Source organism: Carassius gibelio, chromosome A4 (genome assembly GCF_023724105.1).
Source record: "Carassius gibelio isolate Cgi1373 ecotype wild population from Czech Republic chromosome A4, carGib1.2-hapl.c, whole genome shotgun sequence".
NCBI classification, from domain to species: Eukaryota; Metazoa; Chordata; class Actinopteri; order Cypriniformes; family Cyprinidae; genus Carassius; species Carassius gibelio.
Window position 1 is genome coordinate 22,208,030 of NC_068374.1, and position 248,913 is coordinate 22,456,942.

Genomic DNA, 248,913 nt, shown 5'->3' on the forward strand with positions numbered 1-248,913 from the left:
TGCTATGAATAAATCATAACTTAAATCATGTGACTTGTTGAGGAGAAGTTTGTTATTACAGTAGTTTTTATTTTTTATTTTATTTTTTGGCATGATGGCTGATGAAATCAGATTAACTTACAGTGAGGGAAGGTATAACTATAACTTATCGTCTATAAGGAACACAGCAATTGCAAAGCAAGCTCCAAAGCTGCCATCACATTTTCTTCAGAAAATAAGAGTATTACTACTAGAGCTTTTGTTTAAGTAAAAGTTTTCTTTGTCAAAAGTCTAATTAGTCAAAAATGTACTTTTATCTAATGTCTTATATATGTATTGCATAATTGTCGTAATTTTGCTCATCTGAATATCACATCCACACTGATATTTGAAACTTCCAACAGAATACATTTTTGCATTCCACTGCGCTGCTTTCTCATTGTCTTTGAGTGTTTGATTTAGTTTAATGAAAATTCGTCCATCTTCTACTCACCCTCGAAGCATCCCAGGTGTGTGTGACTTTCTTTTTTCAGAACAATCCAATCGGCTTTATATTAAAAATTGTCCTTGGTCTTCCAAGCCTATGAATGGGGGTAAGCGGGTGTTTGTTGCCAACAGTTCAGAAGAGAGAAGAAAGTCACATACACCTAGGATTCTTCGAGGGTGAGTAGAAGATGGACGAATTTTCATTCTCGGGTGAACTAACCCCTTAAAAGCACTACTACGCGACTTTTCAAATCTGAACCAATTTTTAAAACACTAGGCATCATACATTTTCTAATTTTGTAAATGATAACAGAGAAAAACTGAGCATCATAAATGACTGAGAATCACACACTGGCACATGACAAATGAAGGAAATATGTGTTCCAAAATCGACTCAAAATATCAAACATGTTTAATATCCTCCGATTAGACAGAATCATAGTCTTAAGCTTAAAAAATCTGACTCTGTGTCCATCATACACTATGTAATTTTTCTATGAAATCTGTCAACACCGGATGCCCAAAATCTGAAGACGGACTCTGAAATCTGTAAAAAGTTTCTGTCGTGCATTTCAAGCATTAAAATATGACTCAAAACTGTGAATCTTTTCCCATTCCACTGCCCTGTGTCTCAAGAATTTAAATGCATTCTGTGTGAATATCTGCTTACTTGTGTGATACGCTTAATTGCTTATTGCGTCATTTAGGTGGACACGACTGTATGTGCACACCAACTCCTTAATATCCTTTTGCCATGCTCAGGGAATTCCTAAACTTGTTTAAAACCTCCTTGTCAAAACACCCTCCTCTGCTTGCCCTCTCCCGCTCGCCGTCTGTGGAATGTACAGAGCTGCTCCTCCGTCTCAGGGAGCGAAGGTCACAGTATTGGCCATTTTCCTTCATCTAAACATCAGCTAAAGTTATCTGAGCATCATCCTAAAGTATTCCTCTCAGTAAGAAGGAACCTTATAAGCCTGCATGTGGTACACAATCATTCACTTCAGTTCATTTTCGGCATGCATTCTGTTATCTAATCCAATAAAGTCTGAGAATAGAAGACAGAGATATCTGTACATGCAGATATCAGTGAAATAAGCCGTCTTGGCTGTTTAACAGATAATAGGGAGTCTTCCCAGTAGGGCCTGTAATAATGTTTCTGAAGCGACTCAGGGGAACTGCCTTAAATAAGACAAAGTGCTGACTAGTGCCGCAAGTTTCGTGTGATGATGGATTATAGCAAAACAAATAATAACTTAAACTCATTTAGCTTGGTTTCAACCTCGTTTGATCATAAAATTATGTTGTGTTGCTCTGTAACTAATCTACTTGAAAACCTGGTGCTCTAATAAGAAAAACTGCATTGCACAAGATTAAAATAGCTGTAGTGCCATGATATGGGTATGCATATATATGCATAAGGTGGTAAGAATATGTTTGTGAACGCTTTGAATATTTCCCAATTTACACATTTAATTAGTCATAAAATATGGTCTAGACTTCAAATCACACAGTTACAATTTTACACGTTACAAATTCCCAAATAGCTAATTGGAGTCAATTAAGGAGATGAGATTGGAAGTGTGGTTTGGACATATGCTCTATGGTTAGTTAGTTGTAAAGGTTAGTTGCATATATATTCTCAGGAAAGGTTGGATAGTGTGAATCATGCCTTGATCAAAAGCTTAAAAAACACTGGAAAAGACTACAAAAGCATTGCTAAGGACCTGGGTGTTCATGAAACAGCACACCAGGAAATCCTAAAAGAGGTGTGAAGGAACAACAATAATCATAATAATAAAATAAAACAATTAACTGTTATAACTGTCATTAACTGAGATATCATATTGGTATACTGTAGCTTTTTGTGCTATGTGAGTTTAATGTTGTGTACTGGCCATGTCATGGTTGTCCAAGATGAATTTTCCAGAGATAGGACAATCAAGTATATTATATTATATTATATTATATTATATTATATTATATTATATTATATTATATTATATTATATTATATTATATACAGTATGAATTTTCCAGAGATAGGACAATAAATTCTATTCTATTCTATTCTATTCTATTCTATTATATTATATTATATTATATTATATTATATTATATTATATTATATTATATACAGTATGAATTTTCCAGAGACAGGACAATAAATTCTATTCTATTATATTATATTATATTATATACAGTATGAATTTTCCAGAGATAGGACAATAAATTCTATTCTATTATATTATATTATATACAGTATGAAGTGATATACAATTTAATATATCCAGACTTAACCAAATTTTGCACAAAATAAACAAGTGATTTTTATTATTGTGCTAAACCTTTATATATATATATATATATATATATATATATATATATATATATATATATATATATATATATATATATATATATATATATAATGTTTTTTTTTTGTTTTTTTTACACATGATAAAAAGTCAAAGACGACAGAATTTCCATTATTGGGACAGCTTGGCAATTAATATGTTATTTTGTGGGTAACATTATCAAATTCTGAATAAAACGTAAATTATAAGATTATTATATTCTTTATGCATTAGTTTCAAATAATATTTATAGCATTACACAAACATTTATTAGGCTATAGGCTATTAATGTAAATCTTGTCACAGGTTGTGTTTGTGCATTTCTTGTTTATCAAAGTTATCAAAGTGTTGTCTCCTGTCCCTGTGTTTAAAACTGTGTTCCTTGGCCTACAGCAGTAGGCTACAGAAAAAAAGGATAACTTTATCCCAGACTGAGTTCCATTTTACATTTTCTCCAGGAGGCGGCACAGCAGTCTTTTATAATGGAAAAATCGCCCCGGGCTGAAAGTTCCGTTACTTTCTTCCTTTCTTTTTTTTTCTTGTAATTTCTCTTCTCCAGCGGGAAGCGTCTCTTCTCTCCTCCTCCTCACATCACATCCGTTTCAGTTTCCTGAGCAGTTTGGATTCACTCACTCAAGTGCAGCGTTAGGAAGTCCGAGTCACGTAAGCGAATCGATTCGTGAGGACGCTTCGTTTAACTTCGACTCATTTGATTCATTTGATTTGTTGTTTGATTTGCTGCAAACATATAAGTCAATTTGGGTGTTTTTGGAGTGTATAAAGTATCAAAGAACCGTCTAAAAACAATTTACCGAAATCTAGTCATCATTTTTTTTCCAACAGTATCCACGCAGCATTTGGAGTATTTGTGTGTGTGTTGTGTGTGTGTGTGTGTGTGTGTGTGTGTGTGTGTGTGTGTGTGTGTGTGTGTGAAAATCGTATTTAATGAAATTATTTTATAGTGATTCTTTAATGAAATGTCAATCACACTGTTTTCGTCTATCTTACTGGTGTAAACTTGTAATGTTTTACCCTACTTGCGTTAGTTATACTCAAAGTTCACCTTACAGCCGAATGATTCACACACGCTTAGCGAGTTGGTTGGTTCGGACGAGTCATCACAAAGAACCGCGCGAGTCGGACATCACTGTTAGTGCAGCAGTTTTAAAGAGGCTGCCGTGGATCTGCTGCTGATATGGAGACTCTTACCATCCACAGAGACGGATCGTGCAACTTTACTGAGCCGACTGAACGGATTACGCGCTTTTATGGCTGCTCTCCTGTCGCATTAACAACTCCAAACATGTCCAAAAGCCTGAAGAAGAAAAGTCACTGGACTAACAGAGTCCACGAGGTTGTGTTATTGAGGGGTCCGAGCGCAGATCTCGGGTTCGAGCTGCAGGGAGGCGCGGAGAATGGACAGTTCCCCGTGATTGGAGAGGTGAAACCGGACAGGCGCAGACTGCACCAGGACGAGCTCCTTCTGGAGGTCAATGATACTCCAGTGGCCGGACTGACCATCAGGGATGTGTGGGCTGTGGTCAGACACTGCAAAGACCCTGTCCGCCTCAAGTGTGTCAGGCAAGGTCAGTTTAACATTCATCTACATGTAAAGTTCATCAAAAGTGCCCAAATTTGACCGGGTTTGGCATACTTAGTTATTGTGCTTCTGACTTTTATTTATTTAGTTTTTAATGTTATTAAACATATAAAGCTAAGACTGGTCTACTACTTATTTATTTTTAGCAAGTTATCACACTTTTATTTTAGGCTAATAAAAACATAGGAACCATGCGACTGGTAAACAACATCTGTTAGATTACACCTGTTTGTAAACGTATTTTCACGTGAGCGTGCACTTTTGCGTGTCCCGTGTGTCGCATTGAATCCAAATGTTACATACGAAGAAAGTGCTGGTGTGGTTGGAGTTTCACAACTGCTTGGACTCCCGTGTGAAAGTCGGTTCGTTGCCACGGACGCGGAGTTACTGTGTTTCTGGGAAAGGGGGCGTGTCCTTCGCTGCAGGAGCGCGTCGTGGTACTGATGTTGCGTCATCGTCACGTTTACCGTATCACCTTATACTGTTCAATGTTTGTAAACTTCTTGCTGCATTTACTTAAATTGAGCTTCTTTGTTGACACCGAAGGGTTATCTTTCCGTTATCCTTCAGCTTAGGTTTTGTTATCAGACTGTAATCCGGTCTTTGTGGGTGTGCCACGGTTCCGAAATACATCATGACATAACTATTTTCCCAGAAGGCCTGTGTCTGAACCTCACAATCACACTGTCATGAATGATGCCAGTTTAGTTAGACAAAGTGGCTTGTCCTTTCTCTTTAGTTACAGACCCATAATTGTAAGCAATTTAGCTTCTTGAAGATGACTGGTTGAGCATGTGAGCGTGGCATTCCTTTCCTTTGACAAGCTGTTTTTTTTTTTTTTTTTTTTTTTTGCATTTTAAAACCTTCCATCAGTAAATGTCTTCTAGAGCAATTGGTTAGAAATATTTGCTCCCAAGGAACCCACAATTATGACAATCCCATGAAAATGACCCCTTTCTGACAGTTTTTATTTATTTATTTTTTAAACAAAACATGTGTAAAATGTACGTATTTTTATTTTATTTATTTTTATTCAAAATGTATTGTATTACAATAAAATAATCAAGTCTAACCTTATACTTTCCACCCTGTATACAGTATCTTAGACAAAACAGTATCTCAGTATTCTAGAAATAAAAATGAAACAACAGTAGCAATGTTTTTTATAATTGTGACTTATCAACCTAACTATATTTAGATATTTTCTCTTAATAATTATGAGTGAATGTGCCATAATAATGAGCATCTCATTACATTCAGAAATTTCTCATAATACTTCATTAACATCTGATAATAATAAAAAGAAAGTTCTCATAATAATGAAGTTAATATTTCACAATCAGAAGAAACTTATTATATATTATATTGAAAGTAGAATGAACAGGAATAATGTAGAATTTGGTACATTTGACATTAACATTTATTCCTGAAACAGTTCTGTGGACTTCGGAAGCCTGGTTCTGTCCCAGCATTCAAGTCATATTAATGAGAAACATTAATTTAATAATGACTTAGCCTACTCTTTCATAATAAGCAGTAACATTCTCATAATAATGACTTAAGATCTTATAAAGATGAGACTAATCTTGCATTTGTATTCAATTTTGAAATGAAAAGTCATATATAGCCTAATGTGATAGATATAAGATATGAGTTGGTTGTCCAGTGTTGTTTTCCAATACATAAAACTAGACAAACAAATGAAAAATGATACACTTTCTCATAATTATGACTTAACCTCTCATAATAATAAGAAAACTTCATGATAATGAAAATTTATTATTAACATTATTATTATTATTATCTTATTTACTTATAATGAGAAATTATTCCATTATGAGATTTTAAGTCATGATTAAGTCATAGTTACTCCATTTAAATTGTTTTCCCTATTATTTCAAATTTTTTGACATAACTACTAATTATGAGGTTTTTCATTATTATTTAAGTAATGCAATGAGATTATGATAAGCTAAATCATTATGAAAAAAAAGAGTGCGTTGTGTGTATGTGTGTGTGTGTGTGTGTGCTATATATAGTGTCAATGTCTTCATACACATACTTCAAAAAGTTAGAATTTCTATCGAAGCGTTTCATGTAATATTTTTCTTTCTCGAGTGCAGTAGCAGGGGCCTACTTGATATTCATTGGACACAGTAGTAGGGCAGACACAGAACTGTGGTCGATATGGTCAGATGCCTAGGTAAGTACCCTAAGATGAGATGTCTGTAGCATTCATCTGTGAAATAACAGGTTGTGAAACGCACACACACACACATTTACACAGCCTCCCGGGATGACCTGGCCAACTTTTTGATGTCTGGGTTTTGAATTATCAGCGAGACCGGTTGACAAAATCATTTTTTATATTACTTTGAAGTGCTGCAAGCCGACCTTTAAACGTAGTTTTGTTACATATTATAATTATGGCACAGCACATTATTGTATTCATGTTTCATTCATCCCCTTGAGGTAGGATGATATGAGGTTGACATAAATTATCAGCTCTCAGCCGCCAGTTATAATTGTAAATTTAATTTCAGATTAGGAGATGTAATTATAATCATGCCAGCTGAATTGATGGGTTAATGCACGAGGCTTCTGGATATTTTCTTTCCTGTTTCCTGTATTCTCTGACCCTGGACTCTGTGTTTCATGTTCCTCTCTCCACCCACTGCCCGACCTGCCACTTTCATAAACTGTTCAGGGCCAGCGGTAGGCCGCATGCTTGTTTAAACCACACCAAGGGGTAACCAGGATGTGACATCGCCGATAGCAAATGCACATTTTCTGCTACTCAGCTCATGGGGGTTGGCGACCTTAACCAGAAATATTTATTTCAGGAAAAAAAAGCCTTGTGATGGAGCCGGCACCACAGCAAACGGAAAGCATGACATCATGCATGAAGTGCGTTTGTGGCATCTATAAACCTAGGGACTTCAGTTTGGCATGAGTTTAGATCCGTTTCACCAGACTGAGTAAAAAGAAACGGCCCGTCCTGTGGCCTTTGTGTTACTTACAGCAATGATAGTTCAAATCATGTAGCTTTTTAAGAAAGACTCGAAAACCAGTGGTGTGATTCTTTTTTAAACTTATATTTCAGTGGCTTGATTTTGAACCTGTTTACCAAAAACATCAGTTCAATTTAATTTACTGGTCTTTTCTGCAGGTTATACTTATATTGCTAAATCAGTAGGTGGAAACAAGTAACTTTCGTGAGTCACTGAACCATTGAATTAAAGTTATAGTTAAATGAATTTAAGTTAAAAAAACGTTTTTTTTTTTTTTTTGTGAACTATTTTATTTCGTTTATATGTTGTTTATATGGAAGCCTATTTTCGCCATATACGTAGGAAAAAACATCATGCTCTGGTAAATCACAGTCATGACATAAAAAGATATAATTATGATACAAAATGTTTTAAGTTATAATTATAAATGTCTATGAAATACTACATCATTATTATGACTTTTATGTCATAATTATAATTTATGAAAGCAAGCTTTTCAAAATTATGAGATACTAATTCATACGGAGATAATTATGACTTTTTATCTTACAATTACAGTATAATATACCATAGCACAATTTTCACAATTGAGATATAAGGTTGTGAAATAAAAAGTCATAACTATGACATAAGTCAAACTCATAATTGTGATCTAGCAAACCATGATTTTCAGTCATAACGAGACAAAAAAGTCTAAATTATTAAATAAATAGTAAGCTATGAGTTAAAAACTCAGAATTATGACTTTTATGTTATAATTTACTAAAGCATGATTTTCAAAATTGAGATACCTATTATGACATAAAAGTCAAAATTTTGTTGTCATCATGACTTTTTGTCGTTATTGTATTACGTTGTCATTTTGAGAAAGAGAAGACGGTTAAAAATTTGTCTTTCAAAAAGTTTCATTCACAAATACAATTACTTGAAAAGCCATTAGAATTGATTTTAAACTGGTGGTGAATGATAAAACTAAGACTGACATTGTAATCAGGTTAGCAACCACCTAGAAATAAACAAGAACAACCTATCAAACCCCTAGCAAGGCTCTCTAGATACCATTCAGAACACCATAGCCACCAGATAGCAACAATATGTGCAAATTATGGTCGGGCGATGTCTATAGTGAAACATTGTGATGGACGATGACATGGGGGGCGGGAGGAGGGGTGATCCTCCAATGATTTGATTCGTCAAATGATTTGCAGATCCTGAGCACCAATGACAAGCACCTATATTGTCAAATGTGTGGTAAGTACTGTCAGTCCCTATAGAGTCCTTGTGATCGCGAATCTCGAAAGTGAAAGTGAGATGAGAGCGATGTATCGCATTTATAGTCTCAATCTCTATAGCAGCTCACCCATGAATGCTTGTCTTGTCATAAATCTATCCGGGTTGTTTCTCCCAGGTGAATGCATGGCGTCCTGGTGCTCATGCAGTAATGATGTGCATGCAGTCACCCAGAAATCCAGCAGTGGTAAGGGAATACTGGACCTCTGCTGATCTGAAATTGTCTTTCACCCTCAGCACTGTAAGGGAAACAGGTCAATTTAGCTCAAAGGGAATCATTTAAGATTTTAAAGGGAATTTGAACAGAATCACTGTTTCACGGCTGTTCACGGAGACGCGCCTGCGGTTCAGTGAACGAGCCGTTTAACATCAAATCTGCGCTGGATACTAATATCCAAACTATAGTGAAAACACTATCAATTAGCACAGTAACAAGATCGGCAGTTTAAGACATTAACTTGTAAGCACAAAACACAAGATACTTCTCTTTTCAATATGAATAAGGCTTTATTAGATAAATCTAAGACATATAAACTAATCTAACACATAAACGCACGCACACACACATTCACACAAGTTGCAGGAAGGTCGAAAGTTAGGGAAAGATGAGTTTAAGAGAATGGAAATATGGAATCCCAAGTTAACAGCAATATGTTAAATTGCATAGACATGAACAACCAACAATCACGTAATTAGCGCTCGCATTGAGTTCCTCAATGAGGTTAAAATTATATTAGATACACCAGCACAACAAATATCTGGGAATACGTTGCCTTCGTTTGCTGTGAAAGGGACTCCAGTTGAAAGGGGTATCCCGGTGTCGCTGATTGGCTTGAAGTTCAGTAGTGAAGTGACGTCTTGGGAAGCCCGTGGTTGCTGGGCGTTGGCTGAAAGTGCAGAGTCGTGTTCGCTGGTTGAAGTTGAATGGACGTTACAAAACTTAACTCAGAACACGAAACTCTCAAACGGAAAAGAAAAGAAATAAAGTTTGACGAGACTAGGTTGTTTTCTTTCTCATCGTGGCATAGTAGCAGCAGGCAGGCACGCTGGAACCGCGCTCAATGAACCATGATGACTAACCACATGGCTAGATGCTACAAGCTAAAGCTAGGTAGCAAAGCTACAAGCTAAGAGCAGGCATGACTGATAGCACGAGCAAGGCTGGAACTAAAAGCAGACTAAAAGCCCGCATGACTGATAGCACAAGCAATGCTAGACTAAAAACCGACATGGCTAATAGCAGCAGCTAGACTAGAACTAAAAGCAGACTAAAAGCAAAATTTCATGGGATCCAAAGTATTTAAAACTTCCTTGTTGGCCACCCCTCAAATGTTGCCTTGACCAATCAGATATGTTCTTGGGGTGGGTATCATAAATCATTTGTTTATCTTACCAAGCATGTGGTTCTTGCCTCACAGGGTCTAATTTTGGACATGATTCCTATAACATGATTATGATATATTTTACAAATAAATGATTGTCAGGACAATATCAAGCAAGAAAATGCGATTATTTCAATACTAGACATGACTAGGTATCCTATAGTTATCAAAAGACATACACAATAAGTGATTATACATGATAGTCAAATGTGTGGGTTACACGTAAATGAATATGGAGTTAAGCAATGGAATGATTCATTCATGAGTCTTTTTTGAGTTCATTCTGGTCCATATATAATGTATAAAAAGGGTTTCTTTGCCATTCTCTGGCAAAGGACTTTTCTGTGAAGACAAAGGTTTAAAGCCCTTCCCCCTTAGGAATTTCAGTCTGGTTTCACTGGCTGGGGGGGGGGGGGGGGGGAGTCAATGCAAGTATTTAACTTGATCTCCTGGGTTTACATGTGATGTCCAGCGTTGCATTCCAATCACGAACAATAAATTTGACAATCTCTTCTTCGAATTAAAATTGTCAATAATTGTTCTATTGGTGTTAATGTTGAAAGCTGTTGTGTGAACAAGTTGGTTGGTTGGTTATCTTGCTTGGTTCTTGTGGCACTAGAACTGATTTATGACTTCCTGAGGAATTCAGCTCATGTTTCAATGCACACAGCTCTGATAGACTCTTTGATTTGTCTGATTTGACTCATTTCTGCTACATATATCCCCCTTTCGATCGGCGAGGTGTTTAGGTGAAGACATCGTCGATCGCTGGAGAAACAAAGGCAGAAGAAGCAGACAAACACAGCAAACAGCAAGACAACACCTCCATGACAGTTACTGTACTGGTGCAGGCATCAGGTTATTTAGGTACACGTGGTTAAGTTCAATTAGTCAATGTAGTTTAGCACATTGAGGATAGTTTAGATCGTCTTGGAAATTGTTTTTATTTTGATTCATCAATCAAATTTGTGGTTAACTTTGTTTGGTTCTTCTAGGTTGTCTTACTTTACATGTTTACCATTAGTTTTCTAGTAATTTCATTTTTAATTCAATGGATTGACCTATCATGCATGGAGCTCTCTGGCTTCCATTCAGTTTAGAGTGGCTGGCGGATATTAGGTGTTGCGAGTCAATCCTAATATCAGACCTTCGACCCTCGCAGGGTGTCTAGGCATTTCACCTACTCAGGAAAGAGGGGAAGGAGAAGGATAGGTAAAAGAAGAACAAAACAAAACAAGGCTGCTGTGGGTTTTCCTAGCATGGGTTACAACTACTATTGAGCTAGGATGTCAGGTGCAGCTAGTGTGTCATGAACCTTAACTTAGTGTCAGGTGTTCTACCTATTGTGAGGATGGCTGCACGTTTCTTCATGGTGGGTATGTGTAACTTTGTTACACTAAAAGTTGGATATTCTACCTGTGGGAAGAATATGTTTGTTGACTGTGTTATCAGTAGATGTGTTTACCTCTGGGTGTAGGTAATGTTGTGTGTTACTGGTGTAGTGAATGTGTGGTCAGATCTGTTCAAATCTGTGTTGTCTCCCCCTTTTTCTAGCATGTCACTGAAGACTGGCTCTCAGCATCCTTGGCTTGGATGAGGGTGTGTCCATGGTCTAATGAGGGGTCAGTCCAGCAAGGCAGGAAGTTCTTTAGCAGACAGTCGGAGGCAGTTTGGCATGGCTGTGTGAAGCTGGGTTGCAAAACTTGTCTACTATGTTGCATTCTTCTTGTGATGCCTTCTGGCTGTAGCAGACTTTCTGACCTTCTGTGCTCTGGTGGTTGCTGTTGCACAGACAGGGAATGTGGTACTTGGAGTTAATTTGACAGTTTGTTAGTGACTGAGGTGATGTCCTTTAGTACCTCAGATTTTTCATCAACAGTTGGCCGTTAAAGACTTGTTCATTCTGGGTTGTTGTTGAACAGGTGCTTGTCATCTCTGATGTGGTGCACCAGGTGATCACCGGCCTTCCGTTCTGTTGCTGGTCACAGCGAGCACGACTCAACTTTGTGGTCATATGCATGTAAATTGTCTTGAAGGAACTCTCTTAGTTGTTCCATGACTTGTTCCGTGTCTTCTAATGGTAAGCGGTCATGTTCTTGTGCATACTCAGCACTGTGCATGTCTGAGTGGTGCTGAGGTGGGTTTTGTTGTCGCTTACCCACACGAGTTGCTCTTGGATGAGTCAGGTGATTACCTTTGGATCTCTGGTTAGGTTTCCAGATGTTATCCTTTTGGTTTCTTGAGAAGCGTGGCTGGTCCCATGGATTTTTCCAGCAGTTGGGCTGAAAGCGGTCGTGGATATGGGCGTCACGTTCTCTGTGCTCTTGATGGAAGACTCTGGTGTTGTGATGCCACTGGGTGTCGTCCAGTGCAAGGCTTGAGTCTTTGTTGACAGAGTTCAAGAGTGTGGAGGTTTTGTTACCTTTCTTTGAGGCCAACTTCTGCTTGTTATAGGCCTTCTGTGTTAGGTCACGCAACTGTTGGATGGTCATGGAGTTCGGACAGGCCATGACACCTAGATGGTGACTGACTCCAGGGTGCAGATTCTTTAGGAAGAGGGTTTTGAAGTTCACATCCTCTTCAAGGTCAGAGTTGTTGTGTGCACCAAAGTAGGATTGTCGGAGTCGGTTGTAGTAAGCTTGTGGAGTCTCTTGACGACCTTGTTTGGTTTCCAAGGCAGTTAACAGTCCATGTTCAGACTCTGGGTCTGTAAACTCTTTAATCAGGACCTCACGAAGTCGCTGGTAGTTTGACTTGGTTTGACTGGGCTGTCGATCTAGAAAGTTTCGTACCTCGGAGCTGGACGTGGCTCTAAGGAGGTATAACCAGTCTCTGTCAGTCACATGAGGTCTCACTTCCAGGTGAAATTCGATATCTCGCAGGTAAGCTTGGATGTCGGGGCTTTCTGTGGAGTTTGGGTTGAACCTGCTGATGTTTTTAGACAGCTTGTTGAGGTCTTTGATTGTCATCCCGTGTGCAGCTTCAAGGCCTTGGACGGGAGGTTTTCTTTCGTTGGCAGGAAAGGGTTGTGTGGCGAAGGCAGGTGAGGTTTTGGGTTGTGGCCCTTCGCTCCTTTCGTCATATGCCAGTTCTTGGACGTGGGACTCTGCTCTGCTCAGCAGTGATGAGGCTAAGAGATGTTTCTCTTTTCTTGGCTCTAGTTTGTGCTTGTAAGCATTTTGGAGTTCTTTTCTGACCATGTAGAGCTCATCGTTGGTATTGTCTAGTTGTTGGGTCAGATTGTCCATTTCAGTTCTGTACCTTTCAAGGTGGTCTTTCAAAGCACTGATTTCAGAGTTCTTGTTTCTGATGTCTATCTTGGCTTTCTCCAGTAGCTGTTCGGCATACTGGAGTCTGTTTACCAGGTCTTTCTGAGCAGCCGTTGTATGTTGCTGGTCGAGCTGAGCTGCTGCCAGGGCTGCTTGGAGCTTCTTAACTTGTTCTCTTGTATCCTGCTCCCTCTCGCTGGGTGCTTTGAGTTGATTTTGAACTTTCACTTCCAGCTTGTCTATGCGACGTTGAGCACGTGTCAGCTCCTCTTGAAGGTGGGTGATGTGCTTGTCGCTCAGTTTCAGCTGGGTGGTGAAGGCATAGCTTAGTGAGCTCGTGATCTTGACTAGCTCCTCGTGGTTGTTGTTCTGGCTTGAATCTTGTGTCAGGAATCTTCTCAGGATTAGGATTATTATTAAAAATAATAACAGTTCAAATGTCTTTGGAGTGAGGCTGTCTGTTATGCCTCTCAGCCAAATGTTCACATCTTCCCCATGGGAAATGGGGTCTGCAGTCTGCGGCATGTTGGCACGCTGGGGAGAAGAGAGACTGACACAGATCTGTGTGGAGTAAAATCCTATGTGTGGTGGGACAACTAAGTGTTGTATCAGTGATTGTGAACCACTAGTGAAATGTGGTGATGACTGTGTTGGTCTCAGGGTGTCTAAGTAGACTAGAGATGCGAAGACTTTGTCACTCTAATGAGGAAGAGGAAAAGAGAGACAGAGGTGAAAAACAAATTCAAATGACAAGCAAAATTTCTGTTTTTCAAATGAGGAAAATTATTTTTTCCAATTAAATGTTATCAAAAACGTAAACAATATTATTATATTTCTTGCTTTGGACAAAAGAATACAATAATAATTCTGATATCTCTTTTCTTAGTCTGACAGGATTGACACCGTACACCTTTCAGTTGGACCGCTCACCAGGGAGTCAGCGAAGGCGACAGTTGCTCAACACGTATCTCTATTAAATTGATCTCAACGTTGGATGAGATGCTAAAACTTGGATTGCGTTTCCAAATGTAGGGAGGTTAGGAAGAACAAATGAGAGGATGATTACAATCAAATTCATAAGGATGATTCGTCGTCTTTGGCACGATTGTGTATTTACTTAGAATTGATTGATGGTTCTTACATGTCCTACAAATGTAAAAAGAGAAGAGGAAAGGAAAGGAGAGAGAGGACGGAGATGGTAAGTCTCAGTAGCGGTTATCTCAACTACAAGGAGAGCGTTGTGTTAGTTGCTGCACAACTAATCAAACAAAATAAACTTTAAGTGAAAGAGGGTTGTCTTTCTAATTTATTTGAACTCGTAGTGAGGGATAACAATGTCTCCTTTTAGGGCTCAGGTTTGTTGTTCCCAGGCTAGGATACACAAAAGGAATGGTAAGAAATAGGAAAATTAAAAAAATTTAATAAATGGGCAAAATATGCAAACATGAAATTAAAAAGAGGAAATCAATACGTAAAACAATAGTGGTTAAGTGTATAACCAAAACAGGAAGAGGGGTAATACGCATTCAAATAAGTAAAGGTCTGAATAGCATATATTCAGATGGGTGATAAATAAATTAGGAAGAATAAGTTTACTTTAACTTCCAAAGTTCAAGGCTTATTCATTCCTAAAATAATTAGACCCAAAAGAGAATACTAGAAATAAAAGATCATATGAAACGATCTGAGGGAAATTTTAAATGCTTCCAAATAAATTTAATGTTTCAATTAAATTTCAATTTGACAATTAATAATTGTGAGTCTGTATTTCCCTTTCTAGTAAAATGAAAATAAGTGGTCTAGTGAGAAAAGAGAGCGATAAAAAGAAAGAGACTAACAAGTGTTAGTTAAGATGTTTAAAATGGTTAAATCACGTCAGCGTTGCCCAAACACACATTATTCTACCACTGGATGGTAATGCTAACGGATAACCTTTGAGGCTAGTGGCTTTAGTATAGACTTCAATGTAAATGCAATGGTTTCGTTAGCTTAGCGACACCGCGGAGTTTGTGCGCTGCGCGTGCACAGTTCAGAGTTGCTCCGGAAGTACGTTAGGCTTCCGGGTCACGGTCGTCACTATGGCAACCAAAACACATTCTAGTGGATTAGCACATGAATCGTTGCATTGTTGCAAATACAGTTAAGCATGTTACATGAAATGTCGGCTCATTTCAACACTGTACAAATAACAACACCGCCTTTCAGTTGGTTTTGCGATGTGGCACTTAAACTCTCAGTTTGTATAGAGTTAAATTTATCTTAATTCAAATAGCAGCTTCCTGCTGTAGTTATTATATCAATCTCAGCAATTTGATTCTCCGTGCCAGTTTTTCTGGACACAAACATAAAAGTTTTCCTTCGCTGTTGGTACACAGTTAAAATTTACTTGATCAAGCTTTTAAAACACTCCCATTCAAATTACTCTCGGACACACGCAGTGTTACGCGAGATTGCATTCACTTTGTGAACGGATACAAATGGACAAACATTGTTCTCTAATGTTTAACGTTAACTCAGGGGAGTCGAATATCAAATTTGATTCGGCAGTGGAACACGCACTGGCAATTAAACTATATGAAATATGAATACGGGGACTTTGATAAATAGATTGAGGAACCCGCTCAAAACTATTCTTTATTCACCGATTTATATCCCTTTTGAAACACTAACAGTTTAGCTCCGTTCAGCAAACAGTGACTGAGATAGCGTTTGAGACACTGGAACACGCAGTGAAATCAAATCAGCTATAAAACAAGGCATTACACAAATGAGGAACACGCTCAATTTCTACCTTATTGTACGTTCTCAGATGTTTACTTTTAAGTTCACTTACTGCTGTTAACAACGGGGAGACGGACTCGAGTTAAAGTCTCCTCTAGCTCCTTTCATTCAAGCGGGAGGGCGCGCGCTGCTTACGTCACGCGTCACACACACATACTCAGGTCTCGCATGCTTCTCATCTTTCATTCCTTTAGCAAAATCAAAGATTAAATAACTTGGTTTATGCTCACAATTTAGATTAAACTGCCCGCAATCATTCTCCACCATTATAAATGTAAGGGAAACAGGTCAATTTAGCTCAAAGGGAATCATTTAAGATTTTAAAGGGAATTTGAACAGAATCACTGTTTCACGGCTGTTCACGGAGACGCGTCTGCGGTTCAGTGAACGAGCCGTTTAACATCAAATCTGCGCTGGATACTAATATCCAAACTATAGTGAAAACACTATCAATTAGCACAGTAACAAGATCGGCAGTTTAAGACATTAACTTGTAAGCACAAAACACAAGATACTTCTCTTTTCAATATGAATAAGGCTTTATTAGATAAATCTAAGACATATAAACTAATCTAACACATAAACGCACGCACACACACATTCACACAAGTTGCAGGAAGGTCGAAAGTTAGGGAAAGATGAGTTTAAGAGAATGGAAATATGGAATCCCAAGTTAACAGCAATATGTTAAATTGCATAGACATGAACAACCAACAATCACGTAATTAGCGCTCGCATTGAGTTCCTCAATGAGGTTAAAATTATATTAGATACACCAGCACAACAAATATCTGGGAATACGTTGCCTTCGTTTGCTGTGAAAGGGACTCCAGTTGAAAGGGGTATCCCGGTGTCGCTGATTGGCTTGAAGTTCAGTAGTGAAGTGACGTCTTGGGAAGCCCGTGGTTGCTGGGCGTTGGCTGAAAGTGCAGAGTCGTGTTCGCTGGTTGAAGTTGAATGGACGTTACAAAACTTAACTCAGAACACGAAACTCTCAAACGGAAAAGAAAAGAAATAAAGTTTGACGAGACTAGGTTGTTTTCTTTCTCATCGTGGCATAGTAGCAGCAGGCAGGCACGCTGGAACCGCGCTCAATGAACCATGATGACTAACCACATGGCTAGATGCTACAAGCTAAAGCTAGGTAGCAAAGCTACAAGCTAAGAGCAGGCATGACTGATAGCACGAGCAAGGCTGGAACTAAAAGCAGACTAAAAGCCCGCATGACTGATAGCACAAGCAATGCTAGACTAAAAACCGACATGGCTAATAGCAGCAGCTAGACTAGAACTAAAAGCAGACTAAAAGCAAAATTTCATGGGATCCAAAGTATTTAAAACTTCCTTGTTGGCCACCCCTCAAATGTTGCCTTGACCAATCAGATATGTTCTTGGGGTGGGTATCATAAATCATTTGTTTATCTTACCAAGCATGTGGTTCTTGCCTCACAGGGTCTAATTTTGGACATGATTCCTATAACATGATTATGATATATTTTACAAATAAATGATTGTCAGGACAATATCAAGCAAGAAAATGCGATTATTTCAATACTAGACATGACTAGGTATCCTATAGTTATCAAAAGACATACACAATAAGTGATTATACATGATAGTCAAATGTGTGGGTTACACGTAAATGAATATGGAGTTAAGCAATGGAATGATTCATTCATGAGTCTTTTTTGAGTTCATTCTGGTCCATATATAATGTATAAAAAGGGTTTCTTTGCCATTCTCTGGCAAAGGACTTTTCTGTGAAGACAAAGGTTTAAAGCCCTTCCCCCTTAGGAATTTCAGTCTGGTTTCACTGGCTGGGGGGGGGGGGGGGGGGAGTCAATGCAAGTATTTAACTTGATCTCCTGGGTTTACATGTGATGTCCAGCGTTGCATTCCAATCACGAACAATAAATTTGACAATCTCTTCTTCGAATTAAAATTGTCAATAATTGTTCTATTGGTGTTAATGTTGAAAGCTGTTGTGTGAACAAGTTGGTTGGTTGGTTATCTTGCTTGGTTCTTGTGGCACTAGAACTGATTTATGACTTCCTGAGGAATTCAGCTCATGTTTCAATGCACACAGCTCTGATAGACTCTTTGATTTGTCTGATTTGACTCATTTCTGCTACAGCACTTTACTTATTGTCAGTCTGCATGGTGCAGCGCCCATGAGAGGGGTCGGAGTTTGTGATAATGGAAAAGTCGTTGCCCTTTAACACTTCCTCTCCATAGACTTGCACTTTTCATTCAAGTGGGAGGTTCTCTCAAGGGAGTCACATCTATCAGCGGATCCGTCAATGAGCAGATATATTAGGGATCCGCTGATAGACATGGCTTTCAAGCGCTCCCGTGTGTATCTGTGTAAGCACACGGTGAAGAGTGTGAAGCGATGATTATTGTTGACATATCTGTGACACACGTGAAATGCTGGTCTTGTCACTTTTTTTACATTTAAGTACCAACTGGGACATTAGTACTTTTCACAACACTAATGTATAACACTTTACAATAAAGTTATATTAGTTAATTCTATTAGTCTATTAGTTTGAATTAACATGAACAGTAACAGTAATTGTTCCTCTTTGTTAATGTTAGTTAATGAAAATACAGTCATTCATTGTTAGTTCATGTTAATTCCTAGTGCATTAATTAATGTTAACAAGCACAACTTTTGATTTTAATAATGCATTAGTAAATGCTGAAATTAAAATCACTTAAGAATAATAAATGCTATAGAAGTATTGTTCATTGTTAGTTTATGTTAACTAAAGTGGTTAATAATGTTAACTAATATATATATATATATATATATATATATATATATATATATATATATATAAAAAAATTAAATTAAATCATTAAATAGTATTTGCAAATCAATAACCATTGTTTTTAGTTTAGTTTTTTACTGAGGACCTAATGAAGAACACACATATCATATTTAATTTAATATATTAATAAAAAAGTTTGAAATAAGCAGCTTTACGATAAATATTGCAGAATTATGAGAAGTATTTTACCGCCTACATATACATAAATACAGTGGGATCTTGCATGTTTAAATACAGTTTTCTAATTAAATGGATCTATTTTTTAAGCATTTTTTATTTTGTATGATGTTCTTTTTATGATGTATTTTTATTAACTAATTAAAAAAAAAGTTTGAATTTAATGGAACACTTCTCTAAGTACAATTTTATCTCACCAAGAATCACTGCATGCAATACCATGTGTCTTAACTCAATATCCTGTTTAAGTCACTTTGCATTGTATGAGGGCACTGGGAGATTTCTCAGTGGCTTATTGGGTTTGCCTATAATTTGTTTGTGGCTGATGTAGTATTTGTGTGAGAGTGAATCTTAAGTGAATAAAGGTTACTCCAGTAAGAGCGTGTCTGAGTGGGCCAACAAATCAAGCAGATTTTCTGCCAGAGGTTATCACTGACACTTGATTTGAAAACACTTGACTTGAGTTACTTTTTGGCATAATACAGAGTGAATGTGTAAGAAGTTATATTACTAGGACTAGTACGATAAATAGATAGATAGATAGATAGATAGATAGATAGATAGATAGATAGATAGATAGATAGATAGATAGATAGATAGATAGATCCTTCAGAATAAAGTGCCATACTGCTGCTGTTGAATTGTGAGTGTGTGTGTGTGTGTGTGTTAAGCTCCATTGCTTCTTTACAGTCATGCCAATTTATCACTCCTCCATGGCTGTCTGCTTGTTCACGTAACCTTGCTCAAGGACGTATGATTCATCAGTCTGAATTTATTCGATTAGCAGGTACATTTGGGTCGATTTTATTTCACTTCAAATTAAATCACCTGCAGAGAAAGACATTTTGCAGCACTTGAGTTTGAACAGTTTACTTCGAGTGGAACTTTCATCTTGGAAGATATGCAAGTCTCCGTGCCACCACGTCTGTTACTCTGACAGACATGGAGAAAACTGTTTCTCAGCCAAGAGATCTGATCCCAGTTCTGGGAGAGGTATGTCTGAGTCAAGCAGCATCATATCTTTTGTGTCTCGTGTTGCTGGATATCAGCGATGAGCAGTGTTGTAGAGAGAGACGGATCATTTTGAGCGGAGCTTCCTCTGAGAAGCATGTTTGTTAAAGAAAGCTATTGTGCGGTTGTATTTGTGGTTGGTGAATCATGTTTCCACATGAGACCATCACTCAAGGATCTGCAGTCCTCTGCTTTAATTTGCTATTCCTAAAGCTTAAAACTAATTAATTTCTAAAACTATCAATGAGAGTGTGGCACCTCCTCCCACAAGGGTGCTTTTTAGTGCATAACTGTTTGGCATCTGACTGAAGATAATGGTTTAGCAAAACTGTGTGCCAGAAGTGTCATGGGAAATATGCATACTGTGAAAATGAAGGCTTTGTTTAGAATTGTAGCATACTTCATACTTTACAACTGTGTGCAAATTACCGTTTTTTTTTTTTTTACAGGTATGCACAATATGTCAACGTTATGTCAGTTATAGTCTAATATTAGAGTGTTTTTTTATATATATATATAATACATTTAATAGAAATGTGTAAGACTTCTCTAACTAAATCTCTTAAACATCCTCTGTTTTATTTGCCTAAAAAACATTAATAATCTTATAACAATGTTAAATGTAATCTTTAGCAAATATACATTTTTAACTCTGCCTTATATTATTGTGATGCATAAATCAACAGCATTTAAAACTAATTATTTTAGAGGTGTGTGTTTTTTTTATTTATTTAAACAAATAGGTATATAATTTATAACAAAAATGTATATAATTATTTGATTATTTATCGTTTTTCTGACATATTGTAAGTTGAAATAAGTTTTCCTATCAGCCAGAATTTGTATCCTAATATTTGGCATTGATCAGGCTAACATTTAAACAGTAGTATTGTACATTGTTGTCACATGAGCTTATTGTATGTTGTTAAATTAAAACACTAGCCAAAAAATAAAATAAAACTGGCTGCTAAAATTTGAAATGGAAGTTCAATATGTGTGCATTGCATTGTGGGATACATACGTATCTACATACGTATCAAAATCAGTAGCAGAAACAACAGTAACGGTATAAACTGGCATGGAAAACTAATTCTTATTTTTTATTTTAAATACTTAAAAACTTATATATATAAAAAAAACAAATGCTAGAAAGTAAAGTCCCCTAATGTTCAATTTGTGGTATAGCTGTATTTTTTGTGTGCTTATATTTGCTTCAAGAAGACAGATATCAGGAGATATAAATAAAATCAGCTTGAGAAAGAACTGATGATTCACGGGAAAAGGATTGACCACAATCAATACAAATGTGTGTGTATGTGTGTGTTTGTGTGTGTGTGTGTGTGTGTGTGTGTGTGTGTGATTCAGGGAGTCTGTTTGTATCTTATTCATTTCGACTGTAATTGCAGAAGGCCATGGACAAATGAAGATGGGCTCCTTTTATGAACTCAAACTTAAGATTTATTCAATTGGACCAGACTAGTTCTTTGAATATATACAGTATATATACACAATGTAATGAATGTTATATATTTTCAGCAGTTTCTTTTCATAATGGTGAATGAGCATAATAGGGACCGATTAAATTCTGCTCTTGTGTTTCAAGGTTTGAGTCGAAAACAAAGTAATTTGTTCAGCATGTACAGGTTTATGATTAATAACTTTGCGGATGAGACAAGCTTAATTCTTACTGTCAGTGGAATGAAAAATGTTCGCCCACTTGCTCTGAGATTAGGATTCTATATAATGGATGCTAATAATTTAATTCTACAGAAAGGTTGATGTAGAAATTAACTGTTTATTCTTTTTTATATATTTGTATCTGCTCAAATTGAGCTTCAGGCAGATGGTTTTCTGTCGTCATTTCTATGAATCACACCCTTTCACAGTGAAGATGGCGTTTATCAAAATCTGCCCACCTCTTGTTGCCATGTGGGTTAGAAAGATTTATATTCAGTGGAATTTACTGTAGACTTCGGCAGGCTTCTTTAGTTGAAAAAATAACATTGCATGCTCTACTTTTAGCTCTCTCACAGTACTTCTATCACTCTGGCACCAAGCTGTTTGTGGTCAGCAAATCCTGCCAATGAAAAACAGCAACATCTAAAGCTTTACCCTATGACATAATCACCACAGTCATATGATTCTGAACTCATAGAGCATCTAGTCTGGTCAGATCTTTCTCCTAAGAGCTCAATAGGGTTTTTTTTCCCTTGCACACATTTTTTCCCAATTCCTTATATAGACAGTTTTTAATCTACAGTTTAATTTAATTTTGAAGCAGGCCAATAACATAACATTTGAAGCACTGATCTGGGATTCCCATTAATTGTATTGCTCTACTGTGTCAACAATGCTGCATTTTAATTGGTTTGTTTTATCTTATAAATTATAGGAGAAACAGAGACAACTTTGATTCCTAAATATGGAGCCGACTATGGAACATGGAGATGGAGAAAAATGAGATATATGATTGCATTTTGCATTTGCCTTCAAAACTTTTCGCTTGCCTTCGTTAAAGTATTCGCAAAAGTTTTCACATTCACTTACAAAACTTTTCATGTTCTCAAAAAAGTAACTTTTGTATATACTCGTAAAACTTCTTGAGTGCTATCGCAAAAGTGTTTTGCGTTCCCCAAGAAACCTTGCATTTGCCTTTAAAAATTTTTCGCATGCCTTCTTTAAAGTATTCGCAAAAGTTTTCACATTCGCTTACAAAACTTGTAATGTACTCAAAAAAGTAACTTGCATTTACTCGTAAAACGTTTTGAGTGCTCTCGCAAAAGTGTTTTGTGTTCCCCTTGCATTTGACTTCAAAAGTTTTCGCATGCCTTCACAAAAGTACAGAATTTCCCAAGAAACTTTGCAATTGCTCGCAAAAGCTTAGAAATCTAGTTTTTCCTCTCACCTTATATTACATTATTTCCATCACAAATGTTTTGCGAGCGAACTCAAACCTTCTCTGGGGAATGCAGAAGTTTTGTGAGAAATTGCAATAGTATTGTTGGATCATTTTTCGTCCAATCTCATATTTTTCCCATCACCATGTTCCTTTAGGGGCGCCATACATAAATGTACCATAAGTGAGAAAATGTCATTAAGAACTCCCATCTAAATCAATACAGTTTACTTCCGGGGTGTTCTATTATTGGGCCTTTTGTAAAAGATTGATTTATTGGCTTTGGTTTTGTATTAAATATAGTTATAAACAGTGTATGTGTGTGTGTGTGTGTTTATGGTGAATTTAAAGGAAGTGTTCAGCAATTAGAGGTTAAGGGAGTACAGTTTTCTTCTGCTGAGTCTCACAAAGTATCTCAGAATCAGGTCGTCATGTGCCACATAATGTGTCCACTCACAAATAAAGCTTCCATCTTTCCCTTTACTCACTGTCAGCTTCTTCTCTCCTGCCTCCTCTCCACCTCCTCTTTCCCACACGTATTTACCTCCTCCCTGCATCTGTCTGTTTTTAATTAATGCCTACTGTATTATCCGAAGTATGTGAGTCCCGTTGTTGGCTTGGCATAGAACTAAGGAGGCTTTGTTTACCAGTGCCGTATCTGCTTGTTGAGAGCTCACATGATTAAATAAGTTGATTAACTCAAAACAAGCACAAAACAAGTCTGACTAGAAGTAAGGATTTGAATGGAGGTCACGGTTTGTACCAAGAATAGGTATCTTTCACTGAAAGTGCCCTGATTTAGAAACAGAATGTAACAGCACATAGTGCAGTAGATTGCTTTGAATATTGTTATTATTATTAATATTATTCAGAGAATTTCATGTACAGAAGGTAAAAACATTTTAGAATATCCAACATTATCGATATATTGAAATCACTGTTGTGTTAAGACCTCACATGTGGTGTCAGTGTTTTAGTGGTGATACTTTGGTTGAATGAATAGTGATAATGATAAAAAAAAAATTATGCTAGACCATGATTGGCTAACATATTCTGCATTTTCAATGGTTTGTACTTGTCTAATGAATTAAAATCCATATAAACGAGCTGTGAATGAATGGTGTAAGGTATAGAGTGTTGAATGAGAGCTTTAGGATGGACCTGTAGTACAGTGGTACAATGGGTGGACTGGTATTTAGGCCTTTGGGCCCATGTGAGGAGCCCATCTCTGCATATATTACCATCAACGATGGGTTGTCATTGTTCTCACATGAAAGGAACACACAGTTATTCTAATGAAACGTGGGAAAGGGGATCGCTCTCCTCCTTTTACCTCTCTGTCCCATTCCTCCATACACTGTTGGTATGCTGCTGTTTGTGAACTCTATGATTCCCACATTATTCAAATTAGTTGGCAGCTCAAGTGTTGGTCATATAAATGTATACAGTACAGGTGGACAGTGCCAAATTTACTTTGTTAATGTAAATGCTATTGGTTTTATATTTGTGGTTAATTGGTGAATTCTAAAGAAAATTACTTGTCTTTTGAGTTTAATCAACTTAAAACAACTTTCCTTAATTTCACTTAGACAAACAGCAATTTCTGCATAATTTTATCAATTCACTTTAAGTCTGGCTAAGTTTCGGTAGGGGAGAACCGGGGCGAAAGTAACACGGGACGAAAGTAACAAAGCGATTTTCTCCGAGCCTCTTTCTGCATTTGCATTCCCAGCTATGACAGCATGTTCAGCATGCAATCCTTGACGGAGCTGAGAAATATCATGTGATTTCCTCATCGTTTCCCGAAGTTAGGTCCGTAAAACGGTTTTCGAGTACAAAAAGTAAATTATTGAAGTGGTATTTTTTTTTTTATTAGTCGTGTTGTTTTTCTTGTTTCATGTGTCAAAGTAATGATCAATCTACAGGTTATTTAGTGCTTTAACACATCCTAAAGTTTGCATTTTCATTTTTTTTAATATATAAAATTAAATCGAGTTTAAATGTCAGGAGTTCCTGTCGGGACCAAAGTAACAGTTGTTACTTTTGTCCCGCTAAAGTCACAGAACGTATTTATTTTGTTCCAGTGCAAGCTATATTGTGAATTTCTTTGTCTTGCATCATTTCTTACAAATGTTAATGTCATATTATACCAAAAGAATATGTCCGAGTGAGGTTCAGAAATGAATTTTGTGAATTTGAATTTATCCAGATGTTTTTGAGAGGGCGTTTCTGTACATAGAGGAACATCACTCTCTGGGCAGCTGCTACGTCACATTTATATTTAGTTTTTAGCCATATCTTAGCCTGTACACCTCCACCTGTGAATTTGCAGTGTTTCCAGATGTTTTAATTCATGCATAAAAACAACTGGATGGAAACATAAATAGGCCTACTGTTACATTATGTTTAGAGTTTTTTTTATTATGCTAATGTGATTAAATTTTTATATTGTGCATTCTGTAGAATTTTTTTATTATTATATAAAAATACATTGAAATTTACAATAAAAAAAAAATACAGTCAGGTTTTAAGACATCTGATGAAACTTAAACTTAAATTTAAAATGAAAATATGAAAATGTAATTTAATAATTTTTAATAACAAAATAAAATATGTTTGCAGTTATTTCTAACAATCAGGTATACTTTTGACCCACCTGTGTGTTACTTTCGTCCCAACCGATGGGGTCGAAAGTAACAATGTGCAACTTATGTTCAAAGTGAAATTATACTGAAGTCTTTCTACATTTCTACAAAATACCACCTGGTATTGTTAGACCACACGTCTGAGTTACTGGCCACAGCAGAAATATATCTCTGTATACAACATTATCTTTTAAAATGAAGTTTTTCTGAAAAATGGTACTTTCGCCCCTGCTCTCCCCTACATAGTTCCCATGTTTCACATGTTTCAAAATACATAAAAATTGCACAAACAGAATAGGTGCCGATTTAAATGAACTTTACAGCATTCACTTCATTTCGAGGGTTTAGTAATAGTTAAAATTGCTTGAGTACACACCAATCGCATTAAAATTCCATCCTGATATCACATATTCCCTTGTCACTGTATTTCTGTTTGCATGTAAGCATTAGCATTTTGTTAAATTCATTACCTTAAAATCTTTAATTGTGTCTTTATACCAGATGCACATGTCACATTTGTTTTGTGATTGTATTTAAAGGTTTGCATTAAGCTAAAATCGTTACCATTCATTGTGTACATAAGCATTAGCATCAAGCTAAATTCTTTACCTTAAACATTTATATTGCATCTTGATAACACAGATGTACTTGTCACATTCTTTTTGATTTTGCATGTAAATGTTAAGCTGAATACTTTAAAATTGCTGTTAATTTTAGTAGCACTGACTCTCTTGTCACATTCTCTTTATGTGTGTTTGCATCAATCTAAATATATTATCTTCAAATTTATTATAAAAAAAATAAAATAACAAACTGCTTTTCTGTGGCATGATATTGTGGTCAGTAATAGCCTAAAAAGCATTCATGGATCTATACTTGGAAAATTTCTGTCCACTTTTTCATTCCAATTTTTCTTGTAACCTCTATCAAAGGCAAAGGCAATATCAAATGATCATAGAACATTCCAGTAAACAATAAATAATAAAAGCATAATATATACTCAAATTAAACTGCTGAAAACGATCAATGAGAGCTAAGAAGAATAGACACAAGCCAGCAGTTCATTCTGATGAAGCTTGTTTTTTAATATCTGAACCTTTTTAATGTCTCTTTTTCTTCATCTCTTGTCCCCTCTCACTCTTTCATGCACCTGTAATCGAGGTATGAAATTTATATTATGTGCTGTTGGCTGGGGGAGAAGTTCAGCCATTGACTTATGTAGGTCAGAAGATTTAATTGGATCTCACTTTATTGAGATGTGAGCCCTTTGTCTAAATATGTGTAGATGCAGATGTGCACACACACACTGGAAATTATAGATGGCTGTAATTTTGAAAAACAATTTTATCTTTCCCGCATTGCAGGTCCCAGTGCTAAGCATCCTACAGGTGATTGAAATATAAAAAAAGCAAGCCGAGAGTTTTAGGTTTTAAAGTACACTGAGAAATTTCCCCAAGTTGCTGTCAATGAAAGCACTGCAGCATAACCATTATAGATTTTATTTAAATCAAAACACTCTGGGAGACTTATCAAATATGAGAAGTTATTGTGCTGTCTAAAGGTTATTGGTTTGTTGTTTATAAACAGCAGGAGAAATTAAACGTTGTACTACAGTCATAAATGTATTGTTGGTGGCTACCCTCTAAGGGTACATTTTACAGAAACTTAAAGGGGTCATATGATGCGACTTCAATTTTTTCTTTCTCTCTGGCATGTTACAAGCTCTTGGTGCGTAAAGAAGATCTGTAAAGTTGTAAAGTCTCAAATCCAAAGAAATATTTTTTATAAAAGTTAATAGTCATCCACGTCCACCTAAAATGGCTTGCTCTAACACTCCCCTACATGTCTATGTCACAATGTGGAAATATATGCATAACGCCGCCCAAATATTCATGCAAAGAAAGAAGGCATAACTTTTATTCTCGCTGTTGTGAAGATGCTGTGTGTGTCGTTGTTAAAGCGAAACTACTTTGTTTGGCCTTCCAAAAGAGGACACAACTAGAAATCAGTGGTTCAACACTGTTCCAGAACAGTTCAGCCCAAATATTCAGATGTGTGCAGTGAATTTTGCATAGTGTCTATAAAGTGGGGCAGTCCAAACTTTGCAATGACAGTCTGGCGCTTCTGACTTACACTCTATATAATTTGCCACTAATGATTGAAATGTGAGTTTTGAGCAGTGTAGAGTAGCACTTGTTTCTCTGATCACAAATGCAAACATGGTCTTATGTTTACGCAGTGCGATTTGCAACCCATAAAAAAAGGTAATTATAATCAGTAATTATGTCCCCACTGGATGCTACAAATGTCTTGTTTGTAATGAGTTTTATTGGTTTTGTCTTGTTGCAAAGGGACACACAGCATCAAAGTAATAACAAAGCATAACATTTCCATCACACGCTTCAGGCATTCAGCCAAACACAATGCACTGGATAGATGGCCAACCAGCATGGACTTCACTTTTCAGAACTATGAGCTTTGTAAAAATCAGAAGTGCATTACCACCACCGACCTCTCAAATCTCAATTAGGAGTGTCAATGTTCCACTAGAGAGATAGGTGGCAGTAATGCACTTATAAGTCTGCAGTCCACCGTAAAGCAAGAAGAAGAAGATGCCTCAAGCTCCTGCTGCTGAGAATGCACATAGGAGGACGCGCCCAAGAGAGTTCTAACAGTTAGGACATTGCGTGAATAAGAGGTAAAAAACTATAGATAATCTGAACTGTGCTTAACTTTATCTCATTGCTAACAATCCTTGTCAATCATGTTACCTATAGTCCATATAGTGCATATAGCCCATTAGTAAACACCTCAGAAGTGATTGCTTTACATGGGCATCAACAAAATTCACTGTCACCAAATGTTACATTCCTATTTACCTCAAAAGTTGGATGTTGGAACCCAAGTTGATTGTGTTCCAGTAAATAAGCCATAAAACCAAGATGTATGTGTCCATTTTTAGCAATACAAGTCAATAAAAACACATAAAAACCTAACCATCTCTTCCCATAAACCTACCAGTCTCCACCCCATAGATGTAGATTCAACCACGCCCCCTGGATCTTGTGTTCATTTCTTCATCCAACTACAAAACAGCTGCCTTGTTTATGAGACATAGAAAATGGCAGACAATGTGTAACTGGCTGAGTGTGAAAATATGCTAATACGAGATGGTCGTGAGTGAAAGACTGAGAACTTCCAGGAATTGGTTTGGAGGAATTGGAGGAATTTCCAACTTCCAAATACAAATGGATTGAACCAAAAGTCCCTTTCAAGGAAAGTCAGTTCACTCTGTGACTATATTTACATTGGCAGCTTTTATGGCCATGCAGAACCAGTTCCTATATACTTCAATAGCAAAAATACTGAAATCCCAAATCGTCATGTCAAACTCATATTTAAATAGCATATTTCAGCAAATCAACAATAAAATCAGACATGAACTGTCCCATAAATGCTGTTTCTTATCCACAAATAGCGTGTGTGCACCAACACAAATCTTCAACATGATAACTCGGCAGACAAGCTGAATGAACATGCAAATTCACTTTTTGGCAGTAGATTGAACTTACAGAAAAGCAGAAATACAATGGTTATCCCAGGTTACTGCATTAGCAGCACTGTTTTTAACCTGCTTGTGACAGAGAAGAAAGTATTTACGTTTTCTATCAACCATTCAGATTTTTGTATTCAGTATGATATTTTTCAAGTAACACCAAATACAAGAGTTCAGAGACAAGCAACTCTAATTTAAATAAGTACAAACAAATTTTTATCAGTCATAACTTCCATAGCGCTGATGCTGGACAAATTCTAGTGCACATGTATTTGCACATAATGTACTATAAAATTAAGTATACTTTGAAAGCGTTCGGCTGTATGCATATGAAAAGCATTTATGTAATTTTAAGTGATTTCATTAGCATGCTGATTAGCCTTTTTAGCCTATCCTGCAAACACAAATATGCATTTACACGTTATATATGTTTTTCTTTTACTGACCTAACTCAATGAGTAGGCTGAATGCATCATCGCTCTGTATCTGATGGATCCGTACAATACTGCTTTAAAATTGTAATGTTACTGCTTGCCATTTGCAACAGCCTTCTGTCTAGGCAGGAAAAGAGCACCACATGCCCCAAACAAAAGACTAAGAATATAATATTAATTCCTGTGCTTTTTCAAACCCCACTGCACCTGTCCAGCATGTTCAGTACTGTAATCAGTTAACCTGACTGCTTCCTTAGTCATGAAATGCTGTTCGTTTTTCAGCGTACTTTAATGGGCCGCTTGAGGAGTTCAACGTCAGCATCTTCAGACTTTAGACAGGCGGTAATCATTGATTCTTCAATGTGTGCCACTGTGCAAAAGAGGCTTGGGGAAATTGGTTGCTAATTTTAGCTCCACTACAGCACGGATGTTCTCTGCTCTTAGTGGTGTCGAATTGCATCCACTGGTGTGTTTGTGGGTCGTGAAAGCTTGCAGGTGCGAGAGTTTTGTAGCATTGCAGCCCTTGTAACATCACAAAGATGTGTTCACTTGCAAACACATACAAATGTGAGAAGAAGATAAAGAAAAGGGGAAATTTAGTAGGATGTCGACATTACCCATCTATATTTATAAATATTGTTTGAACCTTGGTTTTGTAGTCAGCCCAAATCAATCTTGATCAAAGATGTCTATCACAGATCGCCTCTTTCCATTTGCTCCTTTCTTATCTCTTGTTTCTTTCAGAACGGACTGAAGTAACCCCTCAGGTCTGCTTTCTGCTCTGAGAAACTAGGACAGGGTCTTTGTTAGCAGACAGCCTGACTGAAAGTGTTTATGTGTGCGTGTCCGCAGACCATCTCAGTTTCAAAGTTACCAAGAGGTCAATTTCCTTTTTTTTTCTGTGTATATCTTCATTACATAAAAACAGGGGCTTCAGACCTGAGTCAAAGTGCAGTCATTTTAGCGAAGTTTGGGTGAAATCCATTGTCCATTGTCACAAACCATATTGCAAAAAAATGCATTTCCTAATATATTTTTTAATATATTAAAGGTGGCTTTTGATGTCAATATACAGTTAAGATCTATTATGTCAAGATATCCAAGTTGCCCAATGCTAGAAAGCTGAATTATTAAGAGTAAGAAAAAAAATGGTTTTGGAAGAGTATTATGACAACTCAATCTCACAATCTACTTAAAAACACCATCCAGATGCTGAGATTCTCAGATGTAGCTGCTAGTACCAGAGATCAGAGAGCTAAGGTCTTAAAATAGCCAAAGCTAAGGTCAAGAGTCTGAATAATAACCAAAGAGACCTGAGACCTTGTCTTTAAGTCAGGATAAATGACATCAATTACCTGCTAAACTGAATGACAGCCCTCTGGTGCTAATGCTTATTTATGTCAATAGATAGAGACCGGCAAGGCCACCAATGTGACTTTACTTAAAGGACGTATCCTTCAGACAATGTTCAGGGATTGAATAACTCTCTCCTTGTGTGCCCCTCAGCATAAAACTCCATTGCAGATTCAGAACAATGAGAAAAAGTGAAAAAATCATTATCATTAAGCATAAACAGACACCATGTTGTGTGTTACCTGTTATCTTGGCTCAGCTCTTAAGCTGCTTTCTGTGTTATTCTTTCATTTAGATCTGAGCAATTCCAATCCCCGCCATCTTTTGGTAATTTCATCAGCTCATTTGGGCTGAGAGAATGGAGAAATTAGTCTGCCTACTGTGCTCTATTTTCTATAACATTCTGCAAAAAGATAAAAAGATTTGCACATTTATACGAAAAGTGCACACAACAGGACCATAAAAATAGGAAAAATGTATTTCTTAAAATAAAATAAAATAAATATATGTTGGTTTGAAGGTTATGTGGCTAAACAAATGTTTGTCATGTTTTCTGTATTCATATATATATATATATATATATATATATATATATATATATATATATATATATATATACATACATACATACATACATACATACACATATATATATATATATATATATATATATATATATATATATATATATATATATATATATATATATATATATATATATATATATATATATATATATATATATATATATATTTATTTTTTTATTTATTTTTTTATTTTTTGCAGTAATGCTTTTTACAGGGTTAAATGCTTGAGCTTGACTGTAAATGTTTGTCTAGAATTTATGAAATTTGAATGAATGTTTTTTAGGCTGTTACAATTAAAATAAAATAAAATGAAAAATAACGTAATGGGAAAATGATATGGTAATATATGGTTTTCTGCAAAATGTAGAAGTTTAAATATTATGTTTTTGGTAACTTTTGAAACCTTTAGAAAACAGAAATTCTTTTTTTCCCATTTCCTTTTGGCAAGGGCACCATTCAGTTCAGTGTTTGGATTGGTTAGTTGAGTTTTTCGTTCTGGCATAGTGTTATTTTTGGCACAACTGGGCAGTTTTTTTGCAGCACAATTTACTTTACATTCACCCAGCTGGAATCGCCTTGTAGTTGGACACACTGTAATCCATAATTGCAATGTGCCGTGGATCAAACACTCTCTTTTGGATGTGCTCCCTCCAACCATCTCTGGGTGTTTTTTTTCTTTGCCATTGTTGCCTTTTTCTTACTCACTGTGGATTTTTCAGATAATTATAATGTGTGAAGGTGCTGTAGTGTTATAATATGCAACAAAGAATATGGAACATTTTGAATTAGTACTTATTTAATGTATTTTTAGGGCTCAAGCCCAAAGGGCGAGAGGCCTATTGTTTTCCTTAGGATTATTTTTTATTATTATTATTAGGGCTCAAGCCCAAAGGGCGAGAGGCCTATTGTTTTCCTTAGGATTATTTTTTATTATTATTATTAGGGCTCAAGCCCAAAGGGCGAGAGGCCTATTGTTTTCCTTAGGATTATTTTTTATTATTATTATTATTATTATTATTATTATTATTATTATTTTTTTCCAACGTCTCGGGGGCTTTTGGGGCCCTTAACGTGCTTAAAAAGTCTTGAAAATTGGCACACAGATTGGAACCTGCGGCCATTAGGGCCGGGCAGAGACTGATACACGGGCGTGGCACAGGGGCTCTACAGCGCCCCCTGGAATATGGAGGGCAATATATCATACATTCTTGCTCGTAGACGAATGAAACTCGGTACACATATAAATCTCATCAATCCAAACAACTTTTGTATTGCATATCATAGGCTCCGCCCAACAGGAAGTTGGCTATTTAGGGTTTAGTATTCAAATTTTTCGTCAAAGTTGTGGGGGCTTTTGGGGTCCTTAACATACTCAAAAACTCTTGAAAATTTGCGCACACTTTGGAATCTGTGGCCTTTAGGAGCCTGCAGAGGCTGGGACCCGGGCGTGGCACAGGGGCTCTACGGCGCCCCCTGGAACACAGTCAGAAATGTTGATGTATAGCTCACACATACTTGCACATATTCATATGAAACTCAGTACACATATAGATCTCATCGTGCCAAACAACTTTCGTATTGCATGTCATAGGCTCCGCCCATCAGGAAGTCAGCTATTTAGAGTTATGTAAAAAGCGCATGCTCTGGAATTTGAAATACTTGTCATAGGTTTTTTTCTCGATTGCCGCCAAACTCGGTCAACATGATCTCAAGACACTGGGGATTAAAAATTGCCAGGGGATTTTTGATATCTCGAACGGTTTGCTCGTGGCGAGGCGTTGAAATTATGGCGAGAAATGAGAAACAGGAAGTGTCTAATACCGTCCACATACATTTCCTGATTTTAATCAAACTTCATCAGATTATTCGTTGTATGATGTCGATCGCATATATGTGACTATTAGGAGTCAAAGTTATAGCGCCACCAACTGGCAGAAGGAAGTGTGTCATTTTCAAAATGATTTGAATTCAGCATCTTATTATTACTCGATTTGCTTCAAACTTCATCAGAATAATGTTAAAACACAGCCGATATAAATCTGCAAGGGGGATATTGATATCTAAAAAATTGTTGGCGTGGCAACATGTCAAACTGGAATACTTCTCAGGTGATTTTGAGGCAAATAACATACTTAGAATTTCACAAAACTCTGAACACACATCAGTATTTCTGATAGGAACTTAAATTGTGAATGGATTTTGGATAGCTTGAATGGTTTTGCCGTGGTGATTTTTTTAAATGACCTTACAAAGGGAATCATTATTGTATTTTTAAATTGCAGCTTCCAAACACGTCAAAGAATTTTTTCATACAGATGAAAAAGTCATTCTGAGGAAATATGCATAGTTTCACGACTTTACAACACTGTATGGATAACAGAAAATTAAAAAACTGTCAGACATCTCATCTCACTCTGTCCCTCTGTTTGAGTATATGTGCTTCAGACTTCCATTGTCTGAGAGAAATAGCGCCCCTACAGGTTCAATTCCCGAACTTTTACTTTCACTTTTAAATCGGTTAAAAATACAAACAAATACTTAGATTTAATTCACACTGACAAGCTAAACCAACATATCTGATTATTACCGGTTCAGGGCTCATGGATAAATTATTTCTGGCCAGAGATACGTGAGAAATAGGAGAGATGAATCACCGCTGTGATCACGAGCGTCTGGAGTAAAGAGCTCAGAGAAAACGAATTTATTCCTGTTTTAAAGCTTTTAAAAATAAATTATTACAGCGATATCACACAATCAACCAATTAGAACACACCAAGAGCTAAATTCAGATGTTTTTGAACTGTTTGTGTGAAAATGAAATATTTGCGCTGCCTATCTGAAATCACTGCCTCCGATCAGCGCGTACAGTGTCGAGCTCAAAACAAACGAATTTATTCTTGTTTAAGAGCTTTTTTAAATAAAATATTACCACAAATGCACACAATAAACCCATTGTAACACTACAAGAGCTAAATGCAGGTGTTTGTGACCTGTTTAAGTGTGCAAGACTATTTGAAAGCGCGACTGGCAGAATAACATATCTCTCGAGCTGCAGGATTCTGCCTTTCGTCGTACGAACGAACACATCACGGACAAGATTATTTCAAAATACATAATAGCTTGGCGAATATAAACGAAAACAGCCACGTGAACATAAACTGGATCTACTGGATTTGAATATTAAAGTGACCACATTTACCACTTGCTTCTGTCTTCAATTTTAATCTATATAAAAAAGGAAACTCATTCGACTTGGCTGCTTTTTTAATGTGTGCGTATTTATTTATTTACCTTTTTATACATTTTGTATAATTTCATAGTTTGTGTATTACAATTATGAAAACAAAAATAAATTTAGCCACTCACATAGAAATAGCTTAGGCCTTAACCTTTTTCTGTCAGTTTTAGGGATTTTTAAAAATCCTAAAAAAAACTTATTTGTGCTGCAAATAATAATTTCAAACTCATTTGATACTGACCTATGACATCCTGTGACATTATATTTATTTTAATTTACATAATCTCATAGATGTAACAGTAAATCTGTTCAGCTCACAGATCAATACTAAGCTGTAATGCAAGCAGAACTTTCACAAATGCTTATGAGTCATTTAAGGATTTGATAACACTGTAAAATAATGTCTAATTTGTTAACATTAGCAAATGCATTGATAACACTTTATAATAACTGCACTCATTAGTAAATAGTCAGTTCATGCTTTATAAAGCCTTGTCCCAATATTAATAGTCAGTAGTAAGCAGTTTATAAATACAGCTATAAATAGCTTGTCATTGGTTTATAAGCACATTTATTAAAAAGGAGAGTAAGTTATCTTCCTATGAAAAATAAAAGATAAAAATAAACAAACAACAACACAGATTGATACAGAACTCAGAAATTTTATTGTGGATTTATGATAAAATCAGCCTGTAAATGAATTCATACTCCTCCTCATACTACTCCATACTCCTTTTTCAACATGATGCCAATATACTGAGATGTTAAATTGTGAATGGGTTTAGGATAGCTTAAATGGTGTTGCCATAGATATTTATTAAAGTAACATAAAAAATACAATAGTTATGTACTATATCTTTAAAATTTTTCATTCTAACTCTTCATAATTTTTTATATAAGTAGAAGTCCTCATTTGAAGGAAGCACAGTAAGTTTCATAGCTTTATCATTTTCAAGACCCAGCATAAAATTAAAACTATCATAACTTATAAATCAAGCTTGCAATTCTTAGTACCTATAATGGCCACCAGAGGGAGCTATAGGATTACTTTTAAATAATTATTGGAGAAACGAGTATGATTTAAATAATTTATAGAAATCTTTCAAATAAAATAATATGTATTTTAGGAATTTTACTGATAAAATGACCCTCACTTAATTAGAATAACAAGCTGAAGTATTGTGAACTGTATATTAAGAATAATTCTTAATAGGCTTTATGGACAGATACGTTTTAAGTGACTCTTGAAGGTTCAGCACCACATCCTCTTTTACCACTGTTTAAAGAATTTATCTTACAGAACAGGTGTGAATGAATTTTGGATAGCTTGAATGGTTTTGTCGTGGTGATTTTTTGAAATAATAGTAAAAAAGGAACCAGTAAAAAAAAGTGCAGCTTCTAAACACTTCAAAAAAATGTACACATAGAAGACAAGTCATTCTGAGGAAATATGCATAGTTTCATGACTATACAACATTATATGGATGACAGAAAATTAAAAAACATACATCTGATGTCACTCTGTCCCTCTGTCACTGTGTGTGTGTGTTTGTGTGTGTTTTAAGTGAATTAGGTGTGAAACTATCAGTGAGCATTTAGTCTCCAGCGCCAACATTTTACAGAACTGCCACTTTCCTGGAGTCTCAGAATTACAATGTGTCAGGTTCTGAGAGATCTAAGATTCCAAAAAATTATTTAATTAGAATACCATGAAGTATTGTGAAATACTATATATTAAGACTTTATATATAGGCTTAATGAACGGATTAGAGTGACTCGTGAAGGACCAGCACCACCTTCTCTTGTCCGATGGTTTGAGGAATATATCTTCCAGAATCTGGGATTAAGATTTAGGAGCTCATTTTTATTCCACCTCCTTTCCTGAAAGTCTGTCTTGCAGAATTGACTAAAAATTCCTAATTCTTTTGCAATTCTTTTGTCAGTTCTTCTTGACCTGTTTTTCTCTTCCAGCTTTCCTGGACTATTGTATAGCACTCATAAATGATTAAATAAAAAATAATGGTAGTTATTAAGATTGATATGGTTTGGAATTGGTAAAATGTGCTTGGAAAAAAATCACAATAAAACAATGTTTTAATGTTTAAGTTTGGAATATTAACTGACATGAATGAATGCTATATAAATATTGTTCATGTTAACATAATGTTTATAAATGAAATCTTATTGTAAAGTGTTACTAAAGTTTTATATATATATATATATATATATATATATATATATATATATATATATATATATATTGTTCTGTGAATGTGATTTTAAAGTCTAGATGATTCGGATTAACCCTTTAACTGCCATATCAAGTTCAAGTTCTAGTTCAAGTTCAATTTATTTGTATAGCGCATTTACAACAGCCTCCTGGCTGACCAAAGTGCTTTAACATAAGAGCAAGAATATTACACATACATAAAAATAGACCAGACAAAAAATTTAAAACCACCCATTTCAAAATGTAGCATAACACAGTAGTCAGTACACTAAGGAAAATAAAAAAGTTTTTAGCAAAGATTTAAAAATAGACAAGGAAGGGCCCAGTCTGATCTCTAAAGGCAGGGTATTCCAGAGTCGTGGCCCAGCCACTGCAAATGCACGCTCCCCTCTACGCTCCCCTCTATCCTTTAAAACCTCACTGCCAGAGGGATATTGTGAATGCATGTGCCCGCTGGGCACAGTTTACCTGATGCCACCGGGGTGGTGATGGCATTGGTGGCTTGAGCCCGCCATCGCTGCTTGCAGCTATATTTATTATTATTATTATTATTTTTTTTTTTTTCCAACGTCTCGGGGGCTTTTGGGGCCCTTAACGTGCTTAAAAAGTCTTGAAAATTGGCACACAGATTGGAACCTGCGGCCATTAGGGCCGGGCAGAGACTGATACACGGGCGTGGCACAGGGGCTCTACAGCGCCCCCTGGAATATGGAGGGCCATATATCATACATTCTTGCTCGTAGATGAATGAAACTCGGTACACATATAAATCTCATCAATCCAAACAACTTTTGTATTGCATATCATAGGCTCCGCCCAACAGGAAGTTGGCTATTTAGGGTTTAGTATTCAAATTTTTCGTCAAAGTTGTGGGGGCTTTTGGGGTCCTTAACATACTCAAAAACTCTTGAAAATTTGCGCACACTTTGGAATTGGTGGCCTTTAGGAGCCTGCAGAGGCTGGGACCCGGGCGTGGCACAGGGGCTCTACGGCGCCCCCTGGAACACAGTCAGAAATGTTGATGTATAGCTCACACATACTTGCACATATTCTTATGAAACTCAGTACACATATAGATCTCATCGTGCCGAACAACTTTCGTATTGCATGTCATAGGCTCCACCCAACAGGAAGTCAGCTATTTAGAGTTATGTAAAAAGCGCATGCTCTGGAATTTGAAATACTTGTCATAGGTGTTTTTCTCGATTGCCGCCAAACTCGGTCAACATGATCTCAAGACACTGGGGATGAAAAATTGCCAGGGGATTTTTGATATCTCGAACGGTTTGCTCGTGGCGAGGCGTTGAAATTATGGCGAGAAATGAGAAATAGGAAGTGTCTAATACCGTCCACATACATTTCCTGATTTTAATCAAACTTCATCAGATTATTCGTTGTATGATGTCGATCGCATATATGTGACTATTAGGAGTCAAAGTTATAGCGCCACCAACTGGCAGAAGGAAGTGTGTCATTTTCAAAATGATTTGAATTCAGCATCTTATTATTACTCGATTTGCTTCAAACTTCATCAGAATAATGTTAAAACACAGCCGATATAAATCTGCAAGGGGGATATTGATATCTAAAATTTTGTTGGCGTGGCAACATGTCAAACTGGAATACTTCTCAGGTGATTTTGAGGCAAATAACATACTTAGAATTTCACAAAACTCTGAACACACATCAGTATTTCTGATAGGAACTTAAATTGTGAATGGATTTTGGATAGCTTGAATGGTTTTGCCGTGGTGATTTTTTTAAATGACCTTACAAAGGGAATCATTATTGTATTTTTAAATTGCAGCTTCCAAACACGTCAAATAATTTTTTCATACAGATGAAAAAGTCATTCTGAGGAAATATGCATAGTTTAACGACTTTACAACACTGTATGGATAACAGAAAATTAAAAAACTGTCAGACATCTCATCTCACTTTGTCCCTCTGTTTGAGTATATGTGCTTCAGACTTCCATTGTCTGAGAGAAATAGCGCCCCTACAGGTTCAATTCCCGAACTTTTACTTTCACTTTTAAATCGGTTAAAAATACAAATAAATACTTAGATTTAATTCACACTGACAAGCTAAACCAACATATCTGATTATTACCGGTTCAGGGCTCATGGATAAATTATTTCTGGCCAGAGATACGTGAGAAATAGGAGAGATGAATCACCGCTGTGATCACGAGCGTCTGGAGTAAAGAGCTCAGAAAAAACTAATTTATTCCTGTTTTAAAGCTTTTAAAAATAAATTATTACAGCGATATCACACAATCAACCAATTAGAACACACCAAGAGCTAAATTCAGATGTTTTTGAACTGTTTGTGTGAAAATGAAATATTTGTGGCTGCCTATCTGAAATCACGCCTCCGATCAGCGCGTACAGTGTCGAGCTCAAAACAAACGAATTTATTCTTGTTTAAGAGCTTTTTTAAATAAAATATTACCACAAATGCACACAATAAACCCACTGTAACACAACAAGAGGTAAATGCAGGTGTTTGTGACCAGTTTAAGTGTGCGAGACTATTTGAAAGCGCGACTGGCAGAATTACATATATCTCTCGAGCTGCAGGATTCTGGCTTTCGTCGTACGAACGAACACATCACGGACAAGATTATTTCAAAATACATAATAGCTTGGCTAATATAAACGAAAACAGCCACGTGAACATAAACTGGATCTACTGGATTTGAATATTAAAGTGACCACATTTACCACTTGCTTCTGTCTTCAATTTTAATCTATATAAAAAAGGAAACTCATTCGACTTGGCTGCTTTTTTAATGTGTGCGTATTTATTTATTTACCTTTTTATACATTTTGTATAATTTCATAGTTTGTGTATTACAATTATGAAAACAAAAATAAATTTAGCCACTCACATAGAAATAGCTTAGGCCTTAACCTTTTTCTGTCAGTTTTAGGGATTTTTAAAAATCCTAAAAAAAACTTATTTGTGCTGCAAATAATAATTTCAAACTCATTTGATACTGACCTATGACATCCTGTGACATTATATTTATTTGAATTTACATAATCTCATAGATGTAACAGTAAATCTGTTCAGCTCACAGATCAATACTAAGCTGTAATGCAAGCAGAACTTTCACAAATGCTTATGAGTCATTTAAGGATTTGATAACACTGTAAAATAATGTCTAATTTGTTAACATTAGCAAATTCATTGATAACACTTTATAATAACTGCACTCATTAGTAAATAGTCAGTTCATGCTTTATAAAGCCTTGTCCCAATATTAATAGTCAGTAGTAAGCAGCTTATAAATACAGCTATAAATAGCTTGTCCTTGGTTTATAAGCACATTTATTAAAAAGGAGAGTAAAGGGTCAGTTATCTTCCTATGAAAAATAAAAGATAAAAATAAACAAACACAACAACACAGATTGATACAGAACTCAGAAATTTTATTGTGGATTTATGATAAAATCAGCCTGTAAATGAATTCATACTCCTCCTCATACTACTCTATACTCCTTTTTCAACATGATGCCAATATACTGAGATGTTAAATTGTGAATGGGTTTAGGATAGCTTAAATGGTGTTGCCATAGAGATTTATTAAAGTAACATAAAAAATACAATAGTTATTTTACTATATCTTTAAAATTTTTCATTCTAACTCTTCATAATTTTTTATATAAGTAGAAGTCCTCATTTGAAGGAAGCACAGTAAGTTTCATAGCTTTATCATTTTCAAGAGCCAGCATAAAATTAAAACTATCATAACTTATAAATCAAGCTTGCAATTCTTAGTACCTATAATGGCCACCAGAGGGAGCTATAGGATTACTTTTAAATAATTATTGGAGAAACGAGTATGATTTAAATAATTTATAGAAATCTTTCAAATAAAATAATATGTATTTTAGGAATTTTACTGATAAAATGACCCTCACTTAATTAGAAAAACAAGCTGAAGTATTGTGAACTGTATATTAAGAATAATTCTTAATAGGCTTTATGGACAGATACGTTTTAAGTGACTCTTGAAGGTTCAGCACCACATCCTCTTTTACCACTGTTTAAAGAATTAATCTTACAGAACAGGTGTGAATGAATTTTGGATAGCTTGAATGGTTTTGTCGTGGTGATTTTTTGAAATAATAGTAAAAAAGGAACCAGTAAAAAAAAGTGCAGCTTCTAAACACTTCAAAAAAATGTACACATAGAAGACAAGTCATTCTGAGGAAATATGCATAGTTTCATGACTATACAACATTATATGGATGACAGAAAATTAAAAAACATACATCTGATGTCACTCTGTCCCTCTGTCACTGTGTGTGTGTGTTTTAAGTGAATTAGGTGTGAAACTATCAGTGAGCATTTAGTCTCCAGCGCCAACATTTTACAGAACTGCCACTTTCCTGGAGTCTCAGAATTACAATGTGTCAGGTTCTGAGAAATCAAAGATTCCAAAAAATGATTTAATTAGAATACCATGAAGTATTGTGAAATACTATATATTAAGACTTTATATATAGGCTTAATGAACGGATTAGAGTGACTCGTGAAGGACCAGCACCACCTTCTCTTGTCCGATGGTTTGAGGAATATATCTTCCAGAATCTGGGATTAAGATTTAGGAGCTCATTTTTATTCCACCTCCTTTCCTGAAAGTCTGTCTTGCAGAATTGACTAAAAATTCCTAATTCTTTTGCAATTCTTTTGTCAGTTCTTCTTGACCTGTTTTTCTCTTCCAGCTTTCCTGGACTATTGTATAGCACTCATAAATGATTAAATAAAAAATAATGGTAGTTATTAAGATTGATATGGTTTGGAATTGGTAAAATGTGCTTGGAAAAAAATCACAATAAAACAATGTTTTAATGTTTAAGTTTGGAATATTAACTGACATGAATGAATGCTATATAAATATTGTTCATGTTAACATAATGTTTAGAAATGAAATCTTATTGTAAAGTGTTACTAAAGTTATATATATATATATATATATTGTTCTGTGAATGTGATTTTAAAGTCTAGATGATTCGGATTAACCCTTTAACTGCCATATCAAGTTCAAGTTCTAGTTCAAGTTCAATTTATTTCTATAGCGCATTTACAACAGCCTCCTGGCTGACCAAAGTGCTTTAACATAAGAGCAAGAATATTACACATACATAAAAATAGACCAGACAAAAAATTTAAAACCACCCATTTCAAAATGTAGCATAACACAGTAGTCAGTACACTAAGGAAAATAAAAAAGTTTTTAGCAAAGATTTAAAAATAGACAAGGAAGGGGCCAGTCTGATCTCTAAAGGCAGGGTATTCCAGAGTCGTGGCCCAGCCACTGCAAATGCACGCTCCCCTCTACGCTCCCCTCTATCCTTTAAAACCTCACTGCCAGAGGGATATTGTGAATGCATGTGCCCGCTGGGCACAGTTTACCTGATGCCACCGGGGTGGTGATGGCATTGGTGGCTTGAGCCCGCCATCGCTGCTTGCAGCTATATTTATTATTATTATTATTATTATTATTATTTTTTTCCAACGTCTCGGGGGCTTTTGGGGCCCTTAACGTGCTTAAAAAGTCTTGAAAATTGGCACACAGATTGGAACCTGCGGCCATTAGGGCCGGGCAGAGACTGATACACGGGCGTGGCACAGGGGCTCTACAGCGCCCCCTGGAATATGGAGGGCCATATATCATACATTCTTGCTCGTAGACGTATGAAACTCGGTACACATATAAATCTCATCAATCCAAACAACTTTTGTATTGCATATCATAGGCTCCGCCCAACAGGAAGTTGGCTATTTAGGGTTTAGTATTCAAATTTTTCGTCAAAGTTGTGGGGGCTTTTGGGGTCCTTAACATACTCAAAAACTCTTGAAAATTTGCGCACACTTTGGAATCTGTGGCCTTTAGGAGCCTGCAGAGGCTGGGACCCGGGCGTGGCACAGGGGCTCTACGGCGCCCCCTGGAACACAGTCAAAAATTTTGATGTATAGCTCACACATACTTGCACATATTCATATGAAACTCAGTACACATATAGATCTCATCGTGCCGAACAACTTTCGTATTGCATGTCATAGGCTCCACCCAACAGGAAGTCAGCTATTTAGAGTTATGTAAAAAGCGCATGCTCTGGAATTTGAAATACTTGTCATAGGTTTTTTTCTCGATTGCCGCCAAACTCGGTCAACATGATCTCAAGACACTGGGGATGAAAAATTGCCAGGGGATTTTTGATATCTCGAACGGTTTGCTCGTGGCGAGGCGTTGAAATTATGGCGAGAAATTAGAAACAGGAAGTGTCTAATACCATCCACATACATTTCCTGATTTTAATCAAACTTCATCAGATTATTCGTTGTATGATGTCGATCGCATATATGTGACTAATAGGAGTCAAAGTTATAGCGCCACCAACTGGCAGAAGGAAGTGTGTCATTTTCAAAATGATTTGAATTCAGCATCTTATTATTACTCGATTTGCTTCAAACTTCATCAGAATAATGTTAAAACACAGCTGATATAAATCTGCAAGGGGGATATTGATATCTAAAAAATTGTTGCCGTGGCAACATGTCAAACTGGAATACTTCTCAGGTGATTTTGAGGCATATAACATGCTTAGAATTTCATCAAACTCAGAACACATATCAGTATTAGTGACAGCTAGACACTGGCAAAAGTTCATAAGAGGGCGTGGAATAGGCACTCTATAGCGCCACCTTTTGTCAAAAGTGGGGGGGTTAGTTTTAGCTACAGACACCAAACTCAGTACAAAAATTGTTCTTATCAAGACGGACAACTTTCTAATTCACAGTCATCAGCTACGACCAACAGGAAGTCGGCTATTTTGATTTGAATGTGGATTATTTTTTACATTTAGCCGTGAATTAATGCATACTGCTCAGAGGAGAGTAACACTATACACACCAAACTTGGTCTACATGTTGAAAAAACATTGAGGAACTTAAATTGTGAATGGGTTTTGGATAGCTTGGATGGTTTTGTCGTGGTGATTTTTTTAAATGACAATAAAGATGGAATTATTAATTTTCCTGCATTTTTAAATTCCAAACACTTCAAAACCTTTTTTCATACAGAAAAAAAAAGTTATTCTGAGTAAATATGCATAGTTTCATGACTTTACAACACTGTATGGATAACAGAAAATTAAAAAACTGTCAGACATCTCATCTCACTCTGTCCATCTGTTTGAGTGTGTGTGCTTAGACTTCCATTGTCTGAGAGAAATAGCGCCCCTACAGGTTCAGTTACCGGACTAAAAAAGGGAGGAGACTGTCTTTTGGTTTCGATTTTAAATCGGTTAAAATACAAATAAATACTTGGATTTAATTCACAGTGACAAGCTAAACCAACATATATGATTATTATCAGGTCAGGGCTCATTAATAATTGATGTGTGGTCAGTGATACGTGAGAAACACGAGAGATGAATCACCGCTCTGAGCAGGAGCGTGTGGAATGATGAGCTCAGAAAAAACGAGTTTATTCTTGTTTTATAGCTATTAAAAATAAAGTATTGCAGCGATATCACACAATTCACCAATTAGAGCACACCAAGAGCTAAATTAAGATGTTTTTGAACTGTTTGTGTGAAAATGAAATATTTGCGGCTGCCTATCTGAAATCACTGCCTCCGATCAGCGCGCACAGTGTCTCAGAGCTCAAAACAAACGAATTTATTCTTGTTTAAGAGCTTTTTAAAATAAATTATTGCCATAAATGCACACAATACATCCATTATAACACAACACGAGCTAAATGCAGGTGTTTGTGACCCGTTTAAGTGTGCAAGACTATTTGAAAGCGCGACTGGCAGAATAACATTTCTCTCTCGAGCTGCAGGATTCTGCCTTTCGTCGTAAGAACGAACACATCACGGACAAGATTATTTCAAAATACATAATAGCTTGGCTAATATAAACGAAAACAGCCACGTGAACATAAACTGTTGAGAATTAAATCTGAAGTGGATCTACTGGATTTTAATATTAAGTGACCGCATATACCAGCTGCTTCTGTCTTCAATTTTAATCTATATAAAAAAAATTAAACTCATTCATCTTGGCTGCTTTTTTAATGTGTGTACGTATTTATTTATTATTTTGCTCTAACAATCTATATTTAATTAAATCAATTACATTTTATTTTACATTTGATTTGTCCATTTCTGCATCTAAACGCCTAAAAACCTAAAACATGCTCTATTATACTATTGTTAGCAATTTCTTTATCGTCCAAGTTATCTGATGTACACGCTTTTATTTTCATAATAAACTCGTTTGTTAGATTATACACAGTTATAGTGGTCTATAATAAATATTGACAGGTTTTATTCAAGATGTTTAGAATGATCGCCGTAGGCTAATTTTTTAAAATGTAAATCCGAAAAAAAAAAAAAAAAAAAAAAAAAAAAAAATAATTAAATAAATTAAAAACATTGGAAAAGAATAACTTGTACTTTTTTATACATTTTGTATAGTTTCATAGTTTATGCATTATAGTTATAAAAACAAACACATTTAGCCACTCACATAGAAATCTTAGGCCTTATCCTTTTCTGACAGTTTTAGGGATTTTTAAAAATCCTAAAAAACCTTATTTGTGCTGCAAATAATAATTTCAAACTAATTTGATACTGACCTCTGACATCCTGTGACATGATATTTATTTGAATTTACATAATCTCATGGATGTAACAGTAAATCTGTTCAGCTCACAGATCAAGACTAAGCTCTAATGCAAGCAGAACTTTCACAAATGCTTTTAGGTCAATAAAATCATTACAAAACACTTACAAATCATTTAAGGGATTTGATAACACTGTAAAATAATGTCTAATTTGTTAAGATTAGCAAATGCATTGATAACACTTTATAATAACTGCACTCATTAGTAAATAGTCAGTTCATGCTTCATAAAGCCTTGTCCCAATATTAATAGTCAGTAGTAAGCAGTTTATAAATACAGCTATAAATAGCTTGTTCTTGGTTTATAAGCACATTTATTAAAAAGGAGAGTAAAGGGTCAGTTATCTTCCTATGAAAAAAATAAATAAAAAATAAACAAACAACAACACTGATTGATACAGAACTCATAAATGTTATTGTGGATTTATGATAAACTCAGCCTGTAAATGAATTCATTCTCCTCCAAGAAGACACAAGTAGTTCACACCAAACTGTTTTAACATGAAGCCATATACTGAAGATGTTAAATTGCGAATGGGTTTAGGATACCTTAAATGGTGTGGCCATAGCGATTTATTAAAGTAACATAAAAAAAATACAATAGTAATTTTACTATATCTTTAAAATTTTTAATTCCAACTCTTCATAATTTTTTATATACGTAGAAGTCCTCATTTGAAGGAAGCACAGTAAGTTTCATAGCTTTATCATTTTCAAGAGCCAGCATAAATTTAAAACTATCATAACATATAAATCAAGCTTGCAATTCTTAGTACCAATAATGGCCACCAGATGGAGCTATAGGATTACTTTTAAATAATTATTGTAGAAACAAGTATGATTTAAATCATTTGTAGAAATCTTTCAAAGAAAAATAATATGAATTTTATGTATTTTACTGATAAAATGACATTCACTTAATTAGAATAACAAGCTGAAGTATTGTGAACTGTATATTAAGAATAATTCTTTATAGGCTTTATGGACAGATACGTTTTGAGTGACTTGAAGGATCAGCACCACATCCTCTTTTACCAGTTTAAAGAATGTATCTTACAGTACAGGTGCGGATGAATTTTGAATGGCTTGAATGGTTTTGTCGTGGTGATTTTTTAAAATATTAGTAAAAAAGTAACCAGTAAATGTCTTTTATTTTTTTAAGTGCAGCTTCTAAACACTTAAAAAAAATTTACACATAGAAGACAAGTCATTCTGAGGAAATATGCATAGTTTCATGACTATACAACACTATATGGATGATAGAAAATTAAAAAACTATCATACATCTGATGTCACTCTGTCCCTCTGTCACTGTGGGTAATGTGTGTGTGTGTGTGTGTGTGTGTGTGTGTGTGTGTGTGTGTGTGTGTGTGTGTGTTAAGTGAATTAGTTGTGAAACTATCAGGGAGCATTTAGTCTCCAGTGCCAACATTTTACAGAACTGCCACTTTCCTGGAGTCTCAGAATTACAATGTGTCAGGTTCTGAGAAATCAAAGATTCCAAAAAATGATTTAATTAGAATACCATGAAGTATTGTGAAATACTACATATTAAGACTTTATATATAGGCTTTATGAACAGATTAGAGTGACTCGTGAAGGACCAGCACCACCTCTTCTTGTCCGATGGTTTGAGGAATATATTTTCCTGAATCCGGGGTTAAGATTTAGGAGCTCATTTTTATTCCACCTCCTTTCCTGAAAGTCTGTCTTGCAGAATTTACTAAAAATTAATCTTCACATTAATTCCTAATTATTTTGCAATTATTTTTGTCAGTTCTTCTTGACCTGTTTTTTTTTTTTCTTCTTCTTTTCTGACCTCATGACCCAGTCAGCATTTTTGTACAATGGTCAAATCTTAACTTATCCATTTCTGTATTGCATTTGTGTTTGATATTTCTCATGGGTATTTCATAATTTTCGACTTTGAGTTAAAAACGTTTGAGTTAAAACTCTTTTTTAGCGCATTTCATCTGTAAAAGAAAACATGCCTAATGATTCTGCACATGAATATAAGGAGTTTTTCTCTTCCAGCTTTCCTGGACTATTGTATAGCACTCATAAATGATTAAATAAAAAATAATGGTAGTTATTAAGATTGATATGGCTTGGAATTGGTAAAATGTGCTTGGAAAAAAAATCACAATAAAACAATGTTTTAATGTTTAAGTTTGGAATATTAAATGACATGAATGAATGCTATATAAATATTGTTCATGTTAACATAATGTTTATAAATGAAATCTTATTGTAAAGTGTAACTAAATATATATATATATATATATATATATATATATATATATATATATATATATATATATATATATATATATATATATATATATATATATTAGTGCTGTCAAAATTAGCGCGTTAACGCATTCGATTAATTTGAAATATTTAACGCGTTAAAAAAAAATAACGCAATTAACGCAGTTGCAGTTTTTTTTATTTCCAGTTGTGGCCTATGTGTGTTCAACGTGCAAAGAAATATGGATAAGACCAAGGAAGGACTTTTAGACGGAAAGTTTCAGTATAAAACTCTGCCGGATTACTCTTCAGTCTGCCACAAGAAACAGCAACATTAAAATCATGAACTCAAATGTCATTGTTTAAAAAACAAAAAAAAAACAATGACTGTAACAGTGCGTAAATCAGACCTTTCTGTAACGCTAACGTTAATAAGCTTAAACGAAAATAAACGAAATAATTGTGTAGCGGAGTATTTTTTGTACACAGTGCCGCGAACTGTCAATCACTCCTGTGCGCGTCCATCACTGTCCTCCTCGCAGCTGCAGCAACTTGCGCTCTCTCTTCATCAAGCTTTAAAACAAAAAGGGGACAAAAAGATCATATTGTCTTTGTGCATAGGCTATGGATTAATTAGATAAATGAATATCTAAATTTGTGCCTTGCCGTCTACGGTATTTTTTTAGAACTTAGAAAAAAGATGCTGCAGCCAATGAGCAGCCAGCGGGGGCTGCAGGACGACTAAACCTCCACGGACAGTTTTTAATGTTTATCAGACAATAAATACTCAAGATTTTTCTTTAGTATAACTCACAACGAGTTTCACACACCTTCTCCGGCCACGTTGAGTTGTTGACACTTAACAGTGGGAAAAGCGACACATGCGCTATTCACTTGTATAACTTAAGGGTGAATGGGTAATGTAGTTTCTGCTCTGGGTGGGATGAATTAGGAAGCTTGCATTGTGAAGGGCGCTCTGAAAATCGGCAGTGCAGGTAAAATATTAAGACCTCTATTAAAACAGATGTCCAAATGAGCGTACCGGTACGCTACAAGCACGTTCTGGGCGCATGGAGAGGTGGTGGTACGCTCAAGAGCTATATTTGGAAGTGGCGGTACTGCATACCGGCCCACTTAAAGCACTGGCAATGACTATACTTTGGAATTTTTTTGCAGTCCACTTAGAATTCAACATGGAAATCATTTTTGTCTATTATTGGCATTGATTGTTTTGAAATTCAAATGGTAATTACATGCCTGTGTTTTTATTTCTGTAATAAATATGGCTTTCAAGCCAACAGTTAATTTGGAGGATATTGATGGTTTATTGCAGGTATGTTGTTTACATGAGAAAATCTGTGTTACAAGTTAAACAAAAATTCCAATAAACAATCATATTTTGAATTTAAATAGTTTCTTTGTCTTGAGTTTACATTAATTATTTACATTTTACATTTACATATCCAAAAAGTTTCAGTCTTTTAATTGCGATTAATCGCGATTAATCGTGATTAATTTTAAAAAAATTGTGCGATTAATTAGTTAATTTTTTTTAATCGATTGACAGCACTAATATATATATATATATATATATATATATATATATATTGTTCTGTGAATGTGATTTTAAAGTCTAGATGATTCGGATTAACCCTTTAACCGCCATACCCTTTAAAACCTCACTGCCAGAGGGATATTGTGAATGCATGTGCCCGCTGGGCACAGTTTACCTGATGCCACCGGGGTGGCGATGGCATTGGTGGCTTGAGCCCGCCATCGCTGCTTGCAGCTATATTTTAGTTTGTGTTCCTTCATTATTCATATATATATCTTCCTAAATTGTCTTTATTTACTGAGACAAATCAAACAATATAGCTTGATATTATTGTTTCAACTCTTCCTAATGTACTAATGATTTAATTGCAAAAGAATTACGTTAAAAGAATATTATATTAACTTTTATTAATATATAAATATAATTTCACTAGAATTAACTCTTTTTTGTGTTAAATTAAGTATATTTATAATTAACCTTTTTTTCAGCACATCTGATATCATTTTTGTAAGAGTATTATTTTCCATCTTTTTCTTTAATTCGTTTTTGAAAGCATTGGGTCAGCGTTACCTTATTTTGCAAATATATATGGTGACAAAAATTGCAATTACATCATGCTGACTACAAACCAAAGCATACTTTTGACCCCAAAATGTCTAGATTGGCAGCCTGATTTCTATTCTATGTATCTACTCAAGAAGAAAAATGATCTAATGTAAAACATTATTTAATACATAAAAATACAAATTCACAAGCACACTCCTTACATGCTTATTTTTACACACACCTCCAGAGGTGGGTAGTCACGAGTTACATTTACTTCGTTACATTTACTTGAATAATTTTTTGGGTTAACTAATACTTTTCAGAGTATATTTAAAGATGGGTACTTTATACTCTTACTTGAGTAAATTTTTTGGGAAAAATCTGTACTTTTACTTCGTTACTGTGGGCGACGCCCCTCTCGTTACTTTATATTAATGCAATAAATGTTATAAATGCTTCAGTTTATTCCAAACGCGCCGTCTACTTTTCTCTGGGCAATGAGCGATGCCCATTCGTGAATGATTCATTCTTTTGAGTCAATTCTGTTCAAAGGCTTGATCAAACCAATTGGCAAACGAGTGAATTGGTTCATGATTCAGTTTGAAGGAGTCGTTCAGTTCCCTGCCTCACGTGCTGAGCATCTGAAGTGGTTCACTCAGAGTTGTAATGTTTAAGATCATCAGCAGCGTTGAAAACGGGGCTGTGGAACTGCACTGAATTGAAAGCAAATCTGCTAAGGCTATTATTTGCTTGCGATGGAGATCCTTATTAGATGAACGCGTGTGCTGTCTACTGTTTAACAGGTAATAACTTGGGCTACATTTGATTACAGTACACGATACCATTGTGACATTATAGGTATGTGACAAAAAAAATCAATACTAGAAAATGTATATATAATCATAAACATATGATAGATAATAAAAATAACTTTAAAATGTTTTTTAAATGATTAAAATCGGATAATTATTAAGAAAGTTATGGAATTTTTAAATTAGGGGTCATTTTGTACCTAATTATAACAATAAAACAGTGAAAAACTGTGTCCTCTTCCACTTGATTAAACACTTCAAAATATCATAACATCCTCATTTCCTGGTCTATTTGCATAATTCAAACACCACAGTGTAGGTAATAAATTGCCCAACAAGATTAAGATTACCTCTTTTTAAAAAGTAAATATAAAAAATGTATTATTTCTAGTTAACCACTAATTAATGAAACCGAGAGCATCAATCCACACATATATTTCCACATGAAATCAAAATAATCAGCCTTTTAAAAATATGATATCATATTATATCAAAAGTATATTATATTTATTTATTTTTAAGTATAAGATATTTAGATTTCAAAAAGTAATATACCCTTATGTATAATATATACTTGTAAGCCTACAAGTACTACAGACATTTTTATTTATTTTTTTTTGCTTCTTTATTTTACTTTTGAAGCCTTCTGAGCCAGAGACAGACACGTTTTTACAGCACTGCGCATTAACCAATCACACACGGTTCTGTTGAGCTTTTGAATGCAATGGCCTATCAGAGGCGTTCAGATGAGTAATCGCTGAAATGCCGGTGCTTCCTTCACTCGCTCACTGACTGAATACCTCTTTCTGGAGAATTTTCTCTTCAGAAACAACAAAGTGCAGATGTGTGTACGAATCTATAATTAAGATATTGATTTCACAGTGTTAACAGTTTCAGTGATTTTAATGGGAGATTCTGGGAGTGATTGAAATCTAGACTGTCAGTGAAAATTATCTTTAATAATGTAAATGTTATTTGCTCTCTTTCTGAACAATGAAAGATTAGTAGCAATATTTATATCACATTAACTTTCAATGTTAAATTCACATTTAATATAAAGTCAGTCGTATTAAAAAATATGTTATGGCATGACACCTATATTTGTTACTTAAGTAAACAGACAGGGTTTTATAATAAATTACATAAATTGGAGTAAAGGCTGATGAAATATATACATTTATACACACACACATACATTACATACATTTTATCTATTTATCTAAATAAAAATAGGCTCCGTATATATGACCCAAAGTAACTAGTAACTAACTACTTGAGTAGATTTTTTATCCGATACTCTTTTACTCTTACTAAAGTAACTATTCAAGACTAGTACTTTTACTTTTACTTGAGTAAATATTTCTAGAATTACTTTTACTTTTACTTGAGTAATGTTTTTGGGTACTCTACCCACCTCTGCACACCTCTCCCTCTCATCTGTCTTGGTCACACACACACACATGATTTACTTCAGGGCTGTCTCAGCCATGCAGATAATTATTTAGCAGCAATATTAGCGGCGTGTTCCTTCTAGCGAAAATCATTATATGCCAAAATTGGACACAAAATCACTAGAAGCAATGATTTATTTTTTGTTTTCTAACAGAAATGAGCATATCATTGCACAGAGTACTGTTACATGTTAAAATAATGCCTCAGCTGCTTTGAACATTTTTTGAGAATTTGTTTAATTTGATTGTGTGATTCTCTGACAATCCATGTTATTTCTAACCTTCAGATATACAGTACTTATGAAGTTAATATGGTGACGTCTAAAAATGCATACAGTCATATAACTTGTCAAAGCTGTGACCTTCGTAATTTATGCCAGCTGCGGTATATGCTTTGAATGTGTGCATGTGTCCTGATCACTCATGTATGGGGTTTGTTTTTGTGTACGAGTTTGTGTTATGCCCTCAGTATGCCAACCTCTTCAACCTTCCCTGGCACTCAAACCCACAGAAAGAATAACATGCCAGTGAAACGGCTGGGTTTGTTCAATAGAGGAACTCTCAAACCCATTGCCCTGCCAGATTCAGTGTTTACATATTCAGAGAAGTCAATCGGTGGCCGCGTTCTCACTTCATGAAGTTGCCAGGCTTGCAGAAGCTCAGATGCTTTTGCACAGACTGTGTAAGACATGCACTAGTTATGATGTTCTGGCCTTGATTCACTCGTTAGCTTCAATCTCCTCTTCATGTGGGCTTTGTTTACTTCTGTTTGCGCATTGTGATGTTTATATGCTCTGAATAAAATAGAGATCTCATTTATTAGATTATATGCAATTACATATACATATATATATATATATATATATATATATATATATAGATCTTATTGATATTATATTCCAATTTCATTTCTTTCATGTTTTAGTACAAATGGTGCATGACATATTGAATACCAAATGAAAGAGTTAATTCCCCTATTAGAAGTTTCAGCAACAGTAATCCTGATGCTAGCCTCTGCAGGCACCGCTAATAAGCGTTTCTGCTTATTTATTTTCAAGATATGAATGACACGTTTGAAAATCACTTTAAATAACCCATAAATAATCCATAGACGTTTTCCCCACAGAAGAGTCGAAAAGAAGTTATGGCAGTCTTCTTTAAATGGTGACTAGTTCTATGGTGTGCTTCAGCAGGGGGTTGTGTGCTGCTGTGAGCTGCCTGAAAGAGGGATGACTAATGGATGGAGAGAGATATTTTAGAGTGTTAAAAGTGAGACAGTTTAAACGAGTGGGAGATTTTGGCTGCCGAAAGGCCAAACTCCGGAAATTCTGTTTTTGGATCAAACTAACAATCTCTCTCACTTGTTTGAAAGCGATATTCAGGACATGTCATGGAATGGAGTGCTCTGTTCTGGCAAGGATTTTATGTGAAATAGAGAGAGGAAAAAAGGCGAGAATGCAAAGGGGGAAAAGAGTTTCCTGTGAGCTGTAGTCATCATATCCGTTGGAAATTAATGAGAATGCATTTATTTGTTACGCAGGCCACAAGAAGTAATAAGGTGGGGTTTTTTTTATTTTTTTGATCACTTTTATTCAGGCAATGCTAGCTGGCAACAAAGGATTCCATTCATTGTGCTAAGCTAAGCTAACGCCGACCCAGTCAAACTAAAACAATGCATGCACTGACACAAAAATGCATTTGGCCACCTATCTAAATGTAGGAAATAATGTGAATAAGCCCTATTTCAAAAAACGGTGGAGTGTTCCTTTAAAAAATATGTTATGGCATGACACCTATATCTGTTACTTAAGTAAACAGACAGGGTTTTATAATAAATTACATAAATTGGAGTAAAGGCTGATGAAATATATACATTTATACACACACACATACATTACATACATTTTATCTATATATCTAAATAAAAATAGGCTCCGTATATATGACCCAAAGTAACTAGTAACTAACTACTTGAGTAGATTTTTTATCCGATACTCTTTTACTCTTACTAAAGTAACTATTCAAGACTAGTACTTTTACTTTTACTTGAGTAAAGTTTTTGGGTACTCTACCCACCTCTGCACACCTCTCCCTCTCATCTGTCTTGGTCACACACACACACATGATTTACTTCAGGGCTGTCTCAGCCATGCAGATAATTATTTAGTAGCAATATTAGCGGCGTGTTCCTTCTTAGCGAAAATCATTATATGCCAAAATTGGACACAAAATCACTAGAAGCAATGATTTATTGTTTGTTTTCTAACAGAAATGAGCATATCATTGCACAGAGTACTGTTACAGTGCTCTGTTCTGGCAAGGATTTTATGTGAAATAGAGAGAGGAAAAAAGGCGAGAATGCAAAGGGGGAAAAGAGTTTCCTGTGAGCTGTAGTCATCATATCCGTTGGAAATTAATGAGAATGCATTTATTTGTTAACATTTTATCTGTCTGTCTGTCTGTCGGTCAGTGTCTGTCTGTCTGTCTGTCTGACTGTCAGTGTCTGTCTGTCTGTCTGTCTGTCTGTCAGTGTGTGTCTGTCTGTCTGTCTGTCTGTCAGTGTCTGTCTGTCAGTGTGTGTGTGTGTGTCTGTCTGTCTGTCAGTGTCTGTCTGTCTGTCTGTCTGTCTGTCAGTGTGTGTCTGTCTCTCTGTCAGTGTCTGTCTGTCTGTCTGTCTGTCAGTGTGTGTCTGTCTCTCTGTCAGTGTCTGTCTGTCTGTCTGTCAGTGTCTGTCTGTCTGTCTCTCTATCTGTCAGTGTGTGTCTGTCAGTCTCTGTCTGTCTGTCTGTCAGTGTCTGTCTGTCTGTCTGTCTGTCAGTCTCTGTCTGTCTGTCTGTCAGTGTCTGCCTGTCTATCTGTCAGTCTCTGTCTGTCTGTCTGTCTGTCTGTCAGTGTCTGTTTGTCTGTCTCTCTATCTGTCAGTGTGTGTCTGTCAGTCTCTGTCTGTCTGTCTGTCTGTCTGTCTGTCTTTCTGTCAGTCTCTGTCTGTCTGTCTGTCAGTGTCTGTCTGTCTATCTATCTATATATTGCTGTTATTGTACATTTTTTAATGATCACTGTTGTTGTTGTTTTTCTTCCCTATTATTATTTTTATTTTCTTAAAATTCCTTCGTGAAGATATAAAAATAGAATTTTTTAATGACTGCTATATTTCCCCCCATTTGCTTCTGAGCCTGACAAGGCCAATTTGAGTGTTAACATATCCCTTCATTTTAATGTCAGAAAGATTGAACCATTGTTTTTAAAAGTGGGATTTCACAAGGTTGAACAGAAAATGAGGAACAAGGACAGATTCTGTATTTCGCACACTGTAAACTTTTTTATCAAGTTCGCTTAATATAGTCTTCCCATTGAATTCAATATTTAAAGTACATAAATATTAAAAGTACAGATGAATTAAAGTGCAAGACAATTTTCCAGTTTATATGTTGTTGCATTTATTTATATCGCACAAGAAATAAATCATTGAAGTAAGTTCTAGCTTCATATCGACAGCTTTATTTTATCCCTTACATTTCATAGGTGAACTTAAATAAAATATACTGACCCAACAGCATGTTTCATCAATAAACAATGCATTCTATATCATAACAAAACAAGATATTTTAAGTAATGTTAAGAAATTTGCTTTATGGACAACATTGTGCCAAAAAAAGAAGTGTTTTTAGACAAATCTAATTCCAACTTTGCAGATATTCATTTTTTTTTAAATATTAAATTCATAATTCATTTTGCATTATATAGGCTACACTAAACAGACTTAAATCTAAATTGTATTATATCAGTCACAGAGGCACACAAATGGCACTGTTTACTAAAATGACATGAGGTTTCACATAGGATAAGTTTATTTCTGATCATCTAATCTTATATAAATATCTTACCGGGCCAGCTGGCTGAAGATTATTAAATTAGCGCGCAGGGACCTGCTATGATCTCCTGCATGCAGCTCAGTATTTATGAAGCCATTTGTTTTACTCCATCATTTTTTTTTATTTGAATAGCTCAATAGATGAATCCCCCTTTAAAGCATTCATATGACATCTGTTCTAATTTGTACAGTGAACGATGTATATTATATCCCATAATGAGTTCTCAGGCAGCACCTGCCTTTATTTAATCTATTTATTTAAATGTGCAATTTATGAAAACTTTAAGCAGGCTGACTGAAGGATGCAGTATCTGTGTGAGTGGCCTGTTTTAAAGACCAGGATGTGAGCCCTGTCACATCTCTGTCAGAATGCCAAAACGATCTGAGTGGAATGACAAAAGGGCAGCTTCCTGAATCCGAGACGTCATCTCTTTTCCATTTCTTCTGGTCTTTCTGGAAAGCTGAAGTGTTGAATAAATCTGAAATATGGAATTATTCAGGCCCCCCTTGAGGTTAAAGCCGATTTTATTGCTCAGAAGATGCTCTTTCATAGATCACAAGGCACAGTGAAGCTCCTAGCTAGGTTTATTTTTGAAATATCTCAGACGTTTCTCCTAAAATCCCTTTATACATAAATGAGACAATTGTTGACAATGCAGTAAGAGTGTAGAGGTAGAAAATGAACCTTTTTGATGAGGGATGTACTAAAATCCCCTTTGATTGGACTTCTGAGAAGAGTTTGATGCATTTTCGAGATCTCTTAACTAGAAGACACATGTGAGATGAAAGGGGTATCTTCTGATTCTCTGATGTTTCTAAGCAAAGGTCTTCCAATTGATCTCCATTCAATCTCATTGCTGTCTATGAGAAAGAATTGAGATGCCATTTGCAATTTGTCCTTTTCTGTCTCCTTACATCTTCCCACCCCAGCATTGAGCGCGTGCCTCCAGTAGGAGGTGTTACTGAGTCACTTTCGAGAAGAGAGGAGAGCCGCATCATCTATATAAAAAGACTCTGTTGATGAGAGGAAATGGAAAAAGGAGGGAAAGAGGCTGTGAGTGAATGAGAGAACATGGCCAGAGTTTTAATGAGAGCGAAAGTGAGCGAATGATGAAACGAAAACCAAAAGATGGGATGCAGAGAAAGTGAACCAAACGGAGCGATGTCAAGATAGATAGACAGAGGGAGAGAAAGAATGGAAGAAACAGAGAGGGAGATGAAAAACATACGGGGATGCCACTTCATGAATCTTTCATCTCAGTTATTGAACTATTCACAAAGTAGCAGGCATCTAGACAGAATCTCTTCATCTTTTTTCTTACAAAAATCAACACAATAAAAAAGAAAAAGAAAAAAAAAACTGGAGAGTAAGTGTCAGAAGTATTTTCAACTATACGTATCAACTCATGCTGTTAAATTTGAATGGGTTTCGGGTTCTAATGTAGAATGAAAACTTGAAAAACTGTCATAAAAGGAAATTAAAGGTGAAATGTGTCATTTCTGTGCCGCTAGTGTCAACAAACTGAATTGAAAAAATACTAGCGACGTTTGCTAAACATATAATGCTGCCTCAAACTCACAGCGCTGATTGAGACAAAACCTGACATGTTGTATGCACACAAAAAAAGCTGAACAGATTCTTTGGAAGTCAGCCTGCAAATGATAATATTAAACAGAAGAGGAGAAAGTACTTTCATTCACACACAAATGAAACAAAATAAAATACAGAACATAAAATGCAAAACAAAATTGCAAAACTGTGTTTAAAATTGAGGAGTCAAGGTCAGGCATGAATGGGCAGAAAAATTATTAAACAAGTACAGGAAAAAAGAGATGTGTAAACTGACTCATCTGTGCCAGAGAATAGCTGACTGAAAACAGCAGTCAGTCCCTTCAGGAGTCTATAATGCTCTACAAGAGAGCAAGGACATTCGATTGCAGAAGCAAATCCAGTAAATGAAAATAAAGCATAACCATGGTTTTATTTTTATTTATTTTTTTTTTTTTTTACATTATCATTATAGATAGAGTGGCATTATACTAATACAACCCAGGTTTCAAGCCCTCAACTTTGCTCACACAATAGCACTATTTCATATAAAAAATCTCTGAAACACTAAGGTGGGTGAAAAAAATAACATCTTGGACTGAAAATATATGCATATTTATGCTTTTTTTCATGGTTCTTTATAATTATCACTTGTCAGACTGTATGATATCTCAGTGAAATCTTTGGTAAAAACCATGACATAAAGGTTGCTCTAACCCTTAATGTCATAAATAGTAGTAAACCTCCCTGAATTTATCTTAAAGGCTAGGAACAACACTGATTTAGCAGGATGATGTTTGTAGGAATTAAAACATTTTACCCAGACTGCATTAGTTGAAGATTCAGAGGAGTAGGAGGAATCGACGTGACCAGAGTTACTTATACAAGATGAATGTTGCCAACCAAGTTGTCAATTTGATAAGGCAGTCGGGAACGTCCATCATTGATTCCAGCCTTGCAGCATCTCCCTTGATGATTTCTGCTGCCGTTGTGTGTGGTAATCAAACAAAGGCATCATTTGAAGAGAGGGGAATCTATTGTGACTGTTTCCTGCTAATGAGGTGAAATTAACTGCCCCTTCAATCCCACGTGGGTCGTAACTCTATCAGCGATGTGTGAATTACAGAAATTTAAACAGATCTTAGTCACCGCAGCGAGCACCGAGCACCGAGCACCGAAAGGATAGTTAAAACTTAAGTGTGTATTTTTTAGCTTTATATGCAAAGACAACTATTTGTACATTTCTAAACATGTAAACAGCATGGTACAATTCAATTATCGTACTTGACTAGTCTGACACAGCTCCATCCGTTCAACCAGTGGCATGAGTTTTGGGCGGGGCTATATGTTTGTTCAACCAATGGCAGACTAGGAGGAGTGTTCGGGAAACCTGTTTGGAAAAAGTCATTATTTTTGCAGTCAATTGCCAGTAGTAGTGCAGAAATATATTGATTTGTATTAGAAGCCCAGAAACTTCATTATTTGGAGGTGCTGGACAGTCTTTTTAATTTCAGTGGAAGATAGGACAAAGCAGAAGGAGCTAAAGGAATGTTTAAACATTACTTTTGCTTGAAGAACTACTATTGTTCTGCAAAGAGCAGTAGCACCTCTCTTGAAAGGTGTTTTGGCCATTTTTTTTATTTTAATTTTTTTAAGAGAATGCTTATTGTAATGGCAATCGGATGCTTTTCTGTTCTTTGCCATTCCCAAGGGTTTGATACATGAGTTCATAACTATTATATATAACTATCATAACTATTTTAACAGAAAGTATTATACACTTAATCAAGTTCTAAAACTAACACAAATACTTCCTGCTTCCTTTTCCTTCTTCACATTATGTATGCGTATTATACAGTATATAAAACTAGCCAGAGTCATAAAAAAAAAAAAATATATATATATATATATATATATATATATATATATATATATATACGTTTATTAATATTATTTATATATTTTTATTTGTGTGTTTCTGTACGTTTCTTTGTGCTTATTTATATATACAGTGATTTTCAGCTGTGCATCAGCAGTTTTTAGGAAGCGCTGAGGAATACACACAGCTGAGCTGTTTTAGTGCATTACTTGAATTAATTCATGCAAATGGTGCATGAGAAACCGGCAATATTTCTATTATTGTACCGATACAAGCATCATCATGACATTCAGTGTCGTACAACACCGCTCATCTGTTCAGCAAGCCACCTCTGTATCTTATTAATCTACCAGCAGGTTTCAGAAATAGTCATGCTTTCTGATTACTTTTAATTATTTCTCTGATTTGGTGGAACTCGCTTGCTTTGCTTTGTGGTGTGTTTTTTTTTTTTTTTGGTACACGCACGTAGTTGTGTGTGCAGATATGAGCATGTGGAGTGGATCAGACTGCGAGCATTACAGAGGAACATCAATTAGATGATGCTCAGCAGGCGTGAGGTTCAGCAGTTGAATTGATTTCATCTGCATATGGATGATAGGTGATTTACACCCTCTCCTACTGATGAGACCTAACCACAAACACTGAAACACGCCCATCAGGTAGAGAATGAGTGTTTGATGAACTGAGGATGAGTGTAGATTCATATCAAAATCTATTTAATGTTTCTTGCTGCTCACAACTAATGTATGTGTGTGATGGCCTGAAAGCTGATGGGGCATGGGGCATTTCTGATTTAATAACAAGTGTGTGTCTATTGATCCCTCCCCACAGGATCCATAATGCACTATGCTTTGCTGGAACTAGGCTTGATTTGAGATTAATTTGAGAGGTCATGTGAATTATTAAATGTTATTTTATCAATTATTTTGAAGAGGAAAAGGACTGTGAATATGGTTAAAAAACAATACATAAACAATAAATGAAAACATAGAAACAAATGCACGTATTATAGAATTGAAATCTAACTTAAATGTTGGTCTGTTCCTCACAAAAAGATATCAAATGACTTTTAAAATGTCCTACAGGTTTATCATGACACTTCATTTTTGATTGATCCTTCCATTTTAGGAAAGCCACACACACACTTTACTCTTACAGCGGCCGCGCAGATACCGAAATGCCACGTAAATCTCTACGGACAAAATATTGCAGATGGAGTGTTCTACTAGGGTTTAGAGAAAGCTTGTGGACAAATGTATTTAAGAAGATCGAATCATTTCCTTGCTTCAAAATAAAATGTATTATAGTGTTAGTATTCCTTGAGGCCTCCTGTCTCAAACAGTGTTTGACTGGACACATAAAGCCTTGTCTTGGTATGGTATAATTACCTCTAGACAAATGGATATGTGCTGACTATAGCTGAATTTAAAATAAGCCTTGCTCCGACCCACCTCCCCCAATCAATACTAGTCACTTTATGTCTCTATTAATGAGATTCCAGCAACAATGCACGGTTAGAGAAAACTAATGGGCTTTTATGCTATACAGGACACCTGCAATTGTTGCCTTAAAGAAGCTGTAATTTATTGGGAACTAGGCTGGGCTAAGGAAATACAAAGTGTTTTTTTTTTTCTTTCGTGTTTTGCATAGAGCATTTCAAAAGGTAGATGTTTAGCTGATTGTTCTTGCTGCTCTTTTCCATAAATTAACGGTAAACAGTGACCAGGATCTGTCCAGCTCAAACAAAACAAAAAACAGAACGCTATAAAAATGCCTTAATAGTAGTCAATGTGATTGTGTGCTATATTCCAAGTCCTCTCATGCCAAATTATTGTATTAGATTTTCAAAATCCTTTATTACCTACAACACTGACTTAAATTGATAGTTTACCTTTTTTACAAATTATGACACAATTCTTTCTTTCTTTCTTTCTTTCTTTCTTTCTTTCTTTCTTTCTTTCTTTGGGGTGGCGCTGCAGAAATAATGAGGCTGATTTCACAGGCTGTGCTGTACGTCCTGTGGTCACTGTTTGCTAATGTGCTGGTCAGCAGGACCTCTCAGCGGCAGAGGGAACATCTGAGCAGCAGTGACTTTCCTCTAATTGGCTTTGATTCTGTGCTCAAATTGGGCCAGCTACAAATGCAAAGTGGGATTATGTTAACAAGATGAGTTTCTTGCTAGAACAGTGCACTAAATATAGAACTCATGGTGATTAAATAATCAAGTGTCATGTATGCAGGCTTTTGACTGTTGGCATAAAGTCTGGTCCACTTTACAAATTAGTCTTGTCTAGAACCTGTTACTTACAGTAGACTATAAGCACCATCCAAAGGGTCATAGTTTGACTGGTTTGTGTAGAACTTGTAAAAGCATGTTAGTCTATTATTATTCTACGGTCTATTTCAGGTAATCCTAACCATAAACAGAACATGAAGACAAATAAGACTGTGCTTGGCCAGTTTACACATCCGTCGAATGGGTGGCTGTTGTCCAGAGTGAGCTGCGTTGGGGACCATACTTTTCTGCCTCAAGTCAAAAGTCTGGCTAGGCGAGACTAATGAGTGCCTGTCAGGCGGCGTGTGTCATGTGATGCGACAGGTCTTTGATAGCTACGACTACAGTATCTCCACCCTGATCTCTAAACATAAACACCGTCTTTGATCAGCTCGGGCTCACACACACTCACACAGAAAGACAGAACGAGGATAACACCAATCTCTGTGCTCTATGGCAACAGATATGTAGATACAATTTTTAGTTTCAGTAGCATTCTCATGGCTGATGATAGCTCTGGGATTTGAGCTTGTAAGTTTTTAAACTCATAAGAATGGAAGGCAGGCACGCTAGCCAGATGCCGTGTGGTGTGGTTCATTTTTAAAGGAGCTGTTGCAGTAACAGACTGCACATGGTAATCAACTACACTCCATTGAACTCAATTACAATCAGACATCTCAGAGACAAGAGACGAGACAAATAAGAGATTGCTTGGCAGTACTACAATAAACAAATGTTCTAATTTAACATTGCTGGATTTTGATTTTGAATTAAACTGTAGAATGACCTTAGTGAAATGAACAGAGCTAAACTGAAATGAGTTGGGCTGTGCTGAAATGAACTGAGCTGCGCTGAGCTGAAATAAACTGCATTAATCTAAGCTGTTCTGAACTAAACTGAGCTGTAGTGAACAGATGTGAACTGAGATGTTCTGCATGGAACTGAACTGTGCTGAACTCAATTGAACTGAGCTAAATTGAGTTGTACCGAAATGAGCTGAATTGAACTGGATAGTGCTGAGCTGAAGTGAACTAAACTAAACTAAGCTGAACTGAATAGTGTTAAGCTAGGGCTGGGCGATATGGCTTAAAAAAAAAATCTCAGATTTTTTCACACCAAACCCGTAGTTTTTTTCTATTTAAAAACAAACTACAACCGACAAAGAAATTGCTCAAAACAAATGTACTCTTTTGTTCCGATTTTTGCTTATGCAGTTTAATCTAAATTTCCCCTTTGTGCATAAGTGTAACAGCAAACAAGCCTCAAAACATGCTTAACGAGATGGCAGGCACTGCCATTGTAAACAGTGAAAATGTAGCATATCAGTTTTCTAATAACTTAAAACTTACAGTGACACATTGCACCTTCAAAATAAATTAAAATATAAATAAAAAATAAAATTGTGTGTCCCTCTTTGATAAAACACTTTTGCTTAAATGTAACAAAAATGACAAAATTAGATCTATTACAAAAATACATACTTGTTACAGTGGTATTCATAAAGTGCAAACAAAACTTTAAACAGTTTTCCTGAATCCCTGAAATTGTAGTTTGTTTTTTTGCGGGTGTGTGTGAACTGCTGTCTTGTTCTCTACGTTGAGAGCCACACACTTCCCACCAGTGTTGCCAACTTAGCGACTTTGTCGCTAGATTTAGTGACTTTTCAGACCCCCATAGCGTTTTTTTTCCAAAAAAGCAACTAGTGACAAATCTAGCGACTTTTTTTGAGACCTTATTTAGTCTCTGAGACTCTCCGGTACTGCCGCACGAGCTCTCTCTCTCTCTCTCTCTCTCTCTCCCAGCGTGCGCACACGCCTCTCTCTCTCTGCATCTGATCTGTTCAACGAGCAGTGAGGAGCAGCACTTTCAGTTAAAAAAATATATTCTGTTGCTTCTAACTCTATTTTACATACAAGTATTGCCGAAATCACAGTACAATCATTATCTAAATCTTATGTGAATAGGATTTTAGTGCAGAGATTAACATCTTTGAGAGCTGGTTATTGTAGTCTTAATAGACGCGTTTCAGTCATTATAATATTAATTCTGTTGTCAGACAACAGAAACATTCAAATATAATAATAAAAAACTTTTATTGAGAATTTTGCTGCCTTAAAATGCAGTACATGAGCACAGAAAGGGCAAGATAATATGACGCACTTACGTTATGAATATGCTAATTAGCATATGACATCATCTAGCGACATTTAGCGACTTTTCAGGCAGGGTTTAGCTACTTTCCATTGAAAGAAGTTGGCAACACTGCTTCCCACTCGGCTGCATGCCTCTGTTTAAGATGCTGGAATAAATTTGTTGTGCTGTTACCTTTGGTAACAACGGCTTTTAAACACACTTTGCAATGTGGCATTATTTGTTCTGTGTCTGAAACTAAAAAAGCAAACCAATTCCAAACAACGGATGAAACGGTGCCTGTCTTTGGAACGAGCTCTGCGCTGTTAACTGCCATGTTGTCTGTGTGCAGCTGTAAGTAATGCGGGGGGAGGGTGAGCCCACTCTGAACTACTGAAGCCTTAATTAAGCCTGGTTCACACCCGACGCCGAAGCGGCGCGTAACGGAAAATCACGCGCGGTCCGGCGCCTGCCTGTTCACACCAGACGCGCATTCTCCGCGGCGGTTGACAAGCGCTTCTGCTCAGACACCCATCCCCCCAGAATTAACGCGGATCGCTCGCGGCTCACGCAAAAAATAGACCAGACGCCGAAACTGCCGCTTCATGGCGCGGACCATGGGTTAAACGACACCATGGGTTAACATGGGCGCCGAAAGGAAGCGGCCTCCGTTCCGCGCCGCTTCCGCGTCCGGTGTGAACCAGGCTTATTAAGGGGAGAGCCGGTGGTGGAAGTTAAAGAGAAAACTTTTCATTAAAAACAAATCGCCCTTAACTTCAAATTTGAGTTAATCGATAAAAACGATTTATCACCCAGCCCTATGTTAAGCTGACATGTGCTGTACTCAACTGAGCTGTGCTGAATTGAATTGAATTAACCTAAACTGAGTTGAACTGATATGTTGTGCTGTAGTTAACCGAAATGTACTGAACGGAACTGAACTGAACTGTGCTCAACTGAACTGCACTGCACTGCACTAAACTAAACTGAGCTGTACTGAATTGAGTTGAGCTGAGATGTGCTGTACTAAACTGAACTGTGCTGAATTGAATTGAATTGAATTGAACTAACCTAAACTGAGTTGAACTGATATGTTGTACTGTAGTTAACTGAAATGTACTGAACTGTGGTGAACTGAATTGAAATAAACTAAACTAAACTAAACTGAGCTGTATTGAATTGAGTTAAGCTGGAATGTTGTGCTGTAGTGAACTGAAACTTACTGAACTAAACTGAGCTATTTCTGACATGAATTGAACTAAACTAAACTGAGTTGGACTGAATTGAGTTAAGCGGGGATGTTGTGCTATAGTGAACTGAAACTTACTGAACTAAACTGAGCTGTTTCTGACATGAATTGAACTAAACGAAAATGAGCTGTACTTAACTGAACTGAACTAAACTGGGCTGTTTCTGACATGAATTGAACCAAACTAAACCAAGCTGTACTTAACTGATCTGAACTAAACTGGGCTGTACCAATCTGAAGTGAGCACAGTTGAACTGAAATGAACTGAATGAGTTGAATTTACATGTTGTGCGGAATTAACCTGAACTGAACTGCACTGCACTGAACTGAGCTGAATTAAGAGTGTGCATTAAAAAGACAAAAGTGATGTGAAAATAGTGTACTTTAAGAACAAATGAGAGAATTTATTTAATCTTTGGCAACTTTGAATTTAGTATTGAATAGAAACACTTTTTAAAATGCTGTTTAATGCGATATCTAATGCCCGGTTAAATTATGAAATAATAGTAAAATATTTACTGCCTATACTTAAACAACTAAATATTGTATTGATTGTAAGCACTTTAAACAAGTCTCATTTATAACAAATTTGACAGTTAAAAGTACATTACTGCCCTTTAATCTTCAGGGTTATTACACTGTACACAATATCTTTATTTCTCCACAAAGACATCACTCATATTTTATAATCTTGTCATTGTGTGGTATCTGTCAAATGAGCTGAGAAACAGAGAAGACTGTGTGTGTGTTGTGTAAATGATAGAGGCTGCAGCTCCTTATGCGGCGCTGAGGATGATGGACATTTTCTATTAGCCGCTCTAACGCCACTCCCAGTGTGAGAGATGAGTGTGTGTGCTCATGTGTATGTGTTAGATGCAGCTCAGATATATATCTACATTCCTCCAGACTCTTGGACTACACTGTATGATTGACACGTCTCAGACAAGACACTTTATCACAGGAGAGTACAATACTGTAAAGCCAATTATTAGGGTTCTTGCATATAATTACAGGTGCATCTCAATAAATTAGAATGTCATGGAAAAGTTCATTTATTTCAGTAATTCAACTCAAATTGTGAAACTTGTGTATTAAATAAATTCAATGCACACAGACTGAAATAGCCTAAGTCTTTGGTTCTTTAAACTGTGATGATTTTGGCTCACATTTAACAAAAACCCACCAATCTCAACAAATTAGTATATGGTGACATGCCAATCAGCTAATCAACTCAAAACACCTGCAAAGGTTTCCTGAGCCTTCAAAATGGTCTCTCAGTTTTGGTTCACTAGGTTACACAGTCATGGGGAAGACTGCTGGTCTGAAACTTGTCCAGAAGACAATCATTGGCTATGTTTACATGCACACTTTTTGGTTCAATTGGACTGAATTTATTACGATTGATGAATCTGATTGTAATGTTTACATGAACGCTAAAGAAAATGATCGGGATGATGCGCGAATTTATATGTCACAAGCTTAAAATCAATTTAATATAAAGTTTTTTTTTTACATGCGCACACTGCACAAATAGTAAAAGTGAACGTGAAAATTGAACGTGAAATCTAGATAATATCATAATAACCACTCTCCTACATGGGGCCCTATCTTGCACCCAGCGCAATTGACTTTGTACACCAACGCATGTGTCATTCCTATTTTGCACCCGCGCAAAGCGCGCTTTTCCCTCCACAGAAGCACGTCGCTAAACTAGTGAATGAACTTGCGCTCCCTGGGCGGTTCAGCGCAAAAAAGGAGGCGTGTTCCGGCGCAAACAATCCCTGGTGCTATTTTGCTGTTCCATTAAACAATTGCGCCACTGACCAGAAAAAACCTAGTCTAAAGTCAGTGGCGCGTTGCGCGTTGTTCATTATGCTATTTTAAGGGCGCATGCTTGACCATAATGTATAGCGTGCACAACTCGCATACACTTTGCTCATGTAATCTACACAGATGCAACAGTTATTTTTGCAAATCATAAATTGTTACACTAAAAAAATATTAACACATGAGATGACGGAAATCATTGTGGTGTGCCACGAAGATGTGAAAAAATAGGCATAAATCTAGCTTACAAATTATTCAGGCTAATTGTAGTAATTAAGGATCAGACCTGTTTGCCCGACAGTGGCAAGACATATATGTATATAAGGACATCTGACAAATTGGTTTGTCCGTCAAGAACCAGGAAAAAAAAATCGATGAAACAATTGTGGCTATTTCCTCCCACGCCAGTTTAACCGACGCTATTTTGGGTGGGTTTCTCCCATCCCCATACAACACAACTTCTCTGTCTTTCACTGCTCTTACAAGAACATCAGTCTCCTCGGCTGTGAACCGCTCCTGGCGTGCGCCTGGTAAATACGCCATAATAATAGCAATCCATAATGGAACTTGCGCACCTGCTTTTAAAGGGAATGTTGGATGACGCTCTGATTGGTTTATTTCACGTTACGCCCAAACCACACCTATGAATAATGAAGCTACTTCAGACCAACCCATTTTAGATTTGCGCCGGGCGCAAGAGCCATTTATCCCGCCGGGAAAATAGCAACAGCGCCGAGACCCGCCCACAAACTAAATTGCGCTTCGCGCTTTGACACTTGCGTTTCAGATCGTTAAAATAGGGCCCATGGTTTCTTTATTTGTATTTAACAGCAGAATTTATATGTACCCGTTTATGGATAAATATACATATAAACCGCTGTGATGTTCTGCTCATATCACAAATAAAGTTCTTTCAGTTTCGTGGTTCAATCCGATCGAGTGTTTACATGCACATTCAATCGTATTAGAAGAGGAATTTGGGTTTAGGAGAAAAAGTACTGGACTGTTGCCCAGTGGTCCAAAGTCCTCTTTTCAGATAAGTTTTCAGTTTTGTATTTCATTTGGAAAACAAGGTCCTAGAGTCTGGAGGAAGGGTGGAGAAGCTCATAGCCCAAGTTGCTTGAAGTCCAGTGTTAAGTTTCTCAATCTGGGATGATTTGAGGTGCAATGTCATCTGCTGGTGTTGGTCCACTGTGTTTTTTGAAAACACTAGTCACTACACCTGTTTACCAAGAAATTTTGGCGCACTTCATGTTTCCTTCTGCTGACCAGCTTTTTGAAGATGATTTTCCAGCAGGATTTGGCACCTACCCACACTGCCCAAACACCAAAAGTTGGTTAAATGACCATGGTGTTGGTGTGCTTGACTAGGCAGCAAACTCACCAGACCTGAACCACATTCTCTATGGGGTATTGTCAAGAGGAAAATGAGAAACAAGAGACCAAAAAAAATGCAGATGAGCTGAAGGCCACTGTCAAAGAAACCTGGGCTTCCATACCACCTCAGCACTGCCACAAACTGATCACCTCCATGCCATGTTGAATTGAGGCAGTAATTAAAGCAAAAGAGCTCCTACCAATTATTGAGTACATGTACAGTAAATGAACATACTTCCCAGAAGGCCAACAATTTTTTTTTTTTTAATTGGTCTAATGAAGTATTCTAATTTTTTGAGATAGTAAATTGGTGTTTTTTTGTTAAATGTGAGCCAAAATCATCATAATAAAAAGAACCAAAGACTTAAACCTCTTCAGTCTGTATGCATTGAATTTATTTAATACACAAGTTTTACAATTTCAGTTGAATTACTGAAATAAATGAACTTTTCCACGACATTCTAATTTATTGAGATCCTGTATGTATAATGTACTGTTATTATTATAGTAAACATGTAACATGTAACAAGGACACTGTTAAAGAAAGTGTTACCCAATATTGTAAGACGCTGCATTCTTTAGCAGGTTTCTAAATGAGCATGTCTGCTCACTGGTTTCAGCTCAGTCCCTCTCTCTTAATTAGAGGCTTATTATCTAAACAGCTGTCTTCCTGATGCCCACTCCAAATACGGGGGCACGTATAAACTTGCGCGCACACGCAGAGTCATTACTGAGACATTAAACTATAATAAAGTGCTACATCTGCCTGCTGGGCTGAAAGGTGCAGTGCTGCTGTATGTAGTAAATAATGATTTTATGATTTAATGCAGCATGAGGGTGAAAAGTTAACTTTCCAGATGTTACTTAATTGTTTGTTTTAGTATTTGTGTATGTGAGAGTGCTCACACATCATGTAGGTTTTTCTAGCTGCCCACCAACACCAACCACATGTATAACTAGGTCTGCATTAGCTGGTTTATATTAGTTAATTAAATATATATATATATATATATATATATATATATATATATATATATATATATATATATATATATATATATATACAGTACAGACCAAAAGTTTGGACACACCTTCTCATTCAAAGAGTTTTCTTTATTTTCATGACTATGAAAATTGTAGAGTCACACTGAAGGCATCAAGGGCTATTTGACCAAGAAGGAGAGTGATGGGGTGCCGCGCCAGATGACCTGGCCTCCACAGTCACCGGACCTGAACCCAATCGAGATGGTTTAGGGGTGAGCTGGACCACAGACAGAAGGCAAAAGGGTCAACAAGTGCTAAGCATCTCTCGGGGAACTCCTTCAAGACTGTTGGAAGACCATTTCAGGTGACTACCTCTTGAAGCTCATCAAGAGAATGCCAAGAGTGTGCAAAGCAGTAATCAAAGCAAATCTTTGAAGAACCTAGAATATGACATTTTTTGTTATGTATATAATTCCATGTATAATTCCACATGTATTAATTCATAGTTTTGATGCCTTTAGTGTGAATCTACAATTTTCATAGTCATGAAAATAAAGAAAACTCTTTGAATGAGAAGGTGTGTCCAAACTTTTGGTCTGTACTGTATGTGTGTGTGTGTGTGTGTGTGTGTGTGTGTGTGTGTGTGTGTGTGTGTGTGTGTGTGTGTATATATATATATATATATATATATATATATATATATATATATATATATATATATATATATATATATATATATATATATATATATGTATATATATATATATATACTGTATATAATGTGAGGTCATTCAGAGCCATAAACACATTTACATAGTTTTTGTTTACATGTCAACGCAGTTCTGTATTTAATAAGTTGTAGTTGGTGTTGATGTTGTTATATTTAGGTCAACCAAGTAAAACCAATGTCACTTAAATATAGAAATCTTAAAGGTACAGTATCAAAAACAGCATGTTCAGTGTTAACACAAAGGTGTAGCAAGTGTTGATCGAATGAAGGGATTTTTTTTTTTTTTTTTTTTACTATAGAAAGGAATCTTAGGCACTTCTTTTGGTCCAAAAAAACCCCACTATGGCCATTACAATAGAAACATTCAAAATGCCTAAAACACTGCACATTGATGCATTCAGTCTTCAGCATTCCTCTGAGTGTGTCAGGTACAAAATGATTCACAGGTGTTGATATAATTAGTCTGTGAAGTCGGGACAAAACCAAAAGAACCATTACAGAGGGACCTATAACCTTGTTAAACATTATTAAATATAATTACTTAAATAACTGTTCTACATTATATTGGTCACACTTTATTTTAGGGTCCAATTCTCACTATTTACTAACCATTAACTATGACTTTTGCCTCAATTAACTCCTTATTTGCTGCTTATTAATAGTTTATAAGGTAGTGGTTAAGTTTAGGGTATTGGGTAGGATAAGTGATGTCATGCGTTATATGTACTTTATAAGCACTAATAAACAGCCAATTTGTTAATAATAGACATGCTAATAAGCAACTAGTTATTGGTGTGAATAAGCAACTAGTTATTGGTGTGAATTGGACCCTATACTAAAGTGTTACCTATATTTCACTTTTAATCTTTTACTTGCCATGAGGCAGGCGACACAAATGTCTGTCTTTTTATTGTATATACAACTGCTCTTTCCTCAAAAATGTTAAAAGATGTTCCTTCTGGCACTGAGGGCCTGGTAGGCAGCCGCTGTGGGATGTTATGAGAATTCAATGCAGTCTGTTCCCTCTCTCTGGGGGTTCTGATGGCACCTGTTCTTCATCATGTGCTCTGTACTCACTCAAGGGCAATGGCACCCTCAACACTTCACTTACTCATTTTGTGTGGGTTTGTCATGAATGTGAAATGCATTGAAGCTTGGCGAACTAAGTTGAGCTGCTGACTGTGAAGTTCTTGTCTACAGTAGAGGAAATATCAGGCCAAAAAAGTTTCTAAAGTTTTAAAGAATCACCTATTTAATACATGACTTAAATTTCCTACACCACATTTTATTACAAAATACTTTCATTTATCACGGTGGTATTAAACTGCTTAGTAAAGTAAATAAAGACATTAATAATATTACTTTTATAATGATTACTTGTGTTTCAAATGAAGGCTGTTGTTTTGAACTTTATATTCAAATAATATTGAGAAGAAGAAAAAAAAATTATCACTGGTTTTCACAAAAATATTACACATATAAATATTTACTGTTTTGTTTTCAACATTGATAATAATAAATATAACTTAAAAACCCAGTCAGCATTAGAATTATTTCTAAAGAATCATATAACACTAAAAACTGTAGTAATGGAGTAATGGCTGCTGAAAATTCGGCTTTGGCATCATAGGAATAAATATTTTTTTAAAGTATATTAAAATAAAAAAAACAATTGTTTTAAGTTGTAATTTGTAATGTTATTGTTCTTGCTGTGTTGCACCCCGATACTATCTTCATTTGATAAATCTTGTGTATGAAAGGTTTTGGATTGCCTTTTTCTATAGGTTTTACATTAATATTTTTGTGAATGCTCAATGGGTGACATTAAAACGTTATACTATTAATTGTAAATACATAAAAAAATAACACGGGGGGAAATATGAAACCATTATAAATGATAAGAGTGTATTTAGGCTTCAAAACATTATCACGTTTGCTATGAAAAATTGATATAAAATTTGAGATTTGGTAGTCTCTGCTTCAGTCTCCCGTCCACCCATAGAGGGCAATGAATCTCTTCCCATCCTCCATCTCGTATGCAAGGAGAGAGAGCTTTGTGATAGGTTCCCACTGTTAAGCACGTTCCTTCTGCAGCGTCCCAGTGCTCAACCTCTCTTTCTCTCTCTGTCTGTCTCTCTCTCTCTCGGTCACTGCAGAGCGACTCTCTTATACGGCAGCATGCAGAGAGACAGCCTGTAGCACTGAACCCATGTAACACTGCTGGAAAACCTGCACACTGTGACCGTAGACCTGTGGAGACCTGGACTGCACACACACGCACACACACGCACACTCATGCAATCACAGACGTGCTCAAATCATCGCCTGCAACATCTGGCTGAGCCGTGCAAGAGAAGTGCCGTTCCATTGCGCTCTGTGAGTTGACTTACGAATTGTGTGCGCGCTAGGGATTTGAATGAGGCTTCGGGGTCTGCAGTCTTGATTTATTGCTCTCCAAGAAGCTGAGTGTGTGGGACTCATCAATTTGTGTGTCATTTGGCGTTAATTTCATGTCCTGTGTCATTAATTTCATGTCCTGTGTCATTCAGAGAGAACTGTGTGCTAATGATGTCTGTGTTGGATTTTTATGAGGTTTTCTTTAACTGATTGTGTGTGTGTGTGTGTGTGTGTGTGTGTGTGTGTAAATAGCATGATTTCTATGTCTGGTTAACCGGCATGTCTGAAGTAGGTTATTCTAGATGCATTTGGCTTGTTCTACATAGAGTTTTAAAATCCACCGGTGTGTACATGCATCAATTGGTGATTTGTGTGTTTGTTGGGTGCACATTTGAAGCATGGAAAACCGGTTTCTGAAACCCACATGAGCATAGTTTCTTAGTGTGACATAATTTAGGCACTGTCCATGACATATGACTGCGCCGATTATGTCTTGCATTTCAGCCAGACCGTGTGTGTTTAAATGATGGGTTAGGGAATAGTTCTCCCCAAAATGAGCATTTGATGTTCAGGAGGAGAAATTTCGAAATATGTTCATGCTGCCCTTTTCAATACAATGAAAGTGGGTGGCGACTGGAGATTTTGAGCTCCCAAAATTATATTTTAAAACTCTATACAAGTAGTCTGTATGACTTACATGTCTTATAAAAGGCTTATGGTAGTCTTTAATTTAAGCCACTATTACCTGCAAATCTTGTTTGATAGCCATGGTCATCTTTCAAGTGAATGAGGATTGGGATTGTCAATGAAAGTGGATGGGGACTGGAGATCTCAAGCTACAAAAGGACAAAAAATTTCATTTTAAACATTATTAAAGAATTCCATAAGACTTGTGCACTGTATACCTAGTCTTCAGAAATCATATGATCACTTTTTGTGCGATACAGGCAAAAATTACCTGAGAAAGTCATCATTTTTCTGAATTGTCTCTGCATCATAGACCTCAATTCTTATTTTTTGATGCACATATAAACATTAATATATATTTATATTTATATATATATATATATATATATATATATATATATATATATATATATATATATATATATATATATATGCTGTTGATGTGTGTGTGGGTGGAGACACTATCCTTTATTTTCCTCTTCTCTATATTTACTTGCTTTTTTCCTATGTACTCCCGTGTGCCTCTCTCTTTCTGTTTTTCGCTTCACCCCCTCTCTCATTCTCCCTCTTTATCCATCTGTCTGCTGATAAAGCACATTTTTTGAAAAGAACCCCCTCCCCATTTCATCACGGGATGTAATAATGATGACGACGTGTGTGCCTGTGTATTTATCACTGTGACGCCCCATGGGGATCCCTGCACCCTTATATGTTCAGAAGTCATTTCTATGTTCTGTACCATGGAAAATATGATGTGCATTTGGACAGTGTGTGTGTATGAGTGGCACTGTGTGCTTATAAAGATGAGAAACAACCTATACAGGAAGGAAGGAATCTTTTAGGAGCTTGAAAAAGCTCTTTTGACCACAGAACAAAGTGGAACTATCACAGACATATTCTCGCAGCTCTACAGGCAATCGCTTTGAGGTCAGGTTTTTGTTTCGAGTGACTAAATCATGGTTCCTCAGAAAATAGAATGGCTACACGCACATTCACATAACGGAGTCCTTCATTTCTACTGAAAAACTGCACACAAAGGGATTTCTTCACAGAGTTTACTGTGATGTGAAGTAAATGCCAAGAAACCTGTTATCAGATGCGATTGTATTGTGGTGGTTATCTGTCTGTGTGCGTGTGTGTGTTACAGGAGGTGTTGTGGATAAAGATCTCAGGCAGTATCTCAACCTGCGTTTCCAGAAGGGCTCTTTGGACCACGAGCTGCAACAAATAATTCGGGACAACCTCTATCTTCGTACAGTACCCTGTGAGTAACTCTTCATCCTGATTTCCTTAACCTTCAACACTGCTACTACTGGCTTGGTCCTCTCGGCCTGGCCACTGACTTCTTATTGGTTAAGTCTTGGCTGATATTGTCTGAACACTGCAACAGGGTAGACACACTTGATTTTCCGTATATGAAATAGTTTCAAGCTCTGCAATGATGCTAGAGTGGGTGTCAATGCATTGGTATTGGGTTGGTTGCGAGGCTGTTTGCTTTCTAGCAGTGCTAAGGTGTGGATTTCTGCAAATTTTCAGTGCAAATAATCAAACAGCTTTCTGTTGGTCAACACTGCAAGCAGTTGTGAAATCTGTGTGGGGAATAATTCAACTTTACGCAAAATTCCTGACCATGTGGATTCCAATAGAAATGATTGGATTTTGCATGTGAAAATTCACATTCGGTTGTAGACGTGTTCTATTTAAAGGACCATTTTTGCCCCTTGGAGTTGATTTCTAGGTATTATTGCCTTTTTGTGTGTTCATATTCTTGTCTTCCTATTGAAAACATTTTGTGTATTATTATTAGGGCTTTTTTTTATTACGATATGACAATATAAATCGGATGGACGAAATTTAAAGTCTATCGATTCATATTGTGCTCTATCGTTTATTTCGTGGTGCCACAAAATACATTCTTTACGGCAATACGTTTTCATTATTTGAATGATTGCAGTCTTACATGCATTACACGGGGATGCAGGCAGACGCGTGAATAACAGCATGCACACGCTCATGAAAACTTGTGTTTTTTAGCACTGCAGTTTAAAAGAACTGATTTTAGGCCGTTGCAACACAAACAAAAGAGCTATATGCGCACACTGTCTCTGTTTCTGTATGAGAGGAGTGCGTAAGCCGCGCATCAGCTGCTAATAGAGCTTGTGACCATTTTTGCCACTTTATTGGCTTTGAACACTTATATGCATCCAAATGCAAGTATCCTCATAAACACAGTCATTTAGGTCTTAAGGGAATGTAAACAGTTGTGAAAGAAAGCGCAAATGTAACAGTATATTGGATCCGAACTTCACTCTTAAATGGTAAGCTGTCCAATATTCATCCTCTCTGCCATTTATGAAAATCTCTCACTGTTTTTGTAACTAGAATAAGAAGAAAATAAATAAATAATGCTAATGCTAATGATTATGTGTATATATACATAGAAGACTAATTCATTTACAAAATGTATTTCTTATTTATTGTAGTTTTTGCCCTATTGCTTGTAATTTGTTTCTTGTTCTTATTTCATCACTGTCTGTTTATGTACAGTATCTCCAGTGAGCTTGAGTTTTTTTTGTTTTTTTATATTGTTATTTTCTTGTATTAGTTAGATTTTGATGTTGGTGACAAGGATTATGAAAATTCTAATGCATTAAATCTTAATCTCATAAAAAAAACCTTATTAAAACAAAAATAACTATATCAAGATTTATATCGTTATCGAGAAATACAATTTATCAAATTGTGATATAAAATTTTGTCTAGTATGTCTAGTACTTTGATGCAATTAACTAATTAACACATTCTCTGAAATTATTTATTTTAATGTATTATCTAAAAAATATGCTATTTAAGTTTATTATTTAAATGACTATTAAAAAATATACAGTATTTTATGCAGTATTGTAAATAATTAGGCTTTAATTGGAATATTATCAGAAATAATATATAGAAATATATCAGATAGCACAAATAGAAAGTACAGGGTTTATTTATTTATTTATTTATTTATTTTTAGCATTCACTTATTGGGGACATTTTTGTCACTTTAATTGGGAAAATTGTTTTTTAGATTTTCCTGGACCCCTGGTTAAAATCACCTTTAATTTGATCCTCTCTGATCTTTTCCGTAATGTCTTTCTTACTGGTCCAAACCAAAAGACATAAAATAAAAAGCGCCCTTCCATTAAAAAAAGTGTCTCACACGAGCCAAAACAAAACAAAAGATTGGTAAAGAATGTCGGAGTATTTAGATATAAGCCTAGAGTAAACTGGTTTTCCTTTGCTAAAGTAAGGAAACTTTGCTTCTTTTGATCCTGTAAACAAACGTTGGTTTTCACAAGACTCAGCGGCATATGCAACACTGACCACATATGTCATGCTCCCAGAACTGCTTCTGTGTACATCTGTTGGCTCAAACTAGATTAAAGTGATGATTACATTTTGAATATGGATATTTTTCTTACAAAGAATGCATCAATTTGCTACATGAGGCCATTGTTCACCCCCTGGAGCTGTGTGAGACCCTTTTTTTATGGAAGGGCACTTTTTGTTTCATGTCTTGTGGACTGATGCACTTCAACATCCATTGACTGGAACCATAGTGCTTGAAAGACCAAAGACAATTTTTAATATAACTCCGACTGGATTCATCTGAAAGAAGAAAGTCATATACACCTAGGATTTCTCTGAGATGAGAAAAATGCAGCCTAATTTTAATTTTTGGGTGAACTAACCCTTTAAAAAGAAAAACACTTAGTACACGCTAGTCCAGTGGTTCCCAACCTTTTTCAACTCGCGGCCCACACAACCAAACACATATGTTTGCGCGGCCCACTTCAAAAAAATTAACTGACCCCGCTATTGTTGGGTTAATAACTTAGTACTCAGAAGCTAGATTTTAAACTATATTTATTGAATAAACTAGGGCTGTGCGATATGGACAAAAAAAAAAAACTATCGCGAAACATATTTCCAAAAGAAAACCAATCAGAGCTTTATAAAAAAAGTTGTAACATCTCTAGAACAGACATAAGTCAAAATTATCACTATAGTGAAGATGTAAAAAAATGTATAGACTTGTGGCAAAAAAAATTAATAAAAAAAAAATCCTGTATACAAGGACTTTTTTTTCTTTTTTGCCATGCATTGTTCATAGAGCTCATTAATTGTAGCGGTGCCTCAGGTGTTTGCAGTGTGTATACAGTATGTGTATGCGGTCAGCAGTGAGAGCGAATAAATATAACGCGAAAGCACATTAAAATAATGCACGAGTGCGAATCTCTCTGTTCGCAGCAGATTTCCTTTGCTCTGTCACAAAACCGGTCGTGCTTGCTCAGATACACGCTGCTTTGCGAGGAGAGAGTGTGCACACTTAAAACGTGTCTCCTCTCACTTAAACTGCATCCTGTTCACTAACAAATTCACTCTATGCTCGTGTTAGACATGAATTATTTTCGCACGTTTTTATTTCTAGCCTTTTACCGCCGTGAGAACGCTCTGATCCGTCAACATTGGCTCAGAAAAAAGGCGCATCACAGACAGTGTGTGAACCTGGAGTTAGGCATATGCGCACGCTCAAATCGTGATTTTAGGACGTTTTCTTTTAATCGCACAGCCCTAGAATGGACTGGAAATTAACAGAAAATAATTGGAGGCCCACCTGCAATACCACCGCGGCCGAAAACCACTGCGCTAGTCTTTATTTTTTATAAAGAAGTGAAGTTTTATACACAGTATACTTTGTCTTTGAACTCCACCAATGCTTGAAAAGATTTCCCTGAAGCTTTTACTCAAGTGAAGCCCTTGTGTTATGTGTGAGAGCAAGCGAGGGAGTGAAAGAGAGAGAGAGTGATTACTGTCCAGCTGAGAGACTGAACTGTGATTCCATTAGACCAGAGAGTGGCACGTGAGATCCGTACCCAAGAGAAAGAAAAAGGTCTGGAGAATACAGATGAGAGAGAGAGGGATGGACTGACAGAGACTACGGTAAAAAAAATTTGAATGAGGTGTGAGGACCATAGATAAAACATAGCAGATGTCTGATACATTGAACACTTGCAAGAGGAAAAAGACACAAGGAAACTGATAGCTTGAAATAAGAAGTGAAACTGAGGTAGAGAGGAAGTTTGGATAGTTTGAGTTAGTTATTCATATGTAATGCAACTGGACCATTTCAAAAGCTAGTGAGCTGCCTACTTAGAAAACATTTTAAGGGCATTGGATTTGTTCTTGACAAGAAAATAGTTCCAAAAGGTGACCAGCATCATGTTACCTTCTAAGAAACATTTTTTGGGCTATCCCAGAATGCATTGTGAAAATTGTTGAATTTTTATTCCTCCAATATACAGGTGCTTCTAAATAAATTAGAATGTTGTGGAAAAGTTCATTTATTTCACTAATTCAACTCAGATTGTGAAACTGATGTATTAAATAAATGCAATGCACACCGACTGAAGTAGTTTAAGTCTTTGGTTCTTTTAATTATGATGATTTTGGCTCACATTTAACAAAAACCAACCAATTCACGATAGCAACAAATTAGAATATGATGACATGCCAATCAACTCTAAACACCTGGAAAGGTTTTCTGAGCCTTCAAAATGGTCTCTGACAATCATTAATACCCTTCACAAGGAGTGTAAGTCACAAAAGTTCATTGCCAATAAGCTGGCTGTTCACAGAGTGCTGTATCCAAGCATGTTAACAGAAAGTTGAGTTGAATGAAAAAGTGTGGAAGAAAAAGATGCACAACCAACCAAGAGAATCACAGCCTTATGAGGATTGTCAAGCAAACTGGATTCAAGAATTTGAGAGAACTTCACAAGGAATTGACTGAGGCTGGGGTCAAGGCATACAGACGTGTCAAGGAATTTGTGTACAGTTGTCATCAGAGGCATCTTACCTGGGCTAAGGAGTAGAAGAAATGGACTGTTGCCATTGGTCCAAAGGCATTTTTTTTAGATGATAGCAAATGTTCTATTTCATTTGGAAACCAAGGTCCTAGACTGGAGGAAGAGTTGAAAAGCTCAAATCCCAAGATGCTTGAAGTCCAGTGTTAAGTTTTCACAGTCTGTGATGATTTGGGCTTTAATGTCAACTGCTCGTGTTGGTCCTTTGTGTTTTTTGAAAACCAAAGTCACTGCACCAGATTACCAAAAAATCTTAGAGCACTCCATGCTTCCTTCTGCTGACCAGCTTTTTGAAGAGGCTGATTTCATTTTCCAGCAGTATCTGGCACCTGCCCACACTGCCCAAAACACCAAAAGTTGGTTAAATGACCATGGTGTTGGTGTGCTTGACTAGGCAGCAAACTCACCAGACCTGAACCCCATAGGAAATCTATCGGCTATTGTCAAGAGGAAGATGAGAAACAGGAGACCAAACAATGCAGATGAGCTGAAGGCCACTGTCAAAGAAACCTGGGCTTCCATACCACCTCAGCACTGCCACAAACTGATCACCTCCATGCCATGCTGAATTGAGGCAGTAATTAAAGTAAAAGGGGCTGCGAACAAGTATGTCAAAATCGAATAGAAACACAATGAATGATTGCTTGATATTTGGGTACTTGATACTTGATATTGCTTGATATTTGATATTGATTGCTATATATTACATCTGTACATGTACTCACATGTACAGTAAATGAACATACTTTCCAGAGGCCAACAAATCACTAACCTTTTTTTTTTTATTATTGGTTTTATGATGTATTCTAATTTGTTGAGATTGGTGGGTTTTTGTTATATGTGAACCAAAATCATCACAATTAAAAGAACCAAAGACTTAAACTATTTCAGTCTGTGTTCACTGAATTTATGTAATACATATGTTTCACAATTTGAGTTGAATTGCTGAAATAAATGAACTTTTCCTTCGACATTCTAATTTATTGAGAAGCACCTGTGGGTTAATTGATTTTTACTCAGTAATGATGTATTATGAATTTTTATGTGTATTGTTAGATATCTTGTTTTTCGATAATGTCATTTAAATTCACAATATAATTATTTTATATATATATATATATATATATATATATATATATATATATATATATATAAATGGAAAGAGAGATTGATTTTTAAGGTTAGGTTAGGTGTTAATGATTTTCATGTGGTTAGCATAGCATATGCTAACGGAACACTTTATTAAAATCGGTGGTCGGGTTATTTTCTTAGCACAGTGCTAATAGAATCAATTCTTTGATGAATGTGAGGAAGCGCTATTTTGTGTTGATCAAACTGATAATCTCAAAATGCCCAAATATCAAGCAATCATTCATTGTGTTTCTATTCGATTTTTGTTTTGCTAGCTTAGCAACATTTTAATGTCACACTCTATTGGATTAAAGTTCAGGTCTTAATGGAATCAAACTTTAATGTGTAATAGTGCTAATAATCACAAATGCCTATATTTAGGCAGATTATTTGATCAATTATTTTAGATTAGCACCATGCTAACATTGCACACTGTTGGAATCAGTTGTTTAAACATGAGGAGCTCTATTTTGTGTGGCACATACTGTACCATTAATCTCAAAATGTCCAAATATTGCCCAGTTATATGTTGTGTTACTACAGTACTTATTAGTTTCTAATTTTTGATCTTAGCAAAATGGTAACACTACGTTTGAGTTAACTGTGAGGTGCGGCGTTTGATTTACCTGATTAGTGCTATTTCTTTCTGGCTAAGCTGATTATCTTAAAATGCCCAAATATGTTTTACTAATTAGCAACTTATCAACATGTTAGCTATTTTGGAATGTACTGTGAGACATGCATCTATTATGATTCTCACTATTATGTGTGTCATGAGGAGTTGTTGCCTATGTAGAGTGTTCCAAATCAATCACTTGTGAGTATAGAAAAGACCCCCCCCCCCCCCCCCCTTCAAATAATCACATTTTGTTGCTATGCAGCCTGAATAAATGACAGAAACAGTTTTTTTATTAATCCAGTTGTATTTACTCAGTGTAACTTCTAACATTCAAGTGAAAGATATAGCACCGAACAAAATGTGACTGCAAAGCAAATGCAAAGCAACAAAATGTGATTATTTTAAAGGGGGGTGATTCTTTTCTATAACCACCGTACATTTTCTCATGAGATGAGGTTATCAAGTTTGGTTTGGATCTTGCCTTGCCTATGTAGACAGTAGACAGCCAGGAATCTTACTAGATTTTGGAGTTTATATTTCACTGAATATTAAAACTGCAGAATTGAGTTTGTGTATGAGAGAAAATAAAACTCACTCCAGAGAAAGGTGAGGATGTGTCGTTGCCATCACATTATCATGCACGTGATTGGCTGCTTGATGAGTAATGACAGTAATGCTCATAATCACAGAACTGTTTCATGAATTATGGAGCAGATCTATTACAGCTTAGGGTGCCATGACAGGTTACTCCTGCCACACACACACACACAGGGGAGAGACAGGGTGACATTAGAAGTTGTTATTGCTGACATTGAACCTCTCCGGATATGATACGTGAGACACTGTTAAAAATGGGGGATGCAGTGTCCTCTAATGTGTAGACCCAGACATACTGGCCTTTCTAAAAATCACTGTGCATGTTGTCATTCTTCTATTTCTTTTTCTCTTTATCCACTCCTCATTTCCTGGAAATTCTGTCATTTACTCACCCTCATGTCAGTCAGTTCAAACCCTGAATTCTTTTGTAGATCGCAAAAGCAAGTGTTTTGAATAATGTTCACGCTGCTCTTTTCCATGCAATGAATGCATATAGTGACCAGGGACCGTAAAGCTCCAATAAAAGACAAAAAAAAAAAAACACACAAAAAAAAAAAAAACACATGGGTGAGGAAATGATGACAGACTTTTCATTTTGTGAAATATTGTTGATTTTTTTTTTAAGGGTGGTTTTTGTCAGCAACAGGATCTCACTGTGTAGTCTGCAAATCCAGAATACTTGAGAGAACATTTGAAAGTCTCGTAACAAGACTGAAGCAGGTCTCATTTTCATTTCTGAACACTGAAATGTGGATCAGGTTTTTCCAAAGCACCTGCCACCGCAAACAGTCTGACACATTTTCAGAGAAAAACCGTGTACCTGAAAAACTGAGAGAGTTCTCTATAACTCCCTTTTTACAGAGCAAACCTTGAAATCCAAAGATTTGATTTTAAACAAGATACTGGACCACAAAAGCCTGAAATCTCATTTTCAGAACTCTTGAATCGAATATTTGATGACTGAAGAAGTGGTTTCATCATTCCAGTTATCAAAAATTGATATAAGATTTAACTACACTATATATCTTCCAAGACACTGCCAGCATTTTCTTTCAGAAAATAATCATTGCACTTTTAAAGGGAAAATTATAACAACCATTGCTTGAATTGGATTTAATTATATTTGTCGTGGATGTGGAGGATCTGGTTATTTCAGGTCAACATATAATCAATATTGACCCAAATAACTTTAATACACATTCCTGGTCTTATCAGTTCTTTATAACAAAATGAATAACTTGCTTCTCTCCTGAATGTCTTTGCTTTTAGACTGACATCATCTGTGTAACTGTTGGTAATGTTGCACACACTGCCTCACTGAAAAAATCACATGGGTTTTCTGTGACAATAAGTATTTTGTGTCTCTTTTCTAGTACAAATATCTAAACACTCTTAAAACAAGATACATTAAAGACGTGTTTTTTTGTTTTTATTAGGCCTACATCATTAGTAATATTCTTGTTAGATGCATAGCCTAAATCTAAACAATTCTAGCTATACTTACTGTGGTTTATGCTTAATACAAAGATAAACAGTTTGCCGATGGTGAGACAAATAAAATGTATTCAAAATATGTTCTCAGAAAACTTCTTATGCAGTTTTGCTTCTCAAGTAAATTGATCTTGTTTCAAAGATGTTTAAATATTTGTACTGGAAAACATGACAGAAATACTGATTAAATCTGACTTTTGAGTTTTCTCTTTTCTTTGGAACACAAAAGCAAGTATGTCAAGGTTTTCGGCAAATGAAAACACATTTGGCTCACACAAAGGTGTTGTTTGAACCACATTTTTATATATATATATATATATATATATATGCAATTTATTTATTTATTTGACATTGACAGCCCTTGGTCCACTTTCCCTTTTGTTATATGGAAAAGATCAGCTCAGACATTCTGTGAAGTTTCTCTTTTTGTGCCTTACAGAAGAAACAGAGCTGTTTTTGAAAGAAGTATTTTATGTTTACCAAGGCGATATTTATTTGATAAAAAAAAACAGTAAAATAGTCATACTGTGAAACTTAAATTAACATTTTATTTATTTATTTTTAAATAGTTACAATTTTATTTATTCCTGTTTGTGTGTGTGTGTGTGTGTGTGTGTGTGTGTGTGTGTGTGCGTGCGTGTGTGTGTGTGTGTGTTGTATATATCTACTCATCATTTATAAGTCTTCTCATTGTTTAATTTCTTGGTTATAATTTCTTTAATGGGTGTTTTGGTTATTCTTTTCATTCTCTCCATCTGACTCTCTGTATGTCAGTCTCTCTCTTATATAGCTCTTTCTAGTCTTCCACTCTTTTTGGCCTGTCTTTCTGTCTCAGTTGTTGTACTTAAGCGCCATGATGAGAGCTTTGACTAGGTTTCCATGGTAACTGCCGTCTCCCACCCCCCCGCAGTCTGCGTCAGACTAGTGACGTCTAGTCCTCCCCTCCACCTCATTCCTTAATCCTGTCCTCCATCCTTGACATGAATGAATACACAGGAAGGCAGGAAATGGGGCTGCTGTTGTGGAGCTCTTATGAAACGGGGTTATAATTGGCCAGGTTGCACATGCATTGTGTGCTTTGATTGGAGGATGGGACTCTGCTGAGAGCTCTTGGCCAGAGATGAAGAAGCATTTAACTGCAGATGAGGTCAGTGAGGAAAGCGCTATGGAATAAGACCAGAGACAAGTGTGTATGTTTGTGTTTAAGTTTGTGGACTCCTAAGGGGTCATTTGTCTTGTGTTTCTGTTGTACAGCTGATGCCACATGGCGAACATCCAGATAGAGATGCATTAGAGCAGATGCACTCAAAACACACTTCAGAGAATGAATCCCTTCTCTGAGTTTTTTTTATCTTTCATCTGTTTTCTGCACTCAGATTTGTGAGTGATTCACATGAAATCTTGTCCTGTAAAAAAAAAAAAAAAGTTGTAAAGAATGTGTTAGGGCTGTCAATCTATTAAATAGTTTAATCAAAATAATTATGCTGAATAATTAAATAAATTGCATATATATATATATATATATATATATATATATATATATATATATATATATATATATATATATATAAACATCATATTTTGTGTTGCCTCAATTTATTTTGAATTAGCATTAATTTGGTTTGTTGTGATGTTTAAATGTTTGTTTGTTTTGTTTTATTTTGCTATGAAATGAAATTGCTGTTATTATTTTTATCCTAATATTAATATTTTGGATTTAGCTAAAATATTTTGAATAAGCTGTTTAAAAAAGAAAAAAATAATATAGTTGAGTATTTTTGTCATTTTTTATATTTTTGTTTATTTATATTGTTATTTATATTATTTTATATAGCTTTAACTTAGCTTTAATTTAATGTTTTAGTTTTTTTAGCATTTAATTTAGTTTTAGTAATTTTAGAATATCAGCTAAACTTATTTAATTTCAGTCAGTTGCCTGGCAACATTTTTTAAAACGTTTTTTTAAAGCCTATAATTTTGAATCGAATAATTATATATTTTATTTCAGAATTATTAAAATAATCAAAACAATATTTTTTACCATGCTCATACACGTCAAAGTATCTCAGTTTCTTACCGGTTTAAAGCTGAAGTCTCTTTTCCCTGTTCCAGCTGGACTGTCTTGTATTAAAGGTGTCCCGCTCCATTAACAGTCCTTGTGTAGGCTGATGGAGCCAGAGGACAGAGAGTTATGGAAGAGAAAGGTCTAGAAGAATGGCAGCATGTCAAATGGTGTAAGAAATAGATCATACTTTTTCATACCCCAAACAATCTCATCTTCCATTTTCATCTGTTGCAACTTACTTTCTTAATACTACTGACACTGGACAGGTTTTTGTTTTTGTTTTTGTTTTGTTTTTTCTAATAGCATTAGCATATGATCAGTTACAAATTAGCATACACCATTACAAACAAAATGAGTCATATCTTCCACCCTTTTTCCTGGAAGAGAAAGAGCGTTTGAGTGTGTTAAAAGTTTATTTTGTCAACTTTTAGAGTATGTTAGCACATAGATTAGCCTCAAGGCTCACACTGGACTGAAAGCCGCAAAACTCTGGTTTTGATTTCATGCGGTTTAGGAATTATCCTAGTATTCCTGTCCTAGGCATCATTACAGATCTTCTAAACTCTCTTTAATGTGCTCGTATACGTCTCATCTGTTGTGGTAGTAACCCTTTCACTTTTTTAAGCTGGTTTTGTGGATGAGGTCTAATCTGTCGACAGTGATGTCTAATTCTGACATACTCTCTGGCTTTCTGAAGTCTGTGTGGCACAGCTGCAGTCAGTGTCGAATGCAAACCACACTCAGCGAGCCAATTATAATCTCCTTATCTCCAGAGCACAACACGAGCCATCCTGGAGTAAACACACACACACACACACACACACACACACACACAGCAGATCCTCCATGATCCCTTAGAACTTGTACCTCAAATAGCCTTTCATATTGAAAACCTTCAAACAACACTTTCCTGTAGTTATGTGTCTAATTTTTTTTTTTTTTTTTTTATGTCCTTGATTTTTTGTTCTTTGCTGATACTTCCGTTCCAGAGCTTAACAATAACTTTCGAAGACTGTCTTGAACTTACGGACCTGTTTTTTTTTTTTTTTTTTTTTTTTTTTTTCAGTCATGCAAAAGCTTCTTCGACCTGTTTTTTTTTTTGGAGTCCTGAATTAAAATTGATTGGAGGTCTATTGTATAGCTTTAAATATGATTAAATATGTCCGTTTTAGGGATGGGCATTTTGGGAAATTTCTCATTTCGATCATCGATAGGTTTCAAAAACGATTAATCGATTAATCGGGGGGGGGGGGGGGGGGCGGTGGTCATGGCCATGGTCATAATGTAAATAATGAAAAAATCTGAAGATTATTATGAAAATGAAAAAATAAAAATCTGACATGAAAATCTGTCTATGAAAACATGAACACATGATTAGGACAGGTTAGATTATGATTACAATGAAGCAATGTTATTAATAAAGGAGCAAGAAATATCTGCCTGAGGTGAAGAGTATACCAATAAACGGAAGCTAATTCTATGACACATCCTATGATAAATCAGATAACTGAGATGCATATCAGACGTAACATTACAACTTGTATCAGCACAATAGGATGCTAAGTTATGCGTTAGAGGGAGAGAGAGAGACAGAGAGAGAGAGAGAGAGAGAGAGCGTGAGCTCCCGCTGATGCGTTTTCATGACAGCGCGCGGAAAGATGGGCAAGGACAGATTTTACTATAGATTCCTATAAAGTTCTCATGATAAATGTATGGCAGATTTGTCATTTGTGCTATATTTTCATCTACGCTATTAAGTGTAATAGTTGTAATTAAGCTGTATTTTTAAGTTAAGTTTTATTTTCCATAAACCACATGCGTGTTTTCGAAGCCATATGAACTGAATTATGGCCACAAATATGACGAAAAAAAAGGCTTGGCTGCATTATTATAACATCAGTAATACAATAATAACAATAATAATAGAAAAATAAAACATTTAAGAGCAATATCATTACCGTGCATATATGAGCATGAAACGAATCGCTGATATGCAGCGAATTAATCAGACATAGACTAGCTCTTGCAACTTTTATCTGAAAAAAAATATCAAAATTGCGGATGCAGATGTGAACTTGACCGAAAGTGTAACTTGGATTGTGCTTTACAAACACAAAAGTACAATAAATTCACATTAGTGTCACTATCGTTATTTTGTTATGTATTCTAATATTTAATTAATATTTTGTATTCAATTTGCTCTTTCTGATAAACCAAAATATTATTTAAATATTATTTAACAGCATGGAAATCATTGATTATTGCTAAATAATTGAATAAGATTTAAAATATATTTAAGATAAAAACTATGACAAACAAATAATTTTCGTCATCTCTACGAATATGTTTAATGTAATTAGGCTACAAATATATCCAGTGCATTTTTATTTTATAAAGACTTTTATAAATTTCATTATTTGTCTGTGATTTAAAAATTAACACACAAAGATACTTTTTCTTTTTTTGCTACTTTATTCAAACTGCATTTTTTTTAACAAAACATTGTCTTCCAGTATAACTTTAGCAGCATATTTGAACCAGCGGTGAAACGTAGTTTTTAAAAAAATAAAGAAAAAAGTTCACCAAGTTTAACCAAACAGCTATTATGAGGTATAAAACAGAGACCAAATAGCCTAGATATTTTAACTATGGCTAAAGCTCAAAACTAAAATAATAATATTATTTTAAAAAAGATGGATATTATATTTACCACGACCGGTGAAACATTCAAATGTCTATTCAAAAACATAAGGCGGTCTACGTGCTCAGATGAGAGCCGAGTGCGCAGCCTGTTCACATTTAGAGGAATAAATTCGCTCCTCTGGAACAGATGTTGCAGGAACAGCCAGGTAGGCTACCACTGGACAAGTAAACCTTCTCTCTCCCTGAAACTAATGGGCAGCAAATCTTTCACCACCATTTCAGGGAATAGCTTTGTCGTCTTCTTGGTTCTGCCTGCGTTGCATTTAGGTCTTAAGACAAGTGATTCAATGCTCGTCTGAGTTCCGCTCTGTTATCGCCAGATATTTTATGTACACATTTTAGATGATAGCGGATTATATTTGTTGTATGTGTGTGACAGCTTGGCGCTGCACAGCTTACCCTGGACTGTATTTTCATCGTTCTTCTCAAAGGGAAGCCAGTCATCACTTACGTGACTCTGAGGCCATGATTAGCTGTCTTCTAACGTCTTTTGAGGCATAAAGTGGGAAGCTAACCAATCAGAGATCAGGGCGCTGCCCAACGTGCTGCCATAACCAATAAAAATAATAATAATAATTTCGATCATCGTTTATGTGATCGATCATCGCTGTCGCAGTCGAGTACTCGAGTACTCGATCACTGTTGCACATCCCTAGTCCGTTTGTCTCAAATGTTTCTCTAAAAACAATGAGATGATATACAGTATAATGAACTTGGCTAGTATAAAATCTGGTCATGATAAGAATCTTGAGAGATGGAGATTTATGTTTGTTTTTCCATCTGTATTTATATGTTTAATAATTTGTACCTGTATTCATTTGTTTATCATTTAATTGTATAGCTCATTGCTAGTAGAAACAATTGTGATAAATGTGTTTTTATTTGTGCTTTTAATATTAGGTTACCTATTAATGTTAGGTTGGTTTCTTTCAATTCAGACTTTGTCAAGGCATTTTTGGTGAGAAATTAATACTTTTTTTCAGCAAGGATGCCTAAAATTGATTAAAAGTGATAGTAAAGAGGTTTCTAAATATTAAACAGCACAACTGTTTTCTACATTTATAAAAACAATGAGAGGAAATGTTTCTGGAGCAAGCATATTAGACTGATTTCTGAAGAATCATGTGACACTGAAAACTGAAGATATGATGCTGCAAAATCAGCTTTGCATCACAGGAATAAATTACATTTTTAAATATATTTGAATAGAAAAATAAATATTTGTGTTTGCATTGGGCTCAGATTAAAAGAGTCAGATTCCAAATTATACTTTTCTACCAACAGTGTATTTAATTTGGGTGGGTTCTGAGAGGGTCCACAAGCCGCCAGCCACGCACCATTTAATTTCAGTGGACATCATTTCAGAGGAAATGGGCAGGATGTGACTTTAAGTAACGTAATGACATGACAACTTGGATATTCTCTAAGGAATTTTCTGCTTTCAAAGTCACTAAAATCTTCCCGAAACTTCAAGGTGTTCCAGGTCCTAATTTGAAGTCAGTCCAAAGCATGCACTGCAGTGCCAAATTTCAGATGTATGCAAATTGTTTTGTCCCTTGTGATTTCCAACTGTCAGTATGTGGCGATTGTGTAGAGAGTATCAAGTGTACATTTATAGACCGTAGACATTTTGAGTATATTTGCAATGGCTTTAATCCATCTAAGAGTGATTTGCAGGGAGAGGGACGTTAGCATGGAGATGGAGAAAACACTCCTCTGCATTAATATTCATAAAGCAATGCATTCTGGCTGAGGAGAAATGGCGCACTTTCAAACAAACACAAGCCCCGTCCATTATTCAGAGACATTGGACCTGTGCTTATGCACTTGCACAATCACAACTAACAAACACGCATTTATGCTTGTCTCCTCTCGGGAATAAGAGAGAAAACTAAGAATTTATTTGGAGAAGGCCATGAGTGGGACTACAGAACTAATGTGAGCTCTGCCAGTGTGTCAAGAAATGTCAATGTACTGAGGGACTGATTTAAACAGCTTGACGCTCCAACAGTTGTTCTGAGCCCGAGATGTTCATTTTTTCAAGATGAATTAGAGAATAAACGTGGCAAATACTCATTAATAATAGTTATTAATAATAATATTAGGATCATAATTAAATAAATAAGATTTTGTGTAAAGACAGAATAAGTTGACCATGACCATTTTTGAAATTTTGACATTCATTTTTAATGAGGATTAAGCTGTATTCTCTATGTCAGCACCCATTTTGGTGTTCGCATTAAATCAAAATTACAAAAGTGATTTTATAGGCATTGAAAACATTTTAAATGCAAGTAAAGTATCTGATTTAATGTTTCGAATAACTTTTGTGAAAATAAAATGTCATTGGGGGATTCTGCACTCAAAGTACCCAGCCTGATAATGTCATTTATGCTGGCAAACAGAATGTATATGTAATGATACAGAATAATTCTAAAAAACATTGCAATACCGAAATTATCTTTCTAGACAAAGCGTCATTCAGAGTAACAAACTTATTAAAATATAAAACAATGTGTGATCATAAGTAGTTTTTTTTTTTCTTAAGTCACTGGGTTATATTGTAGCAATAACTAAATAAAACATTGTATGGGGCAAATCGATTTTGTTTTTGTGCCTAAAATCGTTAGGATATTAAGTAAAGATCATGTTCCATGAAGATATTTTGTAAATTTCCTATGTAAATATACAAAAACTAAATTCTTGATTTGTAATATGCATTGCTAAGAATTCATTTGGACAACTTTAAAGAAAGTTTTCTCAGTATTTAGATTTTTTTGCACCCTCATATTGCACATTTTCAAATAGATGTATCTAATTCAAATATTATTACAATCCATACATCAATGGAAATCTTATTTATTCAGCTTTTTTTGTCCAGGGTCACATATATGTAATTGTCACTTGCTTTAAAAACTCCATCCTGAAGACTGGCAAAATATAAATATATAAAAATGTAATATTAATTAATTAGTATTTTTTGGGCTGCACTGTGATCCTTTAAAGAGCTAGCTCCTGAATTCCTTTAGCTCCGTTGGTAGAGCATTGCACTATCAAGCGCAAGGTTGGGGGTTTGATTCCCCGGAAACACATGATCTGTAAAAATGCATAGCCTGAATGCACTGTAAGTCACTTTGGATAAAAGCGTCTGCTAAATGCAGAAATTTATTTAATTTAATTTAGATAGTTCACCCAAAAATTTAAATTCTGTCATCATTTACTCATACTCATATAATTCCAAACCTGTATGAGTTGCTTTCTTTTGTTGAACATAAAAGAATATATTATGAAGATTGCTGGTAATCAAACAGTTGGTATTTACTTTGTTTATCTAAATGACGACACTAACACTTAAATTATTTTTTTGTTTGTTTTTATTAAAAATAAAAACATATCAATAATTGATATTGTTATAAATACATCATAAAAATAAAATAAAAATCACAGTCTCATTGTTGCCCCAAAGAGACGTTTTGTTACATATTGCTAACTTCTAGGGACAAATTTGTCCCTAAAGTATAGCTAAGCAACCCACCCACCCACACACACACACACACACACACAAACACACATTTCTGCATGAGAGTACAGCTCAGAGCCAGTGACTCATTGAGCTACAAAACCCAAATCAATTTACAACCCCACAGCACTTTATTATACCCTTTGATTTCACTGCCAAAACCTGGTGAGATGTGTGGAACTGGAGTGAAAAAGCTAAGAGGGGAGGCATAGGGTCAAAAGGAAGATACATGAACCAGTCATGAAGTTTGGAAGAAGAGAGCAGGAAAGGAAGTGAGGAAGTTGGAGGGTGGTCCGTCCCTTTCGTCTTTCTTTAGCTTTCTGAAAGCATGACTCAGAACTCAAGAGGCTGTTGGGCTTTAGCGAGTGTGGCTACTATAACGTCTCTGACGGCACCCACAGGAAGAAAATGACAGGACCAGGAAAATGCGGAGATGGAGGACATCAGCAAGCCAGCTGAGCATATGTAAGGTGGAAGGAAGTGCTTTGATTGTCCATGAGAACGTCCGTTCCCACAAAACAGACTGAGACAGCTTTGATTCCTTCATCACTTTGATTAGTTGTTGTGATTTCTGTCGAATATGATACAGGATTGATTCAATTCTTGCTTGCAAATCATAGTTAAACCTTCTTGTGACCTCATCTAACCAGCAATCTCACCGCCACAATACTAGCGTGTCGTGAGAGGCTGTCAGAGCATTGTGGGGTGATGAAACACTTTTTGTAATCTTTTGCTGTGTGCTTCCTGTTCCTGGTTGTTTTACAGTAAATCATTTGAAAAATCAACAGTTGTTATGTTTTTGAGATATGACGAGTCAGCTGCCTCCTCCCTGATTATCATCGGCACCCCGTCCTAAATCGCCGCACTTCACCAGGCTCCCGACAGGAGTGGGTGTGTGAGTGTGCGTATTTTCCTCTGTTTTTTGCATGTAATGCAAAGAAATGTCATTTTAATCACTGTAATCCTGCTTTGAAAAGCATCCTATCCATAAATAAATATTTGAATCTTTTTGAAATTTTGTTTTTCAATGTTACAGTGTTTTACTGTCATGCAGATGAATTCTAATTAATGTGTATATAATGTGCATTTATATGATCTGAGTAAGATAATAATAAAAAAAAAAATAGGCAGAAAAAGTAGTCTCAATGTCATTTTACTGTATTTGTCATTTAAGCCGTGTTTCCACAGCAGGAACTTTACCCAGGAACTAGGGACTTTGGCCTGGTACTTGGTGTGTTTCCACCGCAGGAACCAGGAACTAAATAAAGTTCCGGGTAAAAAAAATGCGCCTCAGAAAGTCCCTGCTGGCGAGGTGGTACTTTTTCAAAGTTCCGGAACTTTCGGGGGCGGGACTTTGGCGCTAAACATCCTGATTGGTTGAGTTCACGCAGCATTGGTTGAGTTCAACCACCATTTATTCGGATCAACATTTTCAAAATATTACTGTTATTGTGTCATGAAATGTTATTTTAAAAGTATTTCAGGCGAGAATGTAGTTGTTTAAAACTCAAATCTGTTGTTTATTTATAAAGACAGCGTCTATTTAAAAATGTGTTTCGCCGATCTCTGCGACGGTGAGCTCCACTCGATCAGCGGGAGCTCAGTCCTCATGTATCCGCAGAGAGCAGCCTCTCCTGGGATAGACCTTCTGATACGTGCCGCTGGCTCTGATGTGTCTTTAGTGGTTAAACATAAAATATAATTCACCTGCAGGGTAAATCTAACAGGTTTTCTTTGGTCTGTATTCAATTTATCTATATTTTAAAATGAAAATAAAAAGGCAAATTTATATAATATTTCGTTTCATTGTAATGGCTGCATATACACATATCCCTGAACTAAGTACATTTCTGCAGCTGTTATTATGCTTAAATGAAAACCAAAGGAGGCAGTGGTATTTGATATCCTATTTCGTTTTATTGTAAATATACAGTAAGGAAAATTGCAGTAGCCAAGACGAGCTAACTGAAGTTATCAAGTACGCTGCTGTTTATAGATTTACCTGACTTGCATCGTCTCGGACATCACACTCCCCAGTCGAATGCACAAAGTCTGAACTAACTACCGACGATGCACGTCCAAAATCAGCATACTTTTTTTTTTTTTTTTAATCAGAGGTACTTTGTATTGAGAAACGCGCGCGGACCTACGTCACCAGTCATTTGCCTAATCTTCCAGGTACTTTAAACCGCGGTGGAAACGCAGAAAGCAACAGGTCTGGGGGGCAAAAAGTTCCTGGGAAAAAAAGTTCCTGGGAAAAATGTTCCGGGTAATTTCGGTGGAAACGCGGCAAATGTCTGCTTGCTTAAAAAAAACATCTACCTGATCTAAGGTATCATTTCTGGCTTTAGGGTTAGGAGGTTTGTTCAGATTCTTAACTCTTACATCAAAAGTTCCAAGTTTTTTGTCTGCGTTTTTGTATGGGATCTGCCTGTAATTTTCTAAAAGAGTGTGACTAAAGATGTGGACTTATTAAAGAATAGCCCTCAATATTAATTGAAACTTACCCGACAAACAGTGCCATTGCGGCTCAAGTGATTTCAGTTACCTGAGGGCTGTATTGATATTCATAAGCTCTGAGGAAACTCTGCTTATGAGAAGGTGGTAAAGAGAGGCCTGCTCTGTGAATGAATGTCAGGCACTTAAAAGTTAGCTCAGTGACTTTAAGACTTAGAGGACAGGCTTGTGATGAATATGAATGATGGCGAGGCAAAGAAAACATCCTAAAGCACCTAAGAACAGAATCTTTTATCTCCTTGCTTCTGAGAAGGTAGTCTCAAACTCAAGACCATGCACAAGACGAGTTCAAAGACCCTCTGATGCTTACTGCACAAAAAAAAAAAAAAAAAAAAGTAACAAGCTCTAATCCAATTGGCTGGTTCCTACAAAGTTGTCAAGAGTGATTATATGCAGGGCTGTTGCAAGCATAATGTGAGTGCAAGCCTAACAGTGCGAGCCAATGTCAAAATTATTGAGAGGGCCATTCAAATCAAAGAAAATGGGCTTTACTATTTACAGAAGATAAGTGCGAATCCCAGCACAATGCTTCAGTTTTAACAGGGAAAGAGTTCTAAGTAAGACATAGACTTTGTTGTCAAATGTTGGCATTTTGCATTGAAAGTGCAATTTACATGATTCATGCAATTCATAATTTAATGTTATGAGACAATAAACATTAATAGAGCCGTTTCAGCCTATAAGACGTGATTAAGAATTAATTTTTCAATTTTTTAAACAAAATATTATAAGCAAATAGTTAAATAGTTCAATTATTATTTAAACGTGTTTTTTTTTTCTTTATTCCCTTACAGTCCATTCCTTTTAAGGCCGGGACCTTGGTTAAATCAGAATCCCTTTGTAAAATTCCATGAGCACAAGGCCCTGTGCAGTCATACTCTTCACTGAGCCACAGCAATGGTTCTGTCTGCACATTTTTTTTTTTTGAGTTCACCTGGAAAATGTTTACCAGATGACAAAAAAAGCATTTGAAATATCAGAATTTCCTTTTGTTTTCATGACAGGAAACAGATTCGCTGTCCAAATCTCATACTAGTACCATTTTAAATTTTAACTACCAATTCAGTAATAAATATTATTTCCCAGACTGCACAGACTTATGCTTACCATCTCACAAATGTATTTTGTTTATATATTGGTAATAATAAAAAAATACAAATAAAGATGTAGTTTGTAATGCTCTCTTTTCATAATCTAATCAATTCCCCATTGTTATATTTTAACGTCTAGATTCAGGTGTATGCAGAGCAGACATCTTTGAGTGTGTGGATCAACAGAAAGAGTGAATGGGCTCATGCTGAGTGTATTCTGTGTGAGAGAGTATGTACTTGTGGGAGGAGTGGATGTGTTAGTGGATCGTAGCGTAAGTAAATTAAAGTGTATGATGTTTTGCTTAAGAGGGTTGTTGGCTAAGACTAGGTTACTTACACTTAGGATGTCGAATGAGCACCACTGAGGCACAGCGCTGCATGTTTTTTACAGTGTTTTTCATGTTGTGGCCCATTTACGGCATTGTTGAATGGGCAGAACTGTGTGGAATCAGCTTGAGGAAAGAACATTTATGCAGCAGTTCTTTGAAGCACTATCTGGAAAATAAACAAAGGAGGGTTAACAAAGGAGAAAATAGATTGCGTTAGTAAAGATAACATTCCATGTTGTCATCACACTTGATGAGATGATGCCAAATCAAAGAGGTTTTGCTGGACGCTGGTCTCAAAAATTTGATTATGATATCAGCTTGGTCTGCATGTCACGGGTGTCTTGCCGTGCAAAGCATGCAATTATTTCACATTGCTTAACATTGTTCAGTTGTTATTTTAAATGTAAAACATCTTAATCAAGACGTCTCTTCATTTATCAATGTAGGCTTGTATAGATGCATAAATACATTTTTAAAAACTTAAATATGTAATTACAAACCCGATTCCAAAAAAGTTGGGACACTGTACAAATTGTGAATAAAAAAAGAATGCAATGTGGAAGTTTCAAATTTCAAAATTTTATTCAGAATACAACATAGATGACATATCCAATGTTTAAACTGAGAAAATGTATAATTTTAAGGGGAAAATAAGTTGATTTTAAATTTTATGGCACCAACGCATCTCAAAAAAGTTGGGACAAGGCCATGTTTACCACTGTGTGGCATCCCCTCTTCTTTTTATAACAGTCTGCAAACATCTGGGGACTGAGGAGACAAGTTGCTCAAGTTTAGGAATAGGAATGTTGTCCCATTCTTGTCTAATACAGGCTTCGAATTGCTCAACTGTCTTAGGTCTTCTTTGTTGCATGTTAACATGATATTAGATATTTAGCTTCTTTTTTGACCTACACGTATAGAGTTTTAGTCAGCAATGGCGAATGGGACGCTGGATTGTGTTCACCGATGTTTTCTGAGCAATGTATTCCTGAGCAAATGTTGTGATTTCCATTACAGTAGCATTCCTGTATGTGATGCAGTGCCGTCTATGGGCCCGAAGATCACGGGCATCCAGTATGGTCCAGTCCGGCCTTGACCCTTACACACAGAGATTGTTCCAGATTCTCTGAATCTTTGGATGATATTATGCACTGTAGATAATGATAACTTCAAACTCTTTGCAGTTTTTCTCTGAGAAACTCCTATTTATTGCCGCAGCATTGGGGGAATTGGTGATCCTCTGCCCATCTTGACTTCTGAGAGACACTGCCACTCTGAGAGGCTCTTTTTATACCCAATCATGTTGCCAATTGACCTAATAAGTTGCAAATTGGTCCTCCAGCTGTTCCTTATATGTACATTTAACTTTTCCAGCCTCTTATTGCTACCTGTCCCAGCTTTTTTGGAATGTGTAGCTCTCATGAAATCCAAAATGAGACTATATTTGGCATGACATTTCAAAATTTCTCACTTTCAACGTTTTATATGTTATATATATATAAATGTCCCCTACCCCCGGGGCCGCGGACCAGTACCGGTCCTTGCATCATTTGGTAACGGGGCTGCACAAGAAAGAATAAATATCTTTCATTAAAGCTGCATTCGGTAACTTTTGGCGCTCGCGTCTGGTGGAAGAACATTGTAGCCGGAGCTACTTCGCTCTGTTTACATCTATGGCGAGTCATGCCGGTACTGTGCTACTCTGTAGCATTGCCGACCCCAACCAGACTAAAATAATCCAAATATAAACATTTATTATAGGTGTACCATAGTGATTCAGGATAAGACAAAAACACGGTTTGGAAAATGGATTCATGATGTACTCGCTCATTATATATTATTCATGTTATTCATGCAATGTTATGAGGACACTGCTAATGAAGTTGCATACGAATACACAGTGTCTTCATGTTTATTATTATATTTACAATATACCACAGTTTTTATGCCAGTCAATTTGTCCACAGCAAAGTCGATTGAATGAACGGTTCTGACATAATATAAAAAATCCAAACAGACAGACACACAGAGATTCCTGCCTTTATTAGAGAAAATTATATGTTCAGCCCCCTCCCTACGAAGCTTTGAATATTTAGTGTTGATTACTATCGAAGCTTCTGAGCTCAAAAAATGGTATTCGGACCAGTCCTAGAGTCTCAATATTGATACTTGTGAAGTATTTTTTGCCATAACTTTGCCTCAAAATGCAGTCAAGTGAGCTTTTTGTCACTACGTCATGATGTTATACATCAAATGATCAATTATGCATTCTCATCCCTAATCTGCATTATTCTTGCTCTCGATTTTCATTTTGGGTTAACCCACTTTCTTTAAACTGCTGTAAGCATCTGGCAAATGAGCATATTCTGATACAATGGCCTCTGCCTCCAATTAAATAATTTCCTACTGAAGATTTACTGGGGCAAGAGATAAGAGGAAAAGAGCGAGTTGGAGGTCAATATCTGGACAATGAACAATAACAAATGATTGAGGTTATTCAGTCAGGACTTGGTGTGGACTTTGCGCTTTGAGGAATACTTTCAGCTGTTTCTCAAACCTGTCAGTTCACAAACCTCTGCTTGTAAGCACATGAGTGTATGACCACTGAACCGGGCTCTCCATTGTAGCCCGGGAGCCCAGAAAAATTGCATTTCTAATCAAAAGCTGGACAGCTCTGCATCAGTCATAAAGTGTTTTGGTTTTGCCTGTTCACCTTTTCTTTATTGTCTGGGCTGGTTGAGAAAAAATAAGTTAGAAGAATTTAATAATAAGTGTTTTTGTTGTTGTTGTTGTTCAAATTATGCTTATGAGTTTTGCCTATCAGACAATGAAAAAAAAATCCCATATGCTTACAGTTAATGAGGGAACCAAGCCATATCTAAGGGCAAGAATATCATAGCACTTCGAGTGGCCACCTAGCAACTGTCCAGAACACTCTAGAAACCACAAAGTAATACGCTAACAACCATTTTGAACTCAACACAATAGGCCCCAAAGTTTTTTTTTATTTATTTATTTTTTTCAATGCTACAGAACCTTATATTGAATAGTTCTTAAAAAAAATTGCTAATGTGAAGTAAATGTTCAACTGCATCTCATGAGAAAAAATTAGCTATTTTGCAAGCTATTTCAAATGATTTTGAATGATTTGATTCTCATAAAAATTTCTAAAATTATAAGTGTTAAGGGCAAACCTATATCCCAACCACAAGTGGGGAGGTAAGCATACCATCATACATATGAGATCATACTGTATGATTTCATACAAATATGCCACCAATTCACTAAATTAAAAAAAAAAAAAAAGTTACAAATCACCATAAGACCGTGATGACATTTTAATGATCTAAAACAGCGGTTCTCAATCCCAGTCCTCGTGCCACCCAGCTCTGCATATTTTGCATTTCTCTCTTTGTTAACACACCTAATTCAGATAATAAGCTCGTTAGAAATGATCTCTGTGCATGAACTGTGTTCCCATTGACATGGTCCCTACACAGTGTCCATTGCTCCCCTAGCGGGGAAATCTGTTGAAGTTTACCTCACTTCCGAACATTCATTCACGGATTTGAACTGTGCAACATCTTCGCACATAGACAAGTGTGACATTATATACCTCTTGTGGCGAGTGGGGCGGGGCCGAGAGACGTGGGAACGAGGAGTGAGGCCAGGTGTAGTGATTGGAGATGAGCTACACCTGCGCCCCACCGCCAGTATCGAGTCCCACGTAGGAGATGGAAGGATATAAAACTGGATCGACTATAGTGAAGGACGAGAGAGGACCAGGCCTGGGACGTTATTTTATGTTTTGGCTTTTATTTGTGCGCGTCAGTCGCCGTGAGGGGCTGACACGCTGTTTTGTGTTTATTTTGAATATTAAAATTATGTTTTGATTGTGCGTCGGTTCCCGCCTCCTTCTTCCCGATGAGTATGGAGATCATATTGTTACAGTGGTGCCGAAGCCCGGGAGAAGGAGGGACGCGCTGCTGAAGATCCCTCGCCGCTGTGGGGAGCAGGCGAGGTATGTGCCACCAGGGACGCTCGAGGCGGTGGGCTGGAGCGAGTTGCCGGCGACGGGCGAGCTCGCTGCCGACCGCCCACGATATGGAGGGGCGGCTGCCGTCCGTGAGGGAGCGGAGGAGTCGGCGCCGTTCGCCAGGGGGCCGGAGCCTGCCGCCTCCGTGACGGAATCCGGAGGGGCAGGGAACGGGGGACTCCTGCCGCTGCCCAAAATCGGAGGAGCCGTCGCCGTCCACCAGGCGGCGGAGGAGTGTCGTGCCGTCCGCCGAGGGCCGTCCAGTGCCACCGCCGGGCACCGCGGAGGAGATCACCCAGCCGGTGGAGGGCCGAGCAGCAGTGCGTCTGGGAACCAGTTTTTTTTTTTTTTTTTTTTTCTCCCCCCTCTCTCGTCCCTGTCGCTCCTCCTTCCATCTCCTTTTCTCTCGCCTCGTCTGTCCTACCCCCAGGTTCCCGCAGGTCCCCATGAGCGGTCCCCCCCGGAGGGAAGGGGGGGGGGGGGGAGTAGAGCGCAGTCTCGAGGGTACCCCCCCGGCCTGCGAGGGGCGATGGGGGTATGTGGCGAGTGGGGCGGGGCCGAGAGGCGTGGGAACGAGGAGTGAGGCCAGGTGAAGTGATTGGAGATGAGCTACACCTGCGCCCCACCGCCGGTATCGAGTCCCACGTAGGAGATGGAAGGATATAAAACTGGATCGACTATAGTGAAGGACGAGAGAGGACCAGGCCTGGGACGTTATTTTATGTTTTGGCTTTTATTTGTGCGCGTCAGTCGCCGTGAGGGGCTGACGCGCTGTTTTGTGTTTATTTTGAATATTAAAATTATGTTTTGATTGTGCGTCGGTTCCCGCCTCCTTCTTCCCGATGAGTATGGAGATCATATTGTAACACCTCTGTAAATACATACAATTTAAATTCACGTCTCGCACCCTTCAATGCACTTTGAATGGAACACATACGTTAGCTTTGAACTGGAATCATAGCAGAATATCCTGTGATGTCCACTTCGCAGGTCATTTACGTTCGAATAGAACAAACGTCTGAAGTGTAGCATTGTGTGGGGGGGTGGGGGGGGGGGGGGTTTGCACCACACACATTGGTCTGTATAGATGTTAAAATTGATCTGTGTTAGGTTTTTTAAATGGATTTCTGCCTTAGCTAATTTGTATGCATGTGTGTGTTTGTTGTAGACTGTTAATTTGATCAGCAGAAGCGCTCGTTCCCCTTGAACGTGGATTTAATTTTAGGGGAATCAGAATTCACTGAAGTTCAAATCCATCTTTTTGTGTGGCTATAAATAGCTGCTTGACTTTCTTTGTCACAATTGGGTCGTAGGAAGTTAAAAATACAAGAATGTCCCAGTAGAGCCGACAGATCAAGTGCCAGACAGTGTGCAGGACGTCAGAGCACTAGAGCTGAATGGAGTGACAGCATTTGTTTAGCTCAGAAAAACAATGCACTTCATTTAGAATGTCACTGGAAGGTCTAGACAGTCTGTATATGGAGTTTATTGCTTCTTTTCATTAGGCTTTCTTTCATAGCTATATAAGAAAGCTTGAGCTTCCTTGACATTTCTGGTTTTGTCGACAAAGTGAAATGTACACATGTGTTGATACATACGTGATTCCGTGAGCACCTATAGGCAAGTGCGCACACATGAACCTCAACATGCTTAGTATTCCATGCCGGTTGTTTCCTGACACTCACGGCTGCCGCAGCCTTTCTCCTAGCGGATTTCCGACTGGCAGAGGCGTCACCATGGAGACAGACATGATGTCAGCCCGGTGGCATTGTTGATTATTGAAGGATTAAGTTTTACTCTCTTTTGACCACAATGTGTGTATATGCAGTGTTTTCTTTGAACTTGGAGTGACGTGTGTGTGTGTGTTGAACAGGTATATGTCCAGTTAAAGAGCAACAAACAGACCAGCTGGTTGTTCAAACACTTGTTTGATGAAATTAACTGGGCATGATACCAACACTGAAAAAAAGGGTGTCCAACCAAACAATAATCCCTCTTTATATTTGCTTATTTATTTATGCATAAGCAAATGTGCTTGTGTTTCAATGCACATTAGAGTGTCATGAAACCTCACATTTCAGCAAGCCCGTGGTTTTGCATAAAGGGAGGGTAGAGAGAACGCAATTCTCAGTGCTCCTTTCATAGCAAAAGGTCACGTGGTGTCATTTAAAATGATGAGACAGTGTCTTCTCATCTGTTAAAGACACTCAGTCTAGTAATTATGAGACAATAACCATGAGAACTATAGTACTTCCGGTTGCACTTAATTTTTTAGTATATGTAGTATACTTACATGTACTTATAGTGTACATACAGTGTATTAATCTATGAAAGTTCTGGTAATGCAAGGTAACTACATGGGGTAGGGTTAGGTTCAGCATTAGTACCTAGTTATTTCATAGTTATTGTAATCAGTATAATAAGTACATAGTATGTACATGGGGAACAGGACTGTAAAATAAAATGCTACAGTTTTTCCTGTGGCATTGATTTAAATATTCCAGGTGCAGTACAAGCAGAAATTTGAAGCTGATAACTGTATAAATCCACTTACAGTACATTATTATTAAAATATTAGGGGGCAGTGTCCAGAGTTTAGCTCTTACCAGCTCCAAGACAAATGTCTGAAAGTTTCTAGAGAGTTTGAAGACATTTATGTTATGATATGTTTAATTAGGGTTGGAGTTAAACGCTGCAGGACAGTGGCCCTCCAGGAACAAGTTTGGACACCCCAACCTATACTAAACCCAAAATATTTCTATCAAGCCTGTACGTAATAATAGTCCAAAATATCCTTAAATTGACAGCTTTTGTCTTAAAATTCAACAAATCGGTTGCTATCAACATTTTCCTTCCTATATAGCACGTACAAATCTGTCAACATTCCAGAAATGCCTGTTAGTGTTTCACAACCCTTTCAAGACATCATACAACACTTTTCCTGCCATACTCCTCTGAAGTTCGACCTCTAATTCCCCTCAAATTACGTTTTCCTGTCTTCTAGTGTTGTCTAGCCAATGACTGATACATTTTTTGTTCCTCTTGTAAAAATAACCAGTAGTGTGCTAGTAAATACACTGACATTTAAGAACGAAAAACCTTTTAAGAACCCTTGTCGCATAAGTGCCGGGTGTTATTTTTATATAATATGGATAAATTCTGCACAAAATTTATTTTAGTGTCTCAGCAAACACAAGTGGAATTGATTATACTTTGGAAATGTGCCGCTTTGGAGTGGCTTATTACAGTGTTGTTACATGTTCATAACACTCATATTACTATGTTATAAACATGCCTTTAATAGTTTGCTGTTACGTTTGGTTTCCTGGAAATGTGCTGTGATTCTCTGGGCTCTTGTGAGCGATCTGTGCTTGGTTTGCTTCTCAGCTCACGTAGGCACGTACTTCTGAATGCAAGGACAGTTTACTTTGTCTCTGCCCTCTCTCGCCCTGTCTCTAGAACTTTCTTCAGAGAATTGAGCAGGCTGTCTACCCAGCATGAGGAAAACCATATTTGGCCCTCATCTCTCTCTTTTTTCCTTTCTCCTTATTCTGCATACATTTAAAGCATCATCTCTTTTTGTTACATTCTACTTTTAGGTCAGCTGTTAGATTTAGTTTGCTAAAAGTACCACATCATCCAATTATTCATATTTGGATAAGTTGATGCCTTGTAATGGGTGTCTTGAGGAATGTTTCTCAAGACATCCTCACATAAGGTTACTTTTAAGGCTTCTAAATGTAAATTGCCATTTAGAAGCCTGTAAAGTAATCTTGGTTGACCAGTATGGTTTTAAAGGACCAATATTAATGCTGGGTTGTTTAAATCCATATTTGACCCAATGTTGGGTTTAAACAACCAAGCATTTTTTGCTACATATTCATAATGGAGATATGTGGAAATCTGAATTGTTATGAGGCCCTTTTAATGCTAAAAATATTTAAAAATAAAGTAATCAAAAATAAAATGCTACAAAAATGTATAAGGCCCTGAGCATTTCTTTTTATAAATAAACATGTAGTTTTTATAGAAGATTCTGAAATTGTATAACTCATCTCCTGAATTGTGAACATCTGACTCCAAACCCAATTCATCAAAAGACAAAAAAATGCATTCACTTTCTCTCTCCAGGTGTTTGAAACAGTGCTATTTTCTCCCATGTTTTTATTTTTATTTTTTTATACTATTTTCTGTTCTGCCATTATGAATTTAAAAACAGAGGAAGAGATATAAAAGGCTTTTAGACATTGATTTGTTTTGCAGCTGGCTGGATTGAAATTCTCAGCCACTGTACTGACAAAGTTGACGTGCGTCTAAAAGCCTCTTGAGAGGGTAGGTAGGCTTTAGTAATAGATCACCTGAACCGTCATTATTGACAGGAAGTTGAAGGAGGTGTGGGCTTTTAATGGCAAGAGTGTGTTTTTCTGTTGCTTGTCTTCATCATTTTGTTGTGCTGCTACTTAAAAGCTTATTTCAAGGTTTCTGTCTTTACAAAAGAGACAAGTGCCTTTATATTCACTCAACACAGAGTTCTGATCATGAGTAATATGTTCAGTCCATGTTTGTAGGTGATATTTTGGGATTTGATACAATCATCTGGTTCAATCAAAATGTATCTCTGTATTGGTTTTCAAAGCTGCTTAAAGAAAAAATTTATCCAAAAACGTTCAATTCTGTCAATATTAACACACCCCTAGGGTGTTTTTTGGCGACCTGTTTTAATTTTAGTTTTACTCTAGTCTTTGTGTGAAGCTGTCATTTTAGTTTTTTAATTTACAACATTTATTTTACCAACCAAATATGTTAGAAGTACAAACAAATACATTTAAATAAAATAAATGAAATAAAGTTAAAAAAAAAAAAAACCGGCAGGCCGGCATCGGTCCATTTCTCTGTGTCAAGGCTGATTTATACTCGACGCGTCCGCAAGTTCGCTCGGGTAAGCACAGAAAATATGACGTCATTGTGGTGTTGTCGGAAGTTCGCTTTGAGTGCACGCAAACTCATTTCACATGGCGGAGTGCACAGCATTTTTTGTAACTTTCCGTGAGTGAACATGCCTGTCTGTGCTGCCGTTTGTGTTAAACAACAGAAGCAGTTTCATGTGAAGTTCAATCTCCATTAGGTGCCTTACGAAAGGGCCTTACAAAAGTGAGGTCGGTTAGTCGGTTAGAAAGTTTCATCTCGTTTTGGTCAACAAAAATGAAGAGACATTTTAGTATAGTTTTTATTTTGTAAACCACATTTAGTTTCGTTTTATTCGTCAACAATATTGCATTATACATTTAATTTTAGTTATCGTCACATGACCAGCATTTACGTCTCGTCTTGTTTTCATCATGTGACATAGGTTCATTGATGACGATATTTAGTCATAATTTTCGTTGGCGAAAACGAAACTTCACACCCCCTGTTGTTTTAAACCAGGAACAGAGTGTGGTTGCAATACACTCTAATGGTGTTTGTGGGCAGGCACGTTAAATTTGGTGCAGTGAGTCACCATTTCTGTGTGATGAGGTTTGATATGGAGGATGAAATTCCCTGAATTACAACTATATAGTGTGTGACTCATAGACCTGTTTTTTGATGTCTTAGATCACTTATGGTCTTGGGACCCCCTTATTAAAATAAAAGGGCAGCTATGCATTTTCATGCAAGGCCCATTTTAGCTGGTGTCATTTTACTAAGGCAATTAAAAAAAGTTTTTATTGTTTTAATGAACAGTCCTCTTATGCTTACCAAGGAATCATTTATTTGATAATGCAGTAAAAATTGCGATGATTTAATTTTATGACTGTACTCTGTTTTAATATTTTAGTTGTGATGTGATTTTTACTCCTGTTTTCAGTGTCACATTATCTTTTGAGAAGTTGATTTGGGGCTCAAAAAACATTACTTATTATTATAAATGTTGAAAACAATTGAGATGCTTATTTTTTTCTTTCTTTCCAGAATTCTCTGATGAATGTAAAGTTCAAAAGAACAACATATTTGTAAAAATGTAAAAAGTCACACTGTCACGTTTTATAAATGTAAGACCTTGCGGAATAAAAGTATACATTTTTGTATAGTATTTATGTATAGTATTAACTAAAGAAAATGTTTACCAACCTTGGAACAGTGTAGTGTATTTATCCTCACAGTTACAGTAATATTACATTTATAAAAATCAATACAAAAAAATAACTGTAATTAATATCATGGACCAGTCTTTACAAATCAGAATAATACAATAATAAAATACACAAGTAATACTACCAAATAAGTTAAATACGTTTATTATTATATTGCAATAAATATATTCAGTTAATATCTTAACATTACTATTTTCTGAAATATTTTGCAGACCATATTTTTGGTGCTTGGCAGATGTGAACTGTCGTTGTACAGAAACAGCTGCATGAATTTTCACTCGTTTTGGAACCACTTAAGGGTTAGTAAATAATAACTAAATTTGTAGTTTTTGGTGAACTATCCCTTTAACTTCTTTAAAAATATTACACGACTCCAGCATAGTACTACAAATTTCAAAATAGCAGAATAACAGTTGAAGGGTGTGTGTGTGTGTGCGTGTGTGTGTGTGTGTGTGCATGTGTGTGTGTGTGTGTGTGTGTGTGTGTGTGTGTGTGTGTGTGTGTGTTAAGCCCCTGTTGCAGGTGCAGCTCCAGTAGCGTCTGGCTGTATGAGTGAGTGCAGCTCTCTGTAATGCTAATAAGAACATCAGACAGGCTGATAACCCCCCCGCCTGCTCTCCACACAGGAGCTTCTCACACCACTGCACACACAGCTGAACCACTGAGACACTGTGTGAGAGAGAACGAAGCTTGAATTCGACTGAGAAAGGAGAGATAAAGGCAGTCGAGAGGAGATTTGAATGACTGAGCTATATGGATAAGAGAAAAAAAGCAGGAATGTGAAGAACAAAAACAAGACAAAAGAATAAAAACACTTGAATTAAAATAGTACTTCATCTAAAAATGAAAATAATTACTCACCATTATGCCATTCATTCATTTTGGTCATTTTGTCTACTTGAAAACTTTAATAGATAAACCAGCTGAATACAGGGATCCATTTGTTATTTTTATATGTTATTCATAATAATGTGATGTAATTGTAAGCTATTAAATTGTGACAATTTATATTGTGATGTTTATTGTATGATGAGGTACTTGGCATTACCCAGTACATATATTTATGTCACATTAACTATCATTCAATTTTTTTATATGTGTCTCATTTTTTATGTTGTCAAGTCAAAATGTTTAGGCTCTAATCGTTTCTTCCAATCCTGTTTGAATACATTGTGACCACAAATTCAGAATTTGTTCCCATGACTTAATCAGGCTGTACTAATTGTTCCCTTATTTTAAGGCTAAGCGTACTGCTGCTGCAGAGCAAGAATTGACTTTTCACTGCCAAAAACTCTGAAGATGTAAGATATGCTACTGTTGCATGAATAGCCTGCATGCATAAATCCCATAGCGATCTAGACAGGTGGAGCTGGGGGAGGTAGAGGGTTTCGAAGGGGCTCTGATAGCATCCTGCAGGACTAACTTACATCAAACACTGAAGCAGACTATTTAAATCAGCAAATGCCAAACAGCTTGTGCCATGTAGTAAATGATTGCCAGCAGATTAAATGTAAATAACCTATTAGCCTTTGCCATCTAGAGTTTAATGACTAAACTTGGTATTTAACCCTGTAACAGGCAAGATGGTAATCCAGTTTTAAATTGTCTTGATCAAAAGCTTCTTTATTTCTTTTTATGGCAGTCACTTGAAATATTTATCTATTGGATCAGTCTAATCTGCAATTCAATCTCTGTTTCTTGTTTTTGGGTTAACCACTGTACACTCTGAAATATAGAGTCTGGTGGAAAAGTGAACAAAGAAGGCCAAAGACAAAACCCTGAGATCTTGGAGCATATTGTGAAAGTGGGTAGTTGAACAATGTGGTCCAGACTTGCTCCTGCAGGCCTCCGTGGTGCCCTCAGCAGGATACTTGACTCTGAAGTCAAGATCTCTCACAGTCAAAAGCATGAGCGGCCCTGGAGAGCAGCCACAGTCACAGGGGCACTTAAGCACTGCCAAGTATTCTTGACAATCAGAGGGAAGGAGAGGTGAGGGATAAAGAGTGAGGCATAGGACAGAGCAAAATGAAAGGGAAAGGGAAGGAAGCAGGAAAGAGGAAGAGGGGAGTTTCTGCACTGGGACCTTGAGGCACTAGATTAACTGGCACTTTCCGTGAATAGGGTAGGAAATGGACTGAAACTCTTAAAAATGAAAGTTTGTTGATTGTCAACTTCAGGAGGTCAACTTTAATAGTTAGTGTTTATATTATTATGTTGTAGTACTATAAATTGAATATCAGTTCAACTGATAAAATTTTAGCATTGCATAGCATGATTTTGATATGTTGATAAATTTTTTGGTCAAAGCCGGTGAGGTGAGACAGATCAAAATCCCAATTTTAAGTGAGGGATATAGACATTCTATGGAATTAAAGCTAGATTTTCATACTAGATTCGTATTGTGTTTTTAGTGGAAAGTTCCAGCACTACATGTCATGCCCTGTAATATTTAACCAATCATTCCAATGCCTGAATCTTATCCATGTAAAATTTTTATATAGCAGGAATAATATTTTAAAATATGATAAATTGATTTCTGTTAGTAAAAGAATTGCAGAGGTAAATTTCAGTCCACCTTTCACAGGCTGCATTTGGATTGCTGATTAGAGTCTCTTTCTCTGAGGTGTGAAATGAGATGTAAAATCAGAGGAACGGATGTGAGTGTTTCTTTACTTCAATTCTTCCTGAAAGCGCTTGTTGGCTCACAGATTCTTGAGTTTGATTCTACTGTATTCACTCACAGTGGTTCTTCAGTTAATGGTTAAAAGTTTTTCTCTGAATAATGGCTTACATTTCATTTTCATTTTACTTTTAAGACAAAGCTATCATGTGACTGTAGAAGATTTGAAATGTAACGTACCAGTCACATGAACAATGCTTAAGGTGCTTTTTTTGGTCATTATTGGAACTTAACCCTATAAAGCATACTGTCTCATATTTGATATGCTAATTTCTAAGGCCTTTAAATTATTGGTGATCGAAACGTACACAATCTACTACCTCTTCTGTCCTCCTTGGTTTACAAGCTGTCAGAATTTCATCTTACTTTCTTTTAATTTTCTTTTTTTTGTTGCAAAAATGAATATCAGCAACTGTACCAAATTGCATATTTTTGCGCAGTTTGAGATTGTGAAGGGAATTGAGGTGTTTTCTTTTTTTCTACTTGAATATGGGCTTCCCTTTAGGAACAAATTTTGGTTAACGATTTGTACTGACTGATTCTTTCATGAATAAATAGAATTTCTGGGTGAACTACCCTTTAATTGGAAGTCATATAAATACAAAGAGAAGTCAGAAGCTGAGTCAATTGGAGTGATAAAAAAGTGATAAAAATCCCTGCTTATCCAAAAGTATAACAAATTGTTGTTGCTGAGACAAGGTAACCCTCACTCCCCCAAAAAAATATTTTCTTAATTTTGAGAGATCACTTGAATTTCCTTGACTGGTGAGATTTGACATTTCTATTCTCTTAAACATTTCCGTCTCAATTTGCAGCTTTCGTCACATTACACTGTTATTTTGCAATTTCTTAAAATAATGATGATAATGATGTCACACTTCATTCTAGCCCACTTAAGAATAATATCCATTCAATTTTAACCACTTTATGAGCACATTTGACTGAAAATATCACTGTTCACAAAAATGTCCAATGCATAGGAGTTTCTTGAAAGCTTTTCTGAGAAAACAACCAAGGGGACAGAGCTTAGCAAATGGTCAATTGTTAAAGATTTGAAAATTACAGTGTTACTACCCTCCCTCTAAGAATTTAGTTCTTTGTAAGCTCAGAGGTTTCTTTTGTACATTTGACTTAACTGGCTTAAAAAGCCAGCTGTTTAACAGTTGACTTAACACTGCCAATAAAAACCTCACTAAACTTATGCTAATTGATTCTAAGGGATTCAACTAAACCTCATCTGCTGTTGGATAGTTTCTGTATTTTTAGCTTTAGCTCCCCTGATACATTCAAACTCAGTTCATTTTGGAGACACTGTAATCCTGCCATAATGCAAATTTTTGTGGCTACTCCTCACCAAGATAAATTATTTTTCACAGTCATTTTAATCTTTTGTGAATAGGGCTTAAGTGCAAACACATAAAACAAGCGCTTTACTCATATTGGGCGATTACGCTTGACTTGGTGCCTGACGTTTTCGGCAAAGACATGTGCCTGTTGTTTTAGTGATTTTATGCTAGTGCGGTTTTATGTATGTGTGTGCATATGTCTAGCCTCGGGGGATGTGATGAGATGCAGCTCATTTCTTCTCTTGCTGGTCAGAAGACGAAAAAATCACAGACAATCAAATACACAGTAGTGTTGGGCAATATGGTCATTTTTCAAATCACCATATCGTCAGCCCATGAGATCGACGATACACGATATTATCGTGCATGGGTTGAGCAAGAGAGAGACTCTTTGTTCTTGTCATAGCAGAACTATGTGTGTTCTATGTGTAGAAATATATAAATACTGTATTCAAAACAGCTAGTTCATATATAGTCGGACGCAACTGTCATATCGCGCATCCTGTGACAAATCTGCCGCATCTGCGCACGGAGGTCATCAATCTTAATGTTCTGCATAATCAGTCAACGGTGAAAATCAATAGTAAATTTAATTTAAAGTTCAACAGTTTAACAGTTATATTGGATATAAACGAACACGTTAAATATAAAGTGTTCAAAACAGGTAGGTTAATATATTTGAAGTAAAGTTCAATCTCCGGACCGTGGGCTTCATGACGAGCTCGACGCGGCGCCACAAAGACATAACATAACTGTGGCATTAAACTCAGTTAGTGAGGGCTCGTTTAAAATAATGCACACATATGGGCCATTCAGATTACTTGTTAAAGTGCAATTAAATACCTTATATCTGCAGACGATGTACGTCTGTTTGTGGATGGAGACTTTTTCCACCAACTACAGGCTCTAATCCTCATTTGCTCGTGCAAGTTTGTGTGTGTGTGTGTGTGTGTGAAATGCAGTGCTGAAGTGAAATAGCTGGGCAGTTTGATAGCCGAATTATAAAAGGCCGCCAAATAAAAATAATAATTATTATTATTATTTTAGTTAAATATAAGAATAGGAGAATGAGCATAATATCATCTTAACTATCGACAGAGACATCTGCTATCATCTCTATTGTCAATACACAATACTATCGTCTATCGGCACAACCTTAATACACAGACTCATCCCTTTGTTTTACCTAATCTGTTCTATTAAAGGGATAGTTCACCCATAAGTGTACATTCTGTCATCATTTACTCACCCTCATATACGTCCTAAACCTGTGAAACACAAAAGGAGATATTTTGAATATTGTACTGGTTGTTCTTTTCCATGAAATTAGAAATGCATTTGTATGTAGATTTGGTTTGCATCTGACATTACCTGATCTGTTTAAAAAGTATTGGTGTCAATACCAATACAGGTATTGGATGAGTTTATCCTTGGTGGTTCAATAATAATAAGTGATGTCTGATTTAGTAATGAACCTAGTGATTTGGTTAAATGCACTCTTGAATGATTTGTTTCTGAATTGATTTGGTTTTCCAGCAGTTCTGATTCTCCAGTTACCAGTAGTATACATATTGTTGGCTATTATGACAAACTGTGCTCTATTTTCCATATTTGTAAGTCCTTTTTGGGGGGGGGGGGGGGGCATAACAGCTCACTGAAGGAGCAGTGACTAATAATGTAAATTTAGGTGAGTTTGTCACAAAGTTTTAATTCATGATGTGTCTGTTTCAAGTCCTGTGGATCAGAAGCAAGAGAATCAACATAAGAAAATAAAAGTACACAAGTAATATTAAGTAATTCTGCAGTTCACATGATTCATTTTGAAATCTGGCATTTTTGGACCTGCATTTTTTTTGTTTTGTAAATAATCCACAATTGGATGTCACATGAAAAAAGAAAAAACTCAACTTTAAAGAAACAAATAGGCACTATTGTTACGGCTGCTGGTGTGTGAATGAAGGCGCACGAGGAAGACAATATACAAAAGGGGTTCTTTTGATGATCACGGGAGAATAAGGGCACATCCAACATAACTATACAATAAGATACAATACATCAAGATACAACATCACATTACAACAAATCACAAACCAGGAGGAACTCAAAAGACAGGGTATTTAAGCACGAGAGGAGAAATTCGGGGCTGGATGGAGCCAGCGGAGAAACAGAAGATTCAGGGCTGGACGGAACCAGCGGAAATGGAACAGAGGAACTGACTGGTCCAGGAGGAGGTGGGAGAGGGAGGCCAGGAGGGAATACAGGAGGATCAGGGCTGGACGGAACCAGCAGAGAAACAGAAGATTCAGGGCTGGGCAGCGGAGAAACAGAAGATTCAGGAATTATCTCCACAAACCAGTCTATAAGGTCCATTTGAAAAATGTCCATTAATTCCTCCATATGATTTACAGAAACCAGATGCAGCTCTCCCTCAGTGGTGGGAGTGTGGGCGGGGCTTCCCTCCAAGGGAATCTCCACTAAAACTCCCTTGGGAACGGACGATGTAGCCGGCTCACACTCCTGGTCAGTCGCGCTCTCAAGTTCATGCTCCCCGACAGTGATTGGCTCTGCTTGCTGCGGTGGGCTCTGACTTTATCTCCGTGCAGCGGAATGGCGGCTGACTGGTCTCTGGTTCGGAAGTGGGGCTGGAGATATCCTCTTCAGCTGTGCAGATGGTAAACGAAGGTCCATTTTTCTCCAGCACCCACTCCACGAAAGATACAACATCAAGATACAACATCACATTACAACAATCATGGACCAGGAGGTACTCAAAAGACAGGGAAATTTAAGCACGAGAGGAGAAATCAGGTGAATGGAGACAGGTGGGGATTAATCAATTAACCGAACAAGAACAGGAAAATGACCAAATAAGGAAACTCATAGTCCATGAATGTAACAACTATAGACCTCAGGGTAGTACCATGAATAATGTTTGATGGGAATGAAAACAAGGCTGTGTGAGATAAATGTATAGTCTGGTCAAAGGATTGTACTGCTGTGTAATAACATACTAAATAAAAAAGCTTTCATTAGACAGAACTCCCTATAGCAGTTTTTTAGAACCTGTAAACATGAATTGAACAGCAAGGTAACATTCTGATTCGGATATTTTAAAGGAATAGTTAGGAAAGGAACTGAGCTGCAGGTATTCATTTTGTGTTTCATATACCTGCTTTTTTTGACTCTCAAAGTAATTAAAACCATTGACCTGCATTTTAGATAAAATCATCTTTAAGTCCTCTGCATCTTGGATGGCCTAAGGGTGAGTAAATTAATGGCAGATTTTCATTTTTGGATGAACTTTAATTTGCAAATGCAGTGCTTTAATGGATGAGTAATTCAATCATTCCCTCAGAAAAGATACACTTGGTCTTTTGTTCAGAATTTAAAACTCTTTTTTTATCAAATGCTTTGAGATTTTGATTCATTTCAAAGATGGCTGCTTTGGGTCAAGGCTCAGAGCCTTTGAAGAATTTCTGAAATACCACAGACAAAATGAATGGAAATATACTTGTGTAACCCAGTCTGTGGTAGAAAAGCATTTGGCCACCTTTGAGCTCTATTGATACCTGGTAGCATTTCAAAAAAAGACTCTTTATCTTATGAAAAATGACATAAGCGTCTTACAGGTGTCTAAGTTATCTGCTGTTCATTAATCTATGGGATTCTCTTTTGAAGAGGGATTACTCCTGAAAGTTTCTTATTTTTATTTTAAAGTCAAAGTTTAAAGTAGTTCACGCTCTAGCATTTATAAGGCTGAACAGACTTTGATATGTCTGTCTTCTTCTTTTTTCTTCTTTTTCAGTGTTTTTTCCTTGCCAATATCTGGACAGGAGTAGTTAACCTTTACTGCGAAACAATGTCTCCTGCTACATCTCATTAAAAGAGCTGTGCTCTGTTAAATGCCGCAGTATTTTACTGTCATTAATGAGCATTGTGAGTGTGTGTGTGTGTGTGTGTGTGTGTGTGTGTGTGTGTGTACTTGTTTTTCTATTCTGGTGGGGACTTAAACCTGAATACACACAGACTCATGGGGACTTGTGTCACGGTGGTATAAAAACCATTACGCCTATGGAGAGTCCCCACAAGGATTGCTGACCAGACTGTGTGTGTGTGTGTGTGTGTGTGTGTGTGTGTGTGTGTGTGTGTGTGTGTGTGTGTGTGTGAATGTGTTTGTTTGTAATCGTCCAGTTAGAAGCTAGAAATTTCGCCATCCTACACCGTCAAACGCAAGAGAATGTTCAACATGACACACATATTTGTATTTGAAAACCCTCTCAGAGAGAACCAAACCAATCGATAAATATTAGGATGGTCACTAACGATTATTCTGGTAATCGAGTAATCAGTCAGTTGTTCTGATGATGAATCAAGTATTCTGATATTTTAGTAGTAGTTGAAATAGACCACATATAATTATTTAAATACACATATGAATTGAATTATAAAAATAAAAAAAATACAAAAAAAGAACTACAATTAAGTACAATCTACTACAAAATAATTTAACAAAACCTAAACTAAACCTAAGAAATAAAACAAAACAAATAATTAAATTCAAAGTATAAATAAATACTATGGACTGTATTTATAGTAATTTTTGAATCCTTACATTCCCAATTAAACTTTTGTGATTCATGGAATAAAGTTAAATTCAATTTTATTTGTAAAGCACTTTTCACGGTACAAATTGCTGCAAAGCATAGAAAATTAAGTTTCTACGATGTTTAGTAATAGCTTATCATTGGTATGTACATATGGCGGAAATGTATGGTAAAATTCAATTAATGATGTAATCAAACAGACGATGAACACCACCAGTAGCAATGATTATATGTTGTAATCAAACTTGTAGCAAAATTTGGTAGTTTATGTTAAGTGTTGGCATCATCTGAGGACCTCTGCGGATTTTGCATCATCTCATCTCAATTGTTCGGTCGTCTCAGGCTGGATCCAGACTAAAAGTTTGTGTTATTCCTAGTTACAAAAGGATGTCATTCCCGTGGCAGAAACAGAGAAACAAATAAAGACATAATTAGCGTAGCTGCTGTTCCAACCAAGTGAACATGGGTCTTGGTTTAGAAAATGTTATTGGTTTAGATCAGGGGTAGGCAAGTCCAGTCCTAGAGAGCCGCTATCCTGCAGAGTTCATCTTCAACCCTAATCAAACATACCTGAACAAACTCATCAACGTCTTAAAGATTATTAAGGCTACAGGCAAATAAGGGTTATTTTCAGGGTTGGAGCTAAGCTCTGCACGACTGTGGCTCTCTAGGACCGAACTTGCCTACCCGTTTTAGATGCAGTGATACGTTTATTTAGCATATCCAGTCCTATATTTGTAAAGCACTGCAGATTTTCTTTGGGTGCAATGAATGAAATTCCTCATTGGGGAAGTCATGTCCTAGTGGTTAGAGAGTTTGACTCCTAACCCTAGGGTTGTGGGTTTGAATCTCGGGCTGGAAATATCACGACTTAAGTGTCCTTGAGCAAGGCATCGAACCCCCTGCTGCTCCCTGGACGCCACAACATAAATGGCTGCCCACTGCTCCAGGTGTGTGTTCACAGTTTGTGTGTGTGCACTTTGGATGGGTTAAATGCACACCATGAATTCTGAGTATGGGTCATCATACTTGGCTGAATGTCACTTTCACTTTCACTCAACAGAAACCAATAGGTCTGAGAGGATTTCCACATAATCTCAGATGCAGACAGTTTCATTCATGTCTTGCCTCATTCTCTAAGGAGATACAATGAAAAAGTAAGCACACACGCACAATCATACTCTTCGCCATTAGTCCAGACAATCTCACCCACAGCTGTGTGTGTGGCAATGTGATTTGTCCCTAGAAAAGAGAGATAGAGTGAGTCGAGTGACAGTGAGAGGAGTCTTCCTGTCACTGAGGCCCTCTGGGAAATGTGGAGTTGGACTGTGTGTTGATGTATCCAAATATGTCACCTGTCAAATCTTGCCCAATGCAACGTCTTTACTCAAATGGCCTGGTCTGTTCAGACTGAGGAAGAATTTTCTCTTGATTCTGTATGATTGTCTTTTTGAAGAGCCTTCAATAACAGAATAGAGCATTCAGAGAACTGACTGACCATTTCTGCCACATCCATTTGGCTTTAACTGTTCTTTTGCGATTTCTGGTTGCATTGGTTTCACAGAAAATGAACATTCTGGTATTTTGGGTGCAGGGACTTTGCATGACTATCCATGACTGTCCATTTTCTGTTTGAATGTTTTTTTAAAAGTGATTTATTCTTGTGAAGGCAAAGCTGAATTTTCAGCATCATTACTTTAGTCTTCAGTGTCACGTGATTCTTCAGAAATCATTCTAATATGCTGATTTGGTCAATGTACTTGCTAAAAAAATTTAACATAACATCTTCCTATTAGTTGGGCCACCTGGAATCCAATCATTTTGTAGATGTTAACTGCTATTCTCCTATGGGAGAATCTAATTAGAGTCTGATATTGCCCACTTGACATTGGAAATAATGCCCAAAAGGACCTGTTATTATATTATTATGTTATTTAGCAGACACATTCTTATCCAGAGATTAAGTTCGTTTATTACAGGTTCAGTCCCCCGATGCAATCTGGGATTAAGTGGCCCACTCAAGGGCATGATGATGATAGGGGATCCCAGTCCACCCTCATTATTTGTCTGCTAGTGTTAATTGCCAACCAGTGGACTCTGACTGTGCCTATGTGTTAAGTTTTACATACAGATTCCCACATACAGCCGCACCATTTTTTATTCTTTCTGTCTATCGTTCTAACTGCCTAATATAAAATCAAGATCTATAATAAAATGTGAAAATAAATAAATTGTAGTATCACGTACTCATAAATTCATTTTTTTTTTCTGTTCTGCCATCCATTTCACATACAGATAGTGGTCAATTTTTTTAAGAGGTAAAATTCCTCTCCCTTTCATTTGAACTATGAACTAGTCATTAAAATTTCATTAAAAATGTATTCATTAAAGTCCTCAAAAACATGGGAGCAAGTAAACATAAACTTCAAGCAACTTCCGCACATGCACAGATGCGCTAAGGCAGACAGCATGCTGTTTTTCATCCCAGGAAATCTGTTACTTAGCACTTGCATATAGTGTGTGTGTGTGTGTGTGTGTGTGCGTGTGTGTGTGTGTGTGTGTGTGAAGATGCTGTTGTCAGGAGGGAGTCTGTGTCCCCTGTTCTCCAAGCTCTGTGTGCACAAGATAAGGAGCCTCCATTACCCTGACACAACAGCCAGGCAGGTAAACACTCTCTGTAACCTCCTACACTCATCTCCAGTATACACACGTACATGCAAGTTTCTTTAACACACTCGGTAAGTTGATTTGTTGTTATGTGTATTGTATGACAAGGCCATCGGACTACTTAGCCCATTTGTAGCAAACTAATGTATGCCTTTTCAAGCATATGTTAACTACACTTACGAAGTATCCTTTTTTAACATTGGATTGCTTATCATCGTGCTTGCTACAAAAAATATTTAAGGGCATATATTAAAAGATAATTAAGGAAAACATAATCTAGTACAATTAATGCAATAATAACGTTGAGCAGATATAATTTAGGCTTTTATTGTCATATGATCAACACGCATACAACATGCACATAAAATGAAACTAAAAAGTGTAGGGTAAATTAAATAGAACCAGTAAAATCAAAAATACAACAGAAAGACAGTGTAGCATTACTATCTCGACATGTTGTTAAACATATTAGCAGAAATGTAACATACGGAATGCAGAAATACAACCAAATCACATTCGAAGGTATGATTGGAATCTTCAAAAAGTTAGATCGGAAAAATACTTTATTTTGTGGCATTGTATCACACGTTAGCTTTTGAAACACATAAACTAGTGATATAATGTGACCAACAGTAATGCTAATCTAATGTTTACAGCGCAAAACCAATATATTAGCACAGCTATAGCCAGATCACATAAAAAAAACACAGTAGGAATATTTTGAATCTAGGTTTGAAGATGGATTAGCATCACTGTCTAACAATTAGTCTAGCTGCATTTCTATTACAGATTTGCAAAATGACGACATTTCCATTAACTAATGTTATGCAACTAAAACTTATTTTTTTCCTCTCGCGATAAGTCATGGCGATGGATGTTTGGTATGTTTATGTATATAGCAACCACCACACTAGCCTTTATTTTTAATCAAAGGAGATGTAGGCATTTATCTTAAGCGAGGCAATGTTCTGAGCTACTGCTAGGCCGCTTCTGAAACGTGTTGTGGCTCGGCTAATATAAACACAAGCGTTGACTAGAGTGATAGCTCAGAGTGATATCTTTTTTACAAATTGTGTATCACAATATTAATTACCAACAACAGATCAAGATAAATAACATGGGTTGTTGCTGCTTTACGTATGTCAAGGCATCACTTAAGCATGGTGGGTAGCTATTTTGTTTTGAAAATATTTTTCTCATAATCCACTTCTTGCAAAAGCTATTTATGCAGGCTGAGACAAGGTCAGCCATACAAAATCCATAAATACAAAGTGATGTGTTCATTCTGTCTCCAAGCACTTGTGAATATGAATGCAGTGGCGACAGACATCAATGCAGAAAAAGTTTGGCACTGGATGAAGTTTAATGAATACATTACATAGTTCTTGATGCTTAATGTGATTTTTCATACATATTCCTGATGTTTGCGTTTTAGCACAAACTGAATCTCACAGAGGGAAGAAGAAATGGATCATGCTGCTTTTTGGCAAAAATGGGTATAATCAAAGGTGATTATATTAGCTTAATTGAGGAAGAGTTTTATAACCACAGTGGCATATAATCAGGACATTAATATCTGGCAGGGGTTTTAACTGTGCCATGCTGGATCACCTAAGCCCGTAAAAAGCATGATTAGGCACAGCAGAAGCCAAAGCATGCTAGTGTGTGTGTGTGTTTGCCTATGAATAGAAAATAGAAATGCAAGCTATATTTGTATTATCACAAGGACTCAGTTAATCCATAATTTTTCTCAGGTGGTTTCATTGATTTTTTTTTATTGTCCCTAACGATCCATCTGTATCCATATATCCTTCCATCAACTATCCATCCATCCATCCATCCGTCCATCCATCCATCCATCCATTCATTTCTCTACCTGGCCATAAATTCTTTAATCTGTCTATCTATTCCTACATCCAGCCATCCATCCATCAGTCAGTCTTTATTTCCATCTGTCCATCAATCCATATCTCTGTCAATCAATCAGTCCATCCATCCATCCATCCATTATTTTCCATCTATCCAATCTTTCGATTGATCCACTCATCTATTTGTCCTCCCACCCATCCATTCATCTTTAAATCTATTCACTTGTTATTTATTCTTTATTCTATTCATCCATCCATTTGCCCATCCATCTTTTTGTCAATTTATCTGTCTGTTCCTCCATCCACCTATCTGTTTATTCATCCATCCATCTGTCCACTTATCTGTTCATCCATCCATCCATGCATCCATACACTTATCAGTTTGTTCATCCATCCATCCATCCATCTGCCCATCTATTTGTCCATCCTTCATCTGCCCATCCATCTATCATTTTGTATGTGTGTTTGTTCATGAATTATCTGCCCATCCATCTTTATGTCCTTCTGTCCATCCATCCATCCATTAATTCATAATTCTATCCATCCAGACAGCCATTCATTCGTCCATAATACAGTGTTCCTCGTGTGTGATGGAAACCAATACATTATTCATGTGATTGATTTCCCTTAATAATTGCGAAAGAGTTAATCATTGCAGAAATTCCCTCGAGTGTGTAAACAGCTTGTGTGTGTGTTATACTGCTGCAGACATGCTACAGAAATTACTCATAACATAGTATGAATCATGTTCTGCCATGTCACTGTCAATTTGTACATTTGATGCATATATAAATGAATATGGTAGATTAAGTAACCCATTTTTATATATATTAATGAGTAAGAAGAAAAAAATATGAAAAAGTAATTTGTGCTGCTAAGTGTATTGTCTTTAATTTAGTCTATAGGGAGATTTTATAGGAGATATTTGGGAGAACAATATGAATGCTCTAGGTTTTTATAGGTCTATAAAGAGTCAGCATTTTCAGCTGAAGATACTCCAAATCTTTTGAGAATAAATCATGATATTGGCTCTGTTCCAAATGCTAGTACATTGTCTTCTTGTCTACTTAGGTAGCTATTTCATTAGCTTCAAGCTTGGTTTGTCAATATACGCCAAAACTGGTTTTGTATGAGTAACACCAAAATAGCTTCATTCTCACATATATCCTAATTAAATATAATTTAGAAGGTAGCTCATTCGGTTTTGGGAACGAACTATTGTTTATCAGTGTTCCAGAAAATTAAATTATGTTGAAATGCTTTTTTGCCACATGTCATTGTCCTTTCCCATATGCTGTCCATGCAGGGTTTAGCCAAGGGGAAGGTGACAGTCTTCTCCCCACCGTTTGCAAAAATCACTGTAACTGGATATCAGGCACCAGTGAATGGCTTTTATGGAACCCCCTAAAATATTCCTATTAAAACCTGTATATGGCCAGAGATGATTTGTCTGTGGGTGAAATTGGATTAATCGAACTGTAAAGCTTCAACGTTGTGCTTGAGACTTACTCTATCTCTCTAGCCGTCCGCCATTAAACAGAGAGAGAGAAAAGAAGAAAAAATTTAATTTGCATTGGTTGAAATGGTCATGGTGCACACCTTAAATGGAACCCAATTAATTTTTTTGTGGATGGGTAGAGGTTGACTCTATAGAGAGTTTAATGTCTATGAGTATAGCTGATATAGGACTGTAGATAATATAAAGTGTGATGTGGTGTTATTTCGGGGATTGTATGAGTGTTTTCTGGTTTGAAGGTAGTCATGTCTACAAGTGCACCAGTATTTGTTGAAAATATTACAGCAAGTAATTGGAGTTCTGTCTACGTTTTCAACATTCAAGCATTTCATGCTAAAAGAGTTGAAAGAGAAAAGACTGCAGGGTGAGAGAAGAAGGAAGCAAGTGAAACTAAATGAAATAAAGCAAATATGAACGTGTAGTGGGTTTCGTTTGAACATTGGGAGGCATATTTCTCCGCCTTGCCCCAACTTTAAATAAGATTAAAAAAGAGGCAACCCGATATGTTTTAGACAACCTTGAACATTTATATATATATATATATATATATATATATATATATATATATATATATATATATATATATATATATATATATATGCATTCATGTTCAATATGTATGTATGTATATGTAATTAAAATATCATGTATTATTTAGAAAATACAGTCTTTTATACACTTAATTAGTAAACAAGAAATCATGAAGAGAACTTGTGTGTGTGTGTGTGTGGCTGTAAGTTCAACATAACCCTTACGACTTGTGAGTTCTCAGAAATCCTGTAGCAGTCAACGCTTAATTTATCATACTGAATTTTCTTTGTTAAATAAAAAAGATGCATGATTAGCGGAGACTTTGCACTCCCTTCTAAATGTGAGCCTGTGCATGTAAGTTGCCAGTGTCGACAGAATATGAAATATAATATTCAACAACACTTCCTCACACAGCATTGATGCTCACAGCACCGTTCCCTCCACTTTACACACTTGTGTTTACCTTGCATTAGTATTTAAATAAACACCGTCTCCAAATCTTTATCTAGCACTCCCAGTAAGCTGCTGAGTTGGTACGGTTTTCTGTGAGCACAGTCTTCGCCCGTAGCAAGTAGCTGAGCACCAGAAGGAGGCAAATATGTGAATTATTCATCAGAGTTTTTATTATTTATAATTTTTGTGCAAACTTCATGCAGAACATTTTTTGTGATGTTTCAGACGTTGGAGGAAGATTTTGTTGTTTATCGTCGTTTGGGCAGTGAGGGGATAAGACATGTTTCATGTTTTGAACAGAATAACATTGTAAACCTACCTGTGAACATAGTCTACCTGTGAAACAACTGGAATTGTTTAATGACTGCCTTAGTAGTCAAATTATTTTTGGAATTTTAATATGAAAGATAACATTATGTGTTCTGAATGAATGAAACTCTACGGCTCTGTTTTTAAACCCTAGTAAGCAGCCTTGCTTTCTTGCTGTCTACATTTTTCTAATCTTCATGGAATATAATAACTTTGCTTTGCATTCATCCACCCATCCATTCCAAACAAACAGTGTTTCTCATGGGCAGTGCACAATGTTTTAAATTCATAATTGATTTCATTTAAATTTGGTGCTAGCATGTCTGCAGTTTTCCCGTAGAACTGGGCTACTTTTACACTGTTTCCATAGACTGTTTTTTATTCCATTGGTTACCCCACTCCCGGGAGCAATACCGACAGAGGGAACCCCTAACAGAAAAAGAGAGGGAGAGAAAGAGAGATCTGGCTAGATCTTGGATTAGCAGTTGGGCTGGTTTTGTTTAGCAGATCTGGCAACCCACTGAGCTCTGCACAAGCACCTGTAATCTCTAATCTATCCCTTTTACCCAATTTTGCTTTTCTGTTTGCGATCTGATCATTTTATTCCACTAAACTCTGGGAACGTTTTCAGTCCAATGAACCAGTAAGCAAACGCATTCAAGCAATCAGTCCAAAAACTGCGCTAAACTAAAAAATAATAATAATAATAGGATAAATGGTGTATGCTTAATTTCATAAAAAGAGTGTGATAATTCATGATTACAATTTATGTTCTATATGACTTAATTTTGTGTCAACATTTCTCTCAACTCCACCCACCATCTTGAATAAGTTTGATACAGGTAGATGCTGCATTAGAATAAGGCCTAAATAATCTCATAAAGCTAAATAATTTTGAATACATGTCTCAACCTCTATCAGGTTGGCACTTCATGACTTTATCCTGTGAGAAATGGTTATTAGCTAAATTTACAAAAAACGTAATCATGCACGAAACAAGCAAGTTACAAAGAAACAGCAAGTAACACAATAAACTAAAAAATTAATTTTGAAGTAGGAAGACTATAATAATATTTCCTTTTCAAATATACTCTAATGATCTTTGTTTTATTTACTACTTTAAAAAGTCATTTTAACAGTGTACGTCCAATGACTTATGTTTGGTTTCTTAGAGACACCAGTGTCCTATACCACGAAGGTAGTTGAACAAATTTAGAGTTACAGGATAAAAAAAAAAAAACAGGCCACTAAAAAAAAGCCACTTCCATGGTACCTAAACACCCGAAAATTGGTGCAAACTAAACTGATACTTACCTGGCTAATCCAGATTCATGGTATCGGCCCCAGTTATAAAACATAATTAAAGTAAAGTCGCTTTCACAGACTGGTGTACACACAGTACAGATCATTTCCTTACTGGGGTCTCTGGGATGCCAAACATTATAGTAAAGTCAGATCTGAACAGAACATAAGAGTTAAAATAGATCATTTAAATATTTTACTTGATTATAAAGCAGAAAGATGAACAGAATGTAGGGCCTCATTACAGTATATGTGCACAAGAGTGCCTATATGTATAATTGGCTCTTTTTTGCATAATCATCCCCCACCATTTGTTGTCTCCATATGTTGAGGTATATATAATTGAAGATGCTGAAAAGCTTTTTTCTTTGGAAGGGTTTGAAACTTAGATTGCGGTGGTGTTCAGTGATGTTATTTCCTTTCACATTCTCATTTCATCTCTCGACCCCCAACCTCCCGCCCATCCTCTCATATCTTCTCCTCCCATCATCTCACAAGACCATATGACTGTAGGGCTGGTGGCCTTTAGCTCTAATTGGTGACTCTTTTAACTGAAAGAGAGAGAAAATGAAAATGTATAAATAGAAGAGACAATGAAGTCTTTGTTTATTACAGCATACAAACACTGCTCGCACCTTCCCTCTGATTTTAATATGTGCCTTCTCCTAGCATCTCTGAAGCTCCCGTGGGTCAAAAACAGACATTCAAGCCCGTACATACTAATAATCCAGTCAGACGCTCAGACACGGTTGTCCTCGTAAAGCTCAGTGATGCAAATACACAAGAGAACCCTGTGTAGCGTCACCTCTGGAGTGAAAGAGGTCAAGTGTTTGATTATTTCATCCATTTGGGGATGTAATTTCCTTAAAATCTGACCTTTCTGTCATGGGTTTAAATCGTTTATATCAGTGGTTCTTAACCTTTTTGACTCCGAGGCCCTCGTTGTCAAGAACAATAGTCAAAGGTCCAGTTGTCTATGATTTTTTTGAGGATGATTAAGGATAAGAATTAAAAAAAAAACTAAAAAAAAAAACCGTCCAGATAAAATATTCTTGAGCTTGGCATAAATTGAAAAATGTATGTTCATTAAATATATTTATATGAAATGTCCATGGAGTTTTTTTTTTTAATTTATATGATTTTTCTAGGTCCTAAAAATTTCACTTTTATAATTAGCCTTCCTCATATATCTATATATCTCATATATCTTTTCAAGACTGTCAGAATCCTGCCTCATGGGGAGGGGGTGAATTAAAATAAGAAATACATTGTGTTTTAGTTTTATTTTATTTTTAGGTTGTTTTGTTTTAAAAACATTTCAATGCCCTCTTGGTAGTTCATTGTGGGCCCTTAGTTGAGGACCACTGTTTTTGCCATTTTGAATGAAAACCAGTTCTGTTACTGACCCCTTTGAGACTGTTTTGGTTCACCCCCCACCCCCTAAAATCTAATTCTGTGATCATTTACTCATCTTTTAAAATCCTACTTGCATTGCTTTCTTCCATGAATCACGAAAGAAGATAATTTAAAGAATGTTACTTCTTTTTTTCATTCGACAGAACCATATACTGAAATTGTCAAGCTCAAAAAAAAAATTCATAAAAGTGTCCATTATGACTCATGCTTCTAGTCTTCTAAAACCATATGATTTGTTATCTCATATCTCTGACCAGGCTTTGTGCATTATTAGTTTTTATGGATACTTACATTGACGTGGATCTCTCTCTCTCGGTCTTGCCACAGTAATATTTACAGAGGATTAGATTGACAGCAAAGCATCTGATCTGGGATCAGGCCAACAGTTATTCAACACATTCTGATGCCCAGAGGCTGTGGCACACGCTGACTGCATCCCTTCCTCAAACCCTCTCTCTGTTCACTCAGTCTTTCATCACTTTCTCTTCTGGTCTCTCACTTTGAGTCACGCCGTCATCTCATATTATGGCTATTAGCCATTTCCAGTTTGATGAGGTGTATTTTAAAGAAAATTAGTGACTTTAAAGGGGTCTTTTGATGCTTCTAAAAAGAACATTATTTTGTGGATTTGGTGTAATGCAATGTGTTTATGCGGTTTAAGTTTCAAAAAACATTCTTTTCCATATAATGTACATTGTTGTTTCTCCTCTATGCATCGCCTTCTGAAACGCATCGATTTTACAAGGCTCATAGTTCTGAAAAAGTGAGGTGTGCTCTGATTTGCCAGCTATCCAGTGGGTTGTGATTGGCCAAATGCCTTAAGCCCATCATCGGTTCTCTTTTAGCAGTTCAATCAATGGGATATTGGTTTATTTTGCATCAGAGGGAGGGTAAAGGCACGTTTATAAACCGAAAAAATTACGTAATTTGTGGATTAGTGCGTACTGGAGATGCAAACCGTTTCAAATGATTCAGTTCGATTTGGTGATTGGTTAAATAGAAAGATTTGTTCACGATCCGGACATCAGATGAGACAAAAGCAATAAAACCCATTACAAACTAGGCATTTGTTGCTTCCAGTGGGGCATAATTACTGATTATAAGGACTTATAATGTCTTGTTAAGCGTTGTGTTGTGTATCGCACTGCTTAAACATAAAACCATGTCTGCATTTGTGATCTGAGAAACAACAAACAACAAGCCTACTCTACTGCATTGGCAAAATATTCAAATATAAAATATGTACTTACAAGCTATGAGTCAGAAGTGCCAGACTTTCTTTGCAAAGTGTGAACTGCCCAAGTTATCTTCCTCCATAAAATGAGCTGCACACATTGGAATATTTGGGTTGGACTGTTTTGGAACAGTGTTGAAATTCAAATCAACTGATTACTAGTCTTGTCCTCTTTTGGAAGGCCAAATAAGGTAGTTTCGCTTTAACAAAAAAATGGCCCCGGCGGCAACAGAGAGAATAAAATGTTCACCTTCCTTCTTTCCATAAACATTTGGGCAAATCTACCCACATAGTGACGTAGACATGTGGGGGCAGGTTAGAATGAGCCTTTTTAGGGGGGTGTGGCAGTCTTAAATTTGATAAAGAATATCTCTTTGGATTTGAGACTTTAGTCTTTGCAACTTTACAGATCTAATTTAACCACCAAATGCTTGTAACGCTCCAAAGAGAAAGGAAAAATTTAAATTGCATCATATTACCCCTTTAAGGATTCTTTGGATAAATAATATGTTAGGTTGTTTAGAAATTGCACGTGCCATCTCTAGCTTAAATTAATACATGATATGTTTTGGGTCATAACTTCTGGCACAAATCACTCTTGGAAAACATATACGATCCAAGTGCAGTTTAATTCCAAAAACAAGGCAAACAGGCATAAAAACAAAGGCAAAGGGTAATCTACAGACACAGTGTAACAGAAAACAATACTAAAACAAACAAGGGCTAACAGAACATGGTATATAAAGGGAAACTAATAAAACTAAATGACATACAGCTGGAAACAGTAAGAACTTATAATAAGTGCAAGGGGTGATGGGAACTGAAGTCCGGAACAACTCAAACAACAGTCCAGAAGAGTGCCCTCTGATGGCTGGCAAGGGCACTCCAGCAGATGGCTGGGACTACTAACCTTTAGAAAAGTATTTGTTTACAGTTTCGCATTTTAATTTCACATTATCTTAGCACAAGATAGTTATTAGAAACAAAAATGTAATGATGGTATTTATACTTTTCAATTATCATTTGTTTACATAATCATGGTAATGGGATTGACATTTTAAGATCATCCATTTCTGAGACATTAAATTGCCCTTAAAGAGTTTACTTCTTGAATGATGACAAATCATACTTTTTAATATATGGAACGGTTTAAAAATGTGGTAACAAGGTTGATGGAATATTATTTATTTTATTGTTACTTGCTTAATAATTCAAGTAGAAAGGGGCACTGAAGACTGGAGTAATGGCTGCTGAAAATTCCGTTTTGCCATCACAGGAATAAATTACATTTCAAAATAGAAGATGTTTAAAATGCAATCACAATATTATTGTTTTTATGTTTTTTTAACAGAAAAAAATAAATATTAAAATCTTACAGGCCTCAAACTTTGAACAGTAGTGTAATTTTAAAAAAGTACAAAAAATGTCTTGATTAACATATAGTAAATTTGCTAGCAAGTCGTTGTTTAAAATAATTTTTACTCGTGCTGTATGAAGATACAAATTTTGTAGAGCGACCCATCTACTGTGTGTCTACCGCATGCCTGTCGGTGAACTGCTGTTTTCCACATCTACAGATGAGCAGGTGGAAACATCCTGGGACGTCCACTGCACCTTCTCACCCTCTCCCAGATGGCATGAGATTAAAGGAAGGGGGTCAGACAGATTGTTGAGGTTACATCTCAGATATGATCAGAACTGTGTTCGCTGTCAAAGCGCTTCATATTGCATACTTTTTCCAAGCTCTTCCTTCTTTTCCTCCACTAAGCTGTGAGTGAATGCTCAGATGCTTGGATGCCTCTGAAGTGGAAGGAAAGCAAAGCTTTTTCATCAACATCCAAAAAGGTAAACAAGGAAAGGAGAGATATGAAGCATGAGAGATCAAACATGCGACTGGAAAGAACACAGCACACCCGTCACCAAGATTGAAGAAAAGCTGTACATGTCAAAGAAGCTACAGGGGTGTTTTATAAGGACATAAAACATTATGCACCTGGATAAGGGTACATACAGTACAGTTTGTTTTTAGATGTAGTCTTTTGCCTGGGTACAAAGTGTTAAATGTTACTTTTCTGATTGTTTACACCGATCTTCCTTGTTTTTATGCTTGTGTGTGTGTTTTAGTTTCTGTGAGGTTTGTGATGTATATTCTGTCAGTCAAGATTAAGTATATACAAAGAGCTGCAGAATATGTAGGTATGGGTGTGGGTGTGTAAGTTAGTGATAGCATAATTGAATCTAGGCTGCTAGCACGAAGTTTGTTGGTTCAGTTCCACAACCAGCTGGGATTTTCGTACTAAACATTTAAGTAGTTATAATTCACAAAAAAGCTTTTTTTTTATATAGGGAGTTCCTGTTCAACTGAATGAGGGTTGTATTTGTTTGATTGGACAGTTTTTAGGAGTATAATGACTAAATAAGAGGCCCAAGAGACACTATCATTCCCTAATGTCTCAATTTTGTTTGCTTCGTAAGCATCTTTTGAGAGTCGCCGAAAAACTCACTAAGGGGATTGCATCGCCCATTTCAAAAGTACCCTCAGGCTATCAGTCGTAGTTAAGGGTGCCTGAAAAAGCCACAAATCTATGTGAATTATTAATATCAATGCATCTGTTATGGCAGATTCTCAACTGTGGTTTCCAACGCACAGAGTTAACAAATAGACAGTGACATATTGCAGTAATGTTTTCACTTCCTCCCTCCCTTTCTTTCCTTCCTCTCTGGCATTAATAATACCAGTATGTCAATACACCTCTTGGGGGTGTAGATTATAATGGATTTCTTGAGAAGACAGGGCTGTTACCATTTCAACAGGCTAGCAGGTCAATTTGCTGGATCTGAAATCAATCTTGCATGTCCACTATCAATCACTGTGAAGCACAGTGCACTCACATCCTTGAATTTGTCTGATTTGTGGCTTTTTACCAGTTTTTTTTACCAGAAAGAGCTTAAACACATTGTTAATCTTGTTTGTCTTTCCTAGTTTTGTTGAGAACCAAACCACTGGTGTGCCTCAGGGGTCAATATTAGGCCCAATACCGAATGCTCATCAGTTGTGTTTTGCTCAGGCTCATGATAATAAATCTTTAAATTGTATCTATATCTCTCTGCTTGGGTGTAATGCGGGCTAAGTGCATTGAAAGCAAGTTTTTAACTGTGCATCTCAAAAGTCCCATATACCCTGTTTTTATTTATAGCTGTATCCGGGGGTAATCCAGCCTCATACACAGCATTAGAAGGACTTTTCTGCTTTCTAATTGACTAATGGTCAGATTAGGTAGGGCACAATGGACCTCGCTGACATGGCCTCTTGCAGTGATAACAGATGGATTATGAATTGAAATGGGACAGGCAGAACGGTAGTGCTGTGAAAACATTGCCTCAGCCGATTGGAATGAGATCAGTATCACTATGAATGGCAGGTCTCACAAGCTCTGTTTCAAAATATATGTGTACTTTTTAAACAGACAGCTACACTCTAAGGTAATATCCTAAATAATATGGAACCTTATAAGTGACGGGTTTAGATCGCTATTTATAGTCAGCAACTCTGCATGATGCTCAAATCACAACTCTTACTTGGGGAATTTTAGTATAGTTTTCCAATTAAAAATATATCCTTAAAACAAGATAATTATATTTGAGGAAGAAATGGCTAAATAAATTAGGATTTATTTATCAGATAATTTATCTATTTGTTTATTTTTTCCCCATTATTATTTTTTTTAAACATCAAGCATACAAAATTCAAAGTTTATGCTTAAAGGAATTTTTCAGTATGATATAAAAAAAAGTATAGTCTCTAAAGTTATCACTAAACTGATACCATACTGATTGATTGATTCATTGATTGATTGTCTAATTGAATGGTTGTCTAATTGATTGTCTGATTGATGGCCTGAGTGATTGTTTTATTGGTCATCTAGTTAAATCTTTGTATTGGGAACACACCTATGATCTTCTGTGCCTCCACTTCAGCTTCCTTCTATTTCATTGCTTCACCATCCCTATTGCTCGCTCCCAACTTCTTCCAGTACATCCTCCCTGGCTGTTTCACTTCATCAGTCCACCATAGTGCAATTTAGAAAGCGTTATTACAGTCCATATCTTATCATCTTGTCAGAATAGTACCGCCTGTCCACAGTAAATGGGTTGGTAGTTGTAGATTGCAATTGCCAGTTCCTTTTGCAAGGCATTAATAATGAGCTGTAATTTCCCCTGATGAATCACAATTCAGTGTTGTCATATTGTCTTATAGACAAGCGGAAGAAGAAGTAGGTCACTTTTCTTTTCTCATCACAAGGCACATTCACTGCAAGGGATTACTTGCAGTGGCACTTTCATATATAGGCAGGACAGGATTTGGAACCTTGGCAGCTGTAAGGCTGGTTTTCCTTAATGTTTTTGGATGGAGACTGTATGTGCCATGACTTTGAGGGGCAGGAAAGGAGTTGTCTGAAGTCTTTCTTTAGAGTCTGTCACATCGCAGTGGCTAGTCCTTAGATCAAGAGCATAATCTGCTATCTCCCAGCAAGACCAGACAGAGACACTTAGGAATCAAATTCGATGAAATGAGATGGGGTCCATATTGCAGGAATTAGGAAGTGTCCGGAGACATCCTTTGGGTCTGGTTAGTGCCTCCTGATCTTGGTTTGGTTGCCAAGATGATTCATAACACCCAGCCAAAGGAAAGAAGCTTGCCACAGAAAGCTGCACAGACCCTGTGCTATACCAGCTCTCTTGAAGAACAAGCACAATGACTATACAGGCTTTTTGCATGGCTCGGTGACTACTTACACAGTAACAGTAATCCTCTTGGATCCAAGCAAGATAATCACATGCACCAGACAACAGAGAAAAAATCCAGAAGTGATGGATTTCCAGCTAAGCACCTCATACCTTTCCTCAAGTGCAAACACAGCACATGCTCATACAGTATGAATTTCTGCACATGTTCTTCTGCATTAAGCATTCTGTTTGTGGCCCCCCACTGATTTCAACCTAGTTGCATTTTCATGTTGTTAAATTATTTTCTGACACCGGAGCAATGGCCTAGTGATTGGCTCACATGCTCCGACACATTTTGTTATAGTGCTTGTGCAGACATCGCAAGTTCAAGCCCCATTTCTTGTCGTTTTATGTGCTTCAATTAAAATGGTGAATATGTCTGTCCATGGAAAGTGAAGCCCAATTTTGTTGAGATGTACAGTAATACTCTGAAAAAAACAACAACTATACTTTATTAATCAATCTTATCGTTAACTTATCCTTTAAATTCCTTCAGTGAATATTAAACTTTCATGTCCTTTAATTTTTATAAGTTCAAACACATTGTTAATCTTATTTCCTAATTTCAATGTAAAACAAACGTTGGAGTGCCGCAGGGGTCGATTATATCCCCAATTCTATTGTAAAATATAAATAAATGTATTTTAAGCGAATGCTCAAGTGTTCTTGATTTTCTCAGGCCTATGAATTTTTAAAGCATATTTATTATGGTTTAAGCTGTTTTATTTGGAAATGTATCAGATTTATTGTGTTTAAAAATTTATTAATTTGATATTGTGATTTTATTGTTGAACCTCAAAAGAAACAATCATGTTTCAAGGACAAGACATGTTTATTTCAAGAAATTGTTACAAATTGGCCAATTTTATTTCACTTCAAAAAGCCCCTATTGAAACTTGCAAAATCTCTTAAACATTCTCAAAATACTTAGCCTCTAAAATATTAATGTATCTTAAAATTATTTTTTCCAATAGATTTAGCTTGTTTCAAGAGGACGATTTGTTCCAACGCATTCATCATTCACTGAGAAACAAACCTTTTGAAAAGCAGCAGTTGCTTATGGAGAATATATCAGAATCAGAAATCAGAATCAGAAAGAGCTTTATTGCCAAGTATGTTTGCGCATACAAGGAATTTGTTTTAGTGACATAAGCTTCCAGTACACAGAGACACCAACACACAGACAAAAAAAAAAAAAAAAAAAAAAAAAGGTAGTCAAATAAATAAGTGTATAAACAATTGTGCTATAAATGATAATGGAATAGGATTGAAAAAGATGCAGGGATGTACTAGGATGGAGGGGTAACAAATAAATATAAGGATGTTGCACTTTTGTTTGCATAAGCATAAGTGGGGAACATTTAACTGTTCATGAGGTAGATTGCCTGGGGGAAGAAACTGTTTTTGTGCCTTGCTGTTCTGGTATTTGCGGCTCTGAGACGCCGACCAGATGGCAAAAGTTCAAAAATGGGGTGACTTGGATGTGAGGGATCCAGAGTGATTTTATGAGCCCTTTTCCTCACTCTGGATGTATACAGTTCTTGAAGGGTGGGCAGGGGAGCACCAATATAACAGAATAACCCAAGGAATATGCTGCCATGTCCATGTACTGGACCTCCTAGACTATATGAAGCACATACCGTTCTTGTTACATGTCTTATGAGACTGTGAACCAATGCCAGAACATAGCCCATGTGCCATGTTTTCAAAGAAACACCAAGCCCAAATCCTTCACGCCTCTCTTCTTTTTCTACCTTGCTTGAGCAAATGTGCAAAGACACTATTTCCAGATAGTATTTTCCTCACCCTTCTTCTCTGCAGGAGATATTGCGGTACATTTTGTACACAGAAAGATGATGCCACTTCCAAGTGGACAATACTGAGGGCAAATAACTAGCTGTCATGCTGTGCGCCTTTTTTGCAGATTGCTGAAGCCCATGATTGCTCATGTGGAAAGAATCACTTTTTTTCTCTTCCTCTAGTGGTTGGTAAACTGGAAAGCACTTTCTAACTTAAGCTGAATTAGATGTAAATTGGTTAAAAGCTTGATTATGAAAAACACTCTAGAGGGAAGCTCAAACTTAATAAAATGAACGTATTTTACTTTTTTTTCCCTAAGTATTATCCCATAATATGTCTATTATCTGCACTAACTTGACCATAACAAATTAACATTGCATAATCCATTGAACTCTTTGGAACGAAGGACTAATGGACAATATTCATAATAAATAGGTGACACAAAAATACATCTTTAACGCTTCATAGTGCCATACAGTAGCACTTGTGTTTACAGGTGTGTTGAAGTCTTGAAGTGAGCCAAGTGAAAGAGCTGGAAAGCATCAACCTGGACTATTAGCCTGATGGAATTTAGACAGCTAGAAAAGCATTAGTAGCACAGGAGTTCACAAATATGAGATGACCCGGACTACAGTTTAATGAGGAAAATGAGTTACATTCAAAACTGTAAGCAATTCATCTGTGCTCCCATGAGAAAAGTGCCCACTGGATAGCATGGCTAATTATAGCAGCATCAAAGGTCCATTTTGAAATTAGCATAGACACTCTCAGAAAAAAAAGAGGTTCCGGCAATAATATTTACCTTTAACCATAAAACTGACTTGTATGTTCCATACAGTCAATGGGTCTTGTTCACTAATAATTGACTAATTCACAAACACATATTTGTTCTTAATCTTCTGGTAATGTTAATGAATTTGGCATTTTTTTAATTAAGCAACATGCAATTTGTATGAACACACCATGGACTTTAAACACAACCTTTCTTTACTCTTAGCAATCATAAAAAAGCTTGTGTGATTTTTATTTGTTTGTGTTTAAAAAAAAGGAGAATATGAAAATTATTGATGAATCATTTTTTGTTTTTCTGAAAATATGCAGATATCATGGATGATTTGTACTCCCATGTGGTTAGTGTTTAGTTAGTTAGCATATCCACGTTAACCCCTGCTGCTAAATGTTGTAGCTTTACAGCCTTTCCCATTTAAAATTGACCTTGTACTGAAAAGCCTCTTTGCTACGTCACAGCCAACAGTCACTGACGATGTCTGCTATTCTTTGGAAAGCCAGTGATACGCATCTTGTCAACAAAGCCTTCCTGCCAAGGTAGCTGCCTCTCCCGAGAAGAAATCACTGGCGTGAAGATCGATCCATCTTCCAGCGATTAGCTTTTCTTATTTAAAGTATGATTTATCAACAAATTGAGCTTTAAGGTGATGTTGGCAAGCGATTTAATGGTCGTAGTGGATTCATTTTCTTTTCATTATGTTATTACATGCTTGAGTAGCTGGCGGTATTGTGAGATACTCTAGTTGTCGTGATGAGGCAGTCTTTGCGCAGTCTTCAGTCAAAGCTCGCCCCGAGAAGACATGGGTCGTGAGAGTGGAGAAGTTCCATTTGCCCCTATTTCCTGTGACCTGTCATTAGCATGCCTTTCATAGGCTATCACGGAGGAAAGACACCCAGCTCTGGGGCTTGTTGTCATTGTGTTGTTATTGATTGATAGATGATGAGAGATGATGTGAGTTTCAAACACTAGTGACAGCTTAATGACTGTGCAGGGCTCCTTTTGGGATTCTCCACAGAGTCTCAGTGGAGTGCAAATCTATGCTGTCAGATGTGGTTTTTTAACTGCTTGGAGTTGTATTTTGATTGCTGTGAATTGGTATTTTGGTAGGTCTGGTAATGGGTGAGAGTGTCACCGATTGACGTCGGCCAGTATTTGGACAAAAACAGGGTACAGGAATTTTCTGTTGTTTGCTTCTAATATTATACGTGTGGTACTTTGCTTTTTGGGAAGCGGTGAGTAAAGGTCTTAAGAGATGTTAAGGTTTTGGAGAGTCGACGATAAAGAAGAATGAACCAAAAAATTGAGTTTAAAGCACATATAGCAAGCTCTTAGAATTACTTTAGTATTCTTGTTGTTGGTTAAAATTAACAAATGCAATGCAGTCATGTCTAGTGATGTCGTGTAAATTGGTAAATCTATGACTTACTAATTAATAATAAATTGATTAAAATAATAAATATCATTCACCTTTTTATGTTATATCACATGGTATTTTACAGCCTTAACTAACCTTGGCTTGTCATAAAAAGGTTAATTTATCTGATATTTTTAAGACACTTGTTGACCTTTTAATAAAAGATATCCCACACTTTTTAATAAGATTTTCTTATCACCAGGCTTTTTTCTTCATTGTGATATCAGGACCGTTTTACAACCCTGGCATTTTTTACTTCTTGCACTTCAAAAAAAAAATCAAGAAGAAATGAAAACTTTCTTATCAAAGTAGAGGTAGGTTCGACCTATCCTGTGTTTAAATGGCATTTGTAATTTGTTTTTGAATAAATTAATAGATACTGAAAATAATGAGCGTCATGTCTTTGACCCTGGAGTCTTTCGGGTGTTTACTGTTGGCACTCCCGCAGTGAGCTCCCTTAACATGCAGACTTTAGAAATACCCCAGTGCTTTCTCAGCTAGCAGCAATTAGCACAAACTCCACAGGTCCTTGCTGACTAATTACAGCTCTGCTACATACTATATGCAGGAATACATTAACACTTCAGTTTATCATTTTAACCTTTAAGCTTAATGTACATACACTTTGAACTGTTCTCATTGTACGCTCGGTGGTGTGCATTGATTTCTTTTTAAATAGATTGAAAATTGTTATCATTTAAAGTAGTAAAAATTGATGTTAAGCATTTTACCACAACACACTTCTCTGCTGTTTTAGGCTTGTTTAACTGGTCTCCCAACCTGGTATTCTAGCCTGGGGTGTGCTCCCAAAGGCAGGTATGGTCTTAAGTTACATCGTTACCAACAGAGTTCAATGGACCTTGTGACCATAGTTGGCTAACAATGCTTTGCGAAATGTTCCCCTGAGCAACTAACAAGAACTTAAAAGCCCTCTAAAACTATAGTAGCAAACCTGACTAGCTTGTTGGCTAGCTAAGAGACAGCATACCTCCTTAGGCTATTTAGGGATACCAAATTATTCCCCTGGTGGACCATCCTGCAAAGTTTACCTCCAACCTTGTATAAATACAACTGAACCAGGTAATCAAGGTCATTCGGAGTGCTAGAGCACCCCTTGTCCAGTTTAAACAGTTTTTAGCATCCTGGTTGCATAACGAGGGTAAAACGGATGCCAACTAATGTTATAGTGCTGCTACATGGCAAATGCCATTAGAGTGTTTTGGTGTGAAAATGTTATGACTTAGACGGGAATTCTGATCATACACTAGCATTAAAATAAACTAATCTGTATACCATATTTATGTATAAAACAGTATACTGTATGTTTAATATGCTTTAAAATGTAATTTATTATAGCAAGACTTTCATTTATTATAAGCCACTTAGGAATTTTGTAATTTTAAAACATTGTGATACATTTTTTGCAGAATTTTTCATGAACAAAAAGTTCAGTGAACCGCATTTATATGAAATAGAAATGTCTTTATTTTCACGGAGTCCTTGCTGAATAAAAGTATTTCTTCTTCCTTTTAAAATCCTTAATAGAGTGATTAGAATGATTTCTGAGGGATGATGTGACACAGAAGATTGGAGTAGACAATTTTTTTTTTATATATATTTGGAAAACACCATTTCTCCAGGCTTATATGTTTCATTTTGGATGAAATTGCGTCATTCTTTTCACCTTAAAGCCTCAGAACCCTGACATTTTGTTTTTCTTCATCCCTCATTATTTTTTCTGTGTCTGACAGACTGTCAGAGGGCATATGTGTCACTCTGTATAAATTAAGTGAACCAGTTACCTGGACACCTGTTCTGTTTGGCTCATGTTGAGCTTTGCTACAAAAACCTTTTGTTGTTGGATGAACTTTCTAACTGCTGATTAAGTCCATGGCACAAACCCCTATAGGGCTCGCTGACCTGAACTAACTCATGCCTTTCTCTTTTCTTAGGTACAACCAGACAGCCTAAAGAAGGAGAGGTCCCAGGAGTGGACTACAACTTTGTGACCGTTGAGAGGTTTGTGGAACTAGAGAGAAGTGGAGCTTTGCTGGAAAGTGGAACTTATGAAGGTAAATTGGCCACGTTGCACAACCACATACTATATTATGTTTTTGTCCCATTATCTCATTGCTAAGATAATGGTCCTTTAGTCCTAAACTAACAAACCAACCATCCAACCAATTAAGTAATGAAGTGTTGGTTTTTAGGCTGTGAACATAACTGATGCCTCAAATCTTTTCCATCAAATTTCTTGAGGTGAAGTGAGCTATTACTATTAGTATCCTAAGCTATTTTTAACGTAGTGAAAGACAAAGTCAGCTAAATAATCCCATAGACTTTTAAGGGAATAGTGTCATATTTAAGATCAAAATATCATAAGCCAGGTTTCTGGCAATCTTTGGCTAGATTAAGACACAGAGATTCAAATAGAATGTTCAAAATGTGTATAAAAAAAACTTGCTTTAGGTGGAAACATTATTCCCTGTCGATACTTCACTCGTACTGCATCTTGTTAAAGATGCTTATGGGGAAAACTCCTTTTTCTCCGATGACTGAAGCCTTTTTTTAGTAATGCAGTGTAACTGCACGGCCATTGGTTCGTGCAGGGAATATAAAATGAACCAATGGCTCGGCAGCAGTTAAAAGAGCAAATTTTAAAGAGCAAATTTCTGGAGTTTTCAAATGCCGCACCGTTTCTGTCACACTGCTGACGGTCATGGCGAGTGCGCTTGGGCTCGTCCCATGCTTGGGAATGCCCTTATTGTGAAGATATGAGTCTTGCATCTCTGCGCTCATGGAAAGCTTTCTTTTCAGAAAGGGAATCCACCCCTCGCACCTTCCCACTTTCTTCCTCCCAGGAGCCTGTGAGGAAAAGCAGCAGGGCAGAGAAACTTAGCGCTCGCCGAAGATAGTCCCTGCATGCCTCACTATCTCTACTCAGAGAGGGTTCTCCTGTCCACTCCCAGACCAGCGTCCCTCTTCGGCTGTAAGCAACATGATCTCATTTGGAGGGAGTGAGTGTGACCCCACAGATGACAGTATGTCGCTAGATGCTTCAGATGCAGAAGAGCTGTCAGGCTTGTACATCAACCACACCCGCTTGCCATCTGCACAGCACAGCACATCCAGCCCGGGCTTGGATGCCAAACTGTTCCGCATCCTTTCAAAGGCTGTAGAGGAGCTGGGTCTGGAGTAGCCCCCCCGCAGCCGATTGGATGAGTGGTTCTTGCCGAGGCGCATCCAGGCCCCTCGTCAAGATGCTACGCCATTCTTCCTGGAGGTCCACGACAAGAAGTCTTGGCATGGCCCCTACTCAGCTCGCCTCTGTAAATCTTCTTCATCCGCCCTCATGACTTTGGATAGCGCTGAATAAAAAAAGTTATGACAAGCTGCCTCTCCTGGATAAGCTTTAATGGCCACACCAAAGGGTCTCCGGTCATGAAGCAGAGACTTTCCAAAAGGATATTTGACGCTATTAGGCTACCACATTCTTGTTTGGGCCTTCAATGCCCCATGGGAGTAAGAGCCCATTCAACTAGAGGCGTGGCCTCATTTTGGGCTTGGTCTAGCAATGTGTCCTCTCCAGAAATTTGTGCAGCGGCCGGCTGGGCCACTCTGTCCACATTAACCCGATTTTACAGTCTGGATGTCCCAACCTTACAGGCACGGGTCATTTCTGCATAGCAGGGCACTTTGTCATATGACTACCAGTTTGGAGTTTGCGTCTTTCAAGAATGCTCTTGGCCCTCATTGAGTTCCGAGGTTGTACCAGACCTCTCTGAGTTTGGCCCTATTGCCTCTTGCGGGGTTTCCCTGCAGAATACTTGGTCCCTCTGGGCCCCGTTGGGTGCTTAAGGCAAGTTCAAGTTTTAGTTGTTCCTCTAGCATAGCATGGTAGGACTGAACTGGTTCCCCATAAGCATTTTTATCACTTATGGGGTTTTAAATTATCGTCAGGGAACATACTCTGTTAATGACGTAACCTCGGTTCCCTGAGATATGGAACGAGTACTGTGTACTATGCCATGCTATGTAGCTACAAGACTCAGTTTTCGCTTCAGTCAAAGTAATCTGTGGATCTTATGGCGATGTGCCGCTTATATAGTCAGATGCCCCCTATGGCGGGCTTTGGTGGGCTTTACCACCATAGGATCGTGCAGCTCCACTGCAAAGCAATTGGTTCGTTTTATATTCTGTGCACGAACCAATGGCTGTGGTTAAAAAAGGCTTCAATCATCTGAGAAAAAGGAGTTTTCCCCATAAACGTCTTTAACAAGAAGCAGTACTCGTTCCGTACCTCATGAAACCGAGGTTACGTTAGTAACCGAGTACGTTCTATTCAGTAAGAATAAATTTGCATAAATTGCAATGGAAACAGGTTTACCAGGAAAATTCATAGTTGTGCATCAAAAAGGTGTGACTTTGCCTGAACAAGTTACATGAATAAATATTTCTCTCAGAGAACAAATGAAAGCATGTTGCTCTGGTCATTCTAAAATGCCAGAGCCAAAGCCTGTCATTAAATTGTTTGGATATTGCTAATAAATATGTTCTTCAGAGCATTTTGTTTTAAGTTATTTATTGGATATTTATAATGGGCCACAGTGGTATTTGATATTTCTATTTTGTGCCATTTTACATTTTTGTAATTCCTGTTTTTGTTTTTTGTTTTTTTGATAATCTGATTTCCAAGTCATTTGTGAAAAACAGATCTTGGGAAAGTATCTGATTTACTTTGGTTAATTCGCAGCACAGCGTGATATAAAAAAACCCCAAAGGAAATGTGATTCTCTGGGGTCTTGTGAGATTAGCCTTTCTTCACTTCAAAAGTCCAATTACTCCATCCCTTGAATAAATATCACTCTCTTCCTCTGTCCATTTCCACTTTTCTCTCAGCTGACTTTGTAAACTAGTGAATGAAAGCAACAGAAAATAATCTCCATATGTGAAATACATCAGCTCTTCTCTTCTACTCAGTTTTTCTCTTGTCAATTCTTCCTCAATGATTTTGGTCTTCAATATGTTTTAAAGAATATGACTAGCACAGAAAAGAGCTCTGAGTCAGTTTCTCAGCTTAGCTTTAATGTTACTTCAGGTATATCAGTGTGTATATCCTGTGAACTTTTTTCAAAGAATCTTGAGCATTCATACCACAATGTAATTTCCTCTGCATCAGATTATGTATTGGGTTTATTAGCATTCTCTGGTGAAAATGATATTCTAATAAAACTTAGGTCTCATTTGTCAAATATACTTTTGTAATAACTCTTAATATATCTGAAATATATTAGAATCATTTGTATTATTATTTTATTATTTATTACTGTTCACTTCATTAAGACCACAATAAGCTGATAATTCTTGCAAAGAATGGGAAATAACTAAAAGCACATCAAATATTGCATTGAAGTATATTATTTGATAAGAAAGAGGTCATGCACTGACATGAAAGTATCACAGCTATTTTGAAAACTGGTCAGTTACCGTGTAATTGTACTTGTACAAACAAACAATAGAAATATGTCTATATTTATGAGTTGCATCTGTTGCACACTGCAGCATCATGTCAAGTAGTGACCCAGGGAGAATTGAAGGCGTACTCAACCAGATGCCCTGCTCTCCTCTAGAGCCTGTTCATCCCAGGGGAGCCATGGCACTTTCACTGAGTCTGTAAACACAGAACAACACTCAGTCGTTTGAGCAACAGTTTGTGTGTGGCGTTGTACTGGTGTCAGAGTCCTGGCTGAATGGACTTTTGAGTAGTTCTGTTTGCAGAGACAAGATTTCCATTTATTTTCTTTTTTTTTATTATTCATTTTTACATTTTTCGAATATAACTGCTATTAAAACCAAATCTACACACATAATTACTGCACACCAATCCTAATACTACACCAAAAATACATATTATTTGAGAATTAATACACATAGTTTTCTTTATTCTTGAATCCCTTTCATGTCAAGTTGCCGGAAGCTCCTAAAAGATGTGTTTGCAGATGTAGCTCACTTCTTAAAGAAATTTTGTCCCCAAAGTAACTAAACACCCACTGGAGAAAGGTGCCTTGCTTATTGCCTGATAGGCTGATACTGCATATTTCTCCATTTGCAAAGTTGTAACATCATGGTGGCAGAGCTTACATTAATTAATCAATTATGCATCAAATGTCTGATTGGTTCCAGATAACTTTTACGGCACCCCAAAGCCCCCGGCAGAGCCCAGCCCACTGCTGCTGAATGTAGCTGAGCAGCTGTTGCCAGGTGCTACACCCAGATCACAGGGCAAACGCAGACGTAACAAGTCCGTAAGCAACATGGAAAAGGCTGGCATCGAGCCGCCCGAGGAGGAAGAGGAGGAGAGGCCCGTCATCAACGGCAACGGAGTGGCCATCACCCCAGGTGAGGAGCTCTTAATCAGTTTAAGAAGAGAGATCTTGTCACGATGTCTCCGGTGTAGTAAGTTAATTTACAGCTGTGACCTCAGATCAGGGTTACTAGCATAGAGATGATTCCTGTGGGGCCACTAGGTGCATCATGTATCATAGCAACCGCCTCCATTCTAAATTACCTCATAGTAACCACTGTTGTCAGGGCGATAGCCTAGCAACTGTCGCACCAGCATGTTATCACATTCCCTGGTTTTCATTCTCTGTGGGGCAGGAATGTGCAGACATCAAGTCTGAAAAAAACTTTTGTTTTATTCTGGCTTTAATAGAGCAGCATGACATAGTGAATTAGAATCTAACACCGTGGGAGAATTGTTGACATAGTAATATAAAGAACTGGCAAAGGATTTATTCATTTTTTAATAGCTCAGTGCACTTAAATTCAACATGAAATCAAAATTGACCCTATTTGCTTTCTTAATACAAGTTCCTGCTCTTATTGTGCACAATTCATCAGTCCATGTTGTTCGCAAAGAGGAGAAAAATATAATACTTGCTCTGCTTCAAAAACATCGGTTGCACTTTATTTTACAATACGTGTACTAACATGTACTTATAGTGTACTTACAGTGTATTTATCTAAGAAAGTTCTGGTAATACAAGGTAACTACATGGGGTAGGGTTAGGTTTAGGGGTAGGTTCAGGGTTAGTACCTAGTTTTTACATAGTTATTGTAATTACTACAATAAGTACATAGTATGTACATAAGGAACAAGTAAAATAAAGTGCTACATCAAGTGTAAAACATCTTTCAGTTAACATTGCTGTAACAATAAAAGAACGTTTGTAGTATGGGAAGAAGGAGGTGGGAATCGGCGAACATTCAAATCAAACTTTAAAGCCAAATAAACAGAAAACAGTCACCCTCGCGGATGACTGCCGTGCACAAACAAGACCAAAACACAAAATAAAACCCAGGCATGGCCCTCTCTCTTCCTTCACTGTCTTAACTCCTCTTGTATCCTTCCGGAGCTCCTCCGTGGGGACTCGAGAATGGTGAATGGCGCAGGTGTCGTTCATTTCCAATTACTCCACCGGCCTCGCACCGTTCCCACGGCTCTCGGCCCTTCCCCACTCGTCACATACCCCTATCGCCCCTCTGGCGGAACCTATCATGGTGGCCGTGGGTACCTGGGGGTAAGGACAGACAGACGAGGCGAGAGATAAAGAGATGAAAGGATGAGGAGTGACAGAGATGAGAGAGGGGAGAGAGGAGAAAAAATAAAAAATATTGTTCCGGTTCCCTGACACACTGCCACTCGGCCCTCCACCAGCTGGGTAAACTCTTCCGCGGTGCCTGGCAGCAGCACTGGATAGCCCTCGTTGGACGACACAACACTCATCTGCCGCCCCGTGGACGGTGACGCTCCTCCAGGCCAACGGCGGCAACTCCTCCGCTCCATCACGGTGTCCTTTCTTCTTCCCGGGTTTCGGCACCAATGTAACAATAAAAGAACGTTCATACTTTACCGGCCTCGCTCCGTCTACACCCCACTCGTCACATTCACCTAGACTGGAAATAATGTTAACCAAAGGCCAACTAGCTCTTTAGCCATCGTTTTCTAAAATCTTGCCAGAATTAATTTGATGTTGCTTAATGTTGATGCTTATTTTCAATAATGGCAAATAAAGAACCTAAAGCGGTAGTTTTCCCAAAATATCAATTCTGTTATCATTTGCTCAACCTCGTGTCGCCCAAACCTATAAGATGTTCATTTATCCTCAAAACACAAACGAAGACATTTTAATGTAACCTGAGAGATTTTAGTAACAGTTTATTTTAAGGATAAATTCTCACTATTAACTAGTTGCTTATTAACATGCACTGTTTATTCATATAATAATACCTTATTCTGCATGAGCATATTTTAGATCCCTTAATCCTACACATACCTAAAATTAAAAACTAACTTACTAACTATTAATAAGCAGCAAATTAGGATTTGATTGAGGAAAAACTTAATAGTGAATATGTATTGCCTGTTCTAAAGTGTTACCAAATTTTTTGTTCCTCCACTGAACTTTTACCAAAACTTTGATGCTTCCAAAAGTACATTAAGGCATTGCAACAGAAATCCATATGAACTGAGCTGTTTAGTCCAAGTCTTCTCCTCTATATGTTGAATAGATTTAACTCAGGCTGTTTTTTACAAAACCACAATCAAATATTGTAAATGGTAGCTTACCTGTACTTGCTTGACATGTGAGAACAAACCTAATTGGTTCTTGTGCCTTAGGCAGGTACAGTATCATAGTTGAGTTTTATTTATGTTTCAAAGATGAATGAAAGTCTTATGAGTCTGGAACAACACAAGACTGAATAATTGATGACAAAATGTTCATTTTTGGGGGCCAACCAACCCTTCAGCCTTCACATCCTAGTGAATTGCAAATGGTGTTTGTTAACTTCACTATCAAGCATCAACTTTTGTCTTTGAAAGCTTTTCTTTGGGAATTAGAAACCATTAAGACATTTTTTGACAGCAAGTAGGAGTATATACTGTAATTAAGCTAAAATATTCATGTGCATAACCCAAATAATGTGACCATGGGATTTTATGTGAAACGTTTGAGCTCACATTGAAATCTTTGACTTTTCAATGCACTTTTTGGGATCTTGCAATATCTGAGACACATTGTAAGGAGATAAGAATATTCTTTATTTCTGTTGTGCACCATCTTAGATGTATTGTTTTGCTATTTACAGTATATAAAACAAATATATGGTTATTACATGCCTTGAAAATATTCTCAATTTATCCACCATTGGCAAGTGTGGCAAAAAGACGATGTGCATCTTTGATGATTTTAAATGTTGTCTAAATAGACAGCTCACTAGGTTTTGGAGCAGAGCTCGTGTACGTGGAATTGAGTGAAGCTGTCCTCTCATTTTTCAGTTGATTAAAACATCAGTACTGCTGAATGTTATGGGATTCGGTATCTTTTTTCCTTCGTCTCTCCCTCTCTCTACCCCTCGATCTGTCTTTTGAGACTTTCCTATGGGACATCCAACCTCCATAACTCAAACTAGGACACGTTCAGCTATCTATTTTTTTTCCTCCTCTATCTCTCACTTTCTCGCCGTAGACTCCATTCTAATCACTCCGCTCTTATTTCACCGTCTCAGTCCGGCTAACTCCATCTCTGTCTGTTCTTCCTTCATGTCTTCTGTAGTTCTTTCTCAAACGTTACACCTTACATTGACCTGCTTTTCAATTCTCTCAGAATCTCCAAATCTCAGTTACATCTCCCTCTCATAAATATTTTCTCTGTATGTCTTGCTCACATTCACCGGTTACTCTGTAGTCTCGGACTCTGAGTTTCACCAGCAGTGCCGATAAAATTTAGAGACATCTGCCAGAATATTGCACTGGATTATTATAAATTTGACAGCTTATTTTTATAAGCATAGCTTCTCTTGGTAATTATTTTGTTCAATTATATTACATCTTTTTTTTTATCAACATCTAAAGTCTGATTATTTGTAATTGATTGAATCAGAAAGGTAGGTCTGCAGTTTTTATTGTTAAAATGTTACAAATTTAGTTTAATTCAGGCAGTTTAAACAGTTTACTGGTTTTAGACTTTTCATTATTGGTGAGAGCTTAATTGATTACATAAAGCAATAATTTTGTTTTTTAGGTTTAGTTCTAAAAGCAATTTTTCTTGCATTTTTCAGAGTCCAGTGAACATGAAGACAAGAGTACAGACGCCTCAGGAGAGATGCCCACCACATGCCCCTCCGAGACCTCCACAGATGCCCCTAAAGAAGAGACAGAACCACCAAAAACACCTCCCAAACTGGACGAGAATGACGAATTGGGTCCTCTGCCAGATAACTGGGAGATGGCTTACACTGAGAAAGGAGAAGTGTACTTTATAGAGTGAGTATCTAATTATCAGTTAATTAGAATTATAAATTATAATCAGCATTCAGTTATTTCATTTTTTTTTTTTACTCTGAGATTTAAATGAATAGAATTAATAGTAATTTTGGAAAGAAAAAAAAACATTGACTAGTATGCCATGTATCGATCACATGCCATTATTATTATTTTAGTAAGGGAAGGACTTAAATTATTATCTAAAACAGGCAACTGCACAAACATGGACCAAAACCACTATAATCCAGCCACCTGAAGCATCTCTTTTAAATGCTAAAACTGTGTTGGACTGCACTGGATATACGCCCAGTTCTTACACATTTCCCATCACTTGATCTATAGATGAATCACTGTTGCCATGATCAATAAAAATGTACACAAACATCTCTGTTTAAAACCAGTTTCCATGGGCCGTAATAGTGCAACATTAATTGTACCATACTTTTTCATTTCCCCCCAGATGTTTAGGGACATCCACAAATTAATCATTCATTCGTTCATAAATACATAGATTTCCATTATATAATGATAGTTATATATTATCATCATTATATAATGATGTTAGATAAAGATAATGCATCTTAGTGATAATTTATTAATATAAATGACATTTATAAAAAGCATACATAAATATACACACATTTGATTACTAGGAACGTGTGTGTGTTCAGTCTCCAAACTGTGACTGTACAGGACTGTGTTTTTCCACAGGCACAGAAGTTATTTTCTGTTGCATCGTTCATAACAGAAGCTGTATGTGAGTGACTCCAAATGATGCGAGGACAGTCCGCCACTGCTTTATGAAACGCCACACACACATACACAGTTTGCTCCGGCCCACACAGTGTGACTATTGAGGATTTAATGGAGTTGTCAAGCAGCCAATGGCGCCTTGTTTTTCTCGATCTCCCTCACAGACGGAGTCTCTTTAATTCTCAAACTGTAGACACTTCTCCATATGTCTATCTCTCACCATGAACACACACACACACACACACTCATACTGGACCAGATTAATCATGACAAAATATCTCTGTAGATGCATTTAGTCACATTTAAACTCCCAAAGAAACCAAACATAAGCTGCGGAAATCCACTGTGCCAGTAGAATGTATTTTGATATGGTTTTATATTTAAATAAAAAAAATTATTTAAGAGAGAGATGAATCATGAAGAGACACTGGGGAGGAAGACACAAAGATAGAGACAAAAGGGCAGCAGTGTGGAGTGTCATAGAGAACGAGCACTTCAAAGGTGCACCATCTTTTCGCCCCTGGCTGCAATTTCTCTGGCCAGTCACTTGGCAGAGTGTCGTCAGTCGAGTCCCATCACTGAGACAGTCGAGTCTACCTTCCTCCCACTGATCTCAGAGCTGTTTCTTCTGCTACTTTAGACAAATATGTGTCTCAAGGAGGAATACACTAAACCCCAAAACATACTGAATGTACTTGAATGTATAGTATACATGAAAATAAAATGCTTATTTTTTGTCTAGCTGTCTGTCACGAGGGAGTCGCTCTACCAGACAAATGCACGTCTACTGTGTATTATGTGTTTTCATGTGTGTTTTCAGCAACTTACAGTGATGGAAAAATGAGCTACGTGTCATCTGAAATTTGTAGATCCCGTCAGTTTTCCACCGGAGCCGCTCCCTTCAGTTTTGTGTTCTGTTAGCGATTCAAACGCTACACACTCCAACTAAATTTAAAAGCTGCTGTTGGTTAATGAAGATTTGACGAATTAACTCGCAGCTCGATTGGACTCTTGACATGTCAGAAAGTGATAAGACTTTCAGTTTTATGGACATCTCCATCTTTGATTTTACTTTGGACAAAAGTCTATCTCTATTGTTACTGGTAAAGAATACAGGCTTGACTCCCATTGCATGTTCATACAGTCAGTATTCTAAACAGCCTGTAAGCTGCTATGTGAATGGTATATTTCGAGCCTGTAAAGAAAATGCGGTTGTCAGTCCCAAAAACTGACAGTGTGAACGTAGCCTATTAGTGTCAGACCTTGTCAGTGCCCAAAAAATAAGTTACTAACCTGACCTCCAACATTCCAAACACATAATTTTTTGATGCCATTTAAATTGAGGCATTTTGTAGCAATCAACAGCATTTAAATCATTTTGCCATCAAATATCAAAAGCTGCCATCCACACTGACAATCAAAAATAAAATGGTATTGCACAACCCCATGTTAATGTAAAACAATCTATAACCTGGAAAACAAACAAGAACTTTAAGTTTTGGAGTCAGTAAAAGAGGGAATTTGTGAATTGCTTATACTTCACTGCTAACTCAATGTAATTGTAACTAATGGATGTAGCATTAAGTAGCATAATTGGCCAATTAACAAGATGGTAATGTTGTATGAAATATTGAGAAGGTAGTACCAACATTTTAAATGGATCTCTGTCACATGCACACATACACATTTGAGTCATCAGTTGCTTTACTCTTATTGGTTCTTCCCGAGATGGCCGTCATAGGAGCGGTCATGCCGCAGGATTTCAGATGCTGTCAGAACTTTGTTGGAGGCTAAGATTAATTTCCAAGGCTATTAATTAGCCATTGGTAAGCATGTTACACTACACAGCAAAAATCTGCCAATTTTGCCAAATCTTTCAAAAGAAAACTTTAAGACTCCTGAAATTTGTCTCAGAGGACAAAATTGTGAGGAAAAAAACTTGTGCAAAAGTTTAGTGAAATCGCCGCTTATGTTTGGCTCTCCTCCCTCATAAGTCACTCAAATCTTCCTCACCATCTCTGTCCTCCTCCTCTCTTTCCTGCTGTGCTAATGAGAAGCTTACAGCTAATTAAAAGTATCGATTGCCATTTTGTTAAGCTAAACTTTTTTCTCACCCTCGTTTGGAGATGAGATCTCCGGAGACTTCCTTTCAGTCTCTCTCGTCTTCTCAGCAAGATGATTTACAGCAGCAGTTTGCAGCACTCTCATCTCTCTCTCTTCCTCTTCATCTCTTTTCCTTTTCTGCTCCATTTCTCTTTTCTCCAGCCACAATACAAAGACGACATCCTGGTTGGACCCCCGGCTTGCGAAGAAAGCGAAGCCCCCTGAAGAATGCAAAGAGAACGGTTAGTGTTTATCTTTAATATCTTTCTATTTGTGTCCCTGGACCACAAAACCAATCCTAAGTCGCTGGGGTATATTTGTAGCAATAGCCAATCAAAATTATAGATTTTTCTTTTATGCCAAAATTCATTAGGAAATTAAGTAAACATCATGTTCCACGAATATATTTTTTAAATCCCCTACTGTAAATATATGAAAACTTAATTTTTGATTAGTAATATGCATGGCTAAGAACTTCATTTGGACGACTTTAAAGGTGATTTATTTATTTTTCTCAGATTCCAGATTTTCAAATAGTTGTATCTCGGCCAAATATTTTTAAAAAATTGACCCTTATAACTGGTTTTGTGGTCCAGGGTCACATTTGTTTTGGCTCTGTTTGCTTTACTCTCCAAATGGTTAAATCTGATGATTTAACAATGTTCCTAAAATTATTTAATCAAGGAATATACTGTAGATCATTAGCCTAACTGCAGGTTGTTCATGTCTTCTTAGAGCTTAAAAATAATCAAGAATATTTTTTATGACATTTATGTAACTGCAGTATAAGGGCTATCAATGTGGGGTTTTTTTTGTGTGTGTGTGTGTGTTTTTTCAAGTCAAACATTACTTTTATAATTGCTAGGTAAAATCGTGCAGCCTTTGTTATTGGCTTTCGAAGAAATTTTAATATTTTGTTAGGCAAACAAGGTCAAAAAAATTCATAGACATGGAAGAAATGTCCAGAGCTGTATCTAGAGATGAGAATATTCTAGCCAGGACTGTTTCTGTAGGGCTACCATCCCTACAAGTTTACTGTAACTTCAACCTTGATCAACCAGTTAAGCACGTTGTTCAGGATTACTTGAAAATCACATACCAATACAATACCCTGTTATAGAAATATGGGGTTAAACATACTTTCTCCAGAACTCCTGGGAGCAGAGAGATCGGGGGAAAGGCATACAGACTAAGCCTCGGCCAAGTCTGCACCATATCGTATTGGATTAGTTAAAGAGAACCAGAGGGGACAGTGCAATGTCATCTGAGTTGCAAACAGGTTCACCTGAGCGTGGCCAAAAATTATCCATATCTGCTTCACCACCTCGGGGTGAAGCCTCCCCTCCCCAAGGAGGTGAAAAAATCGCTTTTAGAGAAAGGAGCTTCCATTGGTGTGAACGCAGACCTCCTTGGTGGTTAATATAAGAGACCACTGCTGTGTTGTTGGTGCACACTAGTGTTGTCAAAAGACCCGGTACTTCGGTACCAAGTCGGTACTAAAAAATTGTAAATGTGATGGTACCAGGTTTCTTTAAGTACCGGTAGTGCCGAGGTCCCATTCAAACCCGGTTCAGTGCTATGATTTCCGCGAAGCAGAAAACGAAGACGGAATCTCAAAATCCAGTCATGAAATGAAACTTACATTTTAATATGGACAGTCATGGAATTTGTCAAAGTTAGCATAAATGAATCAAATCAAATCTCCATATGGACCAGTATCTGTAAATGTTAAGCCGCAAAAGTTATATGAAATATGAATCCATGTTCTGCGCGTCTCTGTGTGAATTAATGAATGGCAGAGACGTGCGGGTTTGTTTACTACATAGACTGAAGCATCTGACGCTTGCATTAATTTCAGCATCTGAGCTTCAGAGTTCTCTCTCCATCAAGCGATCTGAACTTTTCATTTCATCTCAATGGACGCACAGCGCATCTGTATTTGATTCTCTATAAACTCTGTGTGAAGGCGCATGACTCACCGTCACTTTAATTATAGCGCTGTTTCACACATGTAAAGAGAGAGAGAGCGAGACTCTTACCACGCTGAATCGACAAGCTATATGTAAACTATTCTTTGTTGTCTTCTCCTGGTAAAAAATGGAGTTTATTTAGAATTATTCATATTAATTTTCGAACAAGCAGAAGACATACCGCTTTCTCCGGTAGTGGGCGGAGCTAATGCGCAAATGGCAATTTCATTGGCTGGCGCTGATCTAGTACTGTCTCTGTTTTGATTTCAGCAAATCAGTTTGACAGAACGCAGACAACGTGATTAATATTCATGAACCCAGCAGCTCATCAATTCATAGTGCATTATTAGTATGATAGTAGAATTAGTAGTAGTATTATCTTTTAATAATAATTAATATGATCTATTACTATTTTTTTACAGAAACCCTCAATGACCAAAAATATCTTAAGCATCACCACCTGTCTTACGTTCAGTTAAAATGACAAATATGCATTCATTAGGCCTAAAAGTTAATTTTTACATAAAGACATTGTGCTAGAAATATTACTATTATTTAGTAAAAATGTATGTGATACTGCTACTACTGTAAATTTATAAAACTTTAAAGAAATAAATCACAATATTTCTTCCATGTTTTAATTGTAATAGCAAATCCCTTTAATTTACCAAAAACAAAATGTGTTTAAATTTCATAAATTAAAAGACAAATTAAATTTGGGTTAAACTTGATTACTGTTTTTCATAATTATATAAGTTTATATTTTTGTGTTTTGCTTTGGTACCGAAATTGGTACCGAGAACCGTGGATTTTCACTGGTATCGGTACTGAATACTGAAAATTTGGTACCATGACAACCCTAGTGCACACCAACACCTGATGATCTCTTAGGTCTAGGAGAAAGGCTTTCAGGCAGTTGATGTGCCACTTGAGATGGCAAACACTCCACAGACCGCGGGCAGAGTGGCCACTAATGATCGCACCCCAACTAGTGAGGGACGCATCTGTCGCTAGCATTACATGGCGACAAGGAGCTCCCAGCACTGAGCCCTGAGACAAGACCAAAGTTTTCCTCCACATGCCTAAGCTGCCATCAGACCTAGCAATCTCGGAAAAAGCTTAACAGTGAGTGACTGGCCTTTTATCACTCTCTTGACTTCAGTGAGGATCGACTCAGTTCAAGCAGGGGGACAGACATGCCTGCATCGTAGTCGTATCCCACACCACACCCAGATAAGTGGTACTCTGAGCTAGAAAAAGCACACGTTTCTTGGCATATAGTCTTAACCACAATTATTTTATGTGGGTCAAAAATGACATCTCATTGTCAAACTGCCATCTGCTCCGATTGAGCTAAAATCAACCAATCATCAATATAACTGAGTATGTGGAGCCAGACCTGCATCAACACATTTCGTGAAAGTGTGGGGTGAACGTGCAAGGCCGAAAGGAAGAACATGGTATTGATAAGCTTCGCCCTCGAAAGCAAACCTCAGGAAATTGCTGTGATCGAGAAGGATGGAGACATGGAAATAGGCGTCTTTTAGATTGGTCGTTACAAACCAGTCCTCTGACCTGATCTAAAATATGACTTGTTTGAGTGTGAGCATCCTGAACTTCAGTCACATGACACGGTTCTAAAATCAGACGCAACCCCCATACTTCTTTGGAGCTATTTAATACATTCATGTTCCTAGACTGTTTCCCCCAAAATATTTACCGTGGCACAGAGTGAAGTGTCCGTATATATGCCACAGTCGTCTGTCCTGTTTACCTGTCATCTCACCTCTCTCCCTGTGTCAATATTTCTCTGTGATGTTGCAAATTTCCTGAGTTTGCGAGTGAATGAATAAGCACAACTTACATGTCTCTCTGTGTCTGTCACTCGTGTTTCATTGCATTTCATCATTTCTGAAGCCGTCACTGTCAGCAAGCACCCCGAAAAAATATAACACACTCACACTCGCTGGGGACAGGTGGAGATATATTACAGAAACAGATGCATGGATGGATTGATGGATGGATGCGGCTTTATCAGTTGACAGCTGTGTCAGTGCAGGAATTATATTTGTTTTCTCAGTGATATTTTACAAATTAGCTAAATTAATGAACAAAATATAGGCACAAAAGCCCAACAGCATCACATAACAGCACACAGTGTTGTGATTTTTCCCAAGATGTTTATTCATGCAAGTTGCATGAGGAGTCACAGCAATTTTGTGCCATTGTGCATTCTCAGAACAACGAAAAGCCTAATTTTCCTGTAGCTGCAACAATTTAGTTTGGATTTGAAATGGAATATTCAGGTCCATAATTGTCCCATGATTACAGCATTTTTAGCAGAAATTGCTGTAAGTTTTGTCTTTTTCTCATGAGTAATTAGAGAAAACAAGATGGCGGCGCATCCACACGCAGCGGCTTCTCTCTGTCCTGACAGAACGGTGTTTTCATGTTTTTTGTCTTGTGAGTCGCAGTGTTTTTGTACATTGTCGTCGCGTCTACCTGTCTGTAAGCGCAAATACAGTCGCGAGTTTCTGCTCGATGTCGGCAGGACCGCATTTTTACAGTTAAACTCCGCGCACACGGAACAGCTGCGGGATCTCGATCTGCTACGGAGGCCTTCACCATCACCGACCCCCACTACTGCATCTCGCCCGCAGCGGAGGCAACACAAGCCGTGTGAGAGGAAGCAGAAGAGGGGGAAGCGCGGAGGTATCTGGGCTAGGCTAACGGCTAACCCACACAAGCCATCTATCCCCACCATTGTACTGGCTAACGTACGCTCGTCGGATAATAAACTGGACTACATTCATTTACTACGCTCAACTCAGAGGACTGTAAGAGACTGTTGTATTTTTGTGTTCACGGAAACATGGCTCAGCAAAAGCGTTCCAGACAGCGCTGTTCAGCTCGACCAGCTGACGTGCTATCGAGCGGACAGAGCTCTCGTCTCGGGAGGAAAAACCTGCGGCGGCGGGGTTTGTGTTTACATTAATGACACATGGTGCCGCGATACTGTTGTGATCAGCAAACACTGCTCACCCCTGGTGGAGTTTATGATTATTAAGTGCCGGCCGTTCTATCTGCCGAGGGAATATACTGCTATACTGCTCACTTCAGTTTACATTCCCTTCGAACAACAGCTGCATCAAGAACGACGTACTAAATGAACTGTCCCAGCACATCAGTGAGCAGCAGACAGCACACCCCGATGCTTTTCTCATCATAGCTGGGGATTTTGTAGTTGTTTACACTACACAGAGAGGAGCTTACAAAGCTCTCCCCCTCCCCCACCTCGGAGCTTCAGACCACATCACTGTTATGCTAATGCCTGCATACAGACCACTCATTAAAGTCGCCAAACCAGTTTACAAACAGATTAAAGTGTGGCCAGAAGGATCATCAGAGATTCTTCAGGACTGCTTCAACACAACTGACTGGGACATGTTTAAACAGGCTGCCACATGCAATAACACCACTAACCTCCAGGAGTACTCAGAGACTGTTACTGCCTACATCAATAAGTGTATTGATGATGTAACGGTCACAAAAACCATCACTGTCCGGGCCAACCAGAAGCCATGGATGACAGGAGAGGTCTACAGACTCCTGAAGACACGGAACGCTGCTTTCAGACCTGGAGATGAGGTGGGCCTAAGAACAGCCAGGGCCAACCTGTCCCGTGGCATCAGAGAGGCTAAGAGACAGCACTCCAGGAGGATAGCTCATCAATTCAGCGACAGCAGAGACACTAGGAGCCTGTGGCAGGGGATACAGACCATTACGGACTACAAGCCCCCACCACGGACCTGTGACAACAACATCTCTCTGCTGAATGAGCTGAACACCTTCTTCGCTTGCTTTGAGCAACAAAACAGCACCACTGCACATAAGACTCCACCTCCCCCCGGCGACCAGGTGATGACGCTGACCCCAGACAGCGTGAGGAGATCCTTCAGCAGGATCGATGCCCGCAGAGCTCTGGGTCCTGACAACATCCCTGGGCGTGTACTGAGAGACTGTGCAGCAGAACTCACTGATGTCTTCACAGACATTTTCAACATATCACTGAGTCAGGCTGTTGTTCCCACATGCTTTAAAACCACTACCATCATCCCAGTGTCAAAGAAGCCATCTCCATCCTGCTTCAATGACTACCGTCCTGTTGGCCTAATGGTTAGAGGGTTGGACTCCCAATCGAAGGGTTGTGAGTTCTAGTCTCGGGCCGGACGGAATTGTGGGTGGGGGTAGTGCATGTACAGCTCTCTCTCCACCTTCAATACCTCGACTTAGGTGCCCTTGAGCAAGGCATCGAACCCCCAACTGCTCCCCGGTCGCCGCAGCATAAATGGCTGCCCACTGCTCCGGGTGTGTGCTCACAGTGTGTGTGTGTGTTCACTGCTCTGTGTGTGTGCATTTGGGATGGGTTAAATGCAGAGCACAAATTCTGAGTATGGGTCACCATACTTGGCTGAATGTCACTTCACTTTTACCCCCATCCTCATGAAGTGCTTTGAACGGCTAGTCATGCACCACATCAAGTCTGCCCCCCCCCCTCCCTGGACCCCTTCCAACCGGTCCAACCGGTCGACTGATGATGCCATTGCCACTGCCGTCCAATCAGCACTCACCCATCTGGACAAAAAGGACTCATATGTCAGAAAACTGTTCATAGACTTCAGTTCAGCATTCAACACAATCATCCCTCAACAGCTCATCTACAAGCTGAGTCAGCTGGGGTTCAACACTTCGCTGTGCAACTGGCTGTTGGACTTTCTGACTGGAAGACCTCAGGCAGTACGGGTTGGCAGCAACACATCCAGCACCATCACACTGAACACTGGGGCCCCCCAAGGATGTGTGCTGAGCCCCCTCCTCTTCACTCTGCTGACCCATGACTGCACACCGTCACACAACTCTTTATTAAGTTTGCAGATGACACGACTGTGGTGGGTCTTATTAGCAACAAAGATGAGACAAACTACAGGAGTGAGGTGAGCCGCCTGGCCAAGTGGTGCTGTTACAACAATGTGTCTCTGAACGTGGAGAAGACAAAGGAGATTGTTGTAGACTTCAGGAAAGCACACACTCAGCACGTCCCTCTGAACATCAACGGTGCGACTGTGGAGAGAGTGAGCAGCACCAAGTTCCTGGGTGTGCACATCACAGAGGACCTCTCCTGGACTGAAAACACCGCAGCACTGGCCAAGAAATCACAACAGTGTTTTTTTAGGCTTTAATGTTAATGTTAACTGTATGCACCGGGGTCTGAGAGTAACACAATTTCGATTATCTGTATGTATGTACTGTACATGTGGAAATTGACAATAAAGCAGACTTGAATCTAGTTGCTGTCAATGTGATTATATCCTTGATAAACACTTACAGTCACATAATTATGTTCGTTTGAAGGAATCTTGGTTTTTAGGCAAATCTATTCCTCTTACTTTTTCTAATGCCCAAAGAAAGTGATCCATTCATCTCAATGGCAGTTATTCATCTGCAGTATACAATGTGCTGCAATATTTGCTTCACAGGCACTTTTAGAGTAAGGGTTAGCTGAAAATGGCCTGTGAATGATCACTTTATATAGAGCACCAAAAGGAAAAATCCCATTCATTTTCTCCACAGGGTAAATGCTTTTTATCAATAAACCTTTAAGAAAAACCTATTGTGCGTTGCAAGGTTGTTAACTCACAATAAATGACAATAATGCTTTTGTTGAAGCCATGAGCTTGCATTATTTCAACTTGTTGTTTAAATTTCGCGTTTAACAGAACAGTTCCTGGCTAAACTACATTTCTTTATATAAAATTAAAATCAGTAGTTTGAATTTCAAATTTCAGTTCTTTCCCTCATTAATATACACAGTCTTGTACCTTTGTCTTGTACGCTAAGTACACAGTGTTGTAACAATTTCTTTATTTTTTATAAATAACTAAATAAATAAGATGTTCTGATTCTCTTGCTGTGAATAACTGACCTTAGATGGAAACGTCAACGGTATTAATTTATCATGACTACACAAATTAATATCACCAGGAGTTAGATAAAAGTTAGAAGTTAGTCTTTGAAGAATATTTTCAACTGTCTTCCAAGCTCATATGCCTCTGTGGGATTGTTATCAGCAAAAGATGTATTGTGGCATTATTGACTGGTGTTATTTTGGGAGGCAGAATCTGGCAGACAGTTGAAGATGACGATGCAGAATTAAGTGTTTTTATGTTAGCAGAAACACAAACTCCATCCATCAGTGAACTGTAATATTTGGGGAGAGTGAGTCAGTAAATTAAGTAGTAGAAGAGGGAGAGAGGTTTTCATCCCTGTCAGGTTTGAAAGTGTTCAGCAGACACTCAAACCATCCCAAATGGAGCCAGTGCCCCGCTGTTCTCTCCTCCCATCCCCACTCATCCTTCGTTCCCCTGTCTGCTCTTTATTTCTACATTAGTAATCCAGCAGCATGGTCAAAACCTGAATCACCTGTAAATGCTTGACTTTGTGGCACATGAATTCCATGACAGGGAAATCTAGAAAATGTACCATGTTGTTTATAAATATTTTGTACCTGTAATGAAACATTATATATGTATACATGAGTGTGTATTATCTATACACCATTCAGAAATCTGGAGTCAGTATGTTTTTTTTTTTTAAGTAATTAGTACTTTAATTAAACAAGGGTAGAGACAGTTGATCAAATATGAGAGTAAAGACATTTAGAATGTTAAAAAGATTTCTATTTCAAAAAAATTATGTATTGTTTGAACTTTCTATTAATCAAAGAATCCTATTTTTAAAAAAATCTATCCACAAAGAACCCTAAGAAGTACAAGAGTTTTCATCATTGATTATAATCTTGAGCAATGAATCAGCATATCAGAATGATTTCTGAAGGATCATGTGACTGAGTAATGATGCTGAAAATTCAGCTTTGTATCACAGGAATAAATTTGATTTTATTCATTTTGGGAAACTGTTTTACACTTTAATACTCCACCCTAAAATGAAAATCTTGTCATTAATCACGTATGCCCATGTCGTTGAAAACCAATTAAAACTAAAAAAAAAAAAAAAGAAAAGTAATCATCAGAATACTCCATCAGACGTGCAATCTGGGTTTTATGAAGCGACGGGAACATTTTTTGTAAGCGAAGAAACAAAAATAATGTCTTTATTCAATAATTTCTTCGTCAACAGTCTCCTCTTACTCCATATGCATATGCTCTTCTGTGTCCTCCGCGCCACAAGGGTGCACTGTTTTATTTCAAATCAAAGCTAAATACATGTAGAAACAGTATCTTTGTGGCGCGGAGGACACAGATGAGCATACACAGCACAATGATATGGAGTGACACAGAAGAGACCGTTGACAATGGAATTATTGAATAAAGTCTTTTTATTTTTTTTCGCTTACAAAAAGTGTTCCCGTCGCTTCATATAATCCAGATTGCACGTCTGATGGCAGATGGAGTATTCTGATGACAACTTTTCATACCTTTTCTGGACCTTGACACAGTTATTTACTTGGCAGTCTATGGGGCAGTCTCAAGCCTCCAGGTTTTCATCCAAAATATCTTAAATTGTGTTCCGAAGAATGGGGGTAAGTGATTAATGACAAAATGTTACTTTTGGGGTGGAGTAACCCTTTAAATTGCAGTCGTATGAATAATATTACTGTTTTACTGTATTTTTGATCAAATAAATTGATATTTATGTTTCTTATAAAGGCTATTAAACCTATAAAAATAATAATAATTTAGATTTTTTTTCTTCTTCACAATAAAAGAAAACCCTATATATGATTGCAATTAGTGAACAGTTAACAAACAGTTGCCTTGTAAATTATTTTTATTTATTTACCAAATCCAATATGATACTCATATTTGGCATTTATTTTGGGTCGCGCCTGTAACGATTAATTCACCAAACATAATAAGCTTTAGTTCATATTTTTTCTGCCTCATACTTGCTTTTGTTTACGTCCTCTCGTTCCTTCTCATCCCCACCCCTCTCATTTTATAAAGGTCAAAGCTTTTAGCAAAAAATAAACTGCTATCTGTTTTTACTGCAAAGGGCAGGCAGGTTTTTAAATAGCAAGATTATTTAAATATTGTGCAAACAAAATGCAAATATTGAAGAAGGTAATTATCATGAGCTCACGATTCTCAAGGGGTACGTGGGGCGGGCTACTCTATTTTTGGAGGCCATGAGATAGTCCAAACTTTGTTAATACTATTGAAATTTTGCTTTTGAACGTATCGCTCACTTCTTTTTATCAGAGTGTGTGATTTTTCTTGAATGTCAACTGAGTACTTTCTAAAATCCTCAGTTGAACCCACAGACCTTCATGGTAACAGTTTGGGAGATTTAAAGGGGAATGGGGAATTTGTATGCAATAACATTTTATGTAGTTCAAATATGTCCTGAGATCTGTGTAACAAGGTTCAACACAGTCTCAATAGGAAGGAAGAAGGCAGGGGTCGGCTTGTTTCTGGGACACTCGTTTATTCAACAAAACAAAATAAAACACGATGCCCTCTGGGCGTAGACAGCAAACGATTGCTTAAACACGGTCAATAACTTCAATAACTTCAAAGCACTGTTGTAGCTTTCCCTAGTGCAGAACGAGGTCCCAGCGTGTCTCTCTCTCCTTCTCTCTGCGGTGACTCGGCTTATATCCGGTCTCTCCACGCCAATTACTGCAATCAAACACACGTGTTCGTTAATTGCATTTGACCTACTTACGCCTCGCTCTGATCCCTCCGTCTCTCTCCCGTTGCGGATTTCGCTAAACCACGCCCCCCTCACCACATACCCCCACCGCCCGACTCAGGCCGGGGAGCCGTCCGGCCTGCGGCCTCCCCCCCCCCCCCCCTCCTGGAGAGGAAGTCAGCCACAGCCATCTGTACACCCGGCCTGTGGATCACCTGAAATTTAAACGGTTGTAAAGCGAGATACCACCGGGTGATCCTCGCGTTGGTATCTCTCATGCGGTGGAGCCACTGCAGAGGAGCGTGGTCCGAACAGAGGGTGAACTCCCGCCCCAGGAGGTAATAACGGAGGGTAAGAACAGCCCACCTGATCGCCAGACATTCTTTTTCTATGGTGCTGTACATCGTCTCTCTCTTAGAGAGCTTCCGACTGATGTACAGCACCGGCCGTTCTTTCCCCTCCACCTCCTGGGACAGGACTGCGCCCAACCCTCTGTTCGACGCGTCTGTCTGCAAGATAAAGGGGAGAGAAAAGTTAGGTGCATTCAGGAGCGGCCCGCCACACAGGGCAGCTTTTAACTGGGTGAAAGCCTGCTGGCACTGCTCCGTCCACTGGACTGTATCTGGTGCCTCCTTTTTAGTTAAATCAGTCAGCGGGCTAGCAGTATCCGAAAAATTAGGTACAAACCTTCTATAATACCCTGCCAGCCCCAGGAACTGTCTAACCTCCTTTTTGGTCTTAGGCCTTGGACACGTTGCAACTACTGCCGTCTTATCAATTTGGGGACGCACCTGTCCATGACCCAAGTGGAAACCCAGATATCTTACTTCCACCCGCCCAATTGCACACTTCCTCGGATTAGCCGTGAGCCCAGCCCTCCTCAGCGTCTTCAGGACCGCTCGCAAATGCTGCATATGTCGCTGCCAATCCCCACTGTAGATGATGATGTCATCCAGGTAGGCGGCGGCATATGCAGCATGCGGACGGAGAATTTTGTCCATGAGACGCTGAAATGTGGCTGGAGCCCCGAATAGCCCGAACGGAAGAGTGACAAATTGGTGTAAACCGAACGGCGTGGTGAAAGCTGTTTTTTCTTTGGTCATGGGAGACAAGGGGATCTGCCAATAACCTTTAGTTAAGTCCAGCGTCGAGTAAAAGCGAGCCGAGCCTAGCCGATCAAGCAATTCGTCCACCCGGTGCATTGGATATGCGTCAAATTTTGACACAGCATTCACCTTCCTATAATCCACACAGAACCGCACGGAGCCGTCTGTTTTAGGTACTAAGACTATCGGGCTCGCCCAGTCACTGTTGGATTCTTCTATTACTCCCATCTCTAGCATTGCCTCTAACTCCCCTTGAACCACTTTTTTTTAATGTTCAGGTAATCTATACGGCCGGCTGCGAACTACCACGCCCGGCTCGGTCTCAACATGGTGCTGAATGAGATCCGTTCGACCAGGCAGGGGCGAGAACACATCAGCAAAGGCTGCTTGAATGGACTTGATATCAGTGAGCTGCGATGGTGAGAGGTGGTCTCCTCCAGGGGCCAGAGCGAGAGATTGGGATTTTGAACTCACTTCTGGACCGAGATCCTCCTCCCCACTCACTACCGTCGCCAGCAACACTGATTCCGCCTCAGACCATTTTTTTAATAGGTTGAGGTGGTATATTTGATGTGCCCCGCCCCTATCCGTTCGAGCTACCTCATAGTTAAGATCCCCAACCCGCCGTGTGACCTCAAAGGGTCCTTGCCACTTCGCGAGTAACTTCGAACTAGAGGTAGGGAGTAATACAAGCACTTTATCTCCCGGTGCAAATTGACGTAGCCTAGCCCCCCTGTTGTACAACCGACTCTGTTTGTCTTGAGCCTGCAACAAATTCTCCATGGATAGCCGCCCCAACGTGTGGAGTTTTGTTCTCAAGTCCATGACATATTGAATTTCGTTTTTACTAGCAGAAGGTCCGTCCTCCCAAGTTTCTTTAAGGACGTCAAGGACCCCGCGGGGCTGGCACCCATAAAGAAGCTCGAAGGGGGAAAACCCCGTGGAGGCTTGCGGGACCTCCCGTACAGCGAACAAGAGGGGTTCCAGCCACCTATCCCAATTTTTGGCGTCTTCCTGAACGAACTTATGAATCATGGATTTTAATGTGCGATTAAATCGCTCGACCAGCCCGTCTGTTTGTGGGTGATAGACGCTTGTTCGAATCGATCTAATGCCCAATAATTCATAAAGCTCGCGAATGGTACGTGACATAAACACCGTGCCCTGATCGGTGAGGATCTCCTTTGGGATCCCCACCCGGGAGATTAATTGAAACAGTGCACTCGCCACACTCTTCGCGGAAATAGAGCGGAGAGGCACTGCCTCAGGATATCGCGTTGCATAGTCCACCAGAACTAATGCAAAGCGGTGTCCTCGTGCTGACCGCTCTAATGGCCCGATGAGGTCCATGCCAATTCGTTCGAAGGGGACCTGCATTAATGGAAGGGGGCACAATGGTGCTTTTGGGGTGGCCGGTGGATTCACCAGCTGGCATTCACGACAAGCCGCGCACCACCTGCGCACATTCTCGTGAATGCCCGGCCAGAAGAAGCGGGCCATGAGACGGTTTAGTGTATTACATTTTAGTGGATTACAATGAGCCGCCTGGAAAAGCATTTCCCGAGCCATCCGAACATAAATACCCCAATAATTCATTAAACGCGGGCCAATTCGTACCCAAAATTATCGGATGCCTGAGGTGCGGATTAACGGCCACCTCTACTCTATGTTTTCCTCCCCTAAATTTAATATCCACAGGAAAAATAGGGTAATTCACCACTTCCCCGTGTATACACCGAACCCTAACCATGCGGCTACTATCCAATGCCTTCGGATGAATCAGGCTTTGATGGATGGAGGATTGGTTACATCCCGAATCCACCAAAGCCTGATATGTACCCCCCCTGATACTCACTGGTATTTGGTATAAGCCAGCCTGATCGAGGGCAGCCTTTGGCGCGTCGGGGACCCGGATCAATGTCCCCACTTCCATCACCGGACACCGATCGATAAAATGCCCTGGGTCCCCGCAACGCCAACAGGCCGGCCCAGACTTTACCGCCACCCTGGCGGCAGGAAGTAGGTCAAGCGATTGGCGAGGAGAGAGCGGAGAGGCCGGGGCCTGGGGAACGGATCCCATGGGCGAAGTCCCACCCCTGGGAGGAGCCCTGGGACCTGCTGGTGGTTCAGCCCCGTAACTCTTCCTCCACCTCGGGGCTAGCTTCGACGGAAGCCCCACACGGGACCTGGGGAGAGGGACAGATTTAGGGAGAGAGAGGGGAGGGGAGGAGAGAGAAGGAGAGAGAGAAGCAGATGGTAAGGGGTCGCCGACCCCTGGACACGCCACCATTTGGTCTTCCGCCAGCTGGATGGCCTGGTTCAGCGACGTCGGGAGGTGGCACTGGACCCACTGCGCTGTCTTCCTTGGCAGCTTGGCCACGAACTGCTCCAGTACCACACGATCGATCACGTCCTCGACGTCACTACTGTCGGCCATCAACCACTTGCGGCAGGAATCCCGGAGCTGCTGTGCCATCACGAAGGGCCGGCCAGACTCTTCCAGGGTTAGAGTCCTGAACCTCTGGCGATGTTGCTCCGGAGTCCGACCGACCCGCTGGAGGATGGCACGCTTGAGGTCCTGGTAGGCCAGGAGGTTTTGGACTGGCAATTGGTGAGCGGCCACCTGCGCTTCCCCGGACAGCAGGGGAATGAGCCGCAGGGGCCAGTCCGCAGGGGCCACCCTCGAGCCTCTGCCGATTTTTCGAACAGGTCCAGGAAGGCCTCCGGATCATCCTGAGGCCCCATCTTGTTGAGCGGCAGAGGAGATGTCTGGTCTTTAAACGAAGGGATGGCCCGGGCCTCCCGGTCTACCCAGCTCCGGAATAGCTCGCGGTCTTCATGCTGGGCCCGGAGGAGTGCCTCAAAGCGTTTGTCCTGCTCCTCCTTGATCGCCAGCATGTGTTGATGTTGTTCCTGGTGAAGACCGGCGAGCGACTGGATGATGTCCGCAAATGGCGTACCTGACGGAGATTGCATGGCGGCGATGCTCTTCTTCCTTCCCGGGTTTCGGCACCACTGTAACAAGGTTCAACACAGTCTCAATAGGAAGGAAGAAGGCAGGGGTCGGCTTGTTTCTGGGACACTCGTTTATTCAACAAAACAAAATAAGACACGATGCCCTCTGGGCGTAGACAGCAAACGATTGCTTAAACGCGGTCAATAACTTCAATAACTTCAAAGCACTGTTGTAGCTTTCCCTAGTGCAGAACGAGGTCCCAGCGTGTCTCTCTCTCCTTCTCTCTGCGGTGACTCGGCTTATATCCGGTCTCTCCACACCAATTACTGCAATCAAACACACGTGTTCGTTAATTGCATTTGACCTACTTACGCCTCGCTCTGCTCCCTCCGTCTCTCTCCCGTTGCGGATTTCGCTAAACCACGCCCCCCTCGCCACAATCTGCTTCAGTGTCAAGATCAACTGATCACTCAACCTGAAACATCCGTTTTCAAGGGGTTAAAAACTGCCATAATACTTCCATCTTGTCGAGGAAAGGTGCGTTATTACTTTTCAAACTGAACTTGTGTTTTTTGACTTGTAGGTGAAACAAATTCCACAGATTTATATTGAAGAAGAGAATGAGCCATATCTTGAGTCCAGAATATCATAGAAACTTGGGATTTTGATCTATAAACACCACACAGAACATTGTGAAATATTTGTGTAAACATCATCAGTGTTTTCAGCTGACAAGTGGACACTTGGAGCAGCATTACATCAATTTGATTGTGTCTATTAACATTCAGGTTGTCCCATCCTATTGAATTGGGCAGTGTTTGGCCAGAAAAGCCTGACTAGACTTAGCCAGAAAGCGGACTGGACTTTATACTGATAAATTGATAAGTCTAGTTAACTACAAGAGACCCACAGACATTCTGCTGTTCGTAGATGAGCTCTTGGCCTTATTGTGAGTTTAATACTTGTGGTTAGGGGTTTGTTCAGATCTCAGATTGATCTGCGCACTCAGTTGTCTTCGCAAGTGGATTTCTATTTTATTAGGATGACTACCAACCCATAGCACAGCAGTAGAGTAATACCCAACAGCTCTTTGATCTCTCTCTGTGTGTGTGCCAGCCAGATTAAGTGAGAACATCACACAGTCTCTGTCACTTGTGATGTACAAAATTGTGTGTGATGTACACACAGTCTGGTATTTCACCCTGCTCGACACTGCTGAATGTGAATTTGCATCTTTGCTTGCTTGTAATTGCGTTGTGTTTCCTTGTCACTTTCGTCTAGAAGCTCAGAGGGTATGCATGCTATATGGAGAATGTGTATTCAAGTGTGTACGCGCATATGTATATTTTAGTCTAAATATTAATAATATGTCACAACATAATGGAGTTAATCAGAAAGTGCAAGGACAAAGGTAAATTCTGGAATTTTCAGAAAAGTGTTTAGAAAAAAAAAATACATAGACAATGAAAACATAATATTTTATTTTCAATAAAAGTAAACATGTTTATCCTGTACAACCCATTAAAATGTCATGGTGATAAATGGGAAATCAGATGATATTGTGAAAGACTGAAAAACATTTAAGAGTAAAATGATTGCTTTATTTTAAAAGTTATTGTGCGTTGGCACACTAAACCTTTCAAATAATGTTCAGTTTAGTATTCCATTAATCACATCAGTAAGTCACGGAGACACACAAAACCCACAAATGGCACCATTTCCAAAGAATGAGACAATATATCCCAATAAAACAACATTTTTACATTATAACGGCAACATTTACCTTTGAATGAAATGGTTTTGTGGATGTAATTGTTCTCATTGTTTGTTTTTCAGAGCTTCCTTATGGCTGGGAGAAAATTGATGACCCTGTTTATGGAACCTACTATGTTGAGTAAGTTGAAACACTAGAGTTAACATACATGGTTTAATGTCACTTTGGATCCCTGCGTTTTGTCACAGCTCTGTATGAACTGGTTATTTTGCTGCTGCACCATGCCCGGACCAAAAAACAGCTGCTCCGTTGTTTCCTAATTCAGTTCGCAGTGTGTTAGCATGTGTGACATCATTTTTCCTGCTTAATGCACAGTCTGGAGTGAGGTGGGACTATTTATAGTATGGCTTGCTTGGCTACTCTTCCTCCCAGGACAGAGGAGAACAGCAAGCCCAGAGCCAATAATGCAGCTGTAGTATCATGTGGATGCACAGCCACACAATCTCTCGAACTGCATAATAAATGCAGGACTGCATCCAGGTCTGCTATCATTAGATGGGTCAGTCTTTCCATTTATTTATCTGTCTGTTTAACTATCAGTCTGTCTGTCTGTATGTATGTCCATCCATCCGTCTGTCTATCGGTCTGTCTGTCCATCCCGCTGTCTGTCCATTTATACATCTGTCTATCTGTCAGTCAGTCAGTCAGTCTGGCAGTCAGTCTGCCATTCAGCCTGCCTGCCTGCCTGTGTCTGTCTGTCAATGTCTGTCTGTCTTTTTGTCTGTTTTTCTGTCTGTTAGTCCGTCTGTCTGTCTGTCTGTCTGCCTGCCTGTCTGTCAGTGTGTCGGTGTCTGTCTGTCTGTCTGTCTGTCTGTCAGTTTCTGTCTGTCGGTGTCTGTCTGTCTGTCTGTCTCTCTGTCTGTCTGTGTCTGTCTGTCTGTCTGTCTGTGTCTGTCTGTAAGTGTATGTATGTCTGTCTGTCTGTCTGTCTGTGTCTGTCTGCCTGTGTCTGTCTTTCAGTCTGTCTGTCTGTCTGTCTGTCTATCTGTCTGTTAGTGTCTGTCTGTCTGTCTGTCTGTCTTTCAGTCTGTCTGCCTGTGTCTGTCTGTCTTTCTGTCTGTCTATGTCTCTCTGTCTGTCTGTCTGTCTGTCTGTCTGTCTGTGTCTGTCTGTCTGCCTGTGTCTGTCTTTCAGTCTGTCTGTCTGTCTGTTAGTGTCTGTCTGTCTGTCTTTCAGTCTGTCTGCCTGTGTCTGTCTGTCTGTCTGTCTATGTCTCTCTGTCTGTCTGTCTGTCTGTATGTCTGTCTGTCAGTCAGTCTGTCTGTGTCTCTCTGTCTGTCTGTCTGTCTGTCAGTGTCTGTCTGTCAGTGTCTGACTGTCTGTGTCTGTCTGTCTGTCAGTGTCTGTCTGTCTGTCTCTCTGTCTGTCTGTCAGCATGTCTTCTAAATATTTGCTAAGATAACATTTTATTTTGAATATATATTTCCTTCAAAACACATTTATTTTTAGTGAGGCATTATTTATTTTTTATTATTTTATTTATTGTTATTTTAAAGCTACAAAACATACTGTATAATGTAAACTTTTATTTTGTCTTTCTATGAAAAAGGGAGAAAAACACATCTTCAGTAGTAATTGTAAAACTGTGGGTTTTATGTTTTGGAAGATGACAGCTGGGGAGATCAGAATCTGCATCTGGTGTGAAATGACTGTAATTTACTATAAATCTAGTGGCTTTTTAGAGGAGACACTTAACAAGAACATTAAGCATAAAGCTTATCACTTGTTTTGTGTTTTGTGTGTATTTTCAGGTTAAACAGATATCACTTTATCCCTACAAGCGTTATTTAATAGGACCAAGCTATAACCACTTGCCAGAATGTTTTCCACTTTGCCAAACCTTGGCCTAATGGCCTAACGTTCTATAAGAAAGTATGGAACTGATCTCAGATAAAGCACTACGGACAAAATCCATTTGCTGATTATACTTTGATCTGTTAAATCAATTTCAGGCTTTAGACCTTAAAAGAAATCTAAAAGCAATATCTCAAATTTGACCTTGCGTAGTATTGGCACAAAGCTGTAATTACAAATGCCACATCTTTACAAAAAACATTACCTCTTTTCAAAGGAATGCCTTTTAATGTAGCCCAATTTTCTTTGTACTTTCAAATGGCAGAGTTTTCAGTGGCGCCTTTTAAAACAGATTGGATTAACTCGGACAGCAAGTGTTGTGCAGAGAGTTAAAAAATAACCATTTTTTTCCAGATCAGAGGATGGTCTCATTACTGTCTGATCTCATTCTTACATCACTTTTTTTTTACAAAAATGAGGACTAACTAGGATAAAGTTTCACTGACCACAGCCTTAAATGATTTGTGTCATTTATTAAAATCAACATTCATGCTTTCATCTATTATACATTAATGGCTCATGTCAATTTTTGTTTTTTGGGTGGTAGATTGTTGGGAGGGCAAGATAATTTGCTCTGACCAACCATAAGAAATAATACTGCAGGATTTGCAGAAATTGTCAAAGTGCATAATAGCAAGGGACCAGCACTAATAAATAATAAAATTCAGAGCCACTTTGCAGATATTGGGCAGTTGAATTTGATAGATTTCTCAGAAAATTGTACAGTCAGTGATGGGCACATTGGAATCATTTGTAGAATCGGGTCTCCCATGCATTTTACATGATAGTCGTTGTCTATTTGTAGTGCATAGATGCTGCCTATGTAGAGTGTTGCAAATCAGTTACTTCAGTTAAAATGCTACTTGTGTAAGCAGTAGACAGCTAGGCAGCTTGCTAAATTGATGGATAAGCATGTTCTATGAAGTCGTCACTCAAGAGATACACTTGAATGAGTCTCTGTTTCTGTTTTTCTGATTGCAGTCACATAAACCGAAGGACTCAGTTTGAGAATCCAGTTCTAGAAGCCAAGAGAAGATTGCAACAGCAGCAGCAGATGCAGAGTCAGGGCTTGTCCTCTCTCCCCCTACCTACAGTCTACAGAGGTAAAGTATTATTGCTATCCAAGATTGACATCCAAATATTGATATCCAAAAATTAACAGTTGAATTTTGAAGTGTGGTACTAATGTAAATCTGGTTATTCCCAACCTCCCTATTGTTCAGGCACACCAAAGACATCTTAAAAACACTTATCTGCTCTCCATGCAATTACATTTAACATCAAATCTTCTGAAAAGCTGATTGGGGTTTGATATTCATGACTATTATTATATTTCTCCTGTGCACTCATTGTCTGTCTCTATTTTAACACAACTAAGGTCAAATGTTGTCTTTGGAAGTGCACAGTGTGTGAACTTATTGTGCAGAATATTACTTTCTTACAGAATATCACTTTCTTACCTTTGGAATTATCCATTTTACTTCAAAATGAAAACTATCAATATTTACTTGATTACTTTCTTGGAAATCATAATGAGAAATTCTGAAGAACTTGCCTTTTTTTCCCATGCACTTACGATGAATGTTAACTGAAAGTAAAGCAACCTAACCACTGACTCACTGACTACGTTAACAAGCAACCAAATAATCCGATTGTAATCAGATTAACAGCTCAATCGGACTGAAACGCCTTCATGTAAACACCTTAATTGATCCAACTGAGCTCGATCGGTATTAAATTTCGATCAGATTGAAGGGAGTGGTTTATTCCTCTTCTAATACGATTGAGAGTGCATGTAAACACTCGATCGGATTGAACCATGACACTGAAAGGACTGCAGAAATAACATAATGACGTATGACGCATGGAACAAGCGGCTCTTCCTTTTGTATAAAGTGTTGTATAAATGCATGTCCTGTCATTATAAAACTCTCACTCGGCAACTGTGAAGTGACAACTTTGTTTAGGATACTCATCCACAGGCAACCCAGAGTCAGAAAAAGTTGAGAACCAAATCAGTCTAATTTGTTAACAAATCATTTTCAAATCATCTTCTTTTAACCTGTTCATCTTATTTATTGGCAATATTAAACTCAACTGAAACATTTAGTTATAGACTGCCCATAACTGATTCTCTAAAGAACTTTCCTGGCTGTGCTAAGTAGGTCTTCTTGTTTGTAAAAGAAACACAAGTCATATGGACTACTCCTATACTTTTACAGTACTGTTGCATCCTTTTTGAAGTTTGAAAGCGTTATCTAAATTCAATGTAAATGTATATTGAATTGTACATTACTAAAAAAGATATATATATTTTTTTTTTTTGTTCCATGAAAGAAAGTCAGTCATTCAGGCTTGGATGGACATAAGGGGGAGTAAATAATGACAGAATTATCCTTTTTTGCATAAACTAATCCTCTAAATCTACCTGTACAGTCTATTCAAGCTAAGCCTGAATGCTTCCTGTTTTCTTTGAGACTCAGTCATCCATTGAGAATGCGTCTCCTTTCATAATATGACCTTGGACTGATTATGGTTAGAAGCATTTCTTGCAATAATTCCTGTTTAAATTAATCCATTCAGCATGGTCATGCTGTTACCCACATAAAGGTAAGAGGCAGAGTATGTTCAGCCAGAATGGCGTAAACAAGAACGTTCTCTACCTTTTTTCAGTCCATCTTTCAGAGAGAGTATCCTGATTTCCTGTGTGAGTTGAGGATTTTTTTCTTTTCTGTAACAGTGGAGGAGAGCCCCTCCTCTGCCACCTTACCCAGGGCCAGACTGGCATACGTGGGTCCCGCTCCTGAGCGCTCTCATAGTCTCACTGACCTGTCCGAGGCCCCCCTGTACCGGGCCGGTGTGTTTGGACTGCATGGTACGTCCCTAGACCGGCTCCCCCTTGTGCAAGAGAGGAACTACAGCAGGAGTGTTTTTGCCTTGCCTGTTTTTGCCTAGTCCTCTAAGGAACAATCTCTCAGTTTCTAAACCAGTGAAGACTTTTCATTGGCTGTGTTTTTTTTAATTTTTTTTATTTGTATTTTACTTTTTGCCTGCGCTTCAAGGATACTCATAAGTCCACCTACCCTGCTGAACAGACCAGTGTAACTGGTCACAAGCATATGTTTGGGATGCTGGTTTATAAAATATGCCTATGGATTCCACAAGATTACTTATCTAGTAGGGGATGATCACCAAGTAACTAACAACATCCACCTAGTTGATTAGTGAGGGTCAACTTTTTTTCTTTAGCTTTCAGTTTTAGCTTTAATATTTAACACTGCCTTTTCACAAAGTAAAGATTGCAGTTCTATTAGAATTAAGTTTACTATAATGTTCTATTCATAATTTGGGGTTTACGTCATATATTTTGAAACCACTACAGCCCCCTTCCTCAAATCTTGACCTGGAGGTCCAATTTGCTGCAGAGTTTAGCTCCAACCCTGATCAAAGTCATCTGCTTGTGGTTTTCGAATGATCCCAAAGACATTGATTAGCATGATCAGGTGTGCTTGATTAGGGTTAGAGCTAAACTCTGCAGGAAAATGGATCTCGGGGTCCAGATTTGAGGATCCCTGCACTACAGTATGCACAGATCTATGCTTACTGACTGTTAGTACCCCAAAACCATTTCTGCTAACATTTCTCTCCAACCACATGGCTCTAGTTAAGCATTTAACACCTCTTTTCAAGATCCAATCAACTCCAGCTAGGCAAAATCTAGTTCTGCTCTCATTATGTTTTCAAGGTAATATGTAAAATGGGTTTTGAATGCCATTTTATGTTGATTGTAAGACCATATAGACAACCTGCCAACGTTACGCATTCCCATTATATTAAAAACAAGGAAACAAAACCAGCTGTACCAGATATTTTGCTAGACCAGAACCAAACAAACATGGATCAGCATAGAAATTCATGCTGGTCTTTTAGCAGGGTATCTGGACCAGCTATTGTCCCTAACAAACGCATGGTAGTAACTAGATTAGACTAGACCAAGATGGTGGTACAAAAAAAAAAAAAAAAAATTAAGAACCTCTCAACTACGAAAGTGAGATGGAGTGACTATGGCTGGCATCTTTTAACTCCATACTGTGTACTGAAGTAGACATCTCTTCAGTTTCAAAGAAGCAGCTCTTCAGTACAAAGGTCCTTGTGTGTGGTTACAGCAAAACAGCTTTTCCAGAATGGTTTTTAAGACCGCTTTCTCCACTCTGAGAGAGCAGTAGAACCACTCTGCCTGAGCTGGTTCTTCTCCTGGCTTTTTTTCTTCTTGGATGGCTTCAGAGACGGCCCTGGATGTGGCTAAACACTGTTGAGTGTAGCATTGGAGTACATTTAAAGAGCCAAAAGTGAGGTTTGAGCAAAAAACAAGCCATCATGTCCCACTCTGCTATTGTATGTTTGGCTGTAAGCAGAGCGCTTGGCCATCTACCCACAATTCCCCAGTGAGATGTGATCTGCTGCTTTTGATGGGTTTGGAGTGGCTTTTACACAATAACCATTAGTTTCTGGATATCTTCTGCTTGATTACAATCTCATGTTTCTATCTGAATTTCTTCACCCTGGCAGAGAAGCCTTTGTTCACACGGGACCCCACGCAGCTGAAGGGCAGCTTTCTGTCTACAGCCCTGCAGAAAAGCAACATGGGATTTGGCTTCACTATCATCGGTGGTGACGAACCAGATGAGTTCTTACAGGTCAAAAGTGTCATACCAGACGGGCCTGCTGCACAGGATGGGAAAATGGCTACAGGTAAACACACACACACACACTTGCAGCAAGTCACTGTTTGATCAGCTCTAATGTGCTATTCTTACTTAAATAGAGCTTCCAGCTGGTCAGTCTTTCTCAATCTATGTTTGTGCCCACACTACTGCTGAGGTTGCGGTGTGAATCTGTCATTTTATTGGTTGATAGTGTGTTAGGGACATCCAGGGGTTAAGAGCTTTTACAGAAAGTGTATTTATTGGCTTTGTGTGTCATCCACAGCAGGGCACGTGTTCATTAATCACAGAGGTGCTTTCTGAACTCTGTAACTCCGGTCCAGCCTAGTGGGAGTGTGACTGCTGCAGCATTACTCTCACACACGTGCATCAGCATTGAAATATCTAGTATATTCAGAGGGACCCACAGTGCAGAGTTCAGAATATAGTCAATGCGTCTCCCATGATGCCGTTTTATTGTATTATTGTTGTTGGTAGTTGTAGAAATCATCCTTTCTGCTCCTTTCCTCTCCTTTCTGCTCTCTTCCACCCTTCATTTTCCCTCTAGACTCCTTGTCCTACTTGTGCTGTTTTGCAGTCACACACACACACACACACACTCACACACACTCAGACAGTGCTGTGGAGGAGCTTCAGCTCTACGCCAGTGTGAAATATTCAATTTTGCTGGATAAGGGAGCTCGGAGAGGAAATCTCGCTCACATCCTTTGGTGGACTTGAACGTCCTTTGCATATGGACATACATATAGTACACAGCCATCACTATTTTGGTGGATAATGTTACTTTTGAAGACCTTATTAAATCAGAATATTCGTTTTGTTGATTTTAGTCCACGTGTGTTAGCTTTGAGGCTAATCTGTATGCTAATTTCCTCTAGAATGTTAATTAATGACTCATTCTGCGCCACAGATTTAAATCCAATCAGATTGACTCTAGAATGACTCAAATAATTTTGGCATTATCTAATGCCCACTTAAAGTTAATCCTTAAAAAATAAGTATTTTAATACTCAACATTATAATCTAGGCATGCATTTACTTACATCATTTTAATATGATGTATATGATATTAGTGTTATATAATTTTATTTATTTAGGGAAAATTAATTAACATGAAGATAATTCTTGGACATTTGTTAATGATTTTGAATGTAGAATACACCATTATGCAAGATTTGCATTTTCATATCCTTAATGTTATGTTTCTTTTCATTATGGATGTTTGCTAAGACAAGTCACTATTAATATATACATGTTTGTGAGTATGTAACAAGTTAAAAAAAAATTAAACCCAACATTAACCACCTAAATAATCATAACAACTGTTTAACACCTCATCCACAAATTAATAGTGTGATGTAAACATGCCATGTATTCCTCTCTCTCCTGTCCTCCTGGCTAAGTGCTTCCATGATGAATTAAAACTATCATGCAGAGTGCTGAGATCTGCTGAGTGAAATGCTTCACTTCCTGCATCTTAGAGCCCTTCCATCCACCTCATCTACGCCCACTATAGATGCCTCTGTGGCACTGATGTTTACTCTGCCCCTTGCAGCTGTGCCCGATTCTTCTCAATTAAAGCTTAACAAGCAGATAATGAGTTGAATCAGGTGCACTAGTGTGTTGCTGAGGGACAGGAAGCACACAAGTCATATGCCTGTTGGAGAATCACTGCATTTTGATGTTTAGAGCTTAATTTGAATAGAATGTCTACTGTGCTGTGGCTCAGCAGCGATGTTTAGGGGATTGTGTATTGATTGTGTTTTAAGAATGCCAGTCACAGGCATACGATGTCTCAGACGTTTGTTCCCAGAGCTCTTTTTATGTTGTCTCGCAATGAATAGATTTAGTCAGGAAACAAAATATTAGATCATTTTAATTTTAATAAAACAATAAGTAGCACATTATAAGTATGTGTGCACAACTTTGAGTGATCAATGAATCCATTGAATCATTTAATTGAAACTGACTATTTGAACTGGTTCATGGAAATCAATCAAACTTATTATACATTTTGTCAATTTAAATGAGACACCCTTTTAATACTATATGCTATAACCCAGTCTTAGTTAGTTGAAGTTTATTTAAACAATTTTAGTGTCTCTTATTATCCAGTTTCAGCATTCACAGATAAAAAATAAAGTAAAACATAAAACGGGAGCTGTCGAATTTAGAATTTTTTGAAGTTTGAATTGTAAGTGGATGATAATGTCTTGTTTGTAGGAGTGTAGTGATCTGGTTTGCCCTGTGGAGTGTCGGCCCAGACTGATGCTGACATAAAGCTAGGTGTGAAACAGCCCGGTCACACCAATATAATTTGCTCTCTGGAAGCATGTGAAAGTATTGATTGGAACACCAGAGTCTCTAGGCAGATGTTGAATGTATTTACCGAGATTAATTTAAATTCCTGCAAACAACACATAACAGTCAGAAGGGGACAAGCCTAACGATAGACACGTATGTCACTGCATGAAATGTCTCTAGGAAACCAGTAGACCCTGTGACTCAATAAATCATAATTTAGCATGATTTCTGTGAGGGTTAGGTTTAGGGGTGGGGTTAGGTGTGGTCATTCGAACGAATAAGCCACCTAGTAAAATATGTACGAATTACTGTGAGATCGGTGTAAAAAGTCCACAAATTGCATTTAAATAAACATGCGTTTTGATTGGTAATGACATTAAAGGTCATTTCATGACGATAGATGCATCACGATACTGTCATTATTTTTACGCCCGCTAGAGGCCGCTTAACTTTAAAACTTAAATATAGGTCGTAATAAGGTGCTTGCACAAACTGTCGTTTTTTGCTGGAGGACAGGCTCAATATTGAGCACCTTCTCATTTCCACAATAATTACATTTCTGATATTTAATTTTTGTCAGCATTCAAAGATGGAGGCCAAAGCTTTTATTTGAAACATACTCTGCGGAAACATTAAAAAAAAATGGTACACAAGCTTGGTTTCACATTCCAGCACTGAAGGTGAAACTGTACTGAATCAGTGAACAAACATCTGAAGGACTGGTAAAATTCTTGAAAAAAGGGAAGTGAAGATCACAAGTCCTGAGGCATGGCGAATTTAAGGACTGAGAAAAGGATTGAGTAGGTCCCTCAAATTGTTCCTTCGACTTGTGCGCTGTAATTGACACAGTTGCCAGGGGAGACGACATGAATAAATATTGGATGACTGAAATCGTTGCAAATTGGAGAAGGTTTTTCACCCTGATTAGACTGACTGTTCTTATTGGGTAAAATATATTTTCCCCCTCAATAGCGCTGTTCCGAAACCTAGAGATGTTTTGCTGTCAGTTTTCTTTACATCGGGTAAAACGATTGATTTGGAACATTCTACACTGGCAGCAAGCCACACAAAAATGGTGCTTTTCTTGTGAAGCACACAGGAGATTTGACTCCTCTAGTTAAAAAATCTTAAAGGAATACCAATCCTAAACTTCCCTTTTAATGTCATGGGGGGAATAAAAAATCTGAATTTCAGTATATCCAGCTGGATCTTACCAGGATGACCGTTAGATCCCTCTTACAGGGTTTGTTTTCTCAGTGGGTATAGTTCCAAATTGTGAAAGAATCTCAACTAGCATTTCAGCTAATTGCTGTTTCTGAAGCGTCTAACTTCAGCATGTTGCTAAGTTAATGACTTAGCTCACATAAGCACAAAAATACACAGCACGCAAATAATGGAGCAGATAGTCAAAATAGTTTGATATTAGCGTGTTGCTAAGCTAATGGCTCCACATTCTTATTGGCACAAAAATACACGGTAACACTTAATTTTAGGGTCTCTTGACTAGTTGCTTATTAACAAGCATATTACTAGAATATTAGCCATTTATTGGTACCAATTAACCACATATTAATGCCTTGTTCTATAAGACCTTACCATTATGGATAAAGAACTTGTATCAATACTTTTCTTAATTGAATCAAATATAAGAATAAAAAAAAAAAAAATGTTTTACCTAATTCACCATTTTGGATGATTTCTGTCACTGTGTTTATTTCAATGATTTCTGAGAATGAGTTATCTTGTAAAGAAGCATAACTATGTTTAAGTTTACTCCTAACTTTTGAAACAGCCTTGGCTTTTGGCCCAAATATACACCTACTAGTGTTAGCATATGCTAATATACCTTTCCTTTTGTCTAATTATTTACCAGGAGATGTGATTGTCTACATTAATGACCTCTGCGTCCTGGGCACCACTCACGCTGATGTGGTGAAGCTTTTCCAGTCAGTGCCAATTGGACAAAGCGTAACCCTCGTCCTTTGCAGGGGTTACCCTCTTCCATATGACCCGGAGGATGCAGCCAGTACATTGCTGTCCCCCCTCAGTCTAATTGATCGTCATCTGCTGGTCAACGGACGGAATAGCTACGACAGCTACATGGAGTACATCTCCCGCACTGCTCGCTTCGTCGACCCAATCCAAACGACGCTGGCGCAACCTCACCCTGGAGACACCCACCTGGACGCCGGACCACTGGAGGACAGCGTCTCAATGGCATCGTCAGGGGCGGCTGGAGGAGAGCTTTTAACCGTTACCATGGTGAAAGGGGCGGATGGGTTTGGATTCACTATAGCAGACAATAATGGAGGACAACGGGTGAATCAGATTCTGGAGGCACAGGGGTGCCCGGGGCTGTGCGAGGGCGATCTGATCGTGGAAATTAACCAGCAACCCGCGCTAACGCTATCACACACACAGGTGGTGGAGCTGCTAAAAGAATGTCCTGTTGGGGCTGAGGCCATGTTGGTTGTGCAGAGAGGAGGGGCAGGTAAGGAGACTTCTGTTCTTTTTTGGGGGGGGGGGGGGGGGTGGGGGGGCTTTTAATTAATTTAGTCCATCTTGCCATTCTTAGCAGTTTTATAATTCACTCCTTGGCTTTCTCAAAGCGCTGAGTCATGCTGAAGAACAAGCTGTTTCTGCTTTTTCCGACCTTCACTGTGCAGAAAAGCATTGTGGGTAAAAATAGACTCTGACACATAATTACAGTAGTGTACAAACATGCATATGCACTACCTGTGTCCTCAGTATATTTATATCCTGCATTCTGTACAAGGACTGTTGCATAATATGCTTTCACAAACACACACACTTCTAAAATTCACAAACCAGCACAGTTAAAGACTCTCTGAAATCATGTTTTAGCATGTCTTTTAGCATTAAGGCTAATTTATATGTTAGCCTATGCTTTGTTTACTGTTGCTTGGCCAAATATTGGAAGCGAAATCAGTCATTTCAATAGGAATCTGCACAATAAGGAGTTTTACATGTGGGCGAAAAAGTTCCCCATGTGAATTTCGCTCATGTTTAAAATGGTCATGCAAATTTGCAGTGCTAACCAACAGAAAGCTGCTTGGTTTGAAAGTGACTTTAGTGAGCTTTATGCATTACTGTGTTGTTGACTATAGAAATAGGGATTTTGTTTGCCCACAAAATGTTGCCTAAATTTTGCTAATGTAACCACACCTCAGTGAAACAGACCAATGGCAAAAGGCTACTAGCTATTGACCCCTTGGATATGTCCCACCTCCTATCCAGGAAAGAAAACAGCAGTCATCAAGCCATTTCTTTTGCTTCACTGAGTCTTTAAAGTTATGCTAAAATCAAAATTGTTCCCAAAACTGATGCCAAACAGCTATTTAAAGCTTCACACATGGCATTTCGCAGTGATGTGCTTTCCAGCACACAAGCACTTCCTACACTCACGTACACCGTGTCCCAGACACCTACACTGTCTCAAATACAAATTATGGTTTGCTGGTTCAGTGTCTAGCTCTCAAGGGGCAGTGAATCAGAGCTGATTATTTTACAGTGCTGTTGATTACTGCTGGTGCTAACTTGTTTCTCACCCGAGAATAATTACAGATTCTAGATTTTTACATTCTACCCAATTACTAGAATGCTCTTTTATTTGTTTCTTTATTTTATTTTAATAAAGTATAATATTTCTTTATTCTTTTTTTTCACTTCCCTCAAAACCAACTGCCCTCAGTACAATACTGTAACTCAATAATTCAAATATATATTAAAGTTTAGATTTTAAAAAAAATGCATGTCCTGAAGTATTAGATTTATACTTCTTCTTTTGGTTTTCACAGATGTGTACCTAATTTTGTGAGACTGACAGGTTATTTTTAATAAATCCAGCGGTATCAAAATCATCCCTCATCCTGAAGGGTTTATTTTGACATTTATTTTCATTATTTTGGGATGAACAAGGTCATACAGACACTGGTGGGTTATATATAATTTTTTATAGTTTTATATAATTTTATCATTTTAAGTTACATTTTCTTTTATTTCTTTCAGCTGAGCTGAAAATGTGTTTGAAACTATCTGGTAGTATAGATGTAGATGCAGGCCTGGAGAAGTTTTTTCATGCCCTGACATTTGTGCAGTTTTCAGTTTCTTATAAATATCTAAATGCCTAAAGTCTAATCTCACTGTAATCAGCACAAACTGGGCTATACTAAAATGTGAGCAGTATGTAAGTACATTATTGTGTTTTTGAGGAAAAAAATGTTATGCGTGGTTAGTGAAAAACTAAAAATGTAAAATCACTTGAATAAGGCCATAAAACACATACAGAACATTGGTTCCCAGGATTTTAGAGAACTGGATCTTGTAGCCTAGAATTTTTCTTTCTAAATTATGTGAAAATCTTCTTGTTTACTCACTTACAGAAAATAATATATTGATTAAAATTTTCTAATTTAAGTTTTTGTTTGTAAAAGTCATATGCGAGTAGGGCATCAACTATCATGAATATCATTGTGATTTACACCTGAGAAGACAAAGGCCCGCATAATGTGCTGCTTAATGTGCTGCATAATGAGCCGTTCAGTCAGCTGTGTCACTGAGAGGGAAGAGTTACAAGAAAGAATGTGGGGACAAAATAAATCTATATAATTTTATGTTTGTAGTTTATTTAGAATATATTTAATTATCCCACAATGTAATTTAGTATCCACTGGCGAGTGCAGTTAAACAGTTTATTAGAACAATCAAAGCTGACTTTCAAACTGAATTTTTGCATCATTACTCCAGTCACACAATCCTTCAGAAATCCTTTTAACAATCTTATTTTCTACAACAACAAAAATTAGTATTAGTAATGTTGATGTCCGAATATTTTTTTCAGGGTTTTTTTTTTTGATAAATTGAAAGAACAGCATTGTTTGTTACATTTGTTACAGTTATCTATTTGTTCCATTTTAATTATTTACATCACGCTTTTGAATGGTATAGTATTGTATATTGTTATTGAAACTTCATATGTTTCACTTGATTATACATTTAATCAGGATTTATAGTTTGGAAAAAGTCTAACTAGTAAAATGTTTACACGTTATGTGAAAACTACTACAAGTATATAAATAAATAAAAAGAGACTTACTCACGTTTATGATCTCTGCTGAATAAAGTGCTTCATTCCTTTTTTCTGAGGAAATCCAAATCTCAGCGTATTTAAAATATTTGAGAGAAATACAAAAAACTCTTACTTACCATTCCGAAACATCTTTTAAGAGCTGTGCTTGCAGAGGTTCTGCTTGATCCTCTGCTTGAGCCCATTGCGTATTTCTGAGTGAGTGGTATCATAGAAACAGGAAGTCAACTGACAATAGAAACAGCGGTAATATATAAAATATATAAATAATAAGGAATTTTTTGTTTTCTAAATTAAGCTTGAAGACATGTTACACTGCACCTCATAAACACAATAAAGCCAAGTAAAAAAGCAGTCAACCACCCCTTTAATGTAATATATCACAGTGATATTGGTTGACGAGTGAAAAAAGACATACATATGTGAGAAAATGGAAGAAGCAGAATTTTGAAACCAAATTTAGGTGACTATGTCTGAACATATTTAATAGACTAATTCAATTCTATGACTCATCTTTTTTTCAGTTCTTTAGCCTGTTTTGTCTGTTTTAGTACTAAAGAATCAGGGGTAAGCATACAGCCTGTCCACCATATCAGTGCCTGGTAAGAATATCATTTGATCTATAATCGCAGATGGAAGCACTCACGTTTTTGTGTGTGTGTGTGTGTGTTTATGCCTGTGGTTTTAGGCCAAGATTAATTATCATTCATGTTAGGAAACTAAAATGTAGTAAAAGCCAATCGACATGCACCAGTCTATATTGTAAAAAAGTATACAAAAATGAATACAAAAAATGGCTTTAGCTCTAACTGACACCTTGACTGAGATCATATAAGCCATTTTTAAAAGCAGCTTGAGCCACTGTGATTTATGACCCGTAGCAATCAGAGTGTCCGTTATAACCCAGAGAGAAAGGGAGAAGGAAAGCAAGGGAATAAATAGATTAAAATTCAGAACAGAGAGGGAAAAGATTGAGCTCTTAACCATCACTGTAGCAAAATTACAACATTTTGTTCAAAGCAATTAAGTATCATCATAGCATTAAATAAGAGTAATCTCCTACTAGGATTTTTTCAGCTTTTTCAGGTTCTCATTTCTGTAATGTGATCATTTTTTAAGTACAGTTAATTAAATTTTGACAGGTTTTTTTTATTTTTTTACATCTATTATTTTGATTCATTAAAGGAAATGCAGAAAATGCTACCATGATCCATAAATATTTCAGCATTATTTTTTTCATGTTACAGTAACGAGAATGAGGCACTGTATTGTGCAAGGTTTAGACACTCTGTTTACAGTGATTAGAATTGGAGAAATAAAATAAGTTAGATTTCCAATACAATGTAAGAACTCATCTCTGAGGGTTCACAAGAAAATAGGAAAAAATTAAGTGAAGAAGAGAAAGATCTAGAGAGGCATCATGGGAGTTTTTGTGAAGAATGTCTCTCCTCTACTGTATGTCAGTGCAGGTTTCCGAGAGAGACATTAAATCCTTGTTAAGCCCCAGTGATCAGTATGCTGGATTACAGCCTCTGTGCACTTTACATACAGTATGAAGCACAAATGCACTCCTAAGCGCACACTCTCATAAGTACACATGCATAATTATTGTAGGAACATGTCTGGTATTCTGCTAATTATAGTGACTCCAAAAAGTTTGGGGAAATTTAATGAACACAAATGTATTAATGTCATTGCATTATATAACAAAATGACATTGTGATATGTGTAAAGTCTCTGCAATTTCCAGGCTGTTTCAAAACTGGGCATTCACCTCTATTGTTAGTCAGTTTGTTTGGACCAGTGAAGGGTACAGAGGTCATCTTGAGTAATTCCGAACTCTTTGGAGCAAATTACAGTAAGACTATCCGTATTCATTCATTTGATGTCAATGTGCTGTGATTTGTGCTTACAAGTTAAGTGTAATGAAACTACATGTACATTCTGTTTAATAGCATTTGTGTTTGTAAAGGCACTGACCCACAACCAGGGTGTATGTTTTGTTTCTGGTGCATGTCAGTAGACAGACTTCTGTGGCACTAACAGAGTCAGCGTGCTTGAAGGTCATTTATGGTCACTTGAATATGAATATGGCCTGATGTCCCATACATCAGCAATCTGTCCCATTCTTTTCCTCGTCATATTCAGACAGACTGCACAGTGAGCCCTGAAACGCTAAACAGCCTGTAGCATCACGCTACCATTCGAGTTTAACATCCGTCTGTTCAAACATGCCATGAATGACATAAGGAGGACAGAAAATGATTTGCACAAACCAACAGTTTCTCTCGCAGGGTCAGTTTTATTCAATGCTGCTTCCATCTGTATTTATCTGCACCTCTTCCTTTCTTCTGTCCTTTTGATGCGCTATATGCCAAGTTTTCTGAAGCCATACAACTTATTTAAGTGAGGGAAAAATCTCATTATTCACTAGACAAATTAACATCTGAGTTTGTAAGAGGAGGTCTTTTCAATTAATGGGTTTATCCTATTAACAAAAAAAATAATAATAATTGACAAATCAGTTCTGAGTTTAAAGGGGGGGTGAAATGCTATTTCATGCATACTGAGTTTTTTACACTGTTAAAGAGTTGGATTCCCATGCTAAACATGGACAAAGTTTCAAACATTAAGTTGTACGTTTGAAAGAGTATTTTTGTTCCAAAAAAACCTCTTCCGGTTTGTCACAAGTTTCGGAAAGTTTTTTTTCGAGTATGGCTCTGTGTGACGTTAGATGGAGCAGAATTTCCTTATATGGGTCCTAAGTGCGCGCTCTTCTGCCGGAAGAGTGCGCGCTCCCGTATAGCGAGGCTGAGCACAGACATTTCACTGATCAGAGCGATTCACTGATCAGAGCGAGAGTGTCGCGAAAAGTCACAAAAGAAATGTGTTTTTGGTTGCCAGGGCAAGACAACCCTGCACAGATTACCAAAAGAGAAACAACATTAAGGGACCAGTGGATGGAGTTTATTTTTACAGAGCATCAACGGAGTTGTGCAAGTGTTTTTGTTTGTTCCCTGCATTTCGGATTGCACATCGTTTATTTCTTAAAGGGACACTAAGTAGGAATTACTCTCATCTAGTGGTGAAATTGTGTTTTGCATTCAAACTAATTTTGCTCTCCAGCGACTCGCTTTTTCAAATGCGCGTTGCATCTACGGTAGGCGATATGTACCAAAAAGCTTTGACGGGATGTCTTCTAATAGCACTTCGTCGAGTTTTCCTTCAGGTGAACAGGTGTGTTATTTCAAACAAACTGCAACATGACAACTAACAAACGAATGTTACAGTATGAATTACTGACTGTGGAAAACATGAAATATTGTAATTAGTAGTTATGTCTTCTTTATTCGTTATATTTTCTGAATAATGTGCATTGTTAGATATAAAAAAATATTGTAATATAGATTGTAACACTGACTTACCTGTCGAGAAGAAAACTGGCCACTTCAGCGTCTCTTTTGAAATCTTTATCAAGCATTAACTCTTTCCACCTAGAAAAAGCTTCCCCGACATTAACTCTTGTTTTCCGTTATCTACGGTCACGTTTCCTTTTACGTTCTATTTTTGACTGTTTTGGCGATGATGTTTTCTTCTCCTGTGGCGCGGCATATGTGTGGTCCATAATAAGAATGCAATCCAGACTTTTAAACTTGCCGGTGCAGTTTCAAGCGCCTCTCACTGCTCTGCACCTGCGTTTCTGGCTCTGACCGAAAACGCGTTGTGGAAACGCGTTGGCTTAGTACTTTTTGTCCCTCTCTGCTATTATAGTTTTGCAAGATGGCGGAACTACATGGAAGCCTCCGTCGACCTACCCGTCCCATGTATATAAAGATAATAAATTCTTCATTTACGAGGATTAGTTTAAACATTGGCATAGGTATTTGTACACCATTGAGGGCATATTTATGAATAAAAATATTGATTTTAGATAATAAAATACCTAAAAAGTTACTTATTGTCCCTTTAAGGATAATGCAGTCCCAACGGAAAAGGGTCACGATTGTGTGTTGGAACCACATGCGGTGAGTAAAACTGCTTCAAATATCTCTGTGTTGTTAACTTAGCTATCAGCGCGCAAGCACATCAAGTAAACAACATGCGATGTTGTCATCAAACTGCACTTTCCACATGTACAGCTTAAAAAAAAAAAAAAAAAAAAGACGACATAAAGTGGAACTTAGTCATTTTCCAAAACCGCTAAGCAAAATACAGTTTCAGTACATACCACATAGCATACCTTTGCTGATGCTGCTCTTGTTAAATTTCAGCCCCTGGATCTGTGTCAAAGCTTCCACATGCTCTCAACTCAAAAGCCTACTGGCGCTCGTGATTCTTTAGCTCCGCCCACACGTCACGCCTGTAGGCTCTCGTGTTTTTCCGGGAAAAATCGGTACAGACTATCTTTCTCTTATAAATATAATAAAAATAAAGACTTTTTGGAGTTATGAAGGATGCAGTACTACTCTATAGGTACTCGAGATTAACAGGATATTGAGTGAAAACGAGCATTTCACCCCCCCCCCCCCCCCCCTTTAATTCTGAGTTCAACTGATTCAGTGATTTAGTTACAAATTAAGATTTTATTATTTTCAGTTTACTTGTCAGTTTTCATGATAACATTTTAGGTTTTAGTTTGGGATTTTAATGTTGGAGTTTTAGTTTGGGATTTTAATGTTGGAGTTAGCAATGGGGTTTGAAATAGGAGTCGGTGCTGAGGGTTAAGATCCATATTAGACTAAGGGGAGGGAGTAAGGAGTTCGGTTGGTTGGATCATGGTTAGAAATGGGGTTAGGTCTAGAGTTTAAAGTTTGGGATTGTGGTTAAGGTCAGGGTTCAGTAAAAAGTGCAGGGAGATCATGATGGATTTGGCTTGAGGTTTGGAACTGGAGTTGGTGCTGAGGGTTGGGATCTAGGTTAATAGGAGAAAGGGACGGGAGAGCAGAGTTTGGGATTAGGGTTATATCAGTAGATTTAGAATTTAGGGGGCTAGGGTTAGGTTAGGGTTAGGGTTAGAAATAGTGGTTTGATTTAGAATTTAGAGGTTAGCGTCAGGTTTAGGTACAGGGTCCAGTGAATGAATCATGGAGTACACAATGGATTTGGACAGTGGAAACATGTTCATCCATCCATTCGTTCTCTAAATCCCATGTCCTGTGTAGGGTCGTGAGGATGTTGGAGCCTATCCCAGTGTTTCGGCCATAGGCAGGCAAACACTCTGGATGGATGAATGCTAATGTCCTACTTGGCTAAACTATGTTATGCCATATGTGAAATGAGCTAACAAACATTATGTTCCTCAGCACTGACTGTCATACCAAGATATACATGCAGTTTACCAATTAACAAGCAGGCCTCCTCTGTTTTACGTCTGATTCTGTGTGAGTCAGTCACACAAGGTGTAGCTCACTCACACGGGGAGATGTCTAATGCCAATATTTAAAGGCTTTTCTATGAATCCAATCAGTAGAACGGTCCAGGAGCATTTAGACAGCCTATTATATGCCCTAATAAAACTGTCAGTGTTTCAGTGAAATGATGTGCCACTTCTTAATGTGCCGCAGTTTGGCCCAACTGTCTCACCACTGGACACTGGACTGAGACTCTCTATCTCTTTTATTATTATGCCAATTTTCTTTATCCCTGCTGATCGATTCTCTTCTTAGCTTCTTTTTATCTTTGGTGTGGAAGTCTAAAGCTAAATCTCAAGGCTTCTCCATGGTGTAACAGTGGGTTGATTGTTTATAAATGTCTCATTCATAATGTCCAGATGGTGATGTGGTTTTACTGCCAGATCCCTTTGTCTTTGCAATAATTTCACTGTCCCACATGTCTAGCACTCTTCACTTGTGAAAATGCCCTTGGCTGCTGATTTAAGAGCATTTTGGCATGTTCCTCTGGAATGGTTATCAGTTGGATCTGTCTTTGAAGAGCAGCTCATGGATCAGAGTCTCCAACCAGAAAAAAACCCTTCCAGAGCGCCATCTGCCGTTTCAATGACTGGCTTATTAAGTGAAGATCTAGTTGTTATCAGATAATTGTTGCACTGAAATGTCCCTGGGAACGTCACTATGACAGCTTTAGTATGACAAACAGCTCAACAGAATATTGGTTATGATGCCCAGAAACAAAAGCCTTTTTCCAGAAGAAATTAGGTCACTCTTTAGTATAAAAGCAAATTAAGAGTTTACGGAGGCAAAATTTGTAGTTAATGGTTTGTTAATAGTGAGAATTGGAGCTAAAAATAAAGAGAAAAATGATTGCTTCATCTCTGAAATTAAAGAAACCAAATTAATTTTTTTGATACTGTTGTCAATGCTGCATTAAGGAGCTTGCCTTGTGATAACCAGGCCCACATACAATCTGAAAACACACAATTCTGCAAAAATCTGTTTATTTTGCCCAACATTTAGAAAGTTCTACATTTTGAAAAACTCCATTTGTCTTATGTTTTTCACAGTACTTTCAAAAACCTTATCTATATACAGTATATCTATAAAGGCATGTATTTTAATTTATATGCAAATTTAAAAAAAAGACAGCTCATCACCAAATAATAATTAAATAAATAATAATAATTAAAAAAGGTTTTAGTGTCTTTTGGTAAGGTGACTAGATTTTTAAGCTGAAGCGTGTAGTTTCTGCCCTACTACTATATTGTTTTAAGACTGTTTGTCTTAGATTCCCATTGGTTTTGCTAGTCAGGATGCTCAGAAATCAACCTTCAAGAAGCTCTGAATATTAAGCTGGGATAGAAGAAAGTATTCTAATGTAGAAAACCCAATACTCTTCAGCTCTAATTTATTGTCAGGTTTTATTTTTGACACATTTGTCAAGTTTATATATTTGAGTAATTTAGACGGTTACACAAGGTGGTGGATATCATTCAGTCTTGTGCTTCCTGTCTCACTGTTGTCATGGCCACCAGTTAAAGCATCTGCTATTTTGGTTGTACTGTAGCTGGGGTTTAGAGGAAATGTTCTGTCTAGCTTGGTGTGTGTGCGTGTGTATATGTGAGAGAGTATGCTTGCACTATTTAAATTACTTTTCAAAGCTTGCATTAAGATCTTATATGGTGTGATCAATCCAGCTTATCAGTTATCCTCTTCACTAGCAGCTCTATCCATCCTAAAGTATGTGTGTGTTCTGGTATAAGGTTTATTAGGACACAAATGTGTATAATGACATGGGAACAACAACGTAATCATGGTTTATGAGGACAATTACGGTGTCCCCATAAACCATAATGCTTAAAATAAATATTAAATGGTGCTTTGTGAAATAAAAAAAATTGCCAATAGTTTTATGTGAGGGGTAGGTTTAGGTGTAGGGTTGGTGTAGTATGATAGCAAATACAGTTTGTAGAGTAGAAAAACCATTACGTCTATGGAGAGTCCCTGTAATGTGTGTCTGTGTGTGTGTGTGTTTGTGTGTGTTACAGAAGCAGATGACACTTAGCTGGTTGAGAAAAACAAACGCCTCTCAGCGTCTCATCAAAGAGCTAATTAGTTCCAGCTCTACTAATATTCTCATTAGCTGATTTATAGCCATTAACTCAGATATAGGCATGGGACCATTGGCTTACCAGACACGCGCTTCACAATTTCAAAAGGAGCTTATGGGGACTTGACAGTGGCTGCAAATGTATATACATGTTTAAATTCATGTTATTGAATATTCAGTATTTAACATTGCTATATTTGCAACACTACATATGTTTTGATATATTTACAGTAGTAAATTTACAAAATATCTCCCTGTAACATGATCTTTACTTAATATCCTTATGATTTTTGGCATAAACAAAAAATCGATAATTTTGACCCATACATTGGCTGTTGCTAAAAACATACCCTAGAGACTTAAGTTTTGTGCTCCAGGTTCAAACACACACACACACACACACACACACACACACACACACACATATATATATATATATATATATATATATATATATATATATATATATATATAACCGCAGGAGCATCAGCAGCAACAACAATAATAATAAATAAATAAATAAATTATTAATGATAATGATATTAAATTTGATCGTAAATAATAGTTAACCTTTATGACAAGTTTGCCCTGCTATATTCTCCTTGTTGTCCAAACACACATGAAAATCTTTCTATACTGTAAGATCTTCTCTCCCTGTTGTCAAACTCCCCTCATGTGATCACCAATTAGTGAATAGAAAATTTGGAGAAGTAGGTAACTCTTCCGTTATTGCCAGATGGCAGGATGTTGTGGGACACATTTACTGATAGAAGCCTGACTGGATTGGGTTTTCTCCTAGTCTCACCTGCATCATACACATTTACAGCATTTGATGAATGTTATTAGCACAATCTGCTTTATACGCATCAAGGATGTTGCAGAATCTAGGACGTGATTATTTGAATGCATCATACAGTGTGTTAGCCAGTGCAGGTTCAAATTGGGCGAGATATTTAATAACCGCATCTGTGAGCTGATTAAGACTTGTGAAGTGATGTGAACTACATTAAGAATTGAAATTCGAGGGTTGTTATTCACTGACCTTTTCTGTTTGCTGTGTTCACTTAGTGTGATTTATAGCCATCGACCACAATGCTCCAACAGCTCCTGTTTTTTTTTAGCAAAGCACTTCTTTGAACAAATGCTTTTATTTCTTTTCTTTTTTTTGTAAAGTATGTTTTCATCTTTTTGCATCAGAAGACCATTTGATTTTCACGCAATGATGAGGTATGATATGACTTGTATATGTGCTCTCCAGAGCACTGTTCCATTAATTTCGGATGGAGCACAATCAAGCCACTTTCCTTTCCTTTCAGCTAGTGTCACTGATTTCTTGCTCAGTCTTGCTCATTGAAGCAGCCCAGTTGTGCTTGTGCCGTAAATTCAGCATGAAGAAAGAGTTAACAGTGTGTGATTTTTTTTTTTTTTTTCGATTTGAATTTAGTATGCATTAAAATACTTATTTTGTGTGCAGCGGCTGCATGTCAGATTCATTATGTAGGCTGTACGTCCAAAAAGAGCTGAGGACTGTTTCTGTATTATACATCAGAAGCTCAAAAAGGTCACCTTCACATTATAAAGATATTATAACACATTATAATCACAATCAGAAGATTCTGAGTTTCAAGCCTGGTCTTATTTTTTATATGTAGGTATCTGTACATAAATGAGATACTGTACATTACATCATTTTTTTTTTTTTTTTTGCATGATTAGGTATAGGCTGATGTGAACAATGTAGTCACACTGACAACAACCAAAATGTGAAGTGTTACATATTTACAAATTTATATAACATTTAGGATTGTCAATGTTAAAATAATTTAACGTAATTAACACAAAACTACTGAAGTACAGTTTCTGTTCTTACCCTTTAACCCAGTTTTGCTTATTTGTTTGTGATTAGATCGTTTTAAACCACTAAACTCTGGGAAGTTTTTCAGGATAACCAGCATCTCACTGTTAAAGTTTTATTGGATGAGGATTGCAATCAAGGCAATGATTACTTGTATCCAATTCACTAGTTAATTTTTATTGGATGAGGATTGCAATCAAGGTATATATATATATATATATATATATATATATATATATATATATATATATATATATATATATATATATATATATATATATAACAAATCATGTCCCGATACCCTTTTTCTCTTCCCAATACCGATTCCGATACCTGGGCTCAGGGTATCAGCCGATAGCGAGTACTGATCCGATACCTGGGTGTGTATCTGTATATACAGCTGTATATACTACTAGCCCTGTGTAAATTGCTAGAATCATTTTATGGTATGCTTCAGACTTATCCCTTAAAAAAACATGAACAAATACATAGTGAACTACTGTATTCATTACAGTATTTTTATTATCTGACATGAATTTGACAGTTAAGCGAAAAAGAACTTGAGATGCAGCCAAATATCTAACAGCGCAAACTAAAAAAGGTATTTTAGTTTTACAATATAACTGTATAAAAAACTGCAACAAATAAGTCTAGGAATATAAAAAATGATATATTAATCAGATAATCACTTTACAACAAAACAAGTAAAAAACAAGCAACCGTCTAGGCATAATTATTATTATTAAGAGACGTATTATTATTACTACATATTCTTAAAGGGGTCATATGATGTTGCTAACATTATTTGGTGTAATGAAATGTGTTTATGTGGTTTAAGATTCACGAAACACATTATTTTCCGCATACTGTACATTATTGTTTCACCTCTATTCCCCGCCTTCCGAAACACGTCGATTTTTACAAGACTCATTGGTCTGAAATATGACTGGACTATGCTTCATCCACGGTGAAAGCTGATTCAGTGATCCACAGTGCAAAGTTGATGTATTTCCCCAGTGACCAGCAAGGATCAGCTCCAGGCATGACGAAGCAGAAACTGTATCTTGTACTGGATACAGTTTGTAAATGTTTTTAAGTCAGAAGTCTTCACTATTTTTTTTTTCATGGGAGCCGCACTGATAGGGCAGAGTCAATCAGAAAGTATCAAAACGTACATCTAGTCAAAAACGTCTTTTTATCAATCTCTGCAATGCAATGCAAAAGGGGCTATCATTCATTATCTTTTACCAGACAAATTTGTCTGAAATTTAGGCAAGATGATTTATGAAATAAATAAATAAAAAAGCAGTATTACCTTAAAGCTGGAAAGACCTTACGTTTATATATATATATATTAGGGCCGGGACTCGATTAAAAAAATTAATCTAATTAATTAGAGGCTTTGTAATTAATTAATCGAAATTAATCGCATTTTAATCCCATATAAATATTTGACCTGAGAACAGTGAGAAGTAATTTATTTTCACATGGATTTATAGTATACCATTGAATAATGACTGAATATATAAGCTTAAGCAACAAAATATTGTTTATTTTTGTTCAACCAAGTCTAGCAGACCAGTGCAATTTTTGCCATGAAGTGTAGCAATAGCATATTTTGAAACAATTTAGAAATAGTACATTTCAGAAATTCAGGAAGCTTATAGGTGCTGGAGCCTTCTGTAAAGTGTTTTTTTAAGTAAAACACAATACTGTCAATTACATTCAGAACATTGGAAACACTGACTATTAGAAAACATCTCTCTGTTGCTTCAGAGGCCATAACATACTAAGTCCAACTCTCGACAACCTTGGCCAAAACAATACATAGTTCAACATAAAATGTAAAGTCCACGCTAGCTGCTATATGTTTTGCGTTGAGGTGATACTTGAGACTCGATGTGCTGCGGTGATATGCGAAGTGAACGCTAGTTGGTGCTCCAGTATAATCGGTCCCGCCGAAACTCATCCAGTGAGAAACGTTCCGCGGTGCAAAATTAAGTTATAAAAAATGCGGGAATTTTTTTTTCTGTAATTAATTAATCTTAGTTAACGCGTTATTTTTTGTGTAATTAATTAATCTCAATTAACGCGTCCCGGCCCGAATATATATATATATATATATATACACTAGCCCATCATGTATCTAAACGTCCAAGTGCACACTCAGCATTAAGAGCTGTTCAGATTCAAACTGGCAGCTCCGCAGTGAGTCAGTGTCATGGACGTAGGACAAAGCAAGTGTAAATATATTTTCTGGTCTATATTTTCATATTGTAATGCCACTAGTTTATTTTTAATTTTTAAATTTTAATCATTTATAAATCGAGCAGACACTGTCTAACTGCATTTACACCATGTCGTGCCACGCCCGCTGCGCTAAAAGTCTGTCTAAACTTGATGACACCACACTACAGTGTCAAATCATCTGAACGTAGTGTCAGTACATTTCGTCATAAATAGAACGAGGCATCAGTTTACTGAAGGGGATCGTGTCGCATCGCGCCATGTCCAGTGTAGACAACATCACTGGGTTCTATTGTCTTTTGTTGGAACGTGCCACTCGTGTCCGGTGTAGACATGGTGTGAGTTATGTTAAAGCCCTGCTTGTCTTTAATGTTTTTAGTAAATATTTGTATTGACTGCATGATCATATCATCGTATTAATTATTGTCATACGGGCAACAAAAGTAAAGCTTGGCGAGTCGCACAACGAGTAACACTGCTGTAGTGTTTTCATTCAAACAAATCGATGTAAACTACACATTTGAGTTAATCGATAAAATCGATTTTTGTCGCCCAGCCCTAATATGGCCCCTTTAATTCTTTGTTAACTGTGCAGCTCTAGTATGTTTGTGCACTCTCTCTCTCCCTCTCTCTCTCTCTCTCTCTCTCTCTCTAATTCCAAACAGGTCATTTGCATCGCCGTGTTCATTCCTGAAGGTCATCTGTGGTAAGACATGAAAGACAGAGAGGGAGAAGTTGAATGCAAAATGCTGGATGGCCTGTGTATGTGTGTGTTTGTTTTGTGCATTTCAAGGCCAATTTAGGAGGAGTTTAGAGAGAAAATATTCATGAATTTGCCGTTTGATGTTGGCGAGTATTGTTTAGCTATTAATACCAGAAGAGGTGCTCTACACTGCCACTGTTTCCTGTTTGTTATGATTAGAGTTCAGAAGCCTTGTGGACTTTCGCCTCCTCTCAGACAATGTTTTTCCTCCAGGGGGAAAATGGGCATTTGATGTGATGTGGAGATGCCGCTTGGTGCATTTTAAGCATCTTTCTGTCATTGGATTTGGGCGTTCTTTCATTGATTGCAACAGGATACTTTTTTTTTGTCATCAAAAAGGATCAACAAATACAGTCCTTAGGGTCAAACATGTATATTTTACATTCAAATCTCTATTTTTCTCAACAGATACATGAAATATTCAAATAATAGCCACTTGTACTCAAAGTGCAATTGCTTTTTGAGAGGAGCAAATTCTGAATTGAATAGATATTTGAATAGCTGCTGTTTGAACTGAGTTTTTGGTTGTAATACAGATGAAATGGCCTTGATTTTAAATGCTGTTCAATTTGTAATTCCACACTGAACCTGTAGAGCACTTTAAAGATAACTTGTTTAACACTACTTAGAATTATTCAGATGCTTAACACCTCAACTATTTCAACAAGTTAAGTAACTTGGTAGAAATTAATTCAATGACTTAATTACTGAATCCAATATACAAAGAGACAGTCAGAAACAAAAAAAAGTGTCTAGATATTAAATATTCATGCTGCACTATATTTCTAGGTCATTAATCAAATAGGCAGATTTGAACATCTTTGTATAAAAGTTCCTTCCATTGAAAGAAATGCTGCTTTTTAAACATTCTCAAGTTATTTTCCACAAAAGTTGTATTAACATTTAATTTTAAATTAGAATTAACTTACAAAATAGATGTGATCTTTTGGACCCCAAAAAAAAGACACTAGCTAAAAATAAATAAATAAATGAAACTGCATCTACACAGTTGAGAATGAAGCTCAAGAGGGAACAACTGCTGTCATAATAATAAAAGGTTATCGTCTAGCTTTCTCATTTTCTTTTCTGTTTTGATTTGCTTTAAATTCCCACTTCAAATAAAACTTAAGATCCAGCATGCTAAAGGTTTTGTTCTCCATTGCAGGTCACTTTTCACCTTGGAAGACTTCTAAACAGGTAAAATGTATCGTATTCCAGCCCTCGGAATTTAATTAAAAAACTAACATCAACCATGTACTGTCAGTATTGAGTGATTAAGTCACATCATACATTATACAGCTTCTGTACACATAGTCATGACTGTTGAGCTTTACAACTAAGATGAATGCATAATAAAGGCTTTATTATATTGTTATAACATATTACCACTAACTGCACTGTACTAAACTTGCTTCATAGCCACACCTATTTTTACAATATTTTAAAATAAATCAACCAATTTTAACAGAGCAAATAACATTTTCTAGTTACAAGTATAATTTGTTCTATTCAAATCTTGTTAGAGATCTGTTTATGCTCAAGACAGCAAGAAATTGCAGAATTGTTTCACGTTGTTGTCTCATTTGTTAAAAGCTGTGGGGACCCCAGATGAAATAAACACATAATACAGCTGAGAACAAATCACTGCATCTTCTCTCACTAACCAGTGCACTGTGTTATGTGGCACGGAAAACCTTGACCCTCAGCAGCAGTCTGTCTCTGTAATTTTCTCTGATTCTGATCCAATTTTGCTTGACTACAGCCGAAAGAAAATGTTCTTCAAAGTCTGAACTGTACATGTATATTTACGTGAGAGAATAAGGTTTATGATGGTATGTAAATATTTGCTAATAAATCAAATGATTTAAATAGGCAAAAATATTATTTTCTTATTTAACATATTAAATATATACATTTTAGTGAAATCTAGTTGTGCTCAGGTTGGCTAGATATTGCATTTTAGTGAGTGCAATTTAGCCTAAAAAAATGTTTTTTATAAAATTTGTAAAAGATGTCTGACTCTTAATTGGAACAAAAGCACTACATTTGTGATCATTTTACAGCTGATAACAAACAAAAAAATAGACCAAATCTAGTCATGCCCAGGTCAGGAAAAGCATTTTCTTGAGTGCAATTTATATAATCCAGTAATCCGGAAAATCAACTGAAAATGTTATGGAAATTCATTATTAAAAGATGGGAGAACCCCCGCTAAAAAGAAAAATTATAATAATAATAAAAAACCATATTACAAATAACAAATCATATTACAACCAAACAAATCAATCAATCAAATTATATTAATGATATGTTCTCCTAAAAATCTAGTTATGCTCAAGTCAGCTAGCGTTTAGCATTTCTGTGAAAGTAATTTTTTTTTTTTTACGTTTTTACAAATTCTGTAATCACAACTGGAAAAGTTATGAAAATTCTAATTTAACACACACACACACACAGTATATCAGTACATGCTACATGCCTACACATCCACCCACACATTTATTTATTTTTAGTTCGAGATCCCTGCCCTGTCTCTTTCCATAACAAAGGTTTGACTGGTAATAAATCGGCTGATTTTTCTTCACTCTACAGAGATTCAGTCACACTGCCTTGAGCTGCTGGCCACTGTACTGTCATTCTTCAACTCTTTTCTTTTCATCTATCTCTATAGGGAACAGAACTGGGACAGAGCGAAAGTCTTTCGCTACTGCATTACAGTAGAGCAGTTTGGGCTTTATCCTCTCTATCCTTCCCTTATGCTGGGGTTTAATTAGACACCGTTTGCTTTAAAAATGTCTCCACAGCCAGAGTTTCATGACCGAAAAATGTTCAAATGGTCCATTTTTTCTGCAATTATCCTTGTCCAAAGAGTATTAGCCTACATTGAATGTCACAATTATATGGTCAGAGCACTGAATCATTCAATCAATTGAAATTATGCGATACGAGCACATGATAATGTGGCTTTGGCTATAGACTGGCAATGGATAGAGCTTCAAAATATAGAAATGTTGTAATCCATATGAGAACAGCCTAAATGAATATGGTTGTAATAGTGCTGGAATGATACAGCTGAAATACATCAATATCTTTTAGATTTCTGACAGTAATATTGATGGTTATATACAGTATATGCTCTGATATGACTCAGACGTACAATCATTTTGACAATCTAAAGAAATCTAAACTTTTTAAACTCTTTAAACTTTTAAAGTGCTTTCATTTCATCTACGAGGGTGTAAACTCTTATGCCTCCATTTTCACAGACTCTAACTCAAAGATATAACAAGTTAAGTTTAGCAGACCTCTAGTGTGAGACTCTTTGAGCAACGATTGCTATAAGCATAAACCTAGTTACAAGAGTGCGTACATCACAGTGCTTTGCTCTGGCAATAATAACATCATCTATGAGCTAATATGTGCGTGTGCATGAGTTTGCTTGGCAGTGACGTTTTAATCTGTTTGTTTCCCAGCTGTACACAGCAGCCCAGAGGCATTTGCCTTCATCCTCTTGAGCTTCTCCAGATTAACATGCTAACACTGACCTCCTATAATAAGCCTGGGCATCTTTCTCATTCTGGCATCTACTTTATGTCTTTGTTGATTTTTACTCCTCTTCTTCAATTAGGCCTTTTGTTTGGATTTGCATTTAAGGCGCTTTCAACGCTAAAGCTTTTGGCATGAACCCGAATCCGTTTGCTGTCCAGGGTTGGGTAATCACCTCGCTGTCGGCTCAAAAGTTGGAACTGAACTGCCACGACCCGTCAGGAAGTTGAATTGCATGAATCTGAATGATAGGAAGTACAATTTACTAATTTAAAGAATTTTAGCAGATAGTTTGTTGTGACAAACCTTTTCTTGATTACTGTTGCATTCATTGTGGTAAATTTCTTCTTTCGATTGGTTTTAATAATATTTTAATTATATAAATAGAAATTTTAATTTAGTTCGAGTTCCTGCTACCTAATTCAAATTTTGTAAATTTTATTGAAAGGTGATTTCGGGTACAGCTGCGAATCATATATGTGATCCTGGACCACAAAACTTAACTTAAAACTTAAGTCGCTGAGGTATAGTTGTACCAATAGCCAAAAAAACATCAAAATTATAAATCTTTCTTTTATGCCAAAAATCATTAGGATATTAAGTAAAGATCATGTTCCATGGGGATATTTTATAAATTTCCTACCGTAAATATATCAAAACTTAAATTTTTATTAGTAATATGCATTGCTAAGAATTCATTTGGACAACTTTAAAGTGATTTTGTCAGTATATAGAATTTTTGAAAAATGAACAGATATAAAAACCAAATCAGTCAGTAGTTTTGTCAGTAGTAGGCTATTAAAATACACATACTGGGGCTGGGCAATATATTTAACGATATGATCATGTGCATCTAGTCAGTTAATCTAGTTCCGTGATTAGTGCTAAATCGGCATCACCTGCTTTCAAATGTAGCGGCATTTAATAGACAGAGCCATAGATCACTGAAAGATACGCAATATCGCGTTCATTATCGTAGATAAATTGCCTTCGATAATGAATGCGATATTGCATATCTTGTCAGTGATCTACGGCTCTATTAAATGCCGCTACATTTGAAAGCAGGTGATGGAGATTTAGCGGTAATCACAGAACCAGACCTTTACTGACTAGATGTGCATGATCATATCGTTAGATATACTGCCCAGCCCTAAGATATACCGTTCACAAGTTTGGTATTAGGAAGTGTTTTTTTTTTTTTTTTACATTATAAAAACATCCGTGTAATTGTTTTACATTTATTTATTGACATCATCTCAGAATTTGCGAATGGAATTACATTTTTTTTTTCTTTTTTAAATAAATATTCTGTAAAACTACTAAGAGAATCTTTAATGAAACCATTAAGAGGAATCAGAACTAGCAGAGGTAGTGGGTGGAGGAATAAAACTTGGGTTCAAAGTAAGCAAATCATGTGTGACAACAGCTTTAATATTAGAAAAAGTGGATTATGCCTGCTTGCTGTATTTTGCAAATTCTATTTGCATAAACTAATTTTGGGTGTCATGCAAGAGCCCAGTGGTATTGAAGTGGTTTGGGAACGTTTCGCCCACAGCCAAATTAGTATGAAAAAACACAAAGATTACATTCAGTGTCATCAGCAATAGAGAAACGCATCAAGCGTCCTTGATGAGCCCTTGATGCTGCCTTATTTTGCTGAGCTTGAACTAACTTGCCACGTATTGTGTGTATGCTTCAAAACTAATTACCGCAAAAGTGAGTTCATTGTTAAACAACTTCCTATCCCACAGCCAGTGATATTCCAAGGCGGAAGTTGCCTGGAAGAGCGCAGTTTGCTCACTCAGTTCAGCATATTAATAAGCTCAGCGCTGGCCGCTTTACTGAATGCCGGTGTATTTGCAGGTCTTGGAACATTGGGATCCTTACAGCAGTCCCACAGCCAGTCTATCTATCCATGCTCTCCCTCACAGCGCTCCATATCTGCACTGGCCCTCAGGTCCAGAGTTTGACCTGACCAAGCCTGACCCCTATGACCTGTATGAGAAGTCCAGGGCTATCTTTGAGAATAGGCGTAAGTAACCAAAAAAAAAAAAAAAGAAAAACGTATTGCTAGCAACTAAACTAGCATTAATGCCTACTGCTAATCTGTGTTGTTTACCTACTGTATTTTTCCACTTAGAAATCTGCACACTTGCTTATGCACACCAAACACCAATTGCATTTCCTGTTGTACATTTCAAAAGATATGTAGCAGCGTGTCCTAATGAAGCACAATGTGCTAAAGTAGCTAACAATAAAAGCAATCTTTTGTAATGGAAGAAATCGTAATGTAATGGAAGAAATCGTAGCATCAAATATCGGCTGAAGAAATGGAAGTTAAATTGAGTGGTTTTCATATAAGGGTTTTTTTACCAACTAAAGAAGCCAAATTTGTTAGATTTTATTACTGATAATAATCAAATCAGAGCTGTACTTGAATGTCTGTTACCAAGAGTAAACAGAGTTCAAGATGGCCACTGAGTAAACTGATATTAAACTTCAAATATGCTCACCTACAACTTTCCATTTGGACCAAAAAATTACCTTTACTGGTCCCTTATTGAGTTGGGCCTGATTAGAACATGGACTGAGTGACCATGTCAGCTAACTCAGACTCAAAAATTACTTTTTCATTGTTGTGTCATACAATGTTGTCCTCAATGGTAAGTGTTTTGATGATGTTGCATCTTGTCAGTTTGGAATTTTCCCAAAACGAGATCTGTGTAGAGCTGCTCTGGGGTCTGGGAGAACTTTAGTCTTAGTAATTTTGACGTTATATAACACTTTCCATTATTAATGCAGGTACTTTCTTAATCAAATTTAGAGACTTCACCACACATACAGGCTTTCTGAACTTTCAGAGGACCCTGTGAACCAACATTCATTGCATTTTAAGTGGAAGCATATGTTTAATTCAGCAAATAGTTTGAAATGCACCATACTTCATACTTCATACTGCACCTCAAATCTACTGCATATTGAACAAGTAAGTCTGAACTGTCGACAAAGTTTATTTTGCATTTCTAAAGGTGCTTTAAACTGATTGACGGCGATTGAATCAACATGAGGTCAACGTGTTCTGCTGTTTGCAGGCGTTTCTATTCAACTTCTGTCTGCTCTCTCATTATTGGTCACTTAACGGTTGCATAAACCTTTTTCTACTGACGTTTTTCAACTGTTTTAAATCAGCAGGTGTGCTCTTCCTCATTAAGATTTCCTAGTCTATGCCTCCTCCTTTAGATTGTATATTGTTTTCTCTTTAAAGGGGGGGGGGGGTGAAATGCTCGTTTTCACTCAATATCCTGTTAATCTTGAGAACCCATATAGAGTAGTACTGCATCCTTCATAACTCCAAAAAGTCTTTAGTTTTATTATATTCATAAGAGAAAGATTTTTCCTGGAAAAACACGACCAGCTGGAGGCGTGACGTGTGGGCGGAGCTAAAGAATCACGAGCGCCAGTAGGCTTTTGAGTTGAGAGCGTTTGGAAGCTGTGACATTACCTTGAGGAAAAAACCATCATCCAAAACAAACCATGGCTTACAGTCAGATTCAGCCGTTTATTTATGATCCAGAATCAGATCCAGAGGCTGAAACTGAACGAAAGCAGCAGCAGCAACGACTCGCTCCGAGCGGGGCTCAAACCCGGGTCTCCGGCATGGGTGGGGACGCACTAAGAAGGAGGCAGAGATATTTTAAGGAGTTTTACTCACCGCCTGCGGTTCCAACACACGATCGTGACCCTTTTTCGTTGGGATTGCATCATCCTTAAGAAATAAACGATACACAAATCCGTCGTCAAACTGGGCCTTGTTTGTAAAACAAGCATCTTCGAAATGCAGGGAACAAACACAAACACTTACACAACTCCGTTGATGCTCTGTAAAAATAAACTCCATCCACTGGTCCCTTAATGCTGTTTCTCTTTTGGTAATCTGTGCAGGGTTGTCTTGCCCTAGCAACCAAAAACACACTCCTTTTGTGACATTTCGCGACGCTCTCGCTCTGATCAGTGAATGCCTCTGCTCTCATTGCTCTGCTATACGGGAGCGCGCGCTCTTCCGGCAGAAGTGCCCTCAGGACCCATATAAGGAAATTCCGCTCCATCTAACGTCACACAGAGCCATACTCGAAAAAAAACTTTCCGAAACTTGTGACAAACCGGAAGTAGTAGTTTTGGAACAGAAATACTCCTTCAAACGTACAACTTAATTTTGTTAAAAAGTTAATTTTCTTTTAACTTTGTCCATGTTTAGCATGGGAATCCAACTCTTTAACAGTGTAAAAAACTCAGTATGCATGAAATAGCATTTCACCCCCCCTTTAATTTCCACAGCTGGCAATGACAGGTTACAGTAGCAATGGAGATGTTGGTTACTGTTGATGTTGTTTGATGATTACCTTCTCTCTTGTGTAATGATTCTCCATTGAATTATAAGAGGTTTTTGCTTTATTATTATTATTATTATTACTATTATATTAGCATCACACGCTGGTGATTATAGATTTTGGTGTGCAAACAGTTTAGTTTCTCTTTAAGGTAAGTATGCTTGCTTTCTGATGGTTGATTGATTCTGTATATTTTTCTGTAAGCCGCATCTCATTTTGTGAGGAAGATGTTTTAAAGGGCCTGCTTTTGTGAAATTGCCTCTTTTCTAAACTGAAATTGTCAGGAATGTTTGAGTATGTTCAGTCACAACACTGTTGATGTTTTAAAGCTTTTTTTTAAATGCACTTGATGTTGCAAAGATGCTGTAGAGTTTGCATTCTATCAAGTCGGTGAATAGAAACTTTTCAAATCTCATTAATGCGAATTTTGTTCAAGCATTTCAGCAGCTTAGGTTTTAACAAGAAGGACACTTATTCTGTTGATGTTAATGCATATTTTATATAATTTTTGATGATTGAATTAATAAAGTTTTATACTTTTACTTTTTATAATTGTATACCTTCATACTTTTCCTTTATACTTTTTTAGGCTAATATTTAAGTTTTTTTTTTCATTCCATAAAACCTTATCAGGACATCACTACAGAAAAAAATAATAATAATAAATATAAATATATATATATATATATATATATATATATATATATATATATATATATATATATATATATATATATATATATATATATATATAGTATGGTAAATTCTATCAATCATTACAAGTTAATGTAACTGAAGCATGTTTTCCATGCTCTTAATTTTGAATGCAAAGAAAATTATTTAATCATTTTATATGCACTCCTTTTACAATAAATAATACTAAACAGCAATATTCAACTGCAAATGTTTTTTGAAACATTCCAAAGCATGCAAAATATCACACAGAGACTTCCACAAATAATTTAATTCTGAACCGATTCATTTCAAAAGAGCTCATTTGCCTAAATGAATCAAACTAATGCAATTGAGGTTTAAATTAGAGAGCTTAACATCTTAATGCTGTCATACTTAAACCGGCCTACTACAGTCAAATGAAAAGCTGGTAAATCATCACAATATACACCAATATGTTGGATATCACCAGCATTATGGTTGGTAATATAAACCAGCTCCAGAAGAGAGGGCAGATGAGGTTGCAGAAATGATTCAGATCAGTTTAAAACCTAGTTTAAATGCAACATATAGCAAAATACATGGCCGTGTATAGGTTTTCAGGCCGAGATTCACTGCTCATGCCAATCTTCAAAATCAAGAACTGACTTTAAAAAACACCTAAGCACCAGCTGATTAAAAGTCAGTCAGAATTATCAAAGTAGTTTCCATGATTTTGTTATGAAAGGACATTTTTAAGTGCATTGTGGGCACTGTATTTTCACATATATCTTCATTGCTTTGTAGCGGTTGGGCATTATATTAGTGAGACAGGTGATGTCTATGTTGTAGTAAGTATATTTGCAGGTGTGTGAGTTTATATAAGCAGTGATTTATGGGCTGTCCTTGTATCTCTCCCTTTCTTAGAGCCAGGGCTTCCTCGAGCAGCTCTCCCTGCTGACCCTTCCGGTGAGTAAATAAATCTACACAAAATCTATCCCAAAACAGAAACAATCTGACAGAAGGAGTCTGCATAAAATAAAGTCTGAAAAGTTTGAACTTATTTTATGTGTGTGTATATATATATATATATATATATATATATATATATATATATATATATATATATATATATACCTGGTATAATGTTTGGCCTGTTGCAGTTTGATATTTTTCTGCATTTATTATTCAAATATTATGCCAATTTTAAGGACATTTTTCATCAAAATTATCATAAAAAACAAAAACATACCTTCTGTTGAAAACTTATTTGAACAATGTTTGATATATATTGTAAAAAGGCTGGAAATAATATTTAGTATTAATGTATTTGCTCTAATGGTAATAAAATAAAGTTTAAAATGGAATGCCTTGTACATTAAAATCATTCACATATGCATCAAATAGACCTATATAAACTCGAAAATCTAACTCTATTTACTTTAAACATTTTTGTAAATAAAGTCTGAAAGTCTAGTTCTTTTTTATCTACTTATTATTAAATACTAGCTTGAGATAGTTTTATTTTTTGCCAGCTTTTGCCACTTGTCATTCTCACTGCCTTGAGAATTGACCTCTCAATGCAGGTTCATGAACATAAAATGAATGATTGTACAAATTAAGTACTCAATGAACAGAAACAGGGGTCTTAAATGTCATCCAGTACTCTAAATTACACTTGAAGGATGAGAATAGTCTGGAGAAATGACTTAGTTGTGAGATAAATGTGTGCTTTCATTGACACCATCAGAGTTCCAGGAGGTGGAGGTGCATTTGCATAGACAGAAGTCTGGTTTCGGCTTCAGGATCCTGGGCGGAGAGGAACCAGGACAGCCTGTGAGTCCGAAGGCTCCGGAGAAGGCCCGTACTCTACGACTAACCACACGCTTCCTAAAAAACAGTTCACTGTCATTTACTAACATGATAATGTGTCTGTTCGTCTGCTTTAGCTTCTGTACACAGTTTAAAGAGAGTAGTAACCGTGCTGTGCATTTACAGATCCTGATTGGTGCAATCATTGAGAAGAGCCCAGCAGATAAAGACGGGCGTCTACGGCCAGGAGACGAGCTGATGTCAGTCGATGGGATTCCTGTGGCTGGAAAACCCCACCGTTACGTCATTGACCTCATGCATGGGGCGGCCCGGACTGGGCAGGTTAAACTCACTGTACGACGGAGAATTCAGTCCACAGGTGAGAAATGGCTGATGTTTATTTCATTTGTCTACCCACAATGTCCAACTTTGGACGTATGTGTTTAATATAGTACCATATCTTTTGTGTTGCATAGGTATTTGTGGTAGAAATTACATTTTTAACATTCTGAGTGGAAAGCGGCCACCTTCTTTGTCTTACTAATGCTAATTTCATTTTATGTACCCTAAAAACACAGTTAAACAATATTTCTGCATAATATTTCAAATATTACAGTTTGATTGGAAATGGCACTTAATCATAATACCAAAAGTGAATATAAAATGTTTAAAAAAGCTTTCACAACCCACAAGCAAGCTAGCAAAACACAAGAGATTCAATCTGAACAAATATGTGATTTATTTATTTTTTTCATTTTTTTTATTTTTATTATCATAGTTCTAAACATGTAACATTGATTTTCTAAATGGATTTTCATAGTTTAAGATTAAAAGTCTGGGTCTAGTACAAGAATTAAGGAATAAAGTATGAAACACATTAGAAAAATAACTGGGGTAAATGATGGTAGCATGATCCAAAGTTTCCAGTGCAGATTTAATATCACTTTCATATATCAAAAGAGAGAGAGAAAGAAAAAGACATTTGTTTTAATAATAATAAAGTTCTAATAATAATACATTTTGGGGGTCAACTCTGCCTGAAGCTGAAGGAACAACCTTTAAAGGCTAAAGCTTGTCATTTCCTGATAGTTATAGCAATTATAGGTTGTTTCAAAGTATATGTAAGTGTATATATATGGAGGTAATGAAGCAGGTTCTGTTAGACTGTATCTCTGCAGTTTATTATGTGTCCTCTGTCTGTCTCTCTCTCCCTCTCCCGTCCACTCTGTCTAATAATTCTTGGTGTTGCTGAGGCTCAGATTCTGTGCCCTCTCAAGCTCTACCTCCCTCATCCATCCCGCTGTCTGGCTCATCCTCTGTCTTATCTTCCCTGGACAATCGTTTCTCCCCCTTTTCATCTCAGTGGAGCGGTTGAGGAAATATCTGGCTGCTGGCTTTTTTTGGCTTACCGTTTGATCACAAAAGGACTTCAGACTTCAGCTTTAGCCAAACCCTAGACTATAGACTCTTTCTTTCTTCCTCTCACATTCACTTGTATTAATCGTAGTTGATACCTGTTTCTGTATCAAAAAATATTATTTAATATTATTTAACATTATTCTGTACCTGTTAGAGATTAAAAAAAAAAAAAAAAGAAAGAAAGAAAGACAACAAACAGGGAAATGTGTGAAAAAAATCCTAGAAAAAAAAGATTTGATTGAATATTAAAGTTGTAATTGTTCTAGTAAAATTTGAAAATATGATTACAATTTAAAATAAGTTTATGCGTATGTGTGTGTAAAATTTTTAATTTAATTCCTGTGATGGCAAAGCTGAATTTTCAGCATCATTACTCTTCAGTGTAACATGATCCTTCAAAAAACATTCTGATATATTTCGATATCATACTTGATATAATTATCTTAGGATTATTTGATGAATAGAATGTTCAAAAGAACAGCATTTATTTGAATTAGAAATATTTTATAACATTATACATGTATTTGCTTTCCTTTTTAAACTATTTATTGTGTCTTTGCAGTTTAAAAGTTTCGTGTTCATCTTATTTTTACTAGAGACTCAAACTTCTGAAATATATTGTTTAGGGGTCTGGTCATAATACAGAAATATTTGAATGCACAAGGATCACAACAATTAACCAATTGGAATCAAATATATAGAACATCTGATCGATCATCTCATAGTATTTTATCTTTTTGAACCCCTTCAGTCTGGGTTACGAAAATTTCATATTTCTGAGACCGCTTTGGTCAAGGTCACCAATGATCTGCTAATAGCCTCAGATTCTGGTTCTCTCTCTGTTTTTTTGATACTGTTAAAACCTTTTACTCAATCATCTGGAAACTGTTGTTTCGGGGACTGTTTTAACCTGGTTTAGATCTTACCTCACTGATCATCATCAGTTTGTTTGCATGAGTGGTTTTCGGTCTGAGATGGGCTCTGTCTGTACGGGTGTTCATCAAGGTTCAATTTTAGGCCCCTTTTATTTATTTACATATTTCCACTAGGACTGCTTCTTATTTCACTTGAGCTTAATTACTATTTTTTTGCAGACGACATTCAGATTTATATTAATTCCAGGCCTGGTCAAACTTTCTTCTTTAAACATAATGTATTTCTGAGATAAAATATGGATGTCCGAAATCTTGTTGTGTCTTAATAATAAGACTGGGATCTTACTCATTGGCTTCTCCCATCAGCTTCATAAGTATATATCATCACTGATTTCAGAGTCCTTTTCTTTCTGGCTCTTTTATTGTCAGGTGAACACTGTCCAGAGAACGGCCGCAGTCCTGGATCGACCCAGCATAGTTCCCCCAGGAGTGACTTAAACTCCAGAATGTTCTGTAACAACTCCGCCCCCTTGCATAACTCTGCCCCATCCACCACAGGCTCCTCCCCACCAGACAATGTAGCCAATCAGAATCTGCAGCCTAGTGATGTCACCATCCAGCGCAAGGAGAGCGAAGGGTTCGGATTCGTTATTATCAGTTCACTGAACAGGCCCGAATCCGCGGCTGCTGCTGGTAAGGAATAATCATTTTTGTACACTTCACACACTTTTATTTGAACTTATTTTCAAACTGGAATGTTCCTTTACTGTAATAGCTTACTCAGGTTGGCTGCTTCAAAGGGTCATAGTGATTTTAAAGTGCAGCATGTTCTCATAAACCTGCGTATTAATAATGGATGCACTTCTATTTTAGGGCTGAAGAGGCTAGTTACAATGTTCTAATGCAGCGCCCACGCTCGTATATAAAAACAGATCCACTAACCACAAAGGACAGAGTGCAGATAGAGAGCTCTCTTAATGCATTATGTAAAAAGTATTTGTGTATGTGTGTTGTCAGCCGTACCCCATAAGATTGGACGGATCATTGAGGGAAGTCCAGCAGACCACTGTGGGAAGCTTAGGGTTGGAGATCGTATTTTGGCTGTCAACAATCAGTCTATCGTCAACATGCCACATGCCGACATCGTCAAACTGATCAAGGATGCAGGACTCAGCGTCACACTCAGGATCATCCCTCACGAGGGTGAGTTGACATCTGTGAAAGAATTTAAAAAGGGACTTTTTTGCAAATATCAATTCTTCTACTGAAACAACCATTTCAATATTAAAATACTTTTTTTTTTTATCTAAGTTTAATATGCAGGGACAACTGTAAGTGAGCCATTTATAGGTTGACTTCCTGAACATTGCTCTGACATGTCAAATGGCTCAACCAATAGTGTAAGGCGGGGCTCCCTCTTTTTCTGAACAATAGAAGAGGGTGGGGTAAAAAGACTGGTCAGAGTGTTTGTGGAACATTATTTCTGCCGTGTGCTTGGTGAAGCAGAGATTTTACACTGTAGCTTTAAAGAACCTCTGGCTTCCCTTACGAAAGGAAAATATATTTACCAACATATTTCTTAAAATATATTGTGATATATTATTTTCCCTTTTTATTTTCTAATATATTATATAATATAATATAATAATATATTGATGATACATATATTATATTATATATTGCAAAATATACAAATGATTGCTGCTTTCAATATATTGCAATATATCGGAAAAAATAAATATATATAAGAATATATGCCTAATATATTACATGCTATTTTCCAATATACTGCAATACATTTTTGTTTCATAAGGGTTTTAAAAAAAAGAATATAAGCTATTTCAAACAAGCTATCCTTTTACAGGTTTTTTATTTTGTATTTTTTTATATATATAATATAAGTATTATTAGAAGATAAAATGTGATTGGATGCTATTGCTGTTTTTTCTGAATGTTAATTTTTGATGAAATTTCAGGGGGTTCATGAGATTGTGACTGAAGTGTCAATGCTAAAATTAAATACAAATGTTTAAATAATAATAATAAAAAAAAATCACAAGAAAGTCATACAGGTTTATAATGACATGAGGGTATTGATGGGATTTTTGAGAGAACTATCCTATAATGATGCAAATTCCTGAAATGGTTGCACCACTTGTTTAAGGTACAGAAATCAGATTTAACTAGTATATTTACTGCCATTCTTTTTTCATGCTAACATGCTTCCTTTCTATGTAAATGATGTTTATTATAGATTCTGCCTTAATTCAAATTTTGTAATGCTGTGCCTTTAATAAAGTATGCCAGATTATGGTAGTCTGCTGAATACTTAATGAATTAGCACTCAGAACCAGCCTCCAAGTTGGAAAACTGTGCCATACACATTGCATTCACAGATTTTGGGCATGTTTGCGATGTTATTTTAATTGCATAATTATTTCTGTGAATTTAGTGGTAAAATTACATGCAACCCTTTAAATGTTGCTTTAGAATTAAAAATACTGGTGTTACAAAGGGAAGCTCTGAAAATAGCTTAGCTTTTTGTCTTTCCTCTATTTTTCAGAGACGAACAGCACACCTTCTGCAGGCAGCTCAGAGAAGCAGAGCCCTATGGCCCAGCCCAGTCCAGTTTGCCAACCCAGCACTGTGAACCAGACCGGTGCTGCCCATCCAGCCAACTCCACCCCTCAACCCAACTCTGCACCTCAGCCCAGCCCCATAATGCAGCATAGTTCAGAAGCACAACCGAGCCCTGTCACTCAATCCAGCCCAGCCAATCAGCCCAGCTCAGTGACCCAACAGAACCCGCCCACCCAGCCATCCACAGTGCCAGTACAGATCTACAGCCATGACAGCAGGTAAGGCACCAACACAAATGACATTATTACTTCAATATGTTTCAAGCTGTTGCGCTAGTTTTACTCTTGCTCTGTGAAGTAATTTCAATAGAAATCCATACGATTGTGAATTTTGTAAGGGTGAAACCAAGAAATTGTAATTAAAAAATTGCTGAAGGATCCAAAAAATGTCAAAAAATAAAATAAAAATAAGGCTATGGGAATTTTGCTAAATTTTGCTTATGTAACCGCACCCTTGTATGTTATGACTGATATTAATAAATGTACAAAACAAAAACAAAAAAATCTGTAATTTAAAATGCTAATGGATTTAGACCACAACATAATTATATACAGCATGAAAGTTATTAATTATATACATTTTGCTAAAGATTACTTCTAACCAATATGGAAATTAAATAATGTGTAACCCTAATAATTTGAAAGGATGAATTCAAGTCAAACTTCTTCTGTATTCAAGTTAAAACTCTACTAAAGTTCACTATTTATAGAGTGAATCTGAACCTCTCTGAGTCACAGACTCCCTCTCACTGTTAGGTTGTTGCGTAAAATCACTTATCTCTTACAGAACTGAATTATTTACCTACATGGCTCTTTAAAACAGTTTTTAATCATTTATATAGCCTGCGGGGACCAATGATTTCACTTCCTCTCCATGCTCACTCAAGTTTCAATATACACCCTAGAGCTCCTCGGGCTTTGCCATTTTCAACAGAACATTATCCTGCATTAAACTTTAAAATTCATTAGAGAGGTAGCTCCGTCAGTGGGAAGTCATTTTTGACGGCATCTGCTGGAAAACGGACGTAAACGGAGTAAATATTATGAGAGAATCTCCTTGTGTGTGTGTGTGTGTGTACAGTATATAAGATACACTATATATATATATATATATATATATATATATATATATATATGCATAAGACTCAACATCACCAAATGCCATTGGTTCTGCTCTTATTGGTTGTTCAGCTACAGGTCAGAGGTGAAAGCAAGACAGGACGTAAAGCCCGATATTCGGCAGCCGTTCACTGATTACCGGCAGCCCCCGGTGGACTACCGACACCCTCCTGTAGCAGACTACCGACAGCCACCAACACTCGATTATAGACACCCCCCACTGCTAGACTACAGACAGCTGTCCACTGACCCTCGCACCTTTCCCTTACCCGACTACAGGATGCCACAGGTAGCCCTGCTGCTACTATGTATTATAATTCATCACTGAAGTGGCACTGACAGTTCATTTCCATAAAGTATGCATTATGCATGCCCATAAAATGTCCATAATATGTATGTGTGCGCTTGCAGGATTTTGATTACTTCACGGTTGATTTGGAAAAGGGTATGAAAGGTTTTGGCTTTAGTATCCGTGGAGGCCGCGAGTATAAGATGGACCTGTTCGTTCTGCGATTGGCTGAAGACGGACCAGCAATACGCAATGGAAGAATGAGGGTGAGCTTTGTGCTGTTTGTCTTAACTGTCTATCTATCTATCTATCTATCTATCTATCTATCTATCTATCTATCTATCTATCTATCTATCTATCTATCTATCTATCTATCTATCTATCTATGTCTGTCTGTCTGTCTGTCTGTCTGTCTTCGTCTGTCTTTTGGTCTGTTTATATCTGTCTGTCTGTCTGTCTGTCTATTTGTCTATCTATGCATCCATCCATCTTCTCTCTTTCTGTATGTCTGTCTATCTGTCCATCTACCCATCCATCTTATTTTGCTGCTATTCTGTTCCTTGTTCAGCTTGTATCTGTAATGAAGCTGTCATAGCTAATTTGAATAAAACAGTCCCCTTAGGATATTCTCTCTTTTTTCCTACTCTCATTACAGCCTTTCATATTTAGTCCATTACCTACAGATCACACACAGTGACCGTTCCCTTACATTCCAGAGCCTCAGTTCTGACTGTAAACATCATCCTGTCTTCTTTTGGAGCATGAATATAACCGTAGCACAAAATGCCTTTTGAATCTATAATTAGTTTGTGGTGAAACAGACCCATGGTATTTAAAAAGTCCATTACAGTTTTTCTCAGTCGCTTTGGTACATTTCTCGAATCAAACTCACAATTTGCAAAACATAAAGTGCATTTCTCAAAACAACTCGTACAAATAGCAAATCACCATGGATTACCTGCAAAAGCCAGTCTCCTGCTCAAAATCCTTAGTTCATCTCTCAAAAATAAATATCTTTGTCAATGAACATATCACTGCCATCAGAATGACAAATCCTTGTGTCATAGTTTACGGATAAGACAGTCAAATTGCTTAGCCATGTTGTCAATATAACAGTTTACTCTGGAGGGATGGTCTGATGTAAACTATATAGAACAATATGCCATATGCTTATGTATGCCATATATCCATTTCAAACGTACACATTTACACATTACTGTATGTGGGATATTGATTGAAAGAGACTGGATAGAATTCCCAGTTACACTTTTACAAAGTCTGACCAAAAAAAACAACAAAAAAAAAACTTTACAAAGTCATTGTGATATAGAAAAGGAAAAATAAATATGGACACAAATATGAAAATAAGTCCATTGTCAGAATGTGTAACTCTTGTGTTGTCCTCTGTCTATACAGTATAAGCTTTTCAACTGAAGATTCATGAGATGAACCTTTGAGCTATTTCAGAGAAAGGGTTTATCATTGGTTTATCATCTACATTCTCTTCATAAGTCAAGATTCACTTGGACAATTCATGCCAAATTTACAAAAAGTCTAATAATAATGTGTAAAAATAAATATAAAAAGTGTGCTAGGCAGTTTTTGACAACTAGATTAACCATTTTGCATTTAATGACTTATACGATGAACTAAAGACTAGATGTTTTGAGTGGTAAGACTGTTGCACAGAAAACTATGCAATACGTTTTGAGCAACATGACATGAGCAACTGATAATGCAGGAAACTGCCGATAAACATGCATAATCAATTGAATGAATGTACAAAAGCAATCGCAACTTGTTCGAAAGAATGAGAAACTGGTTTTATGATGTGTATAAATGACTAGATGATGTGGAGGTTGTCCAAGTAGTTTTGAGAATTTCATTTCTGTTTTGAAAAATGCACCAAAGTGACTGAGAAAAACTGTAAGCATGAATTCATATAGCCCCCGATAGACACCGCTGCTGCTGTAGATTTCCACACATTCCCTCTAGATACACCAAAAACATGAGTGATGCTGACACTGCTAGCTGTGATGCTTTTTCTAACAATCTCAACCCCAGAGGTCAGAGGAACCAGCCCCAGACATAGTGTAAGAACAAAAAAACGAGACACTCCTTGTCAGTAATGAGAGAGTTGAGGGTCATACTGCTCTCTGCCCCTCATTCAAACAAGACCTTAATGAGTCATAAAAAGCTAGCCGCCCAGCACTGGCAGCGACCTGCCCGGACTTCCACATTATCTAGACCATTTGAGAGGAATACTCCATTTGTTACTATAATTGGCTCATTCTTCTTCCTCAGCCCCTGGTCAATTAGTCCAAAGTCACAAGACAAGTTCAGTGCACCTACATGCTCAGCATTAGCATATATGCTTTTCCTGTTTTAGGGGCACCTATATTTTCAAAATTACGCAATGATGATTTGTTTCTGTATTAAGGGAAATTATGATAGTCTTTATTAAAGTTGTGAAAAATAATTATCCTAATAGATTTGAAAATATTCAATAACTATTTGATATATGATTATAACATATATAATATATATTTATATTATAACTTAAAAAAATATAATATATTAACCATATATTATATTATAAAAAATATATTATTAATTGTGTGTGTGTGTGTGTATAGAAATTATAACATATTTTTATAACATGAAACTATCTTAGCCCACACACACAAAATGAGATCTACAGATTATGCATAATAACAGTAATATTGCTCACATCAAATAATCAGACAGTACTGACAGTAACTTTCTTCAAATTGATGGTTAAAGGCACTGGATTCGCTATAAATGTGGCACTTTAATGGCTATGCTTTAGTAAAAATGAATTTAGAGACACAAGCGCTGCTAGAAATATTAAGTTAAATATTAAATTTTTTTTTTTTAAATATTAAAAAATATGACGATGTGCAACACTAATTGTAGTAATATTGATCATACCGGCTTCCTTTGTACCAAAGAAGGGCAATTAACCAGTCCCTCATTATCCTCAATAGTCATACACCTTCCTCAGGGTTGATGAAGAGCATCAGTATTGTTGCTCATAAGAACCTTGTACCCATGATTCATTCATCCATTTATGTTAATTCTGAAATTAATTAGTACTCGAGCTCATTCATGACTGCTAATGCTGATTAGCACGTAACCGAAACAGCCGACTTGAGCTATGGACCTATATTGATCCTACTGAATAATTATGTGTAATAAATGATAGTCATATTAATTTTATCATTAAAACCAGAGAGGGTGCAATTCAAAGCTGTCAGAAAATAATTACTGCTGTTCTGTACGTGCATTCGCACATCTGTCTTCACAAACTTAGGTTTTTGAATGCTATATAAACATTCTGGAGAGTAGACTGTTTGCTTAGGATGGATTTTCCACCAAAAAGGCCTTTTTCAACAGATAATAGCAAATAGTTTTGTCTGTTTTTCAGGTTGGTGATCAGATCATTGAAATAAATGGGGAGACCACGAGGGATATGACCCATGCTCGGGCCATTGAGCTCATCAAATCGGGTGGCCGTAGAGTTCGGCTGCTGCTCAAGAGAGGCACAGGGCAGGTCCCTGAGTATGGTAGGTTTACACAGATTGTCTGAACACCTACCTTACTGCTCAGAAATGTCTACAGCTTTAGCTCACTTAGTTTACAGGGTCTCAAGAGATGTAGTAACCATCAGTTTGTCTTATTATATGACAGATCTTTGGAGAAGGTCTTATTTTATTGGTTAATGTATAAAGAAATTAATAATATATCAGATTAGCAGAAGATCACAACATACATGTTGAAATATGTTGTGAAATAATGGATTCTTGTAGATTTATTCACACCAGGAGCAAAAATTTTGCAGTTGACAGGTTTTATTGGATACATTACTATTAATAATCTGCTCTCGATGGGAATTCCTAGTTGATCATTTTAGAAAAAGGTCACGTTTTTCTCAAATGCTTTAGCTCATTTTTTAAGCAGTCTTAAAATTCTTTTAACTGTAAGTGCAACTGTCACAACTGTTTTAAATGGGACATAACACACAATTTTCACACACAATTTACATGCTTCTTAACTAGTTATAGTGTCGTTAAATTGGTTAATGGCACCAAAATGAAACCTTTACTGTCAATGTTTTTTTTTTTTTTTTTTACACCGACTGCTTATACTATGGCCGAATATCAGTTTTATCTAGCTGAATGATATTGTGTGTCATATTGAGCTTTTTAGAAACAGATTTCAAGAGGAAGTAAATATATGGCTGTGTCCAACAAACTTTTTTATTCTGCAAAACAGGTTGCGTTGGTATGTGTTTTGATAAATATTTAACTTTTTTACTTAAGAATCATTCAAATGAGATACCAAAGATCATCTCAACCAATGTTCATCACATAAGCAGATTGATATTTAAAAGTTTTTTCTTATATATAATTTTTCCACTTTTCACTAAATGTCTAATGTTAAAAAAGAATAAAACAACAAAAACATCTAGCTAGGTTAGCAGATTACCCTACAAGTACATAGATATCGCCATCAGTTCATACTGCTGTTAACACTTTCTTCAACAACCAATAAAGGAATGTTTTAGTTGTGAAGAACACGGTAATTTTACTGAGAATTAACTAATGTGTTTAAATCAGCAAGTTATGTGGATTGTTTTTCTGCCAATTTTGGACACATGTGCCAAAACATGTAGAACTTGCATAAAATTAATAAGAAAATATTTTAAAAGCAACAAAGTGTTCAATTATCTGTTTTGAGAGACAAAAAAAATCTAATTCAAGCATTGAGCCAAAGCGATTGAGGAAAAAAAAAAAAACATTCTATTGTACACTAATACAATTTTCCTGCTAACACAACACTTCATTAACATGACTGTGGCAGCATGCTCTTTGTATTAATTTAGATATAGCTAGTCTTCTCTTTCATCGGTGTTATGGCTGTTAGTAAATACAGTAATTCTCACTTCCGTTCTCAATTTTCCTCACTGAATACTATCTCAGCACTGATCTTAATACTGTCTTAGCCTATGGCTGCTGTTCTAACCCTAATGATTGGTCTAGGTTGTTACTTCACCTCTTATAGGAATGGTACCTTCCAGTCTCTCCATGTGCATGAAAAGTGACCATGGCTCCCCCTATTTCTTCCTAATGGGCCATCCTAAAGACACGGTTTGTAACAGCGTGCATGCCTTCTAACACACCAATCATTCTTTCTTGGAGTGCTGTGGTTTGGATTTTTTTTTATTTAATTAAATTTTTATGTACAGTATATACAATTTATTTATAACTTATAGCATATATAGATGATAACATTGTGTGTTTTGTATCTGAATCTATTTGCAAATGTGCATTAAAATCATAGTAATTTTATATCACCAAATAATAATATTGAATATATTTTGAATATTTAGTATAATGTCCAACCATAATCTGTTTACATCATACAGTGAAAGCACGTCTATTAAAATTCACACACTGAAACAGAAACAGCAGATCTACCCCTAGATCCACATAGATTCTTACCATTCTTGTAACTGACTCTCCATTGTGATGAAAACTAAATGCTAATGAGCACATAACAGCCTCTGAAACAAGCATATGCACACTTGACTTTGAATTCCGCTCAAACTTGATGTTTAGTATCCTAATGAGATCTCAGAAACCTACCTGAAAAACAGTCATCATGGGATGGTTTTATATTCCATACCTGTCTTCTATTTCACAGTGAAAAACCCTTTATGAGCTTGGATTCATCTTTTTCCTCTATAGGCCAGTGATTTCTACACCTGGACCATATAAACAAGATAAATTTACCACAGTAAATTTGAATTAAAAATGTTTTCTTGTGTTGAAATTAATTCCCAGCCAATGTGATTGTTAGCACATGCTGAAATGGCCTCCTGGGTGCATATGTGCTTCGTAGGTTGGTAGAAAGCTGAGCAGTCCTCAGTGTATCCTGTGATATATAAGGAGACAGGTTGGATTAGGGATGTATGATGAGAATATTAAGGTTGGTGACACTTTCAGTTTGGGTTGCGAGTGTGTGGATAAAATATGCTATTGTGTATTGGGAGTCTGAGTAGAGGAAGAGTAGAGATGTTAGCATCTTGGTGTGTAGTGATGTGTATGTGCATGTTTGTGTTTGTGGAGGTTGGGTGGATAGCAGAATAAGCCCATGGGACAACCTGATTCCACATCCAGCATACACACATGAAACTAGATTACTGGCTGAAAGCTATCCCATTTCCTGTCAGAGATGGGTGTTGGTTTGGTATGTACTTTATGCAAACTAGGGCTGGTAATTTAATGCATTAATTAATTAATTATGGCGAAAAATAATGCGTTAACATTATTAACGCATTTAACGCACTTGCCCCGTCCCAGATTTATGTGGATAATCTGCCATTTCATACAGTCGATTGATGACTAATATGAGGCAGAGCAACAACTTACTGCGTGATGGAGCCTAGAGAATATCCCAAAATGTTTATATATGGGGCAAAATGCCCCTGTTTGAAATTTTGTCTCATATTTACATCATATAGTTAAGAAATATCACACGAGCTATAGGTTAAGTGCAATATCACATGAGTGCAAATGTGATACTCCTCTTATACAACAGTTCATTAAGAAGTTAATATTATGTTATTTTAGACACAATGTTGTCTGTTTTGCTCATTTTTGCCAACCAGAAGATAAAGACAAAGCAGAACCATTCATCTCTGAGCAAACAGCAGAGGAATTTAATTACTTAATCCATATTTTGAACGGATTTGGCACGTTGAACCATTGGCATATGCTTTAGCTTAGACGTGGTGCTGCACAGAGCGATCGGTGTATGACATCAAAGTACTGCAAGGGCAATTCAAAAGGACAAGGAGTCATCTGCTCTCTAAAGCTGTTGTGATACTTTGATGTCACACACCGATTGGTATGATGGTGGTGATCCGCTTCAAGTCGAACAAGCCTAATGATTCAATGAACCATTCATAAAGAACCATTTACTTCACTCCTGAATGAATCAGCAATTTGAACAAATCAAATGAATGAATAAATGATTACTTAATCGATTAATAATCGATGACTTAATCATTAAGACATTTACCACCACTTACTGGCAGTTTTAGTTTATTATGTAAAGTATCATTTCATTAAAGAAATAATTTTATATTTGCATAGTAATAATAAGAAAATTAATTATTAAAGTTATAGTTCACCCAACCAAAAATGACAATTCTGTCATCATTGACTCACATGGTCCAAAAGAGTATATGTAATAAATTTGATCAAACTAAATATTTCTTGTTGAACCTACTTTTTGTAATTTCTCTTTGATGCTTTGCACAACAATGACTTTAAATTATCTTTTCATAGTAATTTCTTCACATTTGATGTGCGATTAATTATATGAATTAATCACCACATCATGTAATTAATTAGATTTTTTTTTTTAATTATCGCTTACCGGCCCTAATGCAAACCTTTATTTACAAACAATATCATAAAGTCCTTTGTTTATTTACAAGAAACATATTGTGGCAATTCCATGATACACTGACAGTATGAGTTGGTAATATACCATGGTACTGTAGTTACATGGCATTCCAACATTATTATCATAATACATATCCCATACCATTTGCATGGTACAATGTAGAAAACAGCCGTGGTAATATCACAGTACTTTTTGGTACTTTTTTGTTAATGTGGTTTGTGTATTTTTTTTCCGAAAACCAGTTAAGTGCTAATCCCACCTTGCAGCAGATTCTAAAGAAGATTTTGTTGGTCATGTAAATCACAGTGCTGACTTCCTACACATACACAACACTGAAAGAATGACTAACCCCTAACCCCAACCTAAACCCTAACCTAGTATTTTGATAGATAGAAATACTGTTTGTCATTGAATCCATTACAGTTTGAACTGAATCTATAAAGTCAGAATTTTTCTCAGTATGATTGAGTTGATCGATGAAATCGGCTGCAGGGTTGGGTTTGCACTGAACTGGTTTGGGGATTGTGTGGTTCATGTTTATTAGATAGTACTTTTTTGCCAGTGTAAGCCTTGGTTCAACTTATCTTTCTTACTCTAGTGTGTGAGCGTGTTTCCATTTGTGCTTCTTTCTTTTTTGGTTTGAATGTTTGTATGTAACTGTTTCCATGTTTCCCCAGCAGATAGTCCCGCCCCCTGGGATGCTCACACTACAGCCTCCCCAAGTCTGTCGGAAGTAGCACCACCCCTCGACAGTTTACCTAATCCATCAGCTTCTTCTCATATGAACCCACCCACCAACCCACCTCATACATCATCCTTGGAAGCAGTAGGTCCAGACTGTTGCCAGGATCCTAGAGGCCCAGAGAGCAGGGCTCAAGCCAGTGTGGGTAAGAGGTCAGCTGTGGCAGGTGGAGTTGGGGGTGGGACCAAACAGAGGGAGGGTAGCAGGACCAACCATCGCTCTAGTGGAGGGAAGAGTCAGCAACAATACCTTGATGAAATTGCAGGAGAGCCCAAATCCCACAAAAGCAGCCGGGCAAAGTCCAAGGAGCGCAGGAGGGAGCAGAGCAACACACCTCGAAAGCGAGACTCACCTAAAACTTCTCCAAATGTTACCAACATGAATGGGGGCAACGGATGCTTAGATGGTTGCAACAACCAACATGGAGCTCTGGTGCCATTCAAAGCCCTACCAAAGGAACCAGAGAAAGGGCAAATGAGTCATCCCAGCCACAATTCCAAGACCAGCAGCATTGCATCAGGCAGGAAGGCCACAGTATCCCCAGGGCCCTGGAAGATCCCTGGTTCGGACAAGCTACCCAGTGCCCTGCGCTCAGCCAACTCCACCATCAGCAGATAACATCTCATAATAATCTCAGGCCCAAGTTTAAACATTACTTTTGGCCTTGACTTCTTTTGGCCAAGTTTTGAACCAATCTTTGGTCATGATCTGCCTTGATTTGGGACTGGTTGGGCTCGGGCTCTTCTTGATTGCTTTTTACAGGATTGCTCTACTTGGAAGAGATTGGGTTTAACCTTGACTGGGTACCACCCTTCCATATTCCTCACTAAAGACCTTTCCATGCATTTCTAGACAGAGCATTTTTTATTTATATTTTATTCTAAGTTATTTTAATGGATATGACACCCACCACCTTAAGAACTGCAAGCATTCACTCCAAAAACGGAACCACGGTGGAATGAGTGATGCATGTTGCGTGCAAAAAGAATCCCAGACTTGTTTGAACTTGGGGAAAAGCACTCAAGATTCAGAGATGTACATGCACAGAGAACCACTGACTCTTGAACAACCACTGGTGGCTACAGCAATTTTTATACACTTTCGTTCAAAAATGAAGAATACTGAAGGAGTTGCTTGATATAGAGTTTTTGTGTATTTGAAGAATGAATATGAATAAAAAGCTTCTAAATGAGTGGACACTCGACTATGGAACTCTGCCTTAAAGACTGACCTGCAGATGTCTGTATAAGGTTCGGTAAAATGAATATAGAAATAGATATATTATATGACTGCATATATGTGAGACATATTGTAAATATGGTCTTTACACATCATTGTGAGCCTATTCTTGAGTATTGATATCATACACAGTGTTAGAAGTTAGAAGAGTGTAATCTAGAATTCATTCCTACTTCACTTTTAGGTGCGTTCCCACTGACAGTGATATACACTTGAGTGGTTGCTAATAGGTGTTACTACTCAACTTGAATATAGATTTGTAACAGGAAACAGATCACATGACCTTCACTGTCTACACTGACATTGGTAGTTGGAGCCTCAAGTTCAAGATCAATGCCAATGGTCGCTTGTGTCTGATTTATAGCTACCAGTTGCTGCAAATCGCCATCAGTGTGAGTACCCAGTTTCAGAAGGAGCTAATAAGCTTTGACCTTCTCTTGACTCTTAATCTATTCTCCCTTTACGTGAGCACACAAACAAAGCAATTTGAGTTCAAGATGATTTTGATTAAATATAGAATGGTTTGAATAGGGCAGAGTGCCTTATGCCAGGGGTGTCCAATCCTGCTCTTGAAGGGCCACTGTCTTGTAGAGCGTAGCTCCAATACTAAATATACATACCTGAACCAGCTTATAAAAAAATTCAGGATTACTAGAAACATCCATGCAAGTGTGTTGGGGCAGGTTGGAGATAAACTCCGCAGTACAGGAGTGGACACCCCTGCCTTATGCAGACCACTTGATGCTTTATTGGAGCTCTAAATCCTAGGCAACGGCATCAATAAAATAAAATAAAAGGAAGCTGCTATAAATTCATTGGACTACTTGTTCCGTAGAAACTGTGCAACAGTAATGCCAGAACTGAATGAGTATGTGGTCGCATCCCTGTCTCTGAATGCTGATTGGTGAATAGAGAGGTTGTTTTTTGTCCACAATATAGATATATCAATATAAAATTCAAAGCTATTTTCATACATAGAAATAGAGGTGAGAGTCTTCTAAAAATAAGTGCAGATATTTATTAATGATATCTTTAACAGGAGTTCAAATGTTTGTTAAGCACTTTGTCTTTAAGTAGACGTGTATACATATACAATGCATTACTGGAAAGAGTATATGCTGTGCATCCATGATATTCATTGAATATTTCCGAGGAAGTTAATTCTCAAAATCCTGCTATGAAAATTTGTTTATTAGCATATTCCCATATAAAAGGTTGTGTGTTGGTAAGTCTCTTTCACATGGTTCCTGCTAATAGCACATTGTGAAAGTACATGAAAAAGGTAATGAATGCTATTTGTTTTTACTTTTTTTTTTCTTTGAATGTCATCATCTACCTTGTGCTGTATTTAGATGTATGTACATAGACACAGTCTATCAGTCTCTACTAGCTAAGCTAGTAGGCTAAGATGTTAGCTTGCTAATCGAAGGCTAACTTAAACACAAAGAACCAATTAAAAGGTCTCGGCTAATGGAATTTCTTTGAGATTTCCTAGGTTATGCTTTGAAAAATCCACAGTAAATGAGGTCAAAGTTGAAAATGTTTGAACTTTAAGTGTCATGTTACACATCTATGTGCCACACAGCAAGGTGGCTGAAGTCCCATTCACACAAAGATAACTATAAAGTTATAATAATTATTTTAATTCTATGAGAGTAGGATAATGATATTACGATGACGCAGTGGAGAATCACTTTCTTCTTCTTTTTTTCAACTGATGAATCATAAAATCACTGACAACCAGAATCAGAATCCATCACTTTAAAATTGAGTTAGCATATAAAGCAGCAGACCACATGACAGCATTGTTCGCTTATAATAAACGGAATGTTATTATGAATTGATGTGGATGCTAACTTAGTTATCATTTTAGTTATCATTCTTGCCGTGAACGGGACTTGTCACTCTACCTTGAGTTTTGCTCCGTTGAGTTAATTGGACTGGGGAACATTGATGTGAGTCATGTGAAAGGACTTCATACTTGAGCTTAAAAAAATAATTTTTTGGAATGTTAAGGTGTAAGGGAACAAACTTTTGGGTTACATCTAGGCAATTATTCTGTGTTTTCTTTCATAATTCACATTTTTATGAGTTACATTGCCATAAATGTCACTGAAATAAATAAATATTAAATTTTACAATCACTTGGAGGTGAAATAGGTCATTTCTGTGCATCTAGTTGTATCAAACAGAACTGCAATTCTGGGCTGACAAAACAACATGGTTTCAACCAATTGCATGATTTTGAGGGAGAGTTTTAAGTGTATTTTATTTTTATACAGATTTTATAACCGATGGTGGCACAGAAATTACACACTTCAATAACCCAATGGTGCTTCATTGTGTATTCTTCCTGCAATACTGTCAAAAATGTTGTCCAATTATTAACAACTTTTATAATTTAGTTCATTTTAATTAATATATACGTCAATTGTAGTTCCTGTGAACAAGACCTCATCCATTCTATCCATTTTCATAATATGGTCTCTATTATATTCATCTCCCACAGAAATAAAGCGATGACGGGTTACACTGCACTCTTTGACAACTGTTGTACATGACAAGGAGAGATAACAATGATCTAGTCATTACAAGATAGAGCTAACATTTCCCTGATAAAGACAAATTAATTGAAACACTCCAAAAAAGAGTGTGGCTCTGTGGCTATTACATTGTGAGTGCTTCATCCTTCGAAATCCCAGACAGACAGTGACACTGTCAGAGCAAATGTATTTTTCATAGAGTACCAGCAAAGATTGTGTGCATATGAATGAGTAGGCTCACTACAAACACTATGATATCTCTCAGTAATGTTAGACAGGAAATTAACAAATTGATTTAAAGTACAAAATCAGCTTTAGGAATAAGTCATCTTAAAAGAACACTCCACTGAAAAAAAAAAAATAGGCTCATTTTATAACTCATTTTATAAGAATTAAACAGTTGAGTTTTACAGTTTTCGAATCCATTCAGCCTATATCCAGGTCTGGCAGTAGCACTTTTAGCATAGCTTAGCATAGATCATTAAATCTGATTAAATCATTAGCATCTCGTTGGGTGCAGCAGGCACAATGATATTACACAGCACCTGAAAATAGTCCCCAGCTAGTTGAGTTGAGTTCCCATGGCACGGCAGCAAAGTTCTTTGATTATTATGCCGGAATGAGAGAATAGTTCCCAGCCATATTGGCCTAGGAAATCACAACTTTTCATTTTCTGTTGGTCTTAGTACACGATGTAACTACAGACGAGTCAAGTTTTAAATAGGTTAAAAATATAGAATTTCTTAGGTCATTTTTTAAGAGAGATTCTAACGGTCTAATCAGATTCAATGATCTATGCTAAGCTAATCTAAACTAAAAGGTCTACCGCCAGACCCGGAGATTGGCTGAATGGATTCAAAACAGTAAAACTAAACTACTTAACTCCAGGGGAGTTGGAAAATGAGCCTATTTTCAAAAAAAAAGTGGAGCGTTCCTTTAAGGCAAGAACCATACTCTATGCAAGAGCACAAATGTAGTGCAATGTAAGTGTGCGGTTTCATCGTACATCCTAAGCATCTATTTCTGAGCTACTATAAAACTAACTCATAACAAATCTTCAAACAAATCTTCAAACCTTCAAATATCTTTGCTTTTGCACAATGTGTTGTAAAGGTGCATGGTTAATTTTTGTAAGTGAAATCCAATTATTTCAATAGATATCAAATTGACTCAATCTAGATTTTGCGCAAGGGTGAATAATTTCCACACATAGATTTCGCAACAGGTTCAAGTTAGTGTGCTCGATTTGAAAGTATCTTCTGTGTTAGCTGGACTTTATACATCACTACTAGACAATTCATCTTTTTGTCTTTGAAAATGGCTTAGTGACTTTTCTTTTTATTTATTTAGTCAGCTAATATCATGTTGAATAAACTTCAAATTTTAGCTTCATTACAAAAAAAAAAAAAAACAAGCTGAAGTGTGCAGATATCACATTAATAATGCAATGTGTTACATTATGAATTGCATTCTGACACATTTGCAATAGAACAACAAGAAAGGTGATGAACTTGCATAGTTAGCTTTTGCATTCATGTACTTGTAGGCTGTGTCTGGCCTTAGGTTTTTTTATTTTTATTTATTTTATAGACTAGACTAGGTAGACTGGTTTGTTTAAAGAGAGAGGATAGTGTCAGTGCAGTCACACTGCTTTTCCATTTATTTTGTCTTGAGTTTGCCAAATGCTGAAGAGGCATCACCGAAATGATTCAACCTGATAAATAATGTGATTTAAAATGAGATGATTCATCGGTAGAGCCATGGAAGCAAGGCAATGCCCAAAAGGGGCTCTGTATCACTGTGTAGAACTTAAAGAACAGCGCGGTTCACACTGTAAAGCTAAAAACGATAAAATATGACACTATGTATTATGACCTAGTCACAAAAACTGTAAGTTAGCTACTATTTTTCATGAAATGCAACTCAATGGATATATACTTACTTTTGCAGAGCTCTTGTTTACTGTATGATATTAACTGAAATCTGTCAAATAAAACCTTGACATGGTGTAAAGTATTCAAGTAAAATGCAAGTCTTTTGTGAGTGTTTTCCCTTTAAGGCCGGTCTACATTGATTTCCTCCTGCACAATTAACCTTGTGATTATGCAATCAGTGGTTAAAGGGTCTTTATTTGAGAGGAGATGCTGAAGTGTACGCTGGGTAGAGGTAACATAATTACACGTTCATTGAAAGAACACACAAAAAAAACTAAGCTCAACTCCACAAGCTGAACTTTGGTCACTGTACAAAACATACCTGATATTTATGCAGTGCATGAAAAATTATGATAATATGTGCATGAAAATTATGGAGTCAGATTATTTACATTTATTCCTTACAAATGAGGACAGTGGAAGCAATCAAAAACAACAAAAAGAGCAATGATATATAAGTGCTATAACAAGTCTTAGTTAGGTTAACACAGTACATGGGCTTTTCAATAATATAATAAATAAAAAGAAAACAGATACAATAGAAAAAGAATAGAGGAAGTAGTGTTAGAGGTCTTTACACACACACACACACACAGATGGCTAAGGACTCAGCTGCTCGGATTGAGTTGGGGAGGTCATTCCATTCCAGGGAACATTTAATTTAAAATTAATTAATTAATAATTTAAGATTATTAGGTGCAGTCAAAGCCAATTGAGGGTCCCGTTTACCTACTGTTTTATGTTATGGGGTTTATGTAGCCCTATATAAATGCAATTTATTCCTCTAATGGAAAAGTTGAATTTTCAGCAGCCATTACCTCATAGCTGTGCTAAAGAAGAAAATACAATTCCTCTAATAAATGCTTCCTCTAGAAAAACACTGTATTTACACTATATTATATACTACATTATGTATTAATGCTATATTATATACTACTCTGTATTTGACTATTTTTGTTTTGGCAGTATTTGTTTGATTTTTTTTATTTTTTCATAATTACTGGTTAAATGTTTTATTGAAAAGGTACCAGGTTGCATTTTGACAACAAGCCTCATCGGGTCAACTCACTAACATAGTGTATGTTCAGTATCTTCGTTCATGGAAAAACTTGATTACTTGACATTAGTATTGACTTTAATAACTAGATGACATTTATACGGAGAATCCGTTAAATAGCCACCAAATAGGCTACCACTTATGAGACGTGACATTTCAATATATATTCCAAATTAAAAAATGATCCCACCATACATATGTACTGTGCCATTGATGTAACAGACATGTAATATACATGTTGAATTTGATTAGGCAGGAAATATTTGTTAAATATATTAATGCAATATAATCAGGACTTGATAAAATGTAATCTTTACCGTATATTGCAATATACATTTCAATGGATTACGAATGGTAATTAAATCAAAAGACGCATAGCCGTGCGTGTAATTCTTGCTGTGGCCGGTAGGTGACATACTGGTAATATTGTAATTACCCGTTCTTCCGCACCAGTAGGGGGCAGTGTGACATGCACAGCTCAGAGGAACAATAGTATTAAAAGTGAAGGCGGCAATGAATGCAGCTGTGACGAGATGGACTGGTAAGATATTACGTTTTATTTTTTATGTTATTGTTGTATGACTGTTATCTGATGACTTTATTTTATTCGTGGTTTGTTCTACTTTACATTCTCTTGAGAACGGCTCCACACGGCAGTTTAAAAGGTCGATATAACAACACGAGAGAGAAAAAATATGTAATTTTAGAGTTATTTTATGTAAATACAGCATTTCGGACCAGAGCGCTTTATGTTATGCAGAAGACTTAAAGTCATTTAGTTGTGCTTTGAGAGATATTAGCTATATTGGCTATTTGATTGTATTTTACAGGGAACTTTGAGTTATTTTAAGGTGCGTGTGTGTGTGTGAGAGAGTGAGTGATAGAGAGAGAGAGAGGGAAACACAACACAAACACGTTAACCAGATAATGCACACGTCACACTACAACTACCTGTCTTTGAAAATCACATCCACAGGAAACTTTAATCATGCTGTGAATGAACTGAGAGAGAGAGATAAAGCATTCTACTCCATAAAACGGCTATTTAGAATTAGGCAGAAAATATTAGAATCAGTAATTGAGCCCATTGCCCTTTATGGCAGTGAGTTGTGGGGTCCACTGGCAAATCCAAATCAAGATCTCACCAAATGGGAAAAACATCCAATTGAGACCCTGCATGCAGAACTCAGCACACAGCTCACAACAAATAATGCATCAGGCAAGAATCAGGCAAATATCCTCTAATCATAAAGTTACAAAATAGGGCGATTCAATTCTGGAAACATCTGAAACTCCGCGACCCCCAATGATATCATCATAAAGCCCAACACCAAGAGATGAGCAAAGAAAGCAGTCCCCTCCCTCAGCTGATCCAGAGCTTCAGCCCTGATGCTTCACTTACATCTACTGATGCTCTGAATCACAATCAGATTACTGCACAAATCAAACAGAGCTACATCACTCACTGGCAAACCCAAACACAGCTACAGAGTAAAGTGCAATCATGCTATTTGGCCCTAAAGAGAGAGTACTGAATAACAGAGTATCTGTTCACAGTGTTGGATAAGAAACTGAGAAGCACGTTGACCAGATACAGACTCAGCAGACACAAGCTAATGACAGAGACGGGCAGACACAGAAAAACATGGCTGCCCCCGGAGCAGACACTGTGTTCACACTGTGATCTGAATCGGATGGAAACAGAACTGCACTTTCTAACTGAATGCTCCAAATACACGGACATACGGACAGTGTCCTGTGATAAAACACATCAGATCCATCAGACATTTAAAACCCTTTCAAACCAGGAGAAAATGTAGAATCTGTTAGGAGAACACAAGAACTGCTGTGTGTTTGCTGCTCAGTATTTGTCTGCCTGTCACAAGAGAACAGAAAACACTCAACCTGCCCTGATCTGATGTTTCCAGCACTTGAAGATTATGTTATGCCATATTACTCTATTGTATTACTATGATGTATATTTTGCCCTGTAAATCTAATACTTTCTTATTTTATTTTATTTCTAACTTATACACTTACATACACTAATTCATATTGCACTACATGCTTTATACGTTTAATATATTTTTATTATTGCTATTACTATTATTCTTTTTCTTTTTGTTAATACATATGTGCACTATTTGTAAGCAGCCCAGCTGTCACTGTTCGGCAATACAAATGTAAAGTTTTTGTCATGCCAATAAAGCTCACCTAAACTGAATTGAAAAACTGAGTGATAGAGTAAATATACAGTAACGTTAGTCAGTCTGAAGACAGAATCTGTGTTCAACTGTGTTTGTGAGTATATGACGTAATTATGGATAATACTGTTATTATCTCTCACATGTAATTCTGGTGTGTATTTTGTGCAGGAATCAGACCTGGATGAGTCCAGCGGTTCGAGACATCGAGGTGACCCGTGCGGCCCGCAGAAAGAGTTCACACAAAAAAGTTGCATGTATCCTTACAAATTTTATACAACACTTTACAGTGCAGGTAGTTTCAAAGTAGCTTCACAGCAATACAAAGAAAAAATAAATTTGCTGATGATATAAAGTACTTCAATCTCAGCAATTATAAAACGGAAAACGGCTTTATAGAAGAAACTAGTGTTGTTAACCAGCTCACGAATCTTTTTTCGAGTTCATTTTAGCAAAATGTAATTAAAATGTTACATGTTACTTCCCCAACACATCGAGTACTTACGCATATGTTGATCACACTACAAACAATACAAAACTAAAATGCTATAAGATACAGAAAAGATTAATTCATTCTTTACCCGGGTCTCCAGTCTGTGATTAGCTCACCTCATCTCTTGTCTGACAAGTCTTCGGGTTCAAGTCATTCCTCAATCACGTGACAGCCCCATACGCTATTTCTGACATTTCTGTCACTGTGTTTTTGTTAACGTTTCTTCAGGATCTGTGGTGTGTTATTATTTTGTAAATAAATAAAATCCTGTTATAAATAAAATATTGATTAATATGTCTTTTTGACTGCCTATCAGTAAATAAACACTAGGTTATAGAATATAATAATCCAAGCCTACAATACAAAGTATTTATAGCCTAGTTTGTTCATTTTTAATCCAATTTTGAGTTTGCTGGTGTAATAATTACTTTTCCTAGGCAGACTTGACATATTGGTCTTAAATTTGTATAAGAAGATTGTTCAAAAAGGACATAATGACATAAATTAAAAGCAAATAACATTTTGAATCCTAAACAAGTAATGGTAGCACTTTATTTTACAGTCCTGGTCCTCATGTACATACTATGTGCTTATTATAGTAATTACAATAACTATGTAATAACTAGTTACTAACCCTGAACCTACCCCTAAACCTAACCCTACCCCATGTAGTTACCTTGTATTACCAGAACTTTCTTAGATAAATACACTGTAAGTAAACTATAAGTACATGTAAGTACACGTACTGTAAAATAAAGTGCAACCCAAGTAACACTACAGATCTATAGTCTAATCTGAAGGGTGAACTCAAAAGACATAAATCATACAACAAGGTCATTTTTGAAGATTTAGAAGATTATACCATCATGACAGAAATTAAAAGCAACAATTTGAAACCAGAAATGCATCATGTAACTGTAAGAGTAAATCATAATTAAAAAATAATAATAATAATAATCAGTTCTATGCACCCATTTGTAAGGAAGGTTGTAAATGAACTAATTACTCTAGCCAATGCTGTCATGTCACAGGACAAAAGGACGAACAACCTGAAGACCCGAAAGATGAACTAATCAATTCTCTTTCCACCTCAGACTGCATAGGTTTAGCGTATGGGTCAAAAACCCGATAGACCTGAACTATGAACTAATCAGTTCTCTTTCCGGCTCAAGACTGCATTGACTGACAGGTGAATTACTACTAGCAGAACAAAACATAGAATATTGCGCGACTGAACGAATCACTCCCCGAGATGACTCGTTCTTCTTGAGTCATATTAAAAATTCAAGAACGACACATCACTAGTAAGTATATGTTTCTGTGATTTCGTTTTTTTTCCTTTACTTGTGTGTTCAGTCCCACTGGCACAGGATAACACTCCTGGCACCAGCACTACCCCTGCGAGACCACCACTGCGCCGAACAACTGGATCTCTCCTCAAACAAACTTGTAAATAAACTTATTTTAATATCTCTCTCTTAGTTTGATGTTTGTGAATAGTGGTCTGTATTGATGTGCAATTGTTTTTGTATTATGTACAGTCACCCCAAGAAGTGCCCTCAGGAATCCAGATGTGTCAGCCATCCTCGGGACAGGAAACAGAACTCCTCGCTTCATCAACACACCCCGTACCAAAGGCAGTCTGTGCATAGTGTGTGCCCAGAATTCATATGAACAGCCTTTATTCATTCTGATATATATATATATATATACTCTTCCCTTATATATATACTATATACCCGTCTCCTCTGTCTGAGCTGGTGGATACCAGCTTCACTGAGGATGTCAATATGAGCGCTATCATGCTAAAGGAAGATGATCCTGGAGAGGTGGGTAAATAATCCTAATAATTATCATCGCCACTAATAAAGTGACCGTTTACATGATTTACAGCTCTCTCTCTCTCTTTTCTCCCCCCAGCTTCTCTCGGTTTGTTTCCTGAATTTCTGCAGTCATATTTGCAGCATGCGTCCACAGCTGTGTTTGATCTGTTAGAGGATTATGAGGCTCTCTGTCTGGAGAAGGTACACGCCTAGCAGTGCATTGACAGACTGGGAAATTCAGAACGATATGATGTTAATTCAAGTAGAAATATGTAGTTATTTACAATATAAATGTTATCTGTAATATAAGTTATCTTTTACTGCTTACTCAAGAATATTAAGCAGGACAACTGTTACTAAATTCCTAACGTACTGTTAAATCTCTCACACACAGAGTGCAGAGCGTTTTAGAAGAAGACATCATGATGGATATAACAGTAAGTGCATGTGTGACACTGTACTGGTTTACCTAGATGGAAAACATAAATGTCATTGCATAATATATTGCAAAATGTTAAACCTTATGATTTCACAAGATGTAGCCTGTTAGGTATAAAAACAGTAGATATACTGTCCAGAATGAACAAATAGAGCTCCAAGACTTTTAGGATGTCATAAAGTTACATCTTAGCAGTGCCACTTGGTTTGAGATTTTGTCCATTGCATTGAGATTAATTCATTAATGGTGTGTTGATTTAGCTGGTGGTGGATTGGTTGGAGAGCATCGCCAAAGATGAGATAGGAGACTTCTCTGATAATATTGAATACTATGCCAAATCTGTGTACTGGTAAGTGATATCACTGCTTATTTATATGATTGAACATCTCAAAACTCTGATTTCTCTGATTTTTGTAGGGAGAACACGCTCCACACCCTGAAGCTGAGGAGGAATCAGTCCAGCGGTGGTTTTAGCAGGCCGCTGGTCACCGAGCTGGATCCCGATGCTCCCATCAGACAGAAGAGACCACTGGCAGACCTGGACAGAGAGGACGACACTCGCCTGCTCAAAAATCTCTTTAACCTCATAAGAGCTGGCATGACTGGTGAGGTGTGTGTTTGTTTTCTGAGGAGGACTTTTATTAGGGATGGGTATTCTGAAGACTCCATGCGGGAAATCTACCACCAGTGGGAGGAGCAGGGCATGGACACACCCCTTCCTGCTGAGAAGGAGAATGCTATTCGGGAGCATCTGTGGATCCGTGCCTATCTGGTGAGGAGCTGCATCTTTCTGCATCACTTTAATGAACGTGATTACAGCAAGATGATCTTACTGTGAGCCCATTTGTGTTTTCCCCATCCCGACAGGAAGCTCACGAAGCTTTTAATGAGTGGTTCAAGCACATGAACTGTCCTCCGGTGAAACCTACGGCACCTGCTCAAGCTAAGTTTACAGAGAAGGTGGCCCATGAGATGAAAGAAGCAGAGTACAAGGTCCGAACAGACCGTCCACACAGTGCCGACTACTTCTCTGTAGTGAACACTTCTAACTTTTATCTTTAATGGCTTTTTTTTTGTCACTTCCACCAGATGGAGTATGAGAACTGGCAGGGGCGTCTGGGAGCGCTGACCGAGGATGTGAAGGAGAGGACTTATAATGTGCTTCTTTTTGTAGATGGAGGTTGGATGGTGGATGTCAGAGAGGTGAATAGGTTCTGTATTCATTTAAGGGTTTGGCTAACACAGCTGTCATGTCTGAGGTCATTTATAACCTTAAATATACACACACACACACACACAGTGGGTATACAAATGAATCACCCCCTATAAATAATCACATTTTGTTGCTTTGCATCCAGCTGAATCCAAGTGGAAGATACAACACCAATATGTCGAACAAAAAAGGGAATCGCTGAGATGTTAACATCTATAACATCTCTTGGGTGCATTTTTTTGAGTGTAGGATGTCCTGTAATCATGGTGTGTTGTGTTTTTGCAGGACACTGAGAAAGACTCTGAGCGTGCTCATCAGATGACTCTGCTGCGGCGTTTGTGTCTGCCCATGATGTCCTTCCTTTTGTTAACCGTACTGTAGTGCACTGAACGCGTCTGGCTGACATCATCACTTCGGACCAACACCGATTATATGAGGTGTGATGTCTGAAACATTTAAACAATTATTGTTAATATAAGCATGAATATTGTTTGTTAATAAGACAATGGCTGAAATTGCAAGAGGTCACTCCTGAACCTAAGCGCTTATGGGTAAATATGATACTGTCTTGTTTTTAAATGCATTCATCTGAACTGTCTTTCTCTGTCAGGTTTTCTCTAAAGAGGAGCTGCAGAAGTTTCTCCAGAAGATGAGGGAATCCTCTCTGCTCCTGCTGGATAAAGGGCTGGATCCTCTTGGATATGAGATTCTGCCCTAGACACTGTTTGTTTCATGCTATTCATGTCCTCAGAAAAAAATTAAAAGCTTTGTAATTTTGTGCTTGAATAAATATTTGTTGTTTCGAATTTGGTAAATTGTTTAACTGGAGAGACGTTTTGTATATATACTGTATATAAATAAATAAAAATTCTCACCAATATGGTTAACTATAAAACCAGACAATTTCTTCAATTATTTAAAGGATGATACACCAACATTAATGTCAATGTGCAATATTTGTGAAAACGCATCTGTTTAGGGAAGAAGGGTTAGTTTTCACTGTTGTTTTGCAACAAGTGACACTCACGGGCTTCACAACTAGTATTTAGTTTGATTCCAATACATTGAAGGTTAAAAATGTAGTCTAGTTTGGTTTTATTTTGTCATGTGTGTTCTAATCCAACGATTGTTAGATTACTTAATGTGTACTCAATGTGTTTAACTGAATAGAAAACATATCTGCGACCTGTCCGAGTCATTCAGAGTGACTCGCAAATTGATTCAAACCGGTTTGCTGACCCGTATGTCCGACTCATTGAAAAGAACCGATTAAAAAAATGATTCAAACAAAAAAAAGCATCGTTGGTTCCTTCCAATTACAAACAGATGGAAGAAAATCCTGTTTTTCCGAGCATAGTGACAGAGAGTGAAGTCAATATAAAATAATATATAATCACCTCCTGTGATATCATAGAAAGTCTTATCATAGTTGTCACGACGATGTTCAACCGAGGTGCGAGTTCATTCGTCAAAAGCGACACAAGTTTTGGAGGCTTCTTGATTGGAAGCGTTCGAGTTGCACGCGGACCTCACAACTGATGGAAGCGGTTCCGGTGGAAAACCGAAAAACTTCAGATGACACGCAACTTATAACATCCCCGCCTCTGTAAGTTACTGTAAAACCACACACGGAAATGATTTTGGTTATAGGCTAGTATGAGGTTGTCACTTGCCTTCCTTGTGGAGGGTGTTGATGAATGTCTTCAGTGTCTTCTTGACACAATGTAAATCCTTAAATAAACAGAAAAAAATGGAAAAAGTAACACAAAAACATGAAACGCAATAGATGTATATACATATGTATTTTGTCCAACAGACCTTTTGACAATTAGTCTGTTTAGGCCAAAGTACCTTTTTGTATACACATTATTTCTCTGCAGTAATAACATTTTTTTTTATTTTGTTTTTCTGTTTATTTGTACAGCATGGATTATGCAATTGCTTTGAATGCTTTGACAGTGTTGATCTTTACAATCACCTCAAAAGGGGTAAACCTGTGTTGAATTGACTTGACTTGTAAGCTTGTTGCCATCAAATCTTGGAATTCACTGGACATGTCCCTTTTTTACATCCAAGGGGATCACAGGGTGATTTAAATCATTATATTTAAATTAAAAAAATATTGTTCATATTTTTACATTTATCTAACTCTCCATTAAAATGCAACACGCACACACACTCCAGATGTAAACTCAAATCATATTGATTTTTCATCACAATAACTACTGTTTTTTTTAATTGAAGAACATGCAGTTCTTAAAATATCTGTAATCTCTAAATAAATGATGGTTAATTCTTTTTCATATATCAATATTCTAGGTTTATGTTGTCATAAAAAAAATTACATGGTAGCCTTTAAGTAAAAAAGTCAGTTAAATCTGAATGTAAATTAAGTTTAAGCATGCTTATTAAAGAACACCGTATAGTTTTTTTATATTTAAATGTGTTGTTATGTTCAACAGAAATCAATGAATAAACAATGGTGTAACAAACATATACCTATAAAAACATAAAATCAATCTCTCCCTCCAGTAAATAGCTGTAAAAGTGGAAGAGAAGCTTGATGGGAGGCTAATGGGATGGATGAGTGATTGATCACAGTGCAGAGGTTCAAAGTCAAGCCCATCAGAATGCTGGAGGAATGACGTTATAGAGACGCATAAACCACCAGAGACTCTCTATATAAACAGAGATTAAACGGGAAGTTGTTTCACATAAGTTAGAGTGCTGTTGATCTGAACACAAGTGAACTGCCGGTTGCTTTGTCTGTTTATGCACCACTAGTGTGCAAACAGTCTCACAATAATAATAGAACGTGCAAAAATGGTCACTAAAATCCCTGACAGACAGACTGAGAAACCCGTATAAAAAATAAAAATAAAAATAAATATATATATATATATATATATGTGTGTATATATATATATATATAATTTAAAAAAAAAATTTATACAGAACAGGACAATTGTTTATAATTAATAAGTAAATTGTTTTTATTAATTGCTTTATTTACATTTATCTATTTATTTCCATACATGTATTAGCCAATTTTCGTTTTTACTAAATAAAACAATAAATATATGAAAATAAATAATGGGGTAAGAAAATGTAAATTTAGAAAATGTTAGTTTGTATTAAAAGTATCTTGTTTTAAGGATACTCTTATTATTTTTTTTCTTTAAAAAAAAATGTAAGTCATTTATTTATTTCCCCCAATGATTTTATTTTTTAGCTTTTATTCTAACTCAGCATGTCTTTTATCAGTATGACAATATAATAGAGAGTTTTTAGTCCAGGATCTAATGTCACGGAGTGAAACAATCGAAGCCACACGTCCTTTTATAAATGATGACCTTACATGTAAAATTGAGATAAGCACAGAGAACATGACCAAAAAAAAAAAAAAAACAATCTCTGAAACCCTTGTAGGAAGACTGTTCATTATTGTCACAGGACTGTGCAAGATGTGCAGGACACGAGATTAAAGCGATGGGCTTCCTGATAGTGGTCCACAATCTGTTGTCCGTGTAAGCTCAGCTGAGAAACTCGAAGCTGAAATCAGTCATTCTGACAGGAGCCGACTGCTTGCCAGGAAGTAAGAGCACAGTGAACCCTCGTGTCAGTCCTGTGGGGGCGTTTCCTAATCCAGATCCTCCTGCTCTCCAAACCAGCAGACCTTTGACAAGTTTGTTAGGGCTCTTTAAAAGGCTGTTTCCCAGGGGGCTGGTTGAGCACTCTTCATTCGGTGTTAATAAGGGTCGCTCTGCTTCTTGGCTGAATAGACAGACGTATCTGATAAAGAACTTCTCGTGTGTTTGAGTAGCCTAATTAGTAAAGACGGTTCATTTAAAAGTGTTAATATAAGGGTGCATGGAAAAAACAGCAGATAGGCCTTTTAAATCTCCATATTTGTAAAGATCTGTCTAAGAGAGGAACATTGAGACAGGACGCCACTGTCACAGAAAATGGCAAAGGAGGCATCTCAGTCTGCGTTGTCTTTTCTTGTTCGTCGTCTTACATATATTTTTAGTTTGCTCTAACAAATTAGTTTACTTTCTCACTCCTGGTAACTACTGCATTTAGTCATGTACTACATGAACAGAGAAATAGTTTAGTGCCTCACATTTCTCAATATTTAGTTAGTTTAGAAATATGTCCAGTAAAAAAGGCAGTTTCACTGTGCATAATATAAATGGTCCACTCTTACACTTACAATCATGTCAAAAGTCCAAATTGTAACCAGGAGCAAAGAAATTTAAATGAATAGAGTTAAATTATAATACCTGATATCATTTAAGTGCCTTCTACTGCTCTTTCTTTTTTTATTTATATATATATAAAATTATATTTTATTCAGAAAGGATGCGCTCCACTGATGACTGGAGTAATGATGCTAAAAAATCTACTTTGCCATCATAAATGATGTTTTAAAATATATTTACATTTACATTTATTTATTTAGCAGATGCTTTTATCCAAAAGCGACTTACAAATTAGGACAATGGAAGCAATCAAAAACAACAAAAAAGCAATGATATATAAGTGCTATAACAAGTCTCAGTTAGGTTAACACAGTACACGTAGCATGGGATTTTAACTAATATAATAAATAAAAAGAAAACAGATAGAATAGAAAAAGAATAGAGCAAGCTAGTGTTAGAGGTCTTTACACACAAACACGCACACAATTGCATAATAAATTAAAAGAAAATTGAATACAAAAAGATTAGAAAGATTTTTTTTTTAAGAATAGAATTAGAATAGTGAGTGTTAAAGTTAGAGGGTCAAATAAAGATGGAAGAGATGAATATATCATAGCATCTAGAATACAACTCTAGACTGTTTCCAATGATAAATGGGTCTCTGGGAAACATATTCAGCTTCGTTTTGATGACTGACTCCATGACTCCCATTAAAGAGCTTTGCCTTCCCACACAGGAAACAGCAGAGCCCCTGGGAATGAATTAATCAATCCCACAACACATGACTCTTAGTTAATGCACACCCTTTCAGAAAAATATTAGTTTAACCATAAACACTATTTGTTTACTTAATGACTTCAGTACTTAAACTAAAGTACTTTTATATTAGGTGTTTGATGTCTGCTATATTTGGCATATGTGTGAAAAAAAAAAAAAAAAAACTCCTCAGAAAGTGTGTGTGTGCGCGCGCGCGCGCGGTGAACGACTCATTCCTCGCGTGTCCTCTGGGTGGCGCTGTGACACAGGACAGCGTCTTCCACTCAGTAAATCAGAATGAGGAACTGAACAGCTCGGTGTCTTTTCATTTCGAAATTGAGAGGGTGTGAAACTGCTGATTGCTTTGACCTAACCCACAGTAAGTATTTTCCGATTGAGCAATTGGACACTTTTTTGAAACACAGTATGTTGTGTGTTAAGGGAACATTATGGCTAAGTGGCTATGGCTAAATGTATTGGCAAAATGTTATCAAAATCCTGAGTTATAGGATAAAAAGTGCTTACTCACTAAAGTCACTAAATCACTAAAAGGTCACAAAAAATGAAGCAGCCATCATTTGAGCATAAAGTGCTCGTCCACATTTAGCATGCATGAGGAATGAATTAAGCCTGTGCATTTTTCATCCTTATAAATTAGGGAAAGAGTTTCTGAAAGCAGCAAGTCTAAAATATAGCTGCAAGCAGCGATGGCGGGCTCAAGCCACCAGTGCCATCGCCACCCCGGTGGGATCAGGTAAACTGTGCCCAGCGGGCACATGCATTCACAATATCCCTCTGGCAGTGAGGTTTTAAAGGATATGGCAGTTAAAGGGTTAATCCGAATCATCTAGACTTAGAGGTGGTGCTGGTCCTTCACGAGTCACTCTAATCTGTGCATAAAGCCTATATATAAAGACTTAATATATAGTATTTCACAATACTTCATGGTATTCTAATTAAATCATTTTTTGGAACCTTCAGTCTCTCAGAGTCCGACACCGAGTAATTCTGGAGACTCCAGGAAAGTGGCAGTTCTGTAAAATGTTGGCGCTGGAGACTAAATGCACCCTGATAGTTTCACACCTAATTCACTTAACACACACAAACACACACACATTACCCACAGTGACAGTGGGACTGAGTGACATCAGATGTATGATAGTTTTTTTTAATTTTCTATCATCCATATAGTGTTGTATAGTCATGAAACTATGGTCATGAGACCAGTCATTCTGAGGAAATATGCCTCAGAATGACTGGTCTTCTATGTGTACATTTTTTTTTTAAAAGTGTTTAGAAGCTGCACTTTAAAAAAATAAAAAGACATTTACTGGTTCCTTTTTTACTATTATTTCAAAAAACATCACGGCAAAACCATTCAAGCTATCCAAAATTCATTCGCACCTGTTCTGTAAGATTAATTCTTTAAACAGTGGTAAAAGAGGATGTGGTGCTGATCCTTCAAGAGTCACTCAAAACGTATCTGTCCATAAAGCCTATAAAGAATTATTCTTAATATACAGTTCAAAATACTTCAGCTTGTTATTCTAATTAAGTGAGGGTCATTTTATCAGTAAAATATATACAATTCATTTTTTTTTTTTGAAAGATTTCTATAAATGATTTAAATCATACTCGTTTCTACAATAATTATTTAAAAGTAATCCTATAGCTCCCTCTGGTGGCCATTATAGGTACTAAGAATTGCAAGCTTGATTTATAAGTTATGATAGTTTAAATTTTATGCTGGCTCTTGAAAGTGATAAAGCTATGAAACTTACTGTGCTTCCTTGAGGACTTCTACTTATATAAAAAATTATGAAGATTTAGAATGAAAAATTGTAAAGATATAGTAAAATAACTATTGTATTTTTTTATGTTACTTTAATAAATCTCTATGGCAACACCATTTAAGCTATCCTAAACCCATTCACAATTTAACATCTCAGTATATTGGCATCATGTTGAAAAAGGAGTATGGAGTAGTATGAGTAGGAGTATGAATTCATTTGCAGGCTTTATCATAAATCCACAATAAAATTTCTGAGTTCTGTATCAATCTGTGTTGTTGTTTGTTTATTTTTATCTTTTATTTTTCATAGGAAGATAACTTACTCTCATTTTTAATAAATGTGCTTATAAACCAAGGACAAGCTATTTATAGCTGTATTTATAAACTGCTTACTACTGACTATTAATATTGGGACAAGGCTTTATAAAGCATGAACTGACTATTTACTAATGAGTGCAGTTATTATAAAGTGTTATCAATGCATTTGCTAATGTTAACAAATTAGACATTATTTTACAGTGTTATCAAATCCTTAAATGACTCATAAGCATTTGTGAAAGTTCTGCTTGTATTACAGCTTAGTATTGATCTGTGAGCTGAACAGATTTAGCTACTGTTACATCCATGAGATTATGTAAATTAAAATAAATATAATGTCACAGGATGTCATAGGTCAGTATCAAATGAGTTTGAAATTATTATTTGCAGCACAAATAAGGTTTTTTTAGGATTTTTAAAAATCCCTAAAACTGTCAGAAAAAGGTTAAGGCCTAAGCTATTTCTATGTGAGTGGCTAATTTTATTTTTGTTTTTATAATTGTAATACACAAACTATGAAATTATACAAAATGTATAAAAAGATAAATAAATAAATACGCACACATTAAAAAAGCAGCCAAGTCGAATGAGTTTCCTTTTTTATATAGATTAAAATTGAAGACAGAAGCAAGTGGTAAATGTGGTCACTTTAATATTCAAATCCAGTAGATCCAGTTTATGTTCACGTGGCTGTTTTCGTTTATAGTCGCCAAGCTATTATGTGTTTTGAAATAATCTTGTCCGTGATGTGTTCGTTCGTACGACGAAAGGCAGAATCCTGCAGCTCGAGAGATATGTTATTCTGCCAGTTGCGCTTTCAAATAGTCTTGCACACTTAAACAGGTCACAAACACCTGCATTTAGCTCTTGTTGTGTTACAATGGGTTTATTGTGTGCATTTGTGGTAATATTTTATTTAAAAAAGCTCTTAAACAAGAATAAATTCGTTTGTTTTGAGCTCGACACTGTACGCGCTGATCGGAGGCGGTGATTTCAGATAGGCAGCTGCAAATATTTCATTTTCACACAAACAGTTCAAAAACATCTTAATTTGGTGTGTTCTAATTGGTTGATTGTGTGATATCGCTGTAATAATTTATTTTTAAAAGCTTTAAAACAGGAATAAATTCGTTTTCTCTGAGCTCTTTACTCCAGACGCTCGTGGTCACAGCGGTGATTCATCTCTCCTATTTCTCACGTATCTCTGGCCAGAAATAATTTATCCATGAGCCCTGAACCGGTAATAATCAGATATGTTGGTTTAGCTTGTCAGTGTGAATTAAATCTAAGTATTTGTTTGTATTTTTAACCGATTTAAAAGTGAAAGTAAAAGTCCGGGAATTTAACCTGTAGGGGCGCATTTTCTCTCAGACAATGGAAGTCTGAAGCACATATACTCAAACAGAGGGACAGAGTGAGATGAGATGAGATGTCTGACAGTTTTTTTAATTTTCTGTTATCTATACAGTGTTGTAAAGTCGTGAAACTATGCATATTTCCTCAGAATGACTTTTTCATCTGTATGAAAAAATTATTTGACGTGTTTGGAAGCTGCAATTTAAAAATACAATAATGATTCCCTTTGTAAGGTCATTTAAAAAAATCACCACGGCAAAACCATTCAAGCTATCCAAAATCCATTCACAATTTAAGTTCCTATCAGAAATACTGATGTGTGTTCAGAGTTTTGTGAAATTCTAAGTATGTTATTTGCCTCAAAATCACCTGAGAAGTATTCCAGTTTGACATGTTGCCACGGCAACAATTTTTTAGATATCAATATCCCCCTTGCAGATTTATATCAGCTGTGTTTTAACATTATTCTGATGAAGTTTGAAGCAAATCGAGTAATAATAAGATGCTGAATTCAAATCATTTTGAAAATGACACACTTCCTTCTGCCAGTTGGTGGCGCTATAACTTTGACTCCTAATAGTCACATATATGCGATCGACATCATACAACGAATAATCTGATGAAGTTTGATTAAAATCAGGAAATGTATGTGGATGGTATTAGACACTTCCTGTTTCTAATTTCTCGCCATAATTTCAACGCCTCGCCACGAGCAAACCTTTCGAGATATCAAAAATCCCCTGGCAATTTTTCATCCCCAGTGTCTTGAGATCATGTTGACCGAGTTTGGCGGCAATCGAGAAAAAAACCTATGACAAGTATTTCAAATTCCAGAGCATGCGCTTTTTACATAACTCTAAATAGCTGACTTCCTGTTGGGTGGAGCCTATGACATGCAATACGCAAGTTGTTCGGCACGATGAGATCTATATGTGTACTGAGTTTCATATGAATATGTGCAAGTATGTGTGAGCTATACATCAAAATTTTTGACTGTGTTCCAGGGGGCGCCGTAGAGCCCCTGTGCCACGCCCGGGTCCCAGCCTCTGCAGGCTCCTAAAGGCCACAGATTCCAAAGTGTGCACAAATTTTCAAGAGTTTTTGAGTATGTTAAGGACCCCAAAAGCCCCCACAACTTTGACGAAAAATTTGAATACTAAACCCTAAATAGCCAACTTCCTGTTGGGCGGAGCCTATGATATGCAATACAAAAGTTGTTTGGATTGATGAGATTTATATGTGTACCGAGTTTCATACGTCTACGAGCAAGAATGTATGATATATGGCCCTCCATATTCCAGGGGGCGCTGTAGAGCCCCTGTGCCACGCCCGTGTATCAGTCTCTGCCCGGCCCTAATGGCCGCAGGTTCCAATCTGTGTGCCAATTTTCAAGACTTTTTAAGCACGTTAAGGGCCCCAAAAGCCCCCGAGACGTTGGAAAAAAATAATAAATATAGCTGCAAGCAGCGATGTCGGGCTCAAGCCATCAGTGCAACGCCACCCCGGTGGCATCGGGAAAACTGTGCCCAGCGGGCATAAGCATTTACAGTAACCCTCTGACAATCAAGTTTTAAGGAATGCGGCAGATAAAGGGTTAATCCGACCAATCTAGACTTTGAAATCACATACACAGAACAATATATATAACTTTAGTAACACATTATTTTTATATTTATAAAAAATGTATAAGGTGTGCATTATAGCTGACACCTATATGAACACATTACAATTGTTTTGTGACTGCAAGTCTTTCTTCTCAAATGCTATTGAGCTTCAAATTTGCATTTGAGCCCATGTGAAAAAGTAGGGAGAATGGCGCATGTTTTTTTTTTTTTTTTTTGAGCAACTGGGATGGTGCCCCCTCTGGGAGTTGGTGCCCTACGAAGACTGCATACTCGGCATATAGGGAGTGGTGGTACTATCTGGAAGATATATTCCTCAAACCATCGTACAAGAGGAGGTGATGCTAATCCTTCAAGAATCGCTCAAAAGCTATTTAAGTGTACAGTTTCCTTTTATTGCATCTTGAAATAAATATTTTTGAATTCTGAATCAAACTGGGTTGGGTTTATTTATCTATTTTATGAGACAACTGAGACTTTAATCTCCTTTGTAATATATGTGCTTTTAATTAAACCAAGAACAATTTATTTATAGATGTATTACTGCTTAATAATGACTATTATTAAGGGAAAAGGATTTATAATCATGAACTATTTACTAATGCTTAGCTAATGAGTGCAGTTATTATAAAGTGTTACCAATGCATTTACTAATGTTAACAAATTAGACATTATTTTACAGTGTTACCAAATCCTTAAATAATTTATTAGTGTTTTGTAATGATTTTAATTACCTATAAGCATTTGTGAAATAGTTTTGCTTGCATTGCAGCTTTATCTGTCAGTTGAAGAGTTTTACTGTTACATCCATGAGATTAATAAATGTCATGTCACAGAATGTCATAGGTCAGTATCAAATGAGTTTGAAATTATTATTTGCAGCACAAATAAGGATTATTAGGATGTTTTTAAATCCCTAAAACTGTCAGAAAAGGATAAGGCCTAAGAGATTTCTTAACCTGTAATGAAAGGAAAAAAACGCCACCATTAGCAACAACAAAAACAATAACAATTTAAAATACGGATTTTTTTTCCTGATTATTAAAGGGATGATTAGGTCTCTCTCTCTCTCTCTCTCTCTCTCTCTCTGCCAGACAGCCCCTCCCTACAATCCACACACACTGTCAATCACCAAAAATTCACAGTCACCAACCCCCTCACACTCCCCCTCCCTCTCCCCCTCCCTCTCCCCCTCCCTTTCCTCACACAGACAGAGTGGCCAGAGTGAGATCATGTCAGTTGAGAAGTCTGATAGTTTTCACATTTTCTTTTATCAATACAGTGTTGTAAAGTCGTGAAACTACGCATATTTCCTCAGAATGATTTGATCTCTGTATGAACAAATGATTTGAAGTGTTTGGAAGCTGCAATTTAAACATACAAGACAATTAATGTTTCCCTTTTTACTGTCATTTCAAAAAATCACCACGACAAAACAGTTCAAGCTAACCAAAATCTGTTCGCAATTTAAGTTCCTCAATGTTTTTTCTTCATGTAGACAAAGTTTGGTGTGTATAGTGTACTTCCCCTGTGAGGAGTATTCATTCATTCACAAAATAATCTTCCCAAAAATCCATATTCAAATCAAAATAGCGGACTTCCTGTTGGTTGTAGCTTATGACTGTGAATTAGAAAGTTGTCCGTCTTGATAAGAACAATTTATGTACCAAGTTTGGTGTCTGTAGCTAAAACTAAATAAAATGCATTATTATTATTACTATTATTAGCTGTACACTTGATAAAAAATGTTCAATATAAACTTATGCAATTGTGTGTGTGTGTATATATATATATATATATATATATATATATATATATATATATATATATATATATATATATATATATATATATATATAAAAATTCAAGTGTACAGTTTTCTTTTATTGCATCTTGAAATAAATATTTATGAGTTCTGTGTTTGTTTATTTTATTTATTTTATTTTTTATTTTACATTTTTTTAGGAAGATTACAGCCTTTAATCTCCTCAAAATAAATGTGCATATAAACCATGAACAATTTAATTATAGCTGTATTTATAAAATGCTTACTAAAATATTAATTTTGGGAGAAGGCTATATAAAGCATGAACTGACTATTTACTAATGCTTAGCTAAGAATTGCAGCTATTATGAAGTGTTACCAATGCATTTACTAATGTTAACAATTGAGACATTATTTTAAAGTGTTACCAAATCCTTAAATAATTTAAAAGTGTTTTGTTATGATTTCATTAACCTATAAGCATTTGTGAAATAGTTCTGCTTGCATTACAGCTTAGTCTTGATCTGTGAGCTGAACAGTTTTACTGTTACATCCATGAGATTATGTAAATTCAAATAAATGTCATGTCACAGGGTGTCAGAGGTCAGTATCAAATGAGTTTGAAATTATTATTTGCAGCACAAATAAGGTTTTTTAGGATTTTTTTTTAATCCCTGAAACTGTCAGAAAAGGATAAGGCCTAAGATATTTCTTAAGCTGTAATGAAAACAGCACAATTAGCAACAACAACAAAAAAATAACAATTTAAAAAACAGTTTTTTTTTTCTGGTGATTAAAGAGATGTTTAAGTCTCTCTCTCTCTCTCTCTCTCTCTCTGTCTGTCTGCCACTCAGCTCACACCCCTCCCCCACTCACACTCACACACACACACAGTCAGCACTCATACATTCCTCAAACAGAGTGACAGAGTGAGATCAGATGTCTGACAGTTTTTTAATTTTCTTTTAATCATACAGTGCTGTAAAGTCATGAAACTATGCATATTTCCTCAGAATCACTGGTTTTCTAAATGAAAAATGTTTTTTAAAGGTTTGGAAGCTGCAATTTAAAAATAGAAGACGATTAATGTTTCACTTTTTACTGTCATTTCAAAAAATCACCACGACAAAACCGTTCAAGCTAACCAAAATCTGTTCGCAATTTAAGTTCCTCGATGTTTTTTCTTCATGTAGACAAAGTTTTGTGTGTATAGTGTACTTCCCCTGTGAGGAGTATTCATTAATTTTACAACTGTAAAATCTCAAAAATACACATTCAAATCAAAATAGCCGACTTCCTGTTGATCGTAGCTTATAACTGTGAATTAGAAAGTTGTCCGTCTTGATAAGAACAATTTATGTACCAAGTTTGGTGTCTGTAGCTAAAACTAACCCCCCCACTTTTGACAAAAGGTGGCGCTATAGAGTGCCTCTTCCACGCCCTTTTCAAAGCTTTTGCCATGGTTTAGCTATTTTTAATACTGATATCTGTTTCGAGTTTCATGTAAATCTGAGCTTGTTGTCTGCCTAAAAATCACCAGAACAGAACATTCAAGTTTGACACGTTGCCATGGCAACACTATATTAGATATCAATATCCCCACAACAGATTTTCTTCGGCCGTGTTTTGTCATTATTCTGATGAAGTTTGAAGCAAATCAAGTAAAAATAAGATGCTGAATTCAAAGCGTTTTGAAAATGATTCACTTCCTGCTGCCAGTTGGTGGCGCTATAACTTTGACTCCTAATAGTCACATATATACGATCGGTATCATACAACGAACAAACAAATTAAGTTTGATCAAATTCAGGAAATGTATGTGGATGTTATTAGACATTTCCTGTTTCTCATTTCTCGCCATAATTTCAACGCCTCGCCACGGGCAAACCGTTCGAGATATCAAAAATCTCTTCGCAATTTAGCATCCCCAATGTCTTGAGATCGTGTTCACCGAGTTTTGTGGTGAACGGGTGGAGTTCCTCAGAGGAGTATATCAAATTCCAGAGCATGTGTTTTTCATAAAACCCTAAATAGCCAACTTCCTGTTGGGCGGAGCTTATGACATGCAGTGTGAAAGTTGTTTGGTTTGATGAGTTATATATATGTACCAAGTTTCATATGTATACGTGCAAGTATGCATGATATATGGCCCTCAGTACTACAGGGGGCGCTGTAGAGCCCCTGTGCCACGCCCGTGTATCAGTCTCTGCCCGGCCCTAATGGCCGCAGGTTCCAATGTGTGTGCCAATTTTCAAGACTTTTTAAGCATGTTAAGGGCCCCAAAAGCCCCCGAAACCTTGAAGAAAAATAATAATAATAAATAATAATAATAACAAATAATCCTAAGGAAAACAATAGGGCTCTCGCCCTCCAGGCTTGAGCCCTAATGACAAATGAACTGATTGAATATATATCTGACGGAGCTCCAGTCATTGATTAGGTGTTTAAACAGTGGCCCTGCTCTGTGTGTTCACAGTTTAATGACTGGAGGACAGATGTTACTATGCTACCTGCTCAATATTCATTAGCCGTCTTCATCTGATCACATCCATTTCATTGTTGCAGGTTAAAATGGTGCAACCAAAGATTCTACGAGTACCAGAACCGAGCCGAATAATGGCATGATGAACATTTCTGTTTGTGTAAACACATTGTATTTTCTGTTTTCCTTGTTTACAGACGCAGGAGCGTTTGTGGGCTGCCGCTCTGCATATTAATTGTGTCTTCATGTCACAGTATGAACTCAGACTCAGAAATGTAGGCCATGCTTTGGATGATTCATTCAAGAACTCTCAGCGTTCTGCCCACAGATTCTCTCGATTCGGTAAAACAACATAAACACATGCTGCTATTTCCAGCAAGTCATCATCCTGTGATGCAATGCAGAAATATAACAGATATCCATTGTTTGTTTTCATATTTGAGCCTGGACTGAAAGTCTAAAAAGTGTACCAACTGAAACATTGAAATAAATTACTCAATTCAGTTATTCAGAATGAATGAATTTTATTCAGCAAGGATGCTTTTTAATGGATTAACAGTGACTAAAAAAAATATATTTAAAGTAAACTAAAAAATTATTAGTTTTTGCACAAAAAAATGTTAAGTGGCATAACATAGTTAATAAGAAGAAAGCTTTGCCATCACAGGAAAAAATTACATTTGACGATTTATTTAAGGATTAGTTATTTAAAATCTTTATAATATTTCACAGTATTACTGTTAAAAATAGAAAAATAAATGCAAAAAGACCCATTATGATTATGATCCATAAAGTGCTGCTAGCATGAGTATATGAGAAGTTCTCATCTATTTTATTGTCAGCTGTGCAAAAATGATCTGACTCTTTCAATTTATTTTCATGTCTGTATGAATAAACCGTGTTTTTGTTGAGTTTTCCTAAAATGATTTGAGCACTGTGCCTCTGTACTGCGTACTAAAGCAGCAAGATGTGGGAGGAATGTATGCGTAACACGAGAAATTAGCAATAAAGAGCATAAAGGGAGAGCGAGAATGAGCGCGAGAGAGACACCAACAAACTGATCAACGAGTGGGCGACGAAATCGTTTTGTGACCCACTTCAACCGCTTGCTATCAGCTTGTGGAAAATGATAATAGCCTCTTTTCACTGTCGATGAATGTTCATTTGTTTTTAAATGGACTCTTTAGTGCTATTTCTAGGTAGCTGTTTTATGCTCAAAATTATTCAGTGTTCAACTGACAGGAACCACATCAAAAATGGGCTCTGAGAAGATCTATAATAGCCCGAAACATGAGTCCATGTGCATCTTCACGCGTGTCACAGTGAAAACATCAGGAGCTATTAATAACAGCCCGCTGAACGCATCACCAGACCTAAGGAATATCTCTGTTGCTATGGAGTCCAGAGTGGATGACATCACGGGGCACGCGTTAATATGAAAGAAAGGCTGCTGGTTACAGGTCAAAGATATCATACACGTGCATCAAGCGCAGCTTCTTTCTTTATTTATTAGGTTTGTGCAACTTATTTCAAGTTATAATTTCTTTCGATTACCGAAGCTTTGGGTATGTAAACCGAAACGCTAATTTGTGTGGTTGGTTGTGCGGTTTCCATGCTCAAAAGCTTCTTGCTTCGGTGGAAGTGCTGTCTATTAATCAAATTAATGCTTTACAACATGTCTAATTGCATGAGAAGGTCACTAATGGAAAATCTAATGCTTCTGGTCTCCCACACTCAACTGAGTGCTCAACAATTAGACACACTCCTGATTATCATCAATCACTTGCCGCGGGAGTTTCACTCGTTCATTCTGGTTAGTGTTTACATCCATCCTCAAGCGCATGTGAGCTCAGCTTTACAGAAACTCGCTGATCAGATCACAGAGACAGAACAACAACACCCTGACTCTGTTTTAATCATTCTCGGGGACTTTAATAAAGCCAATCTGTCCCGTGAACTGCCAAAATACAGACAGCATGTTACATGTCCCACAAGAGACAGTAATATATTGGATCACTGTTACACCACAATAAAGGATGCATTTCACTCTGTTCCACGAGCAGCTTTGGGACGTTCTGATCACCTTCTGGTTCATCTTATACCGTCCTACAGGCAGAAACTAAAATCAGCTAAACCTGTATCAAGGACTGTAAAAAGATGGACTAATGAAGCAGAGCAGGATTTACAATCTTGTTTTGACCTCACTGATTGGAGTGTTTTTGAAGCTGCTGCCACCGATCTGGATGAACTCACAGAGACCGTAACATCATATATCAGTTTCTGTGAGGATATGTGTATTCCTACAAAGACTCAACTAATTTACAATAATGACAAACCGTGGTTCACTGCAAAACTCAGACAGCTCCGTCAGGCCAAAGAAGATGCTTACGTGAAGGGGGACAATGTCTTGTATAAACAGGCTAAATACACATTGGAAAAGGAGATCAAAGTGGCAAAGAGGAATTATTCTGAAAAAATAAGGACTCAGTTCACTTCCAACGACTCCGCATCAGTGTGGAAAAGTCTAAAGAAGATCACCAATTACAAGACACCATCCCCCAGCACCGTAGAGAATCAACGACTGGCAGACGATCTGAACGAGTTTTACTGCAGGTTTGAAAGAACACCCATCACCTGCCCTGAACGCCTCCCCACACAACCATTCACACCCTTCACAACTCCTGCAACCAGCCCTGAATGCCTCTCCAAACTACCGTTCACACCATTAACAGCTCCTGCAACCCATCCTGAACACCTCTCCAATCAAGCACTCTCACCATTCTCACCTCCTGCATCCCCCCTCTCCCCCACACCTGCAATTCAGATCAGCGAGGATGCGGTGCGCCAGGTCTTCCGGAAGCAGAAAAGGAAAAAAGCACCAGATTGTGTTACACCAGCCTGTCTGAAATCCTGTGCTGACCAGCTGGCCCCCATCTTCACACAGATCTTCAACAGATCGCTGGAGCTGTGCGAAGTCCCTTCATGCCTCAAACGTTCCACCATCATCCCCATCCCTAAGAAACCCAAAATTACAGGACTAAATGACTACAGGCCTGTGGCTCTAACGTCTGTAGTCATGAAGTCATTTGAAAAACTGGTGCTGGCCCACCTGAAGGACATCACTGGACCCTTGCTGGATCCTCTTCAGTTTGCCTACAGAGCAAACAGGTCTGTGGACGATGCAGTAAACATTGGACTGCATTATGTTCTGCAACACCTAGACAGACCGGGGACTTATGTGAGGATCCTGTTTGTGTACTTCAGCTCGGCCTTCAACACGATCATCCCAAACCTCCTCCTGCCCAAACTAAATCAGCTCTCCGTGCCCACCTCCGTCTGTCAGTGGATCAACAGCTTCCTGACAGACAGGCAGCAGCTAGTGAGGCTGGGAAAATACACATCCAGCACCCGTACAATCAGCACCGGAGCTCCCCAGGGCTGCGTTCTCTCCCCACTGCTCTTCTCCCTGTACACTAACGATTGCACATCTAAGGACCCCTCTGTCAAGCTCCTGAAGTTTGCAGATGACACCACACTCATCGGCCTCATTCAGGACGGTGACGAGTCTGCTTACAGACAGGAGGTAAAAGAGCTGGCTGTCTGGTGCACTCTCAACAACCTGGAGCTTAACACCCTCAAAACAGTGGAGATGATCGTGGACTTCAGGAGAAACCCCCCTGCACTCCCCCCACTCACCATCATGGACAGCCCTGTGACTGCAGTGGAGTCATTCAGGTTCCTGGGAACCACCATCTCTCAGGACCTGAAGTGGGACATTCACATTGACTCCATCGTAAAAAAGGCCCAGCAGAGGTTGTACTTTCTCCGCCAGCTGAGGAAGTTAAACCTGCCACAGGAGCTGCTGAAACAGTTCTACTCCACCATCATTGAATCCATCCTCTGCACTTCAGTAACTGTCTGGTTCAGCTCAGCTTCTAAATCTGACCTCAGAAGACTACAGAGGGTAGTCCGGACTGCTGAGCGAATCATCGGTTCAACTCTCCCATCTATTCAAGAACTGTACTTATCCAGAGTGAGAAAAAGGGCTGTCAAAATCACTCTGGACCCCTCACATCCAGCACACTCCCTCTTTGAACTGTTGCCATCTGGTCGACGCTACAGAGCACTGAGCACTAGAACGACCAGACACAGGACCAGTTTCTTCCCTCAGGCAATCCATCTTATGAACAGCTGACAATAACGGCGAACACACTACACTTTATATTTATATACACACACACTTTATTTATCTAACACACATACTTAGTATACACTTAAATTTTGCACACAATATATATGTACATACATAACTTCACTTTGTAATATACCTGCCTACAATTGTCATTTGTATATTGTCATTCACTGTCTACATATTTGTATTTTTTATTCTTTTATTATGTGTTTTATGTTCTGTCGCTGTCATTCTGTTGTACTGCGGAGCTTCTGTCACGAAAACAAATTCCTCGTATGTGTAAACATACCTGGCAATAAAGCTCATTCTGATTCTGATTCTGATTCTGATCACTTTACAGTACACGAGCCACCAAAAAGTGGTTATATAACTCCATTAATATGAGCCTTTAAAAGATTTCAAATAGAAATGTTAAATTCAGGTGCATTTTGTCAAACAATTTACTCCCTCCTCACGCCATCAAAATTGAAAAAACACAATCAAATCTGTTTTGACGAATGTCTTTCTGAACTGGAGCTGTCATGTTACGAAAAACCACCTTCTGAAGCAATTTGATAAGTTAATCTGAGGAACAAAGACATCTGAGTTATTGTCAAACAGCTTTGGGAGACTTAACAGAGGATGTACAGATGTCTTCTATCACACTTTTATAGTGCTTTTTTCATTTATATGTTTTTGAAACCAAGGTAAGGCAAATGGCATTCATTCTGTGCTAAATAGGTTCCTGATACTGACATTGTGCACAGGGCTGGAACAACACTGATAAGACTCATCACTGCTCTGCTAACTGGTTTTCACAAACACTAATATGTATAGAAAGAAGCATTATGGTAATGCTCTTTGTTCTCTGACAAACATCAGTCGTTCAGCTTATTTGTGTCAGAGTTTGTCAGCAACGCAGCTATTGTGTCAAACTGCTACATCATCATCCCCACCAGCCCACCCCCTTGTGACATCATCACTTATTTGCAGCATAATCTTTTCATCTCGTCTTGTCTTGTTCTTCCTCCACAGGCGTAAATCCTGGCATAAACCTGCACTCAAGAACGTCAGCCCTGAATCAAGTTGAAGAAAGAGAGAGTTGGATCTGCACCGTGGTTTAGCTGTCTGGGAAGGTGGGGAAATGTTCAAGTGAGTACAAAAACGAAGAATATTTACATGAGCACCAATGCTTTTAGTTACACATCATATTAGATTAGCAAGAAATGTACAGTTTTCCATTAAAAACCTGCTTTTGGCCTTAACTTTTTGGATAAGCTGGAGTACACTTTTTGTGGAGATGGTTTAATAGCACAGGCACTCCTAGTGGACATTTAGTTTCAATCACCTAGAAATGTCCATCACTTCCTTGAAAAAAAAAAAAAGGAAAAAAAAACTGAAGTTTACTACTGATTTCCCAGTTTCAACAAAACTATGAGCACTAAAATGCTGTAGGCAATTTTCTATATCCTCCTCTACTGGCCCCCTGCCTTGTGACCTATATTCATGCCAGGTTTTCTAGATGATTCCCTACAGTAGCTTGTAATCTTCAGTGTTTCCATTTGCCCAGCTCTGGATCCAGCAACTACACTTGATGGCATGCTTTCACTATAAACGGGTTAGGAAAATACCACCCCGAGTCTTATATGAGGCAACAGTGGGCTGTAATTGTCTGAAACTTACATTAGCACTGATATAATTACATTTTTTCTTGGCAGTCAGCGAGCTAGCCAGACAGTTATTTGGGAATTGTTTTAGAAAACTCTCATTCAAGACTGGCTCCATTTTTCTTTGGAACAACCCCCTCCTGATGGATAAATAAAACTCCATTTGTACATTATTTTCCCATTTCACTGGGAAAGAAACTTTACAAAGTACACTGAATGTTGACTGACGAGGATATGAAGGCCTTTATATAAACATCCTAGAGACTCCACAAACCATTAGCAGAGTTAGCTTTTGCTCCAAAACCCAGTGATCTGCCTCGCTGCCTACTGTATATTGGCAGTCTCTTTCTAAACATGGAAACATTTTGGCAAACTGTGTCCAAAAAAAAGTCTTATTTGCTGTTTAATAGTGTAGCGATGCACAAAGCACTGCACACACCAAATTCACTTTCGAGTCTTATATTCCACTCAGGAGATTTGATTAGAAATTGATTTCAGTGGAGTTTGACGTTAGCATGAGGCTAAGCTAATAGTGTGGTATTCTGGTTCG

The 248,913-nt window shown here is 37.1% G+C and overlaps 2 protein-coding genes across 8 annotated transcripts; both read left to right on the top strand.

Moving 5' to 3' along the window:
• Positions 1-3,957: 3,957 nt before the first annotated feature.
• On the top strand, positions 3,958-218,670 carry LOC127972966 (membrane-associated guanylate kinase, WW and PDZ domain-containing protein 2). 7 transcript variants are annotated; one of them, XM_052577037.1, is made up of 23 exons: positions 3,958-4,404; positions 74,537-74,653; positions 136,202-136,321; positions 140,433-140,648; positions 144,375-144,579; positions 147,598-147,677; positions 164,016-164,073; positions 166,789-166,910; positions 170,377-170,559; positions 174,709-175,326; positions 191,476-191,507; positions 195,720-195,888; positions 199,823-199,864; positions 200,646-200,755; positions 200,894-201,086; positions 203,431-203,694; positions 204,019-204,204; positions 205,565-205,859; positions 206,832-207,048; positions 207,171-207,314; positions 210,497-210,635; positions 212,134-212,219; positions 215,226-215,431. In XM_052577037.1, the coding sequence occupies exons 1-23, from the start codon at positions 4,014-4,016 to the stop codon at positions 215,280-215,282; spliced, it is 4,044 nt and encodes a 1,347-aa protein (XP_052432997.1). In that variant the 5' UTR covers positions 3,958-4,013; the 3' UTR covers positions 215,283-215,431. The 7 variants fall into 7 exon arrangements, with proteins under 7 accessions (XP_052432997.1, XP_052433002.1, XP_052432969.1 ...); XM_052577042.1 differs by having other exon boundaries at positions 212,112-212,219; positions 215,226-215,373; XM_052577009.1 differs by lacking the exon at positions 212,134-212,219 and having other exon boundaries at positions 3,959-4,404; positions 215,223-218,670.
• Positions 218,671-222,573: 3,903 nt separating this feature from the next.
• On the top strand, positions 222,574-229,127 carry LOC127971021 (nuclear pore complex protein Nup107-like). The gene is given in 13 exon segments (XM_052573767.1): positions 222,574-222,601; positions 224,436-224,521; positions 226,114-226,206; positions 226,299-226,507; positions 226,753-226,781; positions 226,975-227,017; positions 227,280-227,368; positions 227,437-227,791; positions 227,887-228,012; positions 228,109-228,222; positions 228,518-228,620; positions 228,623-228,669; positions 228,843-229,127. Coding segments are annotated over 13 exon segments (1,410 nt in total). The 5' UTR covers positions 222,574-222,593; the 3' UTR covers positions 228,951-229,127.
• The last annotated feature ends 19,786 nt before the right edge of the window (positions 229,128-248,913 follow it).

Coding starts and splice junctions, on each gene's coding strand:
- LOC127972966 (XM_052577009.1), top strand. CDS start 4,014: ATGGAGACTCTTACCATCCACAGAGACGGATCGTGCAACTTTACTGAG. Junction 170,560..174,708: donor GGATGGGAAAATGGCTACAG/GTAAACACACAC, acceptor ATTATTTACCAG/GAGATGTGATTGTCTACATT. Junction 199,865..200,645: donor TCTCCCTGCTGACCCTTCCG/GTGAGTAAATAA, acceptor TGACACCATCAG/AGTTCCAGGAGGTGGAGGTG.